Raw genomic sequence first — 212,877 nt, 5'->3', positions numbered from 1 at the left:
GCTGGGCAGAGGGATCGCCCCGCTTGCTTTGGGAGCTGAAGTGCCTGTCTCTCACCTGCACAGGTGAATATGGCCAGCACAGGCATTTCTGTGCTCTGCTATTACTTCACCCCGTGTCAGACTGAGACCTGCTGGGCTTCAGCATCTCTGTTGCTGCCCAAAGTCAACCCACGACAGCGAAGACAAAGGACTCGATAACAGGAGCCCTGTGTGAGGCCTCGCTGCCCCTGGCAGGAGGCTAACGAGCAACGGTGCAACGAGCCCGTGGGCGCAGCCCGCGTGTACCAGGCTCTCATGGCACAAACCAAGCGGTTTTTCTCTGAACGGAACAGGAAGCAGTTTGCGGCAGTTTCTGTCCTCGCAGCCATCTCTGGTTCAGCAGCTCTCCGGGCCCCTGCACCAGGCACTTTGGGGTGCACGACAACCCGGGTGACTCTGCTGGATTCTCCCAGAGCCCCGACCCCCGCGAGGGTGGGAGCGAGTGCCGGGGCAGCACCGGGGCTGCTGTCGAAGGAACTGCAGCATGGGAGAAGCGGGTTTGTTTGTGCCATCGGAAAGGGGAAGCGGTGAGATGGTTGAGCCAGAGGCCCTCGTGAGCAAACCGGCCGCACAGCTGCTTCTTCCCCGATGAGTCTCCGCTTCTTGCTTTGCTCCAGCAGCTGGAGAAGAAGCCAGGGCTGTCAGGTGCAAGCGTGCACGGGGAACCCGCCACAGAGATGCCTCCAGCCCTCCGGGTAAGTCTCCCTCTGCACGAGCTCCATCCCACGACAACGGGGTTGTCGCTCATCTTCCTCAAGGCATTGGGAGGAAGCAGCTTGTTTTGAAGCCAAAAGTCCAAGTGCTGGGTTCCATTCAGCCTCCCCCCTGCACGCACTTGAAGGTAAAACATGGGCTGGGGAGCCTCCAGCCTACAAGGAGCTTCACTCTGCTGCAAGTGAAGAGGAGGAGATGAGGTCAGGGTTTAACCCACAGCGTGTCCCGTGGCTGGCTCTGGGGTGGCCGAACACCCTGTGGGTGCTGCTCTTGGCTCCTGCTGCTGCTGTGCTGCAGCTGAAGGTTTGCAAGGACACCTTGGCACTGCCCATAGCTGGGTTTGGGCAGGACACAAGAGGGGTCTGCGCCTGGGTCCCCCGAATCCCCCTCCAAACTGTCCACTCCAGGGCTGGGCCCCCGTGTTGTCGGGGAGATCAAAGCAGAGGGGATGTGGGGAGGGTTCTGCTGGGCAGATGACGCTTTGAGGTTTGTGGCCAGGCGAGGAAAATGCTCTTCACCACTTGCCTTTGCAAAACACCAGCCTAGAGTGGGCTCTATGCTGTGGAAGTGCCTGTGGCCATTCCCAAAGTGGCTGGGCTCTGCTGAGCGAGGCCACAAGAGTGAGCCGAACAGTGGGAGAAGGTTCGGTCTGGCCCAGGAGCCCAGCAGCTGCACAGGGGTAAAACTTGGCTTCTTCAGCCTAATCGAGGGGTTGGGAGCAAAGTTTGGAGCTAGTCTGATCTGGGGGCTGGTGCCGATCAGGAGCAGTGGGCTTGGAGACCTCGGGATGGGGAGTTTAGTCTCTTGGGGCATTTTGGAGATAGCTGAGATAGCTCCCACCTGCCTCCCTATGTGGAAGAGCTGAGAAGGGCTTGGAGAAAGGTCCTTGCCAGGGGATGGGGACTTGCTGTGAGCTACAAGATGATGCTGATGTTGCGGACGGACAGGGTCTCGCCCTTTCCCTTGCAGAGGCTCTGCCATAGCACTTGAAAACAATGCCAAGGTGCAAATATCAAGCCTGTGGTCTTAACTCTTACTTTGCGTTGAAGGTGAAGGTGACTTACCCAGGTGAAGGTTCTGCCCCTGCAGAACTGCCTTAAAGGTGATGGTTTGCCAGGCTGACAGCTGATAGTCATGAATGGAGCAGGGAGGTGTTGGCAGAGAGGGGAAGGGGGTTGTGGTGTGTTAACAGCTTGTTTTCTGTTTCTATCTGCAAGCCTTGAGCAACATTCAGGGGCTGTGTGCGCTCCGGGGCCACTAAACCCCAAGCCCCGCTGTAGGAAGTCACTGACCCGTCACACAGGTGGGAACGCCAGAGACCAGGAATTTCTCTCTGGCTACAGCTTCCATCAGCTGATACTTCTGACAAAACACTTGGCTTCTCCACTCCCCCCTTGGCAGCCCCTGGGCTGCAGCCTGCAGTGCTGCCTTAGACCGCGCTGAGCTCTGCCGTGCTCCGTGCTGTTGTCTCCTGCTTGGGGTTATACCTTGCACAGGGCTCGGAGGGCTCCCAAATGTCAGACTCGCTGCTCAACCACTCCTGGCCATCATTTTCGAAGCGCTGGAAGAAGAGATGGTCCTTTAAGCGAGGTAATGGCCTTGTGTGCGGGGAAAGAGTTCTGAGCCATGTGTCGGGAGCTGGGCTGCTGCAGAGCGGTCGGGAGAGCCTGTCCTGGATGAGCAGGTAGCAAAGAGCGCTGGGGTCCTCGGGCAGGGCTTGGTGTTGGGTGCACCCCGCTCTTCTCTGCAGGGAACACTGCATAAGTTTCAGATAACGCTTTTCCTTCCGTTTTGTCGTCTTTTCAAGGCACATAAATGCTTTCAGGAGCTGGGTAATGGGTTAAATATCAGCCTTCTGGTTTTGTAATAAATTTGTTTCATTGCTGCCAGTGAGCTGGAGGTCCCGGTGTTTGCAGACAGCTGTCTCTGCACGGCTGCCTGGCAAGGGCTGAGCCTTATGTCGAGAGTTTGGTGTTTGAGCAGATGCTGCGGAAAAGATTCCTCCAGTCTTTTTGAGCGGGCTGACGAGCAGACCCCCCCGTGTTCGGAGCACAGTCTGAGCCATGGTGGTTTGTGTGGCACTGGCTGGGCTTCACAGTGTCCGACAGCAGGGACAGGAAATGCCAGCAATGGTGTGAACTGGCCTCATTCCTGCATGCAGTGCCGTGACTTGGAAAGAGGGACGCGAGAGCCCCGGGAAGCAGGACGTTTGCAGTCCCGGAGGAGCTGGACACTGCTGTCCTCACCTGCAAATACTGTCTTCAGGCTGATGCTTTGGGTACCTTTATCTGTGGCATTACAGCTCTTGATACTCTTTCTCCCTCCTTATTCTCCTGCCTCCCAGTTCTCTTCCGATGTGGATGTGCAGGAGCCCAAGATCCAAACCGAATGGTCAAAGGAAGGTTAATTCAGAGCAGGAGGCAGGGCCATGCAGGCTCTGATCTGTGGTGAGCCCCGAGCAGCTCCCCCAAGCCCTGGCTAAGACACCCCACTCCAACCTCCCCAGTGCTGTGCCAGCTGGGGCAGTCATGGGCTCACTGGGAAGGCTCAGGTGGGCTAATTTCTATACGAAATAAATCAGCCTCGCAGTGCTTGCAAGCACTGACTGCTTTGGAGAGTGTCTCGGTAGAGCCCTCTCCCGCCAGCATGTGCTTGCAGAGCAATTTGTCCCACTGGGGCTTGTGCTGTTAGCACAAAACTTTTGGGTCTCGCTCAGCTCCTCTCCTGGCACTAGCTTTCTGTACCGTGGCACTCACCGGTCCACGTGGGACCTTCCCTCAGTGCCTAGCAGAGTCACTGGAGGAAGAAGCCGCACAGTGACTCTTTCTCGTGACTGGGAGAGTATCAGAGGGGCTGCAAATCCCCCTCAGGCCCCCCGAGACCCTTCGGCTGAGAGTGAGCTGAGGACTGTGCTGGCTCCCCGCTCTCCTGGCCCTTCATGCCCAAAACCCAGGCCCCAAATGCAGTGATAAGACAGCAGCTCGCTGTACAGTATGTTACAGTGTTGGACAGCTTATCTTCTCCCCTCCTCCAGCCTGGGCCGCATGAGCCAATCCCCACCGCTGCCAACGGCCGATGATGTGGGGCCCAGACCAGGCGAAGGACTGCACTTCATCCGATTTTGGCACAGCGAGTTTAGCACTTGCTTTACAGAGGTTTTTACCCTATAGCTCTGGACATCCTGCACAGCGGTACATAAAGGGCAGCTGGTGCAGGGCCAGCAGGGCAGGAGCCAGGAGGAGACAGAATAATTTTTGTTTCTTGTCTGTGATGGTCTCTGTAGTTTCCCAACAATCTCTACCCCATTGCTGGGAAATGCCCAGACGCTCTGGTCTTTCCTTCCTCCTGGGATTGTTTCATGTAGCAGAACTGACCGGTGCCTTTGTCCCGCTGCGTTTGGTGTGACCTTTCCCCAGTGAAAATGCAGAGGGTGTTTGATGCTTGGAGGATGTGATCTGCATGGTGAGAGCTCACATCCGTGTTTCCTCTGACGTTTCCCCCGCCAGCGCCAGCTTGGCTCCAGGGTCACTCGGGGACCTGCGGCATCCTGCGCCGAGCAGCGGAGCAGGCAGGTGAGGACGGGCCACTGCTGGCAGAGCTTGTTCCAGCGCTGGCTGCTCTGGTGCTGTCTCCCACCGTGACGCTTGCGGGTGCGTCTCCAGCGACCGGGCTCATCCAAGGGAAATCAGCAGAGGCAGTTGCAGGAGGGAGGTTTTGACTGTAGGTCTGAATTGGAAGTATTAAAATCTTTGTTAGGCTCCCAATGGCCTTGCATGCAGTTACAGCAGCATGGAGTTTTCTTCCTCGAGACAAACCAGCTCTGCTGGCTGGTCCCACTGTCCCCATGGCATCAAAACCCCCAAGACTTTCCCAGGCTGTCACATGCAGTGAACGCTGTCACTACTTCCTTCCTCCCCACGCAGAAGCCCAGAGTCATCATGTTTTGCCTGCCGGGAAGTTCTGGCAAAGTGCAGCAGAGCCCCACTCGTGTGCCGGGACCTGCCTGGCTCAGCCAGCGACACTTCCTCCCCGGCTCTGCCCTGGGAATTCCTCTGATGAGGCTGCTCCCTGCAGCAATAACCTTTTATGGTTCCCGGCCAGAGGCGAATTAAGCAACTGCAATACCTAATCTGCTTAATGTTCTCCTAAAGCAAACAGCGTATGTTCTTGAAAGTGTCATTTTGTCATCTCGTCTTCAGCTTTAGCTGCATAGAGGTGAATGCTGCTGTCTGCCGATGCCTGGGGAGCCGAGATGCTCCGTCCCCTTACCACCACGCCGCAGGTAGACGGAGCGTGGGTCCTTCCAAACAGGCTCGAGCACGGAGTCCAGGAGACTCCAGGGGCTCCAGAGTTTGCCATACTTGCTGGTATGATGGGTCCGTGCAAACCTTGTGAAGTTCAACAAGGCCAAGTGCAAGGTCCTGCACGTAGGTCGGGGCAATCCCAAGCACAAATACAGGCTGGGTGATGAGTGGATTGAGAGAAGCTATTAGGAGAAGGAGTTGGGGTTGTTGGTTGACAAGGAGCTCAACATGACCTGGCAATGTCCGTTTGCAGCCCAGAAAGCCAGCCGTATCCTGGGCTCCATCAAAAGAAACGTGACCAGCAGGGAGGTGATTCTCCCCCTCTACTCCTCTCTCATGAGACCCCACCTGCAGTACTGCGTTCAGTGCTGGGGCCTCCAACGTAAGGACATGGACCTGTTGGAGTGAGTCCAGAAGAGGGCCATGAAGATGATCAGAGGGCTGGAGCACCTCTCCTGTGAAGACAGGCTGAGAGAGTTGGGGTTGTTCAGCCTGGAGAAGAGAAGGCTCCAGGCAGACCTTAGAGCAGCCTGCCAGTACCTAAAGGGGCCTACAAGAAAGCCAGAGAGGGACTTTTTACAAGGGCATGTAGTGATAGAACAAGGGTTAATGGCTTTAAACTGAAAGAGGGTAGATTTAGATTAGATGTAAGGAAGAAGTTCTTTGCTATGAGGGTGGTGGGACACTGGAACAGGTTGCCCAGAGAAGTTGTGGATGCCCCATCCCTGGCAGTGTTCAAGGCCAGGTTGGCTGGGGCTTTGAGCAACCTGGTCTAGTGGAAGGTGTCCCTGCCCATGGCAGGGGGGTTGGAACGAGATGATCTTTATGGTCCCTTCCAGCCCAAACCATTCTATGATTCTACGATATATGGGTGACCACCTCGATCATGGATATAGGGATGTTCACAGCCCCCCAGACGTGCCTTCCTCCCGTGTGTACTCCACGCTGGTCCTTCCTTGCTCATCATGCCACAACCTGATGCCTGAAACCAGTTTTTCCCCGTGAGCCCCTCCAGCAGCCCCCCCTTGCCCAAGTGTCCAAACAGCTCGGCTCTATACACGGTGCCAGCCCAGCAGCAACCGACGGAGGCGTTAGACGCGGGGAGCCCCGAATTGTCATGTCTGGTGCTCACACATTGCCTAAAATGGTCTCCCCATTGCTGTAGCCCCGTGTGCGCCACGTGCTGTTGCCTAACAGCCACTGCCGCCGAGTTCACCGGTGGCTGGCTGCAAACCTGATTTATCGCGCGTTGAATGGGAGCGTCTGAAGTCTCCGAGGAGGATAGAAGTCATTTGGTGGGCCTGGAGGGGGTCTGTTGACTGCAGCCTATGTCTTGGCCAAATCCTGAGCCCTGCGTGGCACAGGCAGAGCACAGGGAATATTTTCCAGGCCTCCGAGGAGCTGACTCTGTTCCAGGGATCCACTTCAGAGCTGCAGGCTGGAGGCTGGTGCAGGCCCAGCGTAGCCTTGGCAGAACGGCCGGACTCTGCTTGGGAGGAAAAAAAATCTTTGTTTTAGCTAAACCTGCGGGCCAGGGCTCTGGCCTCTGTCAGGCCACAGCGCTTGTCAGCTCCTGCAGCTACATCCCTGCTGCCTCTCCGGGCTTTGCCGCTTTCTCTGCGGGTAGTTCACTGCTGCAAGGGATGGCGAGAGCAGGGAATGTCCTTTTCCTTCCTTCCTTGGACTTGTAAGAGGGGAAGACTTTGTTCTTGTCCCCCTGGGACCCTCCCCGCCACCTGCTTGCTCCCCTTGAGTCCGTTCTACTTTAGCCTTCACCCCAGCCCTGTTTTGGGGGTTCAGTGGCTTTTACTGCCCACTGACATCTTTGGCTGCTGTTTCCTACAAGCTCATGCCGAAACCTGCCCTGGTTCAAATGTGTATTCACTTCAAAATGCTGATTTTTGATTGCAAGCTGAAGAGAGGCAATCCAGGTGCATCTGAGGAAAGCAAAAGGTGATGTTCAATAGCTCACTAAACCTCTGCCGGTTTTACAGATAGAGCATTATAGATGTGGCTCAAGGGCATCCTGGGCAGCAATTTGTCTATTAATTAAAAATGTCTTGTGAAATAAATTCTACACCCTTGCTAGAGACGCTGTTCCAAATTTTCCCTGCTCTTATAGTTAGAAAACCTTTAATTAAAATAGTGCCTTCACAGAGTGTTTTCTTTCCCTATTATTTATAGACCCTCACTTGAAGTTATCGCACACTTTTAAACACACCAAACACTCCTTAAAACAGAAAATCTGGCATCTGCAGTGTGCAGCGGGATCCAAGGAACAAACATCCAAACTCTCCCTCACGTTTGCTGCCTTTTTCTACTTGGCACCGCACAATTTCTGGCTGCATTGTGTAGCATTAAAACCCACAGCAGGATGCAAGGTTTCCAAGAGTGTGTTTTTTAACAATATCTTCCTCATATTAATGTTTTTATACTTGGCTTTCCTGGAGTATGATGGGTTTCTAGCAGTTTCTTGCCGTTTTTCCCACTGGATAGATATGGCCGTTTACAGTCTCTTGCTATTGTTCTCTGCATCTTCAGAGATCCACCACGGTGCTTCGGCCAACAGCCTGGCTATTTTCCATTCGCCTCAGCTGTATGTATCTCGAAGGAATAAAAGGCCTCCGTGAGTCATGCGATGGTTTAGAGATCATGGCTAACGTTTACAGTGTGTCTCGTTACATAGGAATGTGCTTCAGTCAGCTGGACGATCTATTGTACCATGATACACGTCCAGATCTTGTTTTTGTTTCTCAATGAGTTATCAGATGGTGTATACACACTCAGGTTCACACTCGCTTCGCTCTCCTGCGTGGGGAAAATCCACACAAGTGAGCTGGCACCAGGAGAATTATGCACTCCCGCTATTGCTCTGCATATTCAGTGTTGTCTGGAGTCACTAATGTGCCTCTAATTTGCCCTCCCAGTGGCATCCTTTATTCCTTACCGATGAAAACAAAATTACTGTCAGTATTTTTATTCATAGATTTCTGCTTTAAAGGTCCATAATGTCAGTAACGGCCATCAAAATGTGCTTAACTCTTCTGTTTTACTGTGGAAACAGCCTCTGCAGCATAGGACATCCTATGGAAGTCTGGCTGGGACAGTTCAAGCCTGGTCTCTGCCCTTGCACACGCTGTGGCTTGAGGGATGAAGTTTCTGCTGTTAGGGGATCCCTGCACCAGGTTCCCAGAGGATCAAGACTGCTGAGGTCCTGAGATTGCCCGGCAGTGCCTGTCTGCAAGGAGTGAGGGAGCAGAGGGCCACGTGGAGCATTTCGGTGCTGCCTAATGTCACCTGTCTGTGTGTGGCTGATTTTACATCCCTCCTAGCCATCTGGTTACCTGCCGTGACCTCCTCTGTCTTGCAGGGTCCGACTGCAAGCCATGCTTACGGGAATTCACTGACCACAGCACCCCTGCTTTGGAGTATCCCAACCCCAAAAGCTTCCTCCCATCCCTGATTGCTGAGGATGACACCTTCTGCACCAGCATGGCTGAACAAAAGGCAAGTGTCCTCTTTCCTTCCACTACCACCATGCGAGGCAGGAGCCTGGGGCAGCAAACTGGGTGGTCAGCACCATATTCAGAGGGGTCCATGGTGGAATAAGAATGGGGGAAATGGGTACTGATCCAGACTACCAAGGAATACAAGGTTATATTGCTTCTGCTGCTGGGAAAAATCATACCTGTGTGCTTTATATTGGCGTTAGGGGGAATAAGGCAGAGAGAGATCTCGGGGACTGGAGGAAGCCGAGCTGGTGGGGCTGGGGCAGGTCTGGCTGCGAGGTGCGGTAGGACAGTGCTACTATTAGAAAGCCTGGTTTGAGAAACCCAGCTGCAGGCCTGGCCCTGCTAGCAGTGGTGGGCTGTTTGCCATGAGAAAGGAAAGAAAAGCACCTCCGGCTCTGCACAGGAGGTGTCCCTTCGCAGGATGGGTGCAAGGCTCTCAGATGGGATTTGTGTGCTCAGGCTAAGCTGTCGCTGCCTTTGCAGGAGGACTCATCTTCCACAGAGCTGGATGTCCCAGCAGCAGACTTGCACAGCAGCACGGAGGATCTCCTCTCAGACTCTGCTCTCCATGGCACGGAGTATTACAGAGATCTGGGACTCCTGAGCCCGCCAGTTGCCAAAACAGCACCAGAGACGGCAGTGCAGCCAGAACAAGCAGCCCAGGCTGTGTCTGCCATTTGCTTATTGGAAGAGAGACCAGGGGCTCTGAGAAAAATGTCTGTGGATGTTGCTTTTTCCAATCCCGTTTCCTGCTCGGTACGTTACGGCGAGGCCGACTGCCGCTTTCTGAACAAAGGCCACATTTGCTCCTGTGCAGCGGTGCCAGAAGATGGTACCAGCACTTCTGAGTGTCCTGCAGAGGCAGACAAAGAGCTGGACCTGCAGAAGGCCAAGGAGTCCTTCCCCACGCTGGTGAGATCTATGTCTACCTCTCGGAGGCACAGCTGGGAGAGCCCTTTATCACCTGTGGACTGCAAGCGCAGGTACAGCAGGACTGTGAGCAATATTTGATATATACGGTACAATGATGCTGCATGAGGCTGGAGCGATCACACTGCCCTGAGCTCTAGCTGCTGCTGGGTGGTCTCCCTCACTTCTCAGCATTTGCCAAAGCAGCTGGACGCCTACTGCTCATGTTGGGTGGGATGTGGAGGAACAGATGCTAGGGCAGCAAGAGGCTTTAATGTCTCCTTGGCAGTAGGAAGACCCTCTTTTCCCAGTCTTGGGACCGGGAAGAGGATCTCTCATCTGGGAGAGCTCTTTTCTGTCTGGAGGGAACCTTGAACAGCATCAGCTGCCCTGATGGCCTCCATCCTTTGGCTCAAAGTGAACTTTGCCCACCTCAGAGGGATTAAGGGAGCTCTGTCAAATCCTTTTTCTTCTTGTCTGTGAGTCAGCTTGGTGGGGCCTGTGCCTGCAATTGCCGCTGTGTCGTCTAGCCCTCTGTCCTCCACGTGGCTGCCGAGGAGAGTGTATTTTGTAGCACGATGCTGAGCTCTGGCTGGGAACGGTTTCCAGACCGGGCATTACTGCCATCCTGTGCTCCTACCACATGAATGCCTCGGGCTCCAGGTTCCTACATGCATGCTCTCCCTGCTGACAAATGTATTGATCTCGCAGATGACTGGGAGTTAGGTGCAAGCCAGCAAGGACTATTTTTATCTCTCCTCCTTATAAGGTACCCTAAAATTATCTCAGCCTGAGATCTTGGCAGTTCTTTATCAAGCTCAGACTTCGGTTCTCAGACCTATTGTTGTTCCATGTGCCGTGGATCATTCACAGTTTATGCTGTGTAACAGGCACATGAGCAACGGCGGCACAGAGCGGCTGTCAGTGTCAGGGACTTGTTTGGTCCCCTCGCTGGGTGATTAAGCATGTGTGAGCACGGGGCCAGGGAAGGGGAATATGCCCCGCTGTCCCCTAAGCAAATGCTTCCTGAAGCCCGTCTCTGGCAGCAGGAATGAAGTGACAGTGATCTGCAGACAGAACCCATGCAGAGAGTAAGATTTTCCACTGAGCCCTATCCATCATTTTGCTCCTATGTTGTTGGCACTGCAACAGCACTTGGTGTTCAGGAAACCATGGGGCACTGGGGGAGCTGGTCCACCCCTCATTTCCCAGAAAAGGATTTCTTTTTCCTTCCTCGAAGCTGGGCCCCAGTGGGAGCAGGATTTATGACATGATGCCACAGTGAAGATTCGATAAACGACAACATCTGCCATTTCTAAATGCCCAGAGGGACTTTCCTGGCATTGCAGCTAACAGGGCAGCAGCTCTCACGTGGGTGAAGCAGGCTGCTGTCTGGGTGGCTGCACAGTCTCAGGGGTTGCTAAGAGATCAGCGAGAGCCATCCAGCACTAAACATCCTGGGTGACCAAGGAGCTCGTGGACTCGCTGATGGCAGCCAGGGAAGCTGTTTTTAACAGGCTCAGGACTTGGTGTCCAGGCTGATGCTTCCTGGCATTTCCTTTTCCATGTGCCTGCTGTGGTGACTCTCCTTGTCCCAGCTGCATGAGCTCTTTAGGACTGTCCACCCAAGGCTAGGACATTCCAGGGGCTGTGCCATGCCTGGCACAATGGCAGGGGTCTGCTAAACTGGCTTGTTCCTCTTCCCTGAATTAGGTTCAGCCTGGATGCCACAGAGATGGGCAGTGACCCAGAGCAGGAGGATGTGGAGAAGAGGAGTCAGTCCTGCCCACAGCCTCGCGTGTCCCTTCAGCTGCCCAAAGGGGAACTGGAAACCTGGAGCAGCGGCAGGGGTGGCATGGTGATCAAAGTGGAGATAGAGCCATTGTGCCCGAACCTCACAGTCAGCTCTGGCTTGGAGGAGGTGGTGAGTGTGCGAGGGCTGTGTGCGTATTGGCAGCAGGGCAAGCTGGGGGTGCAGAAGGCAACCCACGCAGGAGTCAGCGGCAGGCTGGGCTCCTTCGATGCCAGCATTGAACCAGGTATGCCAGGAGGTCTGCAGGAATCTCAGCAAGGATGGGCTTTCTTTGCTCTGGGACAAACTGCCCCTTCTTGCAGGATAAAGGCCCTGGGAGCTGGCTGATGCACAGCCCCCTTTTCCCATATATCTAGCTGGAATTTCCCTTGCTGTAACCTGTGCCTGTTGCCTCTTGTCCCGCCACTGTGCACCTCTAAGAAGAGTCTGGCTCCATCCTCTTGTCAGGTGGCTGAAGACAGCAGTGTCACCCCCCTCTCACACTGCTTTCCTCTGGAGAATATCTTTGGATTCAATTAATATTAAAAGGACAATTGCATCACAGTGCTACGTGTCCTGTAAAAGTGAAAACTGCCTAAGAAGGTTTCAGCACCAAATCTCACTTGCTCCAGCCTCCCTGGAGCCCACACCTGAAGCCAACAAACAGCTGGGCCTTATAGTGTCCTGTCATCATAACCCCGACAAAACAAGAGAGGGAAGGGGTGAGGAGTCAGCCTGTTCCCAGTGATATCTTGGGTCTTGATCTAATCCTGTGCTCTGATATACCACAGGTAGCAAACCACACAGCAAGAGAATCTGCCCTGGGGCTCCCAGGGTGGGCATGCAGGGTAGGAGGCTGTGGGAAGGCAGGGATGATCGCTGGCACTTAAGATTCCCTGCCTTACACCTTGCCAGCCATGCTGTGCACTGACGGAGGCTCCCTTGGTGCACAAAGGACCAAAGATGACCATGACTTTTTACTTCTCCAGGAACATGGCAGCAACGGGAAGAGACTGAGGTCAAAGTCTGTCCCATCAGTCTGTGAGACGGTTGCCTCCCCTCAGACACCTTGCAGTTTTGACACTTCTCTTCCAGCCGTGGAAGGTTGGTATAGACTATATATATGGCATTAAATGAGTTCAAGGTGTTTGTGATTAAGAAGATAAAAAACTGGAGATGTAACCTCTGCAAGCCTAGACATCCTCTGCCCTTCCCTTCTACATGGTCCCAGGAGCTCCTGAAATAAAAAGTCAAGCTGACTTTGAGTCTGATCCTGGCTAATGGCGTGGTCTAAGCTCAGACATGTCCTTCCCCAGTGACACATTGCTATATAACCTCTCTGTGGCTGGTGCATTGGTCACTCCCTACTCACACAAGGCAAAGATGGTTTCCTAGGAACAAAAGGCACTGATTCATCTGCCTGGGTTTAGATGTGCCCTTTGTGCTGTACCCCAAAGAATGGGGCAAACATCGTCTGTGTGCGGGTCCCTTCTGACAGCAGTGCCCTTAACTAACCCACCACGCACAGTTGGCAGGGGAGCAGGCTTTGGGACAAGGCTGCCAGGTTCTGGTTTCCGCACTGAAAGCTGAAGAGCTTTAGAAAAACAGAGGCACCCTAGCTCCTGTAAACTTAATTTTGGCCTTCTCTGTGCTGCTGGAATCCATTAACCTCTCCTACCTGTGCAGACTGCCCCAGAGCAAAATGCAGAGACTTGTTAAGAGCACCTGGGAAGTGGAGGGGAAGCTGGCTGTCATGGGGAGGGTCTCTGGGGTGGTGCCAGCTCCTATGCTCTGGCTGCAAGCAGGATCCTCAGAAGTTAAACTAATGCAGACTGGAGAAGGGAGGGGTAACACAGAATAAGTGATGTAGCCTTCATCTCCCTCACAGAAATGCAGTGCAGTCTTTTCCTCCCTAACTGCTCCCAGCACTTCTCCCTCACCATTAAAGGCAGATATCCCAGCAAGATTAACGAGGTCCAATTGCGTAGCTTGGAACATGGTACTCTGCAAAGGCAAACCGGAATCACTGCTGAGAGTGTTTTGTGTTCCAGGTGTTGAACCCCCTGCTCTGGAGATGCTGGAGAAGGACCACGTGTCCCCAGACCACGTGTAGGTATTGTCAGTCCTGGCAGTTTTGAGACGGCTGAGGTTCTTGAGTATATCTGAGCTACTGGAGGTGCAATAGCAAAGGAGATCCCACTCCATGCTGGGGCACAGCTGCATAGTTGGTAGTAAACCAGCACCTGATGCTTTGTGGGCTGCAGAATGTCTTTGTGAGGACATGTTCTAATCCCTCGCTTTTCTTTTGCCCCATCCCTGGTAGGCTAATTGTCCAGCAGGTACTTCAGGAGCTGAAACATTACCATGGGTAAGTGTGTCTGGGAGAGGGATGTGGGTGGGGAGGTCGTAGGTCTGCCTAGGGCCCACCTGGCAAATGACACTTGGTCCTCTGAGGTGCAAATCCCCAGGGTACCAGAATCACTCTATTCTTCCAGTGAAACTAGGGTAGAATTGCAAGGAGAAGTAGCATTTCACATGCCTCTTCTGTAACTCTAAACATGTTCCCACCCTGTCTCCAAAGATGAGCCTTTCCACTGACCCAAAAGTTCTGCTCTTGTGTTCTTTGCTGTGCGTCTGATGTCTTCTCCCTGCACAGGGCGAAGCAGAGAGCTTGTGTGCAAGAAGGCAGTGATTCTTCCCAGCAGAACCTCACCTGGTTTGAGTTCCTGTCTAATGAGTAAGTGAGACAGACGGTAACCCACACACTTTGTGTTCCCAGAGCAGACTGATTTCGAGCCCCCTCCCCCATCTAAGCTTTACTGCCCTGCTAATACTGTGTGCAGGATACTGGTATCTGCGGTGGTTCAGCCAGGATCAGGGCCTCATTGTGCAGGGCCCTGAACAAAAACACAGAGATAGCCAGAATTTGCACAAATAATTTGAAAGTTCAGTTCCTTTTTTTCAAGTGTCCCATTAATAAATGACATGACTGATGCTGAGCCAGATCCTCCAGGAGATGGAAAGCTCAGAGATGGGGTCCTAAAGTAATAATGCTTCGGTTGAACTTCATCAGTGATCTCCTTGAACTGTGCTCGGCCAGTTAACTTCCCCTTAGTTAAGACATTTGTGGTCTTGTTTCAGAAATGAAGATAGTGGAAAAAGTGATAAAGCAGAGAAAGGAACGAAGGTGATGCGACGTCTGAGTTCCCTGCGGAGCCGAGTCACTGGATCCTGGCAGAAGGATAAGGTGAGGGAGAGATGTTGACTTTGCAGAAGGAATTGTTGAATACTTCAAGTAGAAAAGGAGATCTGACCCCAGGGACCAGTTAGTTGGATTGCTTTTGCATGGCTGAGGACTCTACATTGGTCAGCAGATGCACTGTGAACCCTAACATAATGCACTGGACAGAGTGATCCCCGACTTTCAGCCCACCTTGCTCCAGCGCATGTTCTGGCTGCTCTCATGCTGTCTTAGCAGGAGTTGTGCAGACCAAGAGAGGAGTGCTTTGGCTGGGTGACCGCCTGCACCACCCGCTGTGGCAAGGAGGAGAGCCTGTGGAGGCACAGACATGTGCTGCAGTGCTGCGTCCTGCCCTTCATCACACATAGACCGAGACTGGAGGGACTGGCCCAAGCCTTAGGAAGGCACTTAGGAAAAGCATTACCATCCCAAAGGTTCAGGCACAAAGGTGCCCACTGTACTTGCTGCGCACCAGCTTTCTGCATGCTTATTTTTACCAGTGGGGAAAGAAATGTGTGGGCAGCATGAGGCCTGTAACGGAGCTGTGTTTTTCTCTCCTTCCAGGGTAAGAACAAAGAGCAGCCAAAAGAGAGAGAGAAGGAGAAAGAGACAAAGGAGCCAAAAGAGAGGTGGAAAGAGATCAATAGGCACCAGCTTGTGCCAGGGGTTTTCTCCAGTTGCACCAGCTGCTCACTGTGTGCCAAACCTCTTGTGAATAAAAGTGGTCTGCAGTGCCTGAGTGAGTATGACTGTCACTGTCTGGCTCTGACCCAGCCTGGCTGCATCCCACTCCCCAGCCTCTGCTCCGGCCCAGGCCGGCCATTCGCCTGCTTAACTCAGCCTCATGGATTGCTTCACTTTTCTGCCTGGCTTGACTGTACCCCACCACCCTGCTTGGCTTGGCTCGGTTGTTTCTCCAAATAGTCTAAATGATCTCTAAATCCTGCTTGGCAATAGTTTATCCTCATTTTCTTTGGCCACTTGACCATTTCCTGCCCCTTTCCCCCAAGGAGGGCTCTAGGTCAACTTTTCCTTTAATAATTTTTTTTTTCACAATGTTCTGCTTTGCCCAAGCAAATATCCCTTCTGCCTGAGCGAAGCTGGATCTTTCAGGCTGTTTTTCACAGCTGCAGTGATGTGTCAGCTCAGCATCTGCCCTATGCATGGGTACAGGGCTTTCTAGAGCATCCAAAACGTTATTAACTAACACAAAAGTCAAATGGTGCCTCCCAGGACCTGCATGGGTGAGACTGTTGCTTTTCAGATGTAAGTAGTGCACAGGAATGGCAGCTGCTCCTTTGCCAACATGCATGGGACTCTGTCATCCCGCTGCATTCACTGTGGCATTGCTGCATGGCTTTGGCTGATGGACAAACCCTGTCCCTCCTCTTTGAGGCACTCAGGGCACTGAAGAACATATTTAATTCCCAAGGGATTGTCTGTGGGCAGAGAAATTCTTCTAGAAATGAGAGAATTGCTCTCTTTCTCTACCCTGTATCCTCAAGCAATGCTCGCTCTCCAGTAAGGGTCTGTCAGAGGCTCTTAAGGTCAGTAAAACCTTCGTGAGGCATAAAAGAACTGGCTGCCCTTGCACATGCACTGCATGAAGCGTATTTTGCCTTCAGGGCAGCTGGAGGGAAATTGGAAAGGACCACAGGCCCGGCTATTAGTGAACATTTTTCAGGCGTCACAGCAAAAAGTAGGAAGCAGGGAGCTGAATAAGAGTAAGTGCTTTGTGGATATTTAGAGAGAACCCAAATATTACCAGAGAAGGCAGAGTTATGCCTTGTCATTCCTGTCTGAGAAACCTCCTAGCAGAGGCTCTGTTTGCAGTCCTGCATGCTGCTTTACAAAAAATATCTGAACCTGAGAGGATACAGACAGTCCTTGATGCCCAGGGCACCAAGAGCTTGGAGCCATGCTCTGTATAGTCTTGGGAACGCTGAGGTCATTGCCAGTGTGAGTGATTCTTCTCTAGACAACCACTATGGAGATCTGTGATCTGGAGGGCAAGGAGTTGGACCTAGCTGTTGAAATGGGAGTATGGCTCAGCATATTGTTGTCCATCATAAATGCGCAGGGATTGGACATGAGTTTTACCTTGTTTCTCAGCCCTTCTGTGAGGAATCTGTGTTCTTGAGTCTTGCTAACATTCAGGAGAAAAACTCCAAGGTCGCTGAGGAACTGGTTTGTGTTTGGGACTCTGTGACATCTCCTTTGGCTTTCTGGGCTGCTCAGGGATACGCTGCCCAGGCTAACGTGGGCGGCAGGGTAGCAGAGCAGCAGAGCTCTTTGTTGCGTGTTCCCTTTGTGGTGGCTTGAACGGAGGCTGAACAATTGGTCGGGGTTCTGAGATGTTCGTTAAAATTAATGGCCTGTCTGTGGTCAGATCTGGATTGGGACTTGTTGTGTGACAGGTGTTAGCCTGAGAGTGCCTATATTTGGATTATGCTGGGCTGAAACCTTTGTGAGCTGCTTCTGGGCAGCAGAGTTGATAGTTGATATCACTAGCTCCTGTTATTGCAGCTAGGAGCAGTGCGTGGTCTCCTGACAAGTCACTGATAGGGCTCTTGAAAAGCAAGCTTCAGGGCCACCGGGTAGCCAGAGTGGCAGCCCTACTTTTCAGAAGTGTGAGCTGCTCTATCGGGGCTCAGTCTGAGCTGTAGTTGCTGCCAGGATCTGAGGATATTTGGCTGCTCCTCTTGTTTTCTCATAATGAACTTACATTTCACCATCTATATGCTTCGGCCCTCGGCCAGCGCTGGGTCCATCTCATGGTCAGGTGCTGCTCTTTATGTTATCTCCACGGTATTTTTAACTGCAGCACCACCACGTGGTAGAAGACAAAACAGGCTCATAGAAAGAAAAACAAAACAAGAAAAGATGGTGGTTAAAGAAAGGGATGAGCTGAAGCCAGGGGGAGAAAGGATGGGGAAATGATTAGGAAGCCTGAGCTCTTTTCACTGTCCAGTAGACACAGAAAGTCTAGTGGCTTCCATGGCTGTGATGAAATAGAGGAGTGAGAGCTCTTCTTATTAGAGAAAGTAACAGCAGGAGGAATTCTGCTTTTAATTCAGAACGAGGAATCATCATACTGCTAGAAACACGCACATGAGCTGTGAAGAGGGTAGGCAGCCTGGGTGGCCCTGTACATGGTAACCTGTTTCCCTCTCCCACCTGATTCCTCCCATCTATCCTGACACGACATGGTAGAAAGTGTCCCAGGGAAGGAGGCTGTGGTGTGTGTCAAGAGTATAGATGCAGGAGAGTTTCTGCAGCTCCAGTTTTGGAGTCTCACCGATGTGATGTTAGGAGCCTGGCAGGGGATGAAAAACAAAGAGGAATGATTGCAGTCGCTGGGATCTCGACAACAGTGGCCACCCAAACTTCACTGTTACGTAAACTTTGAGCTGCGAGTCTCTAGGTTTATTGTTCACCTGGAAATGGAGAAAGCTCCTTTTGAGCCTTTGCTGTCAAGGGTGGAGAAGGTTCTGTGCTTCAATTAATCCTCTCTTATAAACATGCTTCCAGAGTTTATGCAACAGGAGTTAGATGAGTCCCAGGAAAGCCCTGACAGGAGGAGAGCTCTCCAAGCAGGCTGTGCCATGGAGGCGAGCCAAGGATATGCCGTGGAATACAGATGGCAGGAGGATTGCTTCCCTCCTAGCGACTTGAGCTTGAGCGCTGGGGTAGAGGTGGATCTTCTACACCTTCTTTAGTTGAGAGTTACATGTCTATTACTTTACAGGAAAGATAGAGCCCTGCCGCCCATAGGGAGGTCAGATTGGCCATCCTCTTCAAAAGGAAACCTATAGCTGCAACCAAAGCGTTTGGTAGGCTTCAGACAAATTCCTCTTCTTTAAGAGAAGGTGCTCAGTTTAATGAATCTTCCTGAACAATACAGGCTGTGCTGGACACCAGACTGTCCACCTGTCCTAGGCTGACCCTTGCTGGCTGCTTCAGTATACGGGCTGATTTATAACAAATTGCTGTAACAACTAGTCTCCAGGACTTATTTAAGGCATGTTGTGAAAGAGGTTTGGAGAACCATTTCCTTTCTCACAACGGTTCTGTGGGTTAATGGAGGACGCAGGTCTCTGCAGTTTGTCAGGCAAACATCCTCCGCCCATGCTGCTTTATCTGTAAGGAAGAGAGGCCAGAATGGCTTTTGGTTTGGACTTGAAATTCACCTCTCATTTGGCACTTGTGCCTGCCTGCTTTTGCTTTTAGGATTCCCAGTGCAGCACCAATAAGCCAATACAGGAAGACAGTTTTTGGCTTATAATAAGGAGGAATTACTTGATTTTCTATCCTGAAATTTCTGCTCATAGCCCACACAGAGTCCTGAGAAATGTGAAAAGCAGCAGGAAACCTGAAACTTTGCATTTCTGGAGAGAGCCAGAGCTGCCAAAAAGCTTCTATTTTGGGGGGATAAAGGAGGTTTGGCTGCTGTAACCTGATGACAGTGATAAATGGACTGGGAGTCCCACTCGGAATAAATGATTACTGACAGGAGTCCAAATAAAACAGGCAAAACCAGAGCGACTGCAATAGGCTGTGGGTTAATGCGGTTATAAGCCAATGAAGCAGGATCTAAAGCAAATGTGAAAGTGGTCTGCAGCGCTGGTTTCAGAGGAAACACTGAGCTATGAGTCTGCTGACACAGAACTGGCTCTGCCGAGCTCTAGAGGTTTTAGAAAAGGAAGCTGAAGAACATATTATTCTCAGTGCTTTTCCTTTTCTGCTTTTTACTTTCTTTTCATATCTGGGCAGTATCGCCTTCATCTGGAACATCTCCAAGGTGCTGCTCCTTCCATTCCCTGATAAAACCTCGGGATCTTGTACACTTGGCCTGACAAATGCATAAGGCTGCATGACAGTAATCTACCTGCAACTCATTCAGTAAGAAATCTTTTGTTATTATAGAATTACACAGGATTAGAAAGTTGGCGCTATTCTCTTCTTTGCAATTCAAACCTTAGCTCTAAGCTACAAAGTCTTTCAGCTGGTTGCTGTGCCAGATTTTGCACTGATTTTTGTGGAGATGCCCTGGGGCCAGCCACATGAGCACAGCACGTTCTCTCCATGACAGCTGTAGTTGGGCAATCTGCAATGCTTTACTTTTATATTATAGGGAAGCACAAAGTCTAAGGATTAATCTGTCACCAAGTGACAGCCAGCTGTTTATCCCCAAATCGCTTTATTTAATGATTATTTCTCTGTAGTGCTGAGAGGGCCCAATAAACGACTGGGACCTTATTGTACTAAAAGTCCTGTACAGAAGCAGCACAAAAGGGAACATTTCTGAAAAGCTTGCAACTATAAGATGAAGAGAAAAATAAAATCGATTAAACAGGTCACAGTGTGGAAAGCAGAGACAATATTGGTCCCATGGTAGTCTAGGATTTCAGCACATTTCCAGCCCAAATGGTGGCAGATTCTTTCAAAGCAGCGTGGGAAAGCTGTAGGGTGGATTTTGAGAGGGAAGTTTGTTTTGTAATCACATATGTTGCATTTTCAAGTTTGACAGGCAACTTGGATGTGCATGATTTAAAGTATGACAAACTTGTGATGGAGACCAGTACTGTAAATCCTCAGGGTGAATCATAGATCAGGAGGTAAGGTTAGGTCATGAGCTTTTCTGATTTTTCCTCCCTGCACGGAGTACTTCAGCAGCCCGGTGCTACCACTAGGTCAAATCTTATTGGTGTCGGGGAAAAGATGTTTTTTTCCAGCAAGCAATTTAGTTATACAAGTCAGTGCATGAATCTGCTGATAGCGAAGATAATTCCCCTTCGCTTTCGCTGTTTGTCTGCACAGGGGTCATTTGCAAAGGCCTGGGCAGGCACTCGCGTTCGCCGATAAGGAAGCTGGCACCCCAACCTCCCCTCGGCAGGAGTGGCTGTAAACACGTCAACATGTTTTGAATGGCAAATCCCACCCGGCTTTTAATAACGAATTATGTTATTTAGAGTTAAGTCCCGGGCGCTGCCCAAACACATGAACTACCATGTTAAAGCTGTCACTGGGGATGCTACATCCCATCCGTTAAGGGTCTGTTTCGCCTTTGTTCCGGCCGCAGCCAGGCGCTGATGGAAGGCAGGTCCCCTGCAGATGCCCTGTGGTGCGGGATGTTTACATCCGCCGGCTGGGGCTGGGGAAGAGGCCAGAGCGGTTCTCAGGCTGGGGGCAGGCAGCCTGGGACCCTCGTCAGGGAGAAACCTGGGGGCTCTCTCGACTCCGGCCGCCTCCCCCGTCCTAGGAGCGGGCTGAGGAGAAAGCGCGGGCTGAGGGGGACCCGTGCCCCCCCTGAGGGGAAAGCGCGGGCTGAGGGGGACCCGTGCCCTCCCTGAGGGGAAAGCGCGGGCTGAGAGGAACCTGTGCCCTCCCTGAGGGGAAAGCGCGGGTGGCCGTGCCCTCCCTGAGGAGAAAGCGCGGGCTGAGGGGGACCCGTGCCCTCCCTCAGGGGAAAGGGACCCTCCCCTCAGTCGGGCCGTGACGCGCAGGCGCGCAGCTTCGTCTCCCTTTTGCTTCCGGGACACGGGGGCGTTTCCTGTTGCTGTGGCGGCGGCTCCCGGGACCGAGAGTGCAACCGGCGGCTCCCCGGGGAGTCCGGTAAGAGACCGGGCTGTCAGCGCGTCACGCCGGCGCCCCGAGCCTCGGCCCCCGGCTCCCCGCGATGCCACCCGCTCCCGGCCTTAGCGAGCCCTCCCGGCACTGGGAGCTCCCCCTCCCCAGGGCAGTGGGAGGCCGCGGGCCGGGGACCGGTCGTCCCCGGTCCCTGTGGCGGGACAGGGCTGCCTCCCGGGGCTTCGCAGTGCTGAGGGGGTGGCGGGGGTTCAGCGGGGAGCTGCGGAGGGAGCTTGCCCGCCGGCCGCTGCCGCCTAGCAACGTCCCGCAGCGGGGGGTTACAGAAGGCCGGCCTCCGCCGGCAGTTTGGCCAGGCCAGCGGGTTTATTTTCCTTTTCCTGACAAATCCTGCAGGGTTTATAGCCGTCCCAAGGTTGGCAGCTCAAGGCTTTACCGGGGGGGCAGGAGGCAGCTTGAGAAGATGCAGCCTTTACCTTTGAGGGGCTAGAGAAGGAGCTGAAATGTTACCGTGTGCGTTAGGGAGGCGGGCTGGTGCAGCCTCGTGTGAAACTGGTTCGCTTTATGCCACAGCTTGGGTCTGAGCATCCTGATGCTTGTGATAATGAAATCCTGCGCCTCATCTTCTCGGTTACTTACACACGTACTGCTAGCGCTGGGGCTGCAGCCGTGAGAAAAGTCTGGGATGTGCGTAAAAAGACCTTAAGTATGTTAGGAAAAAAAGAAAAAAAAAGGTGAAAACTCCTTACCCACAATTGTGATGTCTGAGCCATTTTAAATATTCCCCAGCCCTGGCATATTAGGGAGTGGAGCAGGAGATAATACCGGATTGTAAGCTTAGCTTGTGTGTGCTGGAAAGGAAACCCCAGTAGGAGCTAGGAGCGGTGACGGATTTTGGAGCAGGTGGAGGGAAAGAGGGAGTGATTCAAACAAATAGCTTTCTGAATGTTTCTAGTACTGTATTTGGTTTTGCTGCTCTAATAAATAAGCAAAATTTCTGAATACTGTTTGAAGATTTTGTGCTGTGGTTTTGTTATTGTAGTGTCTCTGTGTCTAATATGTAAAACCAAGAGGAGAAATGGCTGCTTCTCAGTTCCTTCTCACTCCCCTCTCTTAAGAATGAGTTTTGTAGGTGGCTTTTTATTTGGCACTTCTTTTTTTTTTAATTTATAAAGTTATAAGGCAATAGTTTCCTTTTGGTATGGTAAAAAAAGTAAAGCCATGAAATATGGCTCTCAAACAGGAGCCATCAGACATTGTGTGTTGTAGTTCCACCTAATGTTTACCTATGAAATATTTTGAATACCTTTTACAATTGTCATAGTTGCTGCTTCAGTTCTGTAGCGTTCCTGTAGAATGGGGGAAGGGTTCCGTGTGAGACAATTGAAATGTTACTCATATTTCTTTTAGGATAATATGCTAATTTTACTTCGTGTTGTTTAAAAAACAGAAACATCAGGTTTTAATTTGTTCGATTTGGGTTTCTGTGCTTAAAGAAAACCCCGAGGCCACCAGAACTTGCAGTGCTGGGAATGACACCCCCCCCCCCCCATCCATCTATCTGATATTTTGACAATAAAATCAGATACAGTGAGAAAGTAATTATAGGTTCATTTTGGAGACAAAGAGGAATGCTTTAACAGGGAAGCTGAAACTTGATAATTTAGTGTTGTTGCTCTATCGCATGGACAGTCTCTATTTCTGAAGTATCACATCACCCTGCACCCTTCCAGTTTTTAGTTTCTGCCTCTGCCTAATTAGGCGAGTTAGCAAAACAAGTAAACACTGGTCACCAAAGCCACTAGGACAAAGTTAAATCTGCTCTGAGTTCCTGAAGATACCTGACCTGGATTTACTGAATACAGAAACTTCTTCATGTTCCACTGAAACTCTTCCTCTTTCTTAAGGAGATTTATGACGAAGTCACTCTGCTTTTTCTGGAATGCTGTAGTTGTTTGAAATGTTTCTCAGCTGTTGTGTATCTCTATATATAAATTCAGATTTTATGTTCTGTATTAATCATTCATATGCAAGTTGTTACCTTTGTCAGTTCAAGAGAGAGGAATTACCTTGTATGGTGTAAGGGTGAGGAAAGAGGGAAGAGATTCTCTTTGATCCCTGAAGCATCGGACATCTGAATATAGAAAAATGATTAATTTCTCAAGAAAACTATTTTCTCCATGGCTTGCTTCTGCTGGTTGGATTTAATAGGTGGTGAATATATCCTTAGCATTAAAATAGTGCTTGAGCTCCTTGTATCATTAGAATCACTGTTAAAAGGTGTCTCTGCCTGAACTTAGCTGTTTTAAAGGGGTTTTTTTAATCTGACATTTAAAAAACACTAAAAAAACTATATGCTTGAGGGAAAAAAAAATTTCAGTAGTTCTATTTTAGATTAATCACAGCATATCTGTCTGTTAGTTGTAGTTGTTTGCAAATGGCCTTTTAAGAGTTATTTTATTGGGCAGTACCATTCCAGACCAAAGGTCAGGGTCATAATCCTCGTAATATCTGGTGAGTCATAGATTTGTCCTGGAATCCAATTCTGGAAGACATTTATAGGACATTGCCAGTGTCTGATCCACTGGAAGATATTCCAGCTGGGGGAGAAAATGTATTCGCCTGCCCTTTTTCAGCTAGGTTCATTGCCCTCTTGCATACTGTGAATCAGTGTTATGCTTTTGGGCATTGTAATGTGTTGTCCAATAAAATGCTCTTAAGTTGTAAATTGGTTTCTGTGAGCCTTTGGGAAAGCATCTCATTAATAAGGGAAGGTTTTTTTTATTATACCAGATACTAATTTAATTACCCTCAGTTGTGAACAGGATCTTCTATGATGTTTATGAGCCTCTTGGTCCTAAATATTTCTTTGCTGGATGAGGCCCCTGTTTCAATTAAGTCTATCAATGAGCAATAGGTCATTGCTGGCACTGGCCCATGCAAAATGCTTCAGAGGCCCCGACCGTCAATCCCTGTAGTGAGCAGATGCGGGATAATGTGATGCTCCCAAAATTCTCAGTCTTAGTTCCAAAACTGTTGATTTAAGCCCAGAAACAACCATAGCGGGTTTGCTTAGTTTCCATGCTATGTGTGGTATCAATTGCTGTTGTACCTTTAGCTCTAGTAGTGCTGGTTCTGTTCCCACCCAGTCGAGGTAACCCAAATCCTTGGACCTTCTAGGTCAGTTTAATTGGTCAGCACTAGCCAGAGCTGTGGCCCTTCTCATTAGTCTGTGTCGAAATCAAATCCTTTCGAAGATATGTTTTTCCCTGCTAAATAAATCTTCTTGCAGTTCCAGTGAGTGACTGAGAGAGGAGATGTGGAAGAGGAAGGGAAGAGCATGGGTGGCAGTCCTCTGAGGTTTTAGCTCTGTCTTTCTCAGGAATACCTTCTGTGCCTCTCCAGTTTGAGAAGAGCTTGCCAACACAACTAATTCATTTTTGCACCTTCCCAAATTCTTGATATGAGTAAGACCAAATGCTACCACTTAGAGATGGTACATGCAAAAATATTTTTCTTCATCAGTTTTGAGTTTACCAGTGCTCCTTTTCTTTAGATGGCCATCTGTGTTTTCTAAGGTTAGATACCTATTATTTCTGTACACCTATAACAACCCTTCATATGTATCTCTGCTCTTATATATCAGTCTCAATGTGTGCAGGTTCCTGTCACTTCTTCACTGTCCTCTGTCCCTCATTCCTCTCTTCACTGTTTTCTTGACCCCTGCAGTTCTCTATTAGGCTGTCCAGAAGAATAAAGAATGCAAAGAGATCTTACATGCAGAAAAAAGAAATCAAATTCACTAGTATTTGAATGCTTGTTCTCATCCTTAAGTGGAGTGTGGTTGGTTCAGCACTGTCTGCAAAAGTGTGTTGAATAGGGAAAGATGGAGCCTGGTTTATAAATGAAGTATGCTTATAAAACAGTCTGATTCCTCTGTCAGTTTTCAAAATTCTCTTCTCTTACATGGGCAAAAATAATGCCACTTGGAAATCATTAAGTTAATTGTGTTTCAAATAGACTCTTGGAGAATCAGGTCCTTGGATGCAACTGCAGTTTTCTGAGGCTTTTCTGTAGCATTTTCCTGTTTTCTAGTATGTTCTCTCCTGTTGTGTAAAGAATCTTTCAGCAGCATAGGAAACTAATACATAGCACTATTAGATGTGTCAGCTGATTGAGTGAAAAATACCTCCCGAGAGTGATATAAGCTGTTATCTTTAACAGAGCAAGTGCATGATTTTAAAATTGAAATACAATTTTAAGTTAATATCCCTTTTACAGTTAGCTTAACAAAGTACACAAGCTTTTGAAGTAGAATTGGTCCTACTAATCATTAATAGGGAAAGAACTATCGAATGTAATCACTGAAGATATGTAAATGTCAGGGAATATGAAAGTCTAGTTAAGGCTTGATAAAGTGTTTATAGATGACTATATTACACAATTCTAGATGAATAAAGGGGACTTCAAGAGAAGAGGTGATGTTGCCAGGCCAGGTGGGAGGGCAGTGGCTGTAGAACGCTTCCTTCCATCGCTGTGCCTGTTCTGCCCTGAAGGGAACCTGTCTGTAAGCTAGACTTGAATGCAGCCCAGCTTGACCTCATGGAGAATTTTTTCTATTTCCTTTTGTCCTACAGTTTGCTCCTTTGTCTCAGGAGGAAAGAGGTTTCCATTGTCAACTAGTTGTTTGTTGTTGTGGCGTGTCTTTTAATAAGCTGTTCATTTTCTGGTGATAAGTGGAGGCCTTATCAACGCTGAAATAGCTAGTATATTTGTTATTCTCCACATAGTTTTAGCTAGTGAATAATTTTGATAGGTTTTTATCATACATTTGCAGAGGCACATGCATTTGAAATTAGATATAGGGCCTTTTGTTTTGTTGCACAGGGTGTGATGTTGGTAGAAATATCAAAAATAAGAGAGAAGTTACAGGAGGTGATTGTTTTTGTGGAAATTTTTTGTGTGCAGGCACTCAAAGTGCAGTATTCTGCTCTTATTTCCCACATTTGTGGAAGTTGCATAACATGTAAGCATCTGTCGGACTGTGCACTGTCTTTCTCTCAGTCTTGTTTTTATATCTATCTTAATTTACTTGTGTTTAAGGCCAAGTAAGCATTTTGCTCCTGTTCTTAGAGGTGTACTGTCATTATGGAAAACACAAGTGAGCATTTCTCTATGTAAGCCAGGAGCCTTAAAGCAGATCACCAGTCTTGGCGCCAGGCGTGGGTGATAGTTCTGTTTGGATGAAGAGACCTTAAATAGTTTTTTCTCTGTGCTTTAAACAAAACAGGATTTTCTCTAGCAAATACAGTGTTCATCTTCCCAGTTTTGTTCTATTTCTCTTTTAACAGGCATGCCCGAAATATATGGGAAGAAACCAATCCTGGTTTCCTTTACTGTCTGAGTTGCTGGTGTCCTGCTTCTGCTGAAGGATCTTATTTTATAGATGGACAGAAAGACTGCAGAAAATATTTGACACTACCAGTTGTCATCCTGTTTTCTCAAGCAGCAGTTATTATAAGGAAAAAAAGAGATTGGATATTTTACTATACTATTAATGGTTTTATGCCTTTTGGGTGAGCGAGGGCTGCTTTAGTTCCTTTATCTGGAAACAGTTCTTTTGCGAAGCTAGAAAAGTGGTAATGCTCTGATGGTGGTACTACTCTGGTGATTCAGTGGTGCGTTTTGAACTTTACTGTACTTACTTCAGCTCCTACTAATACTCTGTGCAGAAAGGCAGCTATTCCTACGGAGCCAAATAAATTGCTGCCTTCTTGAATGTTATCAAATTTGAATTGAGACACATGGAAATAACCTTTGCAAATATGAGGAAAGCAGTGCCCTCGTTGAGTGGAAATTAAGCAGAGTACTGTTAGTGCATCTGGTAGTGTCTCTTTGTGCTTGCATGAGTGAATTGCATCATCAATGATTCTGAGTCTTATTGAAGAAGCTTGAGTATTTGGTGTAAAATGAAGAACAGAACATGCACAACAAGGATGCTCACTGAAACACCTGAGCTTACTCTGCATCTCTTACAAAATTAAGATCTTTTATGTGTCACTCTTCCTTTACCCTAGATGGGAATGACAGGAATAATTTAAGACTTTTTTGTGTGTGTGTTTCAGATTGTGCAGTGAATGTCCATAAGAACTGCAAGAGTTTACTGGCTGAATGCAGCAGCATCAGACCCAAGGTGGGTTTTAAAATTTGTTGTTCTTTTATAATAACAGTGCTTGGCATAGTAAGCTTAATTTAGTGCTAGCGTTCTAATTTACATCAGTATAGGATCTTGCCCTACATCTTCAAGACATCGAATAGTTATTAACTTGTCATTATAGTAATTTATGACAATGTATGTAGGGAAAATAAAGTTGAAACATTTTATTGCTGTACTGAAAATTACTTACCATTGCTTGTGTCTGTCAGAACTGTGACTAACCCTTATAAGGATACTGAAACCCATCACTTTTTTGGGGAACATAATTGAATTATATGGTACCTTTGAATTTTATGCCACTCTATTTTAATAGGTTGTGCCATCTCAAAGCAAGACAGAAGAGTGTGAGGGGTGGAGGGGAATTTGGTTAAAACAGTTGTGTATAGGCTGAGCAATGCACAATAAGTGATTTCATTTTTGAACTGTGGTGAACTTGATATATTGCTAATCTGTTCATTTTTTATCTGTGTCACTGTGCTGCCTGTGATTGCATGTAAGGTCACAGGTTGGTTTCAGATAGCTGTCTATCTGTCGGGGTTTTTTATTCTGGTATTGGTTTTGAAAACCATTTCCTCCTCCTTATAACTAATTATACTTGAGGGAGTTTTAGTTTGTTTTAACCTGCAAGTGTTGATGATTTCAGAGACTGATAGCAGATTAGGGAGTACTATGAGGGGGAAAAAAGAGAGCAGAACAGCTCAAACCTGGCCAATTAGAGGTTAGAGGAAGTGCTTTCAGCCATTGGTGATTTAGAATGTAACTCTTTTGAGGGCAGAAATGTTCTTGTGGGGTTTTTGATATATACTTTTAAACTTCTCAAGGCATTGTGCATTTTCCTTTTAAACCGAAAAACTCACTTGCTCTGATGCTTTCATTTCCATTCTTTACCATCTCCCGCACCTTCATGGTTGAATCAGCCCTGACAAACCACTCCTGAAGAGAGCAAAGAGGGAGCGGTAGCACAAAATGATACGAGGAATGAAGTCAGAAATGAGATCCTCAAGAGTGAAGCAAGACTCCCCAAAAGCCATTTGTTACAGACTGTATTACTTATTTAATTTCTTTGCAGCTTTGATAAATTGTATCTCAGTGAATTGTAATATCCTAGTGTTGTAAGAACAAGAAAGCTGTACAGATTACCAAAGATGCAATTTTAAATGGGCAGTCTAAATTTTTGTTGAAACTGGCTGGATTAGTTTAGTTAGTATTGCTGTAAACTAAACAGCAGCAAAGTGTAGGTGGAGACTGTCTACATAAAGGGTTTGCTTTCATTTAATAAATTATTTATTATCATAGCTTTAATTCAGCTGTAACTTAATTTTTGGTTCTATTTCAGTCTGATTTATACTTTATGGGATTTTTATACAAAATGTTAACGTCTATATGCCGTTCTTCCGAAATGTGGAAAAAATCAAAACTGTTACTGTGTCAAATCTTTTATACTTTCCATATACAGCTTCACTTACAGTTAGTGCTATATGATAGGAAAAATATGATTCACTTTGGACTGAGTTTGGTCTGTATGTGTAAGAATATTGTATTTTTTCCTACAGCAGAAAGATTTGCAGCACAGACCTTCTGGATCTCCACAAAGTTCGCCCCAGTGCATTTCCCCAGGTTTGTACTAAAGAATGATTTCTGTGCTCAAGGCTTATCTGTTCGATTGTATTTTTTTCTTTAATATGTTTTAAAGGCTATACAGAGCGTGTTATTGAAGTATAGAAAAGGTCTCTTTTAATAAGATGGCTTCATTTTTTTTTCTATTGGGAATGGCTTAGAGGCTCCTAGCAATCTCCTGTGTGTTTTTATCTTTTTATCTTTTTATTTTTCTTTATACCTTCTTGCTGTGTAACCTCAAAATATCATGGTGAAAAGGGATCAATAAGCTAGTTTTTCATTGATTGTCTATTCTCTGGCCTCTGAAAAGACTAGAACTGTGAACTTTGTTTTACATCAGATTTTCATAATTGTCTATTTAAAACTTGCCTGCAGCTAGTGGTTGCTAGAAATCTCTAAGACAAGCTAGCACTAATGGTCTGAACATAAATCTGTGTTGAGATGAAGTGGGAAAAGGGATCTGGGAGAAAAAAACAAGAGGAAAGAACAGCTCTGTTGCAGCACAGGCTTTGAAATAGCTTTTTGCTACTGCAAAAGACATCACAGCCACAGCTGTATAATTTAAATGGCATTTTAATTTGTAGATGTTAGGAAGTCTGCATTAAGAGAACAGGCTTCTTGGTGCTCAGGTGATTGACCGTAACTGGAGCAGAATTATTTTCTGCCTTGCAGTTGGTCCATTTGGTTGCTTTGATGGCTGTAAGAAACACAGTTGACATGAATGTCTGAGTATTACTATGTGTGTTTCATATGTTTTTGTTAGGTATCATTTGACTTGCATTGCAAGGTGTACTTCTATATGGAATGATTCTTACCAAGAGGTAGCGCAAAGGGAATAATTGTTATAAGAAGATAAGTGGCTGTTTGCATTACTGAGAATGGTTTTGTGCATTTAGGGGAAAGTGCAGAGGCTAAAATAGGAAACAATAAGGAATAATGAAAATAGGAAAAGTTGGCCGTAGGGCTTGTCGTTGAAACAGCTCTGTGGTATACAGTCTGGTCTGGTGTGATAGGTTAACAGTGATCGATACGGGCTCTCAGCAGTGTGCAGACAGTGCTAATTGAACTCAGAAAATGGCTTTTTGTTGGTGCAGACTCTGCTAGGCAGCCAGTACTTATTTTCCATAGTCAAAAGCAGAAGCTGGAAGTTAAAGGAACAGCTAATGGCATGGGCATCATATGTCTTCACCCACAGTAAAACACGGCAGACTGCAGTGCCCAGTAAAAAAAGGCCAAAGGTATTGTATCAATGTAAAAGAGAAATACATTTTAAGAAAGGTATAAACTGTGTTGTTTGTGTTCTCCCTATCCCTCTCCCCATGTTTTGCCTCTGGAGATTTTTAGATTTGGCCTACCATTGTGAAATAGAACTTGTTCTTGGCTTGTGGAGCACAGAAAGAGAACTTGATGGCTAATGATTTCAATACTTCCCAAACGGAAATGGGAGGACATGTATTATTAAGCTTTTCTTTAAGAAATCTGCCTTTACAAATCTTGCTAATATTTACTTAGTCTCCTCTTTCGGGACAGTGGGCTTGGAGCTCATCACCTGGAGATGATGGAAGAGGACTCAGTTTACCCCGTTTGTTGTAGATTGAGAATGTGCTATGTGTGTAACCAGGAGATTGCAAACCCAAACAGATTCTGGGAAAGGTATTTCCAGCAGTAAGAGATGTGGTGATATAATTTCTGTTAACTGTCATTGATGAAACCTTTGCTGCAGCCCTAATACGATTCTAGTCAACTGTTTCAAGGAAGGTGAAATGAGAGACAAGTAGAAGTAGAGTATGGGATATCAAGAAATGTGGAAAAACCTGTTTCATAAGAAAAAACATGAATACCTTTATTTAGCTGTGTTTCGTTGAGCAAGGCAGAAGTAGAGGGAGAGGTAATTGTTAGTGGAGGTACACCAAGGAGTGCAGACTAAGAAAGGGGAATTTGGGGGGATGGGTAGATACCAGTGTTTTTACAAGAAAAATTGTAAATTGGCGATGCATAAACCTTGGCGGGGAACTGGAGACCCTCTTGAACTGCTACAACAGCATGGTCCTGAAGCAGCCTCCCAGACACAGTACTGGAAGAGGAGTTTGGTCTGGGTGTAAGACAAAGGTTGCTTGCGATGGCAGAGTCCTGGGTTCAAGGGTCCATGAGATTTCTTCTGCCCCCATGTCCTTAAAAGCACTTTGAAAAAAGGGCAGCTGCAGCCCTTGTCAGTGATAAGTTTTAAAGATTGTCCGGCTGATTCTTCATCTTTGACTTCCCTGAAGTTCCTTTTCTAAAAGGATGTATTTTGTCTCCTGTTCCTTATCATTCATTACAGACATTAGTGCTAAATAATTGTATCCATTTTTTATAAGTCTATTACAGGCTTCCATGTATTGTGTAATAGTGATTAAAGTTTTAAATATCTTTCCAGTTCACAGTCTGTCTAGATTTAAAAAGCATTAAAAAGCTGCGGTATTAAAATTAAATTTAGCTCTGGTATCTATTATGTTCAGTGTGTGTGCATGCAGATATAAATCACTGTGTAGCAATAAGCATTGCAAAGAACTTGTGGGTTTTATGTGATCTCAGATTTTTCTTGTTTGCCATGAAATGTTCTGTGCCCTATACGGTAGGGTGTGAATAATTGTGTGTAGGTTCTGGTGTTTTACTAAAGGAGAAGATACTTTGCAATTTCCACACTAAATGGGCACAGTAGGGACCAATTTCCTGCACTTCAGACCTGCTGATTTAGCCAATACAGTAAGTTAAGTGGCAGCTTTACATTTCTAGAAGGATCACAGGTAGTATAAAAACAGTGCATCTCTGGGGCCACTTTACTGTGCCAAGTCTGAGGGCAGCCAGTAGTGAGCATGGGGAATACAAATTCAAAAAGCAGCGGCAGAAGCAATACAATACCAGCTCATCCTGAGCTGTCTTTTTGTGGTTCCTTTTCAAGAAAATGGAATGAGAATGTTTTTTTGGACAATGAGCTCTTGACATCCAAGATCCTGTCTGTTCTCCGTCCGCATTCAGAGAGAGGTTTGAGAGCAGGCAATCTGCAGTGTACGCCTCATTTTCTGAGTACCAATTCAATTTTTGCCTCTCTAGCTGCTTCTTTGAAGGAGCAGCCCCGAAGTCTTCTCCTGGGACCGGATGGCACCCCAGTACTATCACGGAATCTCGGTATGACTATCGCCCAAAGAGGAAATTCTCAGTCTTCATTGAATACTGCTGGAGCTGTTAATAAATTTGGGTAAGTAAACTGCTTCTTTTCTAATTTACTAGCTTCTGCTGCACCCCCTAACCCCCCCCAGTGTGAAAAGAAAAACGATTGCAGAGCTAAAGCAAGAACTCACATTGGTTTTCAAGCTCAGAAGAGATTTATTGAGCTTTTAACGCTGAAATTCATTTCCCTGAACAGTAAGCTTTTTTGCTTGTTTGTTTAAATCACCTTGTCTTTAGTCCCTTTGTACTATGTCATGAAAGATAGCATACAAAATAGGGCAGTATTTGAGTATCTCTGTCTAGATTATGGTTTTCATGGGTATATTTGTCTTCAGACTTGTTGAAATTCAGTAATCTCTTCTGAGTTCAGTTATTCTAGGTTGTGCTAGTTCTGACTATTGTAGAAGACAGCAGTGTGTTAAATTGTAGGATACCTTGATCAAAATAGTAGACAAATTCAAAGCTATCTGCTGTTTTAAAGTAGTTGTTTACTTTTTATGTGCCACAGTTATGCTCCCTTCTCAGTGAAAGTGCCCTTTGTACTCTGAACTGGCTATGGCTTGTCACCAGGTGATGTCTTTTTAAAATGTCATACCAGAAGTTGCATACTTACTCATGCTGCTCTAATTAAAACTGTAATATTTCAGTGATGGAGTTGCTAAATTGATCTGACTGTTTAAAGTTGGAGTGCAATGATACCTTTTATATATTTATTTTAAGTTAATTGCACTATAGTTAACAAAAGATGCTTGTTAAAGTAGTTGGATTTTTTTTTTTTTTTTGTCAAGCAACTTTAAAAAATGTTAATGTTCTGTTTTGGTCCCTTGGCCATTTAGACTAATTTCAGGAGACATGGATGAAGGGGATTCAGGCTTTATAAAATTTAAGCAGACTTCAGATGACGTTGTCTCGCTTGCACCTTCAACAGCAGACTCCATTTTTCTGGAAGGTATGGAATTTCTGTGCTTTTCAGGATTTTTATGTAATTTCTTACACGGTCTTAAAGCAGCGCTGAGATGTTTTTACTCTTGTTGTTGTTGTTGTTAATGATGGTAATGAGGGAATATGGTGGGAAAAAATTTAATAATAATTGAATTTAAATGTGCTTTTGGTCTAGATGCGTATTCTGTATCACTCCGAAGTGAAATAGAAACAGATGCTCATGAGTTTGAGGCGGAGTCTTGGAGTGTTGCAGTGGAACAGTCTTATGCAAAAAGGCAAAAGAAAGACGTTATAAAAAGGCAAGATGTCATTTATGGTAAGAGTATTTGTTATTCTTATAACTTTTTCTATTTCATAGTGCCATTGTTTTGAAACAAAGCAGTAATCATTTTTATTGGCTCCAATTTTGACTTGTGCTTGAAAACTAAAATTGAGTGAAGATTTTCAAGTCTGTTACCTGTCTTAGTGTGCATAAGTCCTCCTATTAATGATTTTAAGCAACCCATAGTTTTCAGTATGCCTGTGTAAGCAGCAAAGACCAGCTATACAATTAGGGAATAGCTCAACTGCAACTGGGAGATGTCATTAAATAAGTAGGTTCGGTCACTGTTTGGTTGGGAGATTACAGGGCAAGTTTACGAGCTTCACATCAGTCATGCAAAAATTGTGGTGAAGAAGAAGGTGGTGCAAAAGATGGTGGCTGTCAGAGCCTGCTCTTTTATATCTCCCTAGTCACTGCACAGCATATAAGTGACTTTTAATTTTTTTTTATTTCCCCTTGCCCAGAACTAATGCAGACTGAAATGCACCATGTTAGGACACTGAAAATAATGCTGAAGGTATACTCCAAAGCCATGAGAGAGGAACTGCAGTTCCCAAATGCAGTCATCAACAAGCTCTTCCCCTGTGTGGATGAGCTGCTGGAGATGCATGGGCAATTTCTGCTCCAGTTAAAGGAGCGACGAAAGGAATCCTTGGAAGAAGGCAGTGACCGAAATTATATAATCCAGAACATTGGAGACCTCTTGGTAAAACAGGTATGAATCAAAATCTACCAATGTTGTTGACACTATTAAATTTCTAAAGAGCTAACTGTAAGGTTAAAGTTATGTTATGTAAAGATTGATTTAATAGTGGGTTTAAGATTATCTTCCCAGTGTAATGTGTGAGCATGACTCCCAGGAACATACCTGGTCACAAATAATACCAAACGTTCATTAAATGTTCTTTGGGCATATGTGTATGCATGTTGTGGGATATGTGAATGCAGATGGTTTGGTTCTATTTTTCCTCTGTTGCAAAAGTAAAGTAACATATTTCTTGTGCCCATCCCAAACATGGCTCTCCATTTAATGCCAAGCTTCTTGGTTCTGACCTTTTAAAAATGCAGTAAAGATCCTTTGAACTCATTACAGCTTTAGCACCCATTCTGGTATGGAGTGGATGCAACACTTTCTTTCATATATCATGACCATTTTTTGCCCTTCGCTTTTTACAGTCCTCAGACTTTTTAAGTGCAGAGGCCCAGAAATCCTTTTAAAAATTCTCAGGATGACAACTGTCATTTAATATTTGGTTATCTTATGGTATTCCAAGTTCTCAGATGTCACACCTTGTAAATCTCTCATTTCTGGTACAGAAGAAATTGAAATATTAAAGAAATGTCTCAGAAATCGGTTACCATAAAACCGTGTTAAACATGGGTCTTGCAGTGGAGGTAGGTTTACTCTTAATGATTCATGTCTTTCATTCTTATATTTCAAATTAGTTTTCAGGTGAATATGGGGAGAGAATGAAAGAAAAATATGGTGTGTTTTGTTGTGGACACAATGAAGCTGTTAGTCACTATAAAGACCTGCTCCAAAGCAATAAGAAGTTCCAAAACTTAATAAAGGTAAGCGACAACCAGAAGTCTCCCATTCTTACTGTGCAAAATATACTTGACCACTTTGGGTTTTATTTTGTACTTGAAGATCTCTTAAATTTGAATGAGCAGGATTAGAGGCATAGTCTCGTTATTTGATGGGTTGTTAGCTGCTTGTATTTTAGACCTTTTGAGCTGTTTGGACACAAAGCCACAATTAGCAGGTGTTAAATTTGAGGCAGGCTTTTGAGAGCACATAGGACTGGGGAACAGAGTATTTGTTGTTGATGGCTCTATCACTGACTGCCCTACTGTGTGGCCATCTTTGTAAATTGGCTTGATAATAAATTATATCAATGAGAAATGCTGTTGATGAACTACTATAGAAAAAGCAGGTACTCTTAGTCAAGTTTTGCCCACTACCTCATCTTGCCAAAACCAGAAGATTGGCTCCAGGGTGGTTTGTTTATCTGCTGTACACTGTAATGTGCAGTTAAGAGGAAGGGCTGAAGAGACATGGCCAAAGTGGAAGCCTGTAACCTGAATCTCAGGTGGCATTGCACAGTCCTAAGTATTCTCATTTTCCAGTCATCAGTAAGTGATACTGTGTGAACTTTCCAACATAGCTCTATACTTATAGCTTTTCTTAACTAGGTGTCTTTAAAAGTGAGAATCCTTTACTTTCAAGGAACTAAGTAAGTGACCAGAGTTTTAAAATATACAGCCTCAGTCCTTGTAAAGAAAGATCTCGGTACTGTATTCTGCTGTCAGGATTGTTCTGTACCTGCAGTCAGACTAACTAGTGGGATTCTGATGCTTTACAGTCTTCCCTTTCTAAACAAAAATGTGTTTCTGTAGATCAGCCTACTCGTGAATATACAGTGGTAAAATAAACACTTATTTTATTCATTATTGACCTAATTTGGCTGTTAGGTTATTGGGTCTGTTTTAAAAAGATAGTATTTTCTATGTATTTAAGGACTGATCTTATTATAAAAGGCAATCACTTAGCAAATAGGCAGTCAGACAGTTCAGATTTGGAACTTTGCTTGGCTCCAGATTTAGTTAACAGTAGTTGAAAATAATACCTAAAATATTTTCCAGTAATAAAAGCAATTTTTATAGTGTTATCAGGAGTTTTGCTTTAGTAAAAGAGTGCAGCTAATTTTGTGGTGCTATGCCTAATTGTACAAAAATGTTTTGAGGCAGAAAATGTGCAGATGGAGAGGCGAGGGAGTTAGAAGAGCAATATATACAATGGGTGTGATGAGCCTGTCTTGTTTTCTAGAAAATCGGCAACTGTTCCATTGTGAGGAGACTTGGTGTTCAGGAGTGTATTCTTCTAGTTACACAACGCATCACCAAATATCCAGTCTTGGTGGAACGTATTATTCAGAATACAGAAGGTAGGTTGTTTAATCTTTCCTAGAAGCCTCACAGTTGCCTGCTGATCCTTTTTCTCCCATGTTTTGCATGTTCTTTCCTCAGACAAGGAGGGATAGGCTGGTACTCCCTTGTACCTACTTTTCACTTCTTTGTTAGCTGAAGATGCTGTTCCAGATGCAGATCCAGATCAATCTCACCTCATCAGAGGGTCAAGAGCAGCATTCAGTTTCAAGTCTGAAACCACAAAACAGTAGTAAAGCTTGTCAGTTCATTAGAGTTTAGAGTTTTTAAACTTAAGCTCTTAGGAAATACTATTAGATATTCAGTATGGAACCTTCATGTTAAAATATGTTTGGGTGGCTCATATCTTGCATTCCAGAGTTGAAAGTGTGACTGACTGCTACTTTTTTCTCTTAGCTGGAACTAGAGATTATGAAGACCTGACCCAGGCCCTTAGTTTAATTAAGGACACAATCACTCATGTAGATGCCATGGTAAATGAGTGTGAGAAGGGGCAGCGCCTTAAAGAGATTATGCATAAAATGGAGCTAAAATCATCTGGGAAATGCAAGAATGGGCTTTTCTTCCGGAAGGATGACATGGGACAGAGGCGGCTTCTACTGGATGGGATGCTGTACTGGAAAGCTGCATCAGGGCGACTCAAAGGTAAAGGACCAGGAAGGGGAAAAGTACAACTAGGGAACAAGATTTTTTTTTTTTATATTTTTTTTTTTTTAGTAACTGTTTATTACCGATCGATCGAGTATAAAATAAGATGACAATAACCTGCTTGTTTAATAGGATATTGAAAGAAATAGCACTTGTTCTATTCTTGTCTTGTCCAATAAGCATCTCTATAATGGTCCATGGTAAGTTCCTTATGGTGTTTGCTTATTATCTGTCTGATCTGCTTTCCAATTCAAGTGGGAGGTCTTTAGATAGATGACAAAGCTTTGAGTCATACTGACTTAGTCTCCTGTGGAAAGGCATTATCTTGTGCGAGCTCTGCTTCACACTTTGAAAAATTGTGTTGTGCCAACCCCATGACACCTTCATTCTGCATAATGTCTGTTTTGCCAGAAAATCAAAACAGTGTCCATCAGCAAATATTTTAACAGCTTCATTGCTCAAGTGTTCAAGGAAAAGCTTCAATGGCACATAAAATGCAGCCAAGAGTAGGTGGTACTGTGAATGGCTGCAGTTCCAGAAGAATCTGCTGTTGAGGCAGACCTGTTCCCTCGTGAGTGTTCGAGTTGCTGTTTTTCAAGCTTTAAATAGGCTCTATTTGTATTGTGCTGGTTCTGCACGACTACAAGCTGTCTGTGGACAACCCAAGCGGAAGGCATTAGCCCACCCAATATTGCAAATGTTCATGTGCTATTCCCTGACCCACAGGAAATTTAAGTCAAGCGATTTTTTTAGTCTGGACAGTCTTCCTGCTTTAAAATCTTCTTTTTTTTTCTCTGTTGTTACTGTAGATATTCTGGCAGTCCTGTTAACTGATGTACTGTTGCTCTTACAAGAAAAGGACCAAAAATACACATTTGCATCAGTGGTAGGTATTGTTCTCCTTATTTAATAGATTCGCTTAGAGTATTTATGAAAGTGACAGTAACTACAGAAGAGATACAGTTAGAGATGTTAGACACTTGTTATGGTAGGTTCAGATGGAAAATTAAGTTAGTAAACCAGCCAGCTATTACAGAACCACTTCTGAAGTAGTTCTGGTACTTGTTGAATCCCTCCCGCTGTCCCTTAGTGCAAAATAGCGGTCCCTTGCATCAGCCAGTTCTAGCTGCCAAATGTCCTGTGGCTTTCTGATGCCCTGAGCACGTTCTGAGGTTCACTGCTTCTCCTTTTCTTGTGCTGTGACTTTCACTGAACTTTGTTAGGCTCCTATTTTATACAAGTCATATATGTTAAACGTGCTAGAACCATGCTTTGAAAGGCACTTGCAAGTAAGGTCTGCTTCTGTGTGTTAATGTGAAGGGGAAGAACGTTCCATTTTGGTTAGGGACATGGTAACCAGGGTCATGGTAGCCTAAGATTTACTGGGGGCAGAGAACTTTCCTGAAGTAAATGTAATAAGCACTAAATGCAAATGTAATTACTGCAGCACTCTAGAACACTCAGTGGATTTGCTTGCTTTTCTAGGGCATTTCTACAGGTATCCTCAGAGCAGTTAATTGTGTACATTTTGTCCTGATCTAGTTCAGTTATGGCTGTAAGAGAACCAGTAACAGAGAAACTATTTTATGTAATTGTTTTCTTGGGTGTATTTTTTTTCAAGACATTAACATTAGAGCTGAATTCTAATGGCAAAAGCTATTTCGATGACCTCAGGGCTGTAAAAGCAACTGCTTTTCAAATTACCCTTCTTCTAATGCACAGAGTGGGGATACTTTCACAAATCAGGATGGCTGGAAGTTGTTTCCTCTTGAACAGCATTAGGTGAATCTTTGAACAATAGTTCATTTTATGACATTGACTCTGATAGACTAATTCTGCCCTGTTCTCCAAAACACATTTGAGCTATGAGCAGAAGAGCAAGTTCATAGAGGGGAAAAACATACATGTACAGTGTCTTTACTGTTGTGGCAGTTTTCCATATGACTGCCGTTGCTTTGAGATAAGTGTGAGTAGCTTACATCAAGGCTAAAGCATTGTTCCCAAGAAGTAAGAGCATGCATACATGCTCTTAGTCAGTATGGCTGCTCCACTGGCAAGGTCATGCCCTTGTTTATATGTCCCCTAGTAACTTTTCTTTTCTGTGAGCATATATTATACAGTTGCTTATGACAGTCCCCAAAAGCTGATCTCTGCTACATGGTGGATTCCCCCCTCCCAGTAACATGCTCTGCAGTTATAGAGTGATCAATTTTTTGCATCGTTGTATGTATACAGTTCATTTGAAATTTAGATATCACTTCTCCATAGATAAATCAAGCCAGAGGAGCAAATGGATCTGCTCAATGATTCTGTTTTTCCAGTGACCTCTCTTCATGGCTTGAATTGCAGTACAGCTGCTCAGAGAAGCTGGCAAAACATAGTGTCCCTGAAGTCTGTTTCACAGTTCTGTTTTATCATCATTCTAGATTATGTTGTGAAGGTTCAGCAGTTACAAAGAGCTGTTTTCTTCTAGGGAGGATCTTTCTAGGCTACATATATTGGACCTATGCTGTATGAAGCGTAGATAGGTTTTCAGTAACTAATATCCCTCCTGTAAATTTGTTTTCATTGCAAAGACTGTCAGCTAATCCAGTTATTCCTTAGTTACACAATATACTATCTGTCACCTTGTTTTATTATTCACAGGGCCTGATGGCACGCTGTAACACCTCTGTGTTATGTTTTTATTTCTTTTGTAGCTAACTTGCCAACTTAGAACTTCTAACGCTTCTCTTTCACTTCACACATGTGTCGTTAAGGTTTTTGTTTTCTTTTTCAAATTTTGTTTTTGCGTCTTTTTGAGCAAAATTTTTGAGCCTGTTCTTGACTTCTGGGACCCAGGGGGAGTCCTCAGGTGTTTAAATTGATACACACTTTAACATTCAATCGGTACCAAGACCTCTTGTTTTTGAAATGTACATTCTTCATTCCATGTTTTCATCTATGGTTGATGAGTAAAAAATGACAATGTAAAAAATGTCATGTGAAGAGGCCATAGCAATAAAGTTATAGTGTTGCAAAGTTATGGGTCATGTTGGCCCTGTATAAGTAGGAAGATGGGGGGAGCTAGGAAGCACAAACCCCAGAGAACGTGTATAATGTAGTGCAATAAATGATATTTTGTTTTACAGGACTCTAAACCACCAGTTATCTCATTGCAAAAGTTGATTGTAAGAGAGGTAGCTAATGAGGAAAAGGCAATGTTCTTAATTAGCGCTTCCTTAAAAGGACCAGAAATGTATGAAATTCACACAAGCTCAAAAGAGGAGAGGAATTCCTGGATGGCACACATCCGCAGAGCTGTAGAAAGGTAAATTACGAGTGAAAGTGGGAGGATTTGATTTCTTGCTCATCTGTCTTCTCTTCGCAGGAGTCATAGGTGTAAATTTATTGTAAAAATCCATTTGACCATCCCTAAACTTTCTTTGTAAGATTGAAGCATGCAATCCTGTTTGTGTTCGTTGGGAAGAAGCCACTCATAAAGATGTAATAAAAAACAGCCAAAGACTTTATTCTGCTTTTTTTAAGAATAAACGAAAAAATTGGTTCACCGTTGCCAAATACAACAGGACTTTGGATAAGGGAGGAAGATTGACGCACAAGATAAGCCACATCCTAGGCAAAAATTTCAGGTTGAATCCTGAGATGGTTTTAAGTTGTCTAACTTGTAAATCAAACATCTGTCTGTCTCTTCCTTTTTACAGCTGTCCTGATGAAGAAGGAGGAACATTTAATGAACCTGAAGCAGAGAGGAGGCTAGCTGAAGCAAGAGCTGCTAAGTTAAAAGACTTTCAAGGTAATGACTTAGTTATATATTCCACGAACTGCTTCTCAGCATCATTTGTGATTTATGACTGTCTTATTCTTTTATCACATAATGTGATCAAGTTTCTCCTTCATAAGTCTTTCAAGGTAGTGCAAAATATAGAAATAGTTAAGTTAAATAAGCCTAATAAGCTTTGTGTGCTCCATGAGTTTTTCCCCTTAACTGTTAATTATATCTCTGCAAAATATAGAAATAGTTAAGTTAAATAAGCCTAATAAGCTTTGTGTGCTCCATGAGTTTTTCCCCTTAACTGTTAATTATATCTCTGCATTTGATGCTCTGACCATAAAATGAGTAATTGAACGTTGTACTCTGACAGTGATTAGGAAGGCAAAACTGAGTTTGCTTCTTCCTTTAGAGCGTTTGAACATGAAAGATGACCTGATTATGCAAAGTCTAACTGAGAAGCAACAGATTTATCTAGAAATGTCTGAAATGAATGGGTTTGAAGACCATTCCCAAGGATCTCGATCAAGGCTACTTCTTCGGGGGGATATCTCAGAAAATCTGCAAGGAGAGGCAATTTTGAGGTCTGCAGTGACAGAAGGTAAATACAATGTGGGAATGTGTATGCATTCACTCAAATGCAGGGGTGGGGATAAGCACATAGGATCTAAGTACAGATCCTGAAAATCACCCTGTAATAACATAATACTTTTATGTAACACTGTTCAGACTTCCTTATTCTCAAAACCAATCTGCAAGGTACGTAAAGTGCACCTTGTGTGTTTAGGTAGAAGACCTTGTCCACAGATTGGATTTTTTTATTTTTAAGGGTCAGCCAGTAGAGTCTTAGGATGAGTCTATTCAGATGGGTAACTGAGTGCTCTAATAATACACCAGTCCTGAAATATAATATTATATGAGGGTTATATATTAAAATAGCCTATCTAAAGATAGTATATTTAGAAAGAAAATAAGCTCAAACATAATTTTTATTTTGGGAAAAAAAAGAAAAACCAAACACACAAGGCTTGATAATCTAACTTGCAATCAAGGAAGAGGTCATCTTTATACGTGCAATACAAAGAGCCTGTCGTAAAGAGCTAGTCACGAAGGAAAATTCATCTGTACTGCAGGCAATTTCTCAAACTGCCTGATCTTTTAATGTATTTGACGGTTGAAATTTTTTTTTTTTAACTTGTTAGAATCATGCGCTTGTCTTGCTGCATAGGCATGGCTGTTTACATGACATGTTCTCCTCTTTCCTAGCTGAAAATCTCCAGAACCTTATCTTCACTCACTTAGGCAATGGATCCTGTCAGCCGGAAGATGGCTCTGGGTCAGGACTCCCCAGGAGAGCAGAGACCTTTGGAGGATATGACAGTAGTCCCTCAATTTCAAATAAAAGTAAGAAAGGGACCATTCAGCATTATTCTGAGCTTCTTAGCTCTTTACTGTGTTTCTCTGTACAGAGAATGAGATAAGAACAGTGAATTAAGTGAGGCTCTGATATAAGGAAGCTTCACCAGGCTCTAAAAGGAGGATAAGAGCAAACTTCTAGCATGTTGTATCTTTTGCTTCTGATACCAACACTAGAGAGCAGAGTAGGGCTCTCGGTGTTACGCTAAGAGCATGACCTTAACCCATACTTTATAATTACCACAATTCCACACAGAATTTTAATTTTGTTGGGGAGGTGGGGAAGCTTGACCTGAAAACCTAGGAAATTCAAATTCAGCTGCCTGCTTTTATTATTGAATCATGAAAACTTTTTTCCACTTTCTTTTGTACCTGTGGAGTCACTAAAGAGTTGCTGAATCCTTAGATAATATAAATGGTCCTTTTGGCACAGACGATTTATCAGTTAATTAATAAAATGAGTGGAAATACTAGATACTATTTATCTCTGGTTTTGCTTCAGGCATTTATTGAAAAAATAAAATGGTCTTTACTTCACTGGTTGTTAATCTCCAGAATACTTTCTGTTGTCTCTGAAAGGCTATATATGTCTGTCATACTATAGGTGCTTCATATAGTATGGTTTCCATCTCCTGCTAGCTCCTTCCATGCTTACAGTGGTGCTGCTTTGAATAGAATTTTTCTGCTAACAAGTATTCCATGTTATGAGCTTGCAATTCTGGTAGCCACAGATGATCATTTTCATGCATACATTGTGGTTGCTTCACTTAAAATAGTATAATGTAATTTGAACTTACTCTCCCTGTTTACCTTAACCCACTCTCCTCAAGTTTTTATACTTTTTTGAGCAGTTCTACTAGTCACTGTTGTCTGCTCTTCTACTGAATCAGCATGGAGAAGCCATGCAGTTGCATATTGGTTCTAACATCAAAGTCACAATTCTTTTCTGCTTGCTCTGTTATGCAATGAGTTTTCACAGGCCCTGTGCTGGTGTGAGCTGCTCATACTCCACTCTTCTTTCAGGTGGTAGTTTTAGGAAGAACAGTGGTGGTGACCAGAGACAGTGGGACTGGAGAGGCCCTGCAGTAAGTTCAGATGTGCAACTCCATGACCTCCCTTCTGATGCAGAAGAAGGATCTCAAACCGTATGTTGGGCTTATGCATTATTTAAATGCATTTCCTCGTGTTCCTCTTCATAATAGTGGTGCAGAACAAATCTTGTAAAGTTAAAAATTGTAATAGCTGGTAGGGCTAGACTGTAACAGAGTTCTGTCTGTCAAATTACTGGAGTCTATTAAGGATGTTTTGTGGGGGGAGTTCATGGCTTAGCACTTGAGAGGCATGATCATTTGGTTTTATATTTATTCACTTGATGCTGTACCATTAACGCTAGTTTTAATCACTATGCATCTGCTTCAGCCTGGCCTCTGATTTAAGTATTTTTTTATATGTGTATGGGACCAATCTCCACTCCAGCAATAAACGCTGTTCCCTAATGAGATGAACCCTTCCAGCTTGTTTTGGCAGCACTACCAATGCCCAACAAGTGTCTCTAGCGCAGATGTTGGTTTTTTCTTTTTTACAGAGTGATGTAACAAGGCTGGATGACAGCAGTGGTTTTCAGCCCACCATAGAGTCTCAGGTATGTTACTTGGGCTGTTAGGAAATCTAAGGAGAAATAGCCATATTATAATAGCATGCAAAAACAAAACAAGCAAACAAAAAAAAATCACCAAAAAGCTCAGTATTTTTAATGTCTGTGGAACCAGAAGCACATTAACAGCCTGTACTTTATGACTCTAACGCATTATGAATGCAGAGATAAAAGTCCCATTAGAAAACAAAGATGGGTTCTGGGTATGTAGACATGCGTTTCAAAGAGCTGGATAACTACTTTTCCTGCATCTTTGGAGGGTTTGCATGTTCTCAGCTCACTGACAAAACTTGCCTCTGAATCACGCATGAGTGCTATACCTGTGTAGTGATTCAGTGCTGGAGCATGGGAAGAAGTGGTCATTAAATAGCTCATGTGAAGAAAGCTATGATGAGGATTGCTCCCTGGAATCCCAGTGAGATTTGCTGGGCACTGATTTACATCTGTGCAAGGACTGATACACTGAAATTTGTCATGCCTGCATATTGCTCTGTTGGCTGTTACTGTGTTAAAGTACTCTTGTAGCCATGCTTCCATTGTGTGTGTTTTTGTACAGATAGGGTTGATTATGTTCACTGTTTAAAAATTTTAAAAAAGTCTAATGCATCAAAACAGAGCTCTGTTCAAGTGTCTAATGTCTTTTTTCCTCTCCCTACCTCACCTCCTCTTCAGCTTGTCCAGAGGATACAAACACTGTTACAGTTGCTCTTCAGTCTTCAGGTAAACCACTATTTACTATCCAAGAGGTTTGTTAGGCATTAAATGTAATAAAATTTATGCAGGTGTGGAGAGGAGCTACCTTGAAAATATCCCCTAAAGCTAGAGTGAAGTGCAGAATTTAAGACCTGACACTCAAGGAAACAAACACTGTGTCTGGTATTTTGGAGGAAGTGTTAGATCTGTTGTCTTAAGTAATTGTTTCCTTTTTCCTGCTCACTTAAATGCAATTCTTTTGCTACTTTGAGCTCCATCTGCTTTCCATGCTCATTTCCTCTTAAAATTGTTGTTGATATACACATGTGTGTATGTATTAGTTGTTTTTACTGTAACCTTGTAATCAGCAATATTTTCACTGATTGGATTCAGAGTAATAATTCTAGGTGCAAGAAATGTTAATTTGGACATATGTAAGCATAACTTATTTGCTTGTCCATCATCAGTATCATGTCAGTCACAATGGGCTGTACAAGCTGGAAGTTAGATCTGCTCTTGAAGACAAAAGTCTCTGTGATCTAATCTGGTAGATGCTCTTGTCTTTTGTTTAGCCGTGCGTGTTTTTTGAACCCATGTGCCTTATGCTGAAATTCTTATTTCCCCTCCAGGCAGTGATATCTCAGCAGGACAGCTACATTGAGATGCAACGAGCCACCATGGTGGACCGGGAGAAGCAATATCGGCTGCAGTCTACACGAGGCAATCTGCTGCTAGAGCAGGAGAAACAGCGGAACTTTGAAAAACAGAGAGAAGAACTGATGAATATACAGAAACTTCAGAGCCAGCTGAAGCTGGAGCAGCAACGCCTGGAACGGGAAAGGGGTCGGCAGCAGAGGGAATTTGAAAGCACAGAAGCTCGGCTGCAGGAGCGTGAAGAGGAGACTCGGCAGCTGAGAGAGAAGTTGAATCAGGACAGGGAAGAACTCGAGAGGCAGCGGGAGGCCTATCAGCATGACCTAGAGAGACTGCGGGAAGCTCAGAGAGCAGTTGAGAAAGAGAAGGAGCGTCTGGATCAGCTAAGGAAGCTGAAGAAGCAGAACACAGTGTCAGGCACATTCTCCCCAGAAATGGGACAGGTGAGGAATTCGTTGTCTTGGAGTTTTATTTCTGTTAACCTGCTTGTTTCTGAATGAAGGTTGCCCTTTTTGCAGAACTAACCCATGGTCGCTTTTTACCAGGCTCCTTAAACCATCATCTGAAATAGCTGGTGATGGCTATTGTCAGAGAGATCAGAGCTTGGTAGTTCCCCAGTGTCTGTGAGATTCCACTGAGACATTTGGTAATGGGACTATTTTTTTAAAAAGACAGAAACAGAGATTAAGTTATTTTTGAACGTGGCTGAGGATTTTTTAAATACAGGCACTGCCCTATTGCAGGCAGGTGATTGCAGAAGGTGTACTACATTGGTAGCATTTTGTACGGTTGATTTCTAAAAATATTTCTTTTGTTTCAAAATGTGAAGGTTGGAGTCTGATTAAATTGGCTCATTTGTTCCTATTGTAAATCCTGCTTTCTGTCCATCTTATCATCACCTAATGCAGTATGCTTTTGCCTTCCTTTGCTAGGTGCAATATTAAACAGTCTGGAGCTGCTGAGGTTCTTTTCAGTGTTCAAGGACCTACAATCTTGCTCTTCTTTCTGTTTGCCAGTATGCTGTGGGCTTCATCTAACCTGTTGCATTTTTCACTAGAAAGTGCTTTATGTTTTCAGGGCTGAGGGTGGTCTCTCATTGTATCTGAAAGTGTGAAAATACCTGTTTGACTTAGAATGCCTTTTTCCTCACATAGAACCAGATGCTAAGTCATTCTGTTAGCTTCAATGGAGAAGGGGTGGAACCATCTCTACCCGTCTTGAAAACCTCTGTGAGAGTGAGCGTCTCTGGGATGGATTACCTGGAACGGCCAGACTTGGTTCGCAGGGACAGTACCAGCCTGGAGAATCGTCCGGTTCTTGCATTGAAGAATGAAGTGCCAATACATCTCCTGAGTGCAACTAACCAGATACAGAAACCAGCTGCAGTCCAGCAGCAGATTCCTACTAAGCTGGCCACTTTTACAAAAGGAAGCAAAGAGAAAGGTGGGAAGAGCAAAGCATCTCATAGGACAGACAGTTCAGGTAAGTGTATTTAAATGCATTTCTGATCTCTGCCAGCATTACAGGGAGACAGAACGCTGCAGTTTAAACCTCTGGATACCCATGTGGAACCGAGAAATTAATATGCTACAAATTGTTAGTGTGCTTACTGCAGTTAGTAGGCTCTTCAAATCCTTAACTTAGGAGTTACATGTGTATACTATTTAAATTGGAAATCTAGCCCAAAGGGATAATGTTGAAAGTGAAGTTCTGTAATCCAGCAGGACAGAGGTTGTAAACCTGGATGTAAAATCTTCTTGCCTAACTGTAGTGTTAAAGGGGGCAGGGGGAAAAAAAAAAAAAATTGTTCTGCCTGAGTGAAATGTTTTGTGGCTTAACCTTTTCTCACTATCTGTCCAAAGTTGTAACGACATTGAATGCAATGCCTTTCTTAGCACCAGTCAGTCATTAAATACAGATTTCCAGGCCAGAATTGAGATGCTGTGCGTGTTGTAGAGATGAAAGGGGCTAATTTTGTCACAAATAGAAGCAAGTAAAAATACAGTCACCCTGTCATGGTGTAATTTCTGCTGCTAACTGCTGGGTACTAAAGTAGTGATCTTTGCCAATGACAGACGCAGTAAAAACCACTTTTTCTCTACCGCTTAAAATAGCCTTACTGCCAGTTTAGGAGAATGACCTATAATTTTAACTTACAAAATTATCTTTTTAGCTTTGTGTAAGATTCAGACTTGGCAAGCTTACCCATCGCTTGGGCCTACACTGCTATAGCGGACTCAAGGCCAAAGCCGTGTAGGGAGGGGAGGGGAACAGTCTTTTGCACATTGTAGAAACGTCTGTCTCTGTCATGCCTAAAGTTGAGTACAATTGCAAACTTGCTTATGTTTTTGGACATAAATGAAGCCTAATATCCTCTTACTCTGAATACCAAATGCTAGTAAAAGGGAAAATAAAGCTCTAATACCACATCTCCCCAAGTTTGTTTTTAATAGCTCTTACGTAATGATCTCTGCAGTGGAAATGTACTTAATGGTGTTTTTCTGTAATTTATATGAAAGGTATAAAACAAATATATTGGTCTCTATTCTCTCATGAGCATTAATGGGATGCATGCTTGTTATGTCCATACGTAGATTTTAGAACAAAATGGAACAAAACTTTCTGTACCAGAGGCAAAATACTGTGTATTGAATTTGGTTTTTGTGATGTGTAAGGAATGTGTACTGAGAGGAGTTCTTTGGATCCAGAGTAACCGTGTCATGAATTGCTTTTATTGTTGAAATTAAGAAACTGACAGGCCATAACACCAGAATCAATGTACTCTGCTGCTGAGCAGCTGTGAGACAGATGGAGAGCAGAGACAAAAGTTCATCAGTTCTGCGTGTTAAAAGTAGCACAAATAGCCACTGCTATTTGAATGCTAGGGACAAAGATTTTTTTTTTTTTTCCTCTGCTGTGCTTTATCATACTAGGTTTTAAATCTGTGGTTGTCAGGGGCTGCTAGTAACTGAATTAGAAGTCCTCAAGAAAGAGGAGAGAGAAAGTATTCATGGTCTAAACAGCTGAAGAGAAAATCTAAGTAACTTGCAACAGAAGCACCGGCTCTTTGTGGTATAGCAGCTTCCTTGGATGTGCAAAGGTGTCAGTACAGTGGGTGCCAGCATGAAATAGTGAAATTTGTGAAGTACTGCTAGCCTCAAATACTAATTTGTAAAGTATTTTCTTTAGCATCTGTTGATCAGAAGCAGCTGCTTCCCCCCAGGCTTGTTGGACGAGAGGAGGGTGTCCTGAGGGGCAGACGATCAGCAAGTCCAGTCCTCCCAAGCAGCCAGACCACTGCATTCCAGCCAGGTATGTCTTGACCAACTTGCATGTCCATGGAAATGCGTCAGGCTCTGTGCAGTGTCATGAATCTGTCTTCTTCCATTTTTTCCTATAGAATTGTATGGCCCTACAGATGCTCAGCCGGAAGCACTTTCATCTGCCTCAGCGAACCTATTCAAGCCCAATAACATTCACGTTCAGACCCTGGTGACCTCTCAGCCGAGTCTGTTAAATGTGCAAGATGATACCAGCAAAGAAGATGTGATTTTCTTCTAATTGTTTCCACTTAAAGATTAATCTTCTGACATACTGTTTTAAGAACTCAGGCCCCAGTGTTCAACGTGACAGAGACCTGACATGGATGTCTTTTCACCCTGCCCCGTTACTACTGGCAAGGACCAGACCAGGATTACTGTTCTACTTTGTTGGCTTCTCTGCCAGCAGCTCAGAATGAGGGCACAGTAATAACAATTTGCTTTTAAGTTCTCCAAACACGGAAATGTATTGACACATGGCATGGGTATATAAATTCAGAGCATATTAAAATGCTGCCATTTATTGTAATGTGCTCTTTTCAGAGAATGTACACTCTTTGTGGGCACCATCTTGTAAATTGTTATAGTTGATGTTGAACCGCGCAGATTTTTATGTAAAAATTTTAGTAGTAGGCCCCAAAATGGCTGCGAATTTTTAAATCTGTTTTCACAGGTACATGGTCAGTAATGGATTATGCTAACAGTGTGTTGATAACTAGTTGACTAGCAAGCCAGTCTCCTTACAGCCAGGCATGACAGGCATCGTGATACCCGCTCACAGGAGCCAGACTAGCGTCTCTGTTTCTCTAGTGAATTCAATGGAGCACATGCTCAGTGGCCAGGTACAGTGGAAGAGAGAAGGTAAGCTTCTTAACAGAGTCTTCAAAGGTCAGGAGCTCCACCTGCTTGTGGATGAGAAGGGTTGGACATGTGAGAATATACAACGATAATGAGGAGTTGGACTAAACGCACATTTCATGGGCCATCAGCTTGCACTGGGATACCTGTCTCCCTGGAGATGTTGGGTAGCTCTCCATGTTAGTGAGAGCAGTACAGGTTCCCGAGCAAAACTCATGAGTTGGTTCAGAATGAACTTAGAGACTTGGATTTTGTTCTTTGCTGAAGACATGTATAAGAAGCATTTGAATGCAGTAATTTATTGTCTTGTTTAATCCTAAGTTTTCTGCATCTTTTGTTTGTCTGTTAACTTGTTGGGACTTTACTCCAAGTACCAGAAGATATCAAAGCTGCTGTTACTGCAGAGACTTCTCTGCAGTACTGTGTTAGGAATGAAGGGAAACAGTTTGGTTTTAAAATTTAAAAAAAATATATTTAAAAAAATACTCTTAGCTAAACCTGTGTTGGCTTAGCTGCTTACAGCTAAACCAGCTTTGATACCTCTTGTTAAATGGGTCAGTTCTTAATCATGGAATAGTGATGATGTTAAGTGTTCTGCTCAAAAGGCATTATTTCCCTTTGTAGTAATTTGCACAGTCATTTTGTTGTATTGTATTACTTCACTCTGTATCTCAGTTCTTTATTACACACATCGCCTATGGATGTGTATTCCAATATATGTTGAATGTGACCAGTCAGATATATTGTGCACAGGAGAGATTGTTTAGAGGGTGTTATTACAGAATTAAATCAGTATCTTGGAGCTTAAAAACTTGGGTTAATACCTTTCAGAACATGATTGCTAATATGTTTTTTCCTTATCTTTAACTCTGGTTTAAAGTGGTTTTTAGCACCAGTGGATGGAATGCCTGGTCAGTTCTCGATTCAGTCGTGTGGCAATGGCATCAAATGGCAATGCATCAATCTCCTCAAATCATTGATGGTGTCTCAGTGGTTAGGCCCTATGTGATGCTAGTAATGTTCTTTAAGGCCGTAACTTTGCTTTGCTTGAAAGTTTTAAAATTATTTCAGTAGTTACAGTGCAAGAAACATTATAAATTTTCAGCAGAAAATACAGAGTTTATTTTCAAGTGGTGATAATTTGGGTTATTGTCTTCAGACAAGAAATTGAAAAACCCAAATTTACTGGTCACTGTGAGAGGGGAAAGATAAGCTACAAAATACTGAATTGGTCTTAGGGAGCAAGCACTCCTTGCTGTAACACTTCTTGGATTTAAGGGTCTTTTTCTTTGCAAAGTGATACTGGTATAAACCTGAAGCAATGGCACTGAGTTCAGTGAGAAGAAACTCTAAACCATCTGCCTTGTTACCAGGCTGGTGATACTCCCCCACCCCCCAACAAATTATTACTATGAAATTGGACACGCTTCACTATAATACCAAAGGACTGCTTGGTAAATCATCAGCATTGCAGAATTTACACAGATTATCAGTGGCTAGATTTGTAGAAAACAGTATGGGGAACATAGTGATTTTTGTGTTGTTGTGATATGATGTTGGTGATGGTTAGAACATAGTTCTACCCTATATTCATTTTTTGCATTCTGAAAAGCTAGGTTGGAATGGAGGGGAATTCTTCTTAAAATTCATGTAACTTCTGATCAAGCCAGCATGTGAGATCCAGCAGCTCTACAGGACTGATTTTTGAATCGGCTGATGTGGAGACTCCAGTCATCTCTGATACCCGTGTAATTTCTCCTGTAAACATACAGGGAAGCAGCAAGAATGCACAGTATGTTCTCTCCTTTGTGCTGTGGTTTGGGCCACTCCTAGTGAAAACTCTATGCCCCCATTGCCTTAAATTACGAGGTTTTTAGGAGTTTTAGCCTAAAGCTAAGTTGCATCAGTGGAATAAACCACCTCAACCAAAGAGGGATGTGTCTATTTGGGTATTTGAAAACAATTTTTGGAAACATTTATTTAGTTTCATTTTTTGCCTGTCCTAAAATATGGGAGAGAGTTTTCTATGGACTGAAGGGGTTGGTTTGGCTACTTTCTTCTTCTTCTGTGCAATGACTGAACTCAGATATAGAACGGTGACATCTGGAAAATAAAGTCTGCGGTGAGGTCTCATTTCTTTTAATGTTTTAACTTAAACATAACTATTTTAATACTCATTGTCAGCAGTGCTTCGAATAAGTTCTGGCTGTTAGCAAGGGACCCAGAATCGTTACAGGCTAGGCTGTTGGTTCAGCACCCCAAAAGCTCCTTGGAATATTGATCTTCAATCTGTAACTGAGAAATTACCTTAAAAGTCATTATCTGTCTTCAGTACACATGTCTAGCTGAAGCTAGCTTTATGAAAACTCTTTTCACCTTGAATAGAGACTGCATCTCCTTTAATTTGGGTCAAAATCATTTAAGTGCCACGCTAGGTATTCATGTGGCTTTCTGTCCAGTACCATACCCAGCACAGAGAAGGTTTTAGAATTAGTAAATGCTGTGATATATCATTGCTAGTGTGGAGTTTACCATACCAGAGTATGGTAAAATTATTTATAGAAGGCTGAGGGAAGCAAGTGAAATACTTTCTTTAACTGAATAATGGGTCATCTCTTCAATTCTGCAAAACTAAACCTGTGAAATTGTTATCACTCCAGTTCAGTTGAACTAGTTTTGGACTCTTTACTCAAATGTTGTTCCTAGAAAAATAAATTTTCTAGGCAAATTAGATTGCAAAATACTGCTGTGTCCTGGGCTAAGTAACCTGCTATTGATTCTGAGTCATATCCTTTCTATTTGACTTTTTGATTACTTCAGATAAAAGTATCTTTTTAAGTGATATCTGAGGATTAGACCGTTCAAAATTCTGTGCCTCCCAGGTGCCTTTTGGCTTCTTTCTGAGCTGGGGTGTGGAGGAGATACAGCATGAGCTTTGAACTGCCACCTTCTTTGCTTTGTGTCACAGCCTTAAAATTGTTGTCATGTTTGTCCTTTAATATTGTGATGTTGCAATGTAGAGGCTGTTTCGATGGTTCTGATTTTCAGTTTTATCCTGGTGTAAAGGATGCTTCCTCTTTCCCTTCCCATCTGGAAGGTGGTCATTTTGTATTTCGGACTGAGGATCCCTCCATGTTCACTAGTACTGAGCACATCTGCCCTGTGTGTATTGTAAATGCTTTCCTAGTTTTTAACTGTGCTATCTGTGGATTGTAGTTGTGGCATGTCCCACAAATTGAGATTGCTAATCATTTCCCAATGTGAGGCAGAAGAATTGGTATTTCTAGAGATGCTTGCTCATCAAAGTAATAGCATTCCTGCAAAGGTAGGAGCAATTCTAAATAATTTGCAGACAGTTTTGTCTTTCCGAGTAATAGTCAGATGATCCTGCATACATGGAGCTTGGTGTTTGTCATGTGCATTTACAATGAAAGTTGAAAGTTAAACTAGGAAAGGGTTAAAAATGTATCTTTTGTTTCACTTCTACTTTCAACTCTGCAGAATAGGAGCCAAGGCTCCCTGGTGCTGCTCAGTGGAGTCCGTGTGTGGTGCCCCCATACAAGGGAATTTGGAGCGGTGCCCCCATACAAGGGAATTTGGAGCGTTTTGTTGTCTTCCCCAGCAGTTCTCACATTTACAAGAAAAAAGTCGTCTTGGCGCCAGGTTACCATGTGCTATCCTTGCCTGAGCTTCTTGCTGAATAGGTAAAAGAAAAGCCTTTTCCCCTGCTCTCTCTTTCGAGGCCAGACCCAACATCTTTGTAATCACTGGTGGCTCTTTATCATTTACCATCAGCATGTTATTCTTCAAATACCGTTTGTGTGAGCTCTGGTTTGTACCATTTGTGCCATGTTTATAAATCAGTTTTTTTATATTTTTGTATTGGAAGAAATTGGAGCACTTTAGAAAAGTTTGTTTCAAATTCCATTTCTGTTTGTACCTGGAAGGAAATCTCTTGTGAAAGTAGATACTGTTGGCGTAACTGCGTGCATCTCACTCCGAGCTGTGAACTCCCTTGATGCTCTTTAGTCTTAGGTCTGGTTTCTAGGCCCACCTTGCACTGTAAAGATTTAATAAATAATCATGGTCCGTGGTTAAATTGACCATTTTGTTGGGGAAGTGTTTGGTTTTGGTTTTTGTTAGGGTGTAAACATTGTAAATAATTCCTTTACTGTTGATACTGCAGTAGCAACATCTTTGTAGTCTATTTTATTTGTAAAGTTGATGGTTAAATGTTAATATTCTGTTGAATTGTGCACTCTTGATTAATTGTAAACTTGATCTTAGCACACCAAATGATGATTTTTACAATGATTGCAATGTTTCTCCACTGAAGGATTTCAGAGCTGCAATAGGACTGAAACCAACTTCTAGCAATAAAAAAAAAAAAAAACCCCAACATTGGAAAACTGACTGCCTTTATATATATAAATATAAAAATATTTTCTATTTCAACCAAAGATCAAAGCAGCAGCCACTTCTCACATGCTTCTCATTTTCTACCCTGGACAGAAATAACGTGCCGTATGAACAAAACTCTTCCAAAGGAGAGGACGGAGCATAGGAGGTGTTAAGTGGAGGATACCAATAGCTGCAGACCTTGCCAGTGAGGTGGGCACCCCAGGAAAAAATCAGCTGGTCTCAAAATGTCTGAACTCAGCATAATAGCGAGAGCATGAACTTAACAAAGCTGCTTATATTAGCATGTAGGTACTTTGCATGGTGCCAGTCTGAGACATGCCTGGCTCTGTCCCAGACAGTATCGGTTCCCATTTGGAACAAGTATAACAAAAATAGAAACTTTCTCCCTAGTGTTTGTGCCAATTTGGCAGCTCTCACTCCCGGCACCATCCCATGGCCTCTGGCTGGTGCAGTGCTTCCCAGCTCCAGAGTCAGCAAGTTGCGTTTCCTGGTAAAATCCCCACTTGTGGCATACTGGCAAGCTAACCCAAAAGCTGTAACCTCAAATAATTTATAGAGAGATTAGAACAGATGCAAAACTGGGGAGAGTGAGAGAACGGGGACTTGGATTGGTGCTCTCAAAGAAAGAGGTATGATTTTTATTATCCGAATCCTGCGCTGTAGCCAGCGTTGAGGAAAATCTTCAGCCAGTTTTGGATGTGCCAGTGCCAGTGGTGCACTCTGCGAATCACTTTGCACAGTGATAAGTCTTTGTGTCTATCGGAGCATCTTTGGAGGACCCAGGTTCTTTGTGTACAGGGGTCAGTAGAATACAGTCTGCATTATTCCGTCTCTGAAGTGCGGTTGACATCTGGGTTGTAGCACAAACTGGAACTCAATTGGAAAAACACAAGTTTTTCTAATTTTCCAACATATGCAAATAATCAAAAACTTCTAGGCACACCAGTGTTTAAAATATGGCTTGATCTTTATGGGAAGTAGCAGACTGATGTGTTAGCGAATGAAGTTTTTAAGTGTGTGTGTGTATAAGCTTTTGCTCGCACTTCCTCCTGAGTATTTCTTACATCTGCTTCTGCTCTGTTCAGCTTCCAGGGAGCTGAGCCGCAGTGGCCACTGGAGGTCACTGCCTCTGTGCGCTTTCAGACCTCGCTGTCTTTGTCGCTGGAGCAAGGCGAGTGACTTCATGCCCATTTCTAAATATTTTTCAGCAGCAAGAAATGGAATCGGAGTGATTTCATGGGGGACAACTGAGAGGGACAGTCTAGGACAGAAATTACGAGGAGTTGCTTCCAGAGCAGTGGGTTTACTTTTTATTTTCTAATTGCACCGTACTCTCCTGCAGCCATAATCATGTGTCAGACCAGTAGGAATTGTTTCTAGAAAGACAGAAGAACCTGGATTGGGTCGATCCAGGGTTAACGTGGCCAAGAGGGATCCCGGCAGCGCACATTCCCACTAGGAACTGTCTGACTGCAGCAGCCCAGAGCTCAGCAGGGGCAAGTTTAAATCTTGGGCAGAATTTGCATCTGTTAGAAGTTTGGTGCTGCTGCAGCCATCGGTGTTCAAAGGAGTGTGGGTGTTTCTGTGTTATGCTTCAGTTCTTGCCGCAATAGCAGGGCAGACATTCCTTTGGTGATTGCAAACACCTTGACTGACAGTATCATTGATAACGCTGTCACTGGGCTGTGAGACACATTATCCGTTTTTCACAAGAAGGGTGTGATTTCAGGAGAGGGTGTGATGTCAGGATGGATGGCGGTGCCTTCAGAGCTGTTAACTTGCTCATACCAGTATTCCAGCAGCTCCGCCCTGCCTTGTCTCTCTTTCAAATCTGTAGCTAATTAACCCGAAACCCAAACCACATTCTTTCTATTTGGATGAATCATTCTGAGGCCATAGGCAATGACCAGCTTTATGCTAAACCTTCCTCTTTCATGTGGGTGAGACACGGCTGATGGTTCCCATACGTGCATCTGAGATTCATCGGCAAGCCAGATGCTTGAGGACAAACATGCACAGAGGATATTGGCTCCATAGTGTGCTCTGATAGTGGGAATGTGCTGTTTTCTGCCTTTCCCTTTCCTCACCGCTGTGACTCAAATCCGGTTTAATTTCTCATCCCAGCAGTGAGGCCAGCCCGAGGCTCAACAGACAAGGGATGGGGGGCCTGTCCTTGTGTGGTGCCTACATTGTTTGCTGCTTCTGGGCCCATGGGATCTGGCAGAGGATAAAAGCCAAACCCTCTTGGAGCTGGCAGTGCTGGAGTGTGCGACGCACGGTCCCTGGCTCTGGGACAGTGTCGCATGCACAGGAGGCTCAAACAGGGCAGGGATCGCTTTGTTACGGGGCTCCATGTACAGAGGAGCGTGAAAAATCCTCGTTGAGCAGCACAACGTGGATGTGCCTCTCCGTGTCGGAGCAGCGGCTGGTGCCTTTTCACTGTACGGGGCAGAGTGTGTTGCTAGACATGAAGCTATCCCCAATGGCTGCATGTGATATGCGGATCTTTCAGGGAATTTGAGACAGATGGATGTATAATGTCCTTTTTCCCTTCTATAACATTTGAAGTTACGGACAAAATCACACGGTGTGTAGTTGGTGCTTTGTTTTTCCTGAGCTGCCATGAATTGTCGTCGTAACAGCAGCGCGTAGTCCTGTTCCTTGCTAGCTGCATGGTGGGTGTACTGCAGAACATTTGAATGATCCGTATCCAATGTTAGCCAGAAAAGGGAATTTCTCAGTTACTGCTGTGCTGGTTTTTTGCTTAATAGCACTGACCATCTACAGCGGAGAAGGGAGAAAGGCTGTGTGCTGCCTTGGCACTCTAGCAGCAGGGGCTGCTGAGCAGAATGCACCTACAAACGCAAGAAGCGGTATAGTTCACTTAAAATCAATGCTGGCTTCATATCTTGTGGCCAGGAGGGAGGTGGGTCAGTCTGGTGCTGTATTTCTCCGGCTATGGTGGCTTGTAGGCTTTGTGTGAGAAGAGGAACATCCCATGGGAGAGTGATGTCAAAGCTTAGATTGTTTTGGCTTTGAGCCTAGTGGTGCCCGTATGTGTTGCCTCCTCCAGATGTGAGTGTGGGCTGGGTCTAGCTCCTGCAGCTGGAGGGGTGCAGCCACGAAGTGGGGTTCTGGGATAGGAGGAGAGGCCTAGGTTTGACCTATGTCAAGATTCTAAATTAATTCTATTAATTCAGAAGGATTTCTGTCCCAGTAACCAAATTAACCCCTAAATCAAATTCACCTGCAGTCCAGTTGGCCTAAATCTTCTGGCCCTAGCACTGAAGCAGTGAATGGATCGATGCATGGAAATGTTAAACTGGGAAAACAGGTCTGCTGGGACGACGTCAAGCATGCAAGAGTAAAAGGTGTCTAGTTTTCCCGAGGGGTGCTCCCCGCCGGGAGCTGGTTCCTGCCAGGAGGAGGTGGAGGGACAGCATGGGGCTTTCTGCCAGATGATGGAGGATGAAGGCAATGAAATGCAGCTCTGGCTGTCTTTGTTGCCAGCAGTGGGAAGCCACTGCGGACCAGCCAAGCCCAGGTGTGCTTGAAGTGCTGGTTTTCCCTCAGAGGTAGTTAGCTGTAAGTATAGTTTGAAATGAGGAAACAATTCACAGACGCTTGCAAAGGCTTCAGCAGCAGGGCCACTCGCTCCCCTAGCTGAAAATGCCGCAAGCACGGCTCAGATAACATTCCAGCGCCAGGAGCAGGAGGCAGACAGACCCATGTTGCTAGAAGCAACTTTGTCCCTGGTGCAAAAGGCGGATGTGGCTGGGAGCCAAACTTTATTGCTTGGCAGCATAAATAAAACAGCTGCTGCTCAAATGGCCATGAATGAAACCTCTGCTCCTCTGACTTGCTGAGCAAAGTCGGACTTTGTCCGACCCTCAGGAATAGCTGTAGATATAATAAAGGTGAAGCAGCTCCCGGCTTGCTAGCAGGGATGGAGATGCTTCCTGCTGGCTTCTAGTCCCAGCCGTGTCCTGTGCTGTGACTTTCCCCCGGGCTGCAAGCCTGCTTGCACTTGCATGTGCGAGGCATGGCCAAGCTGGGAGCTGCCCCACGCTCCAGTTGTCGGATGGTTGGGCTCGATGATCTTAAAGGTCTTTTCCAACCTAAATGATTCCATGCTGCTGCCTGTAGTGCTCCAGGCTGGGTTTGCAGGGCAAGCTGTGGGCTCGTCTCCCTGCAGCCTGGTGCACAAGCCTCCCGTTTGGCTCGGCAAGCGATGGGAGAGGCGGCACAGCAAGGGTATATGAAAAAAAGGCCCAGCCTGGGGGCTGAAAATGGCAGAGGCATCAGAAAACAGGATGGAAATGAAGTCAGTTTATCTGCTTCAGCCACCAGCAGCAGGGCAGCTTTCTTCCTTCCAGTCTTGCCAGTTCTTGCCTATACTAGCAGTAAGGAAGGGTTGTGACATTGATTTATTTAACTCTGAAATTGAATAATGGATCACACCCAAACCATGCTTCTGTGGCGAGACAGTTGGTTGCACCTTTGGTGCTTGTTTCCTCTGACTATGCTGATTCCTGTCTCATACCTCCCACCCTTAACAGAGCTTTTCCTTCCCCACCGCTGCCCCCACCATCACCTGCAGCAGGGCCCGGAGCACCCAACCCTCGGGGAGAGAAGTGGCAGCGCTTTCCTCCGTTCTTTTTGGCAGTGAGGAAACCCAGCTCCACAGAGGGTGACCAGGTAAGGGCAGAGAATAGCTTAATCTTTGGAATTTTAAACAGATTTGTCTCCTTCAAAGCTAGAAGGCAGTATAAGACCTGAGCTTTCCTAAGGCCCGTGTTACAAAGAGATAGGAAGATCTGAGCCCTTGATGGCCGATGAAGATTTGGACTCAAGCAGGGAATGCTCTTTGCTATTTTGCTAAACATTCTCTCAACCATGGGCTGGGAAAACTTGCAGCTTAAGCATACAGAGCAGGCAAGGGACACAATGGATTTTATTCAGATTTATTGAAGCAGCTCCAGGCTGAGTAATAAACACACACAACTGCTGTATAAAAAAAAAAAAAAAAAAAAAGTACAGAACCAGCCCATGGGCAAAGTACTGTCATGTGTTAAGACATTTCAGGCAACTGCCTCTGGTGCTGCCTGCATTCCAAGTCACAGCAGACAGCAGCACAGTCCAGAGCCTGCTGCCAGTTACTTAGAAGCTTCCTTTGTCCTTTCTAGTAAGTATCACTTAAAACAAAATATTCAATGAAAGAAGTAAAAAATATTCCTCTGGTTCCTGCTCTGAGACCACACGAGTTAGGAGAAAACTTGGAAACCTTTTGCCGTCTCAAGGGACAGCACAAGCTGCCAGTCCGAGGAGGTCCCTCCGTGCTTGTCCCCTGCCTGGTCTGAACGAGGGGGATTTACAGAAGCGGTTCAAAGCCAAAGCTGTGTTGCCGTGAGCCCTGCTGATGCTAATGAGATCCACGCAAGGGCTGGCATCCAGTTCACAGACTTGCTAGGTAGGAGGAGGCGTTCCTACTGCCTGTGTCTTCTGTCTGGATCCTCAGTGAAGTGAGACACTGGCAAAATCAGGTGTGAGGCCTGTAGTGCAGAAGAAAGTATTGTGAAACCTGTGTGCAGCAAACCCGAGAACACTCCCCAAGCCTCAAAAACCTCAAACGCTGTTATCATGGAGTGACTGCTGCATATTTCCCTCTACGTCCAGGAATTTTCTATAGGTATCGCAGGATATTTTATTACATTAAACAAGTTCATTTGGGTAGTACATCTCTTGCAAGGGGAAAAGAAAAAGCCTGCAGGGATCTGTGATTCACCGGCATTTTTTCTGCCCAGAGCCTTTAGAAAGGTTTAATTCCAGTTGCAAATTTTTGAAAAGTTAATCACTGTGTAGCAGGAAAAAAATGGCTTGAAAGGGACACCAGAGAATAATTAGAAGCGGAGAAACCTTGTGTTTATATGTAGACGGGGCTTGTCTTACAAATGCAATTACCAACCATTCTGGGACTAAATCCCAGCTATAATCTTGTTCTGGCACCAGCTCACAGCCCTCACATCCCACAAGACATTTGGGTGCCACTAGCAGATTAACCGTGGCACCAGGAGGAGGAGGCTGTGCTAAAAGCAGCAGCCAGTCCCCCATGGCACCACAGGGTCTATCTCAGCTCCTGCAGACAGACTGCCTGTTAACATAACGCTCAACTCCACGAGCTTTCTGTACCCGGAACGACACCCAATCCTCCTCGCAGAGAGCATTCCCCAAAATCTTTGCATAGGCCAAGACTCAGTGGAAGGGCTAGGATGCCAGGTTAAGTGTCTCGTTATTTATACTAATCTTCTCCCCGCAGCATTTCAGCACCCAAAGAGACGTTCTCTCTCCTGCAGGGTTTTAGATCCCAAACTACCAGCCTGGAAGCACGTTTCTGGAGCTGACACTCACATGAGGCTGTTCTCTAGGACAACTCCAGTCCCGATCCACGTGCATCCGCCCCTCGGGGTTTAACCCCTGTGCAGCGCAAAGTTATATAGAGGAGTTCTGGGTTGATGCACAACTTTTTACCTTCCAGGTTCTTTGCCACATCGTGACTCAGGCAGACAGGTACTTCCAGGTGCTGACGAAGGCAGTGGGGATGAGGGAATAAGGCACTGTCGTGACGCTGCTCCAGGTGTCAGATGATGGGTCGTAACAGTCCAGCGTTTTGCAGCGCTGAGCCCCGCAGTAGCCCCCCACCACGTACAGTCTGTTACCCGACGTAACAGCACGGCAGCTGATGCGCTTAGCGGTGACGTCCCCAAATTTGGACCACTGGTAGGTGTCACTGTGGAAGCGGTAAGCGGAGCTGGCGGAGAACTCCGTGTCCCCCCCGATGACAATGATGTGGCTGCCCACCACGGCAGCGGCTGTGTACCGCCAGGGCTGGGGGCAGCTGGCGGGCACCGTCCAGCGGTTCTGGCAGGGATCGAAGCACTGCACCTTGGGCAGCTTCTCCTGGTTGGCGCTGGTGCCACCGAAAACAAACAGCTTCATCTTGGCTCCCACCACGGCGGCGTTGCTTACGCCTTCTCGGAGAGGGGCCACCAAGGACCATTTGTCCAGCTGCGGGTCGTAGTGTTCGACTTGCTTGAGAGAGACGGAGGGAGAGGCCGGGAAGGCGCCGCTCACTGCCGTGTGACCCCCCACCACGTACAGACAGTGGTCCAGCTCAGCGGAGCCGTGGCCAAACCGCGCCACCAGCATGGGAGCAGCTTTCGCCCACTCATCGTGGAGGGTGTCGTAAACCCAGACGTCTTTGGAAGCGCCGTTCTCGGAGCCTTTGCCGCCGGTGATGTACACTTTGCACCCGATGGCGCAGGCACTGCACTCTTTACGAGGGCTTGGGATGTCAGCACGAGGAATGATCTCGCTGGTTTTATGATCCAGCATATAAATCTTGTCGCACATGAAGGTCTGGCCGCCGAGCAGCAGCAGGGCCTGGCTGACCTTGCGGGGTCGGGCACAGCACCCTGTCACCAGGCCGTCGTTTTGCAGGATCTTCATTTTGCATCGTACGGCGTCGGCCACGATCTCCTCCCCCAGCTTGTGGCTGGTCACCAGCTTCTCGCAGGCCACTTGCTTCCGCAGGTAGGACTCGGGCAGAAGGGCCAGGCGGACGGAGCGCAGCAATTCGGGCAGAACTTCATGGCGTCGGGGCAAATCGTACCGGATCCAACCTATAACAGCTTCGTAGACCAGCGTCTCATCCTCTACCTCCAGCTCTTCGCTCTCCACCAGCTCCAGCAGCTTGTCTTTGGGCAGGCGGAGGAAGTCTTCGGTCTTGCAGAGCGAGGTGAAGTTGGCCAACGCCATTCTCCAGGACAGCTCCAGCAGCCGCTCGCAGCAGTGGGCATCGGACAGCAGCAGCATGTTCAAGCAATTCCCGGGATAAAGATTCTTCTCCAGAAAGTCGGCCGAAGCATCCCGAATATCCTGAAACTGCAACATGTCCCCAGCCTCCAGCAAGGACTCCGCGTTCTCCTCGTTAATCAGCACCCGGGCCGAGTAGGCGTAATCCAGCAGCAGCTCCAGCACCTCGGGGTGGAGGGAATCGTGGAAGTTGACTTCGGCGTCTCTGCTCTCCTTCAGGCCCCCGCTGAACATAGCGTCGAAGTAACGGCTGCAGGAGGCCAGGACGGCCCGGTGGCAGTGGAAGGCCTGGTTCCCCGCTCGCAGCACCACGTCGGTGAAGAGGTGCCGCTTGCGGAGCAGGTTGAGGTGGGTGAGGAGGCTGTCGGCGTGGCCCGGTTTGTGGAAAAGGTGGATGTTCATGGAGCCGGAGCTCGAGCGGGATTTCCGGTTCTCGTGGCTGCTGACGGACATGGTGCTGAGGCTGCTCTGCAAGGAAAAACCGGAGAGTCAGCAGGGAAAAGCCGGGAGCGCGGTCACCGGGAACCGGGACCGGCGGGGGTGCAGCTGGGGTCGCGCCGGAGGGCTGCAGCGGGACGGCGACCGCAGAGAGAAGCCAGCGACGGGTGTACGGTCCCCGACCGGTAAGGGGGACCTCGGAGGAGGCGTCCCGCAGCGGCGGTACTCGCCTAGCGCACACCGAAGCGGAGCACCGGGCGATCCGGTACCGAACGCCGGTGCAGGGTACGGCTCCGCCGGGCCCTGCGTAGTACCGAGTGGGCGATATGCGCTCCCCGGTGCTACCGGTGCCCACCCTTCCCCGCCATCCCGCACCTCTCTCCGGTCCCGCCGCACTCACCCACCGCTCCCCGCCGCCGCGTGGCCGCCCCACCGTCAGCCCCGCCCCCTTCCCCCCGACCGGCGCGGCGCAACAACCAATCAGCGACTTCAACGCCCTCCCCTCGCTCTTTTGTGAATGGAAACCGAGGCCGGGACGTGCGCATGCGCCGCGCTTTAACCCCTTCCTCCCCGCCGGCAACGTGTCCGTATTCCCCCCCCCCCCGCCCCCCCAGCTCCGTTTCTCCGCCTCGGAGCGCTGCTCCCCCCCCGAGCAAGAGCAGCTCTCACCGCTCCCTCCCGCAGCAAGGCTTAGGCAGGAGTTAGCAGCCGAAAAGGGGGACTGTAGGGCAGCCGTGACGCCCATAAAGGCCGCCTGCAGCTTTGGTCATGGAGTTGTGGCCGTGGGGGGGGGACACCCACACAAAGGGGCCATGAAATCAGGAGCCGGGGCTCTGGGCTGGAATCAGCAGCTCATCTGCTAACGGGCTGCTGACAAAGGGAGGTCACAGCCGGAACAAACCATCCGTGCTCAGCAAATGTTTTCTTGCACGGGGCAATGCAGGAGCTGAGTTGGGCTGATGGCCGCAGCAGAAAATAAAGTAAAAGAAGACAAAAAAAAAAAAAAAAAAAAAAAAAAGGCAGGTTTTGGGAGGATGGGGTCTGCCCAGCAAGGGTTTGTGCTAAAAAAAGAGAGCGTGCTGCCCGGGACAGTCAGCAGCAGCCACCATAGGTGCTTAAATATGTGTCAGTGGGGACCAAAAGCACTCCACAGAAAAATACGAATTTCTGAATTTCTGAATTACCAGGTTTTGCACGTTTCAGTTTGTCCTGCACTTCACCAGCTGCGATTTAAAATCACCGAACAAGGAAGCAGATGAAGCAAACACACTTAGGCCAGTTTACAGTGTCCTTTCTCTACGTTAAAATAAAAAGCATGGTTTAGAGTTTTGGCATCGGAGGTGTGCGTATTTGGGCTTTTCTTAAATCGCTATAGCTACACCTTGTCCCACGCTAAGCAGGAAAGCGTGTTCTGAAGGAATGGTTTCACGGGGTTAAGAATACAAAGAGATGGAATCTGATTTCTTATTAAAAAAACACTAAATTGCAGCAGGAGCCACCGCAGCGGGTGACAGGACTGGGCAGTAGCTACAGCTGTCCCCAAGCAGCAGGACCCGGGTGTTCCGCCTCTTCGGGCACAAGACCTGCGGCGTGATTAGAGGAAAAACGAGAGTCTCTTCCAGATAACACCTGCCCACACTCCGAGTTGTACCAAAACCTGTAAATCTGACACCAAATTCTGAGCAGAGTCAGGAAGGCGTCCTCTGGGGCACTTCACGGGGTGAAGGTCCAGAAAAACAGCAAGGACAGGGCAAAGGATAAAGCGTATCAAGACCTCGCTCTGCTCTTTGAGCAGAGGCAGGAGATAGTTTCCTGCGTCCGTGCCAAAAACAACAACAACAAAAAAAGAGGTCAAATCTCCTGGAAACACGGTGTGTGCCGTACTGCGTTGCAGGGAGCACGAGCACCGCGCAGACTAAGCAGAACTATTTTCAAAAGATGCATTTTCCTGACAGTTAGTCAGGTGCTCTGAATTATTTCAGGAGAAGGAAGGCTGGTAACAGATGGGGAGCTGCAGCTAACGCAGCACAAACGTTTTCTGTCACCCAGGCACTGTTTGGAGCTTTCTAGAGCCAGATAAAAGAACATTTGCCCCGTTATCAGAAGGACTGATCACTCAAGGCCACCTTTGAAGCGTTCGTCTCATTTATTACTGGCACCACCTAGAAATATAACTGTAAAACTCATCTTGGCATTGGTTCGACTGGTCCTTTGAAAGGTGATTAATAGATGTGCTGGTTTTTTTTTTAAAAAAAACAAGTCCGTTGGCTGCTGCCAGAGCCTGGTGGAAGAGCTCCACCCGGTGGCATTCCGTAAAGGCACAGCTGGAGGCTCAGTGCTGCTTCTCCTTTACGCGGCAAGTCTCAACTTCCAGTATTTCTCCTTAAATGAGCAACACAGACTAGAAAAAGCTTCGCAAGGCACTGCTTACAGTTGCTACTTCTTTCCCCTCTCACCTCTAAAGAAACACAACCGTCACAAACCAAATAACCGCTTGCTCCTGTTTGCGCTTGGGGGATCTGCTCTGGGCTCAAACACCAACGTCTCTCTGACGGAGAAACTTCCACGATACGGGTCACCTCCCTGGTTCAGAGGAGGCACCAAGTGCTGAGCCCAGAGCTCGAACTCACTGGATCCATCCCTTAGAAGTTTTGTGTGACAGAACTGTGGCCATTTCTCCACTTAACGCTGACTTTGTGCTCTTTTAAGTGACAGCAAAGACTGGAGGGTTGCATTTATCTTTAGGGACAGAGGAAGGAAGGATAGAAGTGACTTTTTTCCCCCTCTATTTTACCAGTCCTAGGAGATTTCTTGATTTTCGGAGGATTCGCCTGAAAGATTTCTCTGATGAAGAGTAATAAAAAGTGTTAACCGTAAACAATCCTCGCTGTAATAGACATCTTGACTATAATCCCAATTACAGGATGCGTGAAATTACAGTTGTCGACACCCAAGCAAGTTAAAATACACCCCGCTTCACTAAAGGCATTTTTACCATGTAGAAATTGGGCTCCTGAAGCTTAATTACGGTTTATACAGCTTCAGAATTTCCTCCTCTAGATGCTTGGTAGATACCAATCAGGGAAGATACGGTCCCCAGGAGACCTACTAACCATGGAGGAAAGCGTCCAGCCCAAAGAAATCCCGGAGGCAGCCAGTGGATTGCGTTGCAGAGATCTGCCACGTCGGTGAGGATGCTCAAAACTTCAGCCTTCACTTGGGCTTTCATTTCCTTTCGACTCAGAGGCGAAGATGTGCTGTTGGAAGCAAAAGTAATATTAGTGATAGCCCATCATGTAATAATAATTAGTGATAGCTCACAAATGAGAATAGATGTATTTGGGTTAAATTAGCTGTGTAGCCCATCATGTAACAATAATTAGCCATACCTCACAAATGAGAATAGATGTATTTGGGTTAAATTAGCTGTATAGCCAAGGAGGGAAATCATACCATTTGTGCTGCCTCAGCTTTCTTCTTAACTGGAACAAGATTCTCAGGGATCTGAAAACAAGACAAGAGTTATTTCTCCTACAGCATCAAAGGGGAGGGATTTTTTTCTCTAGCATTAAATGCGTCTGTGAGGAAGAGCACCCTTCTGCAGCCGAGAGGGTCCTTCATTTTAGCCTGATTACAGGGAACACGGCTCATCCCCTGTCCATCTCCTTCCCGCCGCAGACCGCGGCACCTCAGCCAGCCTTACCGCAGGACACCCAGGAGCAGGGAGAAGGCCCAGAGCGCCGTGCTCACAGTCCACCACTTCTGAGAGCCGACGCGGATGATGCCAGCGTCGGCCGCCCACGCGACGTGCTCACAGGGGTAGTAGAGCTGGTTGGCCAGGTTGGAGAGCACCGACAGCCCCCGCACCAGGCCGTCCTCGTCCTGCGGGGAGCATGGCGGGGACACACCTCGACGCCTGCGGCACGGCCGGGAAGGCTGCCGGTGCACCCTGTGCCCCCACGCTCACGTTGGGGCCCAGCCCGTAACCGCAGCTGTAGCTGAGCATGGCGAAATCGTCGAAGAGGCGCAGGGCCGTGCGGCAGGCGCTCAGCTGGGCCGACACGACCAGGAGGCTCCCGGGCAGCCCGGATGGCGAGGCCTGCGGCCCGGCCAGCGCTCCGCCCGCCAGCTGACAGCCATAACAGAGAGCCCGGACCTGCGGAGGCACAGCCCGGTGAAGGCCCCGCCGTTACCGACAGGACAGGGCCCCGCCGGGCCGCTCTCCGTCACTCACCACCCGGTCACGGCCGCGGTAGGTCTCTAACACGGCGACTAGGCCGTTGAGCGCGGCCGCCGCCATAGCAACGCTTCCGGGATGTGACGTCACACACACGTGCGGAGCCGGCGCGGGGTTCGCCGGGAAGGTGGCGGAACCGTCGCCATGGCGACGGGGCCTAGTGGTTACCGAAGCCCGGCCGCGGCCTCCAGCCTCTTCGGCCATGGCGGCCAGCGCCGTGCCGGTGATCCCGGAGCCCCTCACGGGCCTTCCCTTCCTGAAGGCATCCCACGTTCAGCTGGGGGCTGAGAGTCGGGCGCCGGGAAGCGCCCGTCGGCCATTTTCTCACAGCCAGTTCCCCCCTCTCTGGGGGTTTTACAGGCCGGCCCCGGCCCCGCCGCCCCGCAGCGGGTGGGTGCTGAGCCGGACGGGGGGTGACGGTGGGGAAACCTGCTCGGAAACTCGCTGGGCGTTTCCAGAGAGGCCCCTGCAGCCGGTGGCCCCGGTTGTTGCCCCGGAATCGCGTGTCCGCATGCACGCAGACCCCCGTATCCGCGTCCTCGCCTCAGCGACGAGGGAGAGCTTCCCCTGTCCCCACACCCCCCTTCAGAGACCCCCCCTGCCCACAGCCAAGAAATGGAAGGATAACATTCCTTGTGGAGACAGGGAGAAAATAAGGCTCCCTCCATCCGTCTATACTTTCTCATACCCGGCACATGAGATCCAGCCCGCTGCCAGGCCATGGCACTTGCACAGGGGTGAGCTGTTTTACAGACCGGTCTGTCCCCAACAGACCTTCCCCGCGGTCCTCGGTGCTGCGCAGGCTTCCTGGGCACCCGGCGGGGTCGGTAGCTTGGCTCAGAGTCATGCTGACTATTTGGATATTTTGCTTTCTCTTTTTATAGCTGAGTAAATCAATCTGATGCTCATAAGACAGGTTAATAGCACTAAGTAGAGCCACTCGCCAGCCAAGCTTTTGCTGCGCAGCCTTTCCGGCTGTCTTCCATGCTTGCTGCATCCTCAGATGCTGCAGTTTTCACACCAGAGCTGCATTGGTTCTGATGGACCGCATCCACGTTCCACAGTGTTGCGGCTCACCTTGCTGCAAGCTGGTGTCAATTGCTTTACCACTTCATTATACGAAATAGATTCAGTAGTACTAAAATGCTAAAAGAGCAGCTGCCTCAAGATTGCAGCTCCAGTATCATTAATATTTCCTCACAAGGGTAAATAGAGCATTTCTAGAAATAACGCCCTTCATTTCTCCTTCTGGCTGTTTGGCAGGATGTGTTCCCACTATTAAAGGGGATGGACAGTCCTATTACCACACTTCTTACCAAGCACAGTTTAAGGGTGAATGGAGTCCACCTGCAAAGCCAAGTGAAAAGGTAACAGCATGATTTTGGGGAGGACCAAGACACAGTTAAAGGGCAGCACATCCCCATGTTGAATTCTGTTCTGAAAGGGGTGGGATCTGTGCCACTGAGAACCAGATGGACGGAAAGACAGAGAGGGGAAACAAAGGGATTATGCTTTGAGTGGCTGTTCTGTAGCTCTCTTGGCTTCCCTTCAGCGCATGTCTCCTATTAAATTTGGGGATCCCAGAAGCAGTGGATCTATGAGTGAGCAGAAGCACGCCTACAGTGCCCCAGAGAAGAAGACACACAGGTATCCTGTGATGCCCTGGTGAGCATCCCCAGGAACTGCTCTTTCTGATGAACGTTGCTAGTTAAGCAGCTCATACCTGATATCTTGCAGAGTCTATGACAAGGAACATGCTGCCTCCCAGATCCACCACACGAACCTGCAGCTGGGGGATGGTTGCACCAGATTCTCCACCTCGACGTCAGAGGTCTTCCCAGTGCACAGTCTAGGTAGGGTAAATCTGTGACACAGAGGCAATGTGTGCAGATGACTACTGAGGTTTTTAAAGAGCTGAACCGTAGGTTTTGTCACTTCGTTTTAGTGAGAGAATTATAGATAAAGATATAATGCATTCATATAATATGTATATAATTTTATATTTTTAATGTTTTATAGTTTTTACGTACTCATCATCAGTGTTGTCACTGTGAGGCTCTGTTTCATCCTCAGTCCACTTCCCTGGCAGGTCGAAGAGCTGTATTCATTCCTGTGCTCTATTGCATGAGGAAAAGCTGCTGTAGCTATAAATTGTTCAGAGACTGGAGTACTCTGACATCCTTCACTCTCGCTTTTGCCAGAGCCTGTAACTACTCTCCGTCCAAACAAATACGCTTCATCCATCCCCAGAGGTGATGAAGACCCTGAGAGAAATCGAGCATTGGCAAGAACTACTACTACAAAGCTCTCCTACCCAGAGGTCTGTTCCCAGCTTTACTGTGCGGGTGTTTCTCTGGTGGAGACCCTCTCTTCTTTTACGTACGCTACTCTGGCACCTAAAGCCAATGCTGTTGTCCCTTCTCCCCTCCCCACTCTGGGCTGTGCAGGGTGTAATGTGCAATAGGGTGCCTTTCTCAGCTACAGCCTGTTTCTGTTAAAGCAGCTCTTGTGTTCTCCAGACTGACAGGTGGAACTTCGCACCGAAGCCTGACTTGCTACTTCAGAAACATCGAAGCAACGTCTGCTTGGGAGATGAGCGTTCGGACTCCCGTTTCTTCAGCACAACACAGCAGTCAGACTATCAGCCACCCCACCAGAGCCAGAGGGTGATGGCAGACAGCAAGAGACACCACAAGAGCCATATCCCCTTCAACTACCACAGTAAGGCCACATTGCTCAGACTGTCGTGGTGACAGATGAAGACTGCTGAGGTTCTCCTAGCTCTGTGCAAGGGACAGCGATGCCTGGTGCTCTGGAAAAAGAGGCAGCCCAGACATCTTGGGCTGGAGATGGCAGGAAAGCACTGGTGCAGCATCATGTCTTTAGTAAAATGAGACTGTTACCCTAAAGCCAGGCAGGACAGCCATGCTCAGCCCCATGCCTGCTGCTGCTGGTTCTCACAGTGGCTCCTAATCTCAGGCACTTTCACCTCCCCAAATGACATCTCACTTACCAGCCACTTTGATGCCCGTGCCAGCCATAGGCATTCACTGCCATCCTACAGCAACATTTAGCATGTTCAGGTGACATGAATGATTTCTGGGACATGAAGCAGCGGCTTGATCTTTCTCCCTTGCTACATTTGTTTTTAGAAGTTGTTTTGCATTGTATTTGGGAGGAAGGAGAGGGTTTCGATCAAAAGCTCTGCTTATGCAACCTCAGGAAGGGATGTGGTTAGAGCTGGTCATGGAAGGCATTAAGAAAATCCTCCTCTGACGTTACCTCCTGTTTCTGATGGCCAGTACTCTGCAGCTAAGAGAGAGGTCCCTTTATGCCGTGTATCTGTTTTTAAGCCATTTGTTTTACTAAATGTGGAACAGATCACAGTTGAATTGATCTTTTCCTTGGCCCCAAACTTCTGGAGCAGCTCCATAACTAGCATATGGAGTGATATTCCTGTAACTGCCATGTGAATTTCTTCATTTACCTCCTCACCCTGAGAATTGGTTTCTCTCTGGGCAAAGGTTTTCAGCAAAGTGCTGATGGCAAAGCCTGTCTTTTCCTCTCATTAATGGAAATGCATGCAGATCTGTGACTGCAAGTCAAACTGCAAAGCTTTTCTGACATTGCTTCCTAATTTACTGGGTTGAATTTACTTTTTATTTCAATTCCATCTGTCAGCAGGTGAAAGTTCTGTCACGACCATGCAGGCCATGCTGGTCCCGCACAGACAGCAGAAACAACGACTCTCCGAAGACTTGCTACAGCAGGTACAGCCTTAATAGGCTTGGATTTACCGTGGGGAAGCTTGGGGAAGTGGGATTATACCAAGCAAAGCTATAGCCTCCCCATTAACATCATCAGTTTTGATGTTTGCTGTTGAGCTTCTTGAGATGGGACGGCCATGGATCAAATCTTGTCTACCTCCAGTCTCAAGTAAATGCTCTGTGGGGAGCAGAGTCGTAGCTGAGAAAAATCTTTGAAGGGAGAGGAAAGACAGGCAACCAAATCCCTAAGTGAAGAAACGTTGGAGGAAGGGGGAAGGTCATTCTGGTCCCCCACAAAGGGTCAGAGGAGGAAAATTGGCATGGCTAGAGGCGTCCAGCCAGGGTAAACTTCTCTATGCACCACCAGCAGAGAAGGCTGTGCATCTGCCAGAGAGAGAGGATGCAGGCAGGCACAGACTGCAGCTGCCCGGGGAGGTGACCCCTCAGGTAGCAACAGGGGGCTCAGATGTAAGGGGCTGCCAGGTTCCATGTTACCACCTGCCTCTTCCCCAGCCCCGTCCCCGTGTGCTGAAAGCTTTTCTCTCTTCTCAGATCAAATACTCACACCTGGGGCTACCCTGGAGGGCAAAGGACCTCTTCAGGACTGAGCAGAAAGATGAGTTCACGCCCAAGTCCAGAGGCCCAGCAGAAATCCAAAAAGCAAGCTCCCAAGTGAGCTGCGTCCCCCTGGGGACCCTGAGAGAATACTGTCCCCAGAGGAAGGTGCTCTTCACACCATGATGTTCTCCCTTCTTCAGTGACCGCCCAGAACTTCCTGCACTGCGGACTGCCTACACGTCGCGTTACCTGTTAGCCATCCTGGTGCCCTGCTCTTGGCCTGTGTGTGTGTTTACAGGGAACATTTATTTCTTAAACTGAATGAGGACACAAGCTGGTGTTGTGACAGCGAGAATAAACACTGGGAGATTAGCCCAAAGGCATGGGTGACACATCTCTCTGGATTGCGAGACCCACGGAGTGCCTCTAGGCAGGCACTGGGGCAGGAGGAAGCAGGTGGGGTAGGGGGAAGCTCAGAGAAAGGGCAAGAGATCAGGAGCAAAGTGAGAGGCACCGTCAGGGCTGTGTGTGGGCTGGAATATTCCCTCATTATCTGTTTGGATTTTGGTGTCAAGGCCTGAAACCAAAGGTCAGTGAACAGTTGGGCAGAGAGGTAGCTCTCCCCAGCTTATGATGAGTGGGCTGTTTTCCTAGAGGTGAGCCATGTATTTTTGTTGAGTTGATAACTCACGTGGGTTTCCTGAATGCTGAGTTTGCACTAACTCTGTTTGGGCTATAGATATTTTAAAGAGGAATCGGTGTGGGCCGGTCAGACCCCTCCCTTGGGGGGCCGAGTGAGCAGGGTTAGCTGCTGCCTTGTCACAGCTGCCACTTCACAAGCTCTTCTCAGCCTTTTGATGCGGATGGGCTTGATTCACGTGTGCTGTGAGCCAGCACCAAAGCATTTGAGCAGGGGTTACTAAACCATTTCCAGGTCCTGCAGTTTGTGTGTGAGCAGTGGCTGGGTCCACGATCCCCCTGTGCTTTCCTCTCGGGATTTGACTCTACATCCCTCAGGAAAGGGACAGTCTTTGCTCCACGCGTACTTCAAAGAAGCCGCATACTCAAGTCTGGCAAAAGCACACAGGCACCTCACATCAGTATCTTACGCCGGTACGTTGCAAACACCTCGATTTAAACACCTCAGCTGCATCATTTGGTGTAGTAACAGGGACTTGCATCTGCTAGCAGTCTGCCTCATCACTTTTATGTGACCCTGAGGTGGCATTGCCACCTGTGCTACTGCAGAAGCGGCCAGGGTTCACTGGGGATAAATAGTGAACATCACCCTTTTGGTGGAACCAGCTGGCTGGGGAGCTGTTGCTGGGAGGACCCTGTGGTTACTCACTTTCTTTTTCATGTGGATTTTGATGCAACTTCAGATACAGAAAGTACAACTGGCTTTTGGGGTAAGGGTCTTTGCTTTCTGAGCTCCTCTCCCACCCCTTCCAGCAATGCCCCAGGAATGCCTGAACCGGGAAGGCCAAACAGCCTTTCTTTGATTCCCCCAGCTATGTGAAATCTGCCAGCACGGTTGGTGGTGCCTGACACCCCTCCCTGCCGATGGAGCCACCGGCACGTACCAGTTGCACGTCGACAGTGTCTGTGACTCAGAGATAAGATGAAGTCACGTTATTTCTCGATTGGTTTAAAAACACGTCACTCGCCTCCGCGGCCCCATCCTCGGGCCGGCATCGGCCTCGCGCATGAGGTCAACGCTAAAACATCACTGCAAAACAGGGTCTCAGTCCAAACCTGGGGAAGATTAGGCCTGCGGGGTTGGGCCAGTTAGGAGCAGGGATAAATTAGGGGATCTCGGTGTAGCCTTTGCTCTTTCCTCCCCTCCCTGGAGGGCTGCACAGCTGCCTGTCCCAAGGTGGGGACCAGCCTCCTGGAGCTGCCGTATAAGCAGGGCCGGCAGCGATGCAGCCCCCGGGGCGCATACGGAGCTTGGCGGTGGAGCTGGAGGACGGACAAGTGTGGGGCGCCTACGGCAGCGGGGAGCTGCTGCACGGCCGGGTGCAGCTGGAGCTACGCGGCACGCTGCGGCTACGGGCGCTGGAGGTGTACGCTCGCGGACGCGCCGTCACGCACTGGCTGGAGAGCCGCAGCGTGGGGCTCAACACCGTCTACCATGACTACACAGCCTACCAGACCTTCCTGTACCGCCGCTGCCAGCTCATCCCCGGTAAGGCTGGAGGTATGGGGGTAGTTCTGTGCTCCAGGGCCTTGGGTTGGGACCCCCTTGGGTTGCAGGCATCCCCTCCGGGTGAACCTCTGCCCTGATGGGTGCTTGCCAACCCAAGCAGGGTTGTCCCTCTTGGACACCCTCTTTCTCACCTTTGCCGAGGGTTTCTCTGCTGCTGGTTTCTAGGAGGCTGCCTGCAAACTCGGAGCTGGTGAGCACGAAAAGAGTTGTGGCTTTTGTTCTGTTTGCACAGGGAAGTGCAAATAGAAGTGTCTGTTCGCAAGTGTGGAAAGAGCACTTAGTAGTTCAGCAAATATTTATTTTCAGTTTCCTGATGCTGGGGCCGCATGCCCAGCTGTCAGGTTGCTTAGATCTACTGCAAGAGGACAAGCCACTTGAATTCTTTGTGTGGTTGGGAGGAAATGATCCAGAGCCGAGGGACACGGGACATCTCAGCTGTCCATCTGCTCATTAACTCTGTCTTTTCTTATGAAAGTGCATGTCTTTTACCCTCCCCTCCAATGAGTGTTACAGTCGTGGCTCTGTGGCTTTTTTTTTTCCCTTTTCCCTGCTTCTGATGGCCTTGTTATTGCCTGTGACACGGTGCTATGGGCCACCCAGCACTGGAGATGGCCGTAGGACTTCACTCATGCTGAGGGCATTTAATTGTGTCAGTGGCCGAGTGCAACCCAGAAAGTGGTGCCAGCCCTAGCTGGCAAATGTAGAGGTTGCAGGAAGAAACTGGAGTGATGGAAAGAGGATGTGAGCTGCCTTCCTGGAGATGTTCTTGTCTCGGGACTGCACTGGGGGGTCATTTTCTCTATTTCTGGATGACTGTACCTTGTCATCTGCTCCAAACACCTGCATTACTCTGGAGTTTCTGTCTTTTGGCAGTGGCTCTTCCGTTCTGTGGCTAAGGATGGCCCCTTTGCAGCTGCAACTGTGCTAAGTGCCCCGATTACAATTAAGGACATGGGAGAAGCCCTTGACCTGAACTCCAGCAGAGAAGGTCCTGAGCATTTGGTCACTGCAGTGGTTGGACGGTGTCCGCATTAGCTATAAGGTTACAGGGTGAGTTTTATTCCCCATTATCCCCGCAGTGAATGTCTGTAGGGAAGCCACAAGCTGCTGCAAGCATGTTTGGATTTCGCTGCTGGGATTGTGTATGATAGAAGCCCCTGGAGCCATGTGGAGAAGGGCGCTTGGCCAGGGGCTGGAGGAATTGCACGACACCCTGCACTCCTGTAGCTTGGAGCTGATGGTTTCTGGCCCTTGCCTACAGCACGGGGCGAGTTGAACTGGGCTCCCTGGGGAGCAGAGAGCCTCGCCAGAACTTGTGGGCTGGGATTTTATTGTCTCTGTCGATACGCGGATTCCTTTTCTGCTTTGTGAGAGGGACACGGGCACGTGATCGCAGGAGCGTTTTAAGGGAGTGAAGGCTGTGGGCTGCAGAGAAGCGCTGTTCTGCAGCCAAAATTTCTTCCTTCGGATCCCGCTGGGTCCTGCTTTGCCCCACCGTCCCCAACAGCAGCGTGAGGACCTTCCTGATGTCAGCTGGCAAGAAGCTGCTGAAAACATGCCATCATCAGAAGGTCCCTGTGACTGCTCCCTTCTTGTTGCTTCCCGATGAGATCAACTGTGTCTGCGTGGTGTTTAAAAAATGCAGGTTTTGTCATGGTAACAAGGCAGTGCAGAGGAGGGAAGCTAGGCAGAGATAAGAGCCCTCCCTTCTGCTCTCCCCTGAGCTGTGAGTTTATCTGCAGTTTCCTGGCAGGGTGGTAAGCGCTGGCACCGGGTTGCTGCGCTGTGGGACAAGAAAAAGGGTTAAAGGAGGATGTTCAGACTGCGTGGCAGGGCCATTAAATGTATATTGTGTAATCATCTTAGATAGGGAGCAGGAAGAGAGGAAAAGCTAGGGGTTTAATGGGCAAAGGCAAGGCAAGGAAGGCCCTGGACTCTTCTGCATGAGGTGATGTGAGAGAGCCCTAGGAAACATAAATGCTTTTTGTGCAGTGATCCCTTCTGTCCGGGGGTCCTGCAGCACTTCCCAGAGGTGTAGGTCCTGCCCCCCTGAGAGGCAAAGCAAGCTGTTTTATTTTCCTGGAGACATCCAGGAGAGTTATGGCACTTGGGCCAAGAGCACATCAGGGCTCTTGTTCCATTGTGGGGAGGCCCTTGATCAGCACCTTAATCCTCCTACATACGCAACACTCACAAATCCGGCAGGGACGGAGCTTATTCCTCAAGCCGGGAGCGTGCGCTTGTGCAAGGCTCTGCGTTGTCCCGTCTTGTCCCCGTATTGGGTCAGGGTAGAGCTGCTGACTCGCCTTTTTACCTCCTGCATCCCCCTCTCTCTGGCTTCCCAGGGACCCTTGGGTGGCTCCAGGGTCAGTGGGGAGAAGCCCCCGGGTCCCAGCAGCGGGTCAGGGATGGAGAAGCCCCTTCGGAGCCGGGCAGGGGTGTCAGCTCCTGTTGGGACCGGCTTAAGCCTGGCCAGACTCTAGGTGGGGCTGAAGAGTTGGAGATCTTCCCTCCACCGAGCCTGGCCTGGGTTTTAGTTGGGTTTGGGCACCCAGGAGCATTCCTGAATGGAAAGCCCTTGGCTGTGGTCCCACAGCCTCTGCACCTGGAGATCCCAGGAGAGAGGAGAGACCCTCTCCCGACGCTGGGGTCCCAAAGAGGTGGGAGAGGGGCTTCGCACCCCGCGTGGAGGCAACGAGGGGTAGCTGTGGACATCTCGCGCGGCTGACGCTGGGAGGGAGGTTTGCAGAGATTCTCATCCCGTGGGCGAAGGCTGAGTCACGGGCTGAGGGCTGCGTGCCGACAAGCGGGAGGAGGAAGGTGCCATGCGCAGGATGGAGCTGCCTTGGCCCGGCCGAGGCTCCCACCCCTCTCGAGAGCCCCACCACCCCTAATGTCACCGTGCATCGCAACGGGGACACCAGGCACCTTCCCAGAGCTGGCGTCACCCGTTAACTCATGCTGTGACGTGCCTTTCTTCCTTCTTTCCCTCTCCCGTTGCTGTTGGGCTCCCTTTAGAGCGTTTGCTATGATTCATGTTTGCTCGTGGCAGCAAATGGTCGTGCACATAAAATAAAACACGGTCCCCTTCCCTTGGGGAGGGAGAGAGACAATTCCAGTTAGGCTTTGGAGACAGCTAAAGCTTTGCAAGGCTTCAGCCCAGCTCATTTTCAGTGGCTGAGATCAACCCAATTCAGCACAGCAGGTCCTGCCCAGCATGGCTGGGAGCAACTTAAAAATCCTCAAAACTTTGGTGGCCAAATGCTGAGTAACATTTTTAATGCCTGTTTTGTCTTATCCCCAGCCCATGCCCAGGGTGGAGAGCTCTGGTGCTCTGCAAATGTGACAATCATGACTAAAGTGGAAGTTTCTAAAGCTGATTAACCCTTTGGGGGGGGCGTAGACCCCTTTCTCCTCCTTTTTACAACATCTCGGGGCGCTGCTAATGGTGGCGTCTGCCCTGAGAATCACCAGTTCCCAGTTTTCATGCTTTTACCCCGGCTGAGCACCGGCAGCAGCAGATGCTGCCGACAGGGTGAGTCCCCACACCGTGCCTGCCTATGCAGGTGTAATTTGTCACTGGGTTTTGGAGCGGCATCACACAAACCCCAGTACGAGCCGGTAGAAAACCAGCGCTCGCCTAGTTAAAAAGCACAGGGAAGATGTATTGCTCACTCTGTAATTGCACAAGCTGAATGGGAGCCAGTTCTTGATTTCTTAGAAATAAGCGAAGCGATGTCCCAGACCAGTTTTCCCTTCATCGCCAGTTGGCCTGGCCGCGCCGCGCGAGGAGCCCAGATCCAGTTGCAGCCTGTTCCGACCCCTGGGAATGGCTCTTGGGAAAGGAAGGACATGGATCTGCGTGCGGCCCTTGGCCCTCGCCTGCGGGAACTGAAACCAAAGGGGCTGCTGCTCCAAGAGAGAAATCTCCCTGGCACAGCTGCTGGCTGTGACCCTGGGAACGGGGATTCTCTGGCCGGTGCCGAGGCTGTAGATGGGATGGCACTGCAGGATGGGAGCTGGAGGGGGGTTTTGGGGGGGCACCGAGCAACACTGCAGCAGACGGGGGGTTATCCATGGCAGGGCTGGAAGTGCTCAGCCCCGTGAACCGTCCCGCTCCCAGACCACCTTCCCGTGGGCTGACGCCCCTTGGGATGTCTTGGTGGCGGCATCAGGGTCGTGGGGCAGCTGGAGGAGCTGGGGACCCACGTTGGGATGGGACCCATGCTAGCATGGGATCCATGCTGGGATGGGACACACGCTGGGATGGGACCAACGCTGGGACGGAACACACGCTGGGATGGGACCCACGCTGGCATGGGATCCACGGTGGGATGGGACCCATGCTGGGACTGGATCCATGCTGGGACTGGACCCACGGTGGGACGGGACCCACGGTGGGACGGGACCCACGCTGGCATGGGACCCACGCTGGGATGGAACCCCTGCTGGGATGGGACCCATGCTGGCATGGGATCCATGCTGGGACGGGATCCATGCTGGGACAGGACCCACGCTGGGACAGGACCCACGCTGGGACGGGACCCACGCTGGCATGGGACCCACACTGGGACGGGATCCACGCTGGGACGGGACCCATGCTAGCATGGGATCCACGGTGGGATGGGACCCATGGTGGGACTGGATCCATGCTGGGATGGGACCCACGGTGGGACGGGACCCACGCTGGGATGGAACCCCTGCTGGCATGGGACCCACGCTGGGACGGGACCCACGCTAGCATGGGACCCACGCTGGGACGGAACTCACACTGGGACGGGACCCCCGCTGGGACGGGACCCCCCCCCCCCCCCGCGCTGGGCCCGGCCCCCCGCGGGGCCAGCCCCCACGCCCCCCCAGCCGCCCCGGGGGGCCCACGCCCGCAGCCCCCGGAGCCGGGAAGAGGCGGAGCCGGCCCGCACATGCTCCCTGCCTTGTTTTGCAGGGCTCCGGCGGGGCCGCCCCGACCCGGCCCGTCCCGCCCCGCCGGGGCCGCCCCCGGGGCGCGCCGGGGCCTTAAAGCGCGGCGGCGGGCGGCGGCAGGGCAGCGGGGGAAGGCTTCTCGCCATGATCTTCGAACGCCTCAAACGGTTCTTCATCGTCCTGGAGGCTACGGAAGGCGACGACCCGGTGGCTTTTAGCCCCGGGCAGGCGGTCTCGGGCCGCGTGGTGCTGGAACTGGCGGCGGCGGCGCGGCTCGGAGCCCTGAGGCTACGGGCGATGGGCGCTGCCCGCGTCCACTGGACCGAGTCTCGCAGCGCCGGTTCCAGCACCGCTTACACGCAGAGCTACAGCGACCAGGTGGAGTTTCTCAGCCACCGCGACACGTTGCTGGCACCCCCAGGTACGGCAGACGCCCACCCACCCACCCGCGGGGTGCTCCCCGGTGCCGGTCGGCTCCGAGAGCGGGGGTGCAGCGGAGACCCCCCGGGGGCTGAAGTAACGGGGGGTGTGGGGCAGCCTGGGGTGCTGCTGGGTGCTCCAGACACCCCAGCCAGCTGAAATCTGGGTGCCTTGGGACACCCCGGCTGCTGGGTGCACGACACCCCAGCCAGCTGAAATCTGGGTGCCTTGGGACACCCCGGCTGCTGGGTGCTCCAGACACCCCAGCCAGCTGAAATCTGGGTGCCTTGGGACACCCCGGCTGCTGGGTGCACGACGCCCCAGCCAGCTGAAATCTGGGTGCCTTGGGACAGCCCAGTTGCTGGGTGCACGACACCCCAGCCAGCTGAAATCTGGGTGCACGACACCCCAGCCAGCTGAAATCTGGGTGCCTTGGGACAGCCCGGTTGCTGGGTGCACGACGCCCCAGCCAGCTAAAATCTGGGTGCACGACACCCCAGCCAGCTGAAATCTGGGTGCCTTGGGACAGCCCGGTTGCTGGGTGCACGACGCCCCAGCCAGCTAAAATCTGGGTGCGTGGGGAGCCTTAGGGTCTGGGCACTCTGGGGACAGGGTGTGTGGGTCCTCTGCAGATGCCTCAAATACTGAGTGTACCCCGGGGTCCTGGGGTGTGCAGCCAGACCCTGCTGCTCTGCAGGGCACCCCAGTTAGGCACTGGCCTCACACAAGACTCCCCCTTTTGCTGTGGGTGCTCTCTGGCAGGGAAGCAACATTGGAAAACTCCTGCGGAGGTTCATGAGCTTGCTCTGAGCCGGGGGGGGGGTGTTGGACTGGCTGGTCCCCAGAGGTCCCTTCCAACCCCAGCTGCTCTGTGCAATGCAGGCAGGGTGGGGGTGCAAACCTTGGGGGGCACAGGGGGCTTGGCTGGCAGCCCCCCCAGAGCTGCTCCGGGCTTAGCCAGGCGCTTCTGGGCTCTCGCTCCGAAGCCACAGTGCAGGGTGGTTGCAGGATGAAATGAGCCCACCTGGGGAAGCTGCCCAGCTTTCTGAGGACGTGCCCCTGCGTTGTGTGAGCCTGGAGACACGTGGAAAGCAGACAGTGCCCGGCACCCACAGGACATGCCCGGCTCTCGTGTCACAGCTGTGGTAGTGCTGCTGCAGTTAAACCCTGGCAGAAATATTCCTGTGCCGTTGTGCTGCTCTTTTGCTGTGTTCTGTACATCTCTGCCACTGATTTGCCCAGGGAGGAAGTTCTGCAGGAGAGAGATAATAGTCTTAAATCTGTTTTGCCCACAGACAATGGTGAGGTCACCGTCCTGCAGGCAGGAAGGCACGAGTTCCCCTTCACCTTCCAGCTCCCCGAGTAAGTTGACATTTTTTTTTTTTGTTGCCTTAATGCAGAGGGGGTGAGGAGCCGCTTGGTGCGTGACACAGGTCCTGGGAGGGGGGACGGGGCACCTCAAAAATGAGATTCTTTCAGCAAAGCCATTCTAAATTGCTCGTTGCTTACGCACAGGACCCTGGCTACCTCCTTCGAGGGAAAGCACGGCAGCGTGCGCTACTGGGTGAAAGCCAAACTGCACAGACCCTGGTCAACAGTGAAGAAAGTGAAGAAGGAGTTCACTGTGATTGAACCCATCGACATCAACACGCCTGCGCTGCTGGTGAGCTCCCCCTGCTCCACCTTGGGGCTGTGGCGTCCAAAACTTCCCGGGAAGCCCATGGGGAAGGTGGTCTGGCTCCCCTCCGGCATTACAATGTTGGCCTGATTTTCAGAGGGAATATTAGCCCCCCTGTAACTTGTGCCCTCCAGCATTACCTGGGCTGGGCAGAGGCCATCTGTAGCCTCTTAGTTTTTGGAAACTTTAGTGCATTGCAACAGCATCTTGAATCAGATACCTAAGAAGTTGCTGATGCTCCCCGGCAGGTTCTCAGTGCCAGGGAGGCGCTTGCTTTGAGTTTCATCCTTTCTTACTAAATAGCTTAAATATTTCCCTTTCTCCAGGCTCCCCAGGCAGGTGCTAAGGAGAAACTTGCTCGTGCCTGGTACTGCAATCGTGGCCAGGTTTCTGTGACTGCCAAGATTGACCGAAAAGGCTACACCCCCGGTGAGACGATGTGCTGGTGCCCTTGAACCTCTGCGGGCCCTGGGGTAGACCCCGGCGGGAGGGGCTTTGGGGTCACCGTGAGCTGGGCTCTTGACTTTTGGCACGAAATCAGTCAGAGAGCTTCAGCGTGTGCGTCTGATGTGGGCAGCCTCCTCGGGACAGGCTTCTGCTAGATTAAACCTTGTGCCTGCAGTGCCAGATAGCATGACCAACTCTTGGTGATCCTATGCAGGAATTCCTTGAGGCAGGACCCGGCTCCGTCTCCCTTCCTCCAACGTGTGCGTCTGTTTTGGTAGGTGAGGTCATCCCTATCTTTGCCGAGATCGACAACTGCACAAGCCGAGCGGTGGTGCCCAAGGCGGCCATCATCCAGACTCAGACCTTCATCGCTCGAGGCACCAAGAAGCAGAAGAAGTCGGTGGTGACCAGCATCGTCGGTGACTCCATTGCAGCAGGGAAGCGGGAAGTGTGGCACGGGCGGGCGCTGAAGATCCCACCGGTGGGTCCGTCCATCCTCCAGTGCCGCATCATCCAGGTGGAATACTCCCTGAAGGTGAGGGACCTCGCGGGGAGCATTGCAGGCGGCTCAGCTCGGCGTTGAGCCTTCCCCTTCTCACCAGAGCCGTGCTCATTGTGCCCGCTTTGGGCCGGTGCAGAGATTTGGGGGCTGGTGATTTGTATGAGGTCTTGGGTTCTCCCCATTACCCCGTTGCGTGCTCTCCCAGTTGCCCCTCCTGCACAGCACAAGGGCTCGTGCAGGAGCATTTGCATCTCCCTTTGCAGCCTGCTGCAAGAATTCCCTCTTGGCCAGCTCGAGCCAGTGCTCTGGGGAGATATCTGTCCCTCGGGACTGGGAAAACACCAACAGCTAAGCTTCCCTGCTGTCTCCTGTCTCTGCAGGTTTGTGTGGATATTCCTGGGACATCCAAGCTGCTCCTTGAACTGCCGCTTGTCATCGGAACGATCCCACTGCATCCGTTTGGGAGCCGCACATCCAGCGTCAGTAGCCAGTACAGCGTCAACCTGGACTGGCTGAGCACCATCCCGGAACAGCCGGAGGGTGAGCGTCTCCCTCTCCCCGGGATCTGTCTGGGTGCTGCAAACCCCCCTGGTCAACCTGCTCTGGAGAGCGAGGGTCAGAGCAAGTTCTCAACCGTGCCTCTTGCTCCAGGACCAGCTTTTGCTTTTTTACTTAATTTTTTGGTTGGGGTGCTGCATCTCCTGGGTTCCTTCCCCAGGGAACTGGGAGGGTTTGGGAAAATAGTGGATTTGAAGCCCTTTTACCTGCGTGCCTCCCATTAATGGAGAGTGTTTCCTATTCCCTGATGGTTCTCTCCTCTCTTCAGCTCCCCCTGAATACTCGGCAGTAGTGTCCAGCCCGGAGGCCGAGCAGAGCCTGGCTCCGCCGTGCCGCAGCGAACTTGGCGGCATCCTGGAAGGTCCCTTCTTCGCCTACATCCAGGAGTTTCGTTTCCGACCACCTCCACTGTATTCGGAGGTAACAAATCCCCCTGGGCTGGGAGGGCTGGTGGAGGGGGCTGGCATGTACCCGCTGCCGAGGTTTTTGACTCTAAACTTGGTTTTGCAGATTGATCCAAACCCCCCTTCAGACAACATCCGTCCGCGCTGCATGACCTGTTGAGAGAAGCGCATCGGATGCCATTGACAGCGTGGTGATCCCTTGGGATGAAAGCTTGCACCCTTGCAGCACTTCGGTCTGGAAGTGGGTATGTGGTGGCCGTGAGACCGGAGCTCCTGCAGCGCTGAGACCCCAGCCCCGCTCACTGCCCTCAAATCCTCTTGTCGTGACTGTCCCACGGACCGACATCAAGCTGGTGTTGTGGACTCGTGCGTGGTAGGAGAACGTGTGAGATCCCACGGCACGGAGCGGCTCCGTGTATAGTTGGGCAGGATGCGGAGGGTTAATAACTGCCCCAGGATTTGGGGGTTCAAAGCGGGGATGTTTGCTCTCCCCTTGCCTGCAGTGGCCGTGCTCTGGCAACTCCTGTCATGGAAAACAGGAGCTTGGAGGTGTTTCTCAGGATTACTAGCAAATATTTTAATGTTGCTCAGATTCGAGTCCTGTGGTTATGCAGGTGCAGCCCTTCTCCTGCAGTAGCTCACCAGGATTGCGGTTCCCTAACAAAGTAAAAGGCCTTTTCTGGCCAGATGAAGCAGAGACTTTGTCCGCTGCTGATAATCTTTGCCATGAGCCTGGTGATGCCTGCAGGGGGAATGGTTTGAGCTAGTCTACCGAAACCATAAAGGCTTCCATGGGCTGTTACCAGGGCAGAGGACTTGGGGGATGAATTTACGATCTGTGGCAGCGTTTTGGTGCCGTTTACCAAGAACAGAAGAGCTGGTTCCTGTGTGTCGGCACCAAACCTGCACAACGTGCTGATGCCTCCCCCGTGACGGGGCTGAAACCAGCCCCCAAACTGCGGTCGTACCACCACGGGGGTGTTGGAGCTGTGTGGCTCTGGCATCTCCCTGGTGGCCGAGGAGATGAGAAGGAAGCCCGGTCCGAGACTGGTGGCAGCCACAAAAGCTGATGGGAGATGTGGAGTTGAAATGAGTCCTTCAGGGCCAAAAGTCCTGCTCAGGACAGGCTTGATCCTGTGCCCGTAGAGGGGTCGGTGGCCCCGGCGCGGTGAGGACGCAGCAGCAACCTGTGTCCACCAGTGTGGGAACCGGTGAGCCGGGTGTTGTAGCAAGGACCGCTGGAGCATAGGTGCCAGGAGCCGACCCCGCTCACTCCGGCATGACCTGAGCAGAGTTTGGGTGCTGAGGACCTTTGCATTCCCTCACTGAGACAATCCTGCCCGCGAGGCTGCTCGCTTCCCCACGCACAACCAAAGCCAAGCGTGCCTTAGCCTCTGTGCTGGGGCCGCGCTCTGCTCGCTGGGGATTGCTCAGATGATTTTTCTTTTTTTTTTTTTTTTTTTTGTATCTGTGAACACTTTTGTAATGACCACTCTTGTCTCTATTCTTTTTGTACGACTTTTTGTTGGGGAATTTTTGTTTGAAATAAATTCTTTAAACCCAGATGTTGCTTGGATATTTTTCTTTTGCTCTCTTTCTCCTTCCCGTTGCCTGGAGCCGTGCAGCTCGTGGCTGGCGGGAGCGGGAGTGATCCCTCCCCTCGCTTCATCACCCTGTGGGCACCCAGCTCCACCCTGCACCCAGATCTCACTCTACACTGGGATTAACTGGATTGATCCCCTGTGCTCAGAGCCCCGCTGCCCTGCCTGGATGTCAGGCTCCCCCGGTGAGTGCCGAGAGCAGTGCTCCATGCCGTGCCTCCGGCTCTTCCACCTCCGTACAGGTTTGGCCCTTTTCCCGTCACCGATTTAGCAGGGCTGCAAGCGATCCCGTTGTATTTTTCCACGCTCGCTTCCTATTTGTGTCTGGGCTGTCGGAGGACAGACATGCCTGGCAGGGACCCGGCAGGTCCAACTGGGAACCGGGACGCTCCTGCAGTGGCTCGGCCATTCCCAAGAGGGGTTGGGATCAGCCTCACGCTGTGCCGGCTGGGAACGGCTGCTGCCGTGCGGGAAGAGCAGGGAGGCTCCTTCACCTGCTTCCTTGGGTTGGGATTTGGGTTTTTAACAGCATTTCTGTGCTCCACATCTCTGCTGAGCACAGCAAATCTTGGCACGGGCAAAGCAAGGCTTGAGTCAGGGCTTAAGTTATGTCTTCCACAGACTGTGCTGTTTAAAAATATTGCCACTGGAATGTGATTTTTTTCCCTCCCCCCCCTTTTTTTTTTTTTTTGTTGTTGTTTGCTGAACTGCTCAGCGCCGTGGCTGTGTCGGAGCACGTGCTTCTGTGGTGGGCCAGGCGCTTGGCCGCAGCCCAGCGAGATAACTCTTCCCCGCATTTGCCTGCAAGAACCCGGTGCTCATGCAACCTTTATTCAAATCTGATTTTTCTTTGGCATCCCCAGCCACACTGAGTAATCTTCCTCGGAAGAGGATTAACCGGCCTCGCAGTGAATTTGTTTGCATCCTTGTTCGGGAGGATGCGTGCCCGGATCCACCGCTCGCGGTAGCGGCGGCCGGTGCTGCGTGGCCTCGCGGTTTAGCCACGCTGGGGCTTTTCGGTGGCATCAGAGAGGGCACGAACCACAGATCCACTGCAACCCCCCCCCGGTTAAAGATGCCTCCGAAGGAAACCCTGTGATCAGCCCCCCCCCCCGGGAGCCAGCGTTCAGCCAACCTCCGCCACGCCGCGGCACGGCACAAGGGAGCCATTCTATGCCGGCAAACGCCGAGCGGCAGAGACGGCCGGGGGCCGCTGGTCAGACCCTGATCATCTGCCCCAGCTGCACAAGGGGCTGCTTATTCCCAAGGCCAGAGGGGGAGGCGAGCTGCCGAGCACCCCGTCCGTCCCACTGTACTTTTCTGGGAAAGCACGTCACGCCGGGAGGGTGACAGCCACGGGACAGGCTATGCCAGCCTGGGGATTCCAACGCTGGTGGGCACCGCTCCCGGTCCCCACGTGGGAGGGATCTTTCCAGCACAAATTCTTGCAAATGCCTCCAGGTTCTTCCCTCGTAAAGCCGGACAGTAGAGCAGCGAGGCAGGGGGCACAGCCGGTCTGGGTCTCTTGCCAGCAAAGAGCTGCGCTCCTGAATCCCAGAAGGGCTAAAAATACCTTGTCTGGATATTTGGAGCCGGGGGTGAGACGCGGACCCCCCCCCCCCCGGGCAGTGCTTTCGCAACCACTGGTAGTGCCGCCGGTGCTCCCACCAACCTTCTGCTGTTTTATCTTCCCCAGCTCCAAAGTCCTTACTGAACAGCCCGAGCTGTTCTCCTGTTTATTGGCACAGGGGGGAATTTGGGGCACGTGGGGTCTCCCTGGGGGTCTGCGGAGCCCGGACAGCCCCGTGCCACGTGCGGTGATGCCGGCCGTGGCACGGAGACCCGAAGCCGGGCAGGAGGTGTGTTACGCAATTACAGTGCCGGGAGTATTTATAGCTCTTGGCCCGGCGCGTTGGAAAATGCTTCCCAGACCACCCAGCAAAATCTGCTCCTTCTGAGGGGCATGGAAACACATCCCCCCGCACACTCCCCCCCCACTCGGCCCCCCTCTCTTTTCCTTTTTGCCTTTCTGTCCCAAAAAAGTGTGGGACTGCTCTACCCCAGGCACTGGGGTGCTGGGACCCCCCCCCAGGGTGCCAGGACCCCCCCATTGCAGCTCCTAGCAGGGGCAGCAGCGCGTTGCAGGGGCTGCTCCTTCTCCCCCAGCTCTCCCCGTCTCCGGAGGATGCTCAGTCCCGGCACGGCGGAACCGTGGCCTTCGCTCGAGGCCGTTGTCCTCCGGTGGAGGGTCAGTGGTGGGGGGGGGGGTCAGCCAGAGCGGCCGTGCCGCAGGGAGGGTGACACGCGAAGCTCGTGGCCGTCCCGGCGCTGGCAGGGACAGAATGTGCCGGCGCCGGCGCAGCCTTGCAAGGGCCAGGGATTAGCTGCACGGCTGCTGCCTCCTGGCCCGGGCACCCGTCCAGCTCCCAAAACAAGAGCCGCCTTCCCCCATCCCAGCTGGGCTGAGCCCCGCAGGGTGCAGCTCGCCCCAGAACACCCACCGTGGGGGCACCGGGGGCTGGTGTTTTTGCAGGAGGGGGTGGTCAGCGATGATAAATCTGGATTTTTGCCCAAATGGGGATGCCCCGCTCAGTCCCCGTGCTGGGGACAGGGTCGATGCACCGTCCAGATTCAGCATCTTTGCAGCCGACGGGACGGTCACACCCCGGGGAGCAGCAAGTGGGTGCCGATGGGCGCTCAGGAGCATGGGGACCTGCTTGTCCCCAGATTACGGGACTCATGCTGTGCCAGCAGGTCCTGGAGCCCCTCAGGGACACACATTCCGTCCCCTGCTTTGGTTTTGCTCCAACCTCCAGCGTTGCAAAAGTACCAGGGCTGCGAACGGCACAGCTTAACCCTGGCAGCATCGCCAGGGTCCCCCTTCACGTGGCAGTGCCAGAGCTCTGCCGGGGCGCCGGGAAGCAGCCGTGCACCCCGACATGCCGGGGCGGCATCGCGGCCGTCCTCCGCCTGCTGACTCAGCCGCCTGTTTGCCGGAGCTGCTCCCACCCACGGAAACCGCAGGCAAAGTCCCCGCATCGCCGCGCTGGGGCTTTCCACGCCGGCTCAACAGGAATCACAGCTTTTTCCCAGAGCAGTGACGGAGCCGGTGCAGGCAGCGAGCCCCTCCAGGTGCAGGGGAAGACTGCAGAGAAACCATGGTCGGTTTATGCCAAAAACCAGGGTCTGGAGCAGCTGGATGGACGTGTTGCATGTGCCACTCGTCCTGTCCCTGGCAGCATCGTGCCGGTGCGAACGGGCATCGCGGTGCTCACCGAGACACCCCACAAGCCCCGGGTGCTACCGGTGCCGGGTTTGCCACAGGGCCAGCTGATGCCACAGGCTGCCAGGAGCAAACCACCGCCTTTATTCACTATATCAAACCCAACCTCTTGTTTTGGTGGGGCCGACCTCCCCCGTTTGGGGTCCCTCGCTGTGAGGCTGCCCGGCCTCTCGTGCGGTCACCGCTCCCTCCCTTGGGCAATGGAAAATTTTTATGACTTTTTGACTTTTATCCAGTTGTTTGGGAGCAGGGAAGGAGCCGGGCGCCGCGCACAAACATGTCTATGTATAAACAGCAGGGACTGCGCGGGAGGATGGAGCTGCCGGCGCCGGGTGCCAGCAGGGACCCTCCCCACCGAGCTGGGTGTCCCCGCTCCTACCGGGACCCAGAGCCATCCCCATGCAGACGCAAATATTTTGGCTTTGTTCAAAAAAACAACAACACTAAAAAAATCCCCCCCCCCCCCCCCGAGTCATCGGCCGGCGGCGCGTGATGTGTTGGCACACAAACAGGGCCCGTGGGGATGGTGCTGGCCCGGCTGGGGACACGGCATGGCTCCCACGCCGGCACGGGCTGGGATTTACGGGTGACACGGCCGTGCCCCGTGCCAGGGACGTGGCGCGATGGGACTTTGCTCCCAGCATCGCTCCCAGCCGCTGCTTCGCAAATCATGCAGAAACGTCTGTCCTGTGCGGAGTGGCTGTCCCCTGCCACATCTCGCGGGGAACGTGGCGCGGTGGCATCCCATGCCCCGACCACCGCATCTCCCCGCAGCTAAAACCTTGCTCGCGCGGGGCATCTGGCACCAGGGAGGACGTGAGCGTGCCGGTGGGGACGCAGCCGTCCCCTGAGAGGCAAGGACCGGGGGGGCCGTCACCCCTGCTGCTCCCTGTCCCCCCACCATCTCTGCCCCGCTCTCGGGGCAGCTCCTGAATGGGGCAACCCTGGCAAACCCTACGGCTCCGGTTGCACCCATCTGCTCCCCAATCTCAAAGTTTCTAGAAACGGGCTCGTGCTCCTTTTTTCTTCCCCTTTTCCCCCCACCCCTGCAAGAAGCAGCAGTTTTAAGCTGGTTTCAGAAAAAGAACCTTGAGCCAAACCCAGTTTGGAGGCAAGAAAGGCTCCGAGCCAGCTTGCAGAGACACCCATACATCACCAGGAGCTTGCAATTAAACCCCCTCCCCATTTACCAACCTCGTTAGCAAGCCTGCACCCAATTACTTTTAAATGCAAGGATTTATGTGAAGCAGGGAGAGGGATTTTTCTGTTAAGCAGCTGTGTAAATGCCACCGTATCCCGGCACTGCGATGGAGACAGCGATAGCCCGGGGGGGTCCCAGCCGGTTGGAGGTGGCCGGGGCTCCACTAAACGGTCCTGGGGGGCCCCAAGCCGGTTCGCTCCGCTTTCCCGTCGGTTTTGTATGTGAAAAAATGAGGGAAAGTCAATCTGCTTGCAAAGAGCTAGTAAACACCAGGAGAGCAGATTTAAGGCGGGGGGGGGGGGGGGGGGCTATTGCTCTTGGTCCTGTGTTTATTGCCACAAAGCTCAGCTGGTTGCTCGCTCCTGGATCAGCCCTTTCCCTGCATGCACAGATGGGGATTTGCTGCAAAAATGGGATTTTTGGGGGGTTCTCTGGTTCTTACCAAGCCAGCTATCCTTAGCTCAACCCCCGGCTGCCCGCTTGAGCAAAATATGTTTACGCCGCAAACCTCTGGACGGCTCCGCTGCCAAGCGGGCAGGGGAATGTGTGTATGTGCCGATAAGGGCGCCGCGTCCTTTCCTTCCAGATCACCCGATAGCCGGGGAAGTGCGTGGAGGCGGCCACCTGGCTCCCAACACTCTTGTTTTAGGATTTCTTTTATTATTATTATAATGTTCTGGTTGAAAAAAAAAAAAAAGTCAATAGCTGTGGCTTTGCTGTACCAGGCTGCTGCCAAAGCCTGGAAAGCTTCGGCGGTGCCAGAGGCTGAGCTGCCCCTGGGGCTGCTGGCCCTGAGAGCAGCCATCCGAAAACATTAAAACTGCAGAAAGAAAATATTTCCTGCCATCACCCGGGCGTTTCTCGCATGGCAGAGGGAGAAGATGGTTTCTAACCGCTTCTCCCAGCTCGTGTGCTGGGGCACGCAGCATCCCGGTGGGATTTTTGCAGGGATCTGAGCATCCAGTGCAGCCCCACAGGGGATGGGGCAGCTCCGAGCCCCTTTCGGTGGGGAAAAAAACCATTAAATACTCAATTTTGATGCTGCTTCAAGTCATTTTCCATTCTTGGGTTTGGAAATAACACCCTCCCGGGTGAAGCTGTTGCAGCAAAGCGAGCTCAGCCTGACACGAGCAGGAAAGAGCCGGGGGTGCTGGGTGGCCGTGGACCCTGTTTGCAAAGTAGAACTGCAGTGTTGTTGTGACACCCGTATGGTTGCGAAATGCCGGCGCTAAAATACCCCTGACTTTCAAAACAAGCCGAACTCAGCTGTGGCCAGCGGCCGTCTGTCCAGCTGTGGCCGACTGTCCAGCTGTGGTCCCTGCAGCCCCTTCCCCGCTGCACGGGCACAGCTGAGATGCCTGTGCTAGCGATGCTTGGGGCGTTTTTTTGGAGGGGAAGAACCCCCAAAGCTTTTCTTAGGGAGGAAAAACAAAAATTCCCCAGCTGCAGAGGTTTATCTACCCTGAGGATCTGCAGGGCATCTCGGCCATGGGGGTTTTGCAAGGCTGGGGGCGGGGGAGTGATGAGCCACCTGCCCCTGAGTGCGATACAGCCCTTGAATTCTGCTTAAAGAATAAAATAATAATAATAATAATAAAATATCCTAGGGATCAGTTTGTTTGCTTAGAGATTAAGTCAAAGCAGCTCCTGAATGGTCACCTAATCCCCCCGGGAGCGGGTGGCATTGTGTAGGTGGTGGCAGCAGTGGCTTTTTGCCCAGTAAATAATCCTCCTCCCTGCCACGGCTCGTGGTCAGGCTGGGCTCAAACACCTCGCTGGCATCGGATCTTCTCTGGGCTGAGGCTCGGGGAGGGAGAAAGGGCTGCGAGAGGGACAGACAGACGAGGGAAGGGGCTGCGAGAGGGACGGATGGACGAGGGAAGGGGCTGCGAGAAGGGCAGACGAGGGAAGGGGTTGCAGGGTTGTAAACTTCTCGGCTGCCCGTGCTAAAATCAGGCTGTTGTTCTGCGGAGCTGTGTTTCCCCAAGGCTGAGAAACAGGTTAAACTCCTCGATCCGGGAGCAAAATCCCAGCCTGGACACGCAGGGATGGACCTCACCTTCCCTGGAGGCTTGGACCCCCCAAGAGCTGATGTTTCTGGGACCGCAGCAAAGCCCTCTGGCTATTTTATGGTTTTCCTCCTGTGCTAGCTGAGCTTGTATCCCCCAAAATCAGGGAGCCCAAAGCAAATCCCCAGGCTCTGAGCATCTTCCCGCAGCTCCGGCTGGCTGCACTGCGTGCTTTTTCGGGATGCAGCACTGAATTTTCTGCTTAGCAAGAGCAAGCAGAGGCAGCAGGGGGGGGTAAATCCACCCATGTGTGTCCCTCGTGCCATTTGCTTTTGGGGACATGTCGCCAGGACCCCGTGGGAATAGGGAGGGAATAGGAGGAGGGATGCTCAGCGCTGGCCCCGGCAAACGGCACCTTCACCCGCGGCATTTGGGCAGCGCTGGCACCGGCGGGTGTAAACAGCTGTACGGAAATAGTCAGCATATCAGGCAATATAAAAAGGCATTGTGGGACATAATCAGATAGCCCCTAAAAATAAAAGGCAGCGGGTCTTAAATTAGCTTCTTGTAAAGGTGGTGGGGGACGTGCATGTAGATGGCTGGGGCTGCTCCGCTCTGCTCACCCGGGAAGACCCCAAAGCCGGGGGGGGACCCCACAGCTTGGGGTGCCTTTGGGATCGACGCCGATCTGGCCACGCTTCTGCCATCCCCCTGCCCTGGGCTGAGCATTTTTTTTTTTTTTCCACTGTTGCGATGGTTTTTTGCTGCTTACCCCAGAGCTGTCCTAGAAGGAGTCCCTCATTCGGTGTAATGAGTTGCCTGTTCTCAGGCTGTGGGTGGCGGTGTAACCGGGTGTAACCGATGGCCTGCGGCACGTCTGGGTCCTGGACGGGGTCGGAGCCGGACGGAGGAGCCGGGAAGGTCACGTCCTGGCTGCGAAAGCTGGCCCGGCAACTGTCCTTGGGTCGCTGGCCTGAGAGCGGTTCCCGGAGACTCATTTGGAAAACAGTCCTGTGAAATTTAAACTAATTAGAAAGTCCTGAGCCAGTCGCTTGCACTAATTGGCAAGGCCGACTTAATTAGTTTTCCCCGGCACATTGCCTGTGGGCTCTGCCCGGCGCAGCGTTCCCGGCAGAGCACCGGCCAACTCGGGACACGTGTGGGAAAGGATGCGTGGGGTTGCCGGTGGGGACGGGGCCGTCCCCAAAGGCATCGGGGGGGACATGAGTGGCACCACGGGTGGGATGGATCCGCAGGAGGTGACCCCACTGGGGCGATGGGGGGTGTCTCCCACTGCCCCCCCCCCCTCCCTGGGGTGTTTTTAATGCAGCAGTCGGGACCGGCTGTCCCGGCATGAACTTCTTCCATGGACAAGAATGATTAACTGGTGGCGGCGCTGGCCCCGAGCCGGGCAATGTGTTTACCGCTGCCGCCCAACCGTGCTGAGCCGTGACGCCAGTCCTGCTTCTTTCGCTGCTCCGGCCCCAAAACCAGGCTGTAAACAAGGGCCGGCACTGAAACCCAAGTGTGCGCTCATGCCGAGCCGGTAACCGAATACTTCCTCCGCACGTGGCTGGCCCGGTGAGCTCCGACGGCAAACCCGGCATCGCCCAAATCTCAGCAAAATCCCTAAATCTGGTCTCTCTGGCTGGGTTTCTGGGGCCAGGAGGATGCCGGATCGCCGGCCTTCAGCCGATCCCCAAGGGATTTGGGGTGTCGGAGAGCAAGGACGGAGGCTGCCGGCGACGCGGGGGCCCGTGGGGTGATGCCTGGCGGCGTGGTGGGGAGGGAAAGATGGATTTGCTCTGCCGGGAGGTGGGGAAGCACCGTGGGGACGCGGGGCTGGTGCCACCTCGTGGCTCCGCCGGCAGCCGAGACGCCCTGGCCGCGCGGTGCCGGACACCGGTGGGCACGACGGCGGTGGGCACGGTGGTGGGGCACCAGCCGGGACCCCCAGCCACGGGAATGACACCATCGCAACCATTCCCGGAGCGCCGGGAAAGGCCGTAAATCCCAACCCACCCACGGCTGGTGGAGGTCGCGTGGGGGAACGTGCCGAAACGCGGCCATGTGATGCCCCGGTCGCGGTCCCCCCCCCACCCCGGTGCATTATCTCCAGTCGGCATCGGCGCGGTTTCCGCCTGTGCGTGCCGGTGCTGCAAGCGTCGTTTTGGTGAAATCCCTTGCAAAACACGACTGGGGCTAAAAGCAGCAGCGACGAGGCCGAGCCGTACGCCGGCGGCTGCGGCAGAGGCACCGCGACTGCGCTGGCACAGCCTTTCCCCGGACTTCCCCGTGCTACTAACCCCATTTATATTTTTTTTTTTTTTTCCTTTTTATTTTTTGCACTCTCAGCAAATAAACGCTGACATCTCCGGCCCCTGCACGCAGGGCAGACAAAACCGCAAACCGCTCTTCATCTTCAGCAGCGTCTCCGGTTCTGCCCCAGATAAAGCCCGAGGCGGCAGCACGGCCCCACACTGGGGGTGCTGGGGGGGGCCCTGCCTGCCCCGGGTCACCCCCAGTCCCGGCCCCGCTGCCTGGCTGCATCCTCTGCAGCGCCGTGGATTGTTCTCGACTCTAAATCCTTGCTGTAATCTGCCTGGTCAGGCAAGGGAAGCCATCTCAGCCCTGCTGCTTCATGCATTTATTTTAAATTTTTTTGTCTTTGCATTTATTTTTTTATTTGTGCATCTTTTTAATTTTTTGCAAATATTTTATTTTTGCACTTTTTAAAATTTTTTGCACATTTTTTTAATTTTTGCCCCTTTTAATTTTTTTCCCCCATTTTTTATTTTTTGCAAGTATTTTTTGGTGTTTGGTGCTGAGGCTGTTTGTGCCCCCATCCTGCCGGGGCGATGCTGGCCCCAGCTGCGGCAGGAGAGCAGGAGGCAGCCGGCCGGGATGAAGCTCTGCCTCTCCTCCCGATCCGGCCAAGGAAATAACCCTCAGCCCCGTCGGGATTCTGCAACCGCCTTCCCTCGTTATTTATCGTCAATGAAAGGTTGAGGCTGGGAAGTGCGTGGCCAGATCCTGGCCCTATGCAACGCTGTATCCGGAGGCATCGCCTTCTGTGTCCTGGAAACCAGAAAACCCTCTGAAAGTGCCGGTGCGACCATGAACCCATGGGGTGGGTGCTCAGCATCCCACATGGGTGCTCAGCATCCCGTGGGACACCCCCCCCCCGCCATCCATCCCCGCTGCCCCAGCCTGGTGTTGGCTACAGCACCGACTTCTCCAGCGATGGGTCCCATCCTTCCTCGTCCCTGATGATGATGGGTTTGTCGGAGATGAGCAGGGCGATGGGGACCGGCGCTTGGCGCAGCCCCTGCCTTCCATCCTCTTCCTCCTCCTCCTCTTCCTCCTCCTCGCCCAGTGGGTGGCCGGTGCAGCTGGTGCTGCCAGGCGGTAGAAATCCCTCCGGGCTCAGCACCTCCTGCCTGCGGTAGGTAAATGGCAGCTCCTTCTCGCAGCCCAACGGGCACACCGCTGCCAGTTTGTCGGCCGCGGGGCCGGGCTGCGGCGTGCCGGGCCGTGTGCCGGCGTCGGGCGTCTCCTTGCCGGGATTTGGCTCCGGTATCAGCAGCTCAGCCGGGCTGAATCTCTCCGAGGGCTCCAGGAAGGCTGGCCGGGGCTGGCCCTAAGGGTCGGATGCGTTTGTGGTGGGAAGGGGCCGCGCACGGGTACCTGCCGGGGTGCAGGATCCGGCCCCTCCTGCACCTTGCATCTCACCTGGCTCATTTCGCTGGCGGAGAACTGGATGGCTTTGCTGCCCACGGGTTTGGGCAGGGGTGGGAAGAGGAGGCGGCGAGCCCTGGGGAGGGGGGGGTGGTTGGTGAGGGGGTGGGTAATGGGGAAGGTTAGAGGGGGGGGTGGCCAGAGCAGGGTGGGGGTGAGGGTGCTGCCGTCACCTCTTTTTGCTCAGCTGGTAGATGGTGGCCACGGCGGGGAGAGTGAGCGAGATGCCCAGGTACTTCAGGTTGGATTTCCACGCTGCTCCTTGGGGACCTGGGGACGGGCACGGCTGGGTGGTGGCATTTCTGTCCCCAGCACCCCGCATGGGACACGGGAGCTGTTTTGGGACGAGGGTGAGCACCCCACAGAGAGCACCCCACGGGGACCGGGCAGGGGATGGGGTCTCCGGCCATTACCCAGTGCCTTGGTCTGGAAGTGCCACCAAGCACCGCAGGTCCCCCCGCTCTCCGCCATCACCTCCCAAACGCCCACCCTGTAGGCTGTGCCGGGCCGTAGGTTTTGGAGGGTGTAGTGCGATGCCGTGGTGTCCGCTTCGCCGTCTGGGCAAACGACAACGAGGAGGCAATAGTCCGGCAGCTGCCTGCAGGTTACAGGCAGCGCCCTCCTCCTGCCCCACGGGGATGGGGGGGGGTCCCACTCACAGGTCACGTTGTCCCCCTCGGCCGCGTGGCAGATGAGATACTTGGCCAGTGCCCCGGGACAGGCGGCACGGGGGGACGGGCTCCACCGGAGGACGACGGCGGCATCCCCGGCGCTGGCGTTGATGCGGACGGGCACGGCCAACGAGGCTGCACGTGATGGTGAGGGGGTGCAAAAAAAAAAATATGAGGGAGAATTTCGGGAATCCCCCTTTTTGCAGTTAAAGCGGGCGCAGATGCGCCGCGTTTCCATACGTACTGTTGCCGGCGTAGTGGTGCTGCAGGGCGAAGGTGGACCAGCCCCGTGCCGGGGCCCAGCCGTGCACGGCGAGGCGGTAACACGCCGGTGCTTCCAGTGCTCCTGGGGCAGGAACGGGGGATGCCGGTTAAATCTCCACCAGGCTCCAGCCCCAGGTGAAGGGGACGGGACAGGGGCTCGGGACGCTCCCTTGCCTCTCTCCGTGTGGATGCTCTTGGCAGGGAAATCCCGTCGGATGCAAACACCCTGTTTCAGGGTTCCTGGCAGCGGCTGCTGCTCGAAGCAGTAGACAAAGCCGGGGCTTCGTGCTTCCCACCGCACCGACACGGTGCTGCCAGCCACGCTGATGTCCTCGAAGCCGAGATCTGGGATGAAACAGGGCGTGTGAGGGATGGTTGGGAAAAATAACACCCTCGAGGCTGCCGGGGAGCTCGGTCCTTCTGCTGGGCAGGTACCTGCACGCCACTCTGCCGGCACACGGAGCTGCCGCTCCGGCCCCGGCCCGGCGGCGTTGGCCACCGTCAGTAGGATTTCGTACTCGGCCCCGGAGAGGGTGAGGTTGTGCGCTGTCACCTCCGTCCCCAGCACCACGGTGTCCTCCTCGGCCGACTCGGCGCAGCGGCACGCCGGCATGCGGGCGCGCAGTGTGTAGGTGACGTCCCCTTGCTCCTCAGGGGCTCGCTGGGGGAGGGAGAAGGGACGGCTTGGGGGGTGAAATGGTGGGGGGACACCCAGGAGGGTCCCCGGGGGATGCCGCCGTACCTGCCAGCCCAGGCTCAGCACCCGCTGCCCGTCTCTCCCCAGTTTTGCCAGCTGGTAGCTCAGTACTGGACTCGCCAGGATTTCTGCAAGAGGAATGAGCCCGGCTGGGCTGTCGGCATTTTCGGGAGCCGTTGAGATCCCACCCGCCTCCTCTCCTCTTCCTCACCCTGGGGAACGAAGATGGAGCTGCTCCAGTTGCTCCAGTAGCTGCTCCAGTGGGGGGGCTTGTGCCGGAGCTGGACCTCGAAGGCACCGTCCCTCCCGAGGGTGCAGGTCACTGGAGCGGGGTGGCAGGGTCAGGCGGGGGTTGACACCCCCTTTCACCCAGCTTTTGGCCATCAGCGGGTGCTGGGGGGGAGCGCAGGGCAGAGCCCCCCTGCCAGGACCCGGGGGCACCCCCAGGAGATGCTGGTCCCCCGCATCCCCACAGGCTAAACCAACCTGAGTCATCCTCGTCCGTCACCGTCTCGCATGTCACCTGCAGAGAGAACCGGGGACAGAGGCACCCAGCCAGTTAAACCAGTATGCTACTGGGACATGAAAGCAGATGCTGCCCTGTGTCCCCCAAACATCCCAGGGGCTGAGAGCGCCAAATGGGGTGCAGGGGACATGGTGGCCAGGACGGTTCCCTTGGCCAGGGTACCACGGATTTGGCCCTGGGACACCCCTGGCAGTAATCGAGAGGGGTGGGGGGGATCCCTGGCTGCGGGGGGTTTCGCTGGGGACAAGCATCCAGATTTCATCCATCGTCGTCATTAGTATAATCTGGGGTTTTGCCTGTGTAATCCCCGCGAATCGCGGCCTGATCCTGTTAAAGGGCGGCAGCAGGATCCTGTGGCCGGGAGGACAGGGAAGAGCCGATAACGCCATGAAACAGATGGGACATGGATGGGTTTGGGGAGGGGACACTGGCGTCACCAAGCCCCCACGCTCCCCGGGCTGCCTGGGCTGCCGCGACACTACTGACCATCCTTTCGGTCACCGCCGGCTCTGGCAAACGGCATTTTTACCTGCGTCCAGCCGCGGTCGCCCATCCTCCGGAAGCGAGCCTCCCGCTGCAACGGCTGGCCCCCCCGGTGGCACGGCGGCCACGGCACCCGCAGCCGCAGCCGGCCACCGGTTTTGGTGAAGGGCATCCCGGCGGGGGGCGGATCCAGCTTGACTGTAAAGACGAGGTGGTCTCGCGGTTATCAGCGCCGGTGCTGGCGCCCAGCCTTGTCCCGCCGGCGCTTACCGGCCTCGTTGAGGTACAGTGTGAGATTGGGGGTCCTGTGGACGCGGTCCCCCCAGCGCGCCTCCACCCAGGCCGTGGCGTTGGTGAGGACGTAGACGCGGTGATGCTTCAGGGCGTACGTCGTCCTCGCGCCCGCCTCGAACCGCTGGCACAGCCTGGGCGTCGTGTAGCTGGGGCGGGGAGCAGGCGCAAGGTCGGATCCGGATGGGGCAACGCTCGCCATCCGGATGGGCTTGGGATGCGGAGGGCACGTGTCCCCATGTGTCCCGCTCAGGACGCATCCCATGGGCTCCCCAGGGATGTGGTGCTCATCCCCGCCGCGGTGCCCGACTCACCAGAGCGTCAGGAGGTAGGAGGTGTTGCCGGCGGGGCCGTGGGGTTGCCAGGAGCAGAGGAACCAGCGGGAGCCACATTGCTTCCAGCAGGAGAAGCCGGGGACCGTGGCGGTGCCTGCGGGAGAGGGCAACGGCTGGGGGGCTGCTGCACCCCAAACCCCGGCAGGTCGGGCAAGGCCAAGATGGAGCAGCGGCGTAGCTGTCGCCCGATCACCGTGGTGCTCGCCCGGGGGATGGGAGCAGCTGTGCGGGTGATTCTCGCCCAAAAAACACAATTTCCCTCCTCCCTGGGGCTATGGTGCTGGCCGGCGCTGCTCGCCCCGGCTCCTGCCCGCTGCCGGCAGGGATTCACCCGGCTTTACCCCGTCCCTGTCATTTTGAGCGAGCATCCCCATCGCAGCAACAGCTCCCCGGGCCTTATCACCCCCAAATCGTTCATTGAAAGTCTTCTGAAGTTATCTCTCATCTCCCGTCGCCGCAGGAGCACTTACCACCCCGCGCCAGCACCGCCAGCGCTGCCAGCAGCCACCCCAGCATCGGCCACCGGGGATGTCCCACGCCGGATCCGGGGCTCTGCTGCCCTTCCTGGCTGCCCACTTCCCCGGCACCCAGTGGGTGCCCCCCCCCAGCTCCGTGGCAGCCCCGGCGCTCGGCGCAGCTCCCCACACCCGGTGTTTCCTCTTCTGCTAAAAGCTTGCCGAAGGGTGGCTGTTCCCAGGCAGGGCAGAGTGCGAGGCGTGAATGCGTGCCTCACTTTTACCAAAAGCAAAAGAGAAAGCAAACAAAATATCCCCCTTTTCTGCTGGCACACCTGCTGGGACTTGGCCAAACCCTGCCCCGGCTGCACCGCATGCCCCGGCCGCACCGCGTGCTCCGGCCCGGCGAGAGGCGCAAGGTAAGCGAAAGAGATGTCTTGGGGTTTTTGGCTTTTTTTTTTTTTTTTTTTTTTGCTAACTTCACAGCATGTTTTAGATCCCCTGCCCGTAACCGGGTAAAATCTCCCACGGCCGCTCGAAGGTTGGGGTCGTTCGGGTTTTTGGCAGCACGCGTGTGCGTTTGTGCGGCCACGTGTGCGCGTGGCTCTCGCCGAAACCGGGCTCCTGTGCCCATCCCGGGCACAACTTGTCCCCTGCGGCCGCGAACAAAGCCCCAGTGAGGCAGGAGAGCGCGGTGTCACTGGAACGCCGGCGGCCGCGTGACGGGCCGGGTGACCCCGGGACGGTGGAGCCGGGTGGCACCGAGGGCCGCGCACAGAGTCCCCTTGTTCCCGCAGAAAGTGTCCCCTTGTGTGGCTTTTGCTCGGGGCTGGAGGGCGGCGGTGGTGGGAGCGTTCCTGCACCAGGACGGCGCTGCCGGGACCCCTCCGTCCCGTTGCCGCGGGCATGGCCGGGGTGGGGGCACAGAGGGTGTCCTGGCACCTCCTGCCCTCCTGCCTCGCTGTGTGCCCTCTCCTGCCCGCCTGGGCTGGGGGGACACGCCAAGATGTGCCGTGCCGTGCCAAACTGAGCCGTGCCGGGCTTTGCCATGCCGCGATGTACAGCAGGACTGGGCCGTGCCATGCTAAACTGGGCCAGGCCACGCTGTACCGTGTCACGCCAGGCTGGGCCATGCTGGACCATGCCATGCCGGACTGGGCTGTGCCATGCCATGCTGGACTGTACTGGGCAGTGCTGGGCTGCGCCAGGCCATAAGGACCGTGCTGTGCCATGCCAGCCACAGGACAGACCTGGGCTGGGCCACACCGAGCCAGGGGGGCTGTTCCCACCCTGTGCCCTGCTGTGCCAGCCCCAGGCCGTGCTGTGCCGGGTTGTACCGAGCCAGGCAGACTGTGCCAGCCTTGTGCTGTGCTATGCCAGCCCCAGGCCATCCCGTGCTGTGCCATGCTGTTCTAGCCCTGTGCTGTGCTGTGTCATGGCAGACTCTGCCATGCTGGGCTGTACCGAGCCAGGCAGACTGTGCCAGTCCTGGGCTGTCCCGTTCTGTGCTGTGCCAGCCCCATGCCATGTCGTCCTGTGCTGTGCCATGCTGTGCCGGGCTGTTCCAGCCCTGTGCCGTGCTGTGTCATGGCAGACTCTGCCATGCTGGGCTGTACCGAGCCAGGCAGACTGTGCCAGCCCCAGACTGTGCCCTGCCATGCCAGCCCCATGCCATGTCATGCCAGCCCCGTGCTGTGCCATGCTGTGCTGTGCCAGCTCTGTGCCATGCCATGTTGTGCTGTGCTGGCTCTGTGCCGTTCTGTGCTGTGCCGGCTCTGTGCTGTGCCGTGCTGTGCTATGCCATGCCATGCCATGTTGTGCTGTGCCAGCTCTGTGCCATGCCATGCCATGCCATGCCATGCTATGCCATGCCATGTGCTGTGCCAGCTCTGTGCCATGCCATGCTGTGCCATGCCATGCCATGCCATGTCGTGCTGTGCCAGCTCTGTGCCATGCTGTGCTATGCTGTGCCAGCTCTGTGCCATGCCATGCCGTGCCGTGCCGTGCCGTGCCAGCTCTGTGCCATGCCATGCCATGTTGTGCCGTGCCAGCTCTGTGCCATGCCATGCCGTGCCAGCCCCTGCCGTGCCGGGCTGTACCGAGCCAGGCAGACTGTGCCAGCCCCGGACTGTGCCGTGCCGTGCCGTGCCAGCCCCGGGCTCGGTGCTGATGCGCGTCCGGTGACGCGGCGGGGCCGCTGGGCGGCGCCCCGGGCGCCCCGGGCGGCGGCGGCGGCGGCGGCGGCGGGGCGGACCGGGCGCACCGGGCGGAGCGGGCGCAGCGGGAGGCGGCGGCGGGATGGACGAGCCCAGCATCCTGCGGCGCCGGGGCCTCCAGGTGAGCACCGGGAAGCGGGCACCGGCGACGGGGGAGCGGGGCACCGGCGGCGGCGGGGCACGGCGGGGGCGGGAGGGAACCGGGGGTGGGGGGAACCCAGCCCCGGTGAGCCCGGGGCGAGGTGGGTGCTCTGGGTGCGGGTCTGCAAGGGGTGGGTGCTGCAAGTGAGAGGTGGGTGCTCTGGGTGCGCGAGAGGTGGGCGCTGCGTGTGCAAGAAGCGGGTGCTGCGGGTGCAAGAGGTGGGTGCTGCGGGTGAGAGGTGGGTGCTCTCGGGGTGGGCGTGCAAGAAGTGGGTGCTGCGCGTAGGAGTTGGGTGCCGGGGGGGGGGGGGGTGTGTGTGCGAGAGGTGGGCGCCACGCGTGAGAGGTGGGTGCTGTGAGCGAGAGGTGGGTGCTCGGGGTGCGCGTGAGGTGGGCGCTGCGGGTGCAGGGAGTGGGTGCTGCGGGTGAGAGGTGGGTGCTGCGCGCGCGCGTGTGTGTGCATGGGAGGTGGGGGTGCTGTGTGAGAGGTGGGTGTTGCGTGTGAGCAGCGTGGGACTTGGGGGGGACGGGAGCCGGGCACCCAGCACTGGGAGCAGGGCAGGGTACGAGCCCCAGCCACGCTGCGGGGTGCTGGGGGGGAGAGCACCCGCCTGTGCGAGGGATCCCGTGGGAGCGCCGTGGTCCCTCCAGCCCAGCACACGATGCCAAACCGCTGTGCCAGCACGGATTTGCCCCTCCGAACAGCCTCCATCACCCTGCGCTCCTGCCCCTGGCAGGCCGATGGGCACCCATCCTCCCTGCCCATCCCGCACCCGCTCCCCGCAGGAACCCCGGCACCCACTGTTATTCTTGGAGGGGTGACGACCACGGCTTCCCCCCCCTCCTGGCTCGTTAGAGGCTGAGCCCAATTTTCCGGGTGACCTCACGCCTTCATCCCCATCTGCAGAACGGAGCCGCAGTAACCGGGGGGCCTGGCCCGAGCTGTCTGGGCGGTTGGAAGATGGCACGGTGCTGCCCTTCATCCGAGCTGGCAGCTCCGCGGGGCAACTGCGCTCCGCTGCACGCTCAGCCCGGGAAAGAGCCTTGCATGGGAGCTGCCTCCCCACGGATGCGGCTGGATGGATGGATGGACGGAGCCACGGCAGTGGGCTTCGGGGCTCTTGGCCGTGGGTGTCGTCCCTGGCAGTCCCTGGGGAGAGCAGAGCTGCGGGGTGCCGGCTGCGTGCCCACATCCCCATGGTGGGAGGGGTGGGACGGGGCTCCCACCAGGGACCGAATCCCAAAGCGCCGAGCAGCGATGCCGTCCCCGATGCCGTCCCCGCAGGGATCAGCTGATGGTTAATCCTGGCTCCCAGCAGGACCTGCTGATGGGAGATGCGCTGTGCTGGATGGGTGCATCGGGCACCCTGTGGGTGCTGGCCCTATGGCGCTGCCCCGCGCGGGTCCCCAGGGCCCTCGGGTGATGCTCTGGCTGTCCCCATGGATGCAGCGTGGCCGGGGAGCCCCCGGCAGCGATGGGTGTTGGGTGCCACAGGACCGCTCTGCACCCTTGCACCCATAGATGGGTGAGGAGGCTGTGCCTCGGGGCGGGGGTGAGCGTGGGGGACAAGGGTGTCTGTCCTCTGTCCCACTGTCCCATCTGCAGATGGCCGAGCAGTAAAACCCTCGGCGTCACCCTTCTCTGCCTCATCCTCTCCTCGGGGGCTGCTGGCCGGCGGCACGGGCCTGGGTGCGGGTGGGGATCCGGGCTGGGCGACGGCAGGATTGGGTGAGGGTGCTGGGGGGGCTCCTGCTCCATGCAGGGACCCTGCACCCCCTTCTCCAGCCCAGGCCTGGGGTCACCCAGTGCTGCTGGGTGCACTGGGACACCCACACCCACTTCGGGCAACCACCCCCTGCACCCACACCCCCCCCAGCACCCACACCACCCGGGGGCAGACATACACCCGGGGGCTGCGGAGTCCCTGTGCGCCCAGGCATGATGTCACCCGTTGCTATGGCGATGCTGCTGCATCACTGTGTTGCAGCTCGCCCCAACTCTGGGATTTCCGCAGGGGCTGCGTGGCGTGGGCAGCAGGATGGGGCGCAGGCACCCCGGGGCGTGTAGGGTGCATGGGTGCTGCTGCGTGCCCCTACATGGGTGGCAGCAGCCCCTGCCCGGGGGGAGCTCCCTGCCCGTGCCAGGAATGTGTCTAAGCTGCTTAGGGGTACGGATGGGGCCGGCGGGCACCGGCGGTGGGCGCAGGATCAAGGCGATGACGGGGCATGAGCCAGCATGTGCGCACACCGCACGTGCCAGCATCCCGCGGCGTGCCAGGGCACGCACCGGCCCGTTCACGCCGTGCCCCTCGCAGCGTGCCGGTGGGATCTCTGCCACTCTCTGTGGCGTGCCCGGTGGCACACGGGTGGGCGCTGGGTCTGTGCCGGAGCCGGCTGGTGCCCGCCAAACCGGGAGGATGGCATGGGCCAGGCTTCCTGCCCGCACAGCTGCCCTTTGCCCTGTTGCACCACCTGCGAGCAAACGTCTCTTGCAAGAAATATTCCCAGCGGCTGGAAAAATAAACAGCGTGGGAGCTGCCAGCTGCTCCCCACGCCAGGGGTTATGGGGACGGGGTGGGGGACAGGGCACAGCCGCCGCCACCACCCCTGGGCCACGCTCCAGCCAACACAGCTGGGTGCTGCTCCCGCTCCACCGCCCTCGTGCCCTTGCTCCTGGGCCTGGCCACAGGGCCACCAACCCTGGGGACTTTGGAAGGAGATGTCCCCCTTGCGCTGACCCTGGGAGGGTGATTTGTCACCCTCACCCGGCACAGCAGAGCAGGGACACCCTGGGCACAGTGAGCTGGGACAGATTCTGCGGTGACAGCTTGGTGCTGCGGGCAGCGAGGATGCTGCCAGACGCGTGGCCGTGGCTGGCAGGAGGTGGGGGGTCCCATCCGTGGGCACCCCCCCGACACCTGGGGTCACGCTCTGATCCTGCTTCTTGCTTTTCTCGTTGCAGAAGGAGCTGAGCCTGCCGCGCCGAGGAAGAGCGTAAGTCCCCGAACTGGGCCACCCGGGGCACGGGATGGGGTGTCACCGGGAGGGACGCGGCACCGACACCGTGGGGGGCAGCGGGGACGGGTGTTGGATGGCGCCGGGGCTTGTTGTGCTCAAATCCAGCGTGGCATCGCCGTGTTCTCTGATACTGGAGGGACCTGATTGTGTGCTGGGGCGTACTGGGATGTACTGGGGTGTGCTGTGCTCTGCTGCAAGTGTATTGGGGTGTGCTGGGGTGTATTGGGCTGTGTTGGGGTGTTCTAAGTGGCATTGGGGTGTACTGGGATGTACTGGGGTGTGCTGTGCTCTGCTGCAAGTGTATTGGGGTGTGCTGGGGTGTATTGGGCTGTGTTGGGGTGTTCTAAGTGGTATTGGGGTGTACTGGGATGTACTGGGGTGTGCTGTGCTCTGCTGGAAGTGTATTGGGGTGTGCTGGGCTGTATTGGGCTGCGTTGGGTTGTTCCGAGCGGTATTGGGGTGTACTGGGCTGTCGTAGGAGGCTGTTGCAAAGCTGCACTGGGTTTGTGTGTTGGGGTGTACTGGGGGTGTTTTGGGGTGATGCGGAGGTAACGCAGGGGGGTCTTGGCGCTGGGCTGGGGCTGTCAGGGGGTCATGGGTCTGCGTGCTGGGGGGCGTACGGGCTGTGCTGGGAGGGCACTGGAGAGATGTTGGGGCTGTGCTGGCGCCTTACTGTGTTAGGGATGCACTGGAGGGGCACTGTGGCCGTACTGGGGCTGTGTTAGGGATGCACTGGGGCTATACTGGGGCCGTACTGGAGCTGTGCTGCGGCTGCGGTGTCTCAGCACCGGCAGCGCCCCACCACATCCCGGGAACGGTACGGATCAGGGCTGCCGCCGGACCGGGCCGGGAGCACCGGGGGCTGCCGTGCCGTACCGTGCCGAGCCGTGCCGTGCCGCAGGGGCGGGCCCGGGCCCGGCGGGCCGAGCACGGAGCCCCGGCGGGGCCGCCGCTGCCGCCCGCCCGCGGGAGCCGCCCAGCGCGGGGGCAGCCGGTGCGGCGGCGGCGGCGGCGGCGGCGGCGGCGGGGGGAGCGGGGAGCGGAGCGGGGCGGCGGCGGCATGAAGTCGCGGCGGGACAGGCTGAAGATCCCCTCGCTGACCTTGGAGTGAGTCGGGGCCGGGGTGGGGGGCGCCGGTACCGGCCCCCGGGGAGGGCTACGGGGCCCCGGGGCATCCCTGTACCGGGGTGTCCCCGTCCCGCTGCATCCCCATCCCGGAGCATCCCCATCCCGGAGTATAGCCATTGCGGAGCATCCCCATCCCGGTCCATCCCCATCCCGGTCCATCTCCATCCCGATCCAGCCCCATCCCGAAGCATCCCCATCCCCGTCCATCCTCATCCCGGAGCATCCCCATCCCGGTCCATCCCCCATCCCGCTGTATCCCCATCCCGGGCCGCAGGTCCCAGCCCTTCCTCCTGCATCCACAGCCCCGGACCCTCCCGGTGACACCCCCCCGCCCTCGGCAGCATCAGACCACCCGGTGTTTTTCCCCCCCCCCGCAGTGTCCCTGCTGTCCCCTGCACTCCCCCTCCAGTCTCTCCCCCCCCTCCAGGACCCTCAGCCCTGGTCCCCTGGCTCCAGCCCTTGTCCCCCCTCCAGCCCTTGCCCCCTCTGCTCTTAGTCCCTGGCCCCCTCCGGACCCCCCAGCCCGGCTGGGGGGGCTGTGCCACCGGGGTGCCCACCGGCACCCCCTGATGCCACGCCGGCACGTCTTGCCTTGCAGCTTGTCTCCGAGCAGCCAGAGCCCGACACTGCTGAGCCCCTGCAGCCCCTGCAGCCCCTGCAGCCCCTTACTAACCCTGCACCCCTGGAGGTAAGACCCCCCAAAAAACCTCCCTGGGCATCAGCTCCGGGGTAGGGGAGGGGGGAGAGGTGGAGATGGAGGCAGCAAGGTGGGTGCCCCCCCACCAGAGATGCCCTGGGAGGCCCCAAAAGCGGTGCTGTCTTCTGCAGGCCATGCGGGGCAACGTGGCCGGGGTCTGTCCCCAGCCCTGCGCACCCCAAAAACGGCCTGGCCGTGCCGATGGGCTCCGTCTTTGCTACCGACTGGTCCATTTTGGGGAGCCCTGATGGGAACGCCGTCGCGGTAGCTCGAGCTCAGGCTCCGAGCATCCTTGTTTTGATGGGGGATCGCCTCGAAATCGGACCAGGGCAGGGCACCGTGATGGGAGCGGGGTGGGAGCAGGGATGCCACCTTCACCCCACCCGGGAAACCTCCCTCGCCGCCTTTTCTGCTCCGCCATGGGGGAAGGAGAGGGGGAGAGCTGCTCTGGGGGATGGGTGCCCCCCACCCAAAATCCTCCAAGCCCCTCGAGGCGCCCCACCGGGTGGCTGCCATCGCGGAGGCGTGCGGCCGGACCCTGCGGCACGTGCCGGCTGCGCTGCGCCCTGGGGACAAAGGTGCAGCGGGTGTGCTGGCGCTCACCGGTCACACCCCGGCCCTGTGCTGCGTGGCACTTGCAGGGCAGAGCTGCGACCTGCCCCGGCACCCATGGGTGACGCTGGGTGCGTCCATCTGTCTGTCGGGGAGAGCGGCTGGCACCGAGCGAGAAGGAACCGGCGGGGAGCTTTGCCGCTGCTCAGCAACAGGCAGAGCCATTTGCTGCGGGCAGGCAAGAGCCAGGGTGCTGCCTGCGTTCTGCCTGCACGCCGGGGTCCCTGCCTGCTGCGCTCCCTCCGCTAGCCCTGGCTGGCCCCCCCTTGCCCGCAACGACTGCGGCGTGTGGAAAAACAAGCGCGGCCATGCGGTTGCTCAGCCGAGGCCTCGGGAAGGCTGGGTTTTGGGGATACTCACGATGGGGATGAGGATGGGGAGTCTGGCAGCACCCATGGGTGCCTCCACGTGCTGGCGTCTTGCGGCTGCCGGGCAGGAGGTGAAGGGAAGCGTGGTGCTGCCTGGCTCTCGGTCCTGCCCTTTCGCCCCACTGAAACCCTGCCCAAACCCACCGGCGTCGGGATTTTTGGCCGTGGCACTGGCCGGCTGCCGCCCGGTGAGCGTGGCGATGCCGTCCCAGGTGGCTCTGCCAGCCCCCGGTGTGCCACTGCGTGGGGTTTTGTCACCGGCACTAAGGAGGATGGATGTCACCGGGTCTTTGCTCGGGATCTCCCCGATTAAACGTGAAAGCCAGCGTGGGAGGGAGGTTGCGGGGCGATGGGGTGCTGCCGGGAGGGTGGCCTCCGAGCACGGTGTCCCATGGGTGGCAGGGTACTGTTAGGGGAGGCCCCCAAGGGAGTCCCAGGCTTTGGGGCCGACCCTGCTGACTTGGGGGGGGGATTCATGCCCCTCGAATGCATCAGCGGCAGATGTTGTATCTCCATGGTAACCCTGACCCCATTTTGGGGTGCTGCTCTGTCTCTATGGTAACCCCAAGCCTCCATTTTGGGGTGATGTCCCATATCTGTAGTAATCCTAACCCCATTTTGGGGCGCTGCCCCATCTCTATGGTAACCCCAAGCCTCCATTTTGGGGTGATGTCCCACCTCTACAATAACCCAGCCCCAGTTTTGAGGTGCTGCCCCATCTCTATGGTAACCCCAAGCCTCCATTTTGGGGTGCTGCCCCATCTCTATGGCAACCTCAGCCCCAATTTTGGGGTGCTGCCCCATCTCTATAGTAACCCCAAACCCCAATTTTGGGGTGCAGCCCCATCTCTATAGTAACCCCAGCCCCAATTTTGGGGTGCTGCCCTATCGCTACGGTAACTCCAAGCCTCCATTTTGGGGTGATGTCCCACCTCTACAATAACCCAGCCCCAATTTTGGGGTGCAGCCCCATCTCTATGGCAACCCTAACCCCATTTTGGGGTGCTGCCCTATCTCTATGGCAACCCCAAGCGTCCATTTTGGGGTGCTGCCCCATCTCTATAGTAACCCCAGCCCCAATTTTGGGGTGCTGCCCTATCGCTACGGTAACTCCAAGCCTCCATTTTGGGGTGATGTCCCACCTCTACAATAACCCAGCCCCAATTTTGGGGTGCAGCCCCATCTCTATGGCAACCGTAACCCCATTTTGGGGTGCTGCCCCATCTCTATGGTAACCCCAAGCCCCAATTTTGGGGTGCAGCCCCATCTCTATGGCAACCGTAACCCCATTTTGGGGTGCTGCCCTATCTCTACGGCAACCCCAAGCCTCCATTTTGGGGTGATGTCCCACCTCTACAATAACCCAGCCCCAATTTTGGGGTGCAGCCCCATCTCTATGGCAACCCTAACCCCATTTTGGGGTGCTGCCCTATCTCTACGGCAACCCCAAGCCTCCATTTTGGGGTGCTGCCCCATCTCTATGGTAACCCCAGCCCCAATTTTGGGGTGCTGCCCCATCTCTATAGTAACCCCAGCCCCAATTTTGGGGTGCTGCCCTATCGCTACGGTAACTCCAAGCCTCCATTTTGGGGTGATGTCCCACCTCTACAATAACCCAGCCCCAATTTTGGGGCGCAGCCCCATCTCTATGGCAACCCTAACCCCATTTTGGGGTGCTGCCCCCATCTCTACGGTAACCCCAAGCCCCAATTTTGGGGTGCAGCCCCCATCTCTATGGCAACCGTAACCCCATTTTGGGGTGCTGCCCCATCTCTACAGCAACCCCAAGCTTCCATTTTGGGGTGCTTCCCCCATCTCTATGGCAACCTCAGCCCCAATTTTGGGGTGCAGCCCCATCTCTATAGTAACCCTAACCCCATTTTGGGGTGCTGCCCCATCTCTACGGTAACCCCAAACCCCAATTTTCGGGTGCTGCCCCATCTCTATAGTAACCCCTAGCCTCCATTTTGGGGTGATGTCCCACCTCTACAATAACCCAGCCCCAATTTTGGGGTGCAGCCCCATCTCTATGGCAACCGTAACCCCATTTTTGGGGTGCTGCCCCATCTCTACGGCAACCCCAAGCCCCAATTTTGGGGTGCAGCCCCATCTCTATGGCAACCGTAACCCCATTTTGGGGTGCTGCCCCATCTCTACAGCAACCCCAAGCTTCCATTTTGGGGTGCTTCCCCATCTCTATGGCAACCTCAGCCCCAATTTTGGGGTGCAGCCCCATCTCTATAGTAACCCTAACCCCATTTTGGGGTGCTGCCCCATCTCTACGGTAACCCCAAACCCCAATTTTCGGGTGCTGCCCCATCTCTATAGTAACCCCTAGCCTCCATTTTGGGGTGATGTCCCACCTCTACAATAACCCAGCCCCAATTTTGGGGTGCAGCCCCATCTCTATGGCAACCGTAACCCCATTTTTGGGGTGCTGCCCCATCTCTACGGCAACCCCAGCCCCAATTTCGGGGTGCAGCCCCATCTCTACAATAACCCCAACCCCATATCGGGGCGCTGCCTCGGTCCTATAGTACCCCCCCCCATTTCCCCCCCCCCCTTCTCCTTTTGGGGGTGCTACCCCCCCCCAGTCTCCACGGAAACCCGGACCCCGTTTCGGGGCGCTGCCCGTCTCCACGGCAACCCCCGGCGCCGCCGGGCGGGAAGGGGCGGGAGGCGGCGGGAGGCGGCGGCGGGAGCCCGGCCCGGCCCGGCCCCGTTCCCGGCCCCGTTCCCGGCCCCCGCCGCCGTCCCGGTCCCGCGCGGCGCCGCTCGGCCGTGTCGGTGGATGCGGTGGGGCCCCGGGGTGGGGGGGGGGGGGTTGGGTGGGGGGGGGTAACCGAGCCTCCCCCGCGATGTCGGACCCGAGCTGCTGGGGAGCCGCCCCGCCCGGTTACCGGGGCCAGCGGGCCGCCGGCGTCCTGCTCCAGCGCTCCAAGAGGTACCGGGGGGGGGGCTGAGCACCGGGGGGGGGCACCCTGGGGTGCGTGGTTTGGGGGGGGGGGGTGCTGTGCACCGGGGGGGGGGCACCCTGGGGTGCGTGGTTTGGGGTAGGGGGTGCTGTGCACCGGAGGGGGGGTGCTGTGCACCGGGGAGGGGGGCACCCTGGGGTGCGTGGTCTGGGGGGGGGCACCCTGGGGTGCGTGGTTTGAGGGGGGGGTGCACCGGGGTGCGTGGTTTGGGGTAGGGGGGTGCTGTGCACCGGGGGGGGGGCACCCTGGGGTGCGTGGTTTGGGGTAGGGGGGTGCTGTGCACGGTGCGGGGGCACCCTGGGGTGTGTGGTTGTGGGGGGGGGTGCACTGGGGTGCGTGGTTTGGGGTAGGGGTTGCTGTGCACTGGGGGGGGGGGCACCGGGGTGCTTGGGTTTGGGGGGGGCTGTGCACCGACATGTGTGGTTTGGGGGGTGGGGGGGCTTTGCACTGGGGGGGGAGGCAGACGGGGGTTGCATGGGTTTGGGGGGGTCTTTGCACCTGGGGGGTGCACCCTGGGGTGCATGGTTTTTGGGGGGGGGGGTGCACCGGGGTGCGTGGTTTAGGGTGGGGGGGGCACCAGGGTGCTTGGGCTTGGGGGGGCTGTGCACCGACGTGTGTGGTTTGGGGGGGGGGGGCTTTGCACTGGGGGGTGCATACCGAGGTGTGTGTTTTGGGGGGTGCTGTGCATCTTTTTGGGGGGTGCTGTGCACTGAGGGTGCATCCTCAAAGCCCCGAGGCTGCCGGGGTGGGGTGCGCTGTGCATCCGAGGGTGCATCGGTTGGGACCCCAGTGCCACGGGGGGGTGCAGAGTTTAGGGTCCCGGGACATTAGGGGATGCACATTTTGGGGTGCTGGGCACTAGTGGGTGGGTTGGGGCTCTTTGCAGCAGGGTGCATGTCGGGGGGGGGGTGTCTTGCATGCATAAGGGGGGGAAAATACCCCTGTGAGCCCCCATGCTGAGGTGGGCACTGCACTGATGGGACGTGTCCCATGCGGTGACATGTCCCTAAGCTAGGGTGAGAGTCCCCAGGGTGCCCGGGGAGGGGGGGGAAGGGGCCAGTCCCTCGGGCAGGGGTGCAGGGGGGGGCAAAGTGGGGGGGCAAAGGGCTCACACACCCTTCAGCAGTAGGGCTGGGGCAGTGTTGGGGGCTGCTGCAAAAATGGGGTGCTAAGGGGGCTACCCCAGGTCTCCAGCTACAACGCCAGGCTTGACCCGGGCAGGCAGGTGGGACGTGTCCCCGAGGAGGGGGGACAGGCAGCGCTGCTGGCCCTGGGAGAGGTGCAATGAGCACCCGCTGAGCCCCCCCCCGGGTCTGGGTGGTGGAGGCTGGCACCTCCATCCAGCAGATTTGGGGTGCTGTAGCCGGCCCAGGCATAAAACCCTTCCACGGCTTGATATAAAAAAGGTGTTTAAGACAGCGCGGAGGCAGAAGGGAGATATTCCCATTGTGAATGTCTTTTAATATTACCGTGGGCTGGCACAAAGCAACACGGTTGCTTAGCAAATGAATCCATCCAGCACCGATCCCGTTCCAGGAAGGTGCCTGCTTCACCTGGGCTGTGGAAATTTACTGCTGCCAGCGCACGAGGACGGGCAAGGGAGACCTTTAATAAATAAGGAAAGGCATTGGATGGGGTTTTCCAACCTGGGATGGCTGAGCCGGGGGGGGTCCTGGGAGAGATGTGTAATTGGAGAGATGATCTAGGCAGTCATCTGTCTCCAGCTGGGCATGATGAGGCTGTAATTCTCATGAAGGGCAGAGGATTTGCTCTTCTTTCATCAGTATTCCTAGAATCCGCAGCGAGAACTGATCTGGCCTATTTTACAGCGGGCAGAAAGCATATGATGTTATTTAGTGGGATTAAGAGGTCTGAGGGATCCTAATTTCCTGCGGAGGGTTGCTGAGATGGCCGGCGCGGGGCAGGACAGCCAGTGGTTCGATGGCTGACGGGGCTCTTCTTCTCCGTGGATGCCGCCCGTGGTTGTTCACACCTCACGCACCGCAGAAAAACGTGCCGGCAGACGTAACAGGTACCATTTTCTACCCACTAATGGGAAACTGCGGCACGGGGACGTGCAGGGATGCATTCCAGGGTGCGGGGCGGTTTCTTCAGGCTGTTTTCTTGCAGTGCAAAGAAATAAATAAGTCTATAGCCAACTCATTATCCCGCGAGTCCCTGCGAGGATTTGGGATTTTGGTCTTGACAGGTGCCCGGCGTGTTGCTCAGTGCTCCGGGGTGGGTTAATAAAAGCATCTGCAGCGCCAGGCTTTCGGCTGGGGTGGGACGAGGGGCCAGAGCGGCTCCGCAGAGCGATGCCGGGTGTCTGGTGGGGTTGTGCAGATGTGGTGGGGTTGTGCATGGCCCGTGCCAGGCAGCGTGTTGCGTTTTACCATCGAGACCCCGGTCCCCAGCCTCCCCCATCCCAGCCTCCATCCCTGGAGGCAGCCGAGTTCAGCGCCGCCGTCACAAGTCATGGAGGAGAAATGTCACGGAGAAACTTGGGATGCAGCTGCTTGGTTCAGCAACTTTCAATGTTAAACACAAACTTATCCCACTGGAAACCGATTTTTCCAGGATGTGGTGATCCATGGCACTTCCCCAAAGCTCCAGGCACGTGAGCGCCGTGTGCCCGTTTGGGGGATATGGAGGAAAAATGTTGTCCGCAGCCATGTAAAGAAGGGAGCCGGGAGCGCCGACTCATGCTCTTAATCACGCAGCCGGGAGCGGAGCCGCCTGCTTGCCCTTTGAGACTGCGCCCGCTCCCTTATCGGCCTGACTCTGCCCTCGCAGCCGCGCTGCTCCCACCACCCTGCACCCACTTTGCCCCAAACAGCCGCTTTTCTGCCTGGTATTCTGCCCAGCACCGGGCTGGCATCTGACACACGATGCTCTGCCATCCTGGGAAGTTTTAGGGGTCGGATCCTGTCGGAGAGGAGCGGGATGCTGCAGTCCCTCCGTGTATTTCCCAGCGATGGCCGGGTGCTTTAGCGTGACCCTCGGTATTGCACGGTGCTGACTCCTTGCCACCCAATGCCGCTCGCCCGGATCCTGGTGGAGCCATTTGCCGGTTAGAGGCACCAGTGTTGTGCTGCGCGGCCGGATCCTGCCCTTCCCGCAGCTCCGAGGAGGCAGCCTTTGGGAAGCCGCCAGATTTTGCTCTGTCTCCTGCCTGTGGACATCCCGGCCGTGCCGTGCCGAGGCCGGGTGCTGGTGCGGGTGCCGGCAGGCGGTGGGACGTGCCAGTTCCTCATCGCACGCAGCCTTGGGACGGGTGACACGTTATTTTGCTCCAGGCTTCAGGGTCACACCGGTTGTCACACACTTTCCGCATCCTTTGAAATACGTGCTGGATGGCAACGGCAGCGCCGAGGCCGAGGCAGCCTCGGCACGAGCAGCGTGGGAGATGCTGACGGCGATTTTCCACTCCATTTTTGGTACCGAACATGCAATTAGGTGACAGAGGCAGCGAGGACAGCAGCCCTAGCTCCTGCCTTCAGGGCTTGGCAGCTCATGTCTACCCCGAGGCTTGTTTCTAGCCCGAGGTTTCCGTGCCGTAAAAGATGGGAACCAGCTGTAGATGATGCATCAGGCGAAGCGGGGTTAAAGTGGTGCAAGATGGTTGCGGAGCCGAGGGTGGAGCGCACGGAAACAGGAAACGTCGGCCTCCCTCTGTGTCACCATTACTGGAACTTGCTTCGTTAAAGGTTTGTTTTCACTTCCAAAATGAAACCCAACAAGCAGGAGCAAGCCCCTCGTCCCCTGGGATGTCCCCCCCTGCAAGACACAGATGCACGTGCACCCCGGTCCCCGCGGCGGGACCGAATGGTGAAGTAATGCCAAAGCAGGCTGCTCTCTGCAGCCCTTCTGGTTAATAAACCTCCGCTTGTGCCGCTTCGGCGGCGAAGCAGGTTTGCTTGCAGTGCCTCGGTTTCCCATCCGGCACGCAGAGCCGGTGGCAGCAAGAGGCTGTGGTTTGCTCTTGCTCCGGGGGTGGGTGCTGGGCTGGGAGTTTGCAGCTGTGGGTGCTGCAATTGGTGTTCAAGCCTGCGTTTAAGCAAGAAAAGCAAATGGAGGGGCCAGGCAGGGGCAGGAAGGGGTGAATGGTTGCGGGGGGGGAAGGTTTCTGCCTCCCCTCCCCGCCGGCACGCCGCTACAGCTCCGAGTGAGCTCAGGGTGGTCGCGGGGTGCGTGTCCCGGGGGTGCATGTCCCGGGGGTGCACCCAGGGACCCCTCGTCCTGGGTGGAGGGAGGGTTTTGGGGGGGCCCCAAGCAGCCTCCCCAGTCACCGGCTTGGCCAAGACCTTCAGTCTTGAGCAGAAGACTTGGGGCTCCCAGTTTTAGAGCGGGAGCAGGAGGAGCTCCGCAGGGGGGGAGATGCCAGCGGGAGGTGCTGGGGTGCCAGGCGTTGGGTGCGGAGCTCTGACCACGCGTGCAGAGCTCTGACCACGCGTGCAGAGCTCTGACCACGCGTGGCTGGCGTTGCCCGTGCATCGGTGCTATGTACATCTGTCTGGAGGGATGGCGTGTTGCAAAATGTCGTCCTTTGCATCCCAGATACCGCATCTGCTGTTCACTTCTGGTTTGGGGATCCGGGGAGAATCCCTTCGCTCCGGTTTCATCCCCTCGATTTTGTGGCTGTGGCGTGATGTTAAACAATGTCCTTTAATTAGTGGCATCCTTGTGGGTTCCCGTTCCCAGCCTGGTGAGGAAATTCAGCGGCACCTTTGCAGAATTTGCAGCCCGAGGAAGCGCAGATAGAGGAAGGGGAAGGTTGTCCTCGTGCTTGATCTTCTGCTCTGTGCTGTGGATATCTGCAGTTCCCTCTCGGCAGAGTGAAAGAGAACTTAAATGAGCTGATCATATTTTATTCATATTGAAATGGGCTGCATACGGTGGGAGTGGGGCTGCAACATCACTGCGGGCAGGTGGGCTTTTCGAGGCTGGGCTGTGCTTGCAAGGCAACCTTGGGCTCAGGGCTTGGAGAAGGGCTGGAAGGAAAGGCAAAAGGAAATTCCTGCAAGAAGGATTGAAATCTTGTGAGTTGGGAGGGTGGGAATGGAGGTGGTGATACGGAGACCCGGCGCTTGCGGACGTGGCCTTTTGATTGTTCCAGAGGAGCTCTGCGGGATACTGGAGCGCGGCGCTGGGATGGGAGTTTTGGGGTGTTTGGGGTGTCAAGGTGCCGGTGCCGTCAGTGTGGACCTGCACGTGGTCCTGCTTTTCATCTGGCGCCGGTGAACGTGCCTTCCTCCTGTTGCCTGCCGGAGCGCGGCTGAGCCGGATCTCTGCCATGGCATCGCAAATGCCCAGCGATACCGCAAAGTCTCAGAGGGTCGGGGACCAACTGTCCTCCCCGCTGTGACCTGGGGACCACCAAGTGCAGGGAGGTTTATAGAACTGGGGGGCATTTTCCATGTGATGGAGCAGGTTGGGTTGTGGCCTGAAGCCACTTGGCATTTCCATCGCTTCCTCCTTTTACATCCCTTTTTCTATTCCTGCCCTCGGCCCGTTGCCCAAGGGGCCGCCTGCCTCTGCCCTCCCCAGCCAGCCAAAACCAGAAGTGGGACCTTGACAAGACAGGTCATCGTTAAAAATAACCCCGTCGGCCCGTCTCTGGCAGCGTTGAACCGGGGACAGATCTTCCCTGCGGTGGGACATCCGTAATCAATGGGGTGATGGCAGTCGTGTCCCCTGGCACAGGACATCACGTACCAGTGGACCCGTACGTGCCTGAGCCTGTCCAGCCCTGCTTGTCCTTCGCTTCCCCAAATTAATTTCCTCTTTTTCTTCCCTAGTTGCCGAAGCAGCAATAGGAAGAGCTTAGTGGTGGGCACCCCCCTCTCCGACCCTCTCGCGGCCTCTCTCCCCCCTCTCCGTGCCGACAGGTAAGGGCTGTCCCAAGGGGATGGGTTGACCATCTCCCAAAATGACCCAAATATTTCGGAGGGGTGGCGGGGGACCCTTCTGCTTCTGCAGCACCTGTTGGCAGCAATGGGCTGGCTCCTGGACGCAGGTGCCTTTTCCAGGAGGGAATAGCTTGGGAAGTGATTTACCTCCTCTTTCCCCTGAAGCAGCAGCCCATGGCACCCTGGGCATCGCACCCGGGCCGGTATCGGGGTGACTTTTCCCCCTTTCTCCCCACAGCTGGGAGCAGCCCCTTGGACAGCCCACGCAACTTCTCTGCCAGCACCTCCATCAACTTCCCCTTCGCTCGCAGGTGAGCTCCCGGCCCCCCTCCCAGACCATTAATATTCACTAATAATTATAATCCACCAACTGGGACTGTTCTGTTGATCTCAAATGATTTGGTTTTGTGGTTTTTTTTTTCTTTTTGCTTTTTTCTCCCTTATTTTTTTGGTCTGGTGTTGTTTGCTCTGCCACTGCCATGACCGGTACCTCCCGCTCCCCCCAGCCATGCTCCTCGGACTGACAGGTGAGTACTGGAAACCGGCTGGGGCTGCATTCCGGGGAGATGTCTGCTCCGCATCGGCAAGGCCCTTCATTGTGTGCATCCCTGGGCGGGAGATTTTGCTCTGGGATTGGGCTCCCTGCAGCTCCAGGAGCAGAAAAATCCCTATACCCATCATACCCTCCCCAGCCACGAGCTCAGCCCCAGCTCGGACCCACTCTGAACGCTCCCGACGGATGCTCGGCACATGTCTGGGAACGGATGCTCGGCCGGGTCCCCGCAGAGGCAGATCTTGCTGCATCCCCTCCCCAGCCTGCACTGCTCCAGACACAGATGCCAAAATCCTGTTTAACTAATTAATTAACTGCACACATGGGGACAGACAGCTGATTTTAACCCATCGATCGTCACATGGAAAAAAAACTGGAGGCTTACGGATGGTTTTCACGCTTGTAACAGCGAAAAGCCAAACTGCAGGGCTGGGGATTTGCGAGCCTGCCGGCGGCGAGGGCATGCGGTGGGGCCGGGGCCGGATCCGGCACCCTGCCAGCTCCCGCCGTCCTTGGCCCCGCACGGGAAACAGCGGCGGGAGGTGAAGGGCCTCATCTTGACGTGGACATTGCCCCGTCCATTAGAAACATCTCCAAGAGGAAGCATTCGCCTACGTGTGAGCGGTTGCCTTCCTGTTTATAACCGGGATCTGCTCCGCGGCGCCTGTTGTCTCAGGATGGGTCTTTAGGAATCCCGATTTCTCATAGAACAAAGTCCCAGAAGGCTGAATTTTGCTCTAATTAAAAATCAGATTCTCACAGAGTTGTTTTTTTTTAACCCATCTGAAACGGATTTGCCACTCGCCCGAAGCCCCAGCGCTGTCCCTTTGCGGGGACCCCGCTCGCCGTCACTGTCCCCGTCCCCATGGCCACCTGCACGCCGGGGTTGCAGAACAGCCCCCGTCCCCTGCAAACCCCTCTTATTTCACTCAATTTCAGTCCATTCTGCAAAGAGGTTTCAGGGCTTTATTATTCAAGCCAAACCCGCATCTTCTTCCCTACCCTTACCGCTCTGACGTTATTTATTTGCATTTAGATGTTTTTTTCCTGTATGTGATTGGCACGTTTGCACTCACAGGGCTGATGGCAGAAGGTGGTCACTGGCTTCGTTACCCTCCTCTGGCTATGGGACCAACACCCCCAGCTCCACTGTCTCGGTAACGTTTACTTTCTCATGACAGCAGGCGAGAAGCACCCAAACCCCTTGATTTTTGGTGAAATGCCTCCTGAGCCCCGCAGTGTTGGTTCCTAGGCAGCCCCTCCATTCTAGAGGACCACGTGCTTTAGCTGCATCGCGCTTTCCAAATGTGCTTTTAAGAAAGCCATAGAGCCTCGTGAACAGCTTTACAGCATCCCTGGGCTTTACAGCATCCCTGCATGTCATGGCACACCCCAACCGCGCAGGGGAATGGCTGGGCAGGAGCTGCCCGGGATGCTGCAGGTACAAGGGATGGGGCTCAGCGGAGCTGGATTGAGTGGGAGAGCCGGAGGGGGATTTGGGGTGGGAGTGGGCAGCGCAGACCTCCCCAGGCTGGTCTTGCCGTCCCTATTTCACATTACCGAGCACAGAGCACGCTGCCCGTCAGTGTTTCCAGCCTCCTAAGAGGCTCCGAGGGATATTTCACTCGTGGGTTTGCTGGTTTCCACCCCGCTGCCGGGAAGCATGGATCCTTTTCCTGATCCCCTGCATCTCTCTTTCTTTCCAGTCGTCTTCGTCCTCCCAGGAGCGCCTGCACCAGCTGCCGTACCAACCCACACCCGACGAGCTGCATTTCCTTTCTAAGCATTTCCGCAGTACGGAGAGCGTCACGGACGAGGAGGGGCGGCACTCGCCCTGCCTGCGCCCACGATCGAGGAGCCTCAGGTACGGCACCCGCTGTGGGGAGCACCCACCGTGCTGCTGGGACGATGCGCCGGCTGCCGGCACATCCAGCGCATCCTCTGCCCTCTCGTAAGCTGTTCCTGGGACGTCCTGGTCCTGCGAAGCCCATCCCAAGGTGTTGACACCGATACGGGTTTTCTCCTTGCAGGGGAGTGGAGAAGCTATGGCTTGAGGTTGTAGATGCCCCATCCCTGGAAATATTCAAGGTCAGGTTGGACGGGGCTCTCAGCAACCTGATCTAGTTGAAGATGTCCCTGCTCATTGCAGGGGAGTTGGACTAGGTGACCTTGAAAGGTCCCTTCCCACCCAAACCGTTCCATGACTTTATAATTCTATGATCCTAAGCTCTGTGATTTTGGGCAGTAGGGTCTCGTTCTCAGCATCTTCTCAGCTGTCGGGATGTGGCATTGCTCTTCTGGCAGCAGACAACACCTGAGAGTGAGGTTTCCTGGGGCTGAAGCTGGAGAAAGTGGGATTTGTTCCAAAATAGTTGGTTTGCAGCTTCTTGCTCAATTGTCTCAAAGGTTTCAGAGGAGAGAAGGGGACCGCTGAGCAGAAGCCTGAGCGGTGGCCATCCTTGCAGGGCACAGCTGGGAGGCCACCGGCCTGACCTGCCATTAAAAGGTTAAAAAATCCCATTTTGGGGCTTGGGTAAGGAAACATCACCTCTGTTTGCTGGGGCTGAGCATCAGCCTGGTCTTTGCCTCTGCAAAAAACAAGGAGTGCGGGTGGACAGGCATTTGCAGGCTGGAGAGAGGAAAATTTGGAGACAGCATCAAGCCGGTGGCCGTAGCATCGTGCGAGCTGACCCTACGGACCTGCCGAGCTCTGCGTTGCTGCTCCAAGACCGTGCCCCATGCAAGGAGCCGGTCATGTTTCTGCTTGTCCAGCACCAGGAGCTTGTGCTTTTTACAGGGGATGTTTCGGTTAAATCCTCTTTTCCCACTGAAAAAGCTCCCAACCCTCTTTGCGCCAGAGGCAGAGCCGTAGCCCTGCGTGTTGCCGGCTGAAATTTCATTAAAATCAGATTAATTATCTGACAGGGTTTTGTAGGTGGTGAAGTTTTCACTGAGGAGATGCCAGCTCTGCAGTCAGCATGGCACGGCAATGGCTGAGCTGGGGCTGGCAGCGAGCAGCTTGGGTCTGGTTTTAATCGCTGCATTTATTATATAGCGGTTAATGAGTTGCTGGCTGCTCCTGTGACTTGCTTTGCATAAGGGGATCACCAGGCAGGGGCCTGAGAGAGGCAACGTTGGGTGAGGGGAAGAGAGAAGCCTTGTTTAATGAGGGTCCCTGCATCCACCATGAGGTTTGGTTGGGGTTTTTTTTGCTGGTGAGCTGCAACAAGGGCAACGATGGTGAGAAATTGTGGGATCCAGAGGAAGGAAAGGATGAGCTCGCTCTTCAAAACCAAGTTGACTGATGCACCAGCCTCTCAGCTCTGGATTTTCAAGTGACTTTAGTTTGGAGGCCTGGGTCTGTGGGAGGTTAACCTTCCCTGGACCAGGTGCCAGGGACCACTAGATCCATGCGTGGTGGGAGATGCTGCCGAAAGTGCTGGCCCAAGGCTGATGGCTCCGCTCGGATGAGCTTTTAACTGCTTGGGATTGGGAGTTAGGAGGAGGGAACAAATTGCTCTCCAGGGGCAATAGCTATTTGCATAGATGTAAATGACTTGGACCTCATAATGCAACTGGTTTTCTTCCTCCGCAGCCCTGGACGGACGAGTGGAACGTTTGATAATGAGGTTGTGATGATGAACCATGTCTACAAGGAGAGGTTCCCCAAGGTAACTGCTGGGACTGGGGGGGGGATGAGCACGTTAGTCCCTCCTTGGCATTCTGACAGCATCTTCTCCAGAACAACCTCTTCTCTGTGCTGGAATATAGAATGAATGGGTAGATACCAGGGGGTGTTGAGGACACTGGAGATGTGGTAATGAACTGGGGAGGCAGAGACCTGCGCGTCTGCCTCATCACACGTGCAGGCAGAGGTCTCTGGGAGACTTTGATGGAGTTTTTCCAGTCTGCTGGAAGCTGGGTCCCAGGTGGGGCCGTGATGTGCACGTGGATATTGGAGCTGCAGGAGGTAGTAGCACGAGATCCTGGCTGGCCAAACCCAATGCATGCCATGGGGACGCGTGTTCCCGGGCATCACCGTCCATTCTGCCTTGCAGGCCACAGCCCAAATGGAAGAGCGTCTGCAGGACACCATCACAAACTTCTCTCCGAGCAGCACTCTGCCGCTGGCAGACGGGGTGCTGGGCTTCATCCACCACCAAATCATCGAGCTGGCCCGCGACTGCCTGGCAAAGTCCCAGGGAGCTCTCATCACCTCCCGCTACTTCATGGAGCTGCAGGAGAAACTCGAGAAGATGCTCCGGGATGTGAGTACAGGGCAGTTCCCTGGCCGGTGCCATCTCCTGCGGCTACCGATAGACACCTGGCTTCTGTCTCCTCTCTGGCAGGCTCAGGAACGTTCGGAGAGTGAGGAGGTGAAGTTCATCGACCAACTGGTGAGGAAGCTGCTGATCATCATCTCCCGTCCTGCTCGCCTTCTGGAGTGCCTGGTAAGACATGGCACGGCAGCTCCTGATGTTTCTTATCTTTCATGGTCCGTGCCTGCCCGGAGAGGAGGCTTTGCTTCCCCTCTCGGTGTGTGCAGACCATGAAAGACAAGGCATCTCCTCACCACCTTGCCTGGTCCACCATGGGAACCTCTGCTCCACACCATCCTGGTCAGGCTGCAGCAAGGAGCTGAGACCATTCCTAGCATTAAAGCCATTTCTTGCAGAGGAGAAGCTGGTTTTTCCTAGTGGAGTAGTGGGATGTGAACTTCTTAGCAAGCTTTCTCATCCATTTTCAGGTTTATTTTAGCTGTTGTGCTGAATTTCTAAAGCACTTGCCTTTGTGCTGTGGTTCCTGCAGCTGGAAGGAGGAGCTGTGATGAAGTGTGCTGCTGGTGTGCTCTCCTTGGTTTCCCCTCCAAGGCCAACTCACGGGGCTCTGTTTTTTTCCATCAACCCTTCACATGGGGAACAATGCTAGAAACAGGAGCAGAGTGTTTAGCTTGCTCCTGCAAGCATCCAGAGCCTGTCCCCAATTACAGGTGTCACCTGCAAAGCTTAGAGGAAAGGTTTAACTTTGCAAAGTCTCGCTCCTCAGCTGTGCTTGGTTTTCCCCATCCAGGAGTTTGACCCGGAGGAGTTTTACCATCTCCTGGAAGCTGCAGAAGGACACGCCAAAGTTGGCCAGGGAATAAAGACCGATATTCCCCGATACATCATCAGCCAACTGGGGCTCGTCAAGGACCCACTGGAGGGTAGGGAACCGCTTGGGTTGGTGGCCCCGAGGCCTGCAGTGGGATGCGGACTCCCAGTTTGGCCACTGGCGAGCGTGAATGAGCACTGGGAGGTGGCAGGGGGACCGGCAGGGCTGAGCTGGTGTCATGGGGTGGGTCACAGCAGGACCAGGATGGTGTCCAGGTCTCCTGGCCAGCCCCACATCCCTCGTTATTGCTCCCAACACGTTCAGCAAAGCAGATTAAGCTCAAGAACACTTAATCCATAGGAAGCCATGGCCTTGGGGGGGAACCATAATCCCTGAAGAACACGGGAATGACCATGGAAAAAAGAGAATTATATAAATGTTTAACCTCCTGTTGAACCTCTTAACGCCATGACCTGAATTTCTCCATACAACAGCTCGAGCAAAGCGTGTGGCTAAATCCCCGCGGGATCTCTGAGTTTGGAGGGAGAGTGGTTGGTGGGGGGTTATTTTGGTGGGGGCTGACCATGAAGAAGGTGAAAACAATCCCTGTCTTCTGCAGAAATGGTCCAGCTGGACCACTTTGACAGCGGGAACACCATCACACCGGAGAACGATGACGCCTGTGAGGTGAGCACGGTCCTACCTGCCTGTCCCACCTGCTGCCTCCAGCTTCGTCCTGCCTCACCCCACACCAAAGCTCCTTCCAGCAGCTCCTCTGCTATCTTAGGCTGGGAGATGTTAATTCGGGTTGTCCCCAGGGGTGACTTGTATTCAGGTGTAATATCTCACAGTCCCTCGTCTGGCTTCTTGAGTGGACAAAGCTCAGAGTGGGGCTCTTGATCTGCAGAGCATCTTGCTCTTCTGGTTTGGGGTTTGTGGCTGGAGAGGGCTCAGGGAGGGATGTTCTCTGGCAGTGAGGAGCACTCGGAGGTGATACGTGATGTTGCTCGGTGAATTCCTGCCTGCACTCAGAGCGCTGGCACGCCGGGAAACCTTAAAAACCTCTGTCTTCTTCAGATCCAGCCTTCGGCCACCGCTCCTAGGAGGAAGCCGTGCGAGGGGGACTTTGAGACCATCAAGCTGATCAGCAACGGGGCTTACGGGTCAGTTGGGAAGTTCCTAACACTTGTCTCCCTCTGTAAACGTCTCCAAAGTCCTCCCCATCCAAGCCCTGCAGTGCTGCATGGTTGGTCCTGGTAGTTGGAGGACACGTTTTGAGGTCCAGCTGTTTCGCTGTCTCCTAGGGCCGTGTACCTGGTGAGGCACAGGGAGACGCGGCAGCGCTTCGCCTTGAAGAAAATCAATAAGCAGAACCTCATCTTGAGGAACCAGATCCAGCAGGTGTTCGTGGAGAGGGACATCCTCACCTTCGCGGAGAACCCCTTCGTGGTCAGCATGTTCTGCTCCTTTGAGACAAAGCGACACCTCTGCATGGTGATGGAGTATGTGGAAGGTGAGAATGGGATCCGGGGCTGGACAGTGCAGCAGGGACAGGGGAATATCAATGTCTGAGTGTCGAGGACACCACCGGGACATCTCCTGCCCTGCTTTGCTCCAGGGAGCAGAGGGAAGCACAAGGAGATGCTTTGGTGATCCTGAGTCTCACCTCAGTGAAGGTGGTGGCCATGCTCACCTAGGAGAGCGTTTGTGCCCCATTCCCAGGGATCAACGCTGCTTCCAAGGAGGGATGGGAGGGTCTGGCTGGGAGCCTGCTTGGCAGGAGAGGCCACATAGCCCTGCCCGGTGACCTCCCTGCCTTCTCTGAGCCTCCCGTGCTCAGGAGGACCCGTGTCCCTGCAGGGGGGGATTGTGCCACGTTGCTGAAGAACATGGGCCCGCTGCCCGTCGACATGGCGAAGATGTACTTCGCTGAGACCGTTCTTGCGCTGGAGTATCTCCACAACTACGGCATCGTCCACCGGGACCTCAAACCTGACAAGTGAGGATGCGGGTCAGGTCTGAGCAAAGACAGGGTTGGGTTTGGACGGGGAAGGGAGAGGGACTGATCCAAGCCAAGAGGGTAAGGGAGAATGAGGTCATGGGTTTTTGGTGCCCAAAGACCTGGTTCTGTGCCATTGCACCAGGACCAGAGGTCTTGGAGTCTGCCTGGTCCTGCCCAGGTCTCCCCAGAAGCAAAGAGCATCATCATGGGGCATCTGTCATCTCTTGCAGTTTGCTCATCACCTCCATGGGCCACATAAAGCTGACAGACTTTGGTCTGTCAAAGATCGGCTTGATGAACATGACCACGAACCTCTACGAAGGGCATATGGAGAAGGACACTCGGGAGTTCATGGACAAGCAGGTACGAGGTCCTGCTCCACTTGGCTGATCTGCCATCACTGGGGGACAGGGATAGCCTCAGAACTTGTTGCAAAGGTCGTTGCAGAGGTGTCAGCCACCGCTTCCCACGCAGGTGTGTGGTACTCCGGAGTACATCGCCCCAGAAGTCATCCTCATACAGGGCTATGGGAAGCCCGTCGACTGGTGGGCCATGGGCATCATCCTCTATGAGTTCCTGGTGGGCTGCGTCCCCTTCTTCGGAGACACCCCCGAGGAGCTCTTCGGGCAGGTCATCAGCGGTGAGTATCAGTGGCAACTTTGCTCCTCCATTCGCTCTTCCCAGCAGTCGTGGCTCATCCTTAACAAATGGAGAGCTTCATTCCTTCATTTCATACTCAGCTGAATGGCGAGGAGGCTCCTCAAGCTTTGATTTCCCAGTTTGGGAGGACGCTTTCATCTGCTGCGGCTCCTGGGGGACTTTTCTCTTGCCCAGAAGTGACTTGTCCTGCGACCTCGCATCATCACAGCCCCCATCGTGTCCAAACTCTTCCAGCCACTCCAAACTCCTTTTCCTTTTTCCTTGCAGATGAAATTATGTGGCCAGAAGGGGACGAAGCTCTTCCCGCGGACGCCCAGGACCTGATCACACGGTTGCTGAGACAGTGTCCCCTCGAGCGCTTGGGCACCGGTACGCGTGGCAGCCCCCGCGCAGCGCTCGGCGGGGGGTTACCTGGAACCCTAATTCATGTCAAGCCATTTTCTGAAACCAAAGCGTGTCCTGGCACATCGAGGATGCTCAGGGGAGGTCGCCTGCTTGGGGTTCATCCCGGGAAGGCAGCTCAGGGCTCCAGGCCATCCTGTTTTAAGTCATTTGCTCTGCATGGAGGAGAGACTGTGCTGTTTGGGCTGGCAGCGGGAGCATCCCGGATCCTGCCCCGTCCCCCTGACGTAGGTTTCTCTGCCTGGCAGGGGGTGCACACGAGGTGAAGCACCATTCCTTCTTCCTCCACCTGGACTGGAACGGGTTGCTGCGGCAGAAGGCCGAGTTCATCCCCCAGCTGGAGTCAGAGGACGACACCAGCTACTTTGACAGTGAGGCCAAATCCATCCCCTTTCCCCCCCCTCTGCCAATCCGTTATCTCAGCTGCAGGTCGGATGCTCCCACAGGAGATGAAAATCTCCTGGGTAAAGTCGGTCGCTTTACAACCAAAGTCACAAAACAGGTGCAATCCTGTTTCCAGGCTGCTCAGCCTTACCAAAAGCCTTACTTTCTTACCCCAAAACTCTCCTGGGATTTGGGACCGGGCTGTCAGCTCCCTGCGGGTGCAGGTCCCACCAGGGCCCCATGGGCAGGCAGGACGCGCTGTGTTGCAGGCAGGGTGACAGCCCTGCCTGCTCTGGCTCTTGCTTTCAGCTCGCTCCGAGAGGTACCGCCATTTGGATTCGGAAGATGAAGAAACCAACGATGAGGAATCATCTGTGGAGATCGGGCAGTTCTCCTCCTGCTCCCATCGTTTCAGCAAGGTGCTCCAATCCCTCCTCCAGCATCCAAAACGATGGGTGCTGTGTCTGGCATGGTTGTGCCAAGCATCGGTGTCCTGGCTGATGCTGGAGCGCCTGGGGATTCCTGAATTTCTGCTCCTCGCTGACGGCTCGTCTCCTCCTCAGGTGTACAGCAGCTCCGAATTCCTGGCAGCTAACTCCAACCTCAGCCTCTCATCCTCCGACCGGAGTCACAGCGAGGACAAAGAGGAGCGATGGGACAGGCATTCGGGAGACGAGGACCGGAGCCGGCTGGCAGGCACAGAGCCCCGGTGCGTGCTGAGACGGGGGATGCAACGCTGATGTGGGTTTGTGCCGGTGCCGAGGCTTTGTGCCAGCGTGGAGGGTTTTTGCCAGCACCGAGGGTTTGCAGAGGCATCGGTGGGATGTGTCTGGGGGTGCTGAGGTGGCTCAGTGTCATCCCCCTTGCCCATCTTTGATTTTCCCGAGCCCTCCTGCTCTCTCCACACAGGCTCCGCTCCTGGACGTCCTGCAGCTCCACACCGTACACCTCCCGGCACGAGCGAAGCCGCAGCCCCGCCGCGCTGCCCAGCACCTACAGCCTAGACACCATGCCCAAGTTTGCCTTCTCCTCGGAGGACGAAAGCCCTTGCGTGGCATCCTCCAAGCCAGAGAGACCCAAGTTTGTGCTGGGAGACCCCGACGCGGGGACCGGCAGCGCGGTGAAGCCCTCGGCACTGTCTGGTGTGTTGGCTGTGGGCACTGGTGCGGGATGCTCCGGGGCCAGCCGGGGTCCTGCGTGGCATGGGGTGGCTTTTCTATATCCCCAAACTCTCCCTCCTCCCCTCTGTGCAGCCGATCTCGTCAGCCTGAACCGTATCCGTCTCCGGAGCAATAGCACCGGCACCAAAAACTCAACTCCCCGGGGCCTGGAGCCAGGCGGGAGCCGTCGGCTGGGCAGCCAGAAGGACGTGCCAGACAGGCAGAGAGCCTCGCCGGGCAGCCGTGTCCCCAAATCCGCCTCCGTCTCAGCCCTGTCCCTCATCATCACCTCGGGTCTGTGTGCCGTGCGGTTTATCCTGCTGGATGGTGGTTGCCACGTGGTTTTCCAGGCTGAGCTTGGCTTCTCCCGCTTGCAGATGACTTTGGCGGCGGTGCCCTGATGAGCCCCATCTCCCCCCACTCCCTCTCCTCCAACCCCTCTTCCCGTGACTCCTCCCCAAGCCGAGACTCATCCCTCGCCATCGCCAGCCTGCGGCCCCCCATCATCATCCACAGCTCGGGCAAGAAGTACGGCTTCACCCTGCGAGCCATCCGCGTCTACATGGGGGACAGCGACGTCTATACTGTCCACCATATGGTCTGGGTACGTGGCCTGGGCTCCACGTGGAGAAGGACCGGTGGTGCCAGACACCGCGTTTCCCGATGGGAAAACCCCCAGAGGAAACTTCAGTTTGTTACCGAATAAAACCTTGGTCTCTCAATCGCAGAGCGTGGAAGAGGGAAGCCCTGCGCAGGAAGCGGGGCTGAGAGCGGGCGATCTCATCACACATGTGAACGGCGAGTCAGTCCTGGGTTTAGTTCACCGGGACGTCGTGGAGCTGCTGCTGAAGGTAGGTGACCGGCACTGCTCTGCTCACCTGGGACTGGTGCATCAATCCAGCGGCTCCCCGGCATCGCCTCTGCCGGCAGCCGAGGCAGGAGCCGGTTTGGATCCGGTGCTTAGATCCAGCACGCTGCAGCAATTCGTTTTCCGTCCCTCAGAGCGGGAATAAAGTGGCCCTGCGGACCACCGCCCTGGAGAACACCTCCATTAAAATCGGCCCTGCTCGGAAAAACAGTTCCAAGACGAGGATGGCGCGGAGGAGTAAGAAGAGCAGGAAAAGGGATGGCCAGGACAGGTGGGTAGAACCGGAGCGGGATAAAATGGCATTTCTCCCGGGGTGTCCTTGAAGCTGGGGGAGGATGCTCCGGCTCTGCCATACTGGGGTGTCCAGTGGGCTCCGGTCCTGCTGGCACCAGCTCAGCAGAGTCGGGGCCACCAGCTTTAAGGAGAAGCCGAGGCTATTCCTTTCCTGCTACCTTTGTCCCCCCGCCTCCACCAGGAGAAAATCCCTTTTCAAGAAGATCTCCAAGCAGTCGTCGGTCCTCCACACCAGCCGCAGCTTCTCCTCCGGTCTCCATCACTCGCTGTCCTCCAGCGAGAGCCTCCCGGAGTCCCCCACGCACAGCCTGTCCCCGGGTCCCGCGACACCCTGCCGCAGCCCCGCTCCCGACCTGCCCCCAGGTACCCCAACCCACGGCGGGGTTGGGGGGGGATATTTGCTCCGGGCAGGGCGGGGATGCCACGTGTCCCTCCATCCTTCGCGGTGACCTGTTTCTCTTTGTACGGCAGATGCTGCGTCCCCGCAGAGCACCTCTCCCTCCTCCAGCACCCCAACGTCACCCGCCGGCCACGTGCGCCCCAGCTCCCTGCACGGGTTGGCACCCAAACTGGGTGGGCAACGCTACAAAGTGGGACGTCGCAAATCCACCAGCAGCATCCCCCCCTCACCCCTCGCCTGCACCCCTTCCTCCGCCCAGCGCCCGCCTTCTCCCCAACGCTCCCCATCTCCGCTTCCCGGGTACCCCAAAACCCCCCATTCCTTTCAGGGCAAGACCCTGTCCCCCCCCACCATCGTCCGGCAGAGCTCGCGACCCCGCAGCGCCGACTGCCCCCGCTCCCCTCTCCTCAAACGCGTTCAGTCGGCCGAGAAGATCGTCACCATCCTGGCGGAGAAGAAAACCGGCGGCAGCCGCAAGCTGGGGCTGGAGATGCCAGCGATGGATGGGGAGGCCATTGGGGAGGGCGAAGCGTCGGCGTACCCCGGGGAGCACGGTTATCACCCTGCCGGCTCCCGGCTCGGGGAGAGGCACGACCGGGACCAGGAGGTGGTGGTCATGCGGCGCTTGAACCTCTCTGAGCGCCGGGACTCCTTCAAGAAGCAAGAAGCGGTTCAAGAAGTGAGTTTCGATGAACCGGAGACGGTGCCGGCAAGCGAAGACAGCGGCAAGAGCGAAGCCGGGCAGGGTGTAGCTCTCCAGTGCAGCGGCATGGCCGGCGTGGAGCCGAAGCCGAAGCCCAGCCCGGTCCCGCAGATCGCGGTGCAGGGCTCCGAGAGCGACGAGCAGGAGCCGGCGGCAGCCGAGTGGGAATGCCAGGGCTCCTACCCCATCGGCAACACCGAGCAGCCGGACGGCAGCATCTCATCGCCGCGGCGGGATGGATGCGAATATCGGGACCGCGGCTCCCGGCAGCATCGGAACTGCGGGGAGAGAGCAACCAGCCACCGGCAACCACCGCGGGTGCCGCCGGCACTGCTGACGCACGGCCAGGAGCCAGCGGGTGCTCGGCTCCCAGCACCCCGGGGCAGCACGTGGAGCGGGGCCGAACACGCCTGAGCCCCACGCCGGCACCCAGGGATGGTTCAGCTTCCCCACAGCATCCCACCGCCTCCCCGAAAAACCCATCCCGCGTGGCGTATCCATGAGATAAACGTCCTCGGAGCCATTTTGGACGTCGGCGCTGGCCGGGCTGGCTGCACCCCGGCACTTCGCCTCCCCCGAAGGCTTTTTGTACTCCCCGAAAGATGCTCATATTTTTATAGAGACGCGGGAGCTTTTCCGGTGGCGGCGTTTCCCCGGCAGGGCCCCAGCCTTTGTGTATAGAAAGGACTCGATGCAAATATTCGTTAATTAATTTATTACTTTTTATAAGCTAAACGGGCAGTGCAGGACCGTCACAGGGTCCGACTCGGCCCCAGGGGGGGTCCCAGGCTTTTCCATGCATCTCCCAGCTCCCAGCCGGATGACACGCTCTTTTCTAACCTTGCAAAGACCCACTTTAACGTCAGTGTTAGCTGGAAACACCCCAAATCTCCTAAGAAACCCCCGTCAGGAGGGGTAATTGTAATATTTAAAATAAAAAAACCAAAACCCACAGCAACATCCCCCAAACGCTGGCAGCCCGAGCTGGGATGCATATGGGTGATTTTATATGCATATGGTTCATCGTGTGAGGATGCATATGGTTCATTTTATAAGCGTATAGCGGATGTAAAGGTTTTAATTCTTTTATTCGGAGCCTTTTGGAGCCACCCGGCTCCATCAGCTCTTCCAGGCGGGAAAAGCAGAGACTTCCCCTTGGGGTCAGCAATCGGATGCGAATACTAATGGGATTTTTAGGGTCGGTTTTTGCTTTTTGCATTTCTTCTGCCACCACAGCCCACAGCGTTTGTCAGTGGGTGCATACAGACATCCGTGAAAAGCCAATATTTCTTTTTTTTTTTTTTTAAAAAACCCAACCCAGTGAGCGCCTGTGCTGCTGCTTCATTTGTAATTTGGAAATTTCATCCCTGTCTTCTCCCCCGTCGCTTTTTATCCAGCAAACTACAGCTCAACCTGGCATTTCCCCCCTCCATTTCTACTGTTTTCTATGATATAAACGTTTCCATTTGATAATGCATGTACCGGCTTTTCCCCTCTGCCACGGTTTGCCGCCCCGGTGCTTTGAGCACCGTGCTGGCGATGGGGGGGACCGTCCCTGGTTTGCCGACCCCCCTGCCGTTGGGCATCACCGCGCCACCGCCGACGGGCGCATTTCCTACCCCAGTGCAGCCAACGGATTTTTTGGCTGCGTGTTGGACTATTTTGTGCGCGTGCGGTTTGTGCCAGGCTCCGTATCCTGCTTCTCCTGCCGTTAAACCGGCGCCGTTTAACCCCAAAAAACGAGCAGCCGCAGCTGCTCGGCGTTTCCTTTGCTTCTTCCTCCACCATCTGTATTAAGGACTCAGGAAGGCAGCGGGATTTGGGGGAGACACCGGGCACCCCGTGCCCACCGGCACCGTGGGAAAAGAGGGTTCGGCTGCGCACCGGTGGCGTGGATATGGCGGGAAAAGGATTTTTTTAATGGAAAATGTCTTAAAAGCCAAGGGGACCGTGTCTTCCTGCCCAGCACCCAGCTCTGTTCTTACCTTCGGGAAGTTTTATGTTGTATTAAAATTGTTCCTTGCGATGAGCCCGCGGTGTGGTGTCTGCAGCCGGGGCGGGTGGATTCGGCGCTGCCGGCACTGGTGCGTGGCTGGGCAGGGAGCGCCCGTTGCATGGGGTGATGGCGAGGGGTAAATGGGGCTGGTGGGTGCTGGAGCTGCCCCAGCTCGGGCAGGGAGGGCCGGGGGAACACGGCCCTGCCAGCGGCACGCCTGGCACCGTGCTCGGCTCTGGCCCGGGGCCTGGATTGTGGGTGCCCAGTGCCGTGCCCGGTGCAGCACCCGGTGCCCGGTGCAGTACCCCATGTCCACAGCACCCACAGCCCAATGCGGTGCCCAGTGCTGTGCTCCATGCCCAGTACAGTCCCAGTGCCAAGTGCTGTGTCCCATGCCCGGTGCAGTCCCAGTGCCCGGTGCAGTCCTGGTGCTGTGCCCCATGCCCGGTGCAGTCCCAGTGCCCGGTGCAGTCCCGGTGCCGTACCCCCTGCCCGGTGCAGTGCCCCATGCCCGGTGCAGTACCGGTGCCCGGTGCGGTCCCGGTGTCGTGCTCCATGCCCAGTGCCGTGCCCCATGCCTGCTGCAGTCCCAGTGCCGTGCCCCATGCCCGGTGCAGTCCCAGTGCCCGGTGCAGTCCCGGTGCCCGGTACGGTCCCGGTGTCGTGCTCCATGCCCAGTGCCGTGCCCCATGCCTGCTGCAGTCCCAGTGCCGTGCCCCATGCCCGGTGCAATCCCGGTGCAGTGCCCCATGCCCGGTGCCGTGCCCCATGCCCGGTGCAGTCCCGGTGCCCGGTGCAATCCCGGTGCCGTACCCCATGCCCGGTGCCATGCCCCATGACCAGTGCAGTCCCAGAGCCCGGTGCCGTCCCGGTGCCGTCCCGGTGCCCGGTGCCCGGTGCCCGGTGCCGTCCCGGTGCCCGGTGCCCGGTGCCCAGTGCCCGACCCGCGGTCCCGACCCGCCGCCAGGGGGCGCCGCCGCGCTCTCCCGCAGCGCCGCTCGGCGGTTGGCGCCGGGGACCCCTCGGCTCCTTCCGGAGCCGCTCGGGCGAGGGGCGTGGCTCCGATCGCTGCCGGCGGCCTGGGGAAAGAGGCGGGGCTGCAAAGGCTTCGGGTAAGTTCGTCCCTCTCCGGCTTCTGTCGGCTCTTTCCGGGGCGGGTTCGGGCCGTTCCGGCGGCATTCGGGCCCTTTCCCAGGCTGCCGCCGGGCTGGGAGGCAGGAGCGGGCTGGAGCCGAGCGGCGGCGGATGGGGCCGGCGGAGAGGTGGGACGGGGACGGGGGAGAGGGAGGCCGGGACCGGGAGAGAGGGGAGCCGGGATCAGACCCAGGGCCTGGCGGGCTGGCTGGTGCCGGGACCCGCCGTCAGCGCGGCCCCTCAGCGTGAGGCCCCCCCGCCCCGGGTGGGAGCACCTCGCCGGGCCCCCCCCCCCCCGGGCCGAACCTCTGTCCCTTCTCCGGTGGCAGCACCGGGGCTGTCCCCGTCCTCCTCCCGGTGGTGTCAGCGCAGGGTGCTCCGCTGCCAGGGCAGTGTCAGCCCCCCCCCCCGGGCCGTGCCACCCCCGGGCTGGCCCTGTGTCGTGTGTCCCCCCCCCCAGCCTGAGGTGCCAGGGCAGGTCCCCTGTGCCAGAGCTGTGTCCCCTCCACCGTGGTGCCAGGGCTGTCCCTGTCCTCTCCCTGTGGGGAGGGTGGTTGATGGGGGCTGTGCCCCCCATCAACCCCCCCCCCCCGGCTATCTCCATCCCCAGCACGGGGACCTCTGTGCCATTCCCCCTGCAGTGGTGCCAGGGCATGGACACCCCCCCCACCACCCCTCCCTTGGCAGGGTGCAGCCCCCATTGCCAGGGGTCCTGAGCCCCCTCTTTGCGTGACAGAGCCGGAGAAAAGCAGCCTGTCAGGGCTGCGTGGCTCCAGCCTGGGGGCTGAGGGCTTGGACCCACTGCCGTGCCCCCTCCCCTGCCCGGCTGCGGTTTGGTCCCACCACGGTTTTACCCCAGCAGACCCCAGGCTGGGGCCGGATGACCCAGGGATGCGCCTGTCCGGCTGGATGTGTTGGAGTCCAGCCTGGGGGTGGCTGTGGCTTTGCTGGCTCTAGACACAGTTGCCCCCAAACCCTGGCTCTGGGACGGTTGGCCAGGCCACCTCTTTCCAGTGAGGTTTGTGCTCCGTGTCTCTCCCAATCCTGGGGACGTTTCTCAGCCCCTTGAAGGGGAAGATTCCCATGGTCACATACCTCCGAAACTGAGGGTCTGTGTTCAATGGGAAATAAAACCTGGGGGGGGAAACCTGTCTACAATGAGCTGTGTGAGAGCTGCGAAGAGCTGGAGTGGCACCAGCATTGCGCCTTTCGGCACCCGTGCCCAGCGCCACAGAGGAATGGCTGCCTCTCCTCCCCATTAATGCGTGGCTTTTATTTCCCGAGTAGCTCTTAGAGTCACTGGGGAACTGGCCCTGTGACTTTCTCTGTGAGAGCAGAGAATGGAGACAGCTGAGTAAATATAGCCTAAATCACTGCTTTCCTGGCCATTCCCCCGCCCTTCCCTAACATGCGAAGGGCTGGTGTGTCCCCGAGGCTGGGTTGGCCTCTGCTCCAGTCATCGACTCTTCCATGATGTGGGAAAGTCCAAGCCATGGTTTGGTTTCTTTGGTGACTCTCTTCTCTGACGTGGGCAGGTCATGCTTCAATCTGCCTGTGTGGTTTGCGGCGAGGCTTCTGTCCTAAAGGTGATTGCTGCCCCAAACCCTCGGGTTTTCACTCGTAGAACAAGGTTTTAAGCACGCAGGAAAATCCTTTCTGCCCGCAGTTGGGTCTTGCTGGACAAAAGCTCTGGGTTGGAAGAGAAACCGCAGCTCAGCTGGAATGCGGCGAGGAGCAGAGTGGTTTGCGGAGCCAGTTTGGAGCCGTGTCAGAGCGCCGGCGCTTTGCTCCGACTGTTGGGGTGTGTTTACAATGAAAAAGAGTATTTATAATATTGAGGGCTCTTTTGATTCCTTTGGGAATATCTGGAGCTGCAGCTTGGAGCTAAAGTAATCAAGTAATGGAAGATAAAAAGCAAACAGGGGAAGGGACAGTGGATTTCTCAAGTTGGAAGGTCTTGCTTCTCTCAACCAATACCCAAATAATGCTGGTCTGCTAACGTGGTCGCTTCTCACCTTGTAGGTTACTTCATGTGATTGCTGCATTGTGCAGAGCTGCTAAGAAATCGTCACATAAATTCCAAATACCCCGGGGAATGTGATTTTAAGCAGATAAGTTAGCAAGAGCAGTTGGATTTTTTTTTTTTTTTTAATGGACTCACTTTTTTTAGAACTGTAATTTTTGAGGGAAGTAGCTGAAATACAGCTCCTGGCTTTATTGCTGAAAAAAGTCCCTAAACCCAGCCCCATGAATGCTCCTAAAATGGAAGTAGTGCGTTCTTGCTGCTGGGGGGCTGGTATAAAGGGAGCCTGGCGTGAAGCAATAGCGCTGGTATAGGGTGCTTGGTCCTTCTCTGCTTGGTGTGGGTGTGTAAAAGTCTCCAGCCAAGTAAAAGGCTCTCGCGGGGAGGAGGAGAACATCCCTGAGGTGGGTGAGACAGGACAGGCTTCAACTGAAGCAAGAATGTCCGATGTCAGGAGAAGCCTCCAGACAGTAAGAGAAGCCTTGGAGTAGGTCTGCAGATTGCCTGAGGTGCTCTCAGACTGTCCAGCCTTTGAGGAGGGGGTTGTTGAGACCTCCAGACGCCTCTCAAAAACGAGGTAGGTATCGGTTATGCCAAGGCAGGGATTTATGAGGCTCCTCAGGTCTCTGCTAACCATAACATTTACGTTTTCAGTGAAATGCTTCAGATATTCCTTCACTTCCTTGGGCTTCAGTGAATAAAGCAAAATATTTAATGAAACTAAAGTCTGAGCAGCAAATGCTCTGTATCCGGGCAAAGGGCAGCTGGTGGCCATGGGCAGGATGCTGCTACTCCTCCGGCTCTGTTGCCAGCTGCGTGGGAAGCATTTCTTGGTGAGAAAAGAGGTGAAAATGGCCTTGGCTGCCCCGTGCCTCTGCTGCAATGTGGTCGCTCTCAGGACAGCAGGCCTGGCTTGGGCACGACTCACGGCGTAACTCGCCTCTTTTCCCTCTTTGGAGGGAAATACCAGCTGGCTTGGCAGCGTCGTAGCCATTGCCAATCTGGGAGCATGAGCCCCCGGCATGGCTCCGGCTCTCCCTGCTCCTCTGGCTGCTTCCCTGGGGGCAGCTGGTGGACCGTGTCCAGCTCCGCTTCCCGCCTGCACCAGTTCCCTGCGGGCTCGCCCGGCTCATTCCTCCGCAGCTCGTCGTGGCATTGCCACCTCCACCGTGGCCTCGGTTATAGCTCGAGCCTTGCGAGTCGTCGTTCAGGCTTTTCGGCGGGGCTGGGGAAGGAGCCGGCCTGGGAAGCTGCCTGGGATCGCGGGGAATTGCTGTGCTGTTTGTCCCGAATTATAAACCAGGGGTTGCCAAGCTCTTGCCCTCTCTGCCGCGGTGCTGCTCGGTGTTTTGGCTGCCTGTGGACGCAGTGTGACCCACGGCGTGCTCGGCACTGCCAGCTTCTGCTACTCCGATGGGGCCGGCAGAGCTGCCCTGGCTGTGTAGGTCAGAAAGACTTGATGCAGCAGCAGTTGTCACGATAGGCCACGATGTGGCAGGCAGTTCCGTGTCCGTTTTTATTTCCATCCCTAGTTGCATTGTCCTATTTTCTCCCTTTAATAAAGGAAAGATTTGTTCTCATTATTTGTAACCCATTAACATGTAGCGTTTTGCAGTTCAAAACTTGGTTTGGTGGTTTTTTGCTCGCTAAGGATCTGATGTAACTTGGAAAGGTTTGAGCTGTGTAGATTGTTGTAGGCATATTCTTCTTTTAAATATTTTTATGTGTTCTTTCGCCTCACTGGAGGGAAAGTAACGCTCAGTCTCGCTTCGAGTCAAGCTGCACTTTGAACTGCATTTGGAACTGGGTTAAAAAGCACAGGAACCACATTTAAAATGTTAAGATGCTTTTATTTATGTGCTGGGCACACACAAAAAGACTCGTAATGTGTTTTTTGTTTCAAACCGATGTATTAAACAAAGAAAGTATTGACAGCAGTTAATGAATCGAGGGATTGTTTCTGGGCACTGAGATAGATTTACCAAAGGTATTTAGATGTCTGATGCATGGGATTTTCAGAGCAGCCTAAGCAAAGTGCTCGCCAGCACAGACACACGAGGTTCCTCTCGGAGAGCCGAGCGAACCTGGAGCCAGGCCCAGCCGAAATCTTTTGGCAAGCTGCTCCCTCCCTCCTGTGCTCGGAGGTGTGCTTCCAGCCGACAGGCTCGTGCGTGTCCCAGGCTCTCGGCGCTGCCTTCCCCAACTCGCCTTCCCTCCGAAGAGCTGTTTAAGGGCTTTGAGAAGTGTGCGTTCCCTCTCTCCAAAGACACTCCGATTCGGTCAGCTGCTCTCTGTGGGGCGCAGAGCTTTTCTGACTGGCGGTTGCCATCCTGCACACGCAGCTTAGCCTGGGAAGCTGCTCACTGGGTCCGTGGCAGGACAGAGGACAAGTCTTTCCCCTGGAGAGGATGGTGCCGGCATTAGCCATGTGCATTTGGGTTTCCCAGGTGGCTCCTCACCTGCGTTCATGGGCTTTTGATCCCCACGTGGGCTGAGTGCAGGGAAGGCAGGTGAGGCTGCTCCAGGACCAGGCTGGCTCTAAGTTATCTGTATTTTTTCACGTGTCCAGTGACCTGCTGGGACGCGGAGAACAGGGTGGCACAGAGCTGCGCCTCTGCGTTCCCGCCGCAGGGAAGGAGGCTGGAAGGAGTCGACGGAGCAGGAGCTGCGGGACCTGCTCTTTGGAGACACTCAGTGCTCCGGAGCAACACTCTCCTCTTCCCACCCCTCCACGCAGATCTGCTTTTAAAAGCTACTGAACGAGTTTGCCAGGGCTGAGTGTTTTGTCCTTCCAGCCTCTTCAGCTGCACCAGCATGTCTGAGGCGCCTGGAGTCGGGGCTGGGATCTGCGGGTGGAAGCTGGGGAGGTGCCTTTGGGGGAGCATCGACCCCACTGGGTTTGGGCTCCGCTGCCTCTGGGTGCGTTACGGGGTCTGTCCGCTCCGGGAGGAGTGGGAGCTGCCGGCGCCTTTCCCAGCAGACAGTGGCCGCTCGGGCCCCTGGCAGTCAGACATTGCCCCCGGTGCTGCCGTCTCGGCTCCGTCAGACCCTGACAGGCAGCGTTCAGAGGGGCGAGCGGCAGGCAGTGAGCCTGGTCGTAAATCTCTCTTTATGCTCTGGATTATGAAGTAATATTTTCCTGGCCGGGGCCAGTTGGATTGGGGAAATGCGGGCTCCGCTGCGAGTTCCCTGCGGCTGCCATCCCAGCATGGTGGGAGCTTGCATGGCAGCTGTGCTGGGTTGTACTGCTTCTCCCACAAGCAACCCCTGTCCCCAGGGTCTCTCCGTGAGTCCTGCAGCCTGGTTTTACTCCTGGAGCTCCAGAGAAGCTCTCCAGTGACCCGGATCAGGCTCAATCCTGGCTGCAAGTGTCTTACCTCCCTGAGGGCAATGCCTGCTCATTCATGGCAAAGACAGCCCAGCTGGGACGCTTGCCCGAGCTCGGGCAACCAGCGCGGGCTCTGGCTGCTGCACAGGTTTCATGTGCCATGGCCTCCTTGTGCCTTTCTTCTTTGTCAAGGGAAGGAGCCCTCAGCGTGGTGCTGGGCTGGAGAGCCTGCCTGCAGAGAGGTGAAGCTGGCTTCCCTCAGGGGACTCGCACCGATCTCAGACTTTCTGGTAGCGTGCAGGGGCGGTAGCATGTGCAGGAGGAAAGAGGGGGGGGGGCCTTGTAGCTGATATGTGAACTGTAATGTGTTTCTGGCCCAAAAGGGTTATTTTGAAATACTGCAGATCACCAACGCTAGTGCCTCTCGCAGAGTCCAGCCAGCGGTCGGTCGGAGCAGCCTTGGCTTCGTGCCGTGCTTGGTTGTGCATTGACCCCGCCGGGAAGGGTGCCCTGGCTCCCTTTGCCTCCTCGCCTCCCTCTGCAGAGGCTCCGGCAGCCCTGAGAAGCGCCTTCCTGCTCACTAATAGTTTTCAGATGAGACTCGAGTGTTTGAGCTGGGTTTGGTGGTTTCTGGGCCAAAACAGCTCAAACAGTGTTTCAGCAGGCCTAGGGTGTCCCTGGGAAGGCTGGTTTCTGGCTGCCCCGGTGCCTTGTAGGTCCGGTCCTTGGTTGCATGCCGTGGCTGCGGGAACCGGAATGCTGGGATTTGCCTGGGGGAGGTGGAAAACTCGCCTGTGTGGCCGGGAGGCGATGGAACAGAGGACGTGCCCAGCTGGTGGGAATGCCCCAGCTCATACATCCCTTCCAGAACATGTTAGAACCTAGGTTTATTCTTTTTGGTGGATTTCTGGGCAGGGCAGGCAGCATATTCTTCAGTTTCTCTCTGAATAGCTGAAAGGCAGGTAGCAGTTCTAAGTAGACTTGAAGGCTTCTAAAGGTTGGGTTTTTTTAACTTCTCTCACCTCCCTCTCTGTGAAAAGAACCCATGCCTGCACTTGATGCTGCTGCTGCTTTTGAAAAGTTCAAAAATTTACTTTGCTCAGAGCAAAGCTTTGAAGTGCTGCTCTGTGGGAATGGCAAAGCATCTCAAAAGCCTTTTGCTGAAAGCTTGGTTAACCTACCTTTGTGGGCAGCTACCTTCAGAAAATGACTTTGTGGGGGATTGCATGGGGAGATGTAAAGGTGAACTGTGAAATTTAATCGATTTAACAAGGAAAGGTTAAATCTGTTTGTTTTGCTCCTATTCAGAGCCTCCAGCTGGTGGTTGCAGGGTCACCCTTTTCTGTTTGCAAAAGTTCTGCATAAAGGCTGTTTTGTCCTGCTTGTTGTCTTGTTTGCATAAGTGCTGCGAGGAGGGTAAGCTGAAGAAGCAGGAGCGAACCTCTTTAAGATGCAGAGCTGGTGCCTGACTGTAGCAGAGAGGAGGTGGCATTCCTGCCCACAGCCGCTGGCTCCTCTCTTGCTTTTGGGAGTGTAAATTGGTATTAGCGTGTTCTGGTTGGATCCAGGGCTCAGCATCAGCTGGTTGGTAGGAGAGAAACGAGTCCTGCCTCTCTCAGCTACTCAGATGAACCCCTACTTTGAATGTTGGCGTCTCAGGAGGGTGTGGGGTGCCTGGCTGTGCAGTGACAGGTCGTCTTCTCTTTGCAGGCACTGGGAAGGGAGATGTAGCATGCCACGCCGTTCTGGGCTGGAAGGCTGCTGTGCTTTTGCCCCCTGGACTCCAAGAAACCTGCTTCTTTTTTGGTGAAGCGGACCCTGATCTCCTGTTTCTTTGTTGCATGCCCGCTCACAAGTGCTGGATTATGTTTGTCTCCTTCTCCCTTTGCTCCATAATTTGGTTGAATCGTGGTTTCAAGCTAAGGAAAAGGGGCTGCACCTAAGCGCACCGGGGCACCCGTACCAGGCACCTGGGGTGCTGGTTCATGCAGAGACATTCAGAGTGCTGATGGGGGAGAGCTGCCTCTGAGATCCCTTCAATCCTGCCCGAAACGCACTGCCTTACTCTTCAGAGCCCTTCTCCCCACGGCAGAAAGAATGGGCAGCACCGATGGGTTCCAGTACCGTGCGCTCTACCCCTACCGCAAGGAGCGCGAGGAGGACATTGATCTGCTGCCTGGGGACATCCTGGTGGTGAGCAAGGGGGCCCTGCAAGCCTTGGGCTTCAAAGACGGGGATGAGCAGACCCCCAATCAGATCGGGTGGATCCTGGGCGTCAACGAGCGAACCAAGCAGAAGGGCGACTTTCCCGGCACGTACGTGGAGTACGTGGGGCCTGTGAAGATCTCCGTCCCTTCTCATCGGCCCCGAGTGCAGAGACCTCTGCCCGCAACACCGGGGGCCAGCAGCTGCCGGCTGCAGGATGCTCTGGAGCAAGGTAAGCCCTGCTGCGTGCCGTGTTGCTGCGGGAGACCTCTGCTCCCAGCGTGCGATGGATGAGGGAGTGTGAGTGGCTTTGCAGGACAGCGGTGAAGCCCTCGGCTCGGTAGCACTGGATTGTCCCCACTGGCAGCAATGCAGTTGAGTTGCCTGGGGCTTGTGGGGTCAGTCCTGGCCGAGAGAAAAGCATGTTGTTCCCCCAGTTTATCAATCTGCTTAGCAGATTTTTGGGGCGAGCCTTGTCCCCCTCTCTGAGATCCTTCTCCTTCTCTGGCCCATGACCAGCCATGATCCCCATGGTCCTTGGTTCCTTTCCCTGCTCCGCTGAGGGTTTTGCCTTGCTCCCTCCCTTTAGGAAAAAGTCCTGACCTCTCCCAACCACCTCCCTGCCTCGGCCTCTGGAGCGCTCAGGGCATTGCTCCCTGCCAAGAGCCGCTCAGCCCCGCTGAGACACACAATTACTTGTCTCTGGGCAAGAGGAGAAAAGTCAGGGTCTAAAAGAGTACTTCCGAGAACTGGAGCTAATTGCTTGTCTGCCTGGCACCCGTCCCTCCCCGCGGATCGCAGAGCTCTCGCTGGGGCTGGGCAGCCGCCCTCGGGCAGGGCATGGGCTGCTCCGCACCTGCGGCTGCCTCCCAGCCGGCACTGGGCTTGGCACGGACCTGGTCCGGGAGCTGGGAGAGCCGCCGTGCCTCAGTGCTGCCCGTAGCAGCTGCCTTATCTTTGCCTATTTTTTTTGCTCCCAGGCATATGAACCCTGTGGCAGGGGCTCAGCAGCCCCCGGGTGCTTTGAGACAGCAAATAGGGGTGATAACCACACTTTGCCTTCCCATGCCTTGCAGAAGACCTTGTGCTTGTGGGCATGGGAGGAGTAGGGTCAGAAGCAGGAGGTGGTGGGCATCGAAGCACGCTCCCAGCTGGCAGTCCTGCGTCCTCCTCGTCCCTCTCTGCCTGGGAGCCACGGCTGTCCCATCAGATGCTTCTAGCTGTGTGAAACCTCTCTGGGGTCTTAAGGAATGGAAAGGAGCCCCTGCCTCAGAAACCGGGGTGGTGGGGCTGGGGCAGCTCCCCACGGCTGCCTCCCAAGCTCTCGCTCCCGGAGCCGGAGAGGCAGCCCCAGGAAACGTCTCCGCAGGGTGGGAACGTGACCGGGCCATGCGTTTGGGTTGGCAGCGAGAGCTGCTGACCTGAGTCATCCCACTCGCAACCTGCCTTTCCAAGAAAGCAGCTCCTCTTGGGAGCCTGGGACATGCTCTGCGGTGGATGCGGCGACCTTGCCTGCATCCAGCCTTGCGCTCCCTCAGGGGCTGTATTTATGCCTTCGTGGGCTCTCTCCTCTTCTTCTCAAGCGCGGCTTGGTGGAGGTGTGTCTGGGTGGTCAAAGCCGCTGCCCTGCGCAGGGGTGGGAATCATTGGGATGCGGAAGAAGATACGTGCTAAAGCTCCTGACACACAGAAAAGACGCGGTTGGGAAAGAAACCAAAAGCCAGCCTGTCTGCATCCTGTCCGGTGCTGGAGCAGAGTGAGGGTCACGTACCAGGGCACATGAGGGGGTGCCAGCCCTGTCCCCGGTGGGTGCATCCCCACGGCCAGCCTCCACCTTGGGCACAGCTGGGGCCTGCAGGGTGGCAATTCAAACGCCCAAAGCCATTTTACACGCAGCCTGCTGGGATGCTGCTGCGGACACACGTTTTTGCAACCGAGAAACTGTATTTAAGCCAAGCCCATGTTATTTCTTCGTGGTCTACACTTTGGGAGGTGCAGAGATGTCTCCTGGCTGCCCCACAAAGCTTATACTGGTGGCGTTTCTGCCCTGTTTCCCGGGTCCTGCCCTGGCTGGCAGGGATCCCTTAGCCCCCCGGTGTCACACGTGGAGCAGGACCAGTGCCACAGCTGTCACGCAGCCCAGGAGCAGGGCTGGCCCCGCAGAGCATCGAGACTCAGCGCTTTCTGCCGGTGAATTTACGAGCTGCCGGTGTTTGCCTTCCGCAGAGAACACGAGCGGAAAATGCGGCTCGGAAATATTTCCGCAGCTGCCCCGGCCGTGCTGTGAGCGGCCTTGTTCACGGCGGCCCAGCCTGGAGGGCCCGGCAGGCTTGGGAGCCGCTGCTGGCTCCGGCACAGGCTGCCTGATAAAAAAAGGCAAGCTGCTGCCTGCTGAAGCAGCACATTCCCGGCTGGGCCACGTGGGCAGCACCAGTATTTACTCTCCCTTCAGCCCTTCCCAAGGGTCAGGCTCGGAGCTGCCAGCCTGGCAGCTTTCCTGCAGCTTCCCTACCCTGACCAGCACCATCCTGAACCCTTTCCTGTGCCCAGGGGCTCTCTCTGGTGGGGGGATCCCCCCCCCCCCAGCAGCACAGACCCTTGCAGAACCGCTGGGTGCCTGCCCCATTTACTCCCCTTTCCGTGGCTGCACCGACACGAGCTGTTTCGCCTCCCCGCGAGGCCGTGGGTGCAGGAGGCTCAGCCGGGTGCGGAGTTTCAGCTTGCTGCACCTCGTGGCGAGACCACACTGGGCGAGTTCGGGTCAGATCCGTGACAACAGAGCTGTGTTTCGCAATGGGCAACAGATTTTTGGCTCTGCCTCCCCACAGAGCGGAGCGTGCTGGGTATCCTCACCGACCGTGGGCTCCCCAGGGTCTGCCTGGTGCTGTGGAGCGGCCCCAAGGAGCCTCCTGCACCGGCTGGTGCTCAGTTGGAAACGAAACGGAGCCTGGCACCGCTCATCCTTCGGCAAACCTCCCGCTGGCAGCTCTCCGGCCGGGCCTGCGTGCTCCTGCCCCGGCATGCGTCACCCCTCCAGCAGAGGGGAAGGGGGGTGCCCGGAGCTGGGACCTCAAGATCTTCTGGAAGTGGCAGCGAAATGTCACCCGATGCAGGGCCGTAGATCCCCCAGAAAGGGGGGGGACCCCGGTCCTGTGCCGCGGGCTGTCCGCACCCTGTAACAGCTTGCACGGAGGCTGTGGGCTCGCGGGGAGGGGGAGGCAGAGGGCTGGTTTCCATGTTAAACGAGCAATCAAGGGCAGGAATTTGCTGACATGGCGTTCTGTCTGAATCGCTGGATTAATCACAGCTCACCACCGCGGGCGAGCTCCCTAGCCGTGCTCCTCCGTCAGCCCTGCGCAGCCCCTGTACTGGGCAGGGACCGAAACCGGCCTGAGCTCCAGGAGCCCTGGTAACCCCTGTGCTCCCTGCCCGGGGTGCCAGGGTCCCCAGGGAGACAGACTCTGCTTCCTTGCCTCTTGCAGGGAGCAGTAGGGATGCACACACCGTCGGGGGCTCGGAGCAAGGCCGGACTCAACAAGTGCCGTGCTGTTTTCTGGGCCAGCTCACAGGTTCCCTGCAGCCTCCGCGCGGGGTTCGTGTGGGCTGCGGCTTCGCGGCAGGGGCCACGGCTTTCCTCGCCCTCGGACGCTGCCTTTGGGAGCAGCGTTGGTTGTGCCCTGGCCTGGTTCCACTGCAGAGCATCTGGTAGGGGCTGAGCTGGGGCTGACCCCTTCTCTCCCTCCCTCTCCCCCAGGGTCTCCTCTCCCGGACTTGCAGGAGCAGTTCAGCCCTCCCGAGATTGCACCGCCGCTGCTGGTGAAGCTGGTGGAAGCTATTGAGAAGAAAGGTAAGGGGGGATGCTGAGCACTGAGGGGCTGATACCTCCCAAACCCCCCCCCAGTGAGGGCAGAGGGGGAGGCAGCTGTCTTCAAAAGCTATTGATGTTGGACTGAGCTCCTTGGGACGGGCAGGACACAGCAGCCTGCAGAAGGGGAGGCCCTCCCGCTCCTGCCTGGCTTGAGCTGCTGTTTCCCAGAGCCGAGCTTGACCCCCTGCGCCATCCTGCACAGAGACCTGGGATGAGGGGGCTGGGTCTGCACGCAGGATGCCTACGTGCCCCGGATGAGTGCTGGAGTTTGGGAAGCACCTCCAGCCCGGATCTGCACCATGGGGGAGAAACGGGGCCACTGAACCGGGTGTCCTGGGGGCCAAGGGGACTGCGGCAGCATCTGCAGGAGATTGGCTTGGACACCATCCAGGCCTGGTTAGCCATGCCGCAGCCGTTGCCCGGCCGGCGCGCGGGTGCCGGGCTGGCACCGAAACGGTGCGTGCGCTGGGAGCTGCACAACTCACAGCAGTGTCCCCGCTTCCGCAGGGTTAGACAGCGAGATGTTGTACAGGACATCTGGCTCCGAACTGAGGCAAGCGCTGAGAACCGGTAAGAACCAGCTCCGCGTGGTGAGGAGGCGAATCGGCTCAGATGGAGGAGATTAGTGGATGTGACAGCGCCAGCAGTAATGCAATCCAGGCCAAGCTCGCCTGTCCCCGGCAGTTCCTGACTCCCGTCACGCTGCCTGTGGGGCTGGGCCGTCCCCGTCCTGACACGTCCCTGTCTCACGAGGAAGGGATGGGAAAGGGGGGGATTCCTGCCACTGTCCGTGGGCTGGAGCAAAGGGACGCGGCACCGGCTCGGAGACTCGCAGGCCAACAAGTGAACCCCTGTGCTTGTCTCCCGCTGTCTCTTCGGCGTGCCCCACTCTCGGGGTGCTCTGCTGATGGGCTGGCGGAGGCTTCTCTGGCTCTGTCACGCCACTAATAAGCAAGGGAGGATCTTTCAGCTCAGCTTCGTGGCTGGAGCCTTAGCTCCGCTGTGCCAGCAGCTGATGTCTCTGTTGGGGAGCCTTCGGAGCTATCTTCCTCTTGGCTGGGCTTGGGCCTCATCCAGCACCACGCTGGCTTGTCCCCTTCCAGAGATGTTCTTGCAAACCCCAACTGCGCGGTGCTGTCGGCTCTGGCCGCGCCACTTTCGGGACAGGCTTTACGTGCTGTCCTGACAGCCTGCGCCTTGCATTCGTGGGACATCACAGTTCGAGGGAGATGTTTTCCCCGTTGGGTTCGGTGTGTGCTGGTCAGTCTGCACTTGTCTCTACCAGCAGCAGGGAACAAAACTCTCACCCGAGTCATGCGTGGCCTGAATTCCTGTGGCAGGGCTCAGGGCAAAGGGTGTGGGCACCTGAAATGACCTCTGCCCCCTCCCCAGGGGGGACCTGCGTGTGATCCCAGAGCCAGCTTATTTCTGGGATGCAGGGGGCACTTCCAGGCGTTCTTTGTCACATGGGCTGCTTGTGTCCCGTGAGAGCTGGCTGGGTGGTGTGTGATGGTCTCTGGGATGGGTGCTGGCAGCACCAGAGCTGCTGGCTGGGTGCCTGGCGCTGTGCCTGCCACCCATGGGAAATCTGTGCCCTGGCAGATTGGACCCTGGGTGACCTGGAGCCCTTTGATGTGCACTCCCTGGGCGAGGCGCTGCGAGGCTACCTGCAGGACTTGCCTTCCCCCGTGGTGCCGGTGTCCGTGCACGGAGACATCCTTCGCGTCCTGCAGGGTAAGGGCCTCCCCTGGCCACGCTTGGGAATGGGTGGCTGGGCAGGACGGACGCGTTTGGGGTATTAAAATAAGTCCTGTCCCTATGGGGTCTGGCTCACGGCCCCTGCTGCTGACAGCGCTCCCACGCTGTGACGCGGCCGGAGCGTAGAGAGCAGTGCCGGCTGTCCCAGCCCTTCCATCGTGTCTTGTTCTCTCCCCAGAGATCCCGCAGCCGGAGAATTGCCGGAAGCAGCTGCTGCTGGCCCTGGAGTCGCCTGCGGTCCCGCTCCAGAACACGCTCACCCTGCAGTTCCTGCTCCGGCATCTGGGGAAGGTATCGCAGCAGGCCGAGAGCAACAGCCTCCACCCTCGGGCCCTGGGAGAGATCTTCGGCCCCCTTCTCCTCCGGCTGCCTGGTGCCAGGTACGTGAGGCTTTGGGGTTCCAGCCGTGTACTGAGCGTTGGCTGTTGTGCCTGCCAGGACAAGGAGTCCAGCCTGTAACAGCAGGTCTGCCCGCAGCCCCTGCCTTGTTGCACGTGGGATTAAACTGCTGGCAGCGCACAGAGGTGGGACTCAAAGCCAGGGCAGAGCCCTTGCTTCTGTGTCAGCCTGGGATCTGGCAGCTGGGATGAACCAGCTGACCCCGGCTGCCCCTTTGCCTGGGGGGCACGGGAGCAGTGCCAACTTCTCCCCCACAACCGCTGTTCTTACTTGGCTCCTCTCTCCCTGCAGCCCAGAGCTGAGCTCTGACTTCTCTGTGCTGCTTTTGGAGATACTTCTGCAGACGAAGGAGTTGGAGCCGGAACAGTTGCCTCCAGGTACTGAGATGCCCCTTCCCTGGGCCCAAGGCTCTGGTGTTTGTGCTCCATGGGTATGGAGTCTCTGCCCCCATGAGTGGGTTGCCGAGGGCATTTCTGTAGCCCAGCTGTGCCTGGAGGCAGGCTCGAGGCATTTATCTGCTGCTGCAGATGTACCTGGAGCAGCTCCTGGCAGCGTGCCGGCCAACGGGGCTTCCCAGGATGGTCACTGCAGGGAGGGGGACTCAGGGCTCCAAGGGATTGCCTGCGGGGAGCTGGGACTTGGGCTCACCATGCTTCAACCCTCCTTCTCTTACAGCCTTGCCTCCAAAACCACCTAAGCCAAAGCCCAGTGCAGCCAGCTTGGCCAACGGGAACAGCGTGCCCTTGCAGGACGCCGAGTGGTACTGGGGTGACATTTCTCGGTAAGGGGGTGGCTGGCAGCTCACGTCCTGGGTGCCCTGTCCGTGGAGTTATCTAGGGGAGCTCTGGTTGCACCTCACAGGCTGTGACAATCATGTTCCTTGTAGGGAGGAGGTGAACGAGAAGCTACGGGACACGCCGGATGGTACCTTCTTGGTGCGCGATGCCTCCAGCAAGATCCAGGGAGAGTACACGCTCACACTCAGGTAGGGCGCTGGGGTCCCCTGAGAGCTTCTGCTGTCGGCACGTGTCCCTGTGCTTGCGGCTGCCTGGACACCCAGACGTCAGGCGGGTGTAGGGTGCTGGCAGGGTGATAAGTGCCCTCTCTCTCCTCCCTGCTACAGGAAGGGAGGCAATAACAAGCTTATCAAGATCTTTCACCGGGAAGGGAAGTACGGCTTCTCAGAGCCGCTGACTTTCGGCTCGGTGGTGGAGCTCATCACCCATTACCGGCACGAATCGCTCGCCCAGTACAATGCCAAGCTGGACACCAGGCTGCTCTACCCCATCTCCAAGTACCAGCAGGTGAGGCCTGGGCTGCAGGGATGCAGCTGGCCAGCACAGCCTGAACCAGGGGCATGTTCTCATCCATCCCTGATCCTTTGGTAGATGACAACATCCCACCCCTTCTCCCGTGCTGGGACATTGCTTCGTGGGGTGACAGACATCCTGCAGGGCTGGTGGGGTTTTGTGGGACCAGCTGCCTTGAAGAGAGGCTGCTGTAGGGCAGGAGCAGGTCCTGACCGAGTCTGTGCGTATGGCAGGACCAAGTGGTGAAAGAGGACAGCGTGGAAGCCGTTGGGGAGCAGCTGAAGGTCTATCACCAGCAGTACCAGGACAAGAGCTGGGAGTACGACCTGCTGTATGAGGAGTACACACGCACTTCCCAGGTACACAGGCGCTTGCCTTCCCCTTGGGAGCGCAGGCCCCGTGGGCTGCCCTGATATCCCCTGACTGCCGCACTGTTGTGCACAGAGGAGAGCAGAGATCGGGCACCCGCTGCCCCGTTTGTCTGCTCCGGGACTTGAGGGGACTTCCAAAGAATGGGCTTTGAAGAGGGGGAGATTTGGACTGCAGCAAGGACTGTGCTGCTTTGGGGAGGGGGAAAGAGGGGATGCGAATGGGCAGAAACCTGCCCAAATGCTCCCCTTTCCTCAGCTCTCCCCTCCCTTTTCAGGAGCTGCAGATGAAGAGGACGGCAATCGAGGCCTTCAACGAGACGATCAAGATCTTTGAGGAGCAGTGTCAGACGCAGGAGAAATGCAGCAAGGAGTACATCGAGCGCTTCCGCCGGGAGGGCAACGAGAAGGAGGTGCAACGGTGAGAACACGGAGCGGTGGTGACCTGCCCTGCCTGGGGAAAGGCTCTGGGGGCTGGAAGGATCATCCTGGCCCAGCGCAGAGCCGAGGCATGCGCAATCCTTGTCTCTCCAGAAGCGTGCTGTGGGCTGGAGCTGGCAGGCTGCCTCCTCTGCCTCCCCCACCCTGGCTCACAGCCTAAACCCCCTCTCTTTCTCCCAGGATCCTCATGAACTCGGAGAAGCTGAAGTCTCGCATCACGGAGATCCACGACAGCAAGATGAAGCTGGAGCAGGACCTGAAGAAACAAGCCTCGGAGAACCGGGAGATCGACAAGCGCATGAACAGCCTCAAGCCAGACCTCATGCAGCTGCGCAAACTGCGAGACCAGTATTTGGTGTACGTAGAGCCTGCCTCCCCAGAGGGCTGGGAGCGGGGCCCTGCTGCCCCTCCGGCATGGACCAGGAGCGATCCAGCTAGCTCCTTGAGGGCTTTGGGGCTTGTCGAACCGGCTTGCGGGCTGCTGGGTGCAGGATGGAGCCCTGCAGCATGCAGCCTTGGGGCACGGCGGTCCCTCAAAGGGGACGGCTGCTGCCCTCTGGTGATGGCTGCGCAAGCGGTGTCTGGTCCGGACGCCGCAGGCCGGGCACGCTGCCTGTGCTGAGTTCTGCTTCTCCTTCTCCAGGTGGCTGACGCAGAAAGGTGCCCGGCAGAAGAAAATCAACGAGTGGCTGGGCATCAAGAATGAGACGGAGGAGTGAGTGTCCCTGTTGGGGCGTTGTGGGATGTGGGGGGGCTTGCAGGAGCACAGGCTGCGCAGCCGGTCCTGCCTGCTTCGGGGTTGCGGGCAAGTCCCATCTCCCTGCCTGGGAGCTGAGGACATCTTCCCTGCCAGAAGGGGTGACGGCAGCTAGCAGTGTGAGGGGAGATATGGGGGCCACATGCCCAAACTGAGGGGGTCCGACCCTGCCTGTGCTCGATTGCAGCCAGTACTCCATGATGGACGATGAGGAGGAGCTGCCCCACCATGAGGAACGAACGTGGTACGTGGGGAAGATCAACCGCTTGCAGGCAGAAGAGATGCTGTGCGGCAAGCGGGACGGCACCTTCCTGATCCGCGAGAGCAGCCAGAAGGGATGCTACGCCTGCTCCGTGGTGTGAGTACCCCCGCACAGACGTGGTGGGATGGGGCTGGCAGGGGCTGCGCTCCCACATCGCTCTGCCCTTCTCTCGCCAGACGCTGGAGGCCGGCGGAGGCGTCAGCTGGCAGGCTGGGCTTCCCCGAGGTCTCCCGTCTGCCTCGGCTCCTCCTGCCAGGGCCAGATGTATCTTTGGGCTGCTTCGGTGATGCCCACTTGTGCTCTGCTGTCCCTGTGCCTATCCCAGTGGGTCTCCCCAGCGTGCCGCTGACCTGTGCTGCCTTGTCTCCCTGGCAGGGTGGACGGTGACACCAAGCACTGCGTGATCTACAAAACAGCGACCGGCTACGGGTTCGCTGAACCCTACAACCTCTACGCCTCCCTCAAGGACCTGGTCTTGCACTACAAGCACACGTCCCTGGTGCAGCACAATGACTCCCTGAATGTCACGCTGGCTCACCCGGTCCTTTCCCAGCCACCAGCCAGATGAGCAGCCCGTGCACAACACAGCAGCTGCCTTCAGCTTCTCCCCAGAGCGCTGCTTTCTGGCTCTGGACTCTTGCACCCTGTATAGTTGAGTCTCTGTGCTCCTGCCCCTCCAGAGCCTCTGAGATGTCTGTGACCGTTCCTGATGTCCCTCTTGGTCAGTAGCTGAAACCCGTGTTGGCTGATGGGGCAAAAAGGCTGAGCTGTTGATTCCCAGTGGGCTCCAGCCTCTAGGAGGCGGGATCCAGTTGTGATTGAATTGCTGGGGGCAACCACAGCCCCCTCCCCTTCCCCGATAAACAGGTCAGATCCCCTTCTTGCCGGCAGGTCGCCCCACAACGCAACGCTGTAGAGCTAGGTTCCCGATTCCTCGGTGCGCCACGGCATCGGTCACCGTCCCGGCCGAGCAGCCGCGAGCGCTGCTCTGAGCAAGGGGCTCCCTGCCTGGATGCCGGAGGAGGCAGAGGAGGAGGCTCTGCTGAATGGTTGAGCGTGTGCATCCTCCACTCTCGCTTCCCTCGGTGATCTTGCAGGCTGAGGTGGTGTCTGGTACGAGGGGTGCTGCTCTTCCCGTGCAGAGACTCATTTAAAAGGAGAAACCCCATCCTCCGTGGGGCTTCTCGGCCGAGGTCTCTGCTCTGTGCTGTGCCCCACCTCACCGTTTTGTTCCCTAGTGTCATAACCGCCTCTTGAGTGTTGCTGTCTGGGGAGGGAGGATCCAGTTAGTGATGAATCTCTCGCCTTAGTTGTGCCAACTAAGCTGTGAAATCCATGTTGGTACCCGTGTTTTTCCCGGCAGAATCTATGGGATGCACAGCTCGTTGTTTCCGGCTGTCTTCGGTGAATCTCTACAAACGTAACCCGTTGAAGCTAACTGTAGCTCTGTAAATACGGTTCTTTTTGTAATCGGCTGCTTACCTAGTACTGGTGTTTGCTGAACTCCCATTATTATATGCAAGCGCATGGGCAGCAGCTGGTCAGGCTGTTGCAGACTCGGGTCCTGCCAGCTAAAGCAGGAGGGGGCCAAAGTCCGACGCACACTACGAGCCCTACACAAAATGAAGGACCTCTCTGCTGCAGGAGGACGGTATCTCCACTGGGCCACGGGCCTTAGCGCATAGCAATGTATATGCATGATGTCGAACTATGTATGCAAAGCACTTATAATCATGAGTACTGTATGGGGACTTGGGGTGAAAGAGCTGGGAGTTGCTGTAGTGCTGCCCATCGTAGCTGGCTGGCACGGGCAGGGATTTGTTGTGAATGAGTTCAGAGGGCTCGAGGGCAACGGAGGTGGCCCTGGAAGAGCTTTAAAAGCTGGACCTGGGCTGAGAGTTGAGGCCGTGGTGGCGTTTGCTTTATTGGGTTATCCCATCTGCCTGGCTTGAAGAAAGCGTTAATTGTTCTCTTGATTTGCCAGAGAGGCTCTTTCCCTTTTGGAGGCTGCGTCCTCAGGACGGGCTGGTGGATGCTGTAGGCTTTGCCGCTTCTGTTTTGTGTTGCGACTCGGGCTCTGCCGAATCTGCAGGGTGCTGCGTGCTCATGCTCTTCCCGTTCTTCCTGTCCTCGACATGCCATCTGCATCGGGGACCGTGCCGTCCCTCCTCCCCCGGTCAGCTCTGCTGCTCGCCTTGCTCTGGGCTGGTCCCCGGATCCTTTTGGATCTGGGATTGCTGGAGCAAACGTCCCATTCCTGTTGCTTGTGGCAGCTCTCCTATGCTTGACTGTACAGACCCCGTTCCCTGCTCTGCATGCCCTCTCTGGACCCTGGGCTGTGTTTTTTGGTTCTGGTTTGGCGCTCTGAGGATGCGGGGCAGCGGTGCTGTCCCTGACCCGTCGCAGCCCGGGCACACGCTCGGGTGCCAAAGTGCCACGGAAGGGGCAGGCGATAGGTCGGGGGAGCTGTGGGGCCCAGAGCCTGGGAAAGGCTGCGTTTGGCTTTGGGGATCACTTGGGAAAAGCTGTCGGGGATATTTAAGGGAATAGTTTGGGCTCAGACATGTGAGAGAGAAGAGCACGTGGGAATGGGGCAGGGAGGTCCGGTGCTCATAGCCCTCTCTGCAGAGACCTCCTGGGGTCTGTGGGGTGGCCGGGGGGGACCGCGCCAACACCCCAAAGCTTTCTGCCAGGCTCCCGCACCGGTGGCACATTTTCAGCCTGGGGGGACTCTCTGCTGGTCCTGCGCTTGTCCCTGTGCTTCCAGCACATCCCTGCACCACGGCGTAGGCTGCAGACAGACGGGATCCTCCAGCCGCTCACCCCACAGGGTCTGCGTCCCCCCCACCACCCCAGCAACGTGAGCTTGGGGCCGGTCCTGCTGGGAAGGTTTGCTCCTGGCTCATGCCAGGGCCTGCCGAGCATCTGGGAGAGTCTCAGCTTCAAGCCATTACCTGTCAACATTTTGCTTGGTGCTCACCCTGGCTCTGCTGGCTGGGGAAATTCCAGCTTCTCTTGACAGCTTTTTTTTTTTTTATCATCCTTTTGGCTGAATTTGTGCTGTTCTCCCCATGCTGTCCCTTCCTGCCGCCCAGCCGGAGCCTCTTTCTCCCCAGGAGCGTGGGCAGCTCAGCGTAAGCACGGGGGGTCACCGTCACCCCTTCCAGCACTGCCATTCCTGCCCACCGGCACCCATCACCGTGGCCCATCCCCGACGGGGCTCTGCTCGCAAGTCCAGCGTACAACGAGGAGGAAAACGCCCTTCCCCAGGGCTGCCTTTCCCTGACGGTGCTTGACTTGGCTCCCTAAAACGCAGCTTTTTCCTCGTCTCCCCCTGGAGTGGAAGCCCAAGCCCTGAGCTCCCTGCCTGCAGCGCAGCTCCCCTAGAATAAGCTAGTTGTGATTTGTCCTTTGATGCTTTCGCTCGTGCTGTTCACGCTGCCGGATGAACCCAGTAAGCGCTGTGTTTTGAGGCCCTGGGCTGTGCTTTGCTGCTTGTTGACCCCCCCCCCCCGTGTCCCTCAACCGGGTCACGCACCCACATCCCGTGGGTGCAACGTGGCCGTTCCTGCTCCCCGGGGCACAGCTCGGGTCTTGTCCCTCTGTGTCCCGGCTTGGGACGCTCTACGCTCCCCCGTGTAAACCCCCCCCCCGGAGGGCTCTCGTGCTCTCTTTGTGCTCGGAGAGGATATGGCGGCTGCGTGAGCGCTCCTGAGATTTTTAGTTCCTAGGTATATGCAATAATAAATAACTTGCCACTTCAGCTGTTTGTTACCAGCAGTAGTTCTCTATGCTCTTTCTGTTGATGTTTACTAATGTAAACCCAGTATTTGTTACTGTAAGAGGATTTTTGTACGGTACTTCAAAAAAACCCACAAAAAAACAAAAAAAAAAAAGAAAGAAATAAACAGAATTAATGAAATGGCTGTGGGGGTTTCTGTGGGAGGGGTGTTACGCTGGGGGAGCAGAGGGGGTTGGGGCTGTTCCCCAGCTCTTGGGCTGGGTGCAGGATGTGGCCCATGGCCCAGCTGGTGCTGGGCTGTGCCAGGACTCTGCTCCCCGGGGTCTTGCAGGACTGGGGCACACGGAAGCCAGCCCCGGGCTCACTGACCAGGCAAGCGAGGAGGCGGCAGCCGAGCCCGAAGGGGTGAGAAACAGCCGGAAACAACAGCTATAAACAGCGGGGGAAGTACAAAGTTCCTCCACGCTGAACCCCAGAAATAAGCCCAAGGGGTGTTTTGGGCAGCTGCCAACCTGGGGGTGCTTCAGCACCCGCTCCCAACTCTGGGGGGTCTCCGTGGGGGCTCGGCAGCCAGCGGCAGAGGTCCGGCAAGGAGCCATCCCCTTGCCTGTTCGGGAGACGCCGAGCGTGGGCTGCTCAGAGTTGGGTTTCTGTCCACAACCTATCGCAACCTGCGGGGAAGCGTCAGCCGCCGGCGGGGCTGGGAAGAGGGGATGTGACCCCAAAGCCCCAATTCGGGGCTGTGGCCCCCGGCGGGACAGCGGGGACAGGGTGGCCAGAGCTGGCTGGCCCCGCGTGAGTCAGCAGCGTCGGCGTCACATGAGGAGGCCGGTTGAGCCGGGCAGGAAGGGCGCGCGGAGGCGGGTGCAGCCGGGCTTTAAAAGTCTTCGCGGGGACGGATTCGCCTCCACGCCACCCCACCGTCCCCATGGCCCCCGCGGTGCCGCTGGCTCTCCTGGCGCTGGTGGCCTTGCTGGCCCCAGGGCTCGGGGTGGCCTTCCCCGGCTGTGACTACCCGGTCCACCTCTGGTGCAGCTCATGGGAGATCGCCGTCGCTTGCCAGGTCAGAGCCGCCGGTGCCAGGGCTGCCCCAGCCACCCACCCGCGCTGGCAGCCCGTGCAGGGCAGGGCCACCCGGCATGCGGGGACACGTCCCACCGAAACGGCACAGACGGGGCTGGGTGCCTGCCCGGCAAGCAGGGATGGGGTGCGCGGGGACGGTGTCAGGGCAGCGGCTCGCTGCCGTACTTGGTGCAAGTGCCGGCTCTGAGCATCCCCGCGGCACAGGCTGGCACGCCGTGGGGATGCTCAGAGCCCCCGTGCCGCGCTGGCACTGTGGCATTCCTCAGCATCCCCAGGGAAGCACCGTGCTGCAGCCGGACCCCAATCCCAAGCCCTCCCTAGGCGCCACTGGCACTTCTGCTTTTTCAGCATAAAATAGCTTTTCAGCTTATTCCGCCCTGAACATCCCCGGATGGTGACACCGCTGTGATGGCGGGTTCGGCAGCACCCTGCGAGCCCCGCGGGGCTGCAGCCCCCACCCAGCGGTGGGTGCTGGGCTGTACCCCCACCCAGGCACATCTTGGCCCTGCCGGATATGTTTTCCCCCAAAATATTTTGGGGAAGTTCCTGTGGAAAGCCCCAGCACTGTGTGCCGGCAGCGCACAGCATCCTGCGGCTACAGGAGGCCCCCGGCCACTCTCACTTCCCTCCTGGCCCTGCACACCCTCATCCCCCTCCTGCCCCACATCCCAAGAGCTTTGCCCCATCCCCTGCAAATATGGGGGGGAGCTGCATTCACATACACACACAGACACACACTCTCCCCGCCGTGTACCCCGAAACCTTCCCGCACGCAGGCGGAGAGCCGCTGTGCCAACCTCTCGCGCCCGGCGGCCGCCCCTGTGGAGCTGAGCCTGTTCTATGAGAGCCTGTGCCCGGCGTGCCGCTGGTTCCTGGTCCAGGAGCTCTTCACCACCTGGCTGCTGCTGTCCGACGAGGTCCTGAGCATCACCTTGGTGCCCTACGGCAACGCCGAGGTAGGAGCTGGCCCGACGCGGTGCCATGGGCGCTCACCGGGGCACCACCGGCCCCGCTCAGACCGGTTGGTCCTGCAGGAGAGAAACGTCAGCGGGAAGTGGCACTTCCAGTGCCAGCACGGCCCGGAGGAATGTTTGGGCAACATGATCGAGGTGACAGCGACAGTCCCCGTCCCCACGGTACCGGCACGGCGCTGGGGGGTGTCCGGCAGCCCCTCACCGCCTGCCCCGTCCCCGTAGACCTGCCTGATGCACGAGGCCAAGAACTTCAGCACCTACTTCCCCGTCATCTTCTGCCTGGAGTCGGGCAGCTCCGTCACCAAGAACCTGGAAGCCGTACGTCCCCTTCTCCGTCCCCTGTGCCCCACCGCAGGGACGTCCCCGTCCCCCTGACCTCACCGTGTGTCCGTGTCCGTGTCCGTGTCCCGGCAGTGCCTGCAGGTTTACGCCCCGCAGCTGGACGGCGGCCGCATCGCCGCCTGCATTCGGGGGGATGCGGGGGCCGCCCTGATGCACCGCAACGCCCAGTTGACCGAGGCGCTCGACCCCCCGCACCAATACGTGCCCTGGATCGTCATCAACGGGGTACTGCGGCCGGGGGGGACTTGGGGGGGGGGGGGAAGCGGGGTACAGCAGGGACCCCCCCGACCAGCTCCATCTCTTCTCCCCCCTCCCACAGAAGCACACGGACGAGCTGCAGGCGCAGGCCGAGGCCTCGCTGCTGGGGCTGATCTGCCGCCTCTACCAGGTGGGAATGGAGGTCCGGGGAGGTGGGGGGGGGCTGGGGGGACACGTCCCCATCCCCACCGGGGCTCTACCGGCCGCTTTCTGGCAGGGGGAGAAGCCCAAAGCCTGTGGGGGCTCGGGGGCCCCGAAGGCCCTGGCCGGCTGCAGGCGCTGAGGGACGACGTGGGAGCGCTGAGCGAGCGGTGAATAAAAAGCAAAAAGATAGTTTTAGTGGAAAAACAAAAAGGCTCCGGAGTGGTGTGTTGGGGTGGGGGGGGGGGAAGAGCGGGAGCTGGGCTCCGGGCCCAGCTTCTTCCCGGTACCGCGGAAACGCTGCTGCCTCGGTAGGTGTCATGGCGGCCGCCTGCGCCTCGGTAGGTGTCATGGCGGACGCCGGAAGCGGAAGAAGACCCGTTCACGGGACACCGCCCCTCTTCCGCGTGCCGGGGGCGGGAGCGCGCGCGCGGCGGTGAGCGGGGGGAGGGGGACTGGGGGAACTGGGAGGGTCTGGGATGGGTCAGTGGGGGCCCAGGGGAGTAAATGGGGGTACAGGAATAACTGGAGTGAGGGGGGGGGGGCGTCCAGAGAGGGGGACTGGGGGTGCAGCAAGGGTAACGGGGGGCATAAGGGTCACTGGGGGGACTGGGAGGCACTGGAGTGACGGGGGGGGCAGAAGGGGGGCCTGGGGGGCACAGCAGGAGTAACTGGGGGGACTGGGAGGGTACAGCAGTGCTAACTGGGGGAACTGGGGGGCACAGCATGGATAATTGGGGGACACAGAGGGAACTGGGAGGGCATAGCAGTGCTAACTGGGGGAACTGGGGGGCACAGAGGGAACTGGGAGGGCATAGCAGTGCTAACTGGGGGGCACAGGGGGAGCTGGGGGGTTACAGCAGTGCTAACTGGGGGAACTGGGGGGCACAGAGGGAACTGGAGGGCACAGCATGGATAACTGGGGGACACAGAGGGAACTGGGAGGGCATAGCAGTGCTAACTGGGGGGGCACAGCATGGATAACTGGGGGACACAGAGGGAACTGGGAGGGCATAGCAGTGCTAACTGGGGGAACTGGGGGGCACAGCATGGATAACTGAGGGGCACAGGGAACTGGGACAGCATAGCAGCGCTAACTGGGGGGTGCAGGGGGAACTGGGGGGTTACAGCAGTGCTAACTGGGGGAACTGGGGGACATAGCATGGATAACTGGGGGGCACAGAGGGAACTGGGAGGGCATAGCAGTGCTAACTGGGGAACACAGCATGGGTAACTGGGGGGCACGGGGTGATGGGAGGGCGGTTACATCAAGGGTAACTGGGAGGCTGTGTGTGGGGGCTCCATCCCCGCTGACCCCCATGGCAGGGGGGGCCGGGGGGGGTGTCTGCCCGCAGGATGCTGGCGCGGGGCCGGCGGCTCCTGCGCTGCTGGAAGCCGCTCTTCACCGGCCGCCTGCTGCTGCTGACCAACACGGCGAGCTGCGGCGCGCTGCTGGCCGCCGGCGACACGCTGCAGCAGGCCTGGCACCGCCGGCGGCACCCGGACACCGAGCCCCAGGTGGCCCGCACAGGTGACAACCCGGAGGGGGGGTACACATGAACCGGGGAGGGGGTGCAGGGCAGCCTGACGCGTTTCATTCATGCTCGTTATCGCGGCGGGGGGAATTAGGGTCCAGCTCCCCGGTACCACATAAAGCCACGCTCCCTTTGTGCCTTCTCCAGAGCCGGATCCGCTTTCGGGGGGGGGTTGCAGAGAGGGAGGGGATCACATAAATAATTAATCGGTCACCAGGGCGGTGTTTTGTTGCAGGACGCATGTTCGCCGTCGGCTGCAGCATGGGCCCGCTGATGCACTACTGGTACCTCTGGCTGGACGCTGCCTTCCCGGCGCGGGGTGTGCGGGGGCTAAAAACCGTCGTGAAGAAAGTCCTTATCGACCAGCTGGTGGCTTCGCCCGCCCTGGGCGCCTGGTACTTCCTCGGTACGCGGTGGCACCCACCTTACGTCAATGTTGCTGAATATTGTGCGTGGCCCACGCTGCCGGTGACGTGTTGCGGTGCGTGGGTGCTGGCACGACGCCTGTCACCCTCCCTTGGTGGGGAGGACGTGGGTTTCCTGGAGCTCCCTCCTTCTGGCTGGTGCCGGCACTGCCCTTCCCTCCCACGGTGGGGGTTTTTGGGGTATTTTTTGGTGTCCGGCAGAGCTGAGACAGTAATTCCCATCCTCACTCCCGAGTGTGGAGCCTTGTGAGCGCTCCCATCCCCACTGATGTCCGTCTGTCCCCGCAGGCATGGGCACGCTGGAGGGCCAGTCTCTAGAGGAGAGCTGGGAGGAGCTGAAGGAGAAATTTTGGGAGTTCTACAAGGTAAATACACCCCCCGGAGCTCTCCCTCCCACCCCCAGTGTGGACCAGGGTCCGGCGGGGAGCACCTGGCTGCTCTTTGCTTTCGGCAGGCTGACTGGTGCGTCTGGCCGGCGGCTCAGCTCGTGAATTTCCTCTTCGTCCCGCCCAAGTACCGGGTGGTTTACATCAATGTGATCACGCTGGGCTGGGACACCTACCTCTCTTACCTCAAACACAGGGTAAGCACCGGCACCACGGTGCCACGTGGCCGTGCCTCGCCGCCGCGACCAGCCGGGCTCACGCCAAACACGTGCCATCTCCTATTTTCTAGCCTGGCAGCCCCCCGAGTGCAGAGCACGACTCGCCACGTGAGAACCAGCGCGGTGTCGGGCTGTAGAGAGGCAGCTGCTCTCGACGACTGTGACGTTTTCGGAGGTTCCTGCCCGTGGCAAGTGATTTTCTGGGCATCGCAGTGGACACGGCTCAATCCATCCAATGAATGAGATGGCCGGAGACCACCGCAACCACTGTCTGCAGCCTGGGTGGATCTTGCCGATTAACTCATCTACTGATTGCAATGATGGGTTTGGGTATTTTTAACCAATTTTGTGTCACAGGCTAGCCTGTAAAGCCATTTCTTTTTGTAACCTTCCACAGAACCCGCGCTGCCCGGGGTGGGGAGGAGCTGCCGCAGCTACGTTTTGCCTTCAGCCCCCAGGGAAGGGCCCCAGCGCTCTCCCCTCTGCTGCAGCCAGGTTTTTCTTTCCCTTCTCCAAGGCAAGGCTGGCCCCTTGCTCCCCTCCACCACCCTCCTCTGCTCTTCAGCAGAGCCAGCCACTCGGGTCCCTGCCTTGCTCCGGCTGCTTGGCAGAGAGATGCCTCCCCTCTGCTCTCAGTGCCGCTCCTCAGCCCTTTCCCTGCTGCTTTTTGTCTTTGAGCTGAAGGGAGAAGTCACTCAGCTCCTTTTCACTCCACCTTGCAGCCCCCCTTCCCGGTGCCATGCGTGGGCTCGGCTGGGCTGGGCTGCAGCCACCCAATTTTTATAAAAATAGCGGTGTGATCGCCGCCACCTGCTCGCCGCCAGGTTTGACAGCAGCAGAGTCGACACGGAGGCGGTTGGGGGTTTTTAAGGCGAAGTTTTTGCAGGGTTTGGACCACAGCCCCCCACTTCTCCCAGCCCCGCAGCTCCCCGGGCAAGCAGGACACTCATTCCATAACCTGGGCACTTATTTATTATTTCCAGCATCGATCAAAACTGCCTAAATGTGACTTTTTTTTTTTTTTTTTTTTCCCTAACGCTTAAAGCTGTGCCTTACTTACTTACAGCTCTGTCTTACTTACAGCTCTGTCCTCATCCCTCCTGCCACCCACCCCCCCGGGGGACACCATCCCTCCCACCGCAGCAAGCCAAGCTGCTGAGCCATGGCAGGAGCCATTTGGTGAATGCTAATTAAGAAACCAGATCGTTCTCGCTCCTCTCCGGCAACGAGCTCAACAGCGCGGGGCCGAGGAGAGCCGAGGTTATCGACACCAAGCAGAGGGACCATCCCGCTGCCCCCTCTCCGCCTGCAATGACCCTAAGGAACCGGTGCTCAGCATTGATTTATTTCTTCACAACATTTCTTTAATACAGTGATTTTTAGGAAATTGTACTCTTTTGACACTTTTGACATTTGTACAGTACAGTGTAACTCTTCCATAAGTAAACTTCACAAAAAATAGGAAAGGGGAAGGGAGGAAGATGGTACTGGGGGTCTGGGAAGGGGGGAAAATCACAGCGCTCCAAGAAAAATAAATAAAAGAGGGCAGCAAGACCTCTGGGTCCATCATCGCTACAGGAATATCCACTTATTCACAGTCTCCACAGAAGCACGGTACTACAGGAACACACGAGGAGCCAAACGCCCTGTAGCAAATTAGTGACGCTCCTCCGAGCCCTGCTCGCCCCCCACGAGCCAAAACCGGGGGCTCTGCAAAGGTCCCCCGTCCCTGAACTGGGGCTAATTTGCTACAGCTTGCTCGGCTAGCCTCGCTCATGTATTTTTTGTTTTTTTAAACCTTTAAATAATAGATTTTTCAAAAGTGATATTCACAAGCAAGGTTACCACACAGAGAAAAAAAAAAAAAATGCACCAACACGGCCACAGCACAGCAGGTCACGCGCACAGCATCACTTCCTATGCCTATTTACAAGGAGTTTTTCTTATGTACAAGGAGGAAGACGGCGGGAGCATAAATTAGCATCTATTTATACAAATAAACAAGAGTTAGGAAATATCCATTCATCAGGGGAGGGGAGCCAGGTGCAAAGAGCCCCCAGGAGCTCTTTGGGCAGGTGGGATCACTGCCAGGCTGGGGAGGGGGACACACAGGGACTCCCACCTAGGACAAGGTTTTGGGGGTCCCATCGCAGCCCCCCCCCCCAACCCTGGGCAGGGGGTCCGTCCCTGCTCCCCGGGGAGGGAATGGGACCGGTGGTGATGGGAGCCGGCGGCGGTGAGGAGACAGAGAAAATTATATTTCTCGGAGAGCGGAGCTCGTGGAGCGATTAAAAGCAGAACGGGGGGAGTTTTCTACCAGCCCAGGCTTAAAAATAAATTAAGGGGCAGGGGGGGCACAGCCTAACTGAATTGGGGGGGGGGGGGAAGGCTCCTAGAGGGGCCGCAGCCCTTTCGGAGGTATCAGCAGCAAAAGCCCCCGCGGGACCCCCAAGAAGAGGGGCTTGGGGCGGGGGGGGGTGGCAGGGAGGGGTGCACTGACCGATTTTTTGGGGGGGGTAGGGGGGGTCGGGGGTGGGGAGGCTGGCCCTAGCAGGCACAGTCCTGGTGCGGGGGGGCCTGCTGGTCCGTGAGCTGGGGGCCCTGCTTGGCGCCGGTGACCGCCGGGTCGGCCGTGTCCAGCGATTCCGACATCTTCTCGCAGATGATGTCCACCAGCCGCTCGAAGGTCTGCTTGACGTTGATGTTGTCCTTGGCGCTGGCCTCAAAAAATTCAAAACCTGGGGCGGGGGGGGGGCGGGAACGACGACGACATCAGGGCTGCAAACCCCCACCCCATCCGCTGCTGCCCTGCATCCAGCCACCCGACGTGGGAAACCTTTCACAGCTCCTCCTCCCTTCGTTAAAGATGGAAAGGGCTGCGTGTGCCGCACGCCCGGACCACCCGGCTGCAACCTGCCCCTGCGCCCACCCAGCGACACCCAATTTTCCCCACCCGGCACGTCTCGGCAGCCGGCGGCGGGTTTACCGGTCTGTAATAAAAACCGCCATCGCACCCCGGCGCTCGCGGCTTAATTACACCTTATTTTTTTCCTTAGGTGACAAGTCACCGCTGCTATTGAAGCAGAAGAATTACGGCGAGGGAATTAAGCCCCTAATTAAATTATTTGTGGGAAGATGGGGCGGGGGGGGGGGGGGGCGGCCAACTCACCCAGGTGCTCGGCAAGCTGGCGGCCCTTCTCCGAGGAGACGACGCGTTCGTCCTCCATGTCACACTTGTTCCCCACCAGCAGGACCTGGGCGTTATCCCAGGAGTAGGTCTTGATCTGGGTGGACCTTCGGGGAAGGGAAAGAGGGAAATCACGCGGGATGGGGGGCAGAGCACGGAACCGGGAGGGGGATGCCCGTGAAGGCGGGGGGGGACGGACGGACGACATGGTTGGGGGGGTGAGGGGGATGTCTCCGGGGAACTCACCAGTCCTGCACGGCGTTGAAGGACTCCTCGTTGGTGATGTCGTACATCAGGATGAAGCCCATGGCACCGCGGTAGTAGGCGGTGGTGATGGTGCGGTACCGCTCCTGGCCGGCCGTGTCCTGGTTTGGGTGGGGGGGGGATGGAAACGTGGCACGTTAACCCCCCGGGGACGTGGGGACACCGGCAGCTCGCAGCGTCCGGCCACCCCTCAGGGGACAGTGGGATCCCCACGGACACGTCCCTCCCTACCGGCATCACTCCCGGCATCGCCCCCGGCATCGCCGCCGGCAAAGAGCGGAACAACCCCACGCCAACCACCCCCCCCCACCTCCCCGCCGTGCCGCACACCCCCATGCCGGCGTGGGGACCGACGGGGACACCCCGGGGGGTCTCACCCAGATCTGCAGCTTGATGCGCTTGTCGTTCCGGTAGATGGTCTTGACCTTGAAGTCGATGCCAACGGTGCTGACGAAGGCGGGCGTGAAGGAGTCGTCGGCGTACCGGAAGAGGAAGGAGGTTTTCCCCACGCTGCTGTTGCCGATGATCAGGATCTTGAACATGTAATCGAAGTTCTGGTCCGAGGATTCCTTCTGTCCATAGCGGGAGTCGGTAGCGGACGCCATCTGCAAGGCAGAGGAGAGGCCGTGACGGGGACGACGTGGGGACGGCGGTTGCAAACTCACACGACGCCCGGCCCCGGTTGGCACCCGGAGCCGTTTCCCACCGGCGCGGGCGTGGTTAAGTCATATTTTGATTTGGGATGGGCGAGCATCACCCAAAACGAGGCGCGCTGCCATCAGCGGGGGGTCACTCGGCCAGGCCGGCTCCCGTCACCCCCAATGCGGTCACCCCAAGAATGTGCCCGCAGCAAATGGGGGGGGGGGTGCAGACCCCAGTGTTTGGCAGCACTAGACGGGGGGGGGGCCATGACCCTGGCAGAGGTACAGCTGGCAACCGGGGTGCTGCAGCCTCTCCTGCACCTCCCCTGCAAAATGGCACCTGCAGCGATGCCCCCGCATGCCGTGCCCACCCTGCCGGCACAGCGCGGTGCTCCGGGGTGCTGCGGGGAGGGTGCTCGGTGCTTTGGGGGGGGGGGGGTGCTTTGGGGGGGTGGGTGCTTTGGGGGGGTGGGTGATGCTGGGCAGGGGTGCACAGAAGTGGGTGCTCGCCCGGGGTTGCAGAACGGTGCAGGGTGCTGCAGGGCGGAGCGTGGGGGTGCCGGGCAGCTGCGGGGTACAGGGTGCTGCTTCGGGGTGGGGTGGGGGGGGGGTGCTGCAGGGTGCTGCGGGGGGGGGGGGGGGTGCGTGGAGCGCAGGGTGCTGCAGGGAGGAGGTGCAGGGTGCTGCAGGGAGGAGGCTCAACCCCCTGCTCCTCCCCGCAGGCCCCAACCCGCTGCACCCACCCGGTCCCCGGTGCACCGAGAGACACCCCCCCCCAAAACCGCCGCCCCCCCCCCCCAAACCGGAGAACGCGATCCCCCCCCCCTTCCACCCCGCTGCAGTCGCCATCCCCCCCGACCAGCACACATCCCCCCCCCCCCCCAGCCGGTGCCACCACCGTCCCCGGTGCCGGGGGGGGGTGAACGGGGAAGGGGGGGGTGAACCGGGAACCGCGGGGGGGGGGGGGGCGGGGGCGCGCGCTCACCTCCAGCCCGCGCTCGCGCCGCCGCCTCCTCCTCCTGCAGCAACTGCAGCAGCGGCGCGCGCCGCCCCGGCGGTTGCAGAGCCCGGATGACGTCGCCGCGGGGGGGGGGGGTGGGGGGGTGGGCGGGGAGAAGTATGTAAATGAGAGCTGGACGTCAGTAGACAGGCCCCCGGGGGGGAGTGGTGATTGGCTGGCAGCGCGCTGTGATGGACAGCTGGTGGGTGCTACGCTGGGCGGGGTGGGGGGGGGAGGAGAACACACACACCCCCCCCTCTCCCGGCGCGGTGGTGGGCGCCGCTCCCCCCCTCGCAGCGCGCAGTGGTGTGGTCCGGCGGAGCCCCGGGGGCTGGGGGCTGAACCATCCCCACGCCGGGTGGGGGAGCGCGGGGCGGACCATTCACCCTTCGGGGGGGGGCGAGTCATCGCCGCTCCAGGGGGGGGCGAGCCCTCACAGCCTCCGATGTCATGACATGACCCCCTATCGCGACGGCCAGCGCGGTCCCCCTCAGGCCTGCAGCTACAGGCAGCCTGACCTCATCCCCTGACAGCGGCACCAGGCCCTGAGGTGAAGCCCGGTGCTCCCAGTGCTTCCCAGTACCCCCAGTGCCCGGCCCAAGCTGAGGTGAGGGGCGCAGGTGGGCGGCCATGTCCTGCCCGGGCCCCTGCGTCCTCCCTCGCCCTGAGGCAATCAGCGGGGATTAAGGGGAGGCAGCATATGGCGGCCCCGCGGGAGGGTGGCGGAGGCCCGACCGGGGGGGGGTCCACAGGCCCCGGGGCAGCGGCGTTCCCCTGCCCGCCGGCCTTGCCCTCGCCCGGGCCTGCCTCTGCCCTGCCCGGAGCCCGGCAGTCCCCTGGAGCCTTCTAGGCCGGCCCTGCCTTGCCCTGCCCTGCCTGTGGCGGCATGTCGGCCACTGGGGACTCAAGGGCCTGCGTCCTGGTGCAGCTCCTCGCCACCGCAGGGACTCGCCGAGGATGCCACAGCCTGTGGGAGGACGGAGCCGGACGCCCCTGGCTCTTTGAGGCTTTGCCTGGAGCCCGACGGACACGGTGGGCACTGGAGCTGCCCGACGGCAGCACCCCCAGCAGGAATACGGCTCGGAGCAGCGGCAGTCTGTCAAGGCACGACCGGGAGGCAGGGATGGATCCAGCTACTGCCCCTCACCTCCTCCGGGCACGGGCTCCACCGCCCTCCTTGGTGCATGGATGCTGCAAGCCCCTCAGCCAAACAAGGGGTGAAAAGGGCTTTTTCAACCAGCTCCCGCCGTGCTCCCAGCCTGGCGGAGAGCCTAGGACTGGATCTGGGTGCAGCATGAGGCCACCCAGGGAGCTGTGGGAGCACGGAGCCTCGCCTGGTTCCTATCGACCTGCCGGCACGCAGCCCCTCTCCGCTGGGAGAGAGAGGTGGGATGCCCGAGCACCCACCTGCAAGGCAGGGATGGGACAGAGCCACCCGCCTGCCCGTGCGGCACCCGGCACTCCCGGCCAAGCCCTGGAAACCAGCTGGGCTGGGAAAGGAACATCCAGCTCCCATGGCCTCACTGCCGATGGGGGAGCACAGGGCGGGCAGTGGGGTGAGAGCTGGCGGGGCCCCACATGCCAAGGCAGTGCCACGGGTGGGGACGTGTTTGCAGATACAAATCACCGTTGGGAGCAATGCGGAAGAGAGGGGAGACCGGGCTCTGCGCCACGCCAAGCCGGCGATTAAATATTTACCTTAGCCGGTTGTGTTTGCCAGTGATGGATCGACGTTTCCAGGGAGGAGCTCGCTTTTGTTCAAAGACAGAGCAGGGCCCTCCCTGCTGCCCGGCAGGAGACAGGGCCACCAGCCACACCGGTCCCTGGAGCCACTGGCCTGACCGGCACAACCATGGCTCCCCTGCCAGCAGCATGGTAAAAAGAGGCGCTTACAAGGCTCACATTTTGGGGGGAACAAACCAGGTTTAATCTCTGGAAGGTGAAGGAAGAAACCGAAGGACCCCGGCGGCTGCCCTGGGGGTTGCAGTGCCCGCCGGGGCCCAAAGTGCAAAGTACAAACACAGCATTTCGAGTGCTGATCACAGAGCAGAAACGCATCTTTCTGCCACAGGAACGCGTGTGAGTGCACCTAGGTGAGGCTTGTATTAAAAAGTGAGCTACAAAAGGCTTTAAAAAGCGAACCTATCCCCAAATAAATAAACCACTGACTCGTGCCCGTGCTGTGCCCTGGTGCCTGGCCGCACTGAGGTCCCTCGTGCTGGGGGCTGTCACCAGCACCCTTCACGCACCTCGCCGTCCCGCCGTGGGGCTGCTGTTCTGCAAGGGGCCAACTGGAGAGACGCCGAAATGCTTTTGGCTATGCCTGGCCCCATGGGGGACCTCCTCCTGGAGCCCTGTGGGGCATGACGTCCCCAGGGCTGGGATGGGGCAGGAGCACAGTGTCCCCAAGCCCTGTCTGAAGGGGACAGGGACCTTTCCCAGCAGCTGTACACAGGGATGCTGGGTGGGAGCAGGGAACAGTTGCTGGGAGAGGGCGAGCAGCGTCCTGGTGCCCATCAGGACCTGCCCAGCTCCTGCATGGGGACACGCTTTGGGTCCTTCCACGTCCCAGCGGCCACCCCGGTCCCTGCGGTGCCAGTGCTCTCCACTGCCAGCCCACTGCCCCCAGCACTTGCCAGGGCAGCGCCCGGTCCCACGTCCCCACAGCAGCGAGGGGACCCACCGGCCGGTGCCGCTACGTGCTCAGGGGCAGGAATGTGACGTTGCCCTCTGTGTCCAAGCACAGGCCCTGGCTGCCCTCGGGCCCCAGCACCGAGCACCCGCCGCCACCGCCATCCTTCGGCAGCGTCCCCTCCAGCGCCCGCCGGTTGTCCACGTCCCTGGGGTGGGTGACAGGTGAATCTTGGTCCCCAGGGCCGGGTGACAGATGCTCGGTGTCGGCCAACTCTGAGTCGTCTGTGGCTGGTGTCTTGGAGCCGCTGTTGTCATCATCCAAGGGGCTGTCGGCCGCTTCCAGCTCCGTGTCCGACTCACCCTCCTCCTCCAGCGTCAGCTCGAACTGGAACTTGTCGGCGGTGGCGGGGGACGCTCCAGGTCCCTCGGGCGGTGGGGACGGGCTGCGCGGGATCATGCTCTGGTACCATTCCCGGTTGTCCTCCAGCGTGTCCAGGATCTCCTGGGCATCGGGGTGCACCAGGTCGGCCCACGTCTCCCACAGCGGGTGGGCGATGAAGTCGATGAAGCCCACCTGGGGGAAGACAGACCTGAGCCCCCAGCCCGACCCTGTGGCCTCCCCCCCAGCCCCACGCCGCTGCCCCACCTGGGACTTCTCCACAGAGGCGGTGTGCTTGTCGCACATGGGGCTGATCTCCATCCCTTTCTCCCGTTCCCAATCGCCTTGGCGGAAGAACTCCACCATGATGCGGTCGGTCCATTGCCGGTACAACTCCAGCGGCTTCGTGGGGTTGCTGAGGTCGGCGCAGTGCACCATATTCTGCAGGACCTGCGGACACAGCCACGGCATCGCTTACCTAAAGTCCTTTGTCCCCCAGAGCCACCACCCCTGCGCCAGGAACCCCCTTGGCCATGGCTAACTGGGGTTGGGAGGGGTGGTGGCACCAAACAGGACATCCCGGCAGCCCTGGCTGGAGCCAGGGCCAACACCTGCAATTCCAGGAAGGTTTCCCCACCCGTGTCCCCACACCCACCTGGATCCGGTCCGAGTAGTTGTCCAGCAGCAGCACCCCCAGGCTGGTCACCTTCTTGGTCTCCACCATGGTTTTCAAATCCGCCAGCAGATTCATGTGCTTGGACATGTCCGTGGCCAGCACCTGGGCAGGGCAAGGCAGGAACAGGGCTCAGCCTGAACCCACCACAAAGGCCCCCCAGCTCAGACCCCCCCCCCCCGACCCCGTACCATGTCGATGACCATTTTGCGGAGTGACTGCCTCTGCTTCTTGCTCAGGTTTTGGAAGATGTCGCAGTTCTCCTCCTGGAGAAGCTTGAAGCCCACGGCCAGATGGTGGTTCTCCAGCACTGAGGCGTCGTTGTACATCAGCGCCAGCTCCGAGTCTGCGAGATGGCACCGGTCACCCCAAAGTGGCTCCTGGATGCCGGGGTCCCCCGCGCCCCCCCAGCTCCATCCCTGCACCCTGGCTCACTGGTGTTGATGAGGAACTGGTTGGAGACACCAGGATGGTCAACATCATGGATGGCGCTGGCAAAGATGGCAGCCATGATCTCCAGGTCTGTGAAGACAGCCTAGGAATGGTAAAAAAAGGCATTGCAGGTGTGTTATGGCCCCGCCAGACACACTTGGTGGCCTCGGGTGACCAGGGCCCACCTCCAGCGCAGGTGTGGAGAGGAGGACATGGGTGGACTGAGCCACGTCAGCGGCGTGGATGTTGTTGTGGTAGGCCACGTCAGCGTGGTAGTGGTCCTCCAGCGTCAGCATGTAGGTGATGAAGGTGTTGACAGGGATGCGGAAGGTCTTCATCAGGTCGCGCTCCTGCAGGGAGGCGGGAGGTGGCTCGTCCCCATCCAGGCACGGGGACGGGGACGTCCTGTTGGGATGCTCACCTGGAAGATGCTGTACATGATGACCGTCAGCGGGCGGTTGCCCGAGTACTCGGCGACTTTAAACACATTGAGCCCCCACTTGTTGGTGTCCTCCAGCTCCTGGGGACCAGAGGGACAGACGTCCATGCGGGGCCAGCGCCGGCGACCCCACAGTCAGCCGGGTCACCCACGCTGGGGCCCACCTTGGCCAGCAGCCCCTCCTGGTCCGTCCGCACCCCGAAACGGGGGATGCCGGCAGCGGTAAGGCTGGAGCCGTGCGTGAGCTTCCTGACGCCGCTGATCTGGGACATGGGGCGCTTCCTCCGCTCCTTCTCCTTGTCCTTGGCCAGCGCCGAGGGGATCTCCACCTCATGCTGCTTGTCTGGGCCGGCATGGGGGGCCGTGAGCAGGGTGGGAGCCTGATCCCACTCGCCCTCCCCAGCATCCCTCTCCCCGGTCATGCCGATGATGTCAGCTGGCACGGATAGCACCGCGACACCATGGCAACGGGGGGGGGGCTTCATGGGGGATACCCAACGCTTTCCCTCACCCCCCTGCAGCAGGCCAACCGCCTGCCATGGCACCCAGACCCTGCCCTGGGCACCCCTCGGGGCCACAGGGACAGCCCCAGTGCACCAGTATGCACCAGTATACACCAGCATTCCCAGCCAGGATAAAGGCCATGACACCCCCCAAGGCAGCAAATCCCATGGGGACACCTGGGAAAGCCCCCCCCTCCACTCCACGCATTGAATTTCTTTGCAAGAAGCAAGCAGCACCAGCCGCTGGCACCGTCCCAGTGGGCACCCAGTACCACAGGATTCGTGCCCAGCTAAGCCCACCCTGCTGCCGGCAGAGAGGTGACACCAGCGGTGTCCCCGGGGTGGGGGTCCTCACCCAGGAAAGTGCTGGAGATGTACTCGGAAACTTGGTTCCCGGAGCGGCTGGTCTCCGAGAGGTGCGTCAGCTCCCGGTTCAGCATCCTTTTGAACTGCGGGCAGCAGGCAGGGCTCAGCGGTGCGGGGGGCAAGCAGGACCCCCTGCTGCCCGTCCCGGGGGGGTCTGTGGTACAGGGATACCCCCCAGGGTGATGGGGGACTCCGTGCCAGGGACCCTTACCTTGTTAGAGGCCATCTCGCTGACCGAGTGCCTGGTCTGCAACGTCTCCAGCTGGTCCAGGCACCAGTCCAGCTCCTCCAGGGTCTCCCGCGAGAGCTTCTGATGGGCATCTTCTGCCAGGGGCACCCACCGGCTTGGCAAGGGGTCTGCCAATGGCACGGCGACCCGGCACGGGGGCACACGCAGGGTCCTGGCCACGGCGCCCCGAGCCCCGGCAGTTGGTTGTGCCGCACCGAGCCGGGGGGCTCACCGGCTTGGCTGCTCACATCACCCCCTGAGCGGGGCGGCCGGGGGCACAGGGGGATGCGGGGCACTGGCCGGGGCTGGGGGCCGGGGTCGAGCATCCCCGGGCAGCGGGTCTCAGCCCTGTCACACAATCCTCATCGTACGGCAGCCCCGGCACACGGCGTGCCATGCCGTCCCCGTGGGGTGACGGCCAGCCCCAGGGCAGCCAGGCTCCCGTGGGGCCCCGCTCACCGCCTGGGTTTTATTAATGGAAGGTTTGACGTCAACGGGAGCCTTTCCACCGCCGCCGCGGCGCGAAGGGCGGCCAGGCGGGAGGAGCTGCCGAAAACCAGACATGGATCCCAAAGGGCAAAGCCGCAGCTCTGCCCCCCCACCCAGGGCCCAGCGGGACCCATCCCCGGGGATATAGGGACAGACAGCTCATCCCAAAAGCATCCCCCCCATCTTCCCCCCCCTTCTCCGGCACTCACCGGCAAGGCTGGCCTTGCTCCCGGAGGGCAGGCTGCTGCTCGACGCTCGCCTGTAAAAACACGGAGGGGCTGAGCGACCGGGACCCCCAGGGCAGCGCCTATCTCTTGCCACGGGTCGGAGTCCCCCACCCAGGTGAGACCCTCGCCCTCGCCATCCCACGGCCGACTCACTTGTTGCCGGTGCGGTCCTGGAGGTGCGTCAGGTTGCTCCGGACGGTGCGGAGGCTGGCCAGGACCTGGGAGGCGAGAGGGGACTGGGGCCGGCCGGACCACCCCGGGACACCCACCCCGGTGCTGGGTGCATGGCCGTGTCCCCTCCTCGCCGGGGCGTGGGGACAGCACCTACCTGGGCAAACGGCGTGACGATCATGTCTTCTCCATGCCTGCAGGAACAAAGGGAGCATGAGCCTCAGGGAGGGGACCGGGGGTCCCAGGGGAGTCGGAGGGGGGGGCGGGACACACTCACAGGTCGCTGGCGATGGAGGAGTTGCGGGACATGGCTTTTGGGGACAAGTCGTAGTCGCTGTCGGAGCGGTAGAGGAAGGACTCGCGGCGCTGGCCATGGGGGAAGGTGCCTTGCAGGACCAGTCCCGCTCCCGGGCTGGCCTGGGGGTCCAGCGTGCCCCGGCCGGCGGGGCCATTCTCCAGGTCAAAGCTGCGAGGGGAGAGGGGACGAGGCTGGCACGGGGCGGGTGGCCTGGGGACCTCAGCCAACGGGTGCGGGGGCACAGCCCGGGGGATGCCGCCAGGTTTGCCAGGCTCTCCGTGCCACCGTCCCGCTCAGCCCAGTACGCCCCGGCTTGGTGGCCCCTGCGGTGACACCGGCCACTGCCCAGCCCGGCCCCACTGGTTCCTTCACCCCGGTGCTGAGAACAGGCACAACTCAGTGCACATGGACCCCCTCAGCACCCTGCCAGCACAGTGGAGTCTGGGACTGGGGACACTGGCCAGCAAAGGCAGGTTGTCCCATGTCACCCAGGTGGGACAGGACCCCCTGCCCCGACGCCCCCGGCTCCAGAGATCCCGGGAAGGGCTGGCCCCTTCCCCTCCCTGTCCCCAGCACCACAGTCCCCGATTGTCCCGAGTCCTCGAAAGTCCCGAAGCCTCCATCAACCCTGGCTCGGGGCACTGTGTCCCACAGAGGGGGACAGTGTCCCTGCCACGGCACAGAGCCAGGGGACATCGAAGGACAGAAACCGCCGGGAAAACCAAACCTTGGCCCTTGGGGACGCGCTGGTGGTGGCCTGGGGACACCCCAACCAGAGCCGCCTGGCAGCCACACGGGTCTGTGGGGGGGACAGGGGACAGGGACAGTGACCCTGCGGTGTCCCCGTGGTGGCCACGGCCGCCTCACCCTCCTCCTGCTCCGCTGGCCTCGGGGTCATGGGAAAGACTGCGCGCAGGGACGCGGCGAGGGCCACCCGGCCCCTGTCCCTTCCTGCAGCCGCCACCGCTGCGGGGGGACGGGGACGAGCCACCCCGGTGCACTGGCTGAACTGGGAAAGCGGGGGGTACCACTGGGACCACCCCATCCCCATCGCGCCGCTGGGAACTCGGCACCTACCCGATGCAGGAATGCCTCCGGGACGGACACCGATTGCCCGGCAGCATCTCCCCACTTGGGCAACGCCGCCGGTAACCCCGATCCCCGCGGCGTGGCCGTCCCCAGCAGCGGCAGTGCCAGCCAGGCACCGCGTCATACCGTCCCGCAGCCCCTTGTTTTCCTGCCTCTGCTTCACGTCCCCGATGGTACCGGGGACACAAAGCCGCATTGTGGCTCCGACGGCCTCGCTGGTGAGGCCCGTGTCTGTTCCCGGCCCCGTGCCACCACCTCTGACCCCCCCCTGCCACCCCAGGGGACAAGCCCGAGCCCCCGGGGAGGGCAGGGGGGGACACGAGCCCCCCACCACAGGGCTGGTGCCGAATTAACAACCCCCCCCCTTTTTTCGGTGACAGGCTGTCAGCATTAATAACCGCCAGGCGGTGCCGGATGGCGGTGGTGATGGGGGGGAGGCCGGGGGCCGCTATAAATAGATGCTGTTGCTGCTGAGGAGGGATCTGCTGATCCCCACGGCGCCCACGCAGGTGGGGCCAGCACCCACTGGCACACCGGGGTGTGGGCAGGGGGGGCACCCCAAAACAAACCCTATATAACTCCAGTGGAGGGGGGGGGGGCATGGTGAGGTGCCCGGCTGTGCTGCGGTGGGTGGTTTGGTGGCTTGCTGTGCCGGGAAAAGTCCCTCTCCCTCCCCGCCACGGCCCCCCCGCCGCTGTGGGGCAGACGCCCGTCACATCTGCCAGGTCCCTGCCTGGCCATCGCTGCAATGAGTGCACCAGTGCTCAGCCACGCTCAGCCGGCGGCTCCCCCCTGCCTGGCTCAGCCCCCGGCTTCGTGGTGACCCCCGCTGTCCCCTGCTCATCCCCCATGTCCCCACAGCCCTGGGAACGTGACACAGCGGTGGGGGGGGGGTCCACATTGACCCCGTCCCGGCATCGCAGCCCGGTGCCTCCTCCCGCCCGCCCGGGGCCGAGCGTGGCCCCTTGCCGGGGACCCGCCGGCGTCCCCCCCCTTACCAGAGGGGATGCGCCACGGTGAAGCGCCGCTGCAGGCGGATGCTCTGGTTCATCAAGAGTTTCCTGAAGAGGACGGGGGAATTGTGGGGGGAATTGCAGGGAGATGCCGCCGGTGAAGTCCCCGGCGAGTGGTGTGCGGTGGGCAGCATGGCGCAGCTCAGGGACCCCTGGCACGGCGGCGAGGCCACGCTGCCCGCCGGTGCGGAGCAGGAAGCGTGCGGCCGTCCCAGCCCCTGCCCCGGCGGCCCCGGGAAACTTTCCATCCCCCTCCCGCCCGCGCCTGGGAAATTAAACAACTGTCTGGCTCCGGCAGCCGGCACATGGAATGGGTCCCCCCCGGCTGCATCGGCCCGGTGTGCACCCGGCTGCTCGGGCACGTGGTCCCTCGCTGGCCCTGTGCCACCGGCCACCCTGCTGTCCCCGAGGTGGCAGCTGCTCCCGAAAGGGCAGGGGTGCTCTGTCCGGACACACAACGGCAAAATGCCACGCTGAGCGCCGAGCGACCCGGACATACGGAGTGGCCGTGCCGTGGTGCCACCGAGGGACATGGCTGAGCCTGGAGCATCCCGGACACACAGTGTGGACACGCCACGGTGCCACGGAGAGACACGGCTGAGCCTGGAGCATCCCAGACACACGGTGTGGCCGTGCCACAGTGCCACCAAGGGACATGTCAGAACCTGGAGCATCCCTGACACACCGTGTGGACACACCATGGTGCCACGGGGAGACACAGCTGAACCTGAAGCATCCCAGACACACGGTGTGGCCGTGCCACGGTGCCACCAAGTGATGTGTCTGAGCCTGGAGCGTCCCAGACATGCGGTGTGGCCGTGCCACGGTGCCACTGAGGGACCTGTGAGAGCCAAACCCGCCCCAGGGCTCACATCGTGCCCCCAGCCCCTCCTTGCTGCTGTGCCGAGCCCCCTCCTGGGGCCGTGCCCGGTGGGGACAAGGAGCAGCAGGATGAGGCCCGGCCGGTGGCAGTGGCACCCGTGGGGGAGCCACTGGCCCGGCTGTGGGAGCTGGCATCTGCCCAGCCCGACGCCACGGCCCCGCTGAGGCAGCTGGATGGATACCTGCTGTTCCCGACGGCCACAAAAATATCCAGCAGCTGGCAGGGACCCAGGAGGGACGGCAACGGGCCCCCCCCTGCCACGGCAGCACCTGCGGGGACCCCGAAACCCACCGGATAGGGGTCCTGGTGGAGGGGTCCCCCTCGCTTCCGAGGGACTGCAAGCACGATCATGGGGACATCAGGGCAGAGGGACACCAGGGGACAGCGGGGTGGGGGCAGAGGTGGCCCCCCCCCAGGCTGCCTGGCAGCCAGCAGTCCCTGGGACAGCCGGGGCAGGACTGGCCACAGGACAGCCAGTCCCCGTCCCCAGGACAGCCAGTCCCTGTCCCCTCCCGGGCTGCGGCTGTCCCCGCCGGACACGTGTCTGTGCAGGGGGTGGACAGGGAATGACACCGGAGCCAGGTCCCTCGGCCGTGCCAGCCCCTTGCTGTCCCCACAAGCCGGGCTGGGACACGCACAGGGAGTGTGTGTGGGGGGGGAATGGCCCAAAAATAACCCTGCAGCAGCACAGCTGGGGCTGAGCCACAAGCAGGAGGGACCGAGGTCATCTCCAACCAGGGCCAGGCCAGCCCGGCTGGGACAGGGGATGGGGACAAGGAGGGGGTGAGGAGGATGAGGACAGGGGATGGGGACCAGGATGGGTGATGGGGACAGGGTGACAGGCATGGGGGTGATGGGGACGGAGGTGATGAGGATGGAGTCGGTGGAGATGGAGGGGACATGGGGGACAGGGACGAGGATGTTGAGGATGGAGGTGATGGGGACAGGGTGACAGGGATGGGGGTGATGGGGACGGAGGTGATGAGGATGGAGGGGACGGGGACGGAGGGGACAGGGACAGGGCTGTTGAGGATGGAGGGGACGGGGACAGACGCTGATCAGGACGGACATCCCGGGGCCGGAGCAGCGGCGACGGTGACAGAGGGGTTTGTCCCAAGCCCAGCGGTGCCGCAGCGGGTGCTCTGCCGGTGCCGGTGCCGGTGCCCCGGAGCCGCTGTCCGCCCGCCGGTGCTGAAACCGGAGGCGGTACCGACGGCAGCGACCCGTCCGGTAACTCCATCCCGGTACCACCGGAGCCAGCAAACACCTCCCCCCCCTCCCCGTTCCACTCTTACCGGGGGGGTTCGGATTCGTCGCCGCTGCTGGGGCCGCTCTCCTCGATGGTGAAGACCACCCGGGTACCCTCGGGCTCGGGACCGCGGGCCGCCTCCGCCAACCGGCATCCCAACGGCGGCAGCAAGGGGGTCCCGGAGAAACGCCGGCGGACGGCGCCTACCGCCGGTCCCGGTCCCGGTCCCGGTGCCGGTCCCGACGGGGCGGTATCGGTGGCGTCGCGGCAGCGCTGTGGGGAAACGGGGCGGCGGTGAGGGGCGCGGGTACCGGTACCGGGGAGCTCTGCAGGGTGCTGCTGCCCGGTGTCTTGTGTGTGTGTGTGTGTGTGTCCCCGCAGCACGGGGGTCCCTCCCTCCCCCGGGGACCCCCCCTCCCCATCACCGGGCGCCGGTAGCGCGCGGGCTCCCCCTGCCGAGCACGGTGCCGCGCTGCATCCCGGGGGCACCGGGGCCCGGGGGGGGGGAGCACCGGGGCCGGGGAGGGGGGGACACCGGGGCCAAGGACGCAGCCGATGTACCGGGAGCGGCTCGGTCCATAGCGCACGGAGCCGCCGGGACACCCCCCGTCGCCACCGGAGGGGACACCCCCCCGGGACTCCACCGGAAAAAAACCCGGAGCCGGCGCGCAATTACACAGAGGTGACTAATAATTAACCGCCCATTAAGGGGATAATTAACTCGTGCTGAGCGCCGCCATCCCGGTTATTGCTGCCCGGGGGCCCGGCGCTCGGACGTTCGTACCGGGGACACCCCCTTCGGGAACACCCCCCCCCCGGTCGTGTGTCCCCCCCCGCCGGTACCGGTCCCGGTGCCGGTCTCACCTCCGCACCGAGGAAGGGCAGTGCCGTCCGGCTCCGTCTCATCGCCGTCCCTGCGGGGGGGGGGAGCTCCGGGAGCCACGGCCGGTGGGGGCTCAGCGGCAGGACCCCCCCCACCCGGGGCCAGGACACGGGGGTTCCTCCCGCCCGTGATTTACGGGCACCGGGTCTCAGCCGTGGCGGCTGCCCGGGCTCAGCCCCCGCCTCGGGTTTCAGGGCTCCGCACAGCTCCCCCCCAAACCTCCGGTGCCCCCAAGGGCTGGATGAGGATGGGCCACCCGGGGGACGTAGACCAGAGGCCACGGGGATGGCCCCCCCCAGCCCGCAGCACCCGCCACACCGCGAACCCGCTGGCACCACGTTAATGATCAACCACGGGCACCCGTTACCCACCGTCCCCGGGGAACCGGGGCACACCGGGGGTGGCTCAGCCGGTTGTGTCTACGGAGCCCCCCCGTCCTCTGGGGTTGAGCCCCCCACGTTCCGGCCGGCACCGGGAGCAGCCTTAACCCAAGGCCGGGGGATGCCAAGCCCCAGCACGGGGGTCCGTGTTGCCACCAGCCCCCCACCCTCGCCCGCAGCCCCTTACCGGTGCCCGGTCCTCGCGGTGTGCCACGGTCCTCGCAACGTGCCGCGGCCCCGGCCGAGTGCAACGGAGCAGAAGGAAGGCGACGTGCGTGCCTGGCCGCTCGCTCCCTCCCATCCCACCCCGCCGGGGGGGCTACGCGGCCCCCACCACCCTGCGCACCACTGCACCGCAACCCGCACCCACCCTGTCCGGCCTAGGGGCACCCCAGGGTCTCCAGCCCGGTGTGGGGGACCCCAAAAACTGTCAGGGCCTCCCCCCCGGGACCGGGGGGGTTTTCCCAGGCGAGGAGCAGAGCACAGGACAAGCGGGAAACCAGAGCCAAGGCAGCAGCTTCTTTATTCAGCCGTGTGGGGAGCCTGGGGGGCTGTGGTGGGGGGGGTCACCTGGGTGCGTGGTGGGTGATGGGGGACCCTTCTGTCACCTTGCTCTAAGGAAGAGAGAGAGCAGGGTGAGCACCCACAGCCTGGCCCCACTGCCCCCCCCGCTGTTCCCCGGGCCCCCCCTCCGCGCACCATGGGGACCTCGTCCAGGTGATGGAAGCTGGGGGTCCAACGCCGGCACAGCCACACCAGCAATATCGCTGCTCCCCCCACCAGTACGCAGACGAAGAGGCAGATGACGATGACCACGCCGGGGTCAGGCTTGGCAGGGGGCTGCGCTGCAGGGGTGAGATGGGCACCCCGTGACCCCCCCGGCACTGCCGAGCCTCGTGCCCGGCCTCCGAGCACCACGCCGGCAGCTCTCGGGGCGAGAAGGGGGCTCAAGACTGGCTCCAGCTCCCCCCACCACCACCATCCCACCCCTCACAGACCTGGCACCCAGCTCCCGTGTCACCTCCACCCACGGGGGACCAGCCTGGGGCCCCCCCACCCTCCCTGGCTGGGGTCCTGCTATACAGAGGCTGGGGGAGAAAGGGGGAGCTCTCAAATCCCCCCCCCCAAGGAGGACAGGGCAGCCTAGGGGAGCTCTGGGCACAGCCCCTGAGTGGGGGGTCTAGGGGGTACGCGGGGCTGCTGCCATGCCCATGGCCACGGGCAGGTTTGGGGGCTCCCTGCCTGCACAGTGCCCCCCCAGCCTGGCTCTCACCTGAGTTGCCGGCTGCGGTGCTGGTGCCGATGACCGGCGGTGTTCTGGAGCTGGTGGCCAAGGTGCTGCTGGGACTGGGGCTCACAGTGGGCGCTGGCGAGCTGGGAGCAGGAGGGGGCCCGGAGGGCCCAGGTGAGGTCGGGGCTGGCACTGCCGTCGAGCTGGATGGATGCCCTGTGGCCGGAGAGCTGGGTACAGTTGGGTGGGATGGAGACGGTGCCACGGTCGTGTTGGGTGGAGATGAAGGTGTTGCTGAGCTGGGTTTCGTGGATGGAGACAGTGCCGTGGTCGTGCTGGGTGGAGATGAAGGTGTTGCTGAGCTGGGTTTCGTGGATGGAGACAGTGCCGTGGTCGTGCTGGGTGGAGATGAAGGTGTTGCTGAGCTGGGTTTCGTGGATGGAGACAGTGCCGTGGTCGTGCTGGGTGGAGATGAAGGTGTTGCTGAGCTGGGTTTCGTGGATGGAGACAGTGCCGTGGTCGTGCTGGGTGGAGATGAAGGTGTTGCTGAGCTGGGTTTCGTGGATGGAGACAGTGCCGTGGTCGTGCTGGGTGGAGATGAAGGTGTTGCTGAGCTGGGTTTCGTGGATGGAGACAGTGCCGTGATCATGTTGGGTGGAGATGAAGGTGTTGCTGATCCTGATGTCATGGATGGAGACGGTGCCACGGTTGTCCTTGAGCTGCTTAGAGACACTGTGCTGTTGGCATCGATGCCATGTCCTGTCTCTGAAGTGTGGAGGAGAGAACTGGTCGGCAAGGACACGGCAGCGCCCTGGTGGGTGGGGGGGGACGGACAGGCAGGGCTCCAGAAAGGGCAGTGGTGCTTGCCGCAGCTCCCAGCCTTGCGGTGCTCATTTTCCAGGTGGTTTCACCATACACAGAGGACCAGAAAACTGGGATTTAGCCATTATCAGATCCCAGAAATCCAGGAAGAGCCTCCCAAGCTGTTGCAGCACGGGCACAGCGCCGCCAGGGATGAGCAGAGCAACGTGGCAGCGGCGGGCATGTGCCACGGCACGGGGACATGTGCCAGCCCAGCACTCGCGGCACCCACTGGACACCCTCGGGGCTGGGCCGTGAGGGGGGCTCTGCCGTGGGCACATGGGACACGGCAGCATTTGCTGGGCAGTGCTGGCAGTGCCCTTATCCGCCAGAGTCCTGTTTGCACAAGAGGAGGAGCGGGTCCAACCTGGCCCCACCGGGGGACACCAGAGCAAAATACCACATGGCAGAGCCAGCACCCAGCGCCAACACCCAGGGGGACCGGCATGGCTGAGTGCTGGGGGTCCCCACCGCCACCAGGGCCACCGGGACAGGCCGTTCCCACCCAGTGCCACCTTATGCCGGGATGGCGGTGAACCCAGGGCCAAGCACCCAGCGTTGGGTGCCAGCTTCCATGCCGAGACAGGTGAGCCGAGGCACTTTGGGGTGCAGGGTGGGGGCTGCTGAGGACCCAGGCTGGAAACAGGGGGAACACGGTGCAGGACGGCCACCAGCCGCACAGGGTACCGAGGCCCTTTGCCCCCAGAATGCCAAGGCGGTGCCGGAGCACCCACGCCACCGCGAGCGCCAGCCGGCCCGGCCGGTTTGGCAGCACCGGGGTTGTATCCTGTCCCACGGCGCTACCAGCCGCGGGGAGGAGCAGGGTGCTCGCCTCCAGCCTGGTGAATCCCTGGGGGTTCAGTCCCCGATGCCCCCCCAGGACCCCCGGGGAGTGGGTGCAGCCCACCCCTGTGCCACACGTCCCCGGCTGCCCCACGTAGGGCTGGATCCGGCCCCACTGCAACCCCCGGGCCCAGGCTGAGTGGGACAGGACCCCCCCCGGTGACCCCCACCCTCCCTCCCAGTGCCCGGTGACCCCAGAGCACACTGAGCCCATCAGTGCAGGGCATGGGGGAGCACACGGACACCCCCCCTTTGCTCCGTACCCCCCAGACGCCCCCCACCCCGCTGCCCGGTGCTGCAGGGCTGGACGGGGGAAGGCCACGGACCCACCTCCCGGTGCCACCGGGAAGCACACAGCCCCCCCACACACACTTCCCCGGTGCGTGGGGTGCACAAACCCCAAGTGACCCCCCTGGGACCACCCGGTGCCCCCCCCCCCCGGTACCTGCAGTGAGCAGGGCAGAGGCACAGCAGAGCAGCAGGAGGAGCGGGCCCCGGGCCATGCCGCCGTCCCGGGGCCACGCCGTCCGCCCGCCGACTTTATCTGCCCCGGGGGAGGCGGGGGCGATCCCGCCCGCCAACGCTCCCTGCCAGCTCCCGGGGCCGTGCCGCAGCCCCGGGGACCCTGCGGACCCCGGGAGGAATCTCATCCACCCCCCCCCCCCGGTCCGGCAACACAGACACACAGGCACACACCGTGCCTCAGTTTCCCCCGGACCGTGAGGCCACCCTGGGCACCAACCCTGCCTGCATCACCCCGACGAGGACAAGGGTCAGGGTGGGGACACAGGGATGCTGGGGGGGGGGGGGGGAAATGTGGGGACAACGGGATCTGGGGACATCGGGATTCAGGGACTTGGGGACACAGGGACCTGGGAACGTGGGCATGAGGGGACACGGGGACACCGGAGCTGCTGCTGGAGGCAGCCGTGGGGCTGCGCTGGGGGGGACCGGGGGACACCACCCCGTCCGTCTCCGTGCCGAAGCAACACCACATCCGGGGCGCAGCACGGCCATGCCGGGACAGGGCTGCTTCCGTGCGGCGGGGAAGGGCGCTTCCGCACGGCAAACCGCAGCCAGCCCGGCACTGTACCGGGTCCCCGGGGAGGCCACGCTCTCCCCCGCCACCACCCACGGCAGGGCCCCAGCACGCCGGGCTCCCTGCCAGCAGGGCGATCCTGGGTGTTGGCACGGTATGGCACAGCTCGGCACGCCACGGCTGAGAACAGGCCAGAGCAGGCCAACGGCTGCCAGGCCGATCTCCCTGCCGTCGAGTGCCACCGTCCCCAAACGCTCCAGGGAAAAGAGGGTCTGTCCCTTGGGTGCCGCTCGGTGGGATGGAGCAGGGACCGGGCCTTGCAGGTGGGGGACGCGGAAGAGGACGAGGAGCAGCGACCGTGGTGCCGGGAAGCGAAAGCCGGTTGCCGAAGTCTGGGGAGGAGCTGCGGAGGCCCAGCCTTTGCTGGGGCCCAACCGGGGCCCGTGGGGTGACCCCAGGGTGCCAAGGCAGTGCATGTGTGTGTGGGGGGGTGGTGTTGGTGAACCCCCCCATGGAGGCACCAGCTGCCCCCCCCCAGGGGTCTGGCAGGACAGCAGCCAGGACAGAGCTGCAGCCAGGACCAGCAGCTGGGTTCCCCTCCCCACCTCCCCACCCACGGGGACCCCCAGTAACCCCAAACACCCCCCCACCCCCAAGGGACCCCCAGTAACCCCAAACACCCCCCCAAGGGACCCCCAGTAACCCCAGGACCCCCCCCCCAACATCCAAACCCTCCCCTACCACCAGATGAAATCCCTCCTCCCCAACACCCTCCAGCAACCCCAGAGCCCCCCCAGCACCCTCCTAACCCCCCTCGCACCCCCCCCAGGGTCTCCCAGAGCCCCCCCCCCCAGGGGTAACCCCCCCTCTCCCTCCCAGCACCCCACACCCCGACCTCCCTCACCCGTCCCCGTCCTTCCCCCCACCCGCCCCAAGATGGCAGCCGGCCGCGCCGCTTCCTGCCCGCGCCGCCGCGCCAGGCTCCGCCGGGCCCATCCGTTCCTTCCCCCCCCCCCCCCCCAAAAATCAACCCACCCCCCCCCCCGCGTCGCTCCCCTCGGCGCAGCAGACAGCGAGAAGCCGGTCTCCGTGTCGCGGGGTTTTACTGGGGCCTGACTGGAATGTCTCGGGCGCGGGGGCCCGCCAGTCCCGGCGGGGGCGCGGGTGGGGAGTGTGTGGGGGGGGGGGCGGCTCGGGCTCCCCCTCAGTCCGTTCGCTGGGCAGCCCCCACAGCTTCCCCCTCCGCCATCCCCCACCTCAGGAACACCGTCCTCTCCCTCCCCTCACCCCCCTCAAGTCCGTTCGCGGGGAAACGTGAGGGGAATTCCCCTCGGTCCCCCCGTGGGGGAGGCGGGGGGGGGGTCAGTAAGCCGGCACCTGGTGCTGGTGCTGGGGCAGGAGCTGGCAGCCGCTGTTGACGTGGCTGAGGACCTTCTGCTTGAGCTGGGCGACCTGCTCCCGGAGCAGGCTGGCGGTGGAGGCCAGCTCCGTGTTCTGGCTCTTGAGGCTCTTCACCTTCTCCTCCAGGCGGGAGATTCGTTCCAGCTTCCTCTTACGGCATTTGGAAGCGGCGATGCGGTTCCTCAGCCTTTTTCGTTCCGCCTTGATACGTTCCTGCGTGTCCATATCGATGGGGGAAAGGGGTGGGCTTTCCCCAAAATTCGGCACCTCCGGGACGATCTGAGGTTCGTCCTTTAACGGTGGTGGCGGTGGAGGAGGTGGTGGAGGCGGCGGCGGGGGGAGCCGCGGAGGAGGCGCGGCGAAGGGGCCGGGATCGGCGGCGTAGCTCACCGCCGGGTAGCTGCTGAGGTTGGCGTACACCGGAGGCTCCGGGGCCAGACCGGCGGCGGGCAGCTCGCCCGCGCCGCTGCCTCCTCCTCCTCCTCCTCCACCGCCGCCGCCGCCTCCTCCGCCGCCGCCGCCGCTCCCCGCCGCGCCGCCGCCCAGCTGGTTCTGCTTGTGCAAGTCCTCCAGCGCTTTAACGAACCCCTCGGCGAACTCCTGCTCCTCGGACGCGGCCGTTTTGGGGTAGAGGAACTGCCCGCTGGTCGGGGTGGTGGTCACCAACCCGTTGGACTGGATGATGAGCCGTTCCAGCTCGGGAGACGCCAACTTCAGCAAACCCAGTTCGGCCGAACCCAGCAATCCCGCCGCTTCACCGCTCGCCGAACCCGGTGCTTTCAAAGCCGCAGCCACCTGCTCCGGTAAGGCCATTCCGAGAGCGTCCTTCTTCATCATGCTGCCGCCGCCGGGGAAGGGCAGGAGGAGCCCGCTGCTACCGGAGGACGGGGCGAAGCCGCTGCCGAGGCCGCTCAACACATCATCATGGTAGAAGGGTGTTTCCATCCTCCTCCCCCGCCCGGCTGCGGGGGAACGGGGCCGGGGCGGGGGGAAGAGGGGGGGGGGGCGGTGAGGAAGGAAAGAAAAGGAACGGGGCGACCGCCGCCGCCGCCGGGGCAAACGGGAGGGGAGGGGGAGGGGAGGGGGGGGAAAAAAGGCGCCGGTAAGCACCGGCCGCGGCCCGGCTCCTGCGCGCGCGCACACACGCGTCTGCCGCCGCCGCGGCCCCCGCGCTGCCTTAAATACGCGGCGCCGGCGCGGTGACCTCACCGCGCCGAGCTCCTATTGGTTGCAGATGACGTCCTCGCCCGCCGTCCTTTGCATAAAGAAGGGGAGGGGCCTCCGCCCCGGGGAGGCGGCGCCACGCCCACCTCCTGGCCCCGCCGGTCGCCCCGGCGACCGGCGGGGTAAACGGGACAACAGCGCGAGGGCCCCTGGGCTGACGTCAGGGGCGGGGGAGGGGCGGTCACGTGGCGCGCCGCGCGCCCCGCCGGGGCTGATGGGCACAAAGGGAGGGGCGGGGCCTCGGCGGGCACCGGGAACCGGGCACCGGGAACCGTCTGGAAAAGGGCGCGATAAATCAATAAACGCAGCGGGCCGCCCCGGCGGGACCCTCCGGGGGCGGCCAGGACGGGACACACCAACCCCCCACCCCCCCACGCCGTGGGCCGGACCGGCGGCTACACCGGCAGCGGGGCTGTTCGGTACCCGGGCGCACCGGGGCCTGCCCACCCGGTCCGTGCCCCGGTGGGACGGAGCCGCCGTGGCGTGCATGACCCCGGCACCTCCCTTCTCACCGTGTTCCCCCCCCCCGGCACCGCAGCCCCGACGTTCGCCGCCGGTGCGTCCCGGTAGCACCGGGGACGGTGGGGTTTGCCCAGCGAGCACCGGTGCGCGCCGCCGCGTGGCGGGTGGCCGACCGCGGTTCACCGTGGGGGTCACGCCATCGCGGTTTACCGGCCTGCTCCCGCTGGGCCCGGTGCCACGGCACGGTGGGTCAACCGGGCCTGGCCCCCCGCCATGGGCCCCCGCTCAACCGGCAGCGGGGAAGGAGTTAAGCGGCGGCAACGGCGGCGGCGGCGGTGGCGATGGCGCACGTCACGGCCGGCCAAGCCCGCGGGCGGCTGAGGGGGTGGATCGGCGTCAGCGGCTGACGTCACCACCGATAACCCCCCGCACCGGCAGGATGCGGCCCCCGCGGCGCAGGCCGAGGGGTCCCGGCACTGCTTGCCCCCCCCAGACCACGCGGTGCACGGCAGGACCGCAGGGACGCCGGGGCCGGGGTGACGCCGAGCCGCCTCTAATTGCAGCCAGATGGTTCCAGGCCTGCGCTAACGAGGGCGATAAATCAGCGGTGGCAGCCCTGGGGGGGGAGTGGGGGGCCCGGTGGCACCCCGTGCCGGCGGTGCCGGTGCCACGTCGGCCCTGTGCCCTCTGCCCTCCCGGTGCGGGCAAGGGCAGCGAGGAGCCCGTGTCCCGGCATGCCCGACCGCAGCCGACTGGCACAGCGGGCCACGGCGTGGGGACGGCACGGCATCGGGGACGGCACACGGCACAGGCCACGGCACAGCTCAGCCCTGGCTGCAGGGAGGCCGCAGGGGACACGGGTGACAACCAGGACGGGGCCGGGACACGCGGTGCCGGCGCTGGGGAAACCGAGGCACGAGACTGACGGCGACCTCCCCTCCCCCCACAGCTGCAGTTAATTAAATCCCAAATAAACTCAGTCGATTAAACCTCAAATAAACCAGAGCGTGACCAAGCCCCATGCCTGGTGTCCTCCCATCCCCGCCAGCCCCGGTGTCCTGACCCAGGGAGGGTGGCAGAGGCGCCGGTGCCGGTGCCGGTGCCCTCGGCGGGTCGGGCCGGCGAGGAGCTCCCAGGTGAAGCCGCCGTCCATGTTTCCGCTGCAAACCCGTCATTAGGGGTGCGGCCGGACCGGCAGGTTCAGACTTTCCGTCCTGACGAAACCCGGCCAGCGAGGGACAAGGACTTGGGTGGGGGGGACACGGACACAATCACACAGACGGGGACCGGGGCGGGGGGGGCAGCTCCCTTCACCCCGACACCGCACAGGGATTCCCCCCCCGCCCCGGGCTGGGAACGCACCCGTGGACACGGCTGCCTGCACCCCACGGTCACTGGTGTACGCCCCACGGGCACCCACGTACGTGCTCCTGCCCGCACCCCCATGTGCCGTGTGTGTCCCGTCCCCCCCCGCCATCGCAATCCGGGCTGCGGCGGGACGAAATGAGAACCAGCTTTGGCCGTAGGTGCTTTAATCGGTTGCAGGGAGGAACGAACCAGCCCCGGGGCCTCCCTTGGAAGAGCGGCTGGCCGGTGGCCAGGGATGCGAGCCACGAGCCGCGCTCCGGCCGGGTCCAGCCGCCGGCGCCTGCCGGCAAAACCCCACCGTCCCCCCTGCATCTCATCCTGAGGGTCACAGCACCCCGGGGTGCTCACGCTGTTGTGTGTGTCCCCCCCACACACCCCACGTGCTCCCACCCTGTCACCACTGGTGCTCATCCCACACGTCCCTTGTCCCCAAACCGGAGACACCGCAGGTTGTCTCGCAGGTGGCAGCCCGATGCCCGCGGCGAGCCGGCATCTTCATTTTCCTAATGAGCGTTTAATGAGGGTCATGATTCAGCGGCCCCTTCCGCCTGCCGGGAGGGCAGACCCGTGGGGAGCACGAGTGGGGCGGTCCCCGTCCACGGAGCCGGTGGCGAGTGCCACCATCACCTCGGCTGGGGACCGAAGCTGCTATTCCCAGAGGCGTCGGAGCCCGGCTCGGCCCCGCGAGCGCCCACTGAGTCACGCTGCGCCTTGCCACCTGCCAGCCGGGCTATATTTACCCCGGAGCAGGCAGCAAGGATTTCGGATGAACCCACGCCGCCGCCGGACCTCGGCGAGGCACGACAAGCCTCGAGCGGGGCCACGTTCACCAGAGCATCCTCGCACCTCCCGGTGCGGCGGGTCCCCACGCGGTTCCTGCTCTCCCCATTTCCTCGGCCCCGACGGGACCATTCCCTGAGTGCAACTGGTTCCATTACACCGGCAGCACCCGATCCCGCTCCGCCGCTCCAGCCGGGAGCCGAGACAAGGTGCCGCGCCGGCGCTCGACACCCACAGCTCCGACCGAGGACGTGGGCAGGACCCAAAGCAAGATGCCGAGATGCCCACGAGTTACCGTGGATGCACCCGCATCCCCCTGCCCTCCCGGCACACCGAGCCTCCCCCCAGAACGGGAACAAGCAGGAGAGCGTTTGCCACCCCGGGATTTGCACCCCGGGCACCGGGCACACAGGGGAAGCCGCCTCTTAGTCATCGCCACAGGGAGGGAGAGAGGAACCAAGCCGGGAAAACAAGAAGTCGCCGGCCGCCAGCGCCTGCCCCAAACCCACACAGGTCCCTGAGGAAGCCCCGAGGGGCCGCGTTGCCCCCAGACACAGGGGCCTCCAACAATCAAAAACAAGAACTTAAAAAAAAAAAAAAAATAGAAAGAAAGAAAGAAAACACGTTTTAAAAGGAAAAAGGAGGAGGAGGAGGGTTTGACGTGTATTTTTAGTTGCTTAGCGCAACCCTGAAATATTTCGGCAGCCACTCCCTCCGCGTCGCAGGCGGCTGGTGTGTAACTATTCCTGTGCTGCCTCCCCGGCGAGGCACAGAAGTTATGAGTCACCGTGGGGCGGCCAGCAGCGCCATGCCACAGCACCAGCGCCGGAGACACGGCCCCACGGCTGCCGGAGCTGCCACCAGCTTGGCCGCCATGAAAACGTCAGGGGGAAAAGGAGCAGGGAGGGTTTCCACGGTGGCCTTTGCTTGGTCCCCCCCAACCCAGCCCGTCTTTCTGGCCGGGACACGTTCACCCTGCCAGGCTGCGCACACCCACCCACGCCGGCAGCAAGGCTCAGACCTTTTTCCTCCTCTCTGGTTGTTGCTTTTATCTCGCTCCTCCCTGGTTTGGGTTGCCTTTTTTTTTTTTTCAGCCGTGGCTCGCCTCCCCACACCCCTTGCTGCGCTGCTGTGGGGCAGGGCTGGAGCACACGACAGCCCCAGACACCCATTTTTGGGGCAGAAAGGCCCAAAGATGAGTGTCGCATCAATGCCCAGGCTCGATGCTGCTCTTACACGGAGCCATCTTCCACCCAACCTGCTGCCGCGTGGGGCCAATTGCCCTCACAGGGGCTGCGCCGCAGCGTGGGACAAAAATTTTCCTACAGAGGTGGAAAAAGGAAGGGGGGAGACAAGCAGGGAAGGCTGTAATTAAACAAAAGCAGAACTTAACGAGCTCCAACACCTGACCCCAGAGCTTCGCCAGGAGATAAGGCGTACTTGGAGGACTCTACCCTGAGCCGAAGCCAAAGGTCCCATTGTTGCGGTGAAGATTTATCTGGCCAGAACAGACCTTAAATCCAGACAGCGCTGCAGTCGTTTCCTTTTTCACCAGGGCAGCTGTAACACATGGAGTTTCTGTGGCTGGAGGGACTCGAAAGGGAGGGAGCAGGTTGGGAAGGGAAAGTCTGACACAGGGCTCAGCTTGGGCTTTGTTAAAATGCCACACGGGTGTTTACGTTGAGACCGAGTTTCCAGGAGGGAGGACACGCGTGCCCTGTTCCCATCGCCTGGAATTGGCTCCTTGGCAGAAGCCGGCTCACCCGGGATGGGGATCGAGCGCCGGCGCTGCCGGTTAACGCCTCGCTGAGGAAAGGTGGCTGCTATTAGAAACCAAAGGTTTAGCCCATCTGCTTGGGGATTTATTACTTATACCTGGGCTCGAGCAAGGGTTTAGGCGAAGCCGGCTGGCTGCGGGAGCGTATGCGGGGTCAGGCAGGGCTCAGCGCCGTTGCAGACAGAGAGAGGGAGTCGTTTTGTAGAGGTTGGCGATTTATTCCTACTCACCACTGCGCACAAGTTCTATAAACGTTAAAAAAATAAGTATATATAAAAGCATGTTCTTTACTCATTTTCAATACCGTGGTGATGGCAGAGAGTAGGCTTCAACATGGGAATCAGTTGTAAAAAACAAAACAAAACAAAACACCTGTTCGGAGCAAGTCACAATATCAGCTTTTCCCATAAAATTAAGCTATTTCATCCATTCAGGGGGTTGAGGCACGGCCAGAGCCTCTTCCTTCCCCCCGTGCCCCCATGCAGAGATTTAGTTCAGATCAGCCTGGATATTTTGCGGGTGCATTTTGCTCATGGGACCCTGCACCCCATGGGATGGAAGACTGGAGCAACCCGACCTGGGAATTCACAGGAGCTTTCTTAGTCTACAGGAAGGACACGCTCACACACCGGTCTTTGTCCCCAGGGAAAGATAATCGGTGACTAGAAAAGGAAATGGCAAGTACGTACAGTGAAGTCAGTCACTGGGTACCAGAAGAAATAAGCTTGGGAAATATTGTCAGAGTTCAGGACTTTGTGTTGCAGGCATGAGGGAGAGAGTTTTCAAAGTGGGGGGAAAAAAAAATAAATCAACAGCTGGGTTGCTTTTCAGAAAAAACCCCCACACATGAAGAGTAAGGGGCACACCAGCCTTCCGCAAGAAAACACAGAAACCCCTTTCCTTTAAAGGAAGCTTCTAACCTGAAGTCAAATTAGTAATACATTAATTGGGAAATCCTCATTTATCTCAAAGCTCTCTTGGAAACAATCCTTGAAGGCCAATGCAATGTTCATCCCAAGTTCTCCTTTAAGCCATAGGAGAGAGACAGAACCGACTGGCCAGAAATAGAAGATAAGCAATAGCTTAAAAGTTTGTTGTTTTTAAAAAACCCCAAACCTTTAAGACTACTCAGGTAAAGATACAATATCCTCAAGTTCAGTGTTTTTAAACCAAAACACTTGCATCTGTTACAAATGTAGTAAGTTTCCCAAGTTTCAAGTATAAAAAAAAATCCAAACAATCCATAAAGTGTTTGCCTTCATTCTTATACCACTGTACAGGATAATCTTTTAAATTAAACCTGGGGACCCTGAAAAATTAAAGAGTGTTTTCACTCTCAGGAGAAGGCAGAACTTAGGTCCTTAACCAGGAATGATTTTTTAAATATTTCCAATGACTTGCCGACTACAAGGAGTGAGTAACTCCACTTTACGAGATTAAATTGCGAGGGGCTTCCAAACTACACGATTCGGGCACTGATCAACTGACGGAAGAGTAGAAAGGTAACGCTTTTGAACACATGGCAATCCTGAGGTGATAAAAACCAAACGGCATCGCAGCACTGTCCCCGGCCAGGGTGCAGACAGCCTCTCATTGCTTTGCTGATTGTCTGCCTGGCTTTTTTTCCTGCTGGCCTCTTCCACTGCCTGGTATTCCTCGGCCACGGCCACCAAACACACCTACAGGGCAGAAAGAAAAGAGCACGGATGTAACAGCATCACTGTAAGCCAGCAACATCTCCCAGCTGCTCAGAGCTCTACAGCTATTTATGTTTTACCCAAACGCATGCCTGTTTTCTAGTCTTAGAAGCAGAAACGGGACTTTTCGATTTCACCCTTGTCAGTTCCAGACTCTGTATTTATGAGGAGCATAAACTTATCCCCCCCTGTCAGCAAGTTCTGCGGTACCTCCCCGGGGTGTTAACGTGCCCTCTAGCTAGCTGTGCTATCATCGTAAATTGAAGTGAACTTCTTCTGAAAAATAGAACCAAGGAAGCGATACCACGTTTTAAATCCAGTGGGATGAGGAGGTTACACCGTGTCCCCTGAAAGCTGTAAGGGCAAACCAAAAGCAGCAAAGAGGGTGGCTCAGTTTGAAGACTGCTCAGCTACAAAACAGAAAAAATACGCCCCTCTGTCACTGCCTCGCTGCTGGTCAGAGCGATCCACCGCTCCAGAGAGGGCACTGGGTACAGCACACTGCCAGGGAGGTGGCAGGAACCAGGAGGCTGCGGTGAAACCCGCTGCAGACATACGAGCGTCCTCGTACCCGAGAGCTGTGACCGTCTTTTGTCGTGGGAGCTGCTGAGCCCACCCCCGCACTCCCCTCAGATTCACCCCAAACAGAAAGCTATTCTAGGCAGTAATTTTTATCTTGGCGTGCAAGCAATAAAGGGACTGTGGATCTACCCTGTCAGCCACCTCCACACAAAAGACAGAACCCAAAGGAGACCCAGTCCGGGCACCAGGCAGAATTGCTTCTCTAGAGCCCTCTGCTCTGGTTGCTTCATTGAGGAGGCATGCCTAGACCAGAGGCAAAAAAAAAAAAAAATTGCTCCTAAGCCTGCAGTCCTTGGGATGCTCACAGGGCTCCGGCTGCTCCCAGCGAAGCTGAGCAAAGACTGCTGTACTTCTGAATTTGGCAAGCCCAGAAGTAAAAGACGAAGGATTACCAGTGTCAGAAACAATAATCCTTTCAACTGTGTGCACAATTATAGCTTTACTTCTGCCTGCTGGCCTCTCAACAAAATTGTCCTGCCTTTTTTTTTTTTCTCTCCTCCCTTCATGTCTCAGTAATGAGAGCCAAACCTTTTAGCTAATTAGCAAATGCCGAAGCTTCCCTTTAAAATATTCCATCAGCGAATTTAAGCTGCACATCAAAACAGCAGGGAACTCCACCTCAAACAGAGCTCAGCTCTGCTCTCCACAAGGTAGATATTTCCACAGCAGAGAAAATATTTCAGCTAAAATGTTTGTCCAAATAACCATATCCAAAAAAGCTGTTATGCCAAGCGCTTTGGACACTGAAAAGGGAAGGAGGAAAAATAAAGGCGCCTTCAGATTTGTAAAGGTCACTGTTGCATGCTTGGAGCTTCCAGGAGGTAGCATGGGCAGCAGCAATCGCAGGGGTTTTTCCTCCAGAAGTCCCTGGGAGTCGGAGACGCCGCACGTCGCATGTCCCAGCGTGGCGTGATGGCCCCAGGTAGATCCCAGCCGTCCTACCAGGATTCCTTGCATAGTCAAAATGCAGGCAGCTCGTTAAGGGTGCTCTGCGGAGAGACTCTGCCCAGGGTGCTCCGTACAGAGACTTTGCCCATCGGTGTCTCAGTCCCCAGGGCTTCTTTTAAAAGCTAAGATTTCCTGGGCCAAACCCAATTTTGTTGTAGCAAGTGAGCGCACTCAGGATATTAAGCTCCTGCTGCAGGCTAAGCCTGTATCGAGAGCAACCCTGAGGCCGAGCAAGGTGACCACAAAGGAAAAATCACAAAGACGTGGCAGGAGGGGTGAGCAGGAAAGGAGAGCAACGGCTCTTGGGCTTCCAAGCAGGGCAGTTTGGGGAGAAAAGAGCAAATACATCCCCAGGCTGAAGTGCTCCGAGATCACCTAACCCCATGAAGTGGGACAGGGAAGGAAGAGTTGTTTTGGTGACCTATTTCTTCATAAGTGGCAACCTCCCCTTTTATCAGAAACAAATTATTCATGTCAAGCAGGAGGAACACAAACCCTCAGATATTTAAAAAAAAAAAAACAAACGAACAAGTCAGGAGATCAAAAGGCCTATTATAATGGGAGAAAAGATGATGTTTTTCTATCGCTGCCATGGTCAGAGCCCAGTCTATTTTCAAACAGAATAGCCATTTGTTTCCCTCCCAGAGCTGTTAAGCTAACAGACACCAGTTTTGTAGGGCGATGCTCCCAAACCAGCCAGGAGGGGTAGAAACAGTCAAGTTCAGACTCTCTTAAGCTCCTGCCCAACCCCAGTAATGAGGGAGGCACATCCCTGGCACAAATCCCTTCTATTCTTTGGCAGAGGCTGCCTTACAAGCGAGGCAACACGCTCGCTCGGCTAGATCTCGCGCAGGAGCGGCTCTAGCTTCTCCCAGACACGCAGTCCCAGGTTTAAAGCTGAGAAGAGCCGTTCCTTGCACAAGAGGTTAAAGGCAGGGAACCCGCTCACCCCTCTCCAACCTGAAATACAAACAGGATCGTTACCTCGTCCAGCACCTCCAACACCACGGCCCTTCTGTTGCTTCTGCTGTTGCATCCCACCACGGCCTCTGCCCTTGGACACCACCTCTTCTTTCACCATGTCAATTATTTCATCGGGGATACGCAGGTATTTAATCGTGCTGCCACGAATGTAGCACTCTGGCATTCTCCAGAACTTGTCTCCATCCTATTGGGGAGCAACACGTTAGGCTACAAACAAAACTCGGTGCTTTTGTTTCACTTTTGGGGCATTTGAGTATTTCCATCACTTCTGGAGAGTGCGACAGCTCCGCCAATCTTTTCTGAAAGCGTTATCTGTAACTAGCTGCAAAAAAAGGGTGGGTTTTTTCCTCCAAAACACATAGCCCTACAACCTGGGGGCGGGGAGGGCACTCAGCCACGAGCAACTGTAGTTTCAATCTGTTCCACAGCTGCCTCTAACACTCACAGAAAACGAAGGAAGAAGAGGCTGAGAAAACAAGCACCTTCCCTTCTTGTGTAAGAAGGGAATCGAAAGCGGGAATAGAGAGGCAAGGGTGGTAAGTTACAACAGCTACAAACAACCAACTCTGGCAAGAAAAACGCAGCTGCAGTAAAGGCGTATGCGCGGCCGGGTTTCTTCTCCAGCAGCCTCGGCTGGGAGTCACCTCACTCCTTCACTCCTCTGGGGTGTGGATGGAGCAGTGATGCAGGTCCAGAGCCAGCTGGCTGCAGGGTGTGTGCCACCAGAGCACCGTAACTGCAGCTGTGGAAAATAAGGAGCTTACAGATCATATATATACAAAAAAATAAAGTCTTCAGGTGCCTAGTTACGGAGCAGCCCTCTCTGTATGTTGTTTGTTAGTTGTTTAATGCAGTTTCAGGACTTTCCTTAGACATAACCTATCAGGGCTTCAGCTCCCACGTACTGAGGGCGGCTGTGGGAATAGGAATCGAGCATCGAAGCTGAACAACAACTCTGCTGCCCATGATGTAACTGGGAGGAGGGATGGGGACCCACCTCGCCCCGCTCCGCCACCGCAGCCCCGGCTCGGCAGCAGCTCCGTCAGGGTTTGGCTGCAGATGGGATCGCTCGAGCCCAGCGATTCTCAAGTGGCAGCATGCGGATGAGGCATCTGTCATGTCTCAGAAGAGTGGGTTAAACAAGAACGCCTCCTTCCTCCTCTCCTGGGATAAAATAGTCAGGTTTCCCCCCCACCACCACCCCAGGAGTTATTTGGGGCAAGTCTGCCTGTACAGGCAAGTCCTTTGCGCACAAGACAAGACAGAGAGCAACAGTCCTCTTCCAAAAGACACCCAGCAAACCCCACCCTGCCTTGGATCTGCCGGGCTGCTCCTTGGCTCGGGATGCAGGAAGGGATGGAGCCAGGCTCCCTCGCTTCCTCGTTCCGGCCTCCCCGGAGTAAACAACCGCCCCCCGCCCCGGGCCGGGCCAGCCCGTCCGCCGCCGCTCCGTGCCATCTAGTGGCCAGTCCCCACCAGTGCCACCAGTACAACTCGGGCAGACGTTCCAGCTCCTCTTTCACCCGGGGCTTTGGAGGCGTTTTGGTGTTTTGAGGCGGGCAGAGGCGCAGCTGATGAGCCCGGCTGCTTTGCTGTGTGAACAGGATGCCTCTAGGTCACTCAGAGGGAATAAAACCTGAGCTACTGCTCTTCCACAGCAGAGCGCAGAGCCGTAGGAAACGACTTCCCAAGGAGAACGACAATATCCCCCATGTCGTGGGCACGGATAAGGCTTTGCTGTCACCTCTGCTGAGTCCCCCTCCTGCTAAATTCAACAGCGGTTCCTTCCCGTTTGTCCCACCACAACCCAAGGTGCGCCCACAAATTTCTAAGCCCCACTGCTCCGCCCCGAAGGTCCCTCTTAAACCTTGCGCAAGATGTTTCTCTGTCATATCGACGTGAAAATGTGCCCCTGTGCCCCAGCAATATCGCTCAAAGCTTTCCTGTTGTGGAGACAACAGGTACTGGGAGTTTGCAGAGAGATTTTTCAGAAGAACGAGGATCTCTGCCAGTCTCTCCCATTGAGCTCTGATGTTGCGGGGCAGGGAAAGAGCAACGACAGCTGACATCCATCCGGCTGCCGCCTCCCACAGCACGCAGCCAGTAGGGACAAGACCAGACACTTCTGACTGAGGTCAAAGCCCAAAACACAGATCACAATCTTCTGGAGCAACTTTGGCCAAGGGCGAAAGTACCAGACAGCGCAGAGCCTCAGCGCGGGTAAACAACAGGCTCCTCCGTTTTGATGTGGAGAGTTAGAGGGTGAGACACAAGCAAATTAATAAAAGTTAGCGCGGCGTTTGAAGCAGACCTCGCTTCTCGGACAGCATGCGACAGATGAAGGCTCCGTTCTTGGGAAACCCAGCTCAGCATCACGGCACGGGCTGTCGCACCCCATCCTGCGGCCCCCAGCCCCACACCGAGAACCCTCTCGCAGGGGGAAACGCTCGCATGGCGTTTCTGTGCTGTGCAGAAAGCCGCCCCGCTCGAGCGTGCGGGCAAGTGCGTTCCTTCATTGCGGCTATTATAAATAACTATATTAAACTTGCAGTTCAGGCAGAAGTCACGCTTCCAGAGGAGCGATGGCCTCTGAGCTACAGCAGAGCCGGCCCGACTGCAGGGCTGGAGGTCGGGCACCCTCAGGGACGCTCGCCGGGGGCACGGAGGGTGGGTGACCCCTGCCTGGCTGCCCGGGACGGGACGGGGGGGGTCCGGCCTTACCCGGGACGTGCAGATGACCTCCCGCAGGTTGATGTTCATCCAGTTGTCGCAGCTCACCAGGTGCCCGTTGTACGTCTCCCCGTTCTTCAGCTCCACCAGCTGCAAGAGACAGGAGTCACGGGTCGCCGGGCTGGCCCCGGTACAGGGACCTGCCCCCCACCGGTGTCACCCGCACGGCACCGGCGAGCCTGAGACCGACCGGGGCTGTGCCGTGCTGCCGGTACTCACCATGGGGTGGTTCTGCGCCGTCTTCAGCAGGGACAGGGGCAGCTGTGAGAGGAAAAAGAGGAGAGAGGCCTCAGGCACCGCCGGGAACCGGGACACCGGCTGAGAACCGGGACACCGACCGCGACAGCGGGCACACCGCCCCCGGCGGCGGCGGAGAAAAGCGAGCCGAGCCCTTCCCACGGCTCCAGCCCCCCGGGCCCTGCCGCCCCCCGGGCCCTGCCGCCCCCCGGGCCGGCCCCACCGACCACTCACCATCGTGCCTCAGCCCCGGAGCCGCCGCCGCGCCGGGTTCTGCCGCTCAAACCGCCCCCGGCCCCGCGCGGGACCAATCAGAGCGCGGCGCGGCCCCGGCGGAGCCAATCAGAGAGCGGGACACGGTCTCGGCCGTCAAGCGACGTCGCGAGAGCCCGGTCCGCGTCTTTACGACAGCGCCGCAAATTGAAGAGCGGGGCGGGAAAGCGGTGGAGTACCCACAGTACCCCGCGGCTTCCCGGCGTCGCCTCCCGGTACCCGCGGATCCAGGCCCTGGTTCGTGCTCTTCCCTAGGCCCTTCCCGGGGGGGGGGGAGGAGAGCCCCGCGCGCGGATCAGGCTGAGCGTCTTATAACGGTTTAACTAACTTCCACCGGGGCCCGCGCTGAGGCGGCAGGGCCGGAGCCCCTTACAGATTTCCTGCCCGGAGGGCACCGTTTAACGGTGAAACAGCTCCGGGCGCAGCCCCTCCCGGGTCGCCCCACCACCCGCCCCCTCCCGCCGAACAACTTCCGCGCCGGCGGCGGAAGCGGCGATCCATGGGCCGCTCTAGGCGGCTGGGCGGTGCGCGCTCTGTGGCCGCGCGTAGGAGGAGGGGGGGGTGTGTGTCCGCTCTAGGCGGCTGGGCGGAGCGCTCTCGGTGGTGTCGAGGGGGTGGGGGGGGCCGCTCTAGGCGGCTGGGCGGAGCGCGCTCGGTGGCGGGGCGGGGCCGCGCGCTCAGTGCGGGGCGGCGGCGGCGGCGGCGGCGGCGGGACGGATCCGCGATGGAGAAACCGCGGCGGGCGGTGGTGGTGACGGGTACGGGGCGGTGGGGGCGGTTGGGGGAGCTGTCCTGGGAGGGGGGGGAGATCCTGAGGGGGAGGCTGTCCTGAGGAGGTGGGGGGGGTGGTGGTGAGGGGGTAAGTGGGGGGGGGGGGGGGTTGATGGAGGACCCCTTCTCTGAGGTGAGTGGGGGGTGGGGGTGGCCAGGAGCTGGAGGGGGGGGTGCTGTCCCCTCAGGGGGTGACTAAGAAAGGGGGGGGGGTGTACCCTGGGGGGCTGGTTTTGGTGGGGGGGGGCTGTCCCCTGTGTGGGGTGCTAAGTGGGGATGGAGGGCAGGGGCTGGGGGGGGTTGGGGGGGCTGCTGTGGGTGAGGGGGTGTCAGGAGCTGGGGTGGGGGTACGTTGTTCGGTGAGGGGCTTTGCGGCGGCTTTCCTAACGCTTGGTGGGGGGGGTGGCTTTGAGATCCCCCTCTTCCATCCCTGATCCTCCCCAAGAGTTTGCTGGTTGGGGAAAGAAGGAGACTGAATCTTCCAAGGAGCGGGAAAAACAATTGGGGCGTGCGTGGCGGAGGGGGGGTATTTGCTCGCTGACCGCCCCATCCTGAGCCGTCAAGGTGTCGAAGCTGTTATCAAAATCACCCAAGCAGCACGGCAGAAGCGCCTCAGGGAAGAATAAGCGAGGGAATGAAAGGCCCCGGCGTCGCAGGCGAGAGCTTGTCAGGCTCCTTTCCCCGGGGTACAAAGGCCGGACGGCTTGATTTGTGGGGAAGGCAGTTCTGTGACAAATGGGGAACTCGGTGAAACTATTCAGGTTCCCCCCCCCCCAGCAGCTGAAGTTGAGGCCGTTTGAATAGCAAGCGCGGGGGCGAGGGGTTCGTTGTCGTCGATGCGCTGGAGCGGTTTTAATTGGAGGCAAGTGTCTTTGCAGAGAACAGTTGCGGAGAGTGAAGAAGCAGGTGGCACATTCTGGCTTTCCCAAACCTGTATCTAGTGCTGAGCGGCGGTGACTAAACAGAAAACTTGCGTCAGTAAATACTCTGCTGCTTGCAGTACTTCTTCTTTCTCTTTTTTTTCCCCTGTTTTCAGGGAAGTCTGTTTCTAAAATGCAGCGGTTATCTTGTCAGGTCTACCCATATTCGATAATCGGTCGTCAGTGTCATGCTAAATTCCTTTTTAAAACTAGCAATGGCGTTGTGTTCCCGTTCAGTTACGAGCATGTGCTCGCTGAGGATAAGTATTATTTGTGTGCAATTTCTTTTTTAGAACTGTTTAAGGAGATAATCCCATAAAGATCTCTGCAGCTGGTTTACTGCTAATGAGCCTTGGAGGGCCCTATTGTGGATGCGGAGGAACTCCTGGGCATGCTCGGTGGAGTTTGATGCTGCTGACAAAAGTTGCTTATCTTCTGCGAAAGAGATAACACAAGGGATCTATATAGGAGATGAGTCAGAAGAGCAATAGCCCACAGTTGTATTTGTGCCAGTTTGCGTTTGGCTGCAGAGTGAGAGGGTTACGTTACGTGCGTGGGCACCTGTAGAACTTCAGCCTTCCAGTGGTTGAATTGTTAAAAAGGAATAGATGTATTTTATTTCTCTTGTAAGACTACCACGATTTCTTTAGGAATGAAACCTAGCAGGTCGCGATTGTTTGTTTCCAGAGAGTCCTGTAGGACATGGCTGAATTGCAGAAGCAGCTGAAAAGGCATTCGATTATTCGACTTGTTTGCCCGTGCTGCAGTTGTAGCTTGTCTTAGTAACGTTGGGGGTTTGCTCACAGGAAAACACACCTACAGTTTGATTTTGTGGAGACCTTTGGGAGATTTATTTTGGGGAGATACTGACATTGGTTAGCTTGTAAGAGATCCATCAGTGTGGATGAGCCCATGCTGTGCAAATTCCTTACGTCGTCATGTGCAGTATAACCTCAGACTCGCTGTTGATAGCAAATAGAATGTTTCCATTAACGTGTCATATAATATTTGTAGTCCCTCTCAAATCCTTTCACGAGTTAGACAAAATTTATGGCTCCTAATTGCATTAGGCTCATAGGGTAACTCTGACATTTTAAATTAAAGCATATTGACGTTGCACCCAGATAAATTGCTTAACCTTTGTGTGCTTGCTCAGGAAAAGATGTTATGGATTACTAGTTAACTCTAAGTTACTCATTAGGAAATTTAGACGTGGCGAGTAAGTATTTTTGATAACGCTATCATAACCTTTGCTGCTTGGTGTAGGTGGGTTGTCAGCAGTATTTATTTCCTCGTAAGGCGTAACTAATCCTAACAGAGATCTCGGTGAAGACCTGAGCAGAGAAGAAATATTTGAGACAGGCTTGTCCGCATTTGTGGAAGCATCTGCTGTGGGCTAAAACAATCAGGAATAGAAAATCCAATAATAATTCTCGTTCCTTGATATCGGTCAACTTATCTGTTAACAACAAGTTTTTCTAACCTGGTCAGAAAGGAAAAAATGTGCTTCCTCGGTGTCTGTTGGGAAAAAAGAGTTTCTTTTGAGGCAAGGTATTGTTTTCCTTCGCAGTACAAGGTGTATAGTTCAAACATTTCTGTGAAGGTCTCTTATTTAGTACTTGGATGTGAAGTAAATAGGGATTGGGCATTAGAAGAAGTGGGTTTTCTTTCAGGATACATAAACCAGGAAAGCGCAGACTGCTTTGCAGCTTTAAGTTTAGTCAAACCTGTGAGGATGACTTCATCACTGTGGATTTTTACTTCTCTTCCAGGGTTTGGTCCGTTTGGAGAGCACGCCGTTAACGCCAGTTGGATTGCAGTTCAGGTAACACTATAACTTTGTTCTTAGCGAGTTAAAACAGAGAGCTATGCTGGTAACATATCTGTACCAATTTTAGTTTGCAGCTCTTTTATAACTTGTCTTCCCAGTTTATTAACTGAGACCGGCTCGCTCCAGATATCCAGATGGTCAGCTGGATAATGTTTTATTCACTTCTCAGAAAACAATCCCTTAGCTAGTAGAATTTAATGAGACTGAGTTAATGTAGCTGAGGCAAGTAAGGAATTCATAGGCTAACTCCCTAGATGTGAAAGATGTTAAATGGGGCAGGGAGCCTGGAATCTTCCTCTGCCGTAGAGAATTAAAAATAAACAAACAAACAAACCTAGAAGAATTTTTATGTTCTTCTCTCAGTTCTAGCTTGAATCTGGGCAAATTGGTTAACCTTTAAGCCAAGTCTCATCCGTAATGAGACTTCCACCTGGTAGTACTGTGGACTCAAGCATACTGTGGAGTCATCCAACGTGGGTCTGAATGTCAGGACTCTGACTCCAAAGAAAAGCAGCCGCCGCTGCCTCCTTTCCCGCCTCGGTTCCTTCTGTGGCCGCCTGCTTTCGGCGGTGGGTGAAGCAGGAGGCGTGAGGGGATCAGGCAGTGTTTGTTGGTCCGGAGCCAGCCTTCTCTCTGCTGAGAAACAGCAGCAAGGGATGCTTGACTGACAGAGTTGGACCTTGCTGGAGACAGGAGTGCTGGTGGAGGATCATTGCTCAAGCAGATCGTACGCGCTTGAACAAATCAAGTTTATGCCACTTGTAGCTGCATATCTGCATAAGCGTGTTCGTCTGTGTAACACCGATACGTTCACAGATGAGAAGAAATCAAACTCTTGCTAGGTGCCTAGCTAAACTGAGGAGTTAAGGTTGCTTGCTGTAGAAATGTTAGCTAGGGACAGTGCTGCCACATTATCCCGCTTCTTCCTTATTTGTCACTTCTGGATGTGGTTTATGACAAAGCTACTGGGAATTCAAGGGTACCTTTTAGTACAGTTGCCCAGGGAATTAAATCTATTTTTCTCTCCAACACATCTCTCTTGCCTTCAGAGCTCTGAGATTAATATCTTCCTTAGAATGCTTTTAAATTAAATCACAAACTCTAATCAATTACAGTCAACTAATGTCCAGATGTCTAATGTGTTGGCTGGTATGAGAAGATGAAACCTTTGCCTCCAAGAGCCTTTTGGAAATGAATATATTTGAGTTAGGGTTTGCTCAGTTTAAGTTTGGGGAAAAACGCAAGCCATGTATGTGAACAAAAAAATTGCACGTTGCTGAAATTTAGTAGTGGGGCTAATTGATTTGGTTTGTTCTTACTCATGTAATGTCAGTTATTGTAAACAAGCTACTTTTATTCTAGAGGAGATAGACAAAAGTGTATTGTGCTTCTGGAACAGGAAGAGTGGTGGGTGTTCTGATGTTGCTTACAAAACCAAACCTAATGTATAATTCCTATGAAGAGAAATGGCGTGTCATTCCTTCAGCCCGGCAGCTCGAGGCACTGATGGCTGCTCAGCTGTGTGGCTGATAGATGAAGTAATCGCATGCATTTTAAATTCATTTTATGGGCTTGGGGGTATTTTGAGAGTATAAAACTAGAGTTGGTGGTGTGCGATCTGCCGCGTTGGAGCCCATCTTCCTCCGAGTCCTGTTTAACAGCTCGCGCTAGCTTCTAACTAAAAACATAAACTTTCAGGCAGCGGGGAGGATTTGCCTTTCCTTACCCTGTTTCAGCCCCGAGAGGCCCAAACAAAAAGGAACAGCATGTCTTTGAGCACATGCGAGTTGGGCATTGTGCAAGTTTCAGACAGGGGACTTCATGGAGCTGAGTGGACACAAAGGCGTGTCTGAGTTTCTGAATCCCAGACGGTGTGATCTGCATTTTAATAGAAGAAAAATCAATTAAACAATCTTTGTAAATCCTTCCTAGCTTTAGGGCTAAGCTAGTTCTGGTTTATTACATCTTTTATTATCCCGCATCCCGAGGATAAAATTCTCTGCTTTTCTTTCCAGTCCTCTTTTTGGTTTTATTTGGCTTCTTATATAGAACACGGATACGGTGTGTCTTTTCCCTCTGACTGCCGTGAGTTTATAGTATAGCTGTTTGTTTTTGAAAGCTAAACGATTTTTACACGTGGGTGCCTTAAATAGTGGCCGTCACAATCCAATAATGTGAAGATGAAATGTTTGGAGATTTTCACGCATGGGGGAGAGATTTCCTATAAACTCAGAGTGAAGAATAACTTCTTTCTTTTTTTAAGGCTTACGGTAAAAATATTCTGTGTTAATGTGGATTTGCTCTTCTGTGTTTTCGTCGGTTTAATATTTCCTTTGAGGACCTTTTTCAGCTGCAGTTTTTGCTGGGGAGGGACCTTCCTTTCAAGAAGAAGTTACTGAAACGGGCTTTCAGTTCAGTGCCTTTTCTGGCCTCCCCGGTGTGACTTGGGTGTAGACACAGGTGTGCCCCGTGGACTGTGAAGCTAATGGGCTCCTGCCTTCATCCCCCCGAAGTGCTTCTGGCTGAGCCGGAGGAGGAGGAGAGAGGTCAGAGTGCGTTTTGACATTACTAAGGACAATTGCTGTCAGGGTGTCTAGACAGACCTGATAAGGATATTAAAGGCTCACAAAGACAGCCATTGTTGAGGGGTCAGGGAATCGGTCAAACATGTTCGTTTTTCTATATTTGTCAGGTATACAAGGCTGTGGGTAATAAGTTGTCTGGGGGCCAGCGTACATCTTTATTATTGAATGGAAGCGTGCGAACACTGTGTTGGGTTAAAAGAAAGTTGTGAATTTGTGAGGCTAAGGTTTAATGTGCTTGCGTTTGGAGAAGGTAGCTGTCACTGAGATGGTGCGGCTCATACGGCCTGAGGTTTCTCGCTCGCTGTAGATACTCATTCTGCACAGCCGGTAAAACTTTCCCTGATCAAATTCATCTTTAGGAGCTGTTTCACACTCTTTAAAGAAGTGATGATGAATTCCTACCAATTAACGCTCTGGAGATGTTCCTAAAGAGACTGACTTGTATTTGAATACTCTCATTTGTAAACTACTTACTTTATTAACGCACCACATAAACCAGCTAATGTTTTGAAGGCAGATTTGTGTAAAGAAGATGTGATGAAACATCACTTAGCATCCATCTCTGGTAATGAATGTCTGTGTGTGCCAGACACTAATCAATACAGCAAGCCTTTAATATCAGACTTGCCCTCAGAGCCAGAGCAAGTGATTTATCATTGTTGTTGCTCATATCTGCTGGTCCGTGAAAGTCTTACTCTTGCCTTTGCTGCATGTTTTAGTTATCCTAAATCTTGTTACACTGTCTGTGGTCTGTACAAGTGTGAAAGGTTTTTTTTCTTCTCAGCAAAGAAACGACTCGTGCTGATAACTACGGGAAAAAAAGGATACTAAGATACTGCTCACGTTTATATAGAGGAGGTAGGATTGTAATGGGGGAGTCCAAAAACCTCGACTTCTCCTCTCTTTTCAACTGTCTTTAATTTGGAATAATTTTAAACTTAGGGAAATACAAGATTTGAAATGGAGTAAGCTTCATTGAAATAGCTAATCTGCACTCCTTAGCCTGAAGTTTGCAAGTATAATCTCTGTGTGCAGGAAAATAAAGCCTAAGGATTGCATGAAAGAGCAGGTCTTGGCTCTGATCACTGAATCCGAACCTGAAATAGAAATAACTTAATCATTCAAGAATATTTTGAAATGTCCTTTGATAGTTTGATGGCTTCTTACATTGAAGTTTCTACCTCAGATCCATGAGAACAACTACAGCAGTTTGTGGATGTGAGAGTTGCAGGTTATTTTCTTGCTGTGCATGCAGCCCCTTTGATGTTAGTGCAAGTAATCATTTTGAGCTTTTGGCGTGAGTAAGCTTGCATTTTTCAGCTGACATATCTCTCAGAGGAGAAGAGCAGCACCAGATGACAAGCTTCTGCTGTGTATTAACTTGTGAAAAGCTGGAGTTGGTTCTTCTAACTGAAACACAGGCCTGGTGACAGAGATGGAAGAGCGCACAGCTCCTTCTATCTTCAGAGAGAAAGATGCACTTGCAGCTTCTTTCCAGAGGAGACAGAGCTATGGGAGGACTCTGACTAAGGCTGTCAGCTCTGTGGCATGTGCAGTCACTTACCAGTCTTGAAAAGCAGCTGTAAAATTTTTCAGAGTGCCAAAAAATGTTGTCTTCATCAGAGGGAAACTCGATCTGAGTTAGATGGTGTTGGAACTCATTAAACACGATGGCTGAAGTCGCTTCAGCCGCTGGAAAAGTGCCTCCTGGTGTAGACTTGCACAAGGCTCTGAGGTTTGAGCTCAGCTGATGATTTTGTTTAAGAACATTCTTTTTCAGAGGCTTCAGACCATGTGGGTGTTTCCTTTCCTTGGGTTCTTGAAAGTTTGGGTTTGATGGCTCTGAAAGGTTTCACTTCTGATGAAGTCCTGTTCTGGGCTAGACTGGTAAAGCCTGAAGTACCAAATGAGCAAGCCTTGAACTGAAGCCTTACTGGTGAGACTGGAGAGTTTTGAAATGGAGGCCAAAGAAGAGCAAGGGAGAAGTGTCCAGGAACATGGGCTGTATGTAGAGGGAACTCAACAATGTTGGGATGAAACAGTGTGCTTTCCAGTCAGGTATACTGAGGGGAAAAAAAAAAGATCTTTCCTCTTCCCTCTGGTTTTAAAGAAGTTTTTGCAAGGTATTTAACTGACACTTTGTGTTTTAAAAGGTTTAAAGGAAATTGGCTGAGTTTATTGCCCGGATATTTGGGATGTTTTCAAGGCATGGCTTTAGTTAATGTTACAGAGGGAGAAATACTTTACTGCGTTAGTTGAACCACTACAGTGGTAACAGCTCATGTTGCAAAATTTACGTACAGTGTATTAGGTATAGGTAAAGGTAGCAATGGAAACCAGTTTTACCTTTTGGAAATAGGCTGTGTTTTATTCCAGATTCTGCCAAAATAAAAGTAAGACAAATATATTGAGGAGGATGTGCCAATGTTGCTTCAGTTTCTCATATGAGGAGTGTTTGCTAATATTTGTGGAGACTCATAGACACAGAATCGCAGCCTGGTAGTACTGTCACCTAATCCTGGGAGCTCTTTATCTGGAAACAAATATGAATTTGCTCCCCAGGCCAGCAGTCCTGAGAGAGGACAAATTAGATGATGAATATAATCCTCCCAATTCTACTTTCTCTACATAATATCTAGTTCTTTCAAGAAGTGAAAATGACTATATACCTCTATAAATAGTGTAGTCAACCTTTCTTTTGAGTGTTGGTGTTGCTGATAACTATTGTCAGTTAAATGTTGATTTCTTTGTTATACACACATCAGAGCAAAACAAACGGTCCTGTGGGTTAAGACTGTTAACGCAGGTGGAGAGATGCCTTTGTTGTTCCCCATTATGTTTTTTTGTTGTTTTTTTTACAGTGCTGTTTACAAGGTTATACAGCCTGTAGTGTAAGCTGATGTTAGTCCCTCACAGCAGACTCGCTCTGCCATTAAACCTTCCAGAACTATTCCCTCTGCTGAGCTTGTGTCTGACCATCTTGGTTTTGTTATTTCCTTATGTTCTTAGGAGTTGGAGAAGCTAGGACTGCGAGATGACGTGGATCTGCACGTCTATGAAGTCCCAGTTGAATACCAGACAGTGCAAAGACTCATTCCTGCGTTGTGGAAAAAGCACAGTCCACAAGTGAGTGAGTAAAGGGAGGAGGAGAAAAGACACAGCAAATGGTTGAAATCTGTCACGCTTACAGCAACAAGCATAATGTGAAGTCCCATTTTTAATGTCTGTTCAGACTGGTAGTCCCTCGCTAGATCTTTTCCTCTTTTGTCGTGAGAACATGTGAATTTGTAGAATTTTATAGCTCAGAAAAGAGCGCTCCAATTAACGGGAGCAGTCGGTGTGAAGAGGCCGCTGCAAAGGGCTGTCTAGACAGCTCGCAGTTAGTCTGTGCCACCTGGGCTGTTCCAGGGGTGGGCTCGGCTGTGAACGTGCCAACGTTCATTTTTACCCTGATTAAATTACAATTTAGGTCAGGAAGGGTTGAAACAAGAAGAATTGTTCTGTACTGGACCCACGAGTTCATTGACAAAATGACTTGTTACTGTGATATTCATGCAAGAACTCCTGTAACAACTCCATCAGTCTTTAACTGGGAATAGCGGGCTGTTGATTTTCCACCATTTGTATTTTGGTTGATCTAACTTGTTTCTTTTCTCTTGTAGTTGGTGGTTCATGTAGGTGTTTCGGGTATGGCTACAACTGTAACTCTAGAGAAGTGCGGCCATAACGTAGGTTACAAAGGCTTAGACAACTGCCGTTTCTGCCCAGGCTCTCAGTGTTGCGTAGAAGGTGGCCCAGAATGCATCGATTCCATTATTGACATGGACACGGTTTGCAAGAGAGTCTCGGCGCTGGGGCTGGACGTCACGGTCACTATATCTAAGGATGCCGGCAGGTATGGGATGCCAGTGATCGATGGGGAAAATAGACTCACTCTGCAATGAATGTTCCCTTCGTGCTCAACTCATGAGGCCTGTACAGTTCATACACTTTTCACTTCTCATGGGGCTGGCAGTACTGTCTCTTTTTCAGTGGTCACCCAATCACCAGGGCAAAAAGAGAGATCTTCACGTTTCTTTGTCCTAGATTTGATTAAAGCAATTACACAGACTCACAATACCTGGCTTGTATTCCACACTTTATTGCAGGATGTTGCTGCAATGCTGAATGATAAGAATACACAGTTCATCCTGTCCTGCAGCTTGCACGCTGTATTTGTCACTTGTTGCTAAATAAGCTCTATTCTTGTATTTCAGATACCTCTGTGACTTCACTTACTACACTTCCTTATACCAGAGCCGCGGGAGGTCAGCTTTTGTTCATGTGCCTCCTCTGGGAAAACCATATACCGCAGAACAGCTGGGTCGGGCACTACAGGCTATAATAGAAGAAATGCTCGATGTTTTGGAGCATTCTGAAGACAAAATCAATTGTCAGCACGAACACTGAAAGTGGGCAGAAGCTATTCTAGTATTGCACTTCCAAAATTTTCCCTGCTACTGAAGTACTGGGGAAAAACGGTCTGAAACATAGAGACCCAGAATTGGAGACTTCAAAAAGGAAAATTCCACTTCTAGAAATTGACTTTTTTTGTCAGATGTGTGCATTTCAGCCTAGGCAACAAAGGATTCAAAATCTCTTCTTTAAAACACCTGCAACTACTCATTTCTGAAGTGACTGAAGTGTGTGTGCTGTGCTTTATCCAGAGCTTATCTGTCAGCCAAGTGACAGCTACTGACCAGTCTAATACAGCACAGATGGAAGGTTTCTCATCTGGACTTGGCGTTCAGGTGCAGGGAATTGATAACCCAGTCTTCTAATGACTAGTTCTTAAGTTGAAAGGTTTGCTTTCGTTTTGTTTTGGTTTTTTCCCCTCTTTGGCCCAAATTATAGGTTATAATGTAAAAGTACAACTGAAAAGAGTTGGAATGGTGTGGGTTTGTCTGTTGTAAAACAGCGCTTGGTGGAGATGAGGAGTCTTAAAAATTGCTTTGCTGAAATGGAAAAATATTTGAGGCACTGATTTCTCACCCCACATTGTCGAAATACTCGTAGGATCCTCTATAATGTACTGGTTAACTGGTAGCTGCAGATAGAAGGGATGTGTTTTGGGTTCCTTTTGTTGTGGAGCAGGAGATAGCTTTTTTTTTTTTTTTTTGTACACAGTATGAGCCTAACTTGCGCCAAATATTTCCAAATGTCTTTTTTATTATGCTCTCGATGCCACCTTCCTCACTCAAGTCAACCATATACCTCCTGTACAAAACACATTGTTTCATATGTGTATAAAACAAATCATTAGCGGTTAAATAGCTTTGCTAAAGGCCACTTTCTCCGCAGGAGATCTTTATCCTAGACTCTTGGTGCTAGCTGTTATTTTTAAGGTGAAGGTTGAGTAATTTATAACTTCCTTAGTTAAAAATTTTCATTCTTGTTAAAGGTTAGAAGAGTAATGTTTAACTTAAATTCTAAGTTGCCACCTTGATTTATTATAGGCATAAATATGCAAATGTGCGGATTCGAAGACATTCTGCCAAATCAAATCTAAAAATCTTAAACCTATTCCCGCTGTCTGTAAACCAGAGGCAATTATTTGAAAACTAGGAATTTTGCTTAGAGTGAGTATTTTGGGCTGTTTATTAGTGTCCCCCTCCCAATGGGAGGGTACAAAGTGCTGCTTCTTGTGTGAACTTTCCCAGTAATTAATTTGGGGAAGTGTACATGCAGGTTCTAAGCAGGACTTGAAAAGTGGTTGACGCTAGTCGTGCGTGTAGGGTTTGCTGCCAAATTACAAGACTCCAGCGAAAGACAGATGATATTGCAGTGGGAACAGACACAAAATTGGTAATTGATGACCGGTAGGTCTCATTGAGAGGCCATTTAAATGAAGAGGTCTGTGATTTGATTCTAATACTTTTACAAATATATATATATATAAAAACCAACATTCTGAACGTTTCTAAAATACCATTATTTTAATTTTTCTAATTATGAATGATTCTGCTATAGTATCTCTCAGTGAGAGCTGCCATTAACTTGCTGTTTTCCAGTAGAAGTCTAGTGACAAAGGAAATACCGCTTTTCCTTGTAACCCTCGAGAGAGGACGAAGACTTCTGCAGTTGTAATAACTTTGCTAAGGGGACCTGTGTATGAAGATGTTTGGATAGACTTCTGGTTTGCCGAGGAAATTACTGCTGTATTTACAATACAGGCTTTCCTGATCAAAAGAGTTTGCCTTCAAAGTAAATATTCTCTTTTGCATTCAAATATGAAGTAGCACTTGTCAGATTGTCAGCAGGCAGGCAGACTTTCTGATTAGTAATTTATTATATTTAATATTTTGTTTAAATATTCGTGGTTTGACACGTTTTTGCAAATAGTTGAGCTACTTATCTTGTAGGTTTATTCCTTTATCTGGTAAGAAGTTTTTGTCATCAGTGTATCTTAGCTGCTAAACTTTTAAAAGAGGAGTAATTCATGTATTCTGCTAAGTTCAGCAATTGATTTAAGTAATTTTCAGTAATGCTATTTAATTTACATGTAACGTAGCTGTGAATAAAATGGAAGATCAACGGTTTAGTGAGGCGATAACAAAAAAAATGACCGTGGAATCGAAGCGGCCTTAGGAAGGGCTGGTTGGACCAGCGGTGCCCGTGGGTGCCGTGGGCAAGGTTTGTCTGCCGGCTGTCCCTCGCCTTGAGCAGAGAGGGTTGGAGTAGGTCGCTGATCAGGCTCTCTTTGTGCTAAAAGTCTCTAAGCGAGATGTGCCCTCTCTGTCCATGTCTGTTGAATGTTTATGCTTCCTTTGAGCGTATGAGCGGGCAGCCTTGGAGATCCCCCCTGGATGTGGCTGAGGAGGAGTGGCTCCAAATTCATCGGCAGGGAAGGTAGACAGCAGTGGCTGCGTGGGGAGAACGGCTTTCCATGCTAGTTTATTCAGCCTGTGGAGTTATGTCCTGTTCGACACCTGTAGATATTCTTTCTTGCGTCCGCTCTGCTGTTCAAGGGGAAAATCTTGAGCCAATTTCCGTGACTGCTGTTTGTCTAAGGACTGCAGTGGTTGTGGCCTTCTACGTGTCAGTGTTAAAAATCTCATTTTTGGAAATACTTTGCTTTGGGCATCGCTTTGAGCTGTGCGTTTCCTCGTAATCTGTTTTTGTGAAGCTTCCATGTGATCAGTTTCTTAGAAAACATAATTTATTATATAATCTTTTTGCGTTTTTGAGAATTAGTCCTCAGAGATTGTATTTGTAAAGGGTGTCTTGGTGGTAGAGAAATTTTGTATAGTGAAACTTTTAAAAATGGCATTAAACTAATTTTATTTAATCTGACCTAAATTAAATACTTTTGGTTTTTTGAAAGTTTTTTGTTAAATTCATTAATTCATAATGCCTTTCCTATAGGTGCATATTTTCTTTGGAAATATGACATCAAACTGATGCAGAGCTTCAAAAAGCTGATGTTTTGTGTAATGCTTACTATCTGCTTTCTCTTCCAGATCATCAATAAATAGAATTTGCTAATTTGCACTGACTGGGAGACCTGTTGCCAACCACAAAAAATTCCGTGCTAGTGAGTAAGCGTAGGAAGTTCAGGTTTAGTGTTAATTACTGTGCCTGCGATTTGTCAAATGTAAAAGCTGGTAAAGTTTTAGAATCCTGTGATTGCAAAATTGTCTCTGGGGATATGCTTCACGGGGAAACGGGGGTGAGAATATTTTGTGTGGAAGAGAGAATTAGGGAGGTTCCACTGTATCGGGTCTGATGTCATTTTATCTGCTTGCCAACAGCTTGGAGTAGGAACTGGCTAACGTGTTGGAGAAGTTTGGTGATGACAATTTAATTGTTTCAGTTATTAAATGCTGCGGAGGATTTTGAGGAACTCCAGGTGCTCGTAAACTCCTTCATAATTTGGTGACACTGATGTCGGGAGATACTTCCTTTGAATTAAATATGGTAATCTGCTTTATGAAACACAGCAAAAAGAAGCTGTAAGCTTGAAAGTTTCTTTATCTTAAAGACTCGTGGGGGACTTGATGATCCTTATGGGTCCCTTCCAACTTGAGATATTCTATGATATGGTTGAAGGGAAACACCCATTGTACAGAAGCGATTTGTATTTTTGGGGGCAGCTTTTGGAAAGGATATAAAAATCTGTAAGATCATATGGAGCAGTTCATGCTTATCTGGAGTATTCCCCAACCTGGTTGCTTCCTCCTAAATGTGGTAGTAGTGGGAAGGGATGAAAAGGTCATGAAGATGGTTAGAGGTATTGAGTGTGGTTGTGACATGAGACTGCAGCCAAGAACTGCTGAGCTTCAAGAGTCCTTCCAGGAGGGACCTGACCAAGGGTGTTCAGAGGTTTAAGACTTCAGGACAGCTAACCGGTTGCTCTGCTTTCACCCTGAAGAGGAGGGAAATGCAAAGGCAAGGCGTCTCGAGTAAATTTGAGATAAATGCTTCCTGGCTGACTCCTTGCAGAAATTGAGAAGGCGTTTACATGCAGCATCACGTTGTAAAGCATTGCCTGATGCGTTGGGTACTGCCTGCTGCCCGCAGCAGAAAACCAGACTCATTGAACCAGGGCTCTGATCTAATATGTCAATTTATCTTTATCTCTGTAGGGTTTGTACTGCACGTACTGTGGTAAGTCAGGTAGGAAACTGTACTATTTGTATTTACTTACCTAGACAGTCATGCTTAGATGTAGCATTCAAACTCCGGTGTGTCTCTCACTGTTCTGCTGGTTGTGTAGGCAATATTTAACCTTTTAGTGCCTCAGTCAGCTGGCAAAGGGGATTATTCTGGGCCGCTGTCACGCAGTGCCATGCCTGGAATAAAAGCCCAGGAGCTTCCAGGCCTGCAGACTCGCAAATGGACAGCACAGGCTCCTGGTGTTGTTATTTTTGTTAATGAAAAGTCTAAAAAAGTTATAATCCACTGAAGTTGCTTCTAATACTCAAATAATCTTCATTTGACTGAGTGCGTGATTTGTTGACCTCGCATGCGGGCTTTCTTATGAAATGTATAAAAGGAATTGCAGTAGGAGGAGCTTCTTAAAACCAAAAATGGGAAAACCATGTAAATGAATTGGTAACTCCCCACTAACACAAGAGCTGGCGCTACACTAAAGCAGCGATTATGGTCTGACCATGTTATTTCATGGTTTAACTTGTTGTGACTTGTACATCTTTTTTAACTTATAGGGTGTTTCTAACTCTCTAACCACGCAGCTGATGCTCAGACACTAAGCTACTTTAAGAGTGAGTGGTGGTGTTTGAAAGCCGACTGGAAACCAGTTATGTTTAGGCATAGAAAGTACACTTGTGTGGTTTTTTTTAATTATGATTTTCAGATTTCATCCCGCAGTGCAGATAATAAAATTGTTGGCAATTAATTTGTACATACTTTCACAAAGGAACTTCCTTCCTGTTGTCTCCTTTACTTACTTTAATATGCTATCCGATAATATTTTAATGAGAGAAATTTCAGAGTTGCAAAGGCTTTCTTTCAAACTTTATCTGTTGGCTTGGATAAAATACCCCTGGTTGATACCATAAGTACGCATCTTGATGTAGATGGATTTGTTATTTTTGCACCGGAAACCCTAATGTTTTGCAGTATAAAGTGCACTTTTTTCTTAAAAAACTTGTATTCATGTCTGATTAGTGTCTTATGTGATGAAAGTGATATTCTGCCAAACCTCCAAAGCTGAGTATATTGTTAATTCTTCATCGTATTAATTGAAACCCGAGATCTGCTTCTGCTCAGTCTATTTTAAGACAAAGTAGAGAAGAAAATGCCTCCCCATAAATAGGAATTAAATATAGGAAGTGAAACTATACACTGCCCTTAAATAAAACGCCGTGCTACTTAAATACACGTTCAGGTTTTCTATTGCACCAGCTTCTTAAATTGCAAATGTTTACTTTGATTAAACAGGGAGTGCCTTGTCCTGTGCTGGGCTCGCTTTTGGAAAGCAGAGTGGTGGTGATGGGGACAGATGAGCCTTTCGCACATAAAGTGGATGGAAAGACTGGGCTTTTGGCACTGGGAGAAACTGCTGAACTTGTTCGGTATCCCCTTTATCCAAGGATGCTCTTCAGAAACTGCACTGAATTGAGTTCTCGAGGTTTTCTGACACACACTCGGACCTGACAATGGAAAAAACAGAGTATTTGCTACTTCGTTGTCACTCTCGGTTAGGTTGGCCAAATTCGTGAAGGTTATTCTGTCTCTTCTTTAAGGTTAGGTGTTTTGTTCGGACTCTGTTATGCATGTTACAGCATCACTCAGCCTCTCGGGTCCTCTCTTCGTTAATTGTGGTGAAATAAGCAGTTGTCTGTCTGGGTATCTCAGGTGTTGCCAATCTCATGCTTATCAGGACTCTTGGAGCTACAATTCTAAATCTGTTGGGGCTTCTGTTTTTCTCAGTGTGTTCTTGCAGTGCCTTGTAAAACCAAACAATCTAGTGTGTCACAAAAGGGCTGTGTAATAAAGAACCGTTAACGTACTTTCAGCTTGCTATTGCTAGACTGGACTTTGTAACTGAAAATTTAAACCGATGTTTCAAAGTAAATAAAGAGTTTAACTCTGACTCCTGGTGTTCTTTAACAACTGTCAGAAGTCGTCATTTTCAAAGATGCCTTTTGTAGGGTGGTAATTACATATCAATGATCACAGACTGACCAGGTAACGGCGTATTTGGTTTTATACCGTTCCCTAAGCACCTGCTGCTGTTGGAGATGAGCCCTGGGACGGTGCGGATCCCCTGCCCTGTCCTGTATGGCTGTTTTTCAGAATGGGAACAGATGCTATCTAGGCTCCTTCTCTTGGACTTCAGCTGCATATCTTAGATGTTTGTGTCATATTATTCAGAAGAATATTTGGAAGTTTTATCTTGCCATCTTCTATTACGTATGTGTGTTTCTTTTATCTATTATGTCCTTTCTTTGTACTCAGATGTAAATTTTCCAGCCCTTGCTTAGACCACATAGCCTAATGGAGCAACGGACACCCTTCTAAACAGAGTGCTGCACTGAAATAGTTATGGAAAATTTGTTCAACGTTACTGGTATTAAGACAGAGCGGCCTGGGGAGTGTGTCCTTCCCCTGATTTGACGACAACTCTTCAAAGCATGCAGCAACACGGTTAGTTCTTGAGAGCCTGTAATCCTGAAAGCTTTGGGGAGCAAAAGCTACTGAAGAGTTTTTCTTTCTGAGTTTGAGACTTGCCCATTTCACACCCAGCTGGATAATTCCAGGAAGCAGTGGTGAAAGGATCTGATTAATAACCCCCCTTGTATGTTTCCCACACCAAAACCACCAGTTCTACTCAGATTTTTTAAATTTTTATTCATGAGGAAAGGCTTGATAGAAGCTCTCCCTGGGTCTTGGAGAGCAGAGTTTGGAGCCGTGGTCCTCCAGCGATTGGAGTTGCCTCTCTGCATCCTCAGCTGGAGTGAGGACAAGACTAAGTCTGGTTTTAAGCATCCCCCCTGCCCATGGCATTACTTTAAACAAAGAAAATAACTCTTCCTTCTTTGTTCTTAGATGAGATATCGGTATGGCCCAGTATGGTTGCTGCTAGTGTCTCTGGCATCCGCAGTGTGTGTTCTGCACATGGGTGAAGAGCAAGGCTGAACGGGATGTCGGATTTGCCCGCGAGCAGGTCTGTCTGCAGCCATCTGTTCCGAAGACAAGAAGGGGAAGGGCACGCTCTGGCAGGGTTCAAAGAGCTTCCCAAAACTTCTCTGGAGATACTAGTGTGCTGCAGGGCCAGACAGGCGGTTGCTTTCCTGGGGGAAGGTGTTAAAAGTCTGGTAAAACTGAGGTGTGCTCATGTCAGATGCGTGAGGAGCTGGCGATCACAGCTCATCCCGGTGACTTCTTCAGCTTCCTTTTTCGCTTGAGTTTCGTAGCCATGTCGTGCAAAGTCTGCGTTGCCCGGTGAACCCCAAATCTTTTCAGTCTTTTCCAGATCTGTCAGTTGATAAAGTTTTTCTGCTTTACACACCCTTTACTGTTCCCACATGGGTTTAAACAGCAGCAGCAGTTCTCCCCCTCTCCGTAGTCTTGACCAAAGGGGGTTTCGGCAACGAAGCCTTGTGGGATGCAGCAGGTGACCCACTGGCAGCAGAAGTTGCTGTGATGCTGAAGCTGTCTTTGATCCACACGCTGCAAATCCCTCCCAGGCTTACCAAGACACTTGGGAAGGAGCTCTAAGGCATTTTCTAGCCACATTTCTTCTGCCACGCTCCTTTTCTGGAGGAAGAGCTCCCTTGAGGATCGTGGGAAGATGAGCAGCGTGTCTGGAAGCTGCTGGGGTGCGTTGAACTCGAGCACCATTGCGTGCCGCTTTCCTTGAGAGCAAGTTGTTAACCCTGGAGCTCTCCCCGTCTTCCCCAAGAGCGTTTTTTTGCTGTGCCGGGCTGCTTCATGGCTGTCGGCTGAGTGCCGCCGGAGGCTGGCTGCCACAGCGGCTGCTCCTGTTGGGTTGTGATGCAACCTGGCTTCGGCTGAGAACAGGTAGAAGCCCTGTGTTGGCTGCCTTCGGGCTTCTACTCTTTCCCTGCTGCCACTGGTCCTGACTGGGAGCAAACTGGGGCGATGGGGAGGGCTGGTGCCACCAGATGGTGCTGCCATACAGCCGGACTGTGCTCAGCTTCACCCTGGACTGGGACGGCCTGAAGGTCTGACACTTCCAACAACTTCAGCTTGGTCCTGGGGTCTTCTTGTGGTCCTGACTTTCACCACCTCTGGTGTTGCAGAGATGGGAGGGAAGGAGACGTCGGAGACGTCACCGGTGACGGAACACCATCGGGTCCCTGCAACACGAGTGCCGGTTGCACCAAGGGTGTTGGGGATTCAGCGTTTACCCCTCGCCAGCTGCTCCGCGGAGCAGGTTGGATGTCGTATTTATGACCGCGAGGCACGGCTTTGCTAAGACCGAGGGCTAAAGCCTGCCCCAGGTAAAACCCAGAGCCAGCCCGGCGTACCGAGGTGGGACAGGGCTCGGGGCGGTCACACAGTGCTCCTAGCCCGAAAGCTGGGCTGTGAGAACTTACTGTGCCCCTGGTGTGGAGAATTAACGGTGGTTTGTGGCTGGAGGGGGGATCAGAAAGGAAAACTTTACGGTTCCTTTTGAATCTTTGCTGCTTCTCTGTCTTTTTTTGATGTCCTAGCTCTGGAATGTTTTTTTTCCCGAGCTGCCATGGTGATCTCATTGAGTTCTCCAGCCTTTCCTTCGGAGTTGGAGCAGCGTGGTGTTCTCCTGCTTTTATTACACTTGCTGATACCCAGCGTGCGATGGGCACTGGGGAGGTTTCATGTTGCCGTCATCTCATTTATCTTGCCATTCCTCAAAGGTGAGCCAGGACGCGTGCTCCCTGGAGAGGACACGGGCTCTCCTGTGAGCCAACCCCTGATGAAATCACTCTCCTTTTAATTCGCTTTATAAAGTGATAAGCTTTTCCTGCAAGGTGGTGTTTCCAGAGTGATGTCATGCTGTTGGGTAAGCCATGTGTCGATGAGGTCGTTTTTGCAACCAGAACTCTCTGGAGGCAGAGATTGAAGGTTTTGCTGGTCGGTGGCAAGGAAGCTCATTGTAGAGCATCCCAGTTGGGTTTCTTGGATGCAGATCCAGAGAGCTGGGGAGGATATCTCTCTGGCGGACTGGCTCCTCATAGATCTTAATCTTAATTCTTTCTTGCAACAGCCTGCTCTGTTCCCCCTCTTTTCTTCCTCCCCCACTCCTCAAGCCCTCCAAACCCTTCGTAAATGAGGTGGGATTTTTGGGCAGCGTCCATCTGGCAGGCTGCTCGCTCTCCGCGTTTTTCCCGGCTTGCAAATCAAAGCTGACCTCAAGCAAAGGTGCCGGAGAGCCCACCCTCTCTTACAGCCGCTGCCGAAGGGCTCCCCAGAGCTTCAATCAGAAACTCGCAGCTGCGGATCTGGTGCAGGGGAATGGCTGGAATTTCCTGCCCGCTCGGAGCAGCCCTTGCTGCCTTCGGTGGAGGCATGTGCGGGCAGGTCCCAGGTCAGGGTTCGCTGCCTCTCGCACCCTGCGCTGAGTGGCTGGGGATGGACAGGCTCCCGGTGCAGTGGAAAATTCCCAGTATGAGATTCCCATGCCAGAGATGATGCTCTGGCTGAGTATTTCCCTGTGCTGGGGCTCCTCACCGTGGCATTTCAACCATGCTTTTCTTTCCCTGCTGCTTGGAGGTAGCTCATCGTCTGGCCCCAGCCTTCCAGGAGATATAAATGGATATTCACCACCTACCTCTGCTACGGGCTGGGGTTTTCTTGGCCGGTTCCCAACCAGCATCATGGCTCAGGCCTGGGGGAAAAAATCTCTTTTTGCTGCTCGTCTCCAGCTGCTTCTCGCTGCGGTGGATGCTCTGCTGCTGCAGGAGCAGCGTGCCCTGTGTACACAGCCCTTCCCCGAGTCACGCTCCGGTGACTAATTCCCTCCTGACGGGCGCATGAAGCCTGGTCCATGCCCGGGTTCACAAATAAATAATTTTTTTTCTGTTGGAGGTTAGGCTAACAGCAACCTTGCCTAATTCTTCAGCAGCTTTCATTCTCACGCCTCATCCAAAATTGTGCCTTGCACTTAAAAAAACATCCAGGCTCTTAAAATCCTATGGTTTTAAGGAGCTTTCTGGGTTGTCCTTTCCTTGTAGCATCTCCTGAGGCTTTCCTTGGTAAAAGAGATGCTGCTCTGGGATGTGCCTAGGTTGGATTTGATTTTCCTTCATCTATTTTCCCCCTCTGCTCTGTATTGGAAAGCTTTTTGGAAGAAGGATTTAGAGCTCATCTGGGTCCCTCCTGAGCGCGGCTTGGAGCCTGCACGAAGGCAGGTCCCTGGTTAGAGCTGCAGCTTTCCTTCTGCCGCTGCCTTTTACTTCGCTTCTGGGCTCAGCGCTGCCGTCCCGAGAGAGCACGATGCTCCCGAAAGCCTCAGCCTGGGGGTACCCGCTGGATCTACACTAAAAATGGAGGCGAAGGG

General features: G+C 55.1%; 17 protein-coding genes across 38 annotated transcripts; 8 read left to right on the top strand and 9 right to left on the bottom strand.

Moving 5' to 3' along the window:
• Nucleotides 1-351: 351 nt before the first annotated feature.
• Nucleotides 352-48,779, top strand: ARHGEF18 (Rho/Rac guanine nucleotide exchange factor 18). 4 transcript variants are annotated; one of them, XM_052801040.1, is made up of 31 exons: nucleotides 352-734; nucleotides 8,428-8,564; nucleotides 9,053-9,552; nucleotides 11,192-11,402; nucleotides 12,260-12,374; nucleotides 13,322-13,379; nucleotides 13,594-13,638; nucleotides 13,927-14,007; nucleotides 14,412-14,517; nucleotides 15,076-15,250; nucleotides 27,225-27,292; nucleotides 28,870-28,933; nucleotides 32,027-32,171; nucleotides 32,980-33,092; nucleotides 33,261-33,401; nucleotides 33,872-34,122; nucleotides 34,854-34,979; nucleotides 36,238-36,355; nucleotides 36,753-37,001; nucleotides 37,814-37,890; nucleotides 40,136-40,314; nucleotides 40,709-40,800; nucleotides 41,189-41,377; nucleotides 42,043-42,180; nucleotides 43,216-43,337; nucleotides 43,778-43,834; nucleotides 44,519-44,566; nucleotides 45,169-45,636; nucleotides 46,348-46,675; nucleotides 48,383-48,505; nucleotides 48,594-48,779. In XM_052801040.1, the coding sequence occupies exons 2-31, from the start codon at nucleotides 8,550-8,552 to the stop codon at nucleotides 48,752-48,754; spliced, it is 4,563 nt and encodes a 1,520-aa protein (XP_052657000.1). In that variant the 5' UTR covers nucleotides 352-734; nucleotides 8,428-8,549; the 3' UTR covers nucleotides 48,755-48,779. The 4 variants fall into 4 exon arrangements, with proteins under 4 accessions (XP_052657000.1, XP_052656999.1, XP_052657001.1 ...); XM_052801039.1 differs by lacking the exon at nucleotides 352-734 and adding an exon at nucleotides 2,241-2,343; XM_052801041.1 differs by lacking the exons at nucleotides 352-734; nucleotides 8,428-8,564; nucleotides 9,053-9,552; ... (5 more) ...; nucleotides 14,412-14,517; nucleotides 15,076-15,250 and adding an exon at nucleotides 21,053-21,126.
• A 9,956-nt stretch (nucleotides 48,780-58,735) lies between these two features.
• LOC128148147 (ectoderm-neural cortex protein 1-like) lies at nucleotides 58,736-62,118 on the bottom strand. The gene is made up of 2 exons (XM_052801660.1): nucleotides 60,322-62,118; nucleotides 58,736-59,345 (listed from the first exon to the last, which is right to left on the bottom strand). Exon 1 carries the CDS (start codon nucleotides 62,116-62,118, stop codon nucleotides 60,349-60,351), a length of 1,770 nt encoding a protein of 589 aa, XP_052657620.1. The 3' UTR covers nucleotides 58,736-59,345; nucleotides 60,322-60,348.
• PEX11G (peroxisomal biogenesis factor 11 gamma) lies at nucleotides 62,003-66,559 on the bottom strand. Of its 5 annotated transcripts, none has more exons than XM_052801662.1 (6): nucleotides 66,338-66,559; nucleotides 66,071-66,259; nucleotides 65,807-65,985; nucleotides 65,557-65,607; nucleotides 65,217-65,360; nucleotides 62,003-62,133 (listed from the first exon to the last, which is right to left on the bottom strand). In XM_052801662.1, coding segments are annotated over exons 1-6 (771 nt in total). In that variant the 5' UTR covers nucleotides 66,545-66,559; the 3' UTR covers nucleotides 62,003-62,132. The 5 variants fall into 5 exon arrangements, with proteins under 5 accessions (XP_052657622.1, XP_052657624.1, XP_052657623.1 ...); XM_052801664.1 differs by lacking the exon at nucleotides 62,003-62,133 and adding an exon at nucleotides 63,319-63,399; XM_052801663.1 differs by lacking the exon at nucleotides 62,003-62,133 and adding an exon at nucleotides 64,231-64,947.
• Nucleotides 66,543-71,498, top strand: TEX45 (testis expressed 45). Its single transcript, XM_052801666.1, has 8 exons — nucleotides 66,543-67,077; nucleotides 67,604-67,707; nucleotides 67,893-67,987; nucleotides 68,078-68,193; nucleotides 68,542-68,660; nucleotides 68,860-69,061; nucleotides 70,022-70,110; nucleotides 70,660-71,498. The coding sequence occupies exons 1-8, from the start codon at nucleotides 66,543-66,545 to the stop codon at nucleotides 70,846-70,848; spliced, it is 1,449 nt and encodes a 482-aa protein (XP_052657626.1). The 3' UTR covers nucleotides 70,849-71,498.
• Nucleotides 71,499-72,324: 826 nt separating this feature from the next.
• Nucleotides 72,325-83,369, top strand: ARRDC2 (arrestin domain containing 2). 2 transcript variants are annotated; one of them, XM_052801478.1, is made up of 8 exons: nucleotides 72,325-72,853; nucleotides 79,513-79,579; nucleotides 79,733-79,880; nucleotides 80,222-80,324; nucleotides 80,621-80,877; nucleotides 81,225-81,384; nucleotides 81,671-81,822; nucleotides 81,913-83,369. In XM_052801478.1, exons 1-8 carry the CDS (start codon nucleotides 72,589-72,591, stop codon nucleotides 81,964-81,966), a joined length of 1,206 nt encoding a protein of 401 aa, XP_052657438.1. In that variant the 5' UTR covers nucleotides 72,325-72,588; the 3' UTR covers nucleotides 81,967-83,369. The 2 variants fall into 2 exon arrangements, with proteins under 2 accessions (XP_052657438.1, XP_052657437.1); XM_052801477.1 differs by lacking the exon at nucleotides 72,325-72,853 and adding an exon at nucleotides 77,915-78,218.
• Nucleotides 83,370-87,690: 4,321 nt separating this feature from the next.
• On the bottom strand, nucleotides 87,691-92,026 carry LOC128148167 (uncharacterized). Its single transcript, XM_052801697.1, has 4 exons — nucleotides 91,923-92,026; nucleotides 91,325-91,705; nucleotides 90,673-90,911; nucleotides 87,691-89,058 (listed from the first exon to the last, which is right to left on the bottom strand). The coding sequence occupies exons 1-4, from the start codon at nucleotides 92,024-92,026 to the stop codon at nucleotides 88,943-88,945; spliced, it is 840 nt and encodes a 279-aa protein (XP_052657657.1). The 3' UTR covers nucleotides 87,691-88,942.
• A 619-nt stretch (nucleotides 92,027-92,645) lies between these two features.
• Nucleotides 92,646-95,186, bottom strand: IL12RB1 (interleukin 12 receptor subunit beta 1). The gene is made up of 7 exons (XM_052801696.1): nucleotides 95,009-95,186; nucleotides 94,748-94,918; nucleotides 94,554-94,655; nucleotides 94,052-94,444; nucleotides 93,812-93,908; nucleotides 93,633-93,714; nucleotides 92,646-93,540 (listed from the first exon to the last, which is right to left on the bottom strand). The coding sequence occupies exons 1-7, from the start codon at nucleotides 95,184-95,186 to the stop codon at nucleotides 93,121-93,123; spliced, it is 1,443 nt and encodes a 480-aa protein (XP_052657656.1). The 3' UTR covers nucleotides 92,646-93,120.
• A 998-nt stretch (nucleotides 95,187-96,184) lies between these two features.
• Nucleotides 96,185-128,970, top strand: MAST3 (microtubule associated serine/threonine kinase 3). The gene is given in 31 exon segments (XM_052801184.1): nucleotides 96,185-96,562; nucleotides 97,366-97,779; nucleotides 102,680-102,711; nucleotides 104,462-104,551; nucleotides 114,314-114,353; nucleotides 114,355-114,403; nucleotides 114,663-114,735; nucleotides 114,931-114,951; nucleotides 116,056-116,134; nucleotides 116,684-116,841; nucleotides 118,573-118,648; nucleotides 119,036-119,245; nucleotides 119,327-119,428; nucleotides 120,048-120,180; nucleotides 120,688-120,755; nucleotides 121,146-121,231; nucleotides 121,373-121,581; nucleotides 121,929-122,067; nucleotides 122,301-122,433; nucleotides 122,545-122,710; nucleotides 122,998-123,099; nucleotides 123,381-123,503; nucleotides 123,826-123,935; nucleotides 124,080-124,225; nucleotides 124,426-124,658; nucleotides 124,770-124,970; nucleotides 125,054-125,280; nucleotides 125,405-125,527; nucleotides 125,679-125,815; nucleotides 126,020-126,201; nucleotides 126,310-128,970. Coding segments are annotated over 31 exon segments (5,271 nt in total). The 5' UTR covers nucleotides 96,185-96,199; the 3' UTR covers nucleotides 127,356-128,970.
• A 1,101-nt stretch (nucleotides 128,971-130,071) lies between these two features.
• On the top strand, nucleotides 130,072-150,695 carry PIK3R2 (phosphoinositide-3-kinase regulatory subunit 2). 3 transcript variants are annotated; one of them, XM_052801256.1, is made up of 16 exons: nucleotides 130,072-130,199; nucleotides 137,133-137,859; nucleotides 141,382-141,474; nucleotides 142,003-142,065; nucleotides 143,098-143,229; nucleotides 143,432-143,633; nucleotides 143,944-144,029; nucleotides 144,328-144,433; nucleotides 144,539-144,637; nucleotides 144,776-144,956; nucleotides 145,196-145,321; nucleotides 145,609-145,751; nucleotides 145,952-146,128; nucleotides 146,415-146,486; nucleotides 146,716-146,886; nucleotides 147,166-150,695. In XM_052801256.1, the coding sequence occupies exons 2-16, from the start codon at nucleotides 137,520-137,522 to the stop codon at nucleotides 147,356-147,358; spliced, it is 2,184 nt and encodes a 727-aa protein (XP_052657216.1). In that variant the 5' UTR covers nucleotides 130,072-130,199; nucleotides 137,133-137,519; the 3' UTR covers nucleotides 147,359-150,695. The 3 variants fall into 3 exon arrangements, with proteins under 3 accessions (XP_052657216.1, XP_052657217.1, XP_052657218.1); XM_052801257.1 differs by lacking the exon at nucleotides 130,072-130,199 and adding an exon at nucleotides 132,335-132,671; XM_052801258.1 differs by lacking the exons at nucleotides 130,072-130,199; nucleotides 137,133-137,859 and adding an exon at nucleotides 141,028-141,196.
• Nucleotides 150,696-151,365: 670 nt separating this feature from the next.
• On the top strand, nucleotides 151,366-153,511 carry IFI30 (IFI30 lysosomal thiol reductase). Its single transcript, XM_052800894.1, has 7 exons — nucleotides 151,366-151,595; nucleotides 152,392-152,571; nucleotides 152,650-152,724; nucleotides 152,812-152,907; nucleotides 153,004-153,156; nucleotides 153,251-153,319; nucleotides 153,407-153,511. The coding sequence occupies exons 1-7, from the start codon at nucleotides 151,461-151,463 to the stop codon at nucleotides 153,470-153,472; spliced, it is 774 nt and encodes a 257-aa protein (XP_052656854.1). The 5' UTR covers nucleotides 151,366-151,460; the 3' UTR covers nucleotides 153,473-153,511.
• A 1,047-nt stretch (nucleotides 153,512-154,558) lies between these two features.
• MPV17L2 (MPV17 mitochondrial inner membrane protein like 2) lies at nucleotides 154,559-157,286 on the top strand. 4 transcript variants are annotated; one of them, XM_052800896.1, is made up of 6 exons: nucleotides 154,559-154,861; nucleotides 155,101-155,271; nucleotides 155,579-155,655; nucleotides 155,745-155,873; nucleotides 155,966-156,073; nucleotides 156,283-157,286. In XM_052800896.1, the coding sequence occupies exons 1-5, from the start codon at nucleotides 154,687-154,689 to the stop codon at nucleotides 156,029-156,031; spliced, it is 618 nt and encodes a 205-aa protein (XP_052656856.1). In that variant the 5' UTR covers nucleotides 154,559-154,686; the 3' UTR covers nucleotides 156,032-156,073; nucleotides 156,283-157,286. The 4 variants fall into 4 exon arrangements, 2 of the variants coding, with proteins under 2 accessions (XP_052656856.1, XP_052656855.1); XR_008237112.1 differs by having other exon boundaries at nucleotides 154,560-154,861; nucleotides 155,966-156,389; nucleotides 156,978-157,286; XR_008237111.1 differs by having other exon boundaries at nucleotides 154,560-154,861; nucleotides 155,966-156,781; nucleotides 156,961-157,286.
• Nucleotides 157,237-161,082, bottom strand: RAB3A (RAB3A, member RAS oncogene family). The gene is made up of 5 exons (XM_052800897.1): nucleotides 160,972-161,082; nucleotides 159,723-159,950; nucleotides 159,328-159,446; nucleotides 159,064-159,188; nucleotides 157,237-158,632 (listed from the first exon to the last, which is right to left on the bottom strand). Exons 2-5 carry the CDS (start codon nucleotides 159,948-159,950, stop codon nucleotides 158,442-158,444), a joined length of 663 nt encoding a protein of 220 aa, XP_052656857.1. The 5' UTR covers nucleotides 160,972-161,082; the 3' UTR covers nucleotides 157,237-158,441.
• Nucleotides 161,083-162,889: 1,807 nt separating this feature from the next.
• Nucleotides 162,890-173,569, bottom strand: PDE4C (phosphodiesterase 4C). 7 transcript variants are annotated; one of them, XM_052800888.1, is made up of 17 exons: nucleotides 173,511-173,569; nucleotides 172,925-172,974; nucleotides 172,107-172,333; nucleotides 167,806-167,994; nucleotides 167,686-167,722; nucleotides 167,511-167,575; nucleotides 167,340-167,389; nucleotides 166,624-166,769; nucleotides 166,402-166,495; nucleotides 165,708-165,886; nucleotides 165,526-165,624; nucleotides 165,290-165,454; nucleotides 165,108-165,207; nucleotides 164,864-165,018; nucleotides 164,655-164,777; nucleotides 164,267-164,449; nucleotides 162,890-164,194 (listed from the first exon to the last, which is right to left on the bottom strand). In XM_052800888.1, the coding sequence occupies exons 2-17, from the start codon at nucleotides 172,964-172,966 to the stop codon at nucleotides 163,682-163,684; spliced, it is 2,367 nt and encodes a 788-aa protein (XP_052656848.1). In that variant the 5' UTR covers nucleotides 172,967-172,974; nucleotides 173,511-173,569; the 3' UTR covers nucleotides 162,890-163,681. The 7 variants fall into 7 exon arrangements, with proteins under 7 accessions (XP_052656848.1, XP_052656850.1, XP_052656849.1 ...); XM_052800890.1 differs by lacking the exons at nucleotides 172,107-172,333; nucleotides 172,925-172,974; nucleotides 173,511-173,569 and adding an exon at nucleotides 169,914-170,397; XM_052800889.1 differs by lacking the exons at nucleotides 172,107-172,333; nucleotides 172,925-172,974; nucleotides 173,511-173,569 and adding an exon at nucleotides 169,914-170,200 and having other exon boundaries at nucleotides 166,624-166,736.
• A 257-nt stretch (nucleotides 173,570-173,826) lies between these two features.
• Nucleotides 173,827-177,893, bottom strand: LOC128147810 (mucin-2). Its single transcript, XM_052800893.1, has 4 exons — nucleotides 176,704-177,893; nucleotides 174,597-175,319; nucleotides 174,023-174,168; nucleotides 173,827-173,937 (listed from the first exon to the last, which is right to left on the bottom strand). Exons 1-4 carry the CDS (start codon nucleotides 176,906-176,908, stop codon nucleotides 173,890-173,892), a joined length of 1,122 nt encoding a protein of 373 aa, XP_052656853.1. The 5' UTR covers nucleotides 176,909-177,893; the 3' UTR covers nucleotides 173,827-173,889.
• Nucleotides 177,894-178,383: 490 nt separating this feature from the next.
• JUND (JunD proto-oncogene, AP-1 transcription factor subunit) lies at nucleotides 178,384-179,814 on the bottom strand. The gene has a single exon (XM_052802241.1). It carries the CDS (start codon nucleotides 179,641-179,643, stop codon nucleotides 178,660-178,662), a length of 984 nt encoding a protein of 327 aa, XP_052658201.1. The 5' UTR covers nucleotides 179,644-179,814; the 3' UTR covers nucleotides 178,384-178,659.
• A 5,739-nt stretch (nucleotides 179,815-185,553) lies between these two features.
• On the bottom strand, nucleotides 185,554-192,170 carry LSM4 (LSM4 homolog, U6 small nuclear RNA and mRNA degradation associated). The gene is made up of 5 exons (XM_052802245.1): nucleotides 191,722-192,170; nucleotides 191,470-191,511; nucleotides 191,242-191,340; nucleotides 188,521-188,704; nucleotides 185,554-185,988 (listed from the first exon to the last, which is right to left on the bottom strand). Exons 1-5 carry the CDS (start codon nucleotides 191,722-191,724, stop codon nucleotides 185,900-185,902), a joined length of 417 nt encoding a protein of 138 aa, XP_052658205.1. The 5' UTR covers nucleotides 191,725-192,170; the 3' UTR covers nucleotides 185,554-185,899.
• On the top strand, nucleotides 191,900-208,464 carry PGPEP1 (pyroglutamyl-peptidase I). Of its 3 annotated transcripts, XR_008237281.1 has the most exons (6): nucleotides 192,426-192,518; nucleotides 195,224-195,276; nucleotides 200,877-200,993; nucleotides 201,530-201,762; nucleotides 202,124-202,709; nucleotides 207,810-208,464. XR_008237281.1 is itself a non-coding variant. In XM_052802243.1 (5 exons), the coding sequence occupies exons 4-5, from the start codon at nucleotides 201,557-201,559 to the stop codon at nucleotides 202,314-202,316; spliced, it is 399 nt and encodes a 132-aa protein (XP_052658203.1). In that variant the 5' UTR covers nucleotides 191,900-191,997; nucleotides 195,224-195,276; nucleotides 200,877-200,993; nucleotides 201,530-201,556; the 3' UTR covers nucleotides 202,317-208,464. The 3 variants fall into 3 exon arrangements, 2 of the variants coding, with proteins under 2 accessions (XP_052658203.1, XP_052658202.1); XM_052802243.1 differs by lacking the exon at nucleotides 192,426-192,518 and adding an exon at nucleotides 191,900-191,997 and having other exon boundaries at nucleotides 202,124-208,464; XM_052802242.1 differs by having other exon boundaries at nucleotides 202,124-208,464.
• The last annotated feature ends 4,413 nt before the right edge of the window (nucleotides 208,465-212,877 follow it).

This window comes from Harpia harpyja, chromosome 11 (assembly GCF_026419915.1).
Source record: "Harpia harpyja isolate bHarHar1 chromosome 11, bHarHar1 primary haplotype, whole genome shotgun sequence".
NCBI lineage: Eukaryota > Metazoa > Chordata > Aves > Accipitriformes > Accipitridae > Harpia > Harpia harpyja.
Note: the sequence above shows the minus strand (reverse complement) of the source record. Positions and strands in the feature narration are given on the sequence as shown.

What these genes read in the sequence shown, in the direction of transcription:
- ARHGEF18 (XM_052801039.1), top strand. Translation starts at nt 2,268, where the DNA reads ATGTCAGACTCGCTGCTCAACCACTCCTGGCCATCATTTTCGAAGCGC. An exon ending in AGACTCCATTTTTCTGGAAG is followed by an intron (nt 33,093 to 33,260) that starts GTATGGAATTTC and finishes CTTTTGGTCTAG; the next exon opens with ATGCGTATTCTGTATCACTC. An exon ending in GAGACCTCTTGGTAAAACAG is followed by an intron (nt 34,123 to 34,853) that starts GTATGAATCAAA and finishes ATTTCAAATTAG; the next exon opens with TTTTCAGGTGAATATGGGGA.
- LOC128148147 (XM_052801660.1), bottom strand. Translation starts at nt 62,118, where the DNA reads ATGTCCGTCAGCAGCCACGAGAACCGGAAATCCCGCTCGAGCTCCGGC.
- TEX45 (XM_052801666.1), top strand. Translation starts at nt 66,543, where the DNA reads ATGGCGGCCAGCGCCGTGCCGGTGATCCCGGAGCCCCTCACGGGCCTT. An exon ending in CAAAGCTCTCCTACCCAGAG is followed by an intron (nt 68,661 to 68,859) that starts GTCTGTTCCCAG and finishes TGTGTTCTCCAG; the next exon opens with ACTGACAGGTGGAACTTCGC. An exon ending in TATCCCCTTCAACTACCACA is followed by an intron (nt 69,062 to 70,021) that starts GTAAGGCCACAT and finishes TCCATCTGTCAG; the next exon opens with CAGGTGAAAGTTCTGTCACG.
- PEX11G (XM_052801661.1), bottom strand. Translation starts at nt 66,544, where the DNA reads ATGGCCGAAGAGGCTGGAGGCCGCGGCCGGGCTTCGGTAACCACTAGG. An exon ending in GTTACGGGCTGGGCCCCAAC is followed by an intron (nt 65,986 to 66,070) that starts GTGAGCGTGGGG and finishes TGCTCCCCGCAG; the next exon opens with GACGAGGACGGCCTGGTGCG. An exon ending in AAGCTGAGGCAGCACAAATG is followed by an intron (nt 65,361 to 65,556) that starts GTATGATTTCCC and finishes TGCTTCCAACAG; the next exon opens with CACATCTTCGCCTCTGAGTC.
- ARRDC2 (XM_052801477.1), top strand. Translation starts at nt 77,942, where the DNA reads ATGATCTTCGAACGCCTCAAACGGTTCTTCATCGTCCTGGAGGCTACG. An exon ending in TCAACACGCCTGCGCTGCTG is followed by an intron (nt 79,881 to 80,221) that starts GTGAGCTCCCCC and finishes CCCTTTCTCCAG; the next exon opens with GCTCCCCAGGCAGGTGCTAA. An exon ending in CATCCCGGAACAGCCGGAGG is followed by an intron (nt 81,385 to 81,670) that starts GTGAGCGTCTCC and finishes TCCTCTCTTCAG; the next exon opens with CTCCCCCTGAATACTCGGCA.
- LOC128148167 (XM_052801697.1), bottom strand. Translation starts at nt 92,026, where the DNA reads ATGCCGACTGGAGATAATGCACCGGGGTGGGGGGGGGACCGCGACCGG. An exon ending in GCGACCTCCACCAGCCGTGG is followed by an intron (nt 91,706 to 91,922) that starts GTGGGTTGGGAT and finishes ACCTCCCGGCAG; the next exon opens with AGCAAATCCATCTTTCCCTC. An exon ending in AGCACGGTTGGGCGGCAGCG is followed by an intron (nt 90,912 to 91,324) that starts GTAAACACATTG and finishes TAAATTTCACAG; the next exon opens with GACTGTTTTCCAAATGAGTC.
- IL12RB1 (XM_052801696.1), bottom strand. Translation starts at nt 95,186, where the DNA reads ATGCCGGCGTGCCGCTGCGCCGAGTCGGCCGAGGAGGACACCGTGGTG. An exon ending in GCCGGCAGAGTGGCGTGCAG is followed by an intron (nt 94,919 to 95,008) that starts GTACCTGCCCAG and finishes GTTTCATCCCAG; the next exon opens with ATCTCGGCTTCGAGGACATC. An exon ending in CTTCCAGACCAAGGCACTGG is followed by an intron (nt 93,909 to 94,051) that starts GTAATGGCCGGA and finishes GCCCGTCCCCAG; the next exon opens with GTCCCCAAGGAGCAGCGTGG.
- PIK3R2 (XM_052801256.1), top strand. Translation starts at nt 137,520, where the DNA reads ATGGGCAGCACCGATGGGTTCCAGTACCGTGCGCTCTACCCCTACCGC. An exon ending in GAGGCAAGCGCTGAGAACCG is followed by an intron (nt 142,066 to 143,097) that starts GTAAGAACCAGC and finishes GTGCCCTGGCAG; the next exon opens with ATTGGACCCTGGGTGACCTG. An exon ending in AACGAGAAGGAGGTGCAACG is followed by an intron (nt 145,752 to 145,951) that starts GTGAGAACACGG and finishes TCTTTCTCCCAG; the next exon opens with GATCCTCATGAACTCGGAGA.
- IFI30 (XM_052800894.1), top strand. Translation starts at nt 151,461, where the DNA reads ATGGCCCCCGCGGTGCCGCTGGCTCTCCTGGCGCTGGTGGCCTTGCTG. An exon ending in TGCCCTACGGCAACGCCGAG is followed by an intron (nt 152,572 to 152,649) that starts GTAGGAGCTGGC and finishes TTGGTCCTGCAG; the next exon opens with GAGAGAAACGTCAGCGGGAA. An exon ending in TCACCAAGAACCTGGAAGCC is followed by an intron (nt 152,908 to 153,003) that starts GTACGTCCCCTT and finishes GTGTCCCGGCAG; the next exon opens with TGCCTGCAGGTTTACGCCCC.
- MPV17L2 (XM_052800896.1), top strand. Translation starts at nt 154,687, where the DNA reads ATGCTGGCGCGGGGCCGGCGGCTCCTGCGCTGCTGGAAGCCGCTCTTC. An exon ending in GCCCCAGGTGGCCCGCACAG is followed by an intron (nt 154,862 to 155,100) that starts GTGACAACCCGG and finishes GTTTTGTTGCAG; the next exon opens with GACGCATGTTCGCCGTCGGC. An exon ending in GGGCGCCTGGTACTTCCTCG is followed by an intron (nt 155,272 to 155,578) that starts GTACGCGGTGGC and finishes CTGTCCCCGCAG; the next exon opens with GCATGGGCACGCTGGAGGGC.
- RAB3A (XM_052800897.1), bottom strand. Translation starts at nt 159,950, where the DNA reads ATGGCGTCCGCTACCGACTCCCGCTATGGACAGAAGGAATCCTCGGAC. An exon ending in GCATCAAGCTGCAGATCTGG is followed by an intron (nt 159,447 to 159,722) that starts GTGAGACCCCCC and finishes CACCCAAACCAG; the next exon opens with GACACGGCCGGCCAGGAGCG. An exon ending in CCAGCTTGCCGAGCACCTGG is followed by an intron (nt 158,633 to 159,063) that starts GTGAGTTGGCCG and finishes CCCCCGCCCCAG; the next exon opens with GTTTTGAATTTTTTGAGGCC.
- PDE4C (XM_052800888.1), bottom strand. Translation starts at nt 172,966, where the DNA reads ATGAGACGGAGCCGGACGGCACTGCCCTTCCTCGGTGCGGAG. An exon ending in TCGTCACGCCGTTTGCCCAG is followed by an intron (nt 167,576 to 167,685) that starts GTAGGTGCTGTC and finishes CTCGCCTCCCAG; the next exon opens with GTCCTGGCCAGCCTCCGCAC. An exon ending in GCGAGATGGCCTCTAACAAG is followed by an intron (nt 166,496 to 166,623) that starts GTAAGGGTCCCT and finishes TGCTGCCCGCAG; the next exon opens with TTCAAAAGGATGCTGAACCG.
- LOC128147810 (XM_052800893.1), bottom strand. Translation starts at nt 176,908, where the DNA reads ATGAGATTCCTCCCGGGGTCCGCAGGGTCCCCGGGGCTGCGGCACGGC. An exon ending in CTCTGCCCTGCTCACTGCAG is followed by an intron (nt 175,320 to 176,703) that starts GTACCGGGGGGG and finishes TCCACACTTCAG; the next exon opens with AGACAGGACATGGCATCGAT. An exon ending in ACCTGGACGAGGTCCCCATG is followed by an intron (nt 173,938 to 174,022) that starts GTGCGCGGAGGG and finishes TCTCTTCCTTAG; the next exon opens with AGCAAGGTGACAGAAGGGTC.
- JUND (XM_052802241.1), bottom strand. Translation starts at nt 179,643, where the DNA reads ATGGAAACACCCTTCTACCATGATGATGTGTTGAGCGGCCTCGGCAGC.
- LSM4 (XM_052802245.1), bottom strand. An exon ending in CGGCGCAGAACCACCCCATG is followed by an intron (nt 191,341 to 191,469) that starts GTGAGTACCGGC and finishes TGTCTCTTGCAG; the next exon opens with CTGGTGGAGCTGAAGAACGG. An exon ending in AGGTCATCTGCACGTCCCGG is followed by an intron (nt 188,705 to 191,241) that starts GTAAGGCCGGAC and finishes GCTCCCCAATAG; the next exon opens with GATGGAGACAAGTTCTGGAG.
- PGPEP1 (XM_052802242.1), top strand. Translation starts at nt 192,485, where the DNA reads ATGGAGAAACCGCGGCGGGCGGTGGTGGTGACGG. An exon ending in GCGGGCGGTGGTGGTGACGG is followed by an intron (nt 192,519 to 195,223) that starts GTACGGGGCGGT and finishes CTTCTCTTCCAG; the next exon opens with GGTTTGGTCCGTTTGGAGAG. An exon ending in GGAAAAAGCACAGTCCACAA is followed by an intron (nt 200,994 to 201,529) that starts GTGAGTGAGTAA and finishes TTTCTCTTGTAG; the next exon opens with TTGGTGGTTCATGTAGGTGT.